This window comes from Canis lupus, chromosome 15, assembly GCF_048164855.1.
Source record: "Canis lupus baileyi chromosome 15, mCanLup2.hap1, whole genome shotgun sequence".
Taxonomy (NCBI): Eukaryota; Metazoa; Chordata; class Mammalia; order Carnivora; family Canidae; genus Canis; species Canis lupus.
The window spans coordinates 46,922,159-47,145,726 of record NC_132852.1 but is presented as its reverse complement, the minus strand read 5'-3'; the positions used below and the strand labels follow the sequence as shown (position 1 = coordinate 47,145,726).

Sequence of the window (223,568 nt, the reverse complement as noted above, 5' to 3'; positions counted from 1 at the left end):
AAGTAGAGACTGAGGTCAAATTAGAGGCAGGTGAAGTCTTCTTTCATGTCTTTGAAAGATAAGGCTCATCTGGTTAAGCATCTGTCTTTGGCTCAGGTCATGGGATTCCAGGATTCTGGGATTGAGTCCCCCATTGGGCTCCCTGCTCAGTGGGGAGCCTGCTTCTCCCTCTCTCTCTCTCTGCCCCTCCACCTACTCATGCGGGCCCTCTCTCTCTTTCTCTCAAATAAATACATAAAATCTTAAAAGAGAGAGAGAGAGAGAGAAGAAAAGGGAGCAAGCATATTTTAATTGAGTTTGGTCTTCTTTCTTTCCTCCTTAAATTCACCCTCTACTCTGCAGTATGACTTACCCAACTAAAGTGCAAATTTGCCCACACCAGTCACCAGCTTAAAACTCATTTCAAACACCCTAAGGTAGCATACACTGCCTTCCACATCCAGCCCCCAAGTATCTCTCCAGTGCCATGTCCCATAATTTCCTGCCTTACACCATCCCTGCACATACCGTTTGCTCACCTGTCTGGCTTTGCTTATGCTATTTCTTAGGGCCTACTGTCCTCTTAGCAACAACTTTCTTCCTCTTCTGTTTTAGTTAGCTCAGGTTACCATAACAAAATACCATAGACCAGGTGGCTTAAACAGCAGATATTTATTTTTTCACTGTTTCAAGTGGGAGTTCAAGGCCAGATGCCAGCATGGCTGAGTTCTGGTGGGAACTATCTTCCTGGCTTACAGACAGCTGTCTTCTCACTGTTTCCTCATCTGGCGGAGAGAGACAACAAGCTCTCTGGTGTCTCTTATAAGGACACCATTCCCATCATGACAGTCCCATCCTCATGATCTCCTCTAAACCAGTTTACCTCCCAAAGGCCCCATATCTAAATACCACCACACAAGGGTTACATACAAATTTGGGAGGTACGCACTTCCACCCACAGCACCTCACCTCTCTAACACCTACCCTTAATCCAGTTCAGGTGACACTCCCTCAGGAAATCCTTGGCCAACCATCCCATATACTCCCACCACCATACCCTAGATGGTGACAAAGTGTGCTTTGGTAGGGTCTCGTGCTTACCTCTTTCCTTTTCCTTGTGTCTTTATTTTATAGTTACCTGTTTTTGGTCTGTCTCCCCAGTAGACTGTAAGCTCCTTGAAGGCAAAGTTTTGTTTCATTCAGCTGTGCATTCCCAAACCTTGCACCGTGCCTGGCACATGGTAGGCAACCAATGGTGCTTTTTTGAATGAATGTAAAATAAAATTTTTTTAAAAACTAAAATTAATAAAAAGGATTGCCCTTCTAGATTAAATAAAATCTGAAACCTTCAAGGTTGACACCGACCCTAAAAGTGCGAGGGAACAGACGCAAGAACAGGCAGTCTAACAGCGCGATGAGAACGCTTGGCCCTAAACGCAGGGTCCCAGGGTGCCGCCGCAGGTGCCACCGAATCCCCAGCGCCCTCGAGCCAGGCGGGAAGGGCGGAGAGCGAGCTGCTCGGCGTCCAATCAGGGCCCCGCATTTCGGGAGCCAATAGCAGCTTGAGAGCCGCTGAACGAGGCCGGACTACGCTTCCCGTGATGCCCCGCCGTCTCGGGCCCGGCGGCTGCCGTAAAGCGGTTCGCTCGGTACGACGCTCGTCCCCGCCGCTCGCCTCTCCAGGCGCCGGGAGTGTTACTGCTCCCCCGACGTGCGAGAGCCAGTTCCCGGCCGCGCGCCCTCCCCGTCCGGGCGCCCTGCCCTCCGGGGGCCCCGGTCCCCAAAGTGGTCGCGGCGGCGGCGGCGGCGTCCTCAGGCCAGGCCGCGGGGGGAGGGGGCGGCCTGGAGGCAGTGGCGGGGTCTCAGCACCGGCCACCGCAGGCGGGGCCATGGAGCCCAGGGAGTCGGGGAAGGTAGGCCTGGAAGGGCCCTGGGGCCGCCCTCCCCCGTCCCGTAGATCCCTGACCTGGGCTCCCGCGAGGCGGGCGGTACGGGCGGAGGCCCCGCGGATGAGCCAGCCTTGCAGGGAAGGACTCGCCCGCTCGCCCGCCGCCGCTCCCTCCGCACTGGGGCGGCCTTCTCCGGGCGGGGGTCGCAGGGAGGAGCGAACGAACCCGCCCCGAGCCCCGCGCGGCCTCCCTGCCCCCTCTGTCTCCCGCCGCCGAGCCGCCCTCAGCGCAGTGGGCGCTCGCTTGATGCCGGGGCGGGGGACCGCCCAGTGCGGTGGTGGAAAGGTGCCTCGCACAGCTCCGTCCGGAGTGTCCAAGAGGCCCAGCGTGTTTTAAGCCTGAGTAGGACCGTAGTGGAAGCCAACGGGGTAGGGATTCCCGAGAGTAGGGTGAGGGTTTGGCGGTGACTACATCCTCCCTCCCAAGAAAGGGCCCAGAAGAAAAAGAGAAGGCATCTGGCATACTTCTTGCCCACTTAAAGTTGCTAGCGTGTCTACTTCGCGTAGTATCTGAGCATTGACGGGAAGTATAGCCATAAACTTCCTTCAGGCTTGGGGCAGGAGGCTGCGCTGGAAGAAATGGTAGGAGAAAGTGCTCGAGGGTAGAGTTAAGCGAGTTTGACAGGATTGCTGGAGCTCGGAGGCTTGACCAGCTTGGTTGTAGCCATTTGACGTGGACACAGTGGCAGCCCTTGGGGACTAGGATCTTTCTGGATGTTCTTTGCTGCCTGCTGCCAGTTCTTGAGGATTGTTTCTTTGGCACAGGGGGAATTCCTTCCACAATGTTTTCAAGTGTGTATTGAAGTCTCTCCTTAAAAAAAAAAAAAAAAAAAAAAAATCAACGAAGAAAGTTAACAAACATATGTGGTCAGTGGTTGACCGAAGGAGATGGTGGGATACAGGACACACACGAGGTGACCACGTTCCCCGGAGGAGCCCTCCCACAGATTTGTGTTCAGTAAGAGGACAAGCCTGGAAGGATTGTCCCATGGACAAAAGAGAGAAAGGATGATGAGGTTGTGTTCACTCTGTAGCTCCTCTTGGAAAGGCTGGGAAGGACTCAGTTACCAGAAGTTACTCCCTGCTTAAGCCTCTCTTCACACTCGCACCCCTCCACAAGCTACAGTGATGCATTTCACAGTTGAAACAACCAAGGTAAACCCTCTGACAAATAAAGCTGCACAGAACCTAACTAAAGAAAGATTGAAGGTGAACGGTGCACCAGCCTCATGTTAAGCATTATAGGAATAGCAGAGAAGTAAAGGAACTGGCCCTTACTCTCAGATAGTATCTGCTGATTACTTTCAATTAGACCTAGTTTTGGGAGCAAAATGTAATGGGGAAGAAGGGTCATAAGCAATGGGCATTGAAAATTGGAATTAGTGATTTGAGGTTGATTTCAAGCTATTCTGTGTAGTTGTAGGCTTTCTTAGCTTTTGTTACATTTTATTTTTATTTTTATTATTTTTTTATTTTTTAGAGAGCAAGCAAGTAGGGGAGGGGCAGAGGGAGTCTTTTAAAAATTTTTTTGTTTAAATTCAGTTAATTGACATATACTATATTGTTAGTTGAGGTCAGTGACTCATCAGTTTTATGTAACACCCAGTGCTCATTCCATCAGGAGCCCTCCTAATGCTCATCACCCAGTTACCCCATCCCCCGCTACTTCCCTTCCAGCAACCCTCAGTTTGTTTCCTATGATTAAGAGTCTTATGATTTATCTGCCTCTCTGATTTCATCTTGTTTTATTTTCTCCTCTTTTCCGCTCTGATCCTGTTTTGTATCTTAAATTCCACATAAGTGAGATCATATGATAATTGTCTTTCTCTGATTGACTTATTTCACTGAGCATAATGCCCTTTAGTTCCACCCATGTTGTTGTGAATGGCAAGATTTCTTTTTTTTTTTTTTTGATGGCTGAGTAGTAGTCCATTGTATACATATACTACATCTTTATTCATCTTTCTGGACATCTAGACTCTTTCCATAGTTTGGCTCTTGTGGACATTGCTGCTCTAAACATTGGGGTGCAGGTGACCCTTCGGATCACTACATATCTATCTTTGGGGTAAATACCCAGCAGTGCAATTGCCAGGTTGTAGGGTAGCTCTATTTTCAACTTTTTTGAGGAACTTCCATACCATTTTCCAGAGCAGCTGCACCAGCTTGCATTCCTACCAACAGTATACGACGGTTCCCCTTTCTCCTCAGGAGAAAGAGAATCTTAAGCAGACTTCATGTCCAGCACAGAGCCCCAGGGCTCAGTCTCATGACCCTGAGATCATAACCTGAGCTGAAATCAAGAGTCAAACGCTTAACTGACTGAGCCACTTAAGTATCCCTAGGCTTTCTTAGCTTTTTTTTAAATATAAATTTATTTTTTATTGGTGTTCAATTGCCAACATATAGAATAACACCCAGTGCTCATCCCATCAAGTGCCCCCCTCAGTGCCCGTCACCCAGTCACCTCCACCCCCCGCCCACCTCCCTTTCTACCACCCCTAGTTTGTTTCCCAGATTTAGGAGTTTCTTATGTTCTGTCTCCCTTTCTGATATTTCCCACTTATTTTTTCTCTTTTCCCCTTTATTCCCTTTCACTATTTTTTATATTCCCCAAATGAATGAGACCATATAATGTTTGTCCTTCTCTGATTGACTTACTTCACTCAGCACACTTTGAGAACCCTCCAGTTCCATCCACATCGAAGCAAATAGTGGGTATTTGTCTTTTCTAATGGCTGAGTAATATTCCATTGTATACATAGACCACATCTTCTTTATCCCTTCATCTTTTGATGGACACCAAGGCTCCTTCCACAGTGTGGCTATTTTGGACGTTGCTGCTATAAACATTGGGGAGCAGGTGTCCTGGTGTTTCATTGCATCTGTATCTTTGGGGTAAATCCCCGGCAGTGCAATTGCTGGGTAGTAGGGCAGATCTATTTTTAATTCTTTGAGGAACCTCCACACAGTTTTCCAGAGTGGCTGCACCAGTTCACATTCCCACCAACAGTGCAGGAGGGTTCCCCTTTCTCCACATCCTCTCCAACATTTGTTGTTTCCTGCCTTGTTAATTTTCCCTGTTCTCACCGGTGTGAGGTGGTATCTCACTGTGGTTTTGATTTCTATTTCCCTGATGGCGAGTGATGCGGAACATTTTCTCATGTGCTTGTTGGCCATGTCTATGTCTTCCTCTGTGACATTTCTGTTCATGTCTTTTGCCCATTTCGGGATTGGATTGTTTGTTTCTTTGCTGTTGAGTTTCATAAGTTCTTTATAGATCTTGGATACTAGCCCTTTATTTGATATGGCAACACCCTTTTCGAACTTGGCCACAGTAACTTCTTGCAAGATATATCCATGAAGGCAAGAGAAACAAAAGCAAAAATGAACTATTGGGACTTCATCAAGATAAGAATCTTTTGCACAGCAAAAGAAACAGTCAACAAAACTAAAAGACAACCTACAGAATGGGAGAAGATATTTGCAAATGATGTATCAGATAAAGGGCTTTCTTAGCTTTTAATGAGAGAAGAGAGAAATGCACACATTTTGGGAGGTAGGGGAGAGATTTAAAGTCCTGTTTAGGCCCAACCACTACTTGAAAACCCTGGGAACTGGAATTTTCATTTTTGATACTAATTCTGATTGCAGAGTGTCTCAAAAAGATGCTCACCCTTCCCAAATGCTTCAGTTCTCTAACCTGGGAAATTAGAAGGTTATCCAAAGATGAAATAAAGTGATTGCTGAACAAACTGGCAGTGTTAGATATCTTGCAAATGAGTGGCAGCAACTAGGCTGGATAGAATGTCTGTGCTGTTCTAAAGTTCCATTCTGTACACACACACACACACACACACACACACATATTTATATATTTGGCTCAAGGCTGGGAGACTGGGGGTCTACTTCAGGTAGTAACTTGATCTATTATTAGTATCTTCTTTTGGTGCTGTTTTGTGGTATTTATTAACTAAAAGCAGTCTTGGCCTATTGGGCTAGGTTTGGGGTATCTTGCTTGCCATTGGCAAAATAATGGATAGAATTCAAAGCTTGCCCCACCACTCTATTCCATTATCCTGTTTTATTTTCTTCACAGCCCTTATCACTATATAAAATTCTCACGTGTTTTTATTTACATGTATGCTGACTTTACTCCTTGCTATATCCCCAGCTAGAGCAATGGAGCAACATCTGGCATTTTATAAGTTCTCAGTATTTTTGGAATAAATGACTTGTAAAGTAGCATCATTACAGGAACCCCCTCTGCTACAGGCTGTGAATGTTCTGAAGAACACTGCAGGGACAGCGCCGGTGGCTCAGCGGCTTAGTGCCGCCTTCAGCCCAGGGCCTGATCCTCGAGACCCAGGATTGAGTCCCACGGCCTGATCCTGGAGACCCAGGATCAAGTCCCACGTCGGGCTCCCTGCATGGAGTCTGCTTCTCCCTCTGACTGTGTCTCTGCTTCTCTCTCTCTCTCTCTCTGTGTGTGTGTGTGTGTGTCTCTCATGAATAAATAAATAAAATCTTAAAAAAAAAAGAGAACACTGCAGTCTGACACCTTATGTGCCCTCTGGGACACATTTGATTTTTGGTGCTACCAATTAGGAGTACTTATTGTGTATGTATTTCTTGCCTCAAAATTTCTGGTTCTTCCTCCATCTGTCTTTTCCATGGAAGTGCCATTTCTATTATTGCACTTATTTTTAAAAAGATTTTATTTATTTATTCATGAGAGACACACAGAGAGAGAGAGAGAGGCAGAGACACACGCAGAGGGAGAAGCAGGCTTCATGCAGGGATCCCAATGTGGGACTTGATCCTGGGTCTCCAGGATCATGCCCTGGGCCAAAGGTGGCACCACTGAGCCACCCGGGCTACCCTATTATTGCACTTATATTATTGATGTCTGTCACCGCCTGATAGATTTTAATCTCTTTGGCAATGGTGATTTTGTTTTTCCATATCTTAGGATCACCATGCACCAAGCACATAAGAAACAAATAATAAATCTATGTTGAATGAAATAGTTAAGTGCCTATGAAAAACTTTCTGCATAATGTGGTGGGGGGAAGGGGTAGGTGATGGTGAAGGCTGTTATAAAATAAGCCAATCAGCATAGGCTTCCTGAGTATCTCTAGCTCCATGAGGGGTGCCAAGGCTTCTTTGCTTAGGGGAAAGAAATGCTTAGCCCAGGTGGTTAGTAAATCCCTCATGAAAGAGATGGAATGTGAATGGGAACCTGATGAGTGGGTAGACTAAGTAGCTAGGAGGAAGTAGACAGTCAGGGAACCTAAAAGTTGGGTATGTAGGGGGAGGAAAGGTACAAGATATGTTAAGTGATTGCAGTTACACTGATCTGTCTGCAATAGAGATTCCAGGTGAGGCAATACATAGAACTAAAGTTAGGAAGGTGGGTTGTTCACATCCACGGAACTTGGTGCTGGGCTAAGTCAGAGTTCTGCCCTGTAGACAATGGGAACCACTAAAATAGAACATCCAGGGATGCCTAGGCTGCTCAGTGGTTGAGCATCTGCCTTTGGCTCAGGGTGTGATCCTGGAGTCCCGGGATTGAGTCCCACATCAGGCTCCCTGCATGGAGTCTGCTTCTCCCTCTGCCTATGTCTCTGCCTCTCTCTCTCTCTCTCTCTCTCTCTCTCTCTCGAATAATTTAAAAAAAATCTTTAAAATAGAACATCCAGATATAGCCTTTGAGATATATATATATATATATATATATATATATATATATATATATATATATATGAAATTGTGTTTTCTTTACATTGAGGTCACTTGGAATCAGAAAGTGCTTGCCATCATACTGGCTAAAAGAAATATGAGAGGTAAGGCAGTCATTCTTACCTATGTTGGGAAAATACTTCCTTATTATCTAAGCATTCAGTTTTGGCCATACTCTTCATCCTTGTGGATGCTAAAGCTAAAGTGGTGGGTCCATTGGCTTTCATGATAAGCCCACCTGTTCCTTCAGGAAGAAAGGGGGAGAGATGGGCATGAATAGGGAGCCCTGCTCATCTTTGGTCACAAGTTTAACCTGTCCCAATCGGAACAGCTACCTTGCTAGTCCTGGTATACAGTAATCATCCTGAGATCCACCTTCAGTATAATCTCAAGTGTTCTCTTCCTACTTCCCATGTTGGCTCTCCTTAACCATTTCTTATGTGTACCCCTTTCCTGTCTGCCTTGTTTTAGTGGAGCTGATCTTCCAGCAGGATTTGGAAACAAAATCACATTTTGCTTTGGAAGACACTTTGAGAGCAAATAGTTATTTAAAACATATACATTTGGCAGAACAATTCTTTTTTTTTTTTTTTATTTTATTATTGGGACACACCTGGGTGGCTCAGTGGTGGAGCATCTGCCTTCAGCTCAGGGTGTGATTCCAGGCCCAGGTATTGAGTGCTGTGTTGACCTCCCTGCGAGGAGCCTGCTTCTCCCTCTGCCCATGTCTCTGCCTCTGTCTGTATCTCTCATGAGTAAATTTTTAAAAATAATAAAATCTAAAAAATTTTTATTAATGAAGTATAATTGCCATATGATGTATTTGTTTCAAGTGTACAACATAGTGGTTGGACAATTCTGTATATTACTCAGGGCTCACTGCAAGCGAAGTCCCCATCTGTCACTGCACATTATTAAATATTATTGACTATATTCCCCATTCTATATTGTTCATCCTCGTATCTTATTTATTTTGTAACTGGAAGTTTGTACCTCTTAATCCCTTTTGCTTATTTCTCCTACCACCATCCCTCCTCTGCAACCATCAGTTTGTTCTCTGTATTTATGAGTCTGTTTCAGTTTTTTTTTTGTTAATTTTTGTTTCTTAGATTCCACATATAAGTAAGTTATATTCTATTTGTCTTTTTCATCTGACTTATTTCACTTAGCATAATACCTTCTAGGTCCGTCCATGTTGTTGCATATTCCATTCTCTCTATATATGATAAATAGATCACATATATTTGTATGACATCTTCTTTATCCATTCATTTTTTAAAAAGATTTAACTTATTTATTCATGAGAGGCAGAGAGAGAGATTTAGAGACATAGGCAGAGGGAGAAGCAGTCTCCCTCCAGGAAGCCTGATGTGGGACTTGATCCTGGGACTCCAGGATCACGCCATGGGCTGAAGGCAGGCGCTCAACTGCTGAGCCACCCAGGCATCCCTTCTTTATCCATTCAATTATCAATGGACACAAGTTGCTTCCATATCTTGGCTATTGTAAATAATGCTTCAATAAGCATGGGGGTGCATATATCTTTTTGAATTAGTATTTTTGCTTTCTTTGGATCAATATCCAGTAGTAGAATTATGGATCACATAGTATTTCTATTTTTAATTTTTTGAGGACCCCTCCTCACAGTGGCTGCACCAATTTACATTCCCACCAACAGTGCATGAGTGTTCCCGTTTCTCCATATCCTCACTCCTCACCAGTACTTGTTATATCTTGTCTCTTTTTTAAAAGATTTTTTAATTTTAAAGTAATCTCTACACCCAATGTGGGGCTCGAACTCACAACTGTGAGATCGAGAGTCACATGCCTTCCTGACTGAGCCAGCCAAGGGCCTCTGTTATTGTCTTTGATACTAGCTATTCTGACTGGTGTGAAGTGATACCTCATTGTGGTTTGATTTGCATTTCCTTGATTATGAGTGATGTTGAACATTATTTCATGTGTCTGTTGGCTATATGTATGTCTTCTTTGGAAAAATATCTGTCCAAATCCTCTGCATTTTTTAATCAGATTTTTTTTTTTTTGGTGCTTAGTTGTATAAGTTCTTTATGTATTTTGGATATTAACCCTTTATCAGATATATCCTTTAAAAATATCTTCTCCCATTCAGTAGGTTGCCTTTTTGTTTTGTTGATGGTTTCCTTCACTGTGTAAGAGCTTTTTATTTTTGTGTGATCCCAATAGTTTAGTTGTGCTTTTATTTCCCTTTCCTGAGGAGACATCTGTAAATATGTTGCTAAGATTGAAGTCCAAGAAATCAGTGCCTGTGTTTTTTGTTTTAGGAGTTTTATATGATTTTAGTTCTCACATTTAGGTCTTTAATCCATTTTGAAGTTTTTTTGTGTATGATGTAAGAAAGTGGTCCAATTTCACTCTTTTGCATGTAGCTGTCTAGTTTTCCAAGCACCATTTATTGAAAAGTTTGTCTTTTCCTCATTGTATATACCTGCCTCCACTGTCATAAATTAATTGACCATCTATGAGAAGGTTTATTTCTGGGTTGTCTATCCTGTTCTATTGATCTGTATCTATTTTTGTGCCAGGACCATATTGTTTAGATTATAGCTTTGTAGTATATCTTGAAATCTGGGATTATAATAACTCCAGCTTTAGTCTTTTTTTCTCAAGATTGCTTTGGTTATTCGAGGTCTTTTGTGGTTCCATACAAATTTTAGCATTATTTGTTATAGTTCTGTGAAAAGTGCTGTTGGGTTCTTGATATGGATTGCATTGAATCTGTAGATTGCTTTGGATAATATGGACATTTTAACAGTATTAATTCTTTCAATCCATGAGCATGGTATATCTTTCCATTTGTGTGTATATTGTCTTCATTTTTTTCATCAATATCTTATAGTTTTCTATTCCTAGGTATTTTATTCTTTTCAGTTCAATTATAAATGAAATTGTTTTTTCATAATTTCTCTTTCTGCTACGTTGCTATTAATGTAGAGAAATGCAACAGATTTCTGTATATTAATTTTGTATCCTGCAACTTTATAGAATTTATTCTAGTAGCTTTTTGGTGGAGTCTTTAGGGTTTTCTGTGTGTAGTATCATGTCATCTGTGAATAGTGACAGCTTTACTTTTTCCTTAGCAATTTAGATGCCTTTTATTTCTTTTTCTTATCTGATTGCTGCAGCCTAGGACTTCCAGTACTGTCTTGAACAACAGTGATGAAAGTAGACATCCTTGTCTTGTTTCTGATCTTAGAGGAAAAGCTTTCAGTTTTTCATCTTTTAGTATGATGTCGACTGTGGGCTTTTCATATATGGCCTTTATTATGTTGATATATGTTTCCTCTAAACCTCTGTTGAGAGTTTTTATCATGAAGAGGTGTTTATTTTTGTCAAATGCTTTTTATGTATCTTTTGAGATGATATGACTTCTATTCTAACTTTTGTTTTTTAAGATTTTATTTATTTATTCATGAGAGGCACAGAGAGAAGCAGGCTCCCTGTGGGGATCTTGTTGTGGGACTCGATCCCAGGATCTGGGGACCATGCTCTGCTCAACCACTGAGCCACCCAGGTGCCCCTATGCCTCCTTTTGTTAATGTGATGTATCACATTGATTGATTTGTGAATATTTAACCATCCTTGTATCTCTGGAATAAATCCCACTTGATTATTGTGAATGATGCTTTTATTGTATTGTTGAATTCAGTTTGCTAACATTTGTTGAGGATTTTTGCCCATGTTGATCAGGGATGTTGGCCTGTAGTTCTCTCTCTCTCTCTCTCTCTCTCTCTCTTTTGGGGGGGAGGTTGGTGGTATTTTTGTCTGATTTTGGTTAATGCTGGCCTCATAAAATTAATTGGGAGGTTTTCCTTCCTTTTCTATTTTTTAGAATTTTGAGAGGACTAGGTATTAAACTCTTCTTTAAATATTTGGTAGAATTCATCTGTGAAGCCATCTGGTCCTGGACTTTTGTTTGTTGGGAATTTTTTGATTACCAAATAAATTTCATTATTAGTAATCAGTCTGTTCAAAATTTCTATTTCTTCCTGATGTAGTTTTGGAAGATTGTATGTTTCCAGGAATTTACCCATTTCTTCTAGGTTGTTCAATTGTTGACATATAATTTTTTGTAGTATTCTTATAATCCTTTATATTTCTGTGGTATCCATTGTTATTTCTCCTTTATTTGTGATTTTATTTGAGTCTTCTCTCTTTTTTTCTTGATGAGTTTGACTGAAGGTTTATCAATTTTGTTTATCTTTTCAAAGAATGAACTTTTGGTTTCATTAATCTTTTTCTTTTTCTTTCTTTTCTTTTCTTTTTTTTTTTTTTTGTCTGTATTTCATTCATTTCCACTCTGGTCTTAATAATTTATTTCTTTGGGCTTTTCTAGTTCTTCTTTTTCTAGTTCCATGAGATATAAGGTTAGATTGAGATTTTTCTTGTTTCTTGAGGTAAGCCTCATCTTAAACTTCCCTCTTAGACTGCTTTTGCTGTGTCCCAAAGATTTTGGACCATTGTGTTTCCAAATCATTTTTATTTTTGAAATTATTCATTAATACATATTCATAGACAAAAGTCTAGAAGGTTACATACCAAATGTCAGTAGTAATTTTTTTTTAAAGACTCTGTGAGAGTCTTTTTTTTTTAAGATTTATTTATTTATGATAGAGAAAGAGAGAGAGAGAGAGAATGAGAGAGAGGCAGAGACACAGGAGGAAGGAGAAGCAAGCTCCATCCTGGGAGCCCGACGCGGGACTCAATCCCAGGACTCCAGGATTGCACCCTGGGCCAAAGGCAGGCGCCAAACCACTGAGCCACCCAGGGATCCCTAATTCTTTTTTAGCAAGGTGATTGTGGATGATCTTAATACATTTTTTTTTTTTGCTCATTGTCTAAATTTTCTGCAGTGAACATGTATTGACTCATTAGAAAAGTACTCGAATTATTTTTTAAGTATACAACTCAACAGTGACAGATAAGAATGGTCTGTATTGTTTTTCTCAAGAAGTTTTTACTGTTGAAGTTAAAATAGGTATTTTATGTGCTTGTAATCTGACCATAAAGTTACAAAGCAATTTTAGGCAAATATACTAAACCTTGTCATAAATAGGTATGAATGGGTCCCTTTCACAGTTGTTACTCTAGAAGAACTTTTATTTACCCCAAAGAAATTGTTTCCCAAGATGTTTTGCTTTGGTGGTGGGGAATTTATTTTTTGTTAATAATCTTATTTATTAAACTAGGTGGTAAGTGTTTGTGGTACGAAATTAAAATGATAAAAGAGTAATGTGTTCTATTTCCTTTTTTGCTTATTTATTTTATAATGGTTTGTTGCATGGCCGCAGCAGTTTACCTCTCTGAGGCTACAATGATAGTTTTATTTTTGTAAAGTTTTCTTCTCCATGCCTCACGTTCATATCATGTTCCTACCTGCCTCCTCCCCTTGCAACCATCTGTTTTGGTTTCTTCGGCCCTGAGAGAGTCTTTCCTCTGCTGTCTGCTAGTCCAACTGTTAGCTAACACTGTGTAATCAGAAACCCAGATTTTAACCAAAGCTCTGAGTCCATAAAAGAGGGGGCTTGTAGCACAGAGCCATGCAGGGGAATCTGGGCGGGCATTTGCTGGCCAATGGCATTCCTGTTGTCCTAGCCTTACTGCCTTCACTCCCAGGCTGGAGGCTTTCAGCGCTGCAGATCCTGAACTGCCTTTGGATTTTCTGCTATCAATTGTGTTATTTCTCAATCTGCTGCTGGGTGAGGATTTGATTTTCTTGGATCTCCTCAGTGTCCAGAACTGTATGACTTTTGTCCCCTTGTTTTGTTTCCCACCCTAGTGGGTGTTTTGCTTTGGCATGTTTGGTGGGGAGAATGTCTTTTAAATACACAGGGAGGATGCAAAATTCAGAGTGCTTGTCCAATCTGCCATCTCACTCCAGTACTCCTGAAAATGTTTTCTGAACTACATACCCCTTTTTGGCAGAACAGAGGCACTTTACAAACCCCATAGGATATGGTTCTCTACTCTAAAGCTTTGCCTATCTTGATCACTGATTTCATTGACATAGTTCTGAATGACTTTGGACTGTTTCCAGGAATCAGATACATTCTCCTTACCAGGTTCAAGATTTTGCACAAGCATGTGCCATAGGTTGTTGCTGAGGCTCTTGTGGAGAAGTGCTGGGTACTGTGGCAGGCGAAGAGCTCACAGGGAAAGGATAATGGAATTCCTGAGTCAGCCTTCTTGATGACTTGTGTTTCGGTGTGTGGCCCTTCCTAGAAGAAAGTCTCATTCCCACTGTGACTTGGACCCAGAAGGTGAGAAAGGTCTCTATGCAGATGGACAATGCCCCTCCCCCCAGTCTGATGGGTGCCCAGAGTACAGGTGCCCTCAGGTGGTCATGAACACAGATGTGGAAAACTAAGGAGGATGTTGGTACTTACCTGGTGCCATTTTTCCCTCCAGGCTCCTGTGACGTTTGATGACATCACTGTATACTTGCTTCAGGAGGAATGGATGCTGCTGAGTCAGCAACAGAAGGAGATCTGTGGTTCTGACAAGCTGGTGGCACAGCTAGGTATGGGCTCCTGTTCTCTTTCCCACCACCTGAGTCTGGACCACCATTCCAAACTGTATCCAATTATGACATACTTGAGAATTTTCTGGTATCCTACCATTTTTTTCAGGCCTGTTTACATTATTCATCTGCTCAGTCCCATTTGTAACTTAACTGCACCTGGATTCACATACCACCCTTTCTTTTCTCCTCTTTAATTGGCCAAGAGAAGTGGGGAAGTCGGACATGTCAACACTGGACCCTGATGACTCACCATATTATAGGGATGGCTCACCATATTATAGGGTGCTTCCAGGTGGGAAGCACCACCTATGGTCTGTGGAACTGCAGTGTGGATTTTGTTTCAGGTGCCTGTAGGGCACTGGAGGTAGTGCATGGTAGTAGAAAGAGTGTCATCTGCCATGTGGGAACCTGCTCTTAGTTCCAGCCTCCACCATGTGACACTGGTGTGCCTTAGACCAAACCCTTTCACTTTTTTTTATTTTTGTTGTAAGATTTTATTTATTTATTTAGAGAAAGAGTGGGGAGAGGGGTAAAAGGAAAGGGAAAGAGAATCTCCAGTAGAATCTATGCTGAGCACAGAGCCCAGCTCAGGGCTTGATCCCACCATCCTGAGATCATGACCTGAGCCGATACAGTCAGATGCTTAACCAACTGAACCACCCAGACTAATGGGAGCAACAGTCTCAGCTCTGTAGGTGGAAGGATTGCAGCTGGGTTCGGTGTTCTCCTATGTGTGCCAAAACCAGTTTGAAAACTGCTCGTTCTTTTATACCAAAATTTGTAGAGTAGCAGTTCATGGGCCTTGTTTTTTTTTTGTTGTTGTTGTTTGTTTGTTTGTTTGTTTTGTTTTGTTTTGTTTTTTTGCTTTTGTGACTTTTGCTTGGGTTTTTAACAATATTTAAAATAAATTTTTAAAAATTTATTTAAGTAATCTCTGTACCTAACATGGGGCTTGAACTCATGACTCCGAGATCAAGAACCACAGGCTCTTCCAACTGAGCCAGCCAGGCACCCCAGTTTCTTTACAATATTTAAATAAATTGTCAATATTTAACACTGGGAGTTTTCACATGGAATTATGATTTCTGGTTTCTCTTGAAAAGCAGGACGGTCTGGCAACACTGACCCTGCATTCCACGTGGTGGCCTCCCCTGGAGAGAAGCAGCAGCTACCACCCAACCCCCCAACAGGTCACCACAGCCTCCTTGCCTGGCCTGGTTTCCTCAGTTATGGTATCTGGTCCCTCTCAGCATTTGAGTTTATGAGCCTCTGTTCTGAAGTAGTCGTTTTCATACCTTTTTAGCCTCATTGCATTTGCTTAGACGCCCCCCCCCCCCATTCTTCTAGGGGTCTCATGGATATGTGAGTTTCTATCTGAGTTTCCAAACCACCATGCTAAAGCATCGAGACTCCTACTTGTGTCCTTGATCTTATGGTGTGGAGAGGATGTCCCATAAAGACCCTTCCTTTATGTTGTGATGTGACCTGGATCCAAGACTTCATAAGTGCTTCTCTCTGTTCCTGACTCAGGACCAACTATTGCCAACCCAGAGCTGTTCTATAAGTTTGAGCGGGGGCCAGAGCCATGGCTAGGCAATGTTCAGGGCCAGAGGACTCTCCTGAGCCACCACCCAGGTGAGTGTGGACCTGCAAAGGACCAGGGATGCCAGCTGGAGAGAAGGAGTGGAAAGATGGGCACCAGGACTCCTGTCTTATCCTTGGCCTCTCCCTGTTCTCTGCCAACTCACACATGAATGCTATCCTTCCCCAGCCGCGACCTTATCTGAAATATACACACTTCCTCCAGCATTACTCCGTTGTTCCACCTGTCCATCTCCCTTTATTTTATTTCTACCTAAGAATATTTCTTTTTAAAGATTTTATTTATTTATTCATGGCAGACACAGAGAGAGAGAGAGAGGCAGAGACACAGGCAGAGGAGGAAGCAGGCTCCATGCAGGGAGCCCGACGTGGGACTCAATCCCGAGTCCCCAGGATCACATCGCAGACCAAAGGCGGCGCTAAACCGCCGAGCCACCAGGGCTGCCCAAGAGTATTTTTTATATAAAGATTTTATTTATTTATTCATGAGAGACACAGAGAGAGGCAAAGACATAGGCAGAGGGAGAAGCAGGCTCCCTGCAAGGAGACTGATGTGGAATTCGATCCCAGGACCCCGGGATCACGCCCTGAGCCAAAGGCAGATGCTCAGCTGCTGAGCACAGCTGAGCCACTGTGCCCCTGCCTGGGAGTATATGTTGATTTATAATTATATATGCTAACTTCCGGGTAGCCTCAGTGGCCCGGCGGTTTAGCGCCACCTTCCCAGGGTGTGATCCTGGAGACCCAGGATCGAGTCCCACGTCGGGCTCCCTGCATGGAGCCTGCTTCTCCCTCTGCCTGTGTCTCTGCCTCTCTCTCTGTCATGAATAAATAAATAAATAAAAAATTATATATGCTAACTTCCATAAAGGCATGCCTCTGGCTTACCGACTGCTATATTCCCAGTGCTGAGGACAATGCCAGGCACACAGCAATTGCACAATAAATAATTGCCGAATGAATGAACAGATCTCCACTAAGTTTTAGGGATTTTTCTTGGCTTTTCTCCTTTGATAAGCCCGGCTTGGCTAGGGCCAGGCCAGATGACATCTAGTCGTTAGATGAGATGCTGCTTAGTTTTAAGCAGCCCCTGCTGCAGGAGAAAAGGGAGGCAGAACAAGCTCTTACAGGAGCCAACTCCTAGGAATCTGCTCTCTCTTGTGACCTGTCTCAGATGGACTACAGGAAGCCCAAGGCTTCAGAGATACTAAATTGTTTTATTTTGTTTTCCCAGGGTTGGCTCTTCATTTTGAACCCGCTTACTCCTTATTAGCCACTTTGTGTTCCTGGGTTGGCTACAGTTATGTAGACTGGTCTGTTGGCCTGGAGCAAATACTGTTGAGTCCTTGGCCACCGGGCATCTGCACTTATGTTGGTACATAGGAAATGGCTCTTGAGGAGTTCAGCGCTGCCTAACCCACGTTTCAACCGAGGAGTGAATAAAGAAACTTCTAGTTTAGCTTGAGGAGGAAAAATCGCAGTGAGTTTGTGAGAGTTTTCGCATCTTTGGAGGGGCTATGGTGTCAGAGACGACTTGTGTTTCTCCGGAGGGCTGGAGTAGGGACCCCTGGATGGCTCAGCGGTTAAAACGTCTGCCTTCAGCTCAGGATGTGATCCTGGAGACCTGGGATCGAGTCCCACATCGGGCTCCCTGCAGGGGTATCTCTCTGCCTCTCTCTCTCTCTTTCTCTCTGTTTCTCACGGATAAATAAATAAAATCTTAAAAAAAAAAATGGAGGGCTGGAGTAGCAACCCCAGGGGGAAGTTACTTAAAAATGGATCACAGCTTAAGGCTGACTCTGGGGCACAGCCATGTACCCAGAAGGTAGGTTGTTCACTTGCCCCAAAGACACGTGAGCAAAGTGCAAATGCCCGTGTAGTGGGGTTACCATAGAAGGGGATTCCTGCTGAGCATAGACTTGAGTATTTCGTTTTTAATTACCTTCTTTAACTGACATTTTATGAAGTTCAATGCTCTTTTTTTTATTATTTATTATTTGAGAGAGCAAAAGTGAGAGAGCACACAGGCAGGGAGAGGGGCAGAGGGAGAGGGAGAAGCAGGTTCCCCGCAGGGAACCCAATGCGGGGCTGATCCACAGACCCCAAGATCGTGACCTGAGCCGAAGGCAGATGCTTCACTGAATGCGCCACCCAGGTGCCCAGAGTTCAGCATTCTTATCCATAAATAAGTTGGAACTCCTGAAGGTGGCACCACTATCTTAGTTTGCAAAGCTAAAACTCTAGAGATCTATTTTTGGCCATATTTGCCCTTTAAATTTAAATTTAAGGGATGCCTGGGTGGCTCAGCGGTTGAGCTTCTGCCTTTGGCTCAGGTCATGATTCCGGGATGCGGGATCGAGTTCCGCATTGGGCTCCCTGCGAGACACCTGCTTCTCCCTCTGCCTATGCCTCTACCTTTCTCTGTGTCTCTCATGGATAAATAAATAAATAAAATCTTAAAATTAGTTAATTAATTAATTAAATTTAATAAAGAGGGAGATGCTTAAAGCTCTTGTGATTTTCTTCCAGGTCAAATGAGGTAGGCCTGGGGAGCTGGGGGTTGAAAGAAATTCCAAGCAGAGCCTGTGCCACTCTTGCATGTCATTTCCAGGTTTCTTATTTGCTATAGCCGAGAGGCTCATAAGTTGCAGTAGCCCTAACTATAGGATTTCAGAGCAAATTCCATTGGTTTCTTTTCTCCAAAGGGAAAAACAAGGTGGGCTGCATGGAAGAAAGGAATGTGCAAAGTCCAGCCAGAGAAGCTGGACAGGACGTGCCACCGCAGAAGAAAGCTTGCCTGTCCCATGTCAGCACAGAGTGTGGCAACACTGCGGTAGACTATGCAGGGAAAAGCAAAAAACCCTTGAAACCCCGCTCTATCCAGAAGTCTTGGTTTGCGCAGTTCCCATGGTTGGTCATGAATGAGGAACAGACGGCTCTATTTTGCTCTGCTTGCCGCGAGTACCCATCTGTCAGGGACAAACGCTCAAGATTAATAGAAGGTTATACAGGACCATTCAAGGTGGAGACTCTCAAATACCATGCCAAGAGCAAAGCTCACCTGTTCTGTGTCAATGCCTTGGCAGCTCGGGATCCCATCTGGGCGGACCGTTTCCATAGCATCCGAGAGGAATCTGTAGATGTACTGGGCAGCCCGGAGCACCTCTTCACGGCAGATTACCCCATCTTGTACCCCCCAGGACCTCTGGGAGCCTATGACAACGTGGCCCAGCTCCTGCCCAGCCCAGGAGCCAAACTGGAGGACCCCGGGGGGCATGGAACACTTCCAGCATTGTATCTAGACTGCATTTCTGAGTTGAGGCAAAAAGAAATTGTTGATGATACACACAGCTCTTCAAATGTCACCATTTTGTGTAATGACGCTGCTGAACCCTGCGGCCAGGTAATGTGCTTGTAGTGATTGCCATGTCTCAAAGGGAAGGATTCCATACCAGGAACAATAGTGTGGTATGACAATGTTGGGAAAATTAAAATAGCCATACCTGCTGCAAACATTATAAGGGTGTGTTCTGTATCCTAGCATGCTTATGGTATGTCGGGCACTGTTTTATGTGCTTTACTAGTGTTATCTCATTTATTCATTCATTCATTTATTTCAGAGACAGCGTGAGTGCGCATAGGGGGATGAGCAAAGGGAGAGGGAGAATCTCAAGCAGACTCCACACTGAATATGGAGCCTGATGAAGGGCTCCAGCTCACCACTTTGAGATCATGACCTGAGCCAAAACCAAGAGTTGGCACTTAACCAACAAAGCCACCCAGGTGCCCTGTATTATATCTCATTTATTTAAGACAACAGCCCTATTATTTTCATCTCCTTTCACAGATAACAAAACATAATTAGTGGGACAGAACATTCCAATTTCTGATATAAGGGAAACGTCTAAGTTCAGGACGATAATCTTTATCCACAACCTAGAGAAATCACAGAACTCAATAAATAATACACAACCAGAAATAATTAATTTCAGAGATTTTTTTCAACTGTACCTTCAGAATCACCCAGCACTGTTAAACATTGCAAAATTTCCTCACACAACACGTTGTTTTATGTAATGTCTTTGATGCTGCTCTGAGGCTGGTAGAGCAAGTACAATTGAACTCAACTTGATGGGGGGACACAGAGTCAGGGAGATGGACATGGCCCGAGTCCGAGGGCTCTTGTGGTGCTGGCCTGTGCCAGAGCATGGCCGCCAGCCAGCGCTCCCCCTCTGCTCCCTGTGCACAGCGGGTCCTGAAGCTCTAGCTCTCACCTCACGGGTACTTTGTAAGTTCTTAATCCTTTGCAAAGTTGGCTATAAGAAAACTGTGTTATCTGAAATTTTGAGTAATGAGATCCTTTGCCATCTCTCAACTATTTTACATAAGAAGGATTATACTAGAAATCATTTTGACTACCCTTCCGGCTTTCCAAGGAGAATAGCTCAGGTGTTCCTCTTACCTCACTTCATAAGGGCCCGGATAAAATCAGTAAGCTTGAATTTTTCCAGAAGCTAGAAAAGTGACAAAGTTCATTACTCTTCATGTTCATATTCCTTCTGAGTGTTAGAAGCTAATAAAATATGTCTAGTCATTTGTAATTTGAATTCTTTTAGCAATAAGGCACGTGTAAACCAAGTCACTGAATATCACCATCTCTCGTTCTTCTGTACCACTTCTTCCTTCCTCTCCCAGTGGAACATCTTAGCAGGTGCTGGAGGCATAGTCATAGATGAGTAGAAGGAACCCCCTTAGGACTGTAGAGGGCAAGGTGATTTTGTAAGGCTCTGCTAGGGCTTCTGTTCTTCACTGCATTTTTATTTCCTCCTAAGACACCGTAGGATCAGACTGAGGCTCATTTGTGTTTTACCTACTAACTTGGGGCCTCACAAATTTGCTTCTTTGACTTTCGATGGATACATTAATTCCTCAGAATTATATCTGGGCCTCTTGGCAAGCCTCCCAAGAGAAACAGGCCTTGACAAGGACCCTGAGAATACCACGCTGGGTGTCTGGCAGAAGAGGCGTGTTGAGTGACTGCTGCTCTTTGTTGCAGGATCCTTCTGAAGAGGGGCTGTTTGAGGAGGTTCCTGTGGTGTTTGAGGATGTGGCGGTGTATTTCACCCGGGAGGAGTGGGGCATGCTAGTCAAGCGGCAGAAGGAGCTGTACAGAGACGTGATGCGGATGAATTATGAGCTGTTGGCTTCCCTGGGTAAAGATTCATGTAGACCTTTGTTCGCCACCATCATCTGACATGGGAAACCCACAAGGACAGCCGTCTCTGGTGGTCATTTTTCCATTTCTGCCCTCTCCCTGTACGTAGGCAGAGAGGGATTCTATTTTTTGAACCTCAGAACTCTCCCTGCTTTGGGATACTGTACTTTATCCCCTCTTCATCCATCTCTCCATCCATCACCCATCCTCCACCAAAGAGTTATTGAACACTTCCCATGCACCAGATGAACACAAATGAAGCAAGCTCTCTGCTTTCAAGGGGCTAGCAGGTTTTCGGGAGAAATAGACACTTGAATAAGAAATTCTAAAATAGCACAAGCTCTGTAAAAGAGGTTCAGGAAAGGTGCCCAGAGGCTGCTAGAGAAGGGTGATTTCATTTTGTTGGGCATTGAAGGGAGGTATCAGGAAAGTTTTCAGAGTATGACATGTTTTAACTGAGTTGGTGGACAGGACAGGTGGACAGAGAGAAGGAAGGCCATCTGGATGTGACGGGGAGGGACAGCATGGGCAGAGGCATGGAGGTGCCTCTCCTTCGTCTATGCCGGGGCTGCTTCCTTGTGCCCAGCGGCCAGCAAGGGTCAGTGGTCTTGGCTCAGCCGTCACTAGGGGGGACCTTGGAGAAAGATGAATATGATAGTGCTCGTTACCTTCTCAGAAGAGTGCCATCTCTTACATCTGCCTCTTGATCTCTTTGCCTGCTGTTTCCATCAGATACCCCAGGTTCTTAGGGCACCAAAAAGTGGAAAACAACTTTTCATCCTAGAATGCTCTTTACTTACCTAGTGTATCCATGAACAGCAGCCTTACAGAGGAGGCTGCTGTACACGACTCAGGAATACAGCAGCAATCTCCATTGTGACTTCTGCAGAATGAAAACTAAGAATATTTGTGACTTAATTGATGTCCTAGGCCTTAGTTTATACCAGGGCTTCTTCCATGTGCAGCTAAGATATGGATTATTTTCTGAACATTTCTGAGGTGTGTGCTTATTTTTATTGTTTGCAATGTATGTATGGCTCCCCATTCAGAAGTGATGTAAAAGTGGTTTCTTTGTGACGGTAGAGGTGTTGTCATCAGACCCTAGGCCCAGGGTGCTTGAAACGAAGTATGCCTTCAGAGAGCATCACTACTGCCCGCACTGTTTATAAGCAGTGAGAATGAAGGGGAAATTCATTTTTAAGAAATATACACCCACTTACAAGAAGTTGGCTTTTCCTTGAACACAGAGTAGTAACATGCTTTGCCCTTGGGGCCCCTGTGGAAAGTTGTAGTGAAAGCAATAGGTGAGTGGTATTGACCACAGGGTGTCTCCTGCCAGCCAGGGCTGGCAGCGCTCCATGTAAGCATTTGGTCATTTTCTTTTTAACTCATATAAGTCTGGAATGGGGAAATCTTCACTAACTGGGGGAAATAAGGGACAGTTCAGTCTGGCTTATGTTTTGTTTGGATGAACAATAAGTAAAATCAGAGGAAGGGCAATCAATTTTGCTTGAGGGTTGCAGGCAGGGGTCAGGGAAGGCTTTCTAGAGAATGGGGCTGTCCTTGTCAGTCATCTGTGGGACTAAAATGGGTACAGAAATCTAGGAACAGAACTGCATTTATGATTCTTTTGTGACCTTAATTAGGTCTCCAGTGATTACCCTTTAACTGCTGTCTGATTTTGACAGTTTTCATGTGTGAGGTATAAAAGCATTTATTTTAAGGAGCCATCAGAATATAATTGGGGCCAAACATAAATCATTTGTATGTTTAAAAATTACCTTTTAAAGGGCATTGAGCTGATCACTGGGATATAAAACAGTGTTGAAACATAGTGCAGGCACTATTTTGCTTGGGTAAGTGTTTTTTTTTTCCTCCCACACTTCATATCCACCATTGTCCACCATTTAAGAGTTGAAAATCAAATAGTATTTGGTACTATTTTTCAATTATTTTTTTTTTACAAATAGAACTTCTTGAAGTAAACTTAGATTTTGAAAAAGAAAACCCCATTGTAATCACACCAAGAAAAGTTATGTTGGCCTTTGAACAAAATCCCCCATCCATTTTTAATATTTCTTATATTTTATCTTGAAATACTGTCATCTGCTTATCCTGGGTGTTTTAGGAAGCTTCTGTGTCTTTCTTTTATTCTTTCGTCTGGAAATCCTAACAGTGGCTTCTGCTGTCAATGAATACTGAGCGTGGGTCCTGTGTTGAGTTTCATATGTATTCTCTCTAATCCTTAAACCAAACCTCTCAGGCAGGTAGTAGTAGTAGTATTTTCAGACAAGAAAACAGACCTGGGAATCCCAGCCATCTCGCTAGAAGCTGGAGAAGAAACTGAAATTCTTTCTATTCTGGGCATTGCATATGCCTTACACTTCCTGCTTGTAGATGTTTATTGCCACTTGGACTCCATCTCTGTTCGTTTCAAGACTTGTGCTAATCATGTTGTTTATGTAATAATGATAATACACCAAGTATAAGGTGAGACTTCTTAAACATTCAAACAGTTTCAGAATTTTCTAAAAGTCTCTGCTCCCATCCCCAGGCCCCTAGCATAAGATTGCTAGTTTGCGAGGCTCTTTCAGACCTTCTGTGAAAGTCACTGCTAGCTCCCTCTCTCCATGAGAACTGCCTGGAGAAAGGGGACTGGCTGCCCTGGGTGATCAGATCATGTTGCTGCAGCTCAGCTCACCTCAGATGCTGGGGCATTATGATCCTGGGGTTATTTGTCCTGTTGACTTCCTTTTGCTTAGATCCTTTGAGGAAACCCAGCTAATTCTTCCACTGCTCTTGTTGGGGTTTACATCTAGCAGGTTTGTTCTTTTAGATTTTATAATTATTTTACCCGTTCTTAAAAAGACAGCCTCAATTTGATGTAGTCGAACTTTAATTTCCATCAGTTGTTTGGCAGTTAAATTGCATAGACTGAAGCTTTTCAGCAGATGGAATGTTTTCAGGGTAAGTTCATTCCTGTCACACCCTCCTCAGTCTCATCAGCTGTCCTGTCAATAGGATTGAACCTGCAGAGGACAGTCACTTTGTTTAGGTAGAAAAGAAGAGGTTTGTGTTTTGTTTTCAATGCTTTCCTGTTTCAGCCTTTTCTTGTGTAGACTTGTTTATTTGGAACTATTTTATATTCTGTATTCTATATTGATATTCTTTTATTTCCATACTTTAAATTCTGGTTTCAGACTTTGGCCATATTTGATGACATCTCTTGCTTTCCCCCAAAAAGAAAACTCAATTAGATTCCACTGTTAAGAAACTAATATTTGTCGGTAACAAAAGGAGACATGCCAATAGAGAGACTGTGTGGTAGCCCTTGTTTTTATGAGTAAAAGTGTCATCACATGCTAAGTGGCAGATCATGCACTTCAGTGGGCAGTGCCTTTTCTACAGGTGATGTAATCAAATACAGCTAGACCTCACATAGCTGGTGCAAAAAGTCATGCCTCTTGGTAGAAACCAAAACTGAGTGGGAGGGCCTTCCGTGAGAGATGAGTAGTTCAGGTGGCTCATACGGTTTGTAGGAGGCCACCTGCTATATGGTGGCCCATATGTCAGGGCTTCCAAGTGGGGGCAGTGTGGGAGCTGGAAGAGAACCAAGGTAGGGCCCCAGGGCAGCTGTCCCCCAGGGGTTCACAGGTATGGCCTGCCCACCTTGGGATGGAGCTACCCTGGAAGATCAGAAGTTTGTCTTTGTAAGCCAAACCATTTCTATGGAATGTGTGTGTGTGTGTGTGTGTGTGTGTGTGTGTGTGCGCGCACTTGCATGCACACATGCTCGTTGCATGCGTGCATGATCTTGCTATAGTTAGGTCCCCTCTGCCATTTTTTCATTACTAAGACTTAGAAAAATCTGTTTGCAATTTCCTTCTGTCTCACTGGTTCTGAAGGAACAAAAAGAAAAGGGTTTTGGCAACATTGTAGCCACAGCTTTCAAGAAGTCTGGTTAGGGTACAGTATTCCAGGGGCCAATGTGGTGGGGGTGGCAGGCAAAGGAGGCCTATCCCCAAGGAAAATATAAATGAGGCGAATATATTTGGGGATATTTGGTCTGTGTGTTTCCAGTTATTATTTACAAATATTTACAAATATTACTTCTTTTATCTGCGTAGTTCTAACAAGACTTAAACCAAAAACGTCCCACTTTTCTCTGCTTCTGGGTCCTCGTCCCCAGAGACTTTTAGCTGCTTCCTCTGGTAACATACCTCATGACTTCTAGGAATCCACGCAGACATAATTTTCAAAAGAGTGAACCTCATAGGATACACTCAGAAGACAGCTTTATTCTTCTCCATCACTACATGTTTGGATCAGCTCTGTGCAGCTTTTTTTCCTCATCCCTTGGGTTGTCAAAAAAAATTTCAGAGAGCTTTACTTGATACAAATACTATATTGAGCAAGAAAGGAACTATTCACAAACAGGGAGACTTCACATCCAAAGTGGTTAAAGCTTGGCTTTCACCATTTAAAGCTCAGTTTATAAAATATGAATGAGGGAATACTTTGGGTTTTTTAAAAAATTGTGATAGGTTACTAAAAACGTACATTATTTTTTAGGGTAGGAGCAGTGGGTGAGGTTTCTTGCACGTAGCCGACTGGCTTAGAGGCTATAGTAAGATCACACTGTTATGAAGATAGCTTAAGTTTTGTTTAAGGCCAGTGTCCCCAGTAGGAGAAACATGGGCATTTTAGGATTTGACTGTGTGATTATGAGTATTTGATCTGGGGCTCTATTCAAGCTGTGGCCTCGTTCTGGTTTTTTTTTTTTTTTTTTTTTTTTTTAAGCTAGGTGAAATCAGTTCCACACAATAAATTATCACAAATCTAGTGGCTAAATTTTTAACTCATTTATTGCCTTGCAGTTCTGGAGGGCAGAAGTCCTGATGGGCTCAGCTGGGTTCTCACGTAGCCAAAGTCAGGGTGTCTATCAGGCTGGCCTCCCTCCAGGAAGCTCTGGGAAGAATCACTGCCAACCGCATTTAGGTCGTTGGCAGAATTCAGTTCCTTTCAGTTGTAGGACTGCAATCCCCATTTGCTCGCTGGTTTTCCACCAGGGATCATTCTCAGCTTCTACAGGCTGCTCTTCAGTCCCCTCCACGTGGCCTTCTCCATCCTCAGGCCAGCAGCAGTGTGTCAAACCCTGCTGGTGCTTTGAAGCCGACTGACTATGCTTTTAAAGGGCAGATGTAGTCAGGTGAAGTCATCCAGATGGCCTCTCTTTTGCCATGTAATGTCACATAATCATGAGTGTGATGTCAGGTCGTAGGTTCCACTCACAGCACAGGGAGCAGAGATGAGGAAGGGCCAGGGCCACTGGAGCTCATGTTAGAATTTCACCTACCCCAGAAGAGAATGTCCTTTCTCTTGAGTGATACACGTAGAAGAATTTAGGGATAAAGGGGGTATGGAAGCAATTTACTCTCAATGGTTCAGAAAAATATTGCATGTATATTATTTATGTTATTCATACACATACATAAAGGGAGGAGGGGCAGGGCACATGAACACATCGGCCTGATACAGCAATGGGACAAAATGTAAGTGATTGGAGTTCCTCGTGTTATTATTGAAACTTTTAAATAAGTTTTAAATAATATAAAAATATATACTCTCCCCCCAAATTAGGAAACAAAAGTATAGTCTTTGTGTAGTAGTAAGAAAACTGGACTTCATCTAAAGCTAACGTTTCTCACCTCTTCTAGCTGTACCTGCCCCAGGTCTGGAATCTGGAACCTGGTGGTAGGAAGAAGGGCACTCTCCTCCTACCCCCAGCTTGTTCTAGGACTTCTGCTGTGTCCTGGGTGGGAACAGTGGCAGGTGAGTGGGGAGGAGAGGCACAGCCAATGGCATCCTGGCATCCACTTGTGGCTGGGATAGTAGAAAGCTGATTGTCTGGGTGAGTTTGTGGGTTCTACGCTCCCCCCACACCACCACTCACTACAGTCCCCTCTATAGGGGTGAATGTCTGCTTTGGCAGTTCAGCCCCATGTAGGCTCGTTCTTGGGCTGCCAACACATAGTCAGGGGCAGAGGCCCTTGAGGTGGCTCCAGGCTTCTTTTCTTTCCCTCAGGGGCCACATGTGGACCACAGAAAACATGTGTCCTTTGCTCTGACAAACCCTGGAATGTAGGCTGTTTCTGACGTGGCCACCATGAAAGAACCCATCAGTCAGATTCTGCCTTTAGTATTTTCCAGGCCTGGATTCAGGAGGATCCCCAGAGCCCAGCGGATTACGGTCAGGATGTCATTCCCGTTAGGCTTAAGATCAGGGAAAAGTAGCCCACTCCAGCCCTCCCCATGGGGCTCACAATACACCTAACATATCTTTCCAAAAATACCCCTAATAGCTTCCTGACCTCTTCACTCCCAGCGCTCCAAGGGCTTGGGTCACAGCCTAGTGTTTCAGCCGCCCTCTTTACCTAGTCAGGCCTCGGTGGTCTGGCTTTGGGAGGAGGGACAGTTGGCTCCTACCTTTTTGGACCTTAAACCAAAACAGGCAGGCAGACTCACACTTCCATGTCCTGTTGCATATGTTTATTGCTATTCTTTATTTGTTGATTTTAGATGGATTCTCTTTTTATTTCTGCCGTGGAAGATGCAGGCCCAGCCCTTATCCACCACCCCGGGCCCCCACTCTGTCCCTCCACCCTCTCAGAACAAGTACATCACACTTTCTTGATTAGTTCAGTATAAATTATTTGCCTAATTATTGATTAGGCATTACTTATTTTTGATCAAAGTAGCATAGTATAATGATTTTCCTTTGTTGTAGGAGTCTCCATCCTCCTCTGGAATTGAAATATTTTCTTATTTTTTATTTTACTGATTTTCTGTACTCAACGATTCTTCTCCAGCTCTGCCATGTAATTATAATAACCCTTCTGAGAGTCTCTTCCTCATGATCGGACATCCCGTGATGGATCAGTTTCAGTCTTTTTCTGGGGACGTTTGTTATCGGGTCTCCCTTCTCCTGCTCTGTCTAAACTGGTTATGCTCTGGGCCTGCACAGCTGTGGTCCCACACTTTCCTTTGTCCCACTCCCCTCCCCTGGCTCCATCCCTTCCTCCAAGTTTACATCTTCCTTTTGTTGGAGCTCATCTTCCAGTAACTCCCCCAGACAGGGTGCACGGGAGGACATGCCCTTATAGTTGGAAGTTTGGATGGGCATAGAATTCTAGGTTGGGAATAGTTTTCCTCAGTATTTTGAAAGCATTGCCTTCAGGATTTACTGGTGCTGATGAGAAATATAAACACCTTTTTATAACTAAATCTTTGAACACAGCCTATTTTTTTCTTCTCTGAAAGATTTTTTTTTCTCTGAAAGATTTTAAGATCTAGTCCAGTGTTCTGAACTGTTTAACAACATCAGCAATTTTTCACTCTCGTCCTGGGCATCCACTGCTTCCTTTCCATGAGAAAATTCATGTTTTCCAATTTGGGGAAATGTTCTTATAGGATTTCTTCCTATCGATTTTCTCTTTTCTTTCTTCCAGAAAGTCTTATTAGTTATATACTGGACTTCCTAAATTGAGCTTCTGATTCTATTTTATTTTTTTCTTCTTCTATTTTCTGCTTCTCTTTTTTGTTTTACTTTCTTGGAGATTTTCTCAAGTTTTTTTCTAACAAGTTTGTTGAATGTTCTAATTTCTTCTATCATTTTTTAAAGATTTATTTATTTGAGAGAGAGAGAGAGCTGGGGAAGGAGCAGAGGGAGAGGGAGATAACCTCCAGCAGATTCTACACTGAGCACAGAGCCCCACACAGGGCTTGATCCCACGACCCCAAGATCACGACCTGAGCCGAAACCAAGAGTCTGAAGCCTAGCTGACTGAGCCACCCAGGCACCCCTCTTCTATCTTATTTTTACTGTAAAAGCCCTTATTGCTCCTTTTGCAGATGACTTTCACAGCTTTTCTATCTGGGAACGTGAATTCTGGTGTTCTGGAGTTCCGCTTTGTTCACTGTGGTTTCTTTAGTTCCTCTGATCCCTTTTCCTACTGGTTTCATATTAGAGGCTTGTCTTAATTAAATATTCATTCAGGTTTAAGAGTAAAGCTTTGAGGAACCTGGCTGGCAGCTCTGTGTATGGCTGGTGCTCATCACGGGGTAGCTTTCACTGCCAGTCTCACTGAAGAGCCTGCAAAGTCAGTGTCCCAGGGCCTTTGGGGCAGTCAGTGTCCCCAGGGTAGAGGGGGGACAACTCTGTTTCTCCAAGGAAGACTCGCCGAAGTGCCCTGCTTAGGGCCAGGAGCCGAGCCTATGTTCTTGGATCTGAGTGTGGTACCTTTCAGAACACAGACCCTTCATCACTGCAACACTTCTTCCTCTTCCACTGTCCCCACCATCCCTGGGTCTGGAACTTTCTGGTTCAGTTTTTCTAACTAAATCTCCATTTTCCTCCTTGGGTGAAGGGGGGTAAGCATGATGGTGTTCTCCAGTTCCCTGGGGAGGTGGGAGGCCCCGGGCTCGAGTGGTATCGGCAGACTGCACACTTGTCCTTTCCACCTGTTCCTTACCCACTCCCTTACCCACCTTCTGCCTGGGGCTCCAGTCTCCAGCCTTTTGGGGATTCTGCAGTCAGACTCTCTTCTTTCTCCTTGCTGCCCCCTTTGCCAGCATTTGGTGTTCAGCTCTGTTTGTTTTGCGATTTTGTCTCTTTTCCTTCTAAAAACATATTAACATTTCTTTGTGTTATTATTGCTCCTTTGCCCTCATTTTATTTTATTTTATTTTATTTAAAAAAAATTTTTTTTTATTTACTTATGATAGTCACAGAGAGAGAGAGAGAGGCAGAGACACAGGCAGAGGGAGAAGCAGGCTCCATGCACCGGGAGCCCGATATGGGATTCGATCCCGGGTCTCCAGGATCGCGCCCTGGGCCAAAGGCAGGCGCCAAACCGCTGCGCCACCCAGGGATCCCATGCCCTCATTTTAGAGATGTTTTAAGAAGGGTGTGCTCAGTCTATACTTTAACAATGTATTTAATTATATTTTATTAAATATGATTTAGTAAATATATGGATACATACACACACCTATAACATTTTTTTTTAATTTATTTATTTACGATAGTCACACACAGAGAGAGAGACAGAGACACAGGCAGAGAGAGAAGCAGGCTCCATGCACCGGGAGCCCGACGTGGGATTCGATCCTGGGTCTCCAGGATCGCGCCCTGAGCCAAAGGCAGGCGCCAAACCGCTGCGCCACCCAGGGATCCCTCACACACCTATAACAAATAGGAATAAATGACTGTATCCAAGTGACCCAAAAGTTGAAGGGTGTCAGTACTGACTATTGCGCCAGAGGCACCCACAGTTAGCAGTTTTCCTGTGTCCTTCCAAAGAAAGTTTATGCACACATTCACACACATACCCAAGCATGTAAACCAATATTAATGGATTTTATTTTATTTTAATGGATTTTATTTTAAATCAAGAAAGCAATTTCTCTTCATATCCCTGAGAATATTCATGTCTTAAATAAAGGGCAGTGCTTAACCCAAAGGCAGGAGTCTCCTCGAGTCAGATTGAAGGTTCCATTGTAGGTGGTGGACATTTTTAAGGGGCCTTTTAAGTGCCCCTGGAACTAACCCGTGCAGTCAGACACCTATCCCATGGCCAGCCATGGTGGTTCTAGGGGCACTGGGCACAGCATATGGTGCCAGCCAGTCGCCATCTTCCACTTCTCGTGTGACTTTCTTCATCACCTCTGTCCCCTCCTCCTCTTGCATCCCGTGTTTCCTCCCATGTCCACCTTCCCTCCAGATGCCTTTAGCTGACTCCTACTCCTGGCTCCTGTGGCTGGCCCACAGAGCCAAGGACGTGACTTCTCCTGGCTCATGGATGCACCTGAATCTGACTGCTTCTTGGGTTTTAAGAATAGATTGGCACGCAAGATAGGTATGTTTTCATCACAGCTCTAGCTGAATAGACTTTATTAAGAGACAGACCCAGAGGCATCCCTGAATATTTCAGTTTCCTTGAATAGCTTCAGGCAGGATACTTAACTTGATGGTCCACAGCAGTGGCCTCAGTGTGACTCTGTCCCTAGGGCCAGCTGCCGCCAAACCAGACTTGATCTTAAAATTGGAACGTCGAGCTGCACCCTGGATCAAGGATCCAGACGGGCCACGGTGGGGGCAAGGTCGTCCTCCAGGTGAGTCTTGACCTACTGAGTTCTGAGGGGCACATCCTGGGGCCCGTGTGGCCATGGCAAGCTGCACAGTGTTCACTCAGCCATCCCTGTCCCCCCTCCTGTTGTGCACCAGGCCTTGTATCAGGCTCTGCTAGACAAAGATGAATAAGAAATTAACTCTGCCCTCCAAGTGTCGAATAACCTGGGAAATGGGGACAGTATGGGGAAAAACAGGGTGCTTTGATGAGCGGAAGTGCTAGCAGGATCCGTGGCAGAGCTGGCAGGGGAGGCGTGCAGGAGGCCCCGGTCGTGAGTTGCTGTGTGACCTGCAGGCCTGTGAGCTGCCCTTGTCCTCTCCTCCTCTGGTGTTTAGTGGCAGCACCACTGGTCTATGAGAGGTCACTGTTCTGTGTATTAGCCAAGGGCTTACTGGCTAGTAGCTGCTGTGTGTACTGTTCTACTTCCCTTCTTTCTAAGCCTTATAAGAAGACTTGGATGTTTAACCTCATTTCTTTGTGCTGCCTTGAAAGAGGATTAAAGTCACCTGTTTATCCAATAGCATCCATGGCCAAGGTGGCTACTTAGGCTTATTAGTATCTGGTGTCACATGATCCCAGGGTAACTGTGTGGATAGAGATGGGGAGGCTGGCTAAAGAGCCCACGAGGATTAGCACACATCTCTTAGGGAGCAGGCTAACTTGCATAGATAATAATAGGGAAGAGTGTGAAGAGAAGTCACTAATGATCTCTAGAAAGGTGGATCACATTCATCTCTGCTTTGCATAAGGGATACTCAGTAAATTGGGATGTCTTAACTGATAGGAGCCTGAAGAGTTACAGCAGCATAACCAAGCACATTTTTATTTGCTCCAAAGGCAAGAAGAAGATGGTGGCCATAAGAGAGGCAGACACACAAGCCTTGGCTGCAGACTCTGCAGTGCTTCTAGCTCCTTCTATGGAGACATGTAGGTCCTACTGCAATTCCAGCCTTTGTGAAGTCGAAGTAGATGGACCTAGGAAAATCAAGAGGACTTACAGACCCCGTTCAATTCAGAGATCATGGTTTGGGCAATTCCCATGGTTAGTAATCGACCCAAAGGAGACCAAGCTTTTCTGCTCAGCTTGCAAAGAAAGACCTAGTCTCCATGACAAATCATCCCGGTTAGTCCGAGGTTACACGGGGCCTTTTAAAGTGGAGACTTTAAAATACCACGAGGTCAGCAAAGCACACAAGCTCTGTGTCAACACTGTTGAAATCAAGGAAGACTCCCCACAGGCTGCGCTAGTCCCAGAGATCTCCGGTGACCTGATGGCGAACATGGAGCACTTCTTCAACGCCGCCTACTCCATTGCCTACCACTCGCGGCCTCTAAATGACTTTGAGAAGATCCTGCAACTCCTCCAAAGCACCGGGACCATGATCCTGGGCAAGTACCGAAATCGCACCGCATGTACTCAGTTCATCAAGTACATCTCTGAGACTCTGAAGAAGGAGATCCTCGAGGATATCCGAAACTCCCCTTGCGTGAGTGTGTTGTTGGACAGTTCCACAGACGCCTCTGACCAGTCCTGCGTGGGGATTTATATCCGCTACTTTAAGGGGACGGAGGTGAAAGAGTCGTACATCACTTTGGCCCCTCTCTACAGTGAGACGGTGGATGGGTACTTCGAGACCATCATCTCTGCCCTAGATGAACTGGACATCCCTTTCCGGAAGCCTGGGTGGGTCGTGGGTCTGGGAACTGATGGCTCAACCATGCTGAGCTGCAGAGGAGGTCTGGTGGAGAAGTTCCAGGAGGTCATCCCCCAGCTGCTACCCATCCACTGTGTCGCCCATCGGCTGCACCTGGCCGTGGTAGATGCTTGCGGGGGCATCGATCTGGTAAAGAAGTGTGACCGGCACATTCGAACTGTCTTCAAGTTTTATCAGTCCTCAAATAAAAGGCTGAATGAGCTGCAGGAAGGCGCAGCTCCACTGGAGCAGGAAATCATCCGCCTAAAGGACCTGAACGCTGTCAGGTGGGTGGCCAGCAAGAGGCGCACATTGAACGCGCTCATTGTGAGCTGGCCTGCCCTGGCCCGGCACCTCCAGGGCGTGGCGGACGCAGGGGGCCAGACCGGGCACAGGGCCAAAGGCATGCTGAAGCTGATGAAAAGCTTCCATTTCGTCAAGTTCTGCCACTTCCTTTTGGACTTCCTGAGCATCTACAGGCCTCTGTCTGAGGTGTGCCAGAAGGACATCGTGCTGATTACAGAGGTGAACTCCACACTGGGACGGGCCTATGTTGCCCTGGAGACCCTCCGTCACCAGGCTGGGCCCAAAGAGGAAGAGTTCAACGCCGGCTTCCAGGATGGGCAGCTCCACGGCATCTTCCTGGACAGAATGGAGGTGGCAGAGCAGCGCTTCCAGGCGGACCGGGAAAGAATGATCCTGACTGGGATCGAGTACCTCCAGCAAAGGTTTGACATGGACCGTCCCCCGCAGCTCAAGAACATGGAGGTGTTCGACACCATGGCCTGGCCAAGTGGGATTGAACTTGCCAGTTTTGGGAACGATGATATTCTTGCCCTTGCCAGATACTTTGAGCTTTCCCTCCCTGCGGGGTACAGCGAGGAAGCACTCCTGGAGGAGTGGCTGGGCCTGAAAGCCATCGCCAAGAACCTCCCATTCTCCATGCTGTGTAAGAACGCCCTGGCCCAGCACTACCGTTTCCCCCTGCTAAGCAGGCTCGTGGCGGTGGTGGTCTGTGTGCCCGTCTCCACCTCCTGCTGTGAGCGGGGCTTCAGTGCCATGAACCGGATCAGGACCGATGAGCGGACCAAGCTCTCCAATGAGGTGATCAATATGCTCATGATGACAGCAGTGAACGGGGTGGCGGTCACAGAGTACGACCCCCAGCCTGCCATCCAGCATTGGTACCTGACCTCCTCAGGCCGGCGTTTTAGCCATGTCTACACGTGTGCCCAAGTGCCACCCCAAGCCCATGCAAGTAAGTATGTATGACAGAGTTCCTGGACAGGGAAAAACAAGGGAAGAGAATCTTGTCTTCCCAATCCCATGCTGACCTTGAAGTCTAGTAGAGTCTGGCAATGTCAGCCATCACCATAGGCTTGGTCTGGGGTCTCGGGTATCCCCATGGGTGCTCAACATGTGACACCTACCCTCCAAGAGCTTCTGATCCGGCCGGGGAGGTAGGATACACATTCTGCAGGCAGCAGGGCATGGGGCCAGGAGCACGAATTTTCAGAGCCAGTCCGCCCAGTTTCAAATTCTGGTTCTGCTAACTAGTGTATGACCTCGGGCAAGTTAATCACATGGTGCTTTGGTTTTCCTTCTACAAAGGGCACAACATCTGGCAAGTGATGCCAGTGGTACTCTCTAGAGGCCTAAGCCACTATTGGACATAACCAAAGACCGGACAAGCTAGGGCAGTGACATCACATTCTCTGCAGGGCTGGGTGGACTGTTTCGGGAGGGAAGAAGTCAGTATGGATCCAAGGGGCTGCGAAGAAAGGTTGGAGCATTCCAGGTGGGAGTTGTCTGTGAAGAGTACTAGCCCCGAGGGCTGGAGTAGGGAGCAGGCTGGATGGAAAGTTATATTACATGGGAGGTGAGCTGCTGAGTCTCAGACAAGACATTTACCTCTTTTCAAATAGTCCCTGAAGACCACAGAGGATCCCAGGCTGCTCACTGTACTTTCCAGCGACAGCAATGAAGCTGCTTCCTGGGCATCTTTTTGTTGTTGTTGTTTTATTTTCCCTGGGCATCTTTATTTCTGGTCTCCTTTAGTGCTTGTGCTCTCGTGTGTTACCACTGGGTCTGTGGCCATCAGCGGTGGACTAGGTCTCAGGATTGACAGAGGCTCCACGAGGCCCAGGGTAGAAGTGCAGAGAAGAGACAGGGCCAAGGCAGGGAGCCAGGCGGTACGTCCTTTACCCACACACAGCCATGTCCAGCCCTGTGGGGGTGAAGGAGAAAGACGCCCTTGGGTATCTTCGCATAGGGGCAGTGGGATGAGTACATCTGAAAAAAACAAAGGACAGTATCCATTTGATATGATAAAGCCCTCCTTCCCAGGCTGTGTTCTCAACCTCAGCACTGTTGCTATGGAGGGCCAGATGGTTCCTCGTTGTGAAGCCCAGCCCATGTGTTGTAGGATCTTCAGCACCCCTGACTCACTGGGTCCCCATAGCACTCACCCAGTTGTAGCGATCAGAAGTATCTCCAAGCATTGCCACATGTCTCCCAGATGGCAGAAGCACCCCAGGTGAGACCCAGTGCCCTAGGGTGAGAGAAGACCAGAGTAGGACTAGATGAGGCCTGCCAAGAGCAGCCCCAATCCCATCTCACCAAGCCTATGTTGGGGTGGAGTTGGATGTGGGAAAGGGGTCGTTGTCTGATATGTTTCCCCTTGGTGTAATAGTGGGTTCTCTTTCCTCTTGTACAAGGAGCAGGGCTCAGGAAGGAGAAGATGGGAGCGCTTTATATGGAGGAGGCTGTGACCCAGAAGCCACCTATTCCATCCTACAGGGAGCCAGAGGAGATCCTGAAGGACTGCATCATGAACCCTCCCGACAGCCTCCTGTAGCCCTGTACCAGCCAAGGGGCTCCTGAGCTGTCCTGATAGAGAGTTCATGCAGGAGCAGGAGTCCTAGGGATTGCCTTGGAGATGACCCTGCTGCCATGCCCCTTGGAATCATGGTGACAGGCTCTGCAGAATCTCCGCTGCCCCAGAATCATTTTCAGGGGAATTCTGTAAGCACCAGGAGCAGGCAGTGACAAGAGAATTAAGCCCACCACCCATCAGGAGCACAAACCTGTTTACCATGGTCCCTCTCTAAGCAGTGGTGACCTAATAGCACTTACATAGGCAAATATCTCAAATTCATTCTTAGGGTGCTTCAAGAAATGATCTCATCATGAAAGATTTCACCCCAAGTTCTGGTAGTAAGAGGACTTCTCTGAAGTGGGAGAGACTTGGGTTAGGGGCTTATAGGAGCATCCCAGCCCCCTGGGTGGTTGGGGAGCATCCCAGGGAGGCTGCACACAGCCTCAGTGAGGAGCAGAGGATGACCAGGCTCTAGGGTACAACTGGCCTGGCTCTGGGATCTGTCACTGTGGCTCCATGGCAGACACAGGAAGCTTCAACTTCAAACGAGAGACTCGCATCAGAAAAATTCTCTACCTCTTCCCAGGGCCTCCCTCAGGATGAGGCAAGCAAAACCCTCTGCACAAAGTAGACAGGAGAGGTCAGCGTCCTATAGCCCCAGGACAATAGAGGAAAGTCCTTCCCAGAGGGAGTCTGCACTTAGTGGCAGCACTTAGATTTGACATAAGTCCGGTTTCCTAAGGAGTAGATACACCCAGGATTGCACTGGGGAGGCTTGGGATCCAGCCCCAGCCCTGGCGCAGGCAGAGGTTCAACCGTAATTAATCTGAGTCCTTCCTCTTTCCTGTGCCTCGGTTTCCCTGTCCATGACATGGCAGCAGAGAATTCAAGTGCCTGCTGGCTCCTGGTCTGCCATAAGACTGACAGCACCTTCAGCTCCCTGACAGACCTCGGGCTGCACAGAGTGGACTTAGCTGCCTTCAGCCCTTGTCCTTGTCCCTTGCTACCGACGTCCTTAGTGTGGGAAGCAGTGCTCCCTAAAAGTGCCATCAGCCTGGTGGTTGAGTCCGCTCTTCCTGAAGTTGCTCTGGGACTCAGCCTGGGCATCATCAGGGGTCTCGTTAAATATGCTCCACCCCATCCCAGCTTGATCAGATTCTGGGGACAGCGGCTCAGTGATGAGCCATTTCCCACTAGATCTTCCAGGACCTTTGTGAGCCCATTGAGACTTGAGGATCACTACCCTGGAGGCCCCAGAGGGTGTCTTGCACTACTAGGTTCCCACTCAGCCTCACTCCCTCTCCCCTTCCTCCTGGAAGTAAAGCACTTTTCCCTCCATGGCAGCTGCATTTTGGCAGGTTGTAGGCTGCTTATCTGGTGGGGATGATATGGGGCTGAGGTCCCACCTTCCTAAGCAGGGGTGGGGAACAAGAGGAGGTGAGAGGGAAGGGCTTCTTTGCCCCTGCCTTTCTCCTCTTAGGCAGGAAGTGGTGCTACATCCCAGCCTTGCTCCCGGGGTCCCTGCCCTGTGCTGTAAGAACAAGGTGTCTGACCCTCAGCCATCATTCTGTCCTCTTCCCAGTCCTAGGGGGTGCTGAGAGCTCCTGAGATGCTGGTATCCACCATCACCCTGTACAATGGGCCCCAGTTCCCAATGTTTCCAGTTTGCCCTTCCCATCACCCACCCTTAGAACTTTGCCTTAGTGCCATCGCCTTCCTGTTTTCTTCAGCTTTGGGCCAGGGATTCGCTCTCACTCTCTGCCTTTTATTTAGCCTGTGGAAATGTCTCTTTCCTAGCCCCCTGGTCTGGGGTCTGGGGTATACTGTGGGCCCCTGGAGCTACAGCTCTGTCCATGCCCTGGAGATGGGAGCCCAGGCCTCCCTTCCCCATTCACATGAGATTCTATAGAGAGTTCAGGAATCTGCCCCAGGCAAAGTGCTGTGGGTGTGAATTGGTGGGATGGAAGAGAGAAGGACCCTTTGAAATGGGAGTTGTCACCTGCACCCAGTCTCTAGGTTGAGGTGATTCTGGCAAGCCCCCCCCCCCCCCCAACAGCCTCTTCCATTCTTTGAGAATCCTCAGAGCATGAGGCCAGTCCCTCAAGCAGTGTTGTGTGTGAGTTCCACACACACAGTTCCCTGGGCCGGTCTAGGCACCCGGGTGGAAGCCAGGTAGGGAAGCATCCAGCCTCCACATCCATGTACTGAGGAGGCCTCCAGTGCCAGCTTTTGAGAGAAGGTCAAGCCCCTTGGAGGGGGTGATGAAAATGCTGTTCGTTGTAGAGATTTGCACTATCCATGTCTCTTGAAGGGCACAGGCATGCTAGCTAATGGCAAAGAGGCCTACCCATTTTTTTTTGTGCAGGATCCAGGGCTGACACAGGGTGAACTCCCTTCCCAGAGACACTTACCCCGCCAGAACTCTTTGTTTTGTTTCAAGACACTTGCTGCATTTCAAATCCAGGGCCTGGAGATACCTTTTTGGAGCGGCGTCCTATTTTTGCCTCACCAGAAAACAAGCTGAAGGGCACGGAGAGCAGTCGGAGCAAGCCTTTGCCTGGAGTCCTAGCTATGCCTCCACCCTCCTCCCTTCCGGTAACCCTCATAGCATCTCCACGTTCTGATCCTGGCATCCCCTGTCCCCGCCCCCACCCCATAACTGATGCCCACAGGGTCTGACGTTCTGAGTTAACCTGCATTATAACTGATGCTTTGATTCCAGTAGCCATAGAGACCAGGTGGGAGGGAGGGACCCCGCCAGGCACCTTGGACAGTGTGACCTCCCCCAGACCTTTGGCTTCTCTCGCCAGCCCATGATGAGTTCCTAGGGTGCTAAGTATTTAGCAAGACGGGCGTGAGGATTGGCCAATCCCTCATGCAGGTGTCTGTCTCCCGAGGATACTCGGGGTGATTGGCAATGGGGTGTCCTCTCCTCTCCTGGTTTCAAAGATGGGCAAACGAGGTTTAAAAAACCATGTTTGATTCTCAGCCTTTTGCTACCTGAATAAAGCAGAGTTTATTTGGACACGTGCCTCTGTCCAATGGGCCTCGCGGGTCAAAGCCTATGAAGCCCAGCAAAGCGAAATCGGGCGGCTCGAAAAGCCCGCCCCCTCCGGCTGACGCGCTCGCGCCTGCGCGGGGCGACGGCGCGCGCTCCCCCGGGCGGCCCGATCCTGCTGCGCATGCTCGGCGCCCACTGCCCGGCGGGGACCTGCGCTCCGGAGCCCCGGCGGTTCGGCCCTGCACCCGGCCTGGGTGTCCCGCGCCCGGCCATGACGGCGCACTCCTTCGCCCTCCCGGTCATCATCTTCACCACGTTCTGGGGCCTCATCGGCATCGCCGGGCCCTGGTTCGTGCCGAAAGGACCGAACCGCGGGTAAGGATGGCGCGCGGGCCCGGCCGCCCTGCGGACCCCTCCCCGGCGGCGGCCGGCGCAGCGAGCACTGGGCCCAGGCCCGCCCGGACCGCGTTCAGCTCGGGACAGGCAGGCGGTCGGGGCCCGAGGGCGGAGCCGGCGGTGCTTCAGAAAGGTGGGGAGCCGACTGACACGGGAGGCAGTGAAGGGCCCTCCCCCTCTCCGGCCAGAGAAGCTCGAGGCCAAGGCCGGCCACTAATGAGGCTTGTCCACCCCTCACAGGCAGTGACCTTTAGCGAATGTTACCCCCTCAAGCTCGCTCTCTCCACGGGAAGAATGTGGATGATGGTGGTACCTGCCCTTTAAGGCTGCCCTCAGGGTTACCCCACTTAATGCTTGGAAACGCATGGCACATATTATGCATTGAATCATTTTCCGCTGGTATTATTGTTTTTTAAAGGGCCCCTAGCAGATTTCTGTACCTGTCACATCATTTAGCAGCGTCTGCATCATATTAATCTCAGTTACGAAGTGCCCTCTCCTCTTGATTACAAGTTCCCCTAGGTGGAGGATTGTCTTCTTCACCACAGTGGACCCCAGTGTCCAGCACAGCACTAGCCCACAGGCTCAGTAATGTGGAAGGAGCGGGTCAAGTGTAATTTCTCTGGCACTGACTTCAGGTGCTTTAGACCAGGGGTCCTGGGGCCTGGTTTGGATTAGGTTGAGCTTTGGTGGGAGGCTGCTTGGACGTGTGCGGGCACTGTCTCTGTTCTTCAAGATCTGCTGGGTGGATCTTTGTGAACCATTTTAGTGTCTCACCTCTTCCGCAAACCTCGGTGACTTCTAACTGAAGTCTTTTCTGCTGCATTTTAAGCTTCTGTCTCCAAGTCTCCTTGTGTGGACACAGGTATTCCCTACTCCCTTTTTTTTTTTTTTTTTTAAGATTTATTTATTTATTTACTCATGAGAGACACACAGAGAGAGACAGGCAGAGACACAGGCAGAGGGAGAAGCAGGCTCCATGCAGGGAGCCCCACGCGGGACTCAATCCCGAGACTCCAGGATCAGGCCCAGGGCTAAAGGCAGGCGCCAAACTGCTGAGCCACCTGGGATGTTCTCCCTGCTGCCTCAGAAATGGTTCCTGGTCTCCTTGCTTCTTGCCAGCTTCTGTTTTCCATCCCCTTACCCAATGAAGTTGACATTCCAGAGACCACTCTTAGAAAGCGGTGGCTTGCTGTGTTAAGGTGGAAAAAGTGGGTTTTGGAGAAGGGAGATGAAGGGAGTTCATAACACGACTTGGATGAGGCAGGGTGGGTTTCCCCCGAGGTGACACTTAACAGTTTTTATCTTCCATCTTATAATCTTCACCCTGAATAGAACTCCGCCTCCTGTGTTCAGGTGGCATCAGGAAAGACAACAGGTAAGGGGCCAACACCAGGAGCTCTTTCTTGGGCCCTGGCCAGGCCTTCAGAGGGTGCTGGTTCTGCCCATCCTGACCTGACAACCTCTTACATTGCAGAGTGATCATCACCATGCTGGTGGCCACCGCGGTCTGCTGTTACCTCTTGTAAGTACTGCTCCCCAACTCCCTCCTCTCCTGAGCCCTGTTCTTCCCTCTGTCCTGGTGGTGACAGATTCCACTTTTGAAAGGCTAAGTCTAGAAAGTCTAGGAAATAAGGTGGTTTGAGATGGCAGAGAGCGATGGGCTGGAAATCATGGACTCTGGGGTCTGGTTCCAAATGTGTCACCTGAACAGGCTTGGTCTCGTCCAGAGGCTGCAGTGAAGTGAATGTAGTAGGCCAGGTCAGGCTGGGCATCAGGATCTCCTGGAGGGATTGTAAACACAGCTTTCAGGGCCACACCCTAGACCCACTAAATCACAGTTTTCAAGGTCTGCACGTAGGAGTTCATATTTTTAATACATGCTCCTGGGTGGTTGTGATATGGCCAGTTTTGAAATACCAGATGGGTGGGAGTCTTCACACTTAGGAGGAGGGCCCTGGGGATATAGAATAGTCCCAAGGGATTCAAGACCTGGACAGGGTTAGGGAATCAACATCCAGGTCCTCAATGTCCAGATGTTCTCTTCCTAAAAGTGCCATTCATGGTAGTACCTCCTCCTTTTACCCCCAGTCCTTTCATGTCACCTTACTCCATGTTTAAATCATCCTACCTGCCAAACCAGGGAATAAGTCCAAGTTCTGGTTTTGAGAGAAGCCTCTCCCTCAAGCCCTGGGAAGCCTGTATGGCTTCCCACCATCCTGGGTCCCACACTATTTTTATGAGTTATGCTTGGCATAGTTGGGCTGTTCTGAATTCAGAACAATCAAAATAGGGCAGGTAATAGTGATGAACTACTGATTCGTTAAAAGGTAACAGATGGTTTTAAAAGTAACTGGAATAGCAAATTGATTAATAAAAGTAACTTTAAAAAGTTAAGAAATAAAAGAAACTGGAATACTTTTCAAGACTGCCAGATTTTTCAAAATACGTAGAAAAAGGCCCACATCTAAAAAAAAAATGTATGTGAGTGCTTTCAGATTTGGGGTGTGTTTTATAGTTAAAACCTGTTTTATCTAATTAGATCATGAACTATTTATTCCTGTTAGCCAATTCTCCACTTTATCTAATGTTAAATATTTCCTACCTCCTATTAACAACCAAAAATAAAACTTCTTAAAAATAATGATGACTCTTAGACGGCAGCTTACATATATGGAAGTGTACAGTTTTTCAGAATTCTCCCCAGACAGAGCGTCCCTAAGGTTAGCAGAATGTCCTCATCGGTGCTGGGGAGGGCCTCAGAGGGGTTGGGGTTCACTGGCTCAGAGACCAGGACGGAGAGGGTGGCGGCTGGGAACAGGCATCTGCATAGGGTGTTGGGTAATTAAAAACACCAAATGGACACATGGGAAAGAGGAGACTGCCTGCAGAGCAGGTACACACAGCCTGAAAGGTGGGGCAGCGAAGGAACATGCTAGGCCTAGAAATTAAACGTTTATGAAACATCCGCTCGGGAATAATGCTGATGATAAGCAGGCTGTGATTTCTGACAGCTTACTGGGCGTCAGCCACGTGACAGACTGTGTGGGGGCACTCAGGTGAAACAGCTGGACCCTTCCTGCAAATCCAGATAGAGCACCATTGGCACCTATTTCAGGCATATGAAGTCGTGAATGTGCCTCTAGAGCTCTAGAGTAGAGCTACTGTGGGCACACAGTCATGACTGTGGGGCCCCGTCCCTCCACCCCGAGATGTGCAGCCTGCCCAGAAAGGTCACTGGCCTGAAGCACAGCTCCTCTCCTGTCTCCAGCAGGCCTCAGAGTGGGGCTCTCTGGTTGTTAGCCCTTCATAGGAGGTGGTTCCTTCATCTTGCTCCTAAAAGTAGGTGATTCTGACATGCTTCCCATCAGACCTGCCCTGTCCTGCTCCCAGGTGCAGGCTGGGGGGCCCAGACCAGAGATGTACTGGGGCACAGCTGGGAGTCACTTTCAGCGTGCCCCTGTAGGCTGTCTTACTTCTCTTACCCCAGAGTCCAGCCCCAACGTGGACCTTATAAATCTACAAAACATGGAATCAAGCCAAACTTAAGCCCATTCCCACAAACCCCAGGCCGAGCTCACATGCTCGCTGGAGTGTAGGTGGCTATAGGGTCCGAAACACAGACCCTATATCTCCTGGGTTGAGCACGTGACCAGACGCTGTGCAGGGTGCAGAGGGTGGGGTTCCTTCTGTGTCCTGGCTTACCCTCACTGTGCTGTCCCTGGCAGCTGGCTCATCACTATCCTGGCTCAGCTGAACCCCCTTTTTGGGCCGCAGCTGAAAAATGAGACCATCTGGTACGTGCGCTTCCTGTGGGAGTGACCACTGCCACTTTGGCCCCAGGTACGGAGGGCCCAGACCCTGTGGGTGGGAAAGGGGCCTGATGTGTAGGAAGAGAACGGGCAAGGCAGTCATGTTTGTTTGTTTATTTGTTTAATTTATTTGAGAGGGAGAGAGCACAAGCTGGGGGTGGGGGGCGAAGGAGAAGCAGCCTCCCCGCCAAGCTGGGAGCCTGATGCAGGGCTCAATCCCAGGACCCTGAGATCATGACCTGAGCTGAAGGCAGATGTTAACTGACTGAGCCACCCACATACCCTAAGCGTTCGTGTTTAGATTCAGGCACTCATTTATTTGGCAAAAAAAAGGTTGCAGAGCACCTATATTCTTCCTGCCTGGTTTTGGATTGAGGGAAGACCAGGGTCCTCGGGGAAACCTGTCAGGCTGAGCCAAGGTTGTAGGTTTGCAGGCTGCAGAGGAGGTGGCCGGAGATGCAGAATCTCTTCTGAGTGAGGGCAGTTTGGAGGCACAGGGGCCATGAGATACTAACTGGATAGAGGGACAGTTAAAGTAAGCTGGGTGGCCAGGGCAGAGATAGGGACAAGGAGGTTCTGCAGGGAGGGTATGGGAAGGGGTGGGGGGGCTCTCCACAGCAAGGAGGTGACCCCTTCATGTAATGTGCTTTTCAGGTCCCCCATCTCTCTGGATGACTTTGGCTATACTGTCCCTGATGACCCCTTTGTCCCCACCCTCACAGCTGTATTGGGTCCCTCCCTGCTTCCTCCCCCAGGATCTGCCTGGTTCCAGGAGCTATGCCTTCTCCATCCCGTCTGGGCCTTGGGAAGCCCCAAGCTAAGTCAGGCTGGAGCAGAAGATATCCAGCCCTCAGACTGCCCCCTGCCCCTCCCAAGCAGATCCCAGCCAGGAGCTGACAAGAGTGGGGCTGGGCTTTTACAATTGAGGCAGCCCCAGAAAGGCCGCATGTCCTCTGGAGAAGGGGTGTTCAACCCGGGATGCTCCAAGCCTGGGGCGGGCTGGACCAGGGAGGGGGCCCTGGGTGGGGAGTCAGCTCTACCACTGTCCTGCTGTGCACTCTGGGAAGCATCTCTGCCTCCGTGGGCCTCCTCCCCTGTGAGGTGGAGAGGCCCGATCAGGGCGTCACAAAGGCCTTTCCTGGGATTCTTTAATTTTCAGACACACATAGATATGAAACTTAGGAAAAAGTTGAAGTAATGGAAAAACATTCACACATAAAAAGCAACACACTAACTTGTATCAGGATTGAAACTGATATGTTTAGGATTCTTTGTAGTCATAAAGTCACTTAACTGGGCTTCCTCAGAAAGCTGTCCCTCAGCATAACCTATTCACCTTCCTCCCCCGTCTTGGCCCCTCCTCTGTGGATAAGCTCCCACAGCTTGGGTGGAAGCTCAGTCTGAGCACTACCCCAGACCTGGATTCCCTCCTTTGACTGCAGTGGGGTGGATTTCAGACCCCCCACCTCCCAATAGCAGCAGCTAGGTCACCTGGAGTTAGGGAGGAGGAGAGAGACCCTCCTGGGAGTGGGAGTGGTTTGGGCACCACCAGGGCCCAGTGGGCCCATCCTGGCCCCTGAGGCCAGCACCAGACTTGTCTGCCCAGAGTGAGGACACCTGGAAGACAGAATATGCAGGCATCAGACTACAGGGAAGCCAGGACCCCCGCCCGTGCCCTTGCTCCTCCCAGGAGAGTTGAGGCTGAGACCTCAGGCACTCGCCCACCCCTGCTCTGCTACATCACCTCCCTGGGGGAGGACACCAATCTTGAATATTTATTGAGTGTATTTATTTGATTAACATTCCATTTAGTGGGCATTATCTTTGGAACAGTGATCAAATGTGATAGGTGTCACATAGATTTCTTCGTTCTGGGCTCGGCCTGTGGCTCAGAGCTCCACTGGGGCCTCCCTTTGACATCCCACCTCACCCCCCTTTCCAGCTCCCTTCCTATCCTGACCTCTGGCCCTCCTGGAGCGGGGAGCATTGAGTGTGGGTTGTATTGCAAACCCAGTCCACGTCTAGTGGCCAGTGAGTGGTGGCAACATCCTGGCTGAGGCCCAGTCTGCTGGCTGCCACTCCCCTACCCACCCAATTCCCATGTACTCCGTGGGTGGATTGGGGGCGCAGAAGGGGGGACTGGCAGCTGCTTGGAGCTACAGCTCTGCATCATGGACTCTGAAAACTACATCTTCCTGAGACCTGAAGGAGAAAGTCTGGCTGTTCCGGGTTCTGCCCAGAAGCAGTCCTGGCGGGAGAAGAAAGACACTGGATTATCGAAGTGGAACTCTGACCACCACTCATCTGTGCCCCAGATACAGAGCGCACAGCTCCTGAGGCTGAGCAATAAAGCAGGCCCCCCAAATCTCCAGAGCGTGTCCTGTCTTGTTCCCAAATACCCGAGGGCACCAGCTGCCTGCTCCCTGTCTCCTGGGCAATGATCAGCCTCCTGCAGGGGGCTGGCACCCCAGGGCCGGGGAGTGCAGTTCATGGGTGGAAATGTAAGAGGTTTGGGGGTGGGAGAGGCACTGGGAGAAATGAGGGACCAACCACTGAGGGCCTGTACCCTGGCTGAGGAGCTTGGATTGCTCCAAAGGGCAGAGCAAAGCCACAAAAGGGTTTTAAGGCTGGGGGCGACATGGCCCAATTTGATTCCTAGGATGATTTCAATAGGGTGTGTCAGGGACAGGAGCCTGTAGATATGGCCCCAGATAAGTGGTGGTGAGGACAAAGGCGAGTGGGCAGGTGGAAGGTCTGGTGAGAGTTGAAGGTGCCCAGCCTGTCAGCTGTGGGGTGGGGGTGGGCGGGATGGATCCAGACAGTTCTGGGCGGGAGGTTGGGTGGTGAGCACTAGGTAAGGAGGTCCCGGTACTGGTAGCTGGCTAGGCTCAGTGAGGAGCCGCAGACAAGCAGGTTTCAGAGTGGGAATGGTGGCCTGTGGTTTCCATTGTTTCCTGGCGAATCAGGTGCATCTGGGACATCCATGTGGAGATGTCCAGCGAGTGGTTAGAGAAGGGGTTTGAGGATTCAGTTGGTCTTCAGCATGAAATAATGGATGGTCCCAGAGGCCATGGGGTGGAGTGCAGTGTGAGACGAGGCTGAGAAAGAACCTTCAGGAACGTCAGTGATCGCAGAGTAGGCAGATAAAGGTACAAGAAGTTCTCAAGGAGGCGGGAGGGGAGCTGGGTACCTGTGACTATCACAGAGTTCCTGGAAGCAATCCAAGGGGAGGAAAAGTCCAGGGTGCCAGAGGACCCCTCCCAAGAAGTCAAGGGGGAGAGGAGAAAGACAAGTGACAGCAGGACCCTCTGAAAGACCTAGAGAGGTCAAGGGAACAATTCTAGGAGGGGAACTCCTTGGGCTGCTTTTCCTGGGTCCCTGCGGGTGGGGCCCCGGGCCTGGGGACGGACCCCGTAAGGCTGCGTGGCATCTCTGTCCCTATGGCTATAACCTAAGTTAGGCCAGCCCCCAGGACCCCCTGCTCCCCAGCTGCCCCCACTCAGGGCCTCAGGTCTGGGATGCTGAGGATCATTGGCCTGGGCCGAGGAGGGTGGGGGGCAACATGGTTGGTTTCCCCGCTCTGTCTCCCTTCCCTGGCTTCTTAGTTTTTTTGGTGTTGGAGCTCGTCTCGGCTGCAGCTCCTCCCAGACTCTCCCAGGACTTTTGTCTGTCCTTCTGTCTGGGTCAAGGTGTTCTGGGGAGGCATCCCCTGCTCTCCAGGCCACCTCTGAGCTGCTCAGGACCAGCAGCCCCTTCCCCAGCCCAGTGACTCTCCCCTCCTCCTTCCTTCCTGCCCGCACAGCCATCCTGGGAGGACAGCAGCCGGGAGCATGGGCATTCGGAGCCCTCCCCAAATGAGGCCCACGTGCTTGGTGAGGTGGGCAGGATTTGTCAAGCAAGCACAGCTGGCCATCAGTGAGAGCGAGTTTTATTCTGTAACTACGGTCAGCAAGGGAAATCTGTGCTCTGTGCCGTCCGTGCCAAGGTGAGGGGCAGTTTAAAGGGAGATGAGGGAAGGGGGGAAGCAGGGGCTCAGGTAGGATCAGGAAAGTGAGAAATCACAAAGGGTTGGTCGGGAAGTGCCACTAGGCCAGCGGTGTCTCCCACAGAGCCTGGGACAGAGGCCTGATCCGTCCTGATTTCATTTCAGAGGAATGGGGCTCAGGTCCTTGAGGAAAACGTGACAGGATTGCAGGAGATACACACATATATGTCTCAAAGGGACAGACGAAAGAGTCGTGATGGTAATCTTAGTAAATGTGCTAAGAGGGCGGAGGGCAGAAGGTCAGGAGTCTGGTTGGGCATGGCCTAGAGCAGGGGCAGAAGGCCAGGGGTCTGTGGTCAGGCATTGTCTAGAACCGACACTAAATTCTCCTGACAGCCTAGAGCCTTTTCAGACAAGAACTCAATGGGCCCAGGCTATCCCAAGGCCCCAGCCATAGGCTATCTGAAGCCATGCTAGGTGGGTCGAGTGAGTCTCTTGGGGTGGAGTCTGGATTGAAGCATTAGGTGCTGAGATCAGTTGTTGTGTAGTTATTTTCAAGGATCTCGGGCCCACCACATGGGAGGCCCACCAATAAATGTCAGCCTCAGACAGAGACGCTTGGAGAACTTCCATTAAGCAAAAGATCCCTACATATGGGCAGTGGCAGAGAGTAGGAGAGCACTGCACCATACCCAGTGGCAGAGGCGGAAGGGAAGCAGCTTCTAGAACCACCCTGGGACCCCACAAGCCCAGAGAGCAGACCCAAAGCTGCTGAGAGGAGCTAAGCTGCACACACAGAGGGTGGCCACCAGAGGGTAGTGTTTCAACCAAGGTGCTAGACTTCCAGGGACCAGTCTATGCCCCAACTGGGGAGGCCTCCCAACTGCTGTTAGAGATCAAGGCCTTAGAACATGGCTGTTAGTCGGGGAGGGGCGGGGGGCAGTTCGGCAGAGGATACCACAGTCTGGGTGAAATCCTTCGAGGATATGTGAGGACGACAATGGCTAATGTTCACTGAGCAGTTGCTAGGTGCCAAGCAGTGCTTGGGAAAACCAAAGGGCAAAGAGCTAAGGAAACTCGCCAGTTTGGTGCTGCTCAGATGCCAGCCTTCCAGGCTCTCTTCCCCACCTCAGCACCCCTGAGACATCTGGCAGATTGCGGCCTACAGAAGGGACACCCATCAGCCCGGGTTTGGAAGAGGGAAGAGGAGTTACAGACAGAAGTGTACTATTACTGCAGGCCACAGGGTTACCGTCTTTAATGAAGACCCTAAAGTAAGACCCTTGATGAGTTTTAGTTGCTTTGAACAGAAATAGGATAGTTGGTAACAACAGGAACATGAGTAGTAGAGGTGAAATGCAGCAGGAGCGGTTGTCATCTCCATGCCTGTGTGCTAGGAAGTGACCTTTGTTTACAAAGCTGGAGGTTTCCGAGACCAAAGTCAGTTGACAGCCACCACAGTTTTCCTTCACATGTAATGGCGGAAAAGGGAAGGCAGGTGACCAAAGTCCGGGGTAACTCAGACCACTTTCTGTGTCAATGAACCTGCATAGGAATCACTCAGAACAATATGAACCCACAGCATGCTAGGACCAGGCCAGGTACAGTACAAGAGAATCTGCAGGGACGGAGTGAGGATCCGAGGCTTGTAATATGCATGCACCACGGGTGGTTCTTAGGCCTGCACAGGTCTAGGGACCAGAGTTTTGGGATCAGGATGGGATTCGGTCCACCTAATTTGAGAATTATCTGATATGCTTGAAAATGACAATTCCTGGGTCCCATTCCAAAGCCTGCTGGGACTCGAGATTTTGCATTTTATGTTATTTTTTTTTAAGGATTTTATTTATTTGACAGAGCACGAGATTGAGGAAGCAGAGCAGGGTGGGGGTGGAGGGCAGAGGGAGAAGCAAGCTCCCTGCTGAATGGGAAGTGTAGACATGGGGCTTGATCCCAGGACCCTGAGATCATGACCTAAGCTGAAGGCAGACACTTAACCCATTGAGCCACCCAGGTGGCCCAAGATTTTGCATTTTATTTTTTTTAAGACTTTATTTATTTCTTCATGAGAGACACAGAATGAGAGAGATAGAGGCAGAGACACAGGCAGAAACACAGGCAGAGGGAGAAGCAGGCTCCATGCAGGGAGACTGATGTGGGACTCAATCCCAGGTCTCCAGGATCACACCCTGGGCTGAAAGCGGGCCTAACTGCTGAGCCAGGGGATCCCTGGGTTGCTCAGTGGTTTAGCACCTGCCTTTGGCCCAGGGCGTGATCCTGGAGTCCCAGGATCAAGTCCCACATCGGGCTCCCTGCATGGAGCCTACTTCTCCCTCTGCCTGTGTCTCTGCCTCTTCTCTCTCTCTCTCTCTCTCTCTGGGTCTCTCATGAATAAAAATAAAATCTTAAAAAAATAAACAAGCTGCTAAGCCACCAGGTTGCCCAAGATTTTGCATTTTAAACAAGCCTCCCAAAGGTTCTTGTGCCACCTACAACCCTCTAGACAGGGTTTCCCAACTTCAGCCCTATTGATAGTTCAGGTTGGATAATTCTTTGTTGGGGGCAAGGACACTGCCCTCCATTGGGAATGTTTAGCAGAACCCCTGACCTCTGCCCACCAAATGCCAATGTCTCCCTTCTCCCAGCCCCTGGTCGATAACCATGTATGTCTCTAGCCATTTTGAAATGGGGGCGAAGTCCTCCCCACTACTGTGTTGGGAACCACTATTCTAGAATCTCAGCCACTCATGTGACTGATGCATTTTAATCAATTTTTCAATCCGAGTCCTGCAAAAGGGGTTGGAAAGCTTGAGTGCAGCTGGCACTCACGGTGCCCTGGGAGCCTTTCCCAGTAGGACCTGGAGCTCCTGACCTGGAAACAACACCATGGGGAGAAGGAAGCACCCAAGCTTTAGGGGATTATTGGGTATCTGAGGAACCCCTAATCACAGTGCTATGCAGTCCGGCAATAAGCTAGTGGCTCATCGGAGGCCAAGTGAGCCAGGGAGCTCTGGTGTTGCATTGAGCCCATTAGAACCTTGAGCTCACCCTGCCAAGCATCTTCCCTGAAAATCATAGGTGGAATGGTTGGAATGGATATTACCAGAAACTCTCGGAACTACCGCCTTGGCTCCCTAACCTCAGGATTGAGGGTTGTGATAGCAAGGCTCGTCCCTTCATCTGAAAAGGTCAGCCTTTTCAGGCAAGGTCAGCCCTGGCAAAGACCTGGGAGACACTGGGGTGGTAAGTCTCTTCACCTGCCCATTCCGTGGCTCCCACAGCAGGAGCGCTGGACCTGGAAAGGTAACTGCAGACGCTATGACTTTGATCGGTTTTGATACCACGTGCAACAGCTGCATTCTTGGTCTGCAGGATTTGATTCAGCAAGTATATTTTCCTCCTCGCTCTTTCTGCTCAGCCTCCCAGAAGCTGCTCACCTTGCCTGAGCTGCTCAGCTTAGCATCAAGGTTGAGTGCGCACAATCAAGAACTGGGCTACCAGGGTTCAAATTCCTATCCCAACTGCTAGTTGAGTGAAAGTTAAATCTTTATGATCCTGTTTTATTGTTCAGTTGGTGTAATAATAATAGTGTCTGCCTCATAGAGATTGTGAATATGAAGCAAGAGAATAAAGTGCCTGGCTCTTTAGTAGGGGCTTTTTTTTTTTTTTTAGATTTTATTTATTTATTCATAAGAGACAGAGAGAGAAAGAGAGAGAGAGAGAGGCGGTGACACAGGCAGAGGGAGGAGCAGGCTCCATGCAGGGAGCCCAACATGGGACTTCCAGGATCAGGCCCTGGACCAAAGGTGGCACTAAACCACTGAGCCACTGGAGCTTGCCCAAGTGGGAGTATTAACCATGCTTTTAAAAAAGATTTGAGGGCAGCCCAGGTGGCTCAGTGGTTTAGCGCCGTCTTCAGCCCGGGGCCTGATCCTGGAGACCTGGGATCCAGTCCCATGTTGGGCTCCCTGAATGGAGCCTGCTTCTCCCTCTGCCTGCATCTCTGCCTCTCTGTGTTTCTCATGAATAAATAAAATATTTAAAAAATAAAAATAAACAAGAAGGTTTGAGAGATAAGAGAGGGAGAAGCAGGCTCCCCGCTGAGCACGGAGCCCAATGCGAGGCTCCATCCCCGGACCCTGAGATGGCAACCTGAGCGGAAGGCAGATGCTTAAGGGGCTGAGCCACCCAGGTGCCCTCCCATTGTTTCTATATACGTTAGTTCCATGCCACTCTTTATTCTGCCAGGATCTCAGCTGCCTTTGCCTTTTTTTTTGTTGTTCCCATCTCAGACACCATACTGATCCACTTTGTGGAAAAGGAAGCGGCAAGCACTTTCAGCACTTTGATATATACATTATGACCTGGGGATCTAGGGCCACGAAAGATGCCTGGGGCCTGTTTATGTATCTGTATTTTGTGTTTCCTGCCAAATGTCCGTGATGTAACTTACACATGCAACGTCAATGAAAACACTCAAGATTTCGGGGTGGGGGGGTGGGGTGGGTTACTAATCTAGTAAAATATAAATATTCTAAATATTCTAAAATATTCTAGTAAAAATGAAAGCATAAGAATATGCGTATTCTAAAATTCTCAGGAAAAAAATAAACATGGCAGGAAATATCCAGGAAATTGCTGAAAAACCCAGAGTACTAAGGACTCTCCCAGACACTTGGAAGCATGATAAAGTCACGATTTGCAAAGCCCCAGAAATAAAAACAATGGTGCTGGCACACAGCTCTGAGGCATGGAGAGAATCAGAAGATACAAAAGGACTCGATAAAGTGTAAAGATGTGTGTGCTCTTGTGGCAGAGGTCCTACTTTTAGCCCAAACTGGAGTTGATTTGCTTGGGGCCAGCGCAGGGGCGCTGGAAGGAGAGGAGGAGAACCGGGCCCACCCCTGGAGGATGAAGAGGTGGAACGGCCCAAGGCTAGGTCCGTCTGTCCGTCCGACTCCGTAGCCTGCGAGACATGGGCCCGGGGGGCGGGGGGGGGGCGGCGGATGCGTCCTTCTGGGCTCAGCCCAAGGAACGCGGGCTCCGTGGCCCCCCGAACAATTCCGTTCCGGGAGATGGTAGAGCGCCCTGTGGACGCGGGCGCGGATGTCCCCTGGGTCGTGGGCGACGCCTCCGCGGCGTCAGCAGGCGGCGGGGACCTGTGCCGGGAGACACTCTGACCCGCCGGGGTAACCTGCCGGGCCGGGCCGGGGACCCCAACGGGAGGGCCGTTACCGTCGGCGCGGCCCTTCCGCCTGCGCGTGCGCACCAGACGCGGGGCGTGCTCGGACACATCCCCAGGGCGCAGGGAGCCCGGGTCAGAAGGGACCTCGGAGACCGGTTAGTGGAGCGGGCCTAAGACCGCTAACCGGAGGCTGCCAGACGAGTACGGCGGAGTCCCAGGCCCCGTGAGACTGGCGCGCGACCCCCTCGCCCCGGCTCTCGGCCGCCCGCGCCTGCGCACTGGGGGCTTGCCGCTGGCCTGAGGAGCGTACCATCCGCAGGCAGGGGTGGGCGCGGGGCGCTCCCGGAAGTAGCCCTTGCGCGTCCCGGAAGCCGAGCCCCTCCCCCGGCTCCGCGGGCCGGGAAGCGCGGTGGCCGGTGGGGTGGCTGCTGGCCGCGGTGCTGCTGTGGGCTGCGGCAGGAGCCGCTCCCGGCTTCACGTGCCTGATCTCAGGGCGCCTAGGTAAGCCGGGGACGGGGCGTTGCGGTGCCACTTCGCGGACTTGGACGCCGAGGCTGGGGGCGGGGGGTGGCGCGGGGACGGCCTGTCCCGCCCCGCCCCGCCCCGCCCCGCCCCTCGGGCGGCCCGGCTGGGTCCCTCCCTGGCTGGCTGCCGCTTCCCGGGGCCCGGCGCCTGGAGCACGCGCGGTGAGGCAGCCTGAACGGAGCCGTGGTTCGTGTCCAGCACCGCTCCGTGCCAAGGACTGCCGTTGAACACTCGACGAGTTTTAGCTCACTTAAGACCAGGACGGTGGGTGCTGTTAATCCCTGCGGTGTTGGCGATAAGGCCGGGGCCCGCTAGTGCAGTATCGGAGCTGTTGGGTGGCAGCCAGGATTTCAGCCCACGTACTCCGGCGGTGGGCTTCATGCTCTCGATCCACTATAGAAAGCAACCTCATAGAGCAGAGCAAAGAGTTCTCCTGGTCTGTGCTTTATTTTATTTTTAAAAATATTTTATTTTTATCTACTCATGAGAGAGAGAGGCAGAGACTGGGCAGAGGGAGAAGCAGGCTTCCTGCAGGGAGCGTGATGCGGGACTCAATCCCAGGAACCCGGGGTCACGACCCGAGCCAAAGGCACACACTCAGCTGCTGAGCCACCCAGGGGTTGTTCCTCCTAGTGTGTGCTTTAAAACGGGTCTCAGGGGATCCCTGGTTGGCTCAGCGGTTTAGTGCCTGCCTTCAGCCCAGGGAGTGATCCTGGGGTCCTGGGACCGAGTCCGGCGTTGGGTTCCCTGAATGAAATCTGCTTCTCCCACTGCCTGTGTCTCTGCCTCTCTGTGTGTCTCTCATGAGTAAACAAATAAAATCTTAAAAAAAAATAAAAATAAATAAAACGGGTCTCATTTTATGTCACTTTTGCATAATGTGAAATCCAGTGATGCACAATAATTACTGAAAACATCTCCCCTAGGGGTTGCAAGTAGCCAAACTTGCATGTGGGTCAAAACCCAAAAATACATAGTAGTTTGCCCTACTCTCTTCCTTCCACATGTTCCTCTCCTCCCATTCTTTTCCTACCTACTTTTCCTCTCCTCACAGGTAAGTGGGTGAAGGGATGAGAAGCCTAGGACTTGAGAGCCCAGCCAGTGCTTTGAAGTCTCCTGGGGTCTGGGATGGGTGGAAAACGCAGGAACTGAGACAAGAGGGGGCCTGCCAGTTGGACTGGGCACTGAAAACTCTGAGAAGAGTGTGGTGTAGTTACTGGATGGGCTGAGCTCTGCACAAGGCTCTGGGGGAGGCAGACAGAAGAGCAATAGAAAAGTGGCTCTAAATAAATAAATAAATAAGAAAGAAAGAAAGAAAGAAAAGAAAGAAAGAAAGAAAAAGAAAAGGAAGAAAGAAAGAAAGAAAGAAAAGAAAGAAAGAAAAGAAAGAAAGAAAGAAAGAAAGAAAAGAAAGAAAGAAAAAGAAAGAAAGAAAGAAAGAAAGAAAAGAAAGAAAGAAAGAAAGAAAGAAAGAAAGAAAGAAAGAAAGAAAGAAAGAAAGAAAGAAAGAAAGAAAGAAAGAAAGAAAGAAAGAAAGAAAAGAAAGAAAGAAAGAAAAGAAAGAAAAGTGGCTCCTTTCCTTCTGGGCATGCACATGGGAAGAGGGCTGCTGAGAGTATTTGGAAGGAAGCCCCTGCTCCAGGTCGCCAGCATCCACCTAAGTGCAGAGGCACCTGCCCTCTTTGGCTCAGCCAGCAGGTTGCTGTTTCTGGAGACCTGTGGCTTCCCTTTGGGAATCTGTAGGCTCCAGGGCATAAATCGTCTTACTTTTTTTCCCCCACCCATCACTTCTTCTTTCCTGTATAGTTAGCCTTACATCTCTTCCCACTGCACCCCTTCTCTTATCAGAGGTGGAGCCAAGCCCTTTATCTCCTGTCCCCAAGCATGATCCTCCTTTCCCCAGCCCACCTCCAACACTGCAGATACCTACATTCCCCCGACTCCTGTTGCACGGCCCTGGGCTCCATCTCCTTCATCCTTCATCATCTACCTGTCTTGTCTGGAAAGTCCCCCCTTGGCTTTCCTACCTTCACTTTAGGTTTTTTCTGCATCCTTCTCTGCCTGTCAGTCAACCTTCAAAGTCCATTCCTTCTGTAGCCCCTTTACAACGTTGCCTGGGCCACCGCCCTCCACTCCCTTCTCCCTCTGGCCTTTTCCCTTAGTTCCCATGGAGATGTTTACTTGAGTCTGTATCTTTAGCTCTGACCTGACTCTGTCACATGCACTTCTAAAGATTTGTTGCAGAAGAACCTCAAAGCAGTATGTTCAAAAGTGAACTGCATGAGTAAATGGGATCATTAGGGAGTCCCTCTCCATAGCCTTGGTTCACCTCCACATCCGCACTCAAGCATAGTCTGCCCCCTGAATGGCTCTCCAAACTGTCCCTACCGCGCTAACCCCTCTACTGTTACCTGCTCCAGTCTTCCTCCCCTCCTGCATCCCAGCACCCTGCCTGCTTCTTGTGGCCTCGCTGTGACATTCCTGACAGCTGCCCAGTGGGTCCCCCAAGGGCCTCCCACCTTGTGGGTTAACAAGTACAAATGTACATTTGTTGTCTGTTGTGAGAAATGTCACAAGTAACTGCTTACTAATCATCAAAGTACTGGGGTTTTTGAATGGTTTTCTTTTCAAATTATACATTTTAGACTCACTTAGAGGCTCTCCGTGATGTCGGCCTCGGAGTCATCATCCTGATGGGCTTCATCGGAAGGGAAAGCCGTGGTATTGCTGTCGATGCCAGTGCTCGCACAAGATCCCAGGTCTACCCAGGGAATCCATCAGGATTTGAGGATACTGAGGCGTAGCCTAAAGTGAGTGACTCCTTCAAGACAGAATCTAAAGTCCAATGTTATAGATTCAGTTCATCCGAGGGTCAGCCTGAAGCCTGGCCTTTGTGACACACACACACCACTCGCTTTGCTCTGGTGCCATGAGCCCACTTCCAAGTTGTCTTCTTGTCCTGAATCCCTAGTGCGAGCCAGGTGGTTCCTCTCCTGTATTTGTGTCTTTAGGGCACAGCACTAGCTCATGGTGGGTATCTGATGAATTCTTGTTAACTAGTCAAGTAGGTCGAGAGTATCTGCAGAGAACAGATGCATGGATGGGACAAGGCTAACTGGAGAACAGAATAGGTTTGGTGTGGCTCTGGTTACAGTCCTAACACGCAGGTTTTTCCCTTTCCTCAGCCATCACCGGGGGGGCAGGTCTGGTGCGGGCCTGGTGTCAGTAGCCTGCTCTGAGTTCTCAGTGGGGATGAAGCCTACAAACTGCTTCTGGAGGCCTGCCACTAGCTCTACTCTTTCATTCTGCCATTGATCGTCTCATTTCTACTCCGGGTGTCTGGTTCTTCATTCACAAGATCGGAGCTGAGGTAAGCCTGCTCTAGTTCTGACCTCACCAGGGCACTTCTGGGACCAGGACGGGGTCTCACATCTCATCAGTACCCTGGTGCAGCCCATTCACAGCACCCCTCCCGTGGGGGTCAGATATTTGTGTGGCGGCCGCTGCGCTCCTAGGCAGTGGGCCTGCGGTGATGCCTCTAGTCCTTCTGAGGCTTTCCCAACTAAAAGGGGGTCAGCATGAGCATCACTTTGCCCACCCTCCTCCATGGGCAGAGTCTTCCTGGAGCTACCTCACTGGGCATGTCACCTTTAAAGACAGTCCTGCCGTTCGAGGTGATTCTTCTTAATGTTTAACATCACTCAGTGTCAGAATGTTCTCATTTTAAATCTTCCGGCTTGATCTGTATGTTATTTCTGGTGTGAAGAGACAAAGCCCACTTGCTTTCCGATGTGCGTGGGGGGGTGTTAGGTTACTTTTTTCTGAGTCTTTCTTTGTCCAGAGAAACACATTCTCGTGCTGGGCTTTGCCTTGCATTTCCTTTCCATGTACTTCTCTTCCGACTTCCTTGTGTCTCTTTTCTGTTTTGACTGAATCTGAATGTGACCTAGTCTCTAGGAGAACGAACAAGGGAAGGGAGTTCGGGATTGTGCTTCTCCTTGGGGTCTGAGCATCTGGGTGGGCAGCTGTCCCAGTTACAAGATTGAGGGGACTGTAGGAAGAGCAGGTGGACAAGGGGAAGCTGAAGAGAGCTCCCAGCCAGACAGGCCCGCTGTGTCAGTATGTGAGCACAGCCCCAGTTGGAGAGGGTGTATAGAATGGGAAATGGGACTCAGGCAGGAACCACAGCCAACAGCAGAGGAATGGGCAGAGGAAGAGGGATCAGACCAGAGGCTGCAAAGGAGTTGCAGGTAAGAGGATAACCAAGGACATGTGATGCCCCGGGGCCACAGGAAGATGGCATTCCCAGTGGAGGACATGGGCCGGCACCCCAGCGCTTCCAGAGAAGCCTATTGGAAGAGGCGCCACAGAGGATGCTGGTGGCCTTGGTGAGAGCAGTGTCAGGGAGCAGTGGGGGTCAGAGCCAGAGGAGCAGGCTTCGGGGGGAGTGGGAGGTGAGGAAGTTTGAGCAGCCCTTCAGTAGTCTCTCTGGGACAGACAGAAGGGAGTGACAGGACACTACAGGGCTTGAGTTGCATGCATTAGGGCCTCCTGTTCTGTGCTCCTGTCCTGTGTTCCCTGATGCAAACTGACTTCTAGAAAAAGAATTTCAAGAGATCTAGCAAAGCCATTAGCTACATCACGGCCTAGTAGCCTGTGTTGTGACCTGTTCCTGGTGCCCTGCTGGGTGACAGGTAAAGCCCAGATGCACGGGATGCAGAGAGCAGGGCTGTGCTCCCTCCTGGCTTGAACTTGAGATACCTGCATCTCTTCTAGGGGGACCTACCTGACTTCTTGGCAGGGTCCGTCCCCTCCTTGGGGTCTCACAACTGCGGGTGGTGCTCCTTCATACCTGCACATTGGCTCTAGCTTTCCGTGTTGTGAGTGTGAGTCTGTACTACATGTCTGTACCTGGAGTCCACGTGCATGCAGGGGCTTCACCTACTTTATAGCACATCTGCAATAGAGGAAAATTGCCAAGTGCCTACTAGGTTCTCGGGAAACACAGAAAGGAGAGAGAGAAACCTCAGTTTGGCCTGGATAGACGTAGAAACTGGTAATGTACAGAGGGCTGTGAGCTTCCTGTTAAAGGCTGCTCCATCCCATCTGCAAGAGTGAACGTCAACCTTCCCCAAGGACGCTGTGGTCTTGAGAGTTCTGTCCTGGGGCTGGTGTCCTAGGATCTCACCAGGCCTGCACCCTCTTATCACTTCCCTCCTCCCCTCCCCACTGCTTCCCTCTGGCCTTGCCTTCCCCCGCATGGTCCCCAGAGTTGAGTAGGGCAGTGGAGAGCCACTCTTCTCATCTTACTTTACAGCCTGGGCCCAGCTGCTCATTTCCCCCAAGTTCCCAAGCATGTTGGAAGTAGAAAAAATCAGGAAGCCCCCCAAGAGGCATACACCTTCAGGATTGTTGGGGCAGGAGCCACCTGTGTGTGCTAACTCCTCCATGATCAGATCCAGGAGCCCGGCTAGTACCCTGGCTTTGCCCGGCTCCAAGTTTCACAACAGAACTACCAGTACTTCTCACAGACATGGCTGGGGTGCTGGGGGGCGCCTGCTGGCAACGGAGGATAACCTGGAGTTCGTTGATGCGGAAGAGAGGGCTGTCAGTGGCCACAGGAAAATCAGAGCCTCTGCCTCTCCAAAGGGGAGTGAGAGGGATCTGCTGCTACAGAGGAAGAGACCTCACTCTCTCCCCAGTTCCTCCCCGATCTCTTCACCTGACCAGGTTTTCCTTGAGGAGCCGGAAGAAGGCACCCTGGGCCTCCCAGTCTATGGTGAGAAGAGAAAAGCCTGCTCCCTGGGGAGCTCTGATGTTCACCCAGCTGCCTCCCATACAAAGTGCCTGGGCAGCCCAGGGCGGAACAAGCCGAAGGGAGACTCTGGCCTCTGTAGCCTCATATCTGTGCTTGAGCAGGAGCCCCCTGTGCAGCCCAAGAAGAAAGTGTCCAAACAGAAGGCACGGGGCCAGAGACGGGAGGGGGAGCCCACCCTGAAGAAGGCGAGAGACCTAGTACTCAGCTCCGGCCCGGCCCCCTGGCCGCCAGCACCACTCCAGGCAGTCAGTCCAGACCAGTCAGAGGTGGGCCAGCCGAGCAAGAGCAAGAAGGTAAAGCAGGCTGACATCCTCATAGCCCATCTGGCCAGTGAGGTGAGATGCCTCAAGAAGTGGAAGAGGCATTTGCTTGCTCCTGTGGGGGAGACGTCATCCCTGGTGAGCCTCCAGAAGCCACCCTGCCTGAAGAAGCTGATCAGAACTCCCAGGCATTCCCCTGGCTCTCTGGAAATCAGTCACAAGCCCCTGTCCGATATCAGACGGTTCTTTACCTTTGACTGCAAAAATGTCTGCAATGTCACCTGTATTCTGTGTCACGCCAGCATCAGACAGGGGAAATTTAAGGGGCATCTCCAGACCTCAGGCCTGGTCCATCACCTGGTGAGCAAGCATGGGCTGGAGAGAGAGAGAAGGCCGGCTGTGGCCAGCCCGGGGGAGAAGGGAGAGCTGGAGGAGAGAAAGCACAAGGGCCTGCCTGCAAGCCCTGCTAGCTTGGCCCCTGAGGGGCTCCCATCCCCAAGACACTGCCTGGACACCTCAGCCTCGGAAGACAGTGGCAGGGTGCCGGGCCCAGGCAGGCCTGAGCAGCTCTTCCTGGCTCTGCCACCCTTGCCCCCTTCCATCAATGATGAACCTGTCGTTGTACCCCTGGCAGTTGGGGAGGGCCGGGGTGGCACTGACATCACTGGCCAGCCCCAAGCACAGGCCTGGAATCATAGCATTGCACAGTTGCTCTGTAGCCTCACATTGCCATTCTCCTTTACTTCCTCCCTGCCTTTCAGAAGATTCATGGCCCAGGTAGACCCCTGCTACCAAGTGCCGCCTCCAGCCTTCTTCTTTGAGAAAGCCTTGCCTCTACTCCACGAGGCGGTCAGTGAACAGGTGTGTCGGGAGATGCAGTGGGCCAAGGGCAGCTGTGTCCACCTTACCGTGTCCACTGCTGCCCCAGATGCAGTTGTGGATTATGTGGCCATCACTGCCCACTGGGGTGCAATACTGCCGGGCAGTCGGCAGGTGGCATCGGAGAGCCCACGAAAGCAAGCAGTGCTCTTGGTTCGAGGCCTGGCCCAGGACAGCAGCCTGGAGGAGAGGCAGCAGGCGCTGCAGGAGCAGGTCCGTCTGTGGCTCAGCCGCAGCACCCTGCGACCAGGCTTCCTGGTATCGGGCAGCTGCGCCAGCCTGGAGCAGGCAGTGAGGATGGAGGGCTACACCCACATCCCGTGCTTTGCCCACTGCCTCGACTCCCTGGTGAGAAACTTCCTGTGTCACCATCAAAGCATCCAGACCATCCTGGGTACGGTCAGGGCCATCTGCAGCCATTTCCAAGGCTCCTCAGGGGCCCGGCAGCTCCTCAGCCAGCTGCAGCAGCAGTGTGGCCTCCCAGCCCACCAGCCCTTTTGGGAGCTCTCAGACCACTGGGTTTCTGCCTACCGCTTGATGGAGTGGCTGGTGGAGCATCGGCGGCCACTGCAGGAGTATGAGGAGAAATACCAGCTGGGCAAGGCCGGGACGGCCCTGTCGGCTACCTTCTGGAGCCTGATGAACAGTCTGGTCATGCTCCTGCAGCCCTTCCACATGGTGGTCCAGGAGGCGAGCACTGCATGGGCTACTCTAAGCCAGGTGCTGCCCCAGCTACGCTACCTGCATATCATCCTGGAGCAGATCCACGAGCACTTTAAGGAGCAGGGTGGTTCAGAGGTGAGCGCAGCCATCAGGCTGGCCAAGGGCTTGGCCCTGCAGGTCTCCACAGACTGCCAACTCAATGAGCTCTTCCACCGGAAGGAGTTTGTGCTGGCGACCCTGCTTGACCCCCGCTTCAAGGGCAAGATTGAGGCCATCCTGCCCATGGGGGCTGACATTGACCATTGGAAGCAAGTTCTCGTGTACAAGGTGAAGGAGATCATGGTGTCCGACTGCTCCTTGCCTCCCTCCCCTTCCCCGCACAGCCCCAAGACCATGTGTATGGGCGCCACCATGAGCAGCAGGATGGTCAAGGGCCTTGGGGCTGAGGGGAAGGATGGGACAGAGCCGGGGTGGTGCAGAGGCAGCTCCAGATCTCTGCTGCTGGGCCAGAGGGAGCGGAGCTTGCTGGAGCAGCTGGAAAGTGCGGGGCTGCTGGCGTCTGAGAGAAGTGGAGCTTCGCTTTCTACCAAGAGCCACCTGGCCAGCATCATTGTCAAGAAGTATCTACGCGATAACGAGACGATTGGTGCACAAGAGGACCCGCTGGTTTACTGGGAGAAGAGGCAGGAGGTCTGGCCAGTTCTGGCAACACTGGCTACTGTCTATTTGTCCTGTCCCCCGACAGGGGCCTTCTGTGAAAGTGTCTATACGTCTCTGGATAGCCCTGCCATCCTGGAACACAGCACCCCTCTCCCAGTGGAGACCGTGGAGCGTCTCCTCTTCCTGAAGACCAACTTGGAGAATTTCCCCAACTACACCATCCCTTCCCTCCTCTTCCTCAGTGGGGACCTGGCTGAGGGGGAGCAGACCAGCACGGCAGACCTCCAACAGACTCCCTGAACATCTGCCTGTGGACACACCACCTGGGCTCAGGGGCGAGCAGAATGTGCACCCTAGGGTGTTGGATGGGGCTGCCCAGAGTCCTAAACCTCTTTGGAAGGAATAGGGACAATTTCTCAATCCTTGACAGATTGCCTTCTCCCAGGAGATACCGTTTTCCATCCATCCATTGTTTTATTTCTTTCTAGTGGTTTATGCATAGAAAAGATCGAGTCAAAAAAAAAAAAAGATCCAAGTGACTATGAGTTGTGCTGCACAGTTCTATAAACTGCAGTGTTGGTGGCTAGTAAGGGCCCTCCATGCAACTTGTCTGTGCATGTCCAGGGATACATGCCCTTAAGAGCCCTGCTTTCTCAAAAAGCGACTGAGGACAAGGAGAGGCATGGGCACTGGCAAATGGGAAATACATTCAGCCAGCTAGAGCCTGGAAAGCTGTGGAAGCTTTTTCCCAAGTTGCTTTCACTGTAGAAAAAAGAAGCCCTGAGTTAGGGTGGCCATGTTAAGAAAGAAGTATGCACACACACACATAACAGTTTTCTTGGGGGTCTGTGCTTTGTTGTGGATCCCAGAGTGGCCAGAGAACCCTAGCTGATGGGACTGCCCAGCCAGTGAGGAGGTGTGGATTGAGGACAACTGATGTACCCAGTCCTCAACCTTCTTATCCATGGTTTGTTTCAAGACTCCTGGAGATCCTGGGGTTTCTTTCTACAGTGAAAACAGTCTCTCCAAAAGAGCTTCATGGCCTACCCAGCTTTAGGAAGCTGCCTGTACCTCTCCTTCTCCCTGGTCACTTGTAAAGTGCAGGTCCCCTACCTGGAAGCAAGAAAGGCTGTCCATCAGACCCACTGGTGCCTTCCTTCTGGGCAGGGTGCAAGAGCTGAGTGTGTGAGCCCCAGGAGCCGGTGTATCAGGTGAAAAAAGAAGGCAAAGGAGAGGCCGGAGGACCGGGGCAGGTCTGTCACCCTGCACATGACTCTGCACAAGCCCAGCTCTCCTGAGGTGCTCAGGAGCTGGAAGGGTGGCTCTGAGAGGGAAGGTAGGTAGGCAGAGGTGGGGCAAGGCACTCAAGGTCTAACTTGAGACTGGGCCCTGGCTGTGGGAGTGAGCCTGAGATACCTGTCCCCCTGCCTCCCTTGGAAGGGTTAGCAGTCATGTGTCGCTATAGGATTTTTGGAAATTATTGAAAATGTAAGGAAGCAGGAAAAACTACCCATCATCTTTCACTCAGGCAGCCTTGTTAATACTTGGGACATATGTCTTTCTCTTTTTTTAACCTCGGGATCATAGCCTTTGTCCTGTTTAGTATGTAGTATTTTCATAATTGCATCTTCTTTCTTAAATAAAGGTTTGTGAAGATCACACTTAATGGTTGGAGTGGCATGATTTCAAGTCTGGCCTCCATATTGCTTAGATCACATCCCCCCCCCCCCAACCTCCCCAGCCATTATAGGCTCCCTGGTGATGGGAGGCGAGGCTCCTAGGGAGAGGAGCCCAGGCTATGACTGTACCTCTTAGCACCTCCAACTCTAACTCAAGTGCAGTTGGGTGGTAAGGTCAGAGCATGGCCCCAAGCCTCTCCCTGCTGCTTTTCCTTGACATATATGTGTGGCTCTTAGACACTTGGGTATCCCAGACCTCCCTCCCAAATTCTGACTCAGTAGGTAGGGTGAGAGGCAGGAATTTGGGGTGCCCCCAAGTCACCCTGTGTGAGGGAGATGTTGCTCTGCACTGCTTTTCCCTAAGCTGTTCTTGCTGCTCGGTGTCACTGAACTGGCTCTCCAGCATTGGCAGGCCAGGAGGCATAGGCAGCAGCGTTGGGAGCATGTGGGAGTGGGGGGAGTAGAGGAATGTGGCAGAGAAGCCTGCTGGTCCCAAGGAGTGGCTCTGGGAGGGCGGGTGGATGCAGTTTTGTCCCTCAGGAGACATTTGTCAGTGTTTGGAGACATTTGTCACAGCTTGATGGTGGGATTGCTACTATCCTCTTGTGGGTGGCAAACAGGGATGCTGGTAAGTGTCCAACGTCCAGGATAACCTCCAGGACAAAGACTTCTCCACCCTCCAGTGGCAGAGGTGCTGAGGTAAAGAACCCTGATCTTCATTGTGGATGGGGGCGGGGGGTGGGGAATGGGCCGGCAGAAGGATCTCCAGGGTCCCTGGAGCAGCCAAGTGACTGTTCACTGAGGCTGCTCTGCGTTAACCATTTCTTCTGAAGACAGAGCTCCCGCCTGCTCTGGCTGGCTCATGGGCCTTATTTTCTGGCCCACTTACTAGGTAGGTAAACTGAGATTCAGCAAAGGTAGTCCTGAACAAGGGAAGACAGGCCTCCTGTAGGAAAGCCAGGTGTCGACTGTGCTGAGTGTCGTCATAGTCTCATCTACGTAACCAAGCCCCATTTACAGATACACGTTGGACCAGGAGCTTCTGAGCACTACTTCCCACAGCAGGACCAGGATAGGAGGACTCTGGTTCTTTATTGAGGAACATGGAAGCACTTGGGTGTGGATGAACCATTCCATCGTGTGGGGCCTGTCCTGTGCTGCTGGCTTGAGTGTGAGTCAGGTTCACACTGTGGGGAAGGCACTTGGTCGAGCCCACACCCTCCTGGTTGAGGTGTGCAGATTTTGGGTAAGATAGGCCCGGGAGCAGAGCAGAGTTTCATCCCCTGGAGAATTAGAGTTCTACCTTGGTGACTATGCAGTACTGGCACTGGCGAGGGTATGGGGCCCAGGGTGGGAGGTGGAGGGCCGGAAGGCCATATCACCTGCCAGGCAGGGCTTTGGGGCATGGAATTCCCGGTTTCCGGGGAATGTGTTCTTTGCTCCTGTTTCCTCTTCTGCAAAAAGTGTTCCTCCCAGCTTTGTTGTGGGGAGTACATGCAGTTCCCTCCCTCCCCCCACCCCCTTCTGGTCCCCTCGTCCTTTCCTGCCCCGTCCCTCCAGATGTCATTGAGGTCACTGAACTGGTTCCTCAGGGCATCACTCCCTAACCCATCACGCTGGGCTGTGGCTGGTGCTGCTCCACCCAGTGGCCTCCTCTCTGAGTCCAGTGGGCCTTTTAACACAGTGTCCCTTCCGTGTCCTTGTACGCCTGCCACTGGCTGCTCATCAGTGCCCTCCATTCAGCCTCATAAATGCTGGTGTTCTCTTGACTGCAGCCCATAACTGCGCCTTTTCACTGGACGCCAGGGCCTCCTGACCACTTTCACCCCCAAAATAGTGTGTGGCTAGGGAGCTGGGGAAGCTCTGCATCATCCTGGAGGGAAGCCTGCAAATACTTAAAGAGGTCTGTGTCCGCCCAAAGGCTGGCCCATGAGCCACACCTTCCCACTGGGTACCTCTGCAAATGACGCTTGAATCCCTTCAGCCTAGAGCCTCAACTGCCTCCTAAGCCCGATGCACATGGTCACCTCAAACTGGAAGTCTTCTTGACCCCCAGCTTGTCCTGTGTGTCCCATGTTGAGAAGGGAGCCCCTGCATCCAGTAACGTCCTAGCTAGATCCTTGGTAGTCTTTCTAGGCTCTGTCCTCTGCAGCGCTTACTACCTTCGTGAAGCCCATGTCTCCCTAGTGCTTTGTGGCAGGCTTCTGGTGCCTGGTGCTCCTCTTGCACCCTTCACCCCTGTGGGCAGCACTTTTAACCAGATGCAAAGTTGACTGTGTCTCTCTCTCCCTTACAATCCCTGGTAGATCCTGCTTGAAGAGTGACCCCGACTCAGTGGGTGCCTTGAATCGCTTCTGGAAAGAAATGAAACAGAAATGAAGGGGTATTGCAGACTAGAGGGTTGCTAGGTAAAGGCATGAGGACCCACTTCTCAGAGGTGGGGAGAGAGGCAAGGGGGAGGGGGAGGAACCCTAGGCCTGGTTTCCTTGGAGAGGGAAATAGAAAGTGATGTGGATTATGTAAACGCAGACTTGGGACTCTGGGGTACTCTGGATCCCAGTTTTTATAAACAGCAGGAGTGAATAGTCCCATGGTACTTCACAGGCGTCACTCTGCCTGGTCTGGGCCTGGCTAGAGTCTGCAGGGTTGGGAGGCTGCCACTTGGAGCAGAGGTCCCTTCTTGTTTTCCTCTCTGCTGCAACCTTGACCCCTCCGTGGGCGGCATTGCCAGTATTCTTCCCTCAGGCCTCCCCCTTCCACTCGTCTCGCACTGGCACCTGGCCTTATGCCGGCCCACATCCCCTGGTGCCTGGAAAGGCCCGCCTTCCCCTGCCTTTTTGGAACTGAGGTGCTAGCCAGGTCCTTCCCTCCAGCATGGCTTCTTTGCCTGGCCTTCTGCCCCACTTGCCTTCTCTGGCTAACCCTCATCCACGCTGCATGGCATACAGGGATTAATCCCCTTCTACTGGGGATCCCTGGGTGGCTCAGCAGTTTAGCACCTGCCTTCGGCCCAGGGCATGATCCTGGGGTCCCGGGATCAAGTCCTGCATCGGGCTCCCTGCATGGAGCCTGCTTCTGCCTGTGTCTCTGCCTCTCTCTGTGTCTCTCATGAATAAATAAATAAAACCTTTTTTAAAAACTTAAAAATGCCCTTCTACGGACTCCAGAGTGAAGAGCTAGTTGGGGGAGCCGTGGGTGGTGGAGCTGTGGGCAGGTGACCGTGGCCTCAGGGCTGCCAATGCCACTCCAGTGGCCTGAGCTGAGCCTCCAGGCCCCATGGTCACAAGCAGGGGTTACAGTGGACCCACACAATCTGGAAACCATTTTGAATTTGTTGCTAATGTTTAAAAAAAAAACAAAAACACTGAGTCACGAACATTTTTGGGAGAACGAAGTAAGGCCCAGTGTGCTGTCATTTGTGGCTGCATATGGAAGGGAACAGAAGAGAGGGTGGTGACCTGTTAGCTATTCAAGAATTAATTGGAATGGCTAAAAAGAAACACCTCAAAATTATGAAGGATGGATCGTGAGCAGTTTCCGACAAAGGAAAGTGAAGAGATTTTGTCTCCAGGTACAGATATGGAAAATGGGAATTCGGTCACATGGCACCTGAATTCCATCTGGTATAGCCATAACTGCTGGAGCAGTGTCGGGGCCCCTGTAGGTGCGGGCCTGAGCCTGGCCCACCTCCCTCAGGGGGCTCTGTGTCTTCGGGTCTGGCTGGGCTGGCTGGATCTCTGTCACCGTGGAAGAGACCGGGCAGTGCCTCATGCTGCCATTAGGTCAGAAAGTGCCCAGGATATCCAGAGAGGCCCACTCACTGTGTGATTCTCTCTCTGTAGGAACCTGTCAGCCCTCAAGGAGGGCTGTTGCAAACGGGCCTCTGGCACTGGCCCAGACACAATCGATGGTGCCTTTTTCGGGGTGAGCAGTCCCCCGACCCCCAGTGGTGGCCGCGTCCCTGTGCCAGGACCACCGGGGCCCAGGCCTCCCAGACTGCCTTCATCAGATGGAGCCCCAGGGTGAGAAGCCGGGAGAGGCGGACGGGGTGTGCATCACGCCCCAGCTGCTCAAGTCTCGCTCGGGTGAGTTCGCCCTGGAGTCCATCCTGCTGCTGAAGCTTCGGGGTCTGGGGCTGGTGGACCTGGGCTGCCTGGGGGAGTGCCTGGGGCTCGAGTGGCTGGACCTGTCCAGCAACGCGCTCACCCAACTAGGCCCGCTGGCGGCCCTGCGCCAGCTTGTGGTGCTCAACGTAGCCAACAATCGGCTGACGGGGCTGGAGCCGCTGGCCGCCTGCGAAAACCTGCAGAGTCTCAATGCCGCGGGCAACCTGCTAGCCACCCCTGATCAGCTGCAGTGTCTGGCTGGCCTGAGGGGCCTGGAGTACCTGCGGCTCCGTGACCCGTTGGCCCGGCTCAGCAACCCATTGTGCACCAGTCCCTCCTACTGGGCTGCGGTCCGGGAGCTGCTTCCTGGCCTGAAGGTTATCGATGGTGAGCGCGTGACTGGGCGTGGCAGTGAGTTCTACCAGCTGTGTCGGGACCTGGACAGCTCCCTGCGCCCTGGCTCCAGCCTTGGCCCCCGGGCCGCTGAGGCCCAGCCCTGGGTAGAGCCAGGGTACTGGGAGTCATGGCCCACCCGGAGCAACTCCATCCTGGAGGAGGCCTGCCGGCAGTTCCAGGACACCCTGCAGGAATGCCACGACCTGGACCGCCAGGCCATCGACAGCCTGGCCAAGGCTGAGCAAGCACTCAGCCCTGCGGGCACTGCCTCATCATCCTTTGTGTTTTGAGTGTGCCCGTGGCCAGTGACAGCTGGGCAACTGGCCCTGGGATGGGTACACAGCAGCCTGGCTGCCTGTATCTGCGCGCCCGCTTTGGTGCGTGTCATCACAGTTTCATCACTCTGGCCACTGGGCTTGCAAATCAAGCTCTTTGCTTATCCGTGTTCCTGAGAGCAGCCCCCTCCCTCACACCCCTCCCTCATACCAAGGACACACCTGCCCAGCTGTCTCCAGGAGGTGTAAGGGCCCTCTTCAGGCCGGTGGCAGGGTGTGAGGGCCTCCTGCCTCCTACTCTGCGAACCTGGAGAGGAGGCCCTGTGTGGAGCCATGCCCACAGCAGCTGCCACCCCTGGCTGCTCAGGTCTGAGGCTTTAGTGGAAGAGCGCTGCATCTTCCCAGGGCTGAAGGTGAGAAAGGCAGGGAGGGTGTGTGTGTCGCCCCAGCCAGTCCTGGGAGAGGGGCCAGAGCCTGGAAGCTGTGGTCACCCACCTTCCAGAGTTGCCTATCCACATGACCCTCTGCTAGGTGCTCCCGTCCCATGTCACACAGAGCCCTCACTGCCCGTTCTCACCCACCTGATCCCTATTAAATCTTCCTGTTCTAAGCATCACTGCCTGTCCATTTTTGTGGGTGACCTTTGTTTTCCCAAGCACGAGCGCCTGAAGGCAAGACGATGTCCCTGGGGCCCTGTTCTCTCCTGTTTTCTGAGCATTGGACAGGAAGTCTCCTGCTCCCCCTGGGGCTCTGCTCCTCTTGGAGCACCCTAATCCCACAGTTGAGCTTAGGGGAAGGAGGGCATGCAAGAGGAGAGAACATCTGGGAGAGCACTTTTATTAGCTCGGGGATGATGGGATTGTCCTCCCTGAGCTCAGGGACAGGCGGGGGTCCTTTGCTGGTTACCTCCTGCAGCTGTCCGGGAAGCGGGACCCAACTCTAGAGGAAAGGAAAAGGAAACCTGAGATTGGATGTGAGGGAGGGTGTTGGGGTCAAGTCAAGCTCTCTTCCCTTCCCCAGCCTCCCTTGGCCCCACACCAGCCGAGCTTCTAGCCCAGAACTCACAAGCTCTGTCTCAGCTCCGTGGTGACCTCCCCTGTCCGCCGGGGCACCTACCAGCACCTACCTGTGGGGCCTCAGCTGGGAGGCGGGGCCTTGAAGAAGGCAAATTGTCCTGGGAAGTAGTAACTGTGGGGGTCCTCGCCTGCGCGCTCCACCCTGCTGCACTGAGCCTCCTGGTGCTCCTCAGGCTCCTGCCAGTGCAGGCAGCTGCTCAGGCCAAGGGACAAACAGTGCCCGGGGAGAGTGTCCCCGTGGAGGGTGCTCCCCGGAGAGGGGTGACTGCACATCCCTTAGGGAAGAGTGGGGCCAGGCCCAGAGCCCCTCCTTGCCCCTCACAGCTTCCTCACCCCTTACCTCCTCCCCTCACCTCCACTCTTTTCTCATACCCCCTTGCCCCTCCTCATCCCCTCCTTGCTCCTCACCCTCCACACACCTCAGTCCATGCCTCTGCCTTTTTTTGTCTGTTTGAAGATTTTATTTATTTATTCATGAGAGAGACAGAGAAAGAGGCAGAGACACAGGCAGAGGGAGAAGCAGGCTCCCTGCAGGGAGCCCGACTTGGGACTTGATCCCGGGTCTCCAGGATCATGCCCTGGGCTGAAGGCAGGCGCGAAACCGCTGAGCCACCCGGGCTCTCCCATGCCTCTCCCTCTTATCTCTCCCACAGGCCCAGCTTCTCCACCTTCCCAGCCTCTTCCCCAGCCTCCCCACCTCTTCCTCTGCCCACTCTTACCTGGTGAACCTGTGTGTGGATGGGGCAGTGGACCATCCGGCCTAGAACTTTATCTGCAGAGTTCAGCTTGATGCAGGCCAGGCATTTCCGCTTCCTCTGAGGGAGGGGAACGTGGGGCCGGGACAGGAAAGAGGTCAGGGCAGGCATGCAGCCCCCCCTCCAATCAGGGTAGAAGCTGGGGGTGCTGCCTGCAGTGGGGAGCAGCCCCCCTGGCAGGCCCTAGAGCAGAGGGGCAGGGGTCCTGGGGCCAGCTGGCTTCTGGTGCAGCCCACCTGGGGCCTGGGAGATTTCAGACGTCAGAGCACCCTATGGTTTTCAAACTATGGACCGTGTGTGTGTGTGTGTGTGTGTGTGTGTGCGCGCGCGCGCAGAACTCCTTCCCCAGATGGGTTCTCCCCACCTGACTTTCACTGGGGCCATTCTGATGAACTGTTCTCAAAAGGTTTGACGTGAACACAGGGGTCCTGACATAAAAGTGTGGAAAATCACTGATACAATCCAGTCCCTCCCTTAACGGATGGAGGGAACAGGCCTTCAAAGAACCTACTGAGTCACAGGCTGGGGCTCGGAACAGCTGGGACATGGGGACTCCCCTGTAGCAGTGGTTATGCCCCCAGGGGGGCTGAATGCAGTCAAGCGCTGCATGAATCAGCCCAGGCTGGGCTGTCTCTATTTGGAGACTCAGAAAGTGGAGAATTCACGCGGCCTGGGCTGGGGGCCAGCTGAACCCCATGCCCGGGGCTTCTTTCACCAGTGGCCTGACGCCTGAGAGAGGAGCCCCGGGGGGAGGAGGACAGGAGGACAACATCAGATCCCCAGTCTCAGACTGAGCCTCTAGAAGTGGGACCACTGCTCCACCCTCAGGGCTTCTTGCTGGATCTCTCCACCTAAACCAAAATTACCAACCCTCATACTGAGCAAATGCCCCATCTCTCTCTCTTTCTCTTTCTTTCTCTCTCTCTCTCTCTCACACACACACACACACACACACACCCTCGGTCTTCACTCACCCCATTGGGTTTGATTTTGCAGTTGGCTTTTTTCCAGTCCTTCTTCCGGCAGCTCGTCTGCTGGAGTTTAAATTCCAGCCTCACGAAGGTCCCTGCAGGGAAGGGCTGCCCACAGAGAAAGCCAGCAGCTGGCTGAGCATGCAGATCAATTCCTGGATGGGCCGGGTCCCTCCTCCCCCATCCCCCGCTCCTCCCCAAACAGCACATCTGAGAGGGTGGCTGGGGTGTCGGCCTCTCCCTGGAGAACTGGGTGCTTGTTGAGCCCAAGCACGTTTCCACCTGCTTCCTGGGAGCGCACCTGTGGCCTCAACCCCTCCCCTCCCCAGGCCACGCCACTAACCGTGTCCTCGGCTTTGTCCACACTGGTCTCCTTGAAGGCCCACTGAACGGGCGGGTGCTTATGAAATTCTTCCAGGGCCACCTGCAGGCCCCGCTGCTGTGCTGCGGTGAGCTCAGCCCTGCCCAGACCCACCGCGCCCAGCCACAGGGCCAGAGGGATCAGCAGCTGCCACATGGCCTCACTTGGTCGTCGTGGCCCTGCAGAGAGTGCTTAGTCCTCAGCCCTTCATGCCAGCCGCCGAGCTGCCCGCTCCCTGGCCCTGCCGCGGGGCTAGCGCAGGGGGGGCTGCCTGACCCACTCTGGGCCCAGGTTGGAGGGGCGGGAAGTGGCCCTTTTGTCGAGAGAGCCCTGGTATTCCCCTGGTCCCCTGCTCCTCCACCCTGCCCCCCACCAGTCTGGGGCCAGCCCAGCCCTGGTTGGGCCTAGTCCTGGGAAGGTGCTGAGCTGGTTTTTGTCCTCAGGCCAGCAGCGTGGGAAGCCCCCCCGCCCCCGCCACCCCCCCCCCCCCCGTCTACTCCCACCCTCCCCCTTTCCCCTTCCCACTTTCCTGGCCCATTCCTTCTCCCCCGCTGCGGGGTCTCTGGTCCCCTGTCTGCCCGCTGCCCTCAGAGCTCCTCTCGGCTCCCCCATCTCAGCCTCTGGGGTCTGCTGGCTCGCTCCCAGTCCCTGGAACCCTGGCCCCCGCACTCCCTCAGTCCCCCAAGGCTAATTCAAGGGGGAGGGGCAGGATATAGAATGGAGGCCAGCTGGAGGCCAAATATTTCTGGGAGGACGTAAACACAGGGGAGGGGCCCAGAGTAGGGTGGGAATCGGGAGGGTGCTTAACCCTCCCTGTGCTGGGGCTGCCCAGGACCACCAGCCTCCGGCCCTACCCCTGGCCCCACACCCTGGGGTCTCACCTCAGCCCCACCAGGGCTTTCTTCAGGGAGACCCCCTCCTCCTTAACTTCTTTTCTGGGTCTTCCCTGCCACTCCTCTCCCAGCCCTTCTGATCTGCCCCCTAATGCATGACTAGGGTTGCCTGAGGCATGGACTTACCGCTCGAACTCTGTGTGTTCCGGTGGCCTGAGAACAAGAAAGCTACAGATGTGGAGACGGAGGTCCTCTCGCTGAAAGATACCAGGTGTTGCCTTACAACCGGTTGACAGATCTCACCCCTGGAGCTGCTCCTTTGGCCCGTCTCCTTCCATCCAGCTGTCCCCCTGGCCCACTCTCCCCCCTCACCTCTTCTATGCCTCAGGGTCTCTGCTGCCCTTCTCCTGGATGACTCGACATCAGGCTGTTAGCCTCTTCCTGCCCCCCCTTCCTCTGGTCAGCCCCCATCTCCTCCCACTCCCACCCCCTAGGCCCCTCCAGCTTCCAGCCCGCCCAAGGCTCCTCCCCACCCCGTTAGGACCGGCCTCCTGGCAGCCTTCCGAGACCTTCCTCCCATCTACCGGCAGGCCTCTCTGCTGAGATCTTGCCACCAGACCTTGACCCCAACTCTGGCCAAACCACCCTCCCCTCCCCCTGGCCCAGGAGCCCAAGCATTTGGTGGTCTTGCCCCAGCCTCTCCTCCATAGGATATGGGGCTACCCTCCCCACTCCCTACCCACTGTCCTGCCTCTGTAGGGCTGCCCTCTTCTTTGGCCCCAACTGGGTGACCAGTTCCCAGCATCCTCAGACACACATTTCAGGAAATTCTTCCCAGAAATACAGCCATCCTCAAACCCAATGAGACCTTGAGGAGTCATTTGACCCCTCCTCCTGCCTCCCAAGCCCTAGAACCACACGGAGAAGGAAGGCATCTCTGTTAGAGATGAGTCTCGTGTTCAGCAACTTCTATAGGCAGCAAACATGTTCAGTCTTGATCCTGCACATCCCATCCTTAGTGGTGATAGATTCAGGGGTCTCGTGTGGGGCTTGGGGAGCCTGCAGGCGCAGCAGAATGGTACGATGGAATTCATAAGGCTAGTGTGGACTGGGAGGAAAATTGTCCAAACATTGCTCAACTCTCATGCATCCTAAGCAAATAGGAACAAGCTCCGCGACTCGGTGGGTCAGGAACCAGTCCTGCCATTTCTCTGGCTCAACCTATGCTAATTGCCCAAAACAGGGTCTTGTTTACCTTCCCAAATCCCTAGAACTTCTGCTTCCTTCTCTGCAAGGTGGGGATCAGAATCTCCATGCTAAGGGCTTGTTGTGAGGTTTAAATGAGGACCTTCGTGGAAAGTGACTGTTGGCACAGGGTTTGGGGCAGATTTCCTCCTCTTCCCTATTCACCTCTGCCATGGATCTGCACAGGGAGCTGACAGCTTCCTCTTCAATGTGCTCTGGGGGCACCAGCAAGACCCTTGACTTGAGTTACCTCAGGCGGTTACCATGGTTCCTTCCCTGCCGTCATGTAGAACGCGTCATGTGTCTTGTCCACGGCTATCTCCTCTTCCATCTTCTTTCTCCTTGTGAATTTATACCTTTTTACTCATTTACCATTGTTTTGATGGAGTTTTGGGAGGGAGTAGGGATAAACATGTGTGATCCACCATGTTTAAATCAGAGTCTGTGAGTTATTAAAGAAGAAAATCACTACATATATAAATACATACACACACACACACATATATATATCACTACTATAAATATATAATTGTGTTCCCCTAAAATTCATATGTTGAAGTCATAACCCCAAGTACCTCCAGAATGTGACTGTATTTGGAGATTTGGACTTTAAAGAGGTAATTAAGATAAAATGAGGTCAGAAGGTAGGGGAGAGGACCAATCCAATATGACTAGTGTCCTTATGAGAAGAGATTAGGACTTAGAAGGAGGACCATGTGAAGACACAGGGAAAAGACACCCACCTACAAGCCAAGGAGAGGAGCTTCAGAAGAACAAACCCTGCCAGCACCTTGATCTTGGACTTTTGGCCTCAAGAATTGGGAGAATAAGTTTCTATTGTTTAAACAACCCAGTGTATGGACAGTCCTAGCACACACACACACACACACACACACACACACAGGAAATCCTTGTCTAAGACTTGGTACTATGTGCCCAACCTGATTATTAGAAAAGTCAAGTTTTTGTCTATGTGGCACAATAATCAGGTGCTTTGTGATCAAAAGAATGAAAATAAAATGGCTAATACCAAGCTGGAAAAAATCAAAATTGCCTTTTTGAGAATAAACATATGAATCTTGTATTTTATCTGGAAAAAAACATAAGAAATCAGGATGCATTTGTAATGTTTTAATGTGGCAGGAAAAGAAACTTGGAATTTAATCAGTGGATGTAACTTAACATTAACATACCATTAACATTTTGAAACTTAGAATTACTCTTTCAAGAAAATTCAACAAACTAATAAAAGGATTTTGCATCCTAATGAAGTTCATTTCAGTCAGCTTCATGGATGCAAAAAATATTTTCCTAAATCAAAGTGGTTGAAAGGCAGATAACAGGCTGAATGTCCAACAGATCTCATGGGAGTCCATTAAGCCTCACTCAAGGATGCACCACGAGATGGAGATGGTGAGCGCAAGCTTGGTGCGTCACACTGCCAGTCCTCAGCCAGTTTTTTCAAATAACAGGCTGTGGGATTATTAATTCCACAGGAGGGGCAGAGGGAGATAGAGAATCCTACACGCCCAGCACAGAGCCCAATGGAGGGCTCAATTTCATGACCCTGAGATCATGACCTGAGCTGAAATGAAGAGTTAGAGGCTTTAACTAAGTCACCTAGGCACCCCAGGGATTATTTTTCTTAGATACTTGTGGTAGCCTGTAGTCGTTTTTTGATTCCTGGTTTAACCATAATAACTTTTAACTCCATCTGACCCATAAATCATGCTAATTTGTTGCCATGATTTTATCTACCACGCACACTCTATTAGAACTGTAAAACAGGGCAGGCACAGATAATAAGCAGCGTTTCCACCAGTGGAAGGCACTTAGAGTAGTTTAGATGCTGTGAAACTAAATACTTGCCAAATGTTAATCTTTTGGAATTCATTTTATTTTGTATATTATTTGTCAGATGTAGTAATTTAATGGAATGTTACTATATGGTAGTCAAACATGTCATATTACTGTGATTTCTAGATAACATCCCCAAAATAAACCTAAAATCGTGTTCAACAGGAAACTGTCTTCTCATGTGTTAAGACAGCTGAGGCAAACCACTCCTGAGAACATCTGAGGCCTCATCAGCCAACTGTGAAGGCACCAAATTTAACTGTGACCCAGATTTGGTCTTGGAGCTGCTGAGGAGGCTCTAGGTTGAAACCAAGTTTACATTCTGATTCACCACATGAAGTTATTTGAGAAGGGTCTGGGGAGGATTGAGCCAAGGTTGGAGGTAGCACTTTCGTTATATGGCGAATGTGTATGGATGGGCATTCGTGCATGGCCACATGTGCCACTAGCAAGAATGAAACACTTGAAAATACACCTGCTTCTAAAAAAAAGAAAAAGGAAAAAAAAAAAAGAAAGAAAGAAAATACACCTGCTTCTGCTAAATTGCAAAGACCTCACAAAGATTCTGGTTAGAATTTTCTTGTGTCTCCAAATCAAGCTTGGCCTTCAGTAGATTTTAAACCAAGAAGGTTGGGCAGCCCCGGTGGCGCGGCGGTTTAGCGCCACCTGCAGCCCGGGGTGTGATCCTGGAGACTCAGGATCGAGTCCCACATCGGGCTTCCTGTATGGAGCCTGCTTCTCCCTCTGCCTATGTCTCTGCCTCTCTCTCTCTCTGTGTCTCTCATGAATAAATAAATAAAATCTTAAAAAAAAAAAACCAAGAAGGTTTACACACAGGCTTCTAAATCCATCTTTCGCATTATGTTGAAGAAGACACAACCTGATGCCAGTCTGGAGTAGAAAAAAAGACATAGCATCATAATAATAGACGAAATTTGACCTTGAAAGGGTAAAAATGTAGATCTCTAGGTAAAGTCAAGTATCTTTTCTCTTGGCCAAAATAAGTTTGTTAGCTTTTCCTGGCAATGTAGGGTTCTGAGAGCAAATCATCAAGCAGTGGTAAACATCACCAGAACATCTCCTGCCACTGAGCAGCGGTCCCCCACAGAGCCAGAGGTTCCTCAAAAGTTCTCAAATTCCTGTCATTCTAGAATAACGTTCCAGATAAAAGAATATGTTGAAGGCGCTACTGCCTACAATCAAGAGTTCTTCAAGCAGGAGAGTCACAGTCTCAAGTTTGCCTCTAAATGTCTTCTTTGCCTCACACATACTGACTGGATATTTCTTAAGAGGAAAAGTGGAATTCTTCTCTCCCGGGAAGCTCCGTCAGACTCCCATCATCTGCTTAACAAGCAGGGAAGAGCGTTTGAAATTTGCTGGTAGGTAAGCGATGGTCCAGACCACTCCCTTGGCACCTATGTGGTTGGTGGAATCCAATTTGCTCCCCATTTCCTTATGCATTTGGCCCCGAGGCACTGAGTTCCTGCCACCCTGGACCTGATGCCTTTCTCCAGTCTGGCTGCAGTAGAAAAGACTGGCCAGATTCCTGCTTTCTCAGGTGACATGAGCTTTGGGCAACAGAAAAGCCAGGTAGGGGAGCCAGGAGGGGATGGGGTGGGGGTGGGTGGGCTGATAAGGACCCTAATCCGGGTTGAGAGCCGAACAAAGGATATGAGTCTGTGAATGTTACCTTATATGGCAAAGGGGCCTGCAGATGTGAGTTGGCTAAGAATTTAGAGATGGGGAGATTATGTGGGGGAACTAAAATTAAATACAAAATCTCCTACCGACGCAGGAAAACTCTCTGCAAAGGCAGGAGAGAAAGAAAACAGTTTTATTATCCAATAAGCATTAAAGCAGAAAGAGATGCATGTCCCAGGCAATAGGCTCAGAGATGAGGAAAGCAGGAAGAGACCTCCCCCTGTTACACAGCCCAGCAGACCAGCCCACTACTCACGGGCTCTCCAGGTACAGCCTGACCAGGCATCAGGCAAGAGGACTTCCCTGGTGCCACCGTTGGCCACCCATCGTTCATCCACCTGGTGATTGGGGTAGCACCTGTGTTTGCCCATCGCCTTCATCCTAAGGAGGTTTTAGTGTCTTTAAGAAGCCACAGTAGGGGTGCAGTAGTCTCTCCTGTTTTATGGCAGGAGGCAGTTGTGCAGCTCAGAGCCGGGCACCTGCACAAGTCAGGTCTCTGCCCTCTGGTGAGTCACCATCTCCCTTGTAAACACCTCGAGGAGTGCCTCCCCCCCGCCCCGGGGCCTTGGAGAAAGGCCTGGGCTGTGAAGCTGGCGAGAGGCTCCTTTCCCAGTGCATCTCAAAGGGGCAGAGGAAAATTGACAATGACAACTTTCCTCAAGTAATGCTCTGAGGGAAGGAGTTGGAGGAGAAGCTCTATCTTGTTTGCACCAGGGAAAATTAGAACTTATTTTTCTTAGTTTTAATTTGTATTTGCCCTCATGGTTGGCCTGGATCATCTAGGTGGCCCCTACGTGTGATCACAGGTGTCCTCACAGAAGGGAGGCAGGGTGAGCTCTGAGTGCACCTGGGACAGATGTGACAGCTGAGGGGACATGCTGGCTTTGAAGACAGAGGCAGGGGTCCTGAGCCCAGGTGCACAGAATGCAACTCTAGCAGCTGTAAAAGATGAAGGGACCAGCTTTTCCCTGAGAGCCTCCAGAGGGAACACAGCCAGGGATGCCTGGGTGGCTCAGTGGTTAAGCACCTGCCTTTGGCTCAGGTCGTGACCCTGGGGTCCTGGGATCAGGTTCCACATTGGGGCTCCCTACAGGGAGCCTGCTTCTCCCTCTGCCTGCGGTCTCTGCCTCTCTCTATGTGTCTCTCATGAGTAAATAAATAAAATCTTAAAAAAAAAAAGAAAAGAAAAGAAAAAGAGGGGCAGCCCAGGTGGCTCAGCGGTTTGGCACCACCTTTGGCCCAGGGTGTGATCCTGGAGACCTGGGATTGAGTCCCATGTCAGGCTCCCTGCATGGAGCCGGCTTCTGCCTGTGTCTGTGCCTCTCTCTCTCTCTCTCTCTCTCTCGCTGTCTCTCATGAATAAATAAATAAAATCTTAAAAAATAATAAAATAAAAATAAAAATAAAAAGAGAGGGAACACAGTCTGGCCAATGCCTCCAATTCTGCACCAACTGCCTTTGGACTCCTGGCCTCCAGAACTGGAAGAGAACGAATGTGTGTTGTCTTAAGCCACCAGGTTTCTGGTAATTTGTCACAGCAGCCACAGGAGACACCTGCCAGTGGGAGGTTCAGGAGGAGACAGGCTTCCTGGGAAGCACGTTTTTTGGAGGAGAGGGTACTTGAGCCTGAATCTGAAGAAAATGATGAGTGAACCCTCTAAAGTTCTGCAGGAAGGGTGGAACAGCCACTACAAAGCCCCCTGGGGGGACCGGGCTACTGTGGCTGGGTGGTGCCCAGCAGAGACAAATGTGGTCAGACCTCAGGGAACCTCAGAGGCCTCAGCTATCTGTGGGGTTCTCAAAAGGCCCTCTGCTGTGCTTCAGAGAGTAGGAGAGGCTGCGCAGGGCAGGCCTGGGGGCAGCAGGGGTACAGCTGGAAGGTGCCCAGACACAGGCCTCGCCGCCCTGGAAATCAGATCTCTACTTACCTGGTTTCCTTTGGACCAACCTTGTGCTTTTCCTTTCAGAAAGACAGACTCCTAGAACAACAGCAGGGTGTCTGGTGCAGCACTTTGTTGGGGGGGGGGGGTAGCATTTGCTCTCAGTCTGGGGCTGCCCTTATGGGGGGTCTTGGCACACAGGAGGAGGAGCAGCACTGTGATCTTTTCCTGAGGAGTTTTCAGGCAACCTAGCAAGATCCGTTCATGGGAGATGCCACCCTGGGACATTGAGGGCTGCTTCCCCAACCCCCAGGTCTATGCCTGGGGGGCTCTGGATGGAGAGCTGGCAGCACCTGCAAAGGACTAGAGGGCCTGGCCTCCACCCAGCTGAGCGTGGGACCTTTCTACCTCCTCCTCACATGGCCCACAAAGTCCCAGAAGGAGGCTATGAGGGTTTCCCATCTGCCTTCAGGATGCTGTCTGAAGCCAGAGTTAACAATTGTTAGTTGCATCAGAGCGAAGTTCTCTCTTCTCTCTGGCTTCCTACTCTCCTCCGGCTTTCCAACAGTCATCCATTCAAAACTAATCAACAAGTACTTGGTTTTATTTCATGTGAAGCACTACCCGAAGAAAGATTTCCATCGCTAAACCGGGCTTGGAAGTCCTCTCAACGTCCTTTCACGCTGTGGGAAAACAGCATGGACCACTTCTGGGTGGCTCATGATGAGGCCCAGCACATGGCCCAGGGGCAGATGGCAGGCACTGACTCACTGTGTCAGGTGCACGGTGACTCCTGTGTGGAGGACTGGGACTGTGTATCTGTGAGAAGTGGATGCACTTTGCCCTCTTGCAGATACAGGACTGCTTCTAAGCTGTCCTCGGTCCTCTTCATAGAGGATTTCTGGAGACATTGTTCCCCTCATCCCCTGGTATGCCCACCTACTTTGCCATCTAATCCAGTAGTGGGGGACCAGGCACTGTTGGAGGGAAAGAGGGATCATCCCAGAACCTCTGTCAAGTTTTGCTGTCTGGTGGGTCCTGTACCCTAGATAGAGCAAGCATGCCAGAGCTGAGACAATCTCCATTGGGTTAGGCAGTTTGCCTGGTTGCTGTACCATACCCCCTACATCCTCCTCTAAGGCATATTGAAGGATGGAGTCCCAGGTACCTAACTTACCAAGGCCTAGAATTCCTGGCTGGCATAAAGGTATGGGAACCCCTCACAACTCCTGTGTTCATTTCCCTTCTGCAGAGTGAAAGCCCCATCATTTTCTTTGGCTATGCCAAAAGAGGAAGTTGCAACGGATGGTTAACTCCTGATTGGGTGGGAAGACACTTCTAGTGGGGACCAGAGAGGGAGGGACTTAGGTGAAGAGCCTTTTGGCAAAGAGAGACTGGTTACCAACAGATAAAGATCCTCTAGGGCTCAGGAAGGAGTTCCCCTTTGAGGGTGCTTGTGGGAATGTAGCATTGGATGTGCCACATTTATTCATGAACTGATAGATATCTCACAATTATTCTGTGCTGTGTCCAGCACTTGGTGCTTTTCCCACACATATCAACTTTAGTGGTTAAGAGTAGAGCTGGTTTCTTATCAACCCCTATCTAGCTGTGTGGCCCTGGGCCAATTCCTTAACCTGAGTCTCAGTTGTTTCATTTGTAAAATGAAGACTAGAAGGGTCTGTTTTCTAGGGTTGTTGGGAGAATTGAGATGTGTATGTGAAGGGTTTATCACCATATCTGACACCAGATAAGAACTCCCTACATATTAACTCTCCTTACTTAGTATTTAGGTAAAAATTAGGATACCTTAGAGGCACCTGGGTGGCTCAGTTGGTCAAGTGTGACTCTTTATTTTTTTATTTTATAAGTGTGACTTTTTTTTAAAGATTTTATTTATTTATTCACGAGAGACACAGAGAGAGGCAGAGACATAGGCAGAGGGAGAAGCAGGCGCCATGCAGGGAGCCTGACGTGGGAGTCGATCCTGGGTCTCCAGGAGCACACGCTGGGCTAAAGGCGGCGCTAAACCGCTGACCCCCCGGCGCTGCCCAAGTGTGACTCTTTAAGAAGAATTTTTTATATTTTTTATGGGACACCTGGGTGGCTCAGTGGTTTAGTGCCTGCCTTTGGCCTAGGGCATCATCCTGGAGTCCCAGGATCGAGTCCCATATCAGGCTACCTGCATGGAGCCTGGTTCTTCCTCTGCCTATGTCTCTGCCTCTCTCTCTCTCTCTCTCTCTCTCTGTGTCTCATGAATAAATAAATAAAATCTTTAAAAAAAGAATGTTTAAAAATTATTTTATTCATGAGAGACATAGGCAGAGGTAGAAATAGGCTCCCTGCAGGGAGCCTGATACCAAGACTTGATTCTAGGACCCTGGGATCACAACCTGAGCCAAAGGCAGTTTCTCAACCACTGAGTCACCCAGGTGTCCCCTAAGTGTGACTCTTGATCTCAGCTCACATCTTGATCCTCAGGGTTGTGAGTTCAAGCCCCCGAGCTGGGCTCCATGCTGGGCACGGAACCTACTTAAGAAAAACAAACTAGAGTATCTTCTGAATGCACTGATAGACAAATCCATTTTTCTATAACCATCAAACTTGACATACATTGTGCCATATGCTGTGAACATATCTTCTGAGCACCAAAATTCATGATCTGACAAAAGTTTTCATGTTTGTGAATTTTATATAAAAAGTATAAAACTTATACATTTAATCTACAAATAGAAACCTTGACTGTGAAAGCTAAAGACCTGAACAAATGGAGGGACATGAGTCTTAAATCTCTTCAAACAGATTTTAAAATATTGACAAGAAAACTTTTAAAATAGTTGACAAATTCTAAAGTTTATTTGGAAGACTAAGTAAGTGACTGTAGCCAAGACATTTTTTTTCCTGGGGGGAAAAAAGGAATCTGTGTGCATTGGGAGTACTTACACTAGTAGATATTAAAACTTATTTTCTGTGATAAAAGTACACACGTAAAATTTACTTTGGGGTGTGGTGGCTGCTCTATATAAGACACCAAAGGCAGGAACCATAAAAGCCTTTTACTTTATAAGATATGAACCCACCAAACACTGTGAAATAAAACCAATCTCCCAGCTTTAAAAAATGGACAAAGCGAGCAAAGAGACATAAGTAAATTTACAAAAAGAAAAAAAAAAAGAAGATACAAACAGGTAATAAATATGTGGGGAAAAAAAAGCCAGCTAACTAGTAATCTAGGAAATGAAATTCAAAACAATGAGAAATAATGACTTTAAATTTGAAAAAAATAGCCTGTGTTGTTAAGGATATGGAAAAATGGGCATTTCTCAAGGTAAAGCTAATAAATTTTCCTGGAAGATAATTCAGAAAAACATTTAAAAACATACACTTTGCCTTTGATCCATCAGTTCCCCTCTCCTCGAATTTTAAAACCAGGCATGTGCAATAAAAGACGGAACTATAATGATACGGAGAAACAAGAAAGTTTACCGGTACATTTATGCAGCCGTTAAGAATCATGTCATAAGAGAATATCTAATAAAATGGGAGGAAATTCACAATATTGTTAGTGAAAAGGGAAGGATACGTTTTCACAACGCATTATGTCAAACATGCAGAGATAAAGCATAGGAAAAAAAACCTGGAGGGGACAGACCAAGATTTGAAATGTAATGGACTCTAGAAGCTCAAAGTACGAGAGATCTTTATTTTCTGTTTCTGATAGGACCGGCGCAACAGATTGAAGTGTTTTGAAAATGATCGCACGATCAACACTGACTTTATTGTAAAGCATAGAAGTACACGACACCGTGCCCGCCTGGAAAGCCCAGGAAGTGTGTGTGGTTTGCAAAGCCCCGGCCACCTGCTCGGCGGTGAGTCACGGGCGCAGGCTCGCACCTGCCTCCGCGCCGCCGACCGGCTGCTGCGCGGCTCCCAGCGCGAGGTCCGAGGCGGGGGCGGCCCCCGCGCCAGGCCCCGCGCCGCGGGCCGCGGGCCGCCGGGAACGCCTGCTCTCGGTAATTTCTGGAATCGGGGGCATTCCCTTTCTAAAGTTTGGGCGGTCGGGCTTTTCCTTTCTCCACTTGGGAACAAACCAGAAGCCGGGCTTTCGGGTCAGCGCGCCGCCCCCGGCCGGGGGGCATCTCGGGGCCGCAACGCGGCCAGCGGTCGAGGTGGCCGGGGGGCGGCGAGCGCTCTCTCGGGAGAGGCCGGCGAGGACGGGTCTGGCCACGCGGGCGCGCAGGGACGCGCGTCCTCCGTCGGGACAAAGGGTCGGGAACTTGCGCCCGGCCTGTCCCGGAAAATCCGGGCTGCGGTCGCCATGGCTACGGAGCCGGGCTCCAGGCGGCGGCCCCCAGCCCAGCCCAGCCCGCGAGGGGGCGCTGGGAGGGGGCGGGGGCGGGGGCGGGGGCGGGGGCGGGGGGGACGAGCCCGCCCGCCCCGCCCCGCCCCGCCCTCCGGCCGCGGCCGCCGGCCCCAGCCCGTGACTGACCCTCGGCAGCTCCTGTAGTCACGTGGCGCTGGGAACCGGCGGGGGGGCTGGGCCCGGGCCTGGCAGTTGTGAACTCGAACCTGCCGCTGTCGCCGCGCGGGGCGGGGAGCGCGGCCGCCGGCGCCGGCGTTCCGGCCTCATGGACGCGCGACGCGCCTCCGCGCACCCCGCCGGAGAGGTTCGTCCCGGGCAGGGCGCGGGGTTCCACGCGGGCCCGAGGCGGGCGGCCCTACCTGCCGGGCGCGTGACCGTGTGCGCTGTGTGGGGGGGACGGTGGCGGACCGAGTGGGGGGGCGAGCCCGCGCACCTGCGCACAGGCTCCGCGAGGTGCGCTCTGCGTGGGGACCCGAGCGGGCCCACTGGGGGCGCGCGGAGCCGGGTGTCCGCGACGTGAACCGGGGACACGCGCGAAAACAAAAGGGGGGTGTGGGGTCGCCGGGACCCTCTGCCATCCAGAGGGCACAAGGGGATTGTGACCGAGACCTGGCCACACTCGCTCGCCCTGCGCAGCCCCTTGGGAACCGGGCCTGGAATTCCTGTTGGGAGGAGGGTGGGGGAAGGGGAGCCAGCAGGGATTCCAGAGTTTCTGCCATCCGCCGGCCTTTGGCCATCAGCATGGAGAATTCGTGCTGTGACCTTACCGTGGAGGAGATGACCCCCAAGCGCTGTCGTGTACTTCCTTGGCGAAGGGGGCAATATTCATTTATTAATCCAGTATCCATTAAGGTTACTCGGCCGCTCGGGGTGTGGGGCTTGGGTGGGGGAGGGGGCTGTGGCTGGCGAGGACACAAAGATGACTGCCCTAGAGGAGCTCAGAGCCTCATGCATGTTTTCTCTCCCCTCCCCGCAGGTAAGGCTGGCCTCTCTGCACTCAGAGGTCTGAGCTCTGCCATGGGGGTAGGGGTGTCTTTACTGCTGCAGTTTTCTCTGACATCTGGGGGCCACCAGAGTGTGGGCCGAAGCAAGCGCTACAGCCGCAGAAGTATCCCCAGGAGGAGCTGGAAAAAACCTCATCTCCAGCTCCACGGTCTCCAGGGTAGAGTCTGACCTTCTTTGTTGGGTTCCCAAATCATTCCACAGCCCCAGTGCTCAGATCTCATCCTGGAGGAAGGGAGTCACCTGGGGGTGGGGAGGAGGGAAGGATCACTTTCCCAAACCAGTGGTCTTCTCTGTGCTCATTCTGGTCATGGAGAAGGAGGCATGTCTGAGCTGCTCAAGAGGAGTTCGGCTCTAGGGAATTTAGGAGGATGTGCCTGGAGCTTGCAAGCCGGCAGTGAAGGTCCATTAGGAAGCTAATGACCACCTACTCCTCAGGGCCTTCAGGAAGCTCGCCTCGAGGAATCTCGGCTCCCTGGCACTGTGGAAGAGTGGAATGTAGGACAGCCCCTCCTGGGGTTGGCAGGGGACAAGGATTACAGTCTTGTCTTTCTTCCCCTTCTTTTGCCCCAATAGTAATCCCTACCACCCCGAGGGAGGCAGACTGTGGGTGTTCCTTGGACTTGGGAGAGCTTTCCTTCCTGCAGTGTCCTAATCATGTGTGTGTGGGTAGAGGAGGGCAGGCAGGCAGTGTGGGCACAGTCTGGACAGGCAGTGGCCCGGCGTTATGCAGTGCTGCAAGTAGCATCTAGCACTCCCTTCCTGTTTCCCAGAAGCGCTGTTGTCTCTTGCTCTCCAGGCTTCTACCCTGACAGACTGAGGTTAGGGAGGCCAAAATGCTCCCTGTGGTGTGATTAGAGCCCAGGAGAGGGTAAATAGGATAAAGGCTGTAGGAGCTTCTTTCTGTGGGAACTTTACAAACCCAGGTGTTTTAAAGGAAAGAACACTGGCCTGGGACTTAGAAGACCTGTCACCTGGTCTTGGTTCTGCTGTTGGTTTACTGTGGCCCCTTGGGCGAGTCCCCTGTCCTTTCTTATGCCTCAAAATTGCTTCGTCTGTCAAACAGGGAGCTTCATGTTCACTTCTCCAGTCTCTGTGTTTTGTGAAGCTCAAATGTAGCAGCAGGAAATAGTAGAAACGAGCAGAGGGCAGCAGGGAAGCACTTGTAAAAAGCATAGAGCACCATAGGGAGAGGTGACTACATTTTCCAGTGAGTCCTAAGGCAGGAATGTTTGCTCAGCCAACGCTGGAGTGTTTACTTCATGCCAGACACGGGGTGACTGGCATGAGGGGGGATTCCAAGAAGTGTCAGAGTTCCTTCGTTCTGGTAGTTTCCAGGGCCAGTTAAATACTTAGGACAAATACACTCAAAATGGTATCTAGAAGTGCAAGATTGAAATAATGTAGAACATACAAGGAAATAGAAAAATAGTCCAGATTCAAGGGCTCTAGGAGTTCAGAGGGACGAGCTCCTCGAGGGCCTGGGGTTGGCCAGGGAGGAACTGGGGCAGGATAAATTGATCTCCAGAGTGACACTGCTCTTCCACCCTCAGCAGAGGAAGAACCCATGCTGGAACGGCGCTGCAGGGGCCCCTTGGCCATGGGCCCGGCTCAGCCCAAGGTCTCTGGGCCCTCCCAGAAGTTGCCCCAGACCATGGAGAAGGAGCCCCACGGGCTGAGGTTACAAGGCACTTCCGAGGCCCAGTTGGGCAACCAAGCCCCCAGTAAGGCCCATCGATGTGCCCACTGTAGAAGGCACTTCCCAGGCTGGGTGGCCCTGTGGCTTCACACCCGCCACTGCCAAGCCCGGTTGCCCCTGCCCTGTCCTGAATGCGGCCGTCGTTTTCGACACCCTCCCTTCTTGGCACTACACTGCCAGGTCCATGCCGCTGCCACTCCAGATCTGGGCTTTGCCTGCCACCTCTGCAGGCAGAGCTTCAGAGGCTGGGTGGCCCTGGTTCTGCATCTCCGGGCTCACTCAGCCGCAAAGCGGCCCATTGCCTGTCCTGAATGTGAAAGACGTTTCTGGCGACGAAAGCAGCTTCGGGCTCATGTGCGGAGGTGCCACCCCCCAGCCCCGGAGGCCCGGCCCTTCATATGTGGCAACTGTGGCCGGAGCTTTGCCCAGTGGGACCAGTTAGTTGCTCACAAGCGGGTTCACGTAGCTGAGGCCCTGGAGGAGGCAGCAGCCAAGGCTCTCGGGCCTCGGCCTAGGGGCCGCCCTGCGGTGACGGCGCCCCGGCCTGGCGGAGACGCTGTTGATCGCCCATTCCAGTGTGCCTGCTGTGGCAAGCGCTTTCGGCACAAGCCCAACCTGATCGCCCACCGCCGTGTGCACACGGGCGAGCGGCCCCACCAGTGCCCTGAATGCGGGAAGCGCTTCACCAATAAGCCCTACCTAACCTCACATCGGCGCATCCACACCGGGGAGAAGCCCTACCCGTGCACCGAGTGTGGGCGCCGCTTCCGCCACAAGCCCAACCTCCTGTCTCACAGCAAGATCCACAAGCGCTCAGAAGGGTCGGCACAGGGCGCCCCGGGCTCAGGGAGTCCTCAGCTTCCAGCTGGCCCCTTGGAGGCCTCGTCGGAGCTCGCTGCAGACGCCCAGCTGAGACCCAGCCAGGAGCGAGCACCGGAGCCTCCGCTGGAGGCCCCTGGGGCGCCCCTGCAGGACCCGGCGGCCGCGCCCCCATCCCTGTTCACCTGCGATGACTGTGGCCGGAGCTTCCGGCTCGAGCGCTTCCTGCGGGCCCACCAGCGGCAGCACACTGGGGAGCGGCCCTTCACCTGCGCGGAGTGCGGGAAGAACTTCGGTAAGAAGACCCACCTGGTGGCGCATTCCCGGGTGCACTCGGGCGAGCGGCCGTTTGCCTGTGAGGAGTGCGGGCGCCGCTTCTCCCAGGGCAGCCACCTGGCCGCCCACCGGCGCGACCATGCCCCTGAGCGGCCCTTCGTCTGCCCGGACTGTGGCAAGGCTTTCCGCCACAAGCCCTACCTGGCGGCCCATCGACGCATCCACACCGGCGAGAAGCCCTACGTCTGCCCAGACTGCGGCAAAGCATTCAGCCAGAAGTCCAACCTGGTGTCCCATCGGCGCATCCACACAGGCGAGCGCCCCTACGCATGCCCCGACTGCGACCGGAGCTTCAGCCAGAAGTCCAATCTCATCACCCACCGTAAGAGCCACATCCGGGACGGCGCCTTCTGCTGTGCCATCTGTGGCCAGACCTTTGACGACGAGGAGAAGCTCCTGGCCCATCAGAAGAAGCATGATGTCTGAGAGGGCAGGGGCTGCAGAGACCAAGGGAAGGGGGTGGCCTGAGCGTCATTTACAGGCGTGTTGCTGTGGGCCTGTGCTTGGGGGTACCTGTGTTGCTGCTGCTTTAGGAAAGGGGTGGGAGAGCAGCCAGTGAGCTGGGCCCTGTTAAGGAGGGAGGTCTAGTCCCCAGCGGCCAGGGAAGCCTCACTCAGTGCAGGGGGGCTCAGGCCTCCAGCCGGTGTTTGCTAAGGTTCTGCCCTGACCATCCTGTGCCCTGGAAAAGTAGCAATAGCAGCTCTACCTACCCCTTAGAGCCCTCCAGCTGGAGGGGCCACCAGGGGACAGGAAGTCCCTTCCCCTCTGGTGTTGACGCCTTAATGTCCTTGTCTTTTATCATGAGTTCCTTCAGGTCGTTTTTTGGAAGTAGGTGTGGTACAGTCTTAGTAAATGAGCACTTGGGAGGAAAAGTGGACCAGCTGGATACACCTGGGAGAACCTGCTGGCCTTGTTAGACAGTTCCTGGGCCTTTTCCAGCACAGAGGTGAGGCTGCACTGCTCGAACCTGTCCCACTCCGTCCCCTTCTGCCCCTGCCCCTGCATAGGCACCTGGACTCAGACCCATCTACTGTTAGCGCTCAGCTCCACTCCACCTCCCCAAGATCAGTGCACCACCTTCCCGGTGCTTAGAGCATCCCCTGGCTGTCAACAGCTCTGTGTCCAGGCTTTTGTCTGAACACCCCAACCTTCCACTCGTTCCAGAACTCAACGTGGTGGGAAGGACTGCCCCAGTGATAATGGAGGGTCGGCTGACAGCATGAAAGGGACAAGTTTCCTTTTCAACATTTCTAGGTTATGGATGCCCAGCCTTCCCCACCTCCGTCCACCTCCACACTTAGTTGACAGGGAGTCCCCACCTCCTGAGGCCCTGGTTCTATTGTAGGATAATTCTAATTGTTAGAAATTCTTCCTCATAATGAATGGAATCTGCTTTCCTGTAATTTCTACCTATTGGGCCTCGTTCTGTTCTCTGGAATGAAACAGAACAACCACTTACCCTCCTTTTCAAACTAGAGAATAAAGATTTGGTTTTAGAGCTGGTGGCTGTGTGTTCCTTTCTCCCTAAAAGCCTTGTAATTTGAGAGAGGGGAAGCATGCTGCTCTGGGCTTTGGTTGGGGGGGGGGGAGTGAGGTGGGGGATGGGTGTTGCTAACGGGATAAGTGCCTCCACTCTGAGTTCCTTTGCACCTTACCTCCAATGCTTCTCCAAAGGAGGCCAGGCACACCCTGCAGATGGGGCTGGTTCTGCAGGGACTTGGCTTTCTGTGGGGTCAAGTTAGACTTGGCAGGGGCCAGTTATCGGAAGAGTTCTGCTCTGAACCTTCTGCAGTGCCTTCCTGGCTGGCCTGCTGCAGTTCCCCACATATGTGGCTACAGATGCTTCCCTGCACTGGTTGTTTCATACAAATTTGAGTGCTTATTTTTGACAAATATCAGTAGGCCCTTTTCGTGCCAGTTTTAGTAATTTCTGCACAGATCCCGGCACCTAGCACACAGCGCATAAAAACCACAATTTCTGTGAGTGGCATTTTGCAAAGAAGTTCACCTAAATTATCCCACATAATCCTCGTATGGTAGGTACTCTTTTTAGAGATGAAAACATTTGCTCAAGGTCATGTGACTGGCAATCACCAGAGGCAATCGAAAACCCAGGTCTATCTGACTCCCGTAACCTGTGCTCCTGACCACTGCCACAAGTTTATTGGGTGAATGGCGTGTGCTGCTGCTTTGGCAAAGATAATTATTAAATGCCAACTATGCTTATGCTTGATGTGATGGTGACTAGGGGTTTGCCAAGATAAGACTTTGTCCTTACCTCTAAGAGGCCTAAGTCTGGAGAGGAACTGTGTGTGTACAGCTAATGAGCAGAGGGAGATGGATGGGGCTGAGTGGGACTCTGTGTAGGATGGAAACAGATGGCTTCCAAATTTCATATTGGTTAAAGCCACTCCATGACTTCATGGAGCCACTTAAAAACCTGTATAGTTAATGGCGAATTATCTTTCAGAGACTGGAAGCATTGCCTCAAGAATGCCACACATCAATATATCTCTTTAAGGGACCCCAGGGCTTCAAGGGAAAAGGAGCAATGCTTTTTGGGGGCTAGAGGGCAGGAAAGTAGGTCAACGTCTAGGGTTGAGGGCAGGGAGCAGGACACAGGTCCTCAGGTATCTAAGGTTCATAATTGGGGGGTTGGGGAAAAAGATGAGGGCGGGAATCTGACCAGGGCTCCTGACTTTGAAAGATCACTTTTAGAGGAACTGCTCGGGTGTGGGGAAGCCAGCATTGGGTGTCCACTAGTGCTGCACTGCACCTGTTTTGGGGTAGAAATGGTTTGGAGAAGTCCAAAGTTCTGGGAAAGCCACAGAAGTGACTTTGAGGGGGCTGGTAATGCTGGGACGGAGTGATCTTATCCATGGGTCCTTCCTGGGTCCCTTGGAGGACCTGGTGGTTCCCATGTCCTTGCTCAGCATGGCACATGCTGACAGCAGTCTTGAAGGAGGAACTCCACTAGGAGGGGATCATAGTTCTGAGGCAACCCGTTTCCCCCTCTTTTCTTCTACAATTACAAAAATACTAAATTATCTTGTCAAAATTTAATAATGCAGATATATAGTTTTTAAACGTGCAAGTCTTTCATTCCACCAATTCTGTCCTCTTTTTTTTTTTTTTTTTTTGAAGATTTTATTTATTCATGAGAGAGAGAGAGAGGCCGAGACACAGGCAGAGGGAGAAGAGGCTCCATGCCAGAGGAGTGTGACATGGGACCCAATCCCGGGTCTCCAGGATCACGCCCTGGGCTGAAGGTGGCGCTAAACTGCTGAGCCACCCCGGCTGCCCTCTCTTTTTTCTCAATGTAAATAGGATCCCAATGTGCTTCATTCTTTCTATCCTTGAAATACCTTTGGTCAGGAAATGTCAATCTGGGGGAAGTCTTTCACTCTTTAGAGGAGGAAACATGCCCAGAGAGAAGTGGTTTTCTCACTCATAATCAGTGGCAGATCTGGAACTAGAATACTGGAATTCCACAAGCCTTTGGGAAAAACCTCCAGTAGGTGCTCTAAAAGATACAGATGAACAGGATTCTTTAAAAAGCTGACAGCCTAGTGGTGTCTGGCCTCTGTGTGGGGTTTTACACTGTACAAATGCTTCTTTTTTTTTTTTTTTTAAATTTATTTATGATAGTCACAGAGAGAGAGAGAGAGGGGCAGAGACACAGGCAGAGAGAGAAGCAGGCTCCATGCACCAGGAGCCTGACGTGGGATTCGATCCTGGGTCTCCAGGATCGCGCCCTGGGCCAAAGGCAGGCGCCAAACCGCTGCGCCACCCAGGGATCCCTGTACAAATGCTTCTATAGACCATAGAACCAGTTTGGGTCCTGCAAAAATCCAGAAAAGTAAGTATGTAACTAGGAAATTACTAACTTTTTTATAGATAAGTCAAAGTCCAGAGACAGAAAAGTATCTTTTGTAATAGCTGCAAAGAAGTTAGTGGCAAAACCAATAAATCTCAGTCCAACGGTATCTATTGTTGTGAGGCCAAACAATAGCTGGGCTCAACGCAAATGCTTAGTAGGCGCCTACTGATTAATTAGAATGAGGTCCACCAGCATGAGGGTAGGTTTGTAGGAAGTCTCAGAGAGGCCAGCTTCTGTTTTTATCCACCTTGCGTCCCAAAGGCAGTTTCGAAGCAGCTCCAGAGAGAATCCTGCCAGTGGGAGTTGACCTAGCTGGCTTGAGGTAGCAGTGTGAGGAATCTTATTGGCATAAAGGAGCATTTGCTTTCAATTAGTGTGGGTAGAAGAGAAAATTCTCTTTTCTGAAGATCTCTAGGAGCAGTCAAGACCCTCCTTGGCCGTATGGACCCTGGCCCTAAATCAGCAACCACACTCCGCCTAGGAACGCGACGTCTTCAGACTGCTGTTTCCGGTCGAGAAAGCGAGGGGGTTGGATTTAATGAGGTCTCCGTGTCTCTCTCGTGGAGAACCCCCAGGATCGTTTATCCGGTGCCCACGACCTGCCCGGCGCCGCGCGGGGTGCGGTGTGCGGTGGGCGATTTCTCTCGGGTCGTGCGAGGCAGGTACAGTTTCTCACTCTATAACACTTGGCGGCTGTAGTGCCAAGTACCGCCACTATGTCACCTGCACACGCGAGTGTGAGCATCGGAGTGGGGTTCGCGCGTCCTGTGCCCCGGGATCGCGGCACCAAAGCGGGGCGCGCGCGTCCCTGAGTCGGCCGGAGAGTTGCGGAATGACGGGATCGATCTGAGAGCGCGTCCGCGGGTCCGGAGTCAGAGGGAGAGCCCGGCGGAGGGAAGAAGAGGTGCCGTGGCGCCGTGGGGTCACCGGTCCCCGGCCTCGCCCTCGCTCCTCCTCCCTCGGAGCCCCCGACTGCCTCCCCCGCCGGCGGCCAAAGCGTTAACGCCGCGCGGGGGGCCCGGGAGGCCCCGCGGGCTGCGAGGTCAGCCCGCCCACGCGGGCTATTGGCTCAGGAGAACAAAGGGGCCGCCCCGCGGGCTTCTCCGATAGGGTGGAGCTGGTCATCTGAGCGGCGCAGCCAATCAGGAGGCGGGACGGCCCCGGGGATGGCCAGGCCCGTTAGCCAATCAGGGGGAGGCGCCCGCCCCGCCTGTCCCGGGACTGGCGGGGCCGGGGAGCCCAGTGCCCAAGTCGCCCCGGGGTGGCAGTTCGCGTTAACCTTAACCACAAAGTCAAGGTATTTATTCCCGTCCCCTCCCTCCGAGTCCCTCCGAATCCGGGCGGGAGGGGCGTGTGGAAGGACGGACCGTGCTGTGGGGCCAGCGCCCGGCCCGCTCGTCCCGCGCTGCCTCCACCCAGCCGCGGGCTGGAGGCGGCCTCGGGGGTCTCGGGGTCCCCTGAGCCCCCGGCGCTGCGGCCCCCAACTTTCCCCACCCCCACACAGCCCCTGAGGGAAGGGGCCCGGGTCGTGCGTGGGAGGGGGCTGCAGGCCGGGGCCCGGGCGGGGGGTGGTGAGAGCGGGAGGGACGGGGTGGCGGGCGAGGCGCTGACCCCCTGGTCCCCCTGGGCGCCTTCTGCCCAAGCGCTGGCTCGACGTTCGGGGCTGTGTCGCTGTGTCCGGAAGACGGAGCTTCTGGAGGGCAGGAACCCCAGTGCTCGCCGCACAGTGACACCGAGTAGGTGCTTAATAAGTGATTCAATGAGTGGGCATGAGGATCGGGAGTGCGAACAATGAGAAGGAAGCACCCCCCAGAAATTGGAAGTGTGTGTGTGTGTGTGTGTGTGTGTGTGTGTTGGGGGGGCTCCATTCCAGGAAGATGGGCACCGAGTCAAGACTTCAGTGGGGGTGGGGTAGGAACTGGGGGCTTCTTCCCCTGCAAAGGCGGAGGATGACAGACATGCAGCCTCCTGCAGTCCTTTGGGCCGGGTAGAGCCTGGAGCGCGTCCTGCTCAGCCAGCCTGGGCTTGGGTGTGGTCAGAGCCCAGGAGCCTGAGACTGGCTGATGTCCAGGCTCCACTCTTAGCTGTTCTTTTTGGGTCCCGTGTTCATTTGTAAAATGAAGAGATTAGAGGACATTAGTTTCCCTTCAACTCTAGGTGCTGTGATTCTGTGCTTCTAATCCGTTCTGGAGTAAAATTTCTGTATGGTGTTTCTTTATTAAAATTTTTGTTAATGGTTTTCAGCACACGGGACCTTGGGCTGGATGTTGGGGAGAGAGAAATACACGTTAAGATGTTTACAGTCTTGTTGTGGAGGCATTGGATTGCTATTATGCAACGTATGTGGCATCAGGCTGGGTGGGTGCACAGGCCCCTACAGAGAAGGGCCCCTACCTGAGACTGCCATATCCAAAGGGGCTTCCTGCTCAAAGCGATCCCTGATCTAGGCTGGGAGAAGAAGAGCTGGGCAAGAGTATTCCATGACTGGTCACAGGCCAGCCAAGATGCTGCAAGGTCAGGGAGTCACGTGTTGGGACAATGGGGAGCTGGGAGGCAGGATGAGTGAGCAGAGGCCAGGTTCTCAGTGGTTTTGCCAAGAAAGTTTTAGCTAAACCTGAAAGTGCTGGGGAATATTTTAAGCAAAGTAGTAACAAGTCCTCATTGTGATTTTAGGAGAAATTACTTTGAGTTCTGGGTGATGAATGGATCGGAGGGGCAAGATAAGCTATAAAACTATTAGTGTCTTTGGGCAAGAAGCAGTGAGGCCTGAACTGAGGTGGGGCAGTAGGAGATCTTGGAGGCATTAAAAACAGCACTGGTACAACTTACTGACCTATGCGTTGTGAGAGCTGCACTCTGTGTGGTAGTGAAATGTGGTGGTGGTTTTGAGAGGCCTGATGAAGACCATTGTCCCCACTGGAGAGGCAAGGGCTACCCAGGACAAAGTGCAGAGCTTGGTGGAGTGGTCCAGCCCAGACACCTGTCCCCTGGTGAGGGTTAAGCTGAGGAATCCAAGATTTCCTAGTGCAGCGGTTGCTGGGAGTGAAGAGTGTGGCCAGGGTGTGCAGAAGGAGACCTTAGGCCCAACTCTCCTTGGGGCAAGGGATGTCACCTCTGGGCTTGCTTTTCCCATCCAGCAAAGGGGTGGGGAGCTTCCCACCCTTTCCAAGCTCCTTCGAATGAACCAAGGGGTGGAAAGTATCTATAAATGAAAATGTGACACTTGTCCAAAGTTTTGTTAGCAGTCAGTTTCATCTCTTGCCTTCGGATCGGGTAATGGGGGACCCCAGGCCCTGGAGGGCTCTTGAATCTTGGAGTCAGGGCCGAGGAGTGTGGGTGGTGCTCTCTCCTCTAAAGGGAGATGGTGAACAGGGACTAGGGACATGGATGCCACAGGTGAGGGACAGGCATAGGGGCAGGGAAGTGGGATGGGGCATTCTCACAGAGGGATGACCACTGGACCCAGTGGAGGCAGGGGTCTGGGAAGCAGGTGCCTCTGAGACTGGCCTGGGCTTAAATCATGGACCTCTGGGAGGTGGGCAGCTGCCCCTGCTGTCCGTGGACGTGGTTCCCAGAGGATGCTGGTGGAAGCAACCTGATGTCACTAAATGGAACTCTTCTTACCTGGGCAGCCCTGAGGTACAGGTCTTCTAATGTGGGAGGCAGGCAGGGGGTGAAGGCAATGCGCTGACCTAAAAATAATTTGTCTTGCACTTTGTGAGTGTTTTCCAGAGTCCTTTCACACTGCTCCCCCACCCCTTGTTTGATAGAATAATTCTACACATGGAATAAGTGTTATTATGTTCCAAATAATAATAGTTTCTGTGGAATGATGGCCCACCCTTTCTCCTTGCTCCTCTGACCCCTCTCTGAGGACCGAGGGCCACAGCATCTGGGAGACTGAGGTCTGAAGGCACTGGAGTAGAAAAGGGGGAGTGGGCGGGGCTTGGAAAAAGAGCCACAGTGGGAGGTGCCTGGGACACCTGATCCAGTGCTGAGTGAGATCTGCAGAAGCCAAGAGAAATGAGCGTTCTTGAGGAGCAGGCTGGGTGAGGGGAGAGGAAGGTGGGTGGAGGGCCTGGGGGGGGTGAGGAGGCATGCCTCTGCTGGGGCGAGGGATGGAGGTGGGCCTCTAGGCGGTGGAGGCGGCACCTCCCTAGTCTGAGCTGGGACCTCTGGGCCTGCTTGTCTGTCTGGGCCCTGAGGGCCGTAAAGAATGGGAAGCAGGTCTCCTGGGGCCCTGGCAGCAGCTGCTCTGTGTTTCTGATAACATTTTAAAGCCACTGGTTTATTGTGTCATCCTTGCTCATAAACTGTGGATGAGAGGAAGTTGGGAGGTCTGATGTGTCCAGGGGCTTGATACCTGGAGAGAGCCGACTATACAGAGGCCAACCAGGACAACCCCAGGGAGCAGGCCTTGTACTGGAGTGACATTTGTAGGACTGGCCTTGGGGGAAAACCTGGTGGCTTTGGAACGGGTCCTGGGAGACAGAGGATACACTGCCTCCCTCCCCTTGAGGAAGCTGAGGCTTTGAGGCTCTGGCCAGCAGAAGGATCCAAGGCTTCTAGCCCAGCCCTGCTTTCCTTACCACTGTCTGCTCCTGCCCGGTTAGGCGCCAGCACCCAGCCCAGGGGAGCCTCTCTTCCCCACCAAGCCTTCTCCAGGGCTGTTGAGTGTCTAGTGCCCTGCATACGAGGAGTCATGTACGGCCTTGAGATAGTCCCCACAGAAAAATTTGTGCATACCTATCAAGCCCACTCACATCGGGGAGCAGAGTTTGGGGTGACCATGTAGGCTCTGGGGGTCTCTGGAGATGCTGAAGCAGCTGGAGGAGTAAAGGCTTAGGAAGAGTGAGTAGCCCTGCGAGAGGCCCTTTGGAGAGGGCTGAGGAAATGGGGAGTGGGAGAGAGAGACCCTGCTGGTTTGTAGGCTTCGGGAGGTGCAGTGTGCTGCATATTTGTCTTCTCCAGGGCTCAAGACAAACCTGTGGGGTAGGCCTTTCCAGTCTCCTTCACCTTAGGAACCCGACGCCCAAAGGTAAAGTGACTTGCCAAGGACTGACTAATGGCTTAGAACTCGGGGACCTGATTCCCAGCCTAGGCGCGACCTGGGCCTGATGTGAGGGGCAGCCTTTGGGAGCAGGCTTGGCTGAGGGGCCAGCCCTGTGGGGCTCAGGTTCCCAGGGGAAGGGATCTGCTGCTTCCTCATGGCTAGAGCAGAGCCCAGGTCTCAGTCTGCCCCTGGCTTTCTGCGCCTGGCCACCCTCTGCCCCACCAGCTCCAGCCCTGGCTGGCCTCGAGCCACCCCTCCCCCAGCACAGGGGACCTAACCGGTGACTGGCCCCTACTGGCTTCCTGAGGTCCCGTTCTTGGAGCAGTGGGCAGCTGGGAGCATCGTGAACGTGTGCAGTTACCTGGGTCATGCAGAGATCCACACTTCCACTTCCCTGAGCGCGCTGTATAGTGTTGGTATTTATGTGGTTTGTGCGACACATGCCGGTTTCTGTGGGTTTGTTTGCAGGTGTATCTGGGAGTTTCTAGAGATCTCAGTTTCTTCGTACTTTGCATATAGATTTGCAGCTGTTCTCTTATGTATGAGCATCTCTGTATTTTTGCACTTTTGCACTTAGGTGTGTCAGATGTTGGATACGATTGCTCCTGGATGTGTGCATGAGTGCATTTAGCGTTTACGTCATTTTCTTCTCTGATGCCTGTGATTGCATATTGCGTTCTTTAACTGCAATTGGATTCCCAGGCAGAAAACAGCATCACCTTGTCCCAAGATAGTTGTCATCAGTGATCGAGGACTGGGGCCATAGGAACCCTCTTTTCATGCCTCCATTGATTCATCCATCCATCCGTTCATCCATTCGCTTACTCATTCATTCACTGTACAGGCACACTTTGGAGGTAGTCAGGTTTGTTTCCAGATCCCTGCATTAAAGCAAATATTGCGATAAAGCAAATCAAGTGAAGTGTTTGGTTTCTTGGTGCGTACCAGAGTTACGTTTACACCATACAGTAGTCTACTGTGTGCTCAACAGCAATATGTCTAACACGACAATGTACATGCCTTCATTAAAAAATACTTTAATGCTGAAACATGGCAACTATCATCTGGGCTGTCAGCAAGAGTATTCCAACCTGGCCACGTGTTAGGGCAGGTTGTAATCACTGATCACAGATTACCATAACAAATATAATAATAAAGAAAATGTTTGAAATATCACAAGAATTACCCATTTGTGACATGGACACGAAGTGAGCACATGCTGTTGGAAGAAAATTGTGCAAGTAGACTTGCTCAGCACAGATTGGTCACAAACCTTCAGTTTGTAAAAAAAAAAAAGAATAAAAAAAAAATATCTGCAAAGTGAAGAAAGCAAAGTGCACTGTAGGGCAGTGTGCCTGCAACTGGGGCCCTGCTGCTTTCCTCCTGGACCTTACGGTCCAATGCCGCGCCATCCACTGGAGCTTCATTGACAGAGGCATGCTTTCTGCTGTCCTGACAGTAGCTCGAGCTACTTGAGGCTGTTGAGCACTTGAAATGTAGCTAGTGTGATTGAGAAACTGAATTTAAAATTTAATTTATGTAGATTTGAATAATCACATGTGGGTATGGAAGCCAGGTGCCTGAAAATGAAGGATATGGGTAGGGTAGGGGGCTTGGTGAGTCCTGTACTTTCTTCTAGGAGGCAACATGGTCTGTGAGAAGGGCAGGCTGACCTCAGTTTGGTTCTGGCTCTAGGATTCACTAACTGAGTGACTTTGAGCAAATGACTTAACTTCTCAGATCCTAATTGGTTGTGAAGGATGAAATGGGTGATGCCTGCTAAGTGTTGGGTGCGCAGTGGTGCTCAGAGCCAGTGGCTCTCTCCTTGTCCATACTGGAGTCTTGGCCAAGCACCCCTTCTTTCTATGGCTAGATCAACATCAAGATCTCAGGGAACTATAAAAAAAAAAAAAAAAGATCTCAGGGAAGTCTCCCAGGCCCCCCAGTAAAATGAGGTTAGGAGAGATATAACCTCTGCCCCTAGGTAGTGCTCTTTGAGAATCCCCCCAGGGTGGAGGCTGGCTGGAGCCTGAGCAGGGCCACCGCCTTGCGAATGCTGTTCTGGCCACCATCTTGGGTCTTCCTTGAGCATCTGACCTGTGTGAGCCAGCATGGTGGGTCAGGGCAAGGACATGAGACATGGTGCCTGCCCCCAGGAAACAGGATCTCCCAGGGAAAGAAAGCTGGGAGTGGGCCAGGCAGGTTGGAGCATGTGGGGCGAGGGAGGCTGGGCAGGTGGGCTGTGCACTGTAAACCAGATGGGGTCAGATGGGGTCAGACCGGCTGAGAGGTGGGAAAGATGTGGTTAATAGAAAGATAGGCCATTCAGGGAGCATGGTAGCCTCGAGATCCTGGCGAAGGGGGTTAGCTTGTGTGGAGGGGGCGCTTTGGGAAGAGGCCCCCCCGGCCCGCAGTTTCCTCTGGGGGCAGGGGCTTGTTGGCCTAGGGGAGCAGTGGTGAGTGGTGAGGAGCTGGGTGTGGCCCTGGTGGGAGCTTACCACTGAGGAGGGCCTGGGAGCTAGGCCTTCACCTGGGGTTTGGGGAGATGCCACCCCTCCAAGCTCCAGCTCCTGGTGTGGCTCATCCCTGCTCCAGCAGTGACAAAGGACGGGTGAGGTGCCATCCATTAGCTCCCCCTTCCCTGCCTGAGGTCTGATCTGTGAAGATGGCTTGGCTGGTGGAGAAGTCCCAGGGGCCTGAGGTTGGGAGGATGTGGAGAGATGGGGGCCATGTCCCTGTGCTGCCCCTCCCATCTATGGCCTTTCTCTTCACCCCAGCTGCTCTCTGTGCCTCTCCCTGCCCCCAGGATTCTGCTGAGAGCAAAGCCCCTTTGTTACCTTCCCCTGCCCCCAAACCTCACCACCTGCTGTAGGGCACAATCCGTGCTTTGTGTGGTCTGGCAGTTGTCATGCAGCTGCCCCCCTACCCCCACCCCCAGAGGCCTCTCATTGAGGGCCCGCCTCCAGCTGCAGCCTGACCCAGTGTGGGCAGGGCCGGGCCCAGAGCCAGGTGCCGGAAGAGGAAGTGACCAGGGCCTTGTCCCCAGACCCATCACTCCATAGAACTTCCTGGGCAGGGAGGGGGCAGGTCACGGAAACCCCTGCATGACAGGTCAGGCAGGTAGCCTTCAGAGAGTACATGTGGGCCTGGAGGTGGATTGGCCCTGTTGGCCTGCAGGCCAGGCCAGGTTGGGTGAGCCACGTGTTAGGGCAGGTGGGTGAGAGGAGGGTAAGAAGGAGCAGACAGAGCAGCAGAGCAGGGCAGAGGCAGAAGAGGAAAGGTTAGAGAAGGTGCGGCTTTCTCAGGGTTTTACCTGCAGGACACCTGCTGGCCCGTTTTTTAGCCATTGCCCCTGAGCACACTGTTGGAGGTGGGCCCTCAGGACATGGGGGTCTGCCCCTCATCCTTTCCCCTGCCCTCTTTTTTCTTACTCCTTCCCCTTGGGCCCATGAGAGCCCCCTGCTTTCCTTTTTTTTTTTTTTTTTTTAATTTTTATTTATTCATGAGAGGCACACAGAGAGAGAGGAAGGCAGAGACACAGGCAGAGGGAGAAGCAGGCTCCGTGCCGGGAGCCTGACGTGGGACTCGATCCTGGGTCTCCAGGATCACACTCCGGACTGAAGGCAGTGCTAAACCACTGAGCCACCGGGGCTGCCCAGTCCCCTGCTTTCCCTTCCTACTCCTGTGCTTACCTGGACCACACCTGAACCCTGGCGTGGCTGGGACAAAAGTACCCAGGGACACAGGAGCTGCTCTGGTAGCTCACTAAATTATTCACTGAGAATTGAAGCCTTTCTGCCACCAGAGGTGACTTTTAGGCCCTAATACCCCTTGGAAGACAGAATGGATCCAGTAAGACCTATATGATGGGGCTCAGAGGCCCCTTGCTGTGTTGTGTAGGGGTTTCGTGAATAAGGCCAGGGTCCTACCCAGTGTCCTTGTCCTGAATTGTGGCCTGGGTCTCTGCTCCCTCTGAGTTTTCCCAAAGGCGGCCTCCCCTTCTCCAGTCCTCTGAGCCTCTTTAGGAGGACATTGTATCTCCCATGGGTGACAGGCTTCCCCCTGGTGTGGGACACACAGTCACCTGGAGGGAAGAGGTGGTGCTAAGGCAGGCATCCATCGGACCCTGCCCTGTCCCTACCTCCCACCCCCCCCGCCTTCCACCCCCCACCTTCTTCTTCCTGTTTGCTTTATCTCTGCACCACAGTAGGTTTTAGTGTCTTTAAGAAGCCACAGTAGGGGTGCATAGCAGACCCTTGTTGGGGAAAAAGAATTAAAATCTCCTGCCAACTCAGAAAAGCTCCCCACAAAAGGAGGGAGAAAAAGAGAAGTTGTTTTTTTTTTAATCGAATAAGCATTAATGCAGAAAGAGATACACGTCCCAGGCAATCGGCTCAGAAATGAGGAAAGCAGGAAGAGACCTCCCCCTGTTACACAGCCCAGCAGACCAGCCCGCTACTCACGCTACTCACGGGCTCTCCAGGTACAGCCTGACCAGGCATCAGGCAAGAGGACTTCCCTGGTGCCACTCTTGGCCACCCATCATTCATCCTAAATCCACCTGGCGATCAGGTAGCACGAAGAGGCGAGGGGCAAGCAGAGGTCTGGGGGAGAGTGCCCCATGCCCCATACAGAAGGGCAGCCAGTAAAGCCTGGGCCCCCCAGCAGCATCTCCTGTCCCTGACAATGAGCCAGTTAGGAAGTTTCCAAAACCTTGAGCATTAAAAAAAAGAAAGAAGAGACGAGCCCCAGATTGGTGAAGTCTTTTTTTTTTTTTTTTTAAGATTTTATTTATTTATTCATGAGAGACACACAGAGGCAGAGACAGAGGCAGAGAGAGAAGCAGGCTTCCTATAGGGAGCCTGATGCAGGACTCAATCCCAGGACCCCGGGATCACGACCTGAGCCAAAGGCAGACGCTCAACCACTGAGCCACCCAGGTGCCCCCAGTTTGGTGAAGTCCTTAACAGGTACCCTAGCTGATTTATGTGTAGTCTGGCATGGGGCAGGGATGGGAGGGGATTTTGAAGGAGAGGGACCCATGGTGCTGGAGGGCCATTTCTGCCTTCCATGGTGGCTTCATGGCCCCTCAAGGCGGGGGGGTCTCCAGGCTTAGCTGAGTTTCCTGTGTGGCATCTGTCACTCCCCCTGCCACACACACACACTGCTAAGATTGAGCCAGTGGGCCTGAGCCTCTGGTCTGGGAGTCAGGAGACCTGGGGCCGCCCCTGGCGGCCACCATGCAGCCGCCTTGGTGACTTGGGCCACGTTAGGGGCCCTCTCTGGCCTCAGTTTCCTCCTCATAAAATGGGAATAATGCCTGTTTTGCCTGCCTAGTAGCTATGTGTGCAATTTTTAAAAAGCCCTGCACTCTCCACTGAGGTCACAGACAGAGAAGTTCTTGAAAAAGAGGGACCACATTCTGTGAAGTCACAGGAGAGTGGGGAGTCCCATTTGGTCCTTGTCCCAATGGCCAGCTCTCCTTCCTGTGCCCCCTTGCCCGCAGATGGCAGGGCAGGAACAGGTACCCAGGAGGCCTCTGTGGATGGAGCTTGGCCCCACTGGTAGGAGCACAGGTAAGGGAGTGACCGTACAGGTGGGAGCCCACCGCGGCCTCCTCCACCAGGCCGTCTTCCCGCCCTGCCCTGTCCTGCTCAAGTGTGAGCTGCTATGCTCACCCATAGTATATGGGCTGGAGGAGTATTACAGAGCAGGAAGGTCCTCCAAAGAATGCAAAGAACGACCAGGTGAGGGGATGTGCTCACACCCACCCTGTGTGTGAGCTTCCCAGGCAAGAGGGAGGGTGAGGTGTTTGCTGACCGCTGGGGTGCTGGCGGTCACGCTGATCTAACATTGAAAACCAGCTCACCGGGTAAGACGATCCCTGCTAGGTTTTGATCAGGAAAGTGCCTTCAGGGCAGCCCTGGTGGCTCAGTGGTTTAGCGCTGCCTGCAGCTCTGGGTATGATCCTGGAGACTCCGGATCGAGTCCCACGTCGGGCTCCCTGCATGGAGCCTGCTTCTCCCTCTGCCTGTGTCTTTGCCCCTCTCTCTGTGTCTCTTTGAATGGATAAATAAAATCTTAAAAAAAAAAAAAAAAAAAAAGGAAAGTGCCTTCCGTTTGGTCCATGAAGACTTCCTGAGGTCACTTAGGGTTCATGGGGCGGCTCGGCAGTCTTGGTGTCTGCTGGGCGGGCGCTGCTGTTAGCGGAAGTCCTGTGCTCTCTGCTGAAGCCCCCCACGGATCCCCGAGCACCCCCAGCCTCCTCACAAGCCCGCGATGCGGTGGGGTGGGGGCGGTTAGCCTCCCTGCTGCAGAATGAACGGCTCTGGTCCTGGGAGACGGGACAGGGCCCATCCCTGGGAACGCTGTCCCTTGGCTCAGCTACTTGGCTCAGCTCAGCTTCTTTGCCTCCCCTCCCCTCCTCGCTTCTCCAGAGGCCTTGCCCCCTGGATCCCAGGGCCCCAACCCTCCCAGGATAATCATCACGATGAACCTAAGATGGAGACAAAAATCAGGCAGTTGGGTAATAAAGGAATGAAGCACCCAGCTCAGATGGGTGGTGTGGTCCACGGATACTGCACATCCTGGGTCCATGCGGACCCCACTTCTGGCCTGGCTCCCCACCACTGCCATGTCACTTTGAAGGCGGGGAGCCCCCAGGGTGTGTGTGTATGTGAGAGAGAGAGAGAGAGAGAGAGAGAGATATGCTGACGTTACCATAATTACAGTAAAACCAAGGTCGAATGGCTCCGGATGTTTTAGCAGAAGGAACCTTTCCCAGGTCAACCTGTAAGGAGGAGCCTAGTTCAGGTATGAGAGGCAGTTGGCCAGGGCCCTCTCCCCACCTCGGGCAGCTTCTCAGGTACCCTGGGATCTTAGGGAAGACCTTACTCCTGGGTCTTAAGAACACTGGCTTTGACCCTGGAGGACGGAGGCACTGGGGGGCTGGGGACAGCTCCGGGCACCCCGTAGGCTCCCAGCACCGGCTGGCCAGGGGTGCAGAGGAACTCTTTCTGGGTGGCAGAACTGTTGAGATAATTAAAGCTTACCTCTTTTAAGCACCCTTTAATTTCTATTTATTTTATGTGTTTTTCTTATTGTGGTGAAATATACATAACAGGAAATATACCATTTCTTTTTTTTTTTTTTTGAAAGATTTTATTTATTTATTTGACAGAGAGAGCACAAGCAGGAGGAGTGGCAGGCAGAGACGGAGAGCGGGAGGGAGAAGCAGGGAGCCTGATCCCGATCCTGGGGCTCAATCCTGGGACCCTGGGATCATGACCTGAGCCGAAGGCACTTATACCTGACTGAGCCGCCCAGGCGCCCCCACACCTGAGTAGATTTTAGATTCGCTCCTGACTGCTAGTTTGGACACCTAGTCCCATTACATACTTCAGCTGGCCAACATTTTAGCGCATCCACAGAGACCCTCTAATAGTCAAGTAAACTAGTTACTATTGGGTATTCAATTCCTGCCAATATGCAATTTAAGTCTCCAATTTCATCTTCCAATTACGACTCCTGCTAAAATGATTTCTCATAACCAAGCACCTGGGGGTGGGGTGCTTCCAGGGTTGTTTTGCCAAGAGGAAAACGGGCCCCTCACAGGTACTTTCTGAGTCCCTACCCTCCCACCCCATCCCGTGGTCACCACATCCGTTTCCGTGTCCTCTTAATGGCCATTGAGGCTGTGAGTGAGGCAGGGCTCTTTGGCCCTAGAACCAAAGGCCACCAGATTCTAAGTGAGGTTTTTGTTTAAAAAAAATTAAATGTTTTAGGGCCACCTGCGCAGCTCGGTCCTGGGATTGAGCTCTGTGTCAGGCTCCCTGCTCAGTGGAAAGCCTGCTTCTCCCTTTCCTCCTTGCTCACTATTTCTTTCTCTCAAATAAATAAATACAAATCTTTAAAAAAAATAAAGATTTTTAAGATCCTAATATTTGAATATTGTCATAAAAATTCAAAGAACGCAGATAAAGTGAGGGTCCCCTTTGACTTCTCCCCTCTAGTCCTTGGATTGTCTGCATCATCTATAGGGTGCCCACTGTCATGCTTTGCCCCAGATCCTCCCGGATTGTGCATATTTGTACATAGAGAGGTATAGTTGTAGTTTTCATAAATTGGGTCAGACGACTGACTGATCATTGTTTTTCAATTTGGTTTTTGTTTTATCTTAAAATGTTTTGACAATCTTCACATCAGCGTATAGACGGCTCTTAGCTAAGCATTTTTTTAAGTTGCCGCATACTCTTCCATATTCTGAAGGGAGTGATCATTTTGTGTGACTATTACTGACAGGTAATGAGATTGTTCTCCAGCGTTTGCTAATTACCAATAGCTCTGCAGTAAATATTTGTGGACATTCCTCTGTACGCTCCTATGTATTTATTAGGATGAACACCCAGAGTGAAACTGTTGGGTAGAGAAAGTAGAGGTTCTGCTACATTTATAATTTTATTTTTTCTTTTTTTTAATAAATCAACAAATCTTTATTAAACATACATTTATAATTTTAATAAGCATTGTCAAATTGTTCTCCAAGAAGTCTGACTTCCTGCCTCAGCTTGCGCCTGCACACACACACACACACACACACACACACACACACAGGTGCATTTGTTCTCCTAGGTAGTTTCCAGGTGCTGCAAACATCTGTGTGCAGGTTTCTGTACAGACAGAAGTTTTCAATCTTTTGGGAAAATACTCAGGGGAGGGAGTGATGATTGGGCCCTAAGAGTACGTTTCATTTTGTTGGAAACTGCCAAACTGTCCTCCAAAGTGGCTGTACTGCTCTGCAGCCCCCACAGCAGTGAATGAGAGTTCCTGGGGCTCCTTGTCCTCACCAGCATTCGGTGTTGGTGGCATTGTGGGTTTTGCTTGTTCTCATAGGTGTGCAGTGCTAGTATTTCAGCTTTCCATTTTGTCTAAGCCAAATTCTTCCTTGCTCATTTTTAGAATTTTCTGGATGATTTATGCACATCAGAAATTTTATAATTCAGTGAATTAGGATTACACTGAATTTAAGCATTGTTTTGGAGTGAAGAGCTTCCTTCCTTCTCATCTAGGAGTATGATGTATCTGCCCTTTTAGTTACATTTTCTTTATCCTTTCAATAACGTTTAATAGTTTCCTTTATATAAGTTTTGTATGTGTATCTGGCCTGTGTATCAAGCCCATTATTTTATTAAAGGTACAAATTTTTATTTGTTTTTGTATCTGGCAAACTTGCTGAAACTTTTTTTTTTAAGATTTATTTATTTGATGGGGAGGGGCAGGGAGGAGGGGCAGAGGGAGTGAGAAAAATCCTGAAGCAGACTCCCTGCTGAGTGCAGAGCCTGATGCAGGGCTCCATCCCTGCACCCTGAGATCATGACCTGAGGCGGAATCAAGAGTAGCAGCTTAACCAACTGAGCCACCCAGGCACCCTGTCGAAACTCTTATTTCTAATATTTTGTCAGTATATTCTCTTGTACATTCTGTGTTAATAGTTATCAGCAAATGACGCTTTTCCCTTCCAATATTTATATATATTTTTCTTTTCTCCCCCTCTGCTTTGGCTAGTTCCTCAAGGACAATGTTGAAGAGTGGCAGTGATGGTGAGCATCATCTTGTTCCTAACCTGAACGGTATTCCAATCCCATGCCTTTGGTTATAAGATAACTGCAGGTTCTAGAATAGCTTCTTTGTCTGCCTAAGAGTATTTCCTATATGCCTGGTTTACCGAGAGCTTCCTTCCCCCTCTCTCCATCCCTTCTTCCTCCTCTCCCTCCAGAAATGATGTTGGACTTTATCATATGAGACTTTTTACATGTATTGAGATTATGTAAGGTTTTTTCCTGTTTAGAAAGTCAGTATTATGAGCTATATTGAGCCATCTTTGCTGGGAAGATCCCAGCAAGGTCATGCTATGTTGTTCTTTTGATGCCGATGAACTTGCTTTGCCAATATTTTTTGCTTGTTTTTGGTGTCTGCTTTCAAACTCTAAACCTATAATTTCCTGCCTGCCCTTGTCTTGTTGACTCTGGATCATGCTAGCTTGTGGGCTGTCTCCCCTCCCAGTCACTGTCATAGTTTATGTAAGCTGCGGACAACCCTTCCCTTGAAATTTTAGTAGAACCTGTTTTTACAGTTGCCCATTTTTGAGGTAGAACGCTAGCTTTCTGTTCTGTCTCTTTTAGGACATTTTTTTAAAATCTTTTGAGTTCGTTTTGTTAATTTATTTTGTCTCACAGAATCATCCATTATATATAGATTTTTCAAAATGATACATTTATGCATTAATTAGGATTTTAGGATTTTCAGAATCCTTTTTATTTCTCTCTGTTCCCTTTACCCTGTGGTCTCTGCTTTTGTCTATTAGTTCCTTCCTCCTACTTCCCTTGGGTTTGTTTATTTATTTTTATTTATTTATTTACTCATGAGAGAGTAAGAGACACAGAGGCAGAGACACAAGCAGAGGGAGAAGCAGGCTCCCTGTGGGGAGCCTGGTGCAGGACTCTATCCCAGGACCCCAGGATCTTGACCTGAGCTAAATGTAGATGCTCAACCACTGAGCCACCCAGGTGCCCCCCTTGGGTTTATTTTGTTGTCTTTTTATTGTCAGAACTTACTTAGAATTTCTCCTTTTTGTTCATAGCTGTTTTATTTCACCTACTTTTTGCTGAATATAAACTTTTGGTTGGAGTATAACACAGAAGTGCACAGATCACAAGTTCTTACAAATTCTTAAAAAGTGAACATATGGGCAGCCCCGGTGGCGCAGCGGTTTAGCGCCGTCTGCAGCCCGGGTTGTGATCCTGGAGATCCGGGATCTAGTCCCACGTCGGGCTTCTTGCATGGAGCCTGCTTCTCCCTCTGCCTGTGTCTCTGCCTCTCTCTGAATGAATAAATAAATAAATCTTTAAAAAAAAAAAAATAAAGTGAACATGTGCATGAAGCCAGCACCCAGATGAAGAGAAAGAACAATGGGGCGCCTGGGTGGCTCTGTCCCTTAAGCTTCCGATTCTTGATTTCACCGGGGTCATGATCTCAGGGTCATAAGATGGAGCCCTGTGTCTGGCTCCGTGGAGCCTACTTAAAATTCTGTCTCTGGCTCTCCCTCTGTCCCCATCCTCCCCCACTCAGGCCTTCTTCCCATCGCAGTGCCTCCATAGGCCAGGAGTTATCCTGCCTTCTAACTCATCCATTAGTTTTGCCAGCTTTTGACCTTCATGTAAGTGGGATCCTACAGTCTGTGTGTAGTGTCTGTAGCAGACTTCTTCCATCATGGCTTCTGTCCATGCACAAGAGGGACCAAGCACTCCTATAGCATACTTTCTTGTTCTTGGTTCTGTTGAAGAAAGGTGAAGTTGCCAAACAGCCAAGGTCCAAGAAGGTGAGATGTGCAGGCACCATGGCTGTTGCCACCAAGAGCCTGGTGGTGAAGTGGACCTTGGTCACCCCACCACTGAGGGACTGGGTGTGCACTCACTTAGCAAGCTCCCAGCACATGGCTCCTCTTAGAATGAAACACTTTGAGGCTTGGCCATTTTCTGCTTGTTCCCTGGGTGGGAAGACCTTCGCTGCATCTCTGGGCCTCCAGGTGCAGAAGGCAGGGCAGGAGGGGTGGCCTCCAAACAGCCTCTCTTCCTTTCTTGCACTTCTTCTCCATATCCCAACCTGCCTTTATCTTACTGGCCTTTCTACCTTCCCTGCCCTCCTGCCTCCTGCCTCCAGTCCTCTTACACGCTTCCTTCTGCATCCTTTCCACCTGCCGCGTTTTCTATGCTCTGCCCTCCCAGCATTTCTTCCTCTCCAACTCCCCCCCCCCACCCCCCACCCCCGGCCCTGCAGTGAGTGACTCTCCTTGTCCTCTCTCCCTTTGCCTCTGGCAGGAGATGGGCCGGTGATGAAGATCAAGCAAGAGAAGCCAGACTGGCTGCTGCAGACACTGGTGCCTCAGGCTGTGCTTTCCGAGAAGGATAAGGAAAACATTTTCCAGCAGCATCTGGCCCTGGCACCATGCCAGACCATGGGGAAGCCCCGAGCCTTGGGGGGACAGGAGGAGACCGGGGGCCCAAGGTGGGCTCCTCCCACTGAGCCGGCCAGGGGTCTGGCAGGCCGGGCTCTTTCTGCTGGCGAGGGTCACTTTGTATGCCTGGACTGCGGGAAGAGGTTCAGCTGGTGGTCGTCCCTGAAGATCCACCAGCGCACCCACACCGGGGAGAAGCCGTACCTGTGCGGCAAGTGCGGGAAGAGCTTTAGCCAGAAGCCCAACCTGGCGCGCCACCAGCGTCACCACACGGGCGAGCGGCCCTTCTGCTGCCCAGAGTGCGCGAGGCGCTTTAGCCAGAAGCAGCACCTGCTCAAGCATCAGAAGACCCACTCGCGGCCCGCCACCCACTCGTGCCCCGAGTGCGCGCGCTGCTTCCGCCACCAGGTGGGCCTCCGCATCCACCAGCGTGCGCACGCCCGGGACCGCCAGGGCGCCCGCGCTGGGCTGCAGGAGTTGCTGCGGGACGCCGCCACCCGCCGGAGCTGTCGCCTGCGGCCTGGGCCGCCGCGGGGTCGCCCCGAGTGGGCTTGGTTGGGGCTCTGCCAGGGCTGGTGGCGCCAGGCGGGGCCCCGGGCCGCAACCGCTGCCGCCGCGGCCGCCACCACCCCCGCGGGTCCTGGCGAGCAGCGCCAGTTCATCTGCAACGAGTGCGGCAAGAGCTTCACGTGGTGGTCGTCCCTGAACATCCACCAGCGCATCCACACGGGCGAGCGCCCCTACCCGTGCCCCGAGTGCGGCCGCCGCTTCAGCCAGAAGCCGAACCTGACGCGACACCTGCGCAATCACACGGGCGAGCGGCCGCACCCCTGCCTGCACTGCGGCCGCAGCTTCCGCCAGAAGCAGCACCTGCTCAAGCACCAGCGCACGCACTTGCCGGGCGCCCAGGCGGCGCGCTGCCCCAGCTGCGGCCAGAGCTGCCCGAGCCGCGCAGCGCTGCGGGCCCACCAGCGCGCGCACGCCGCCCCCGCCGCCCCCGCCGCCGAGCCCCAGCGCCCCGGGCAGGCCGCGCGAGATGCGGCGCCACGCTCCGAGCCACAGGCCGAGGCACCCCCGGGCCTGTCGGCGCAGCCTCAGGACCCCCAGCCGGCCCGGGGCCTGGGGGGTGTGCCGTGGGGGCGGGCGCGGGCGGGCCTGGGGGGGCCCGGCGAGCCCCGCCAGTTCATCTGCAACGAGTGCGGCAAGAGCTTCTCTTGGTGGTCGGCGCTCACCATCCACCAGCGCATCCACACGGGCGAGCGGCCCTATCCGTGCCCCGAGTGCGGCCGCCGCTTCAGCCAGAAGCCCAACCTGACGCGGCATCGGCGCAACCACACGGGCGAGCGGCCCTACCTGTGCACCGTGTGCGGCCGCGGCTTTAGCCAGAAGCAGCACCTGCTCAAGCACCAGCGTGTGCACCGGGGGGCCCTGGCGCCCACCCCCAGCGCCAAGGACCAGGCGCTTTAGCGTGCCCGACCCCGGGCAGACTCGTGGGGGGGGGGGCGGGAGGGGATGGTGGGGGTGTGTGTGGCCTGAATGGGGGTTTCTGCAACCCCTGGGGGTCAAACCCTGGGAACAGGTGATATCCCCAAGGCCCCCAAGGCTAGAGAACAGAATTCTAGAAGCCTCCCAAAGGGGACAGGTAAAGGCCCCAGGGTGGGCCAAGGGAGGAGGTAAGATGAAAGAGCCCTCACTCTGGAGCTTGCCTGTGCCCAAGGGGCCTTGGGACCCGGGAGCGCAGTCTTCAGGCCCCGAGTGAGGGGGCTGCCAGGCTCCGGGAAGGGCTTCCCTGTGTGAAGTGGCCCAGGGGCTGGACTGAGCATCTGTGGCAGCAGCCTGTCAGGGGGCAGGCTGCGGGATGGCCAGATAACATACTCAGCCATAGAAGGACAGAAGCCAGCCAGTGGCTGAGGAGGGGCAGGCCTAGTCCCAGAGCCCACACTTATTGGCCCTTCAGTGTGTATCTTTGGAGGGAGTGAACAGTTCCCTGGTCCTTCCCGACGTGACTGCCCCCAAAGCCAGGGGTGCAGTCATGGTGGATGGGGCCTTAGGATTGGTGTGTGTGTGTGGTGGTCTGACTGGGGTACAAGAGGGGTGGTGGCAGCTGAGGTGTGGTAGCTTGGGGAGGGGCCTGCAGCAGGACACAACCACGTGTGCTGCTCCTACTTAGCGGTCCTGGGCATCCCCATGGCCGGCACCAACTTGGGCCTTTATCAATGCCAGTGTCACAGAAGAGAAAAATGAAGGATTGACTGTCTCACGTGGTCTCATTGTCCTTTGTCAGCCGCCCTTTTGGAACTCCAGGTCTGTGTGTGCTCTGGAACATCCAGCTGCTCCTCCACCCCGGGACCAGGATGGAGAGCTTTGGCCACGAGCATAGCAACTCCCCGTGCCTAGTCCTTGCTGGGGCTGGACAGCAGTATTCCCTTGCCCTCTCCAAATCAATATATCTCCCCACTTATCCTCCTCAAACTCTACCCCGTCCCCCAGAGGTCCCTTCCAAAGCAAGGTGCTGGGGCCTTGGCACTGACAGAAGGACCCAGGGCTCCAGCCTGGGCCTGTGGCCTTGGTTGGTGTCCTCCTATAGGAGGGCAGGGAATTGCAGAGAGGTGGGTGTTGGGGTACTAGAGTTGGACAGCTGGAGGTGGGAGCAAAATGAGGGGGGCCTCCTTCTGGGCCTGCTAACTTCTCCAGGAGCTGCCGGATTTCACCTGGCTTCTGGTCACCACTTTCTCAGATTCTGTTGCCTTCCTTTCATCTGGCAGGGGCCCTAATTATTGTAGCATCACAGAAAAACCTATGGAGGTGATCCAGTTTACCTGGGTAACACAGCGCCAGGAATAGTGCTCAGCCATGCTGCCCACCCCTTGTCCAGGTCTTCCATCAGGACCCCTGCTGTGAACTCTCCCACTGGGCAATCTGTGCCCCGTTGTTGCCACCTATGGGAGGGTCCAGCGGGGTTTTTCTAGGCCCTAGGTGCTCTCCTACCTTCCTGGAATGCCTGCCCCCTCCCATAACTCCTCTCCCAGGCTGCCCTGCTCACAGAGGCCAAGTGCCCTGGATCTCAGCAAAACCCACTTTGAGCATGGGCCCTTTGCTCATGCCCTTTCCATGTTACCACTTAGCAAAGCCTGAGACCAACTCAAGCAAGCCCGCCTCCTCCAGGAAGACATCCCAGAGTACCACTCCTGCGTTGGAAAGCTGCTGTCTACAAGGGCGGACCTGCCAGACCCTGGGGCCCTGTGGGATCAGATGCCCGAGAGGTGGTACAGGCAAACACAAGATCTGTCAGGTGGGACTTTGTGTTCAATAGAGGGTGTTGTCCACAAATGGCCTCTGTTTAATGATCAAGCCAAATCCAACAGCTGTGTTGGTAGGACTTGGGGTTAATGAGACCTAATCTCTGCTTGCTTCCCCGTGCACATTCATGAGGTTTGTTGGCTAACCCAAGATGACTGATCCTCACGGATGGGTGCTTCGGGTCATGGGGGGACAGGGCCACATCCATTAGAGCGAAGAATTACCGAGAGGTATGCCCCACTGACCAGGTCGGGGGATGGCACACTGGTTCACTAAGCAAGCCTACTGTGTGCCAGGCACTGTACCCAACTTCCAGGATGCTGCAATGAATAAGCCATTGTCTTAGTCAGCTTGGCCATAATAACAAAGTCAACACAGCTTGGGGGCTGGAACAACAGACATTTATTTCTCACAGTCTGGCAGATTCAGTGCCTGGTGAGGGCCTGCTTACTGTCTTGTAGATGACCATCTTCTTTCTGTGCCCCCACATGGCGAGGCAAGGGCGGGGGGGAGGGGTGCCCTCTGGTGTCTTCCTTTTCTTTTAAGGACCCTAATCTCATTGGGAAGATCCCAGTCTCATAACCTCATCTAAACCCTAATTCCCTCCCAAAGGACCCACCTCTGAATGCCAACACGTTGGGGGTCAGGGGCTTCAAAATATGAATTAGGAGGGGGACAAATTCGGCCAATAGCAGTCGCAGTCCCTCTCCTTGAGATCACGAACCTTCCTGGAAAATCACTAATACACATGGAGCTCAGAACAACCTGTCCAGTCGGCTCTCGAGTAAAGTGTCCCAGCCCCAGCTCCCTTACTAAAGCTTTCTCGTTCATTATGTCATTTAGCCTTACTGTGACATCAGCAACCACAGCAGGACAGTGATACAGGGCAGGGGGATGTTGCAGTGGGACTGGCCACTGCATGTTACAAACCAAGGCCCTAGGCCTCCTGTTAGCCAAGCCCTTCACTGCCACAATCAGGCTTCTCCAAGGGTGGCCTTGCATTGTCAACCTCAATTTTTCATCTCCCTTCATTTTAAAATAATAAAAGTAGGCCAGGGAGTACTTAGGAGGAGGTATGCCATACAATCAGACAAGATCGGATCTGTCTTAGTGGTGTGCAATCCCCAATACTCTAGAGCTGCCAAGATAAAAGGGTTTCGCGGGAGAACAGGAGACAGCCATGTGAAAATCAGGATCTTAAAGGACTTCTGTCCTGTCCGCCTCCAGGTAAGTGTAGGTCTGTGGTGGGGACCCATGGCCAAGCTTCTAACAGGCCAGACGAGCTTGGTGGGGCTGAGGTTCCCGGAATGCCCAGGTCATCCTTGTGTTCTTTGTTAGAAGCCGGCTGGGAGTTAAGAAAAATGATCAAGGAACTCAGAAAATGCTGGTTCTTGGGCAAGCAACCTAAGCTTTGAGTGGACCAGCAAGCCGGCAGCCTCCTCGGGAGGGTTGGGCTTCCTGCTTGCCCAGCCCAAGCCCTGAGGAGCCGCCCAATGGAGAACAGGCTGGGAGGCCAGTGGGTAACAACAGAGAGAGCGGGACCAGCAGGGACTTGGCAGGACTGGGGGGGATGCTGCTGAGACCTTTTCCTTTTATTCTCTAAGTAGTTTGGTAGGAAAAAAAAATACATATACATACATATATATGTGTGTGTGTGTATATATATGCCAAATCCATATATAGGCTATATATATATATATATATATATATATATATATATATATATATATATACCTTTTGGCAAGAGGAGTGTTGGAGCCAAAAATAGTACATTCTCACATGTCACTGCTTTTACTGGATCATGGCAGAGAAGAGAATGGTATCCTGTAGGTTGTCCCTGGGGTTAAAAAGAGAGTGGTATCTCCTAGGTTACTCAGATCTGGAGGGGGTGGGTGCCCTAGACAGGCACTGTCCACTAGAACTTTTTGTGATGATGAAAATGTTCTATAACTGAGCCGTCTGATACCATAGCCACCAGCCACATGAGGCTACTGAGTACCTAAAATGTGGCTTGGGAGGCTGAGGAATTGAATTTACAATTTTCTTTTAATAAATTTAAATAGCCATATGTGGCTATTGGACAGAGTAGCTCTAGGAATATGGTCCCATTGAGAAGTAGAAATGTTGTCTCTCTCCCAGCCACCACCCAAATCTAGAAAGAGCTTTCTTTTGTTGGGAGCAGTGAATAGAGTCAGATAGTTCTGGGGCTGAATGTTGGCTTTACCATTAGGCTATGGGACCTTGTGCAAGTAACCTCTGTAAGGCATGTAGTATAGTGGTTGGCACACAGCAAGCACCTGATAAATAGCAGTTACAATCATTATTTTAATAAACTCCATGTTTGTTAAATGCTATGCAAGCAGCATTTTTACCAGTGGAAGTTTACTATGGGAAGAGAAGAACCGGGTTTTCCCCAAACAGAGCTGCATCCCATAAAGAGGAAGTCTCCACCTGTGTTAAATAGGCCTGCTGCAAGTTTAAGGGCGTGGCCAAATAGGTCACATCGTGGGTTTCAATGACAAGGAAAGAGAACTTTGGAGCAGATGAGACCTGGTACCCACAGCCCATCTCCAGCTGGGTGTCAGCAGAGTGTCCCAGCCCTCGGTGCTGGAGCTGGAGCTGTGCCTGCAACCCCTCATTCCTTACATTACATCATATGCTGGCTGTGCGTGGGTCCCTCTCTTCCCTCCATGGCTACCAGGTGTGGCTTAGAGACCTGCATTCATTCATTCATTCATTCATTCAACAGAGGTTGGCTGAGGGGTCATTAGACGCTGTGCACTTGGAATGCAGAGATGCTGAAAACACAGTGCCTCCCTTCAAAGCTCACAACGTGGTGGGAAAAGAAAGGGGCTTCCCAACTTGAAGTCAGCACAAGATGCTTTGGGAGGGGATGTGTAGTGATCGCTGTCCAATTCCAGGAGATGGGGTGACTGTGCATCTAGCATGCACCCGGTATGTGGGAGGGATATGGTGCAAGGCTCCTCTCAGCTGTCCACACCTCTACCCACAGGGGGCCACGAGCCTGCCGTTCTTTGGGACACTTCGGCTGTGAGCAACCTAGGCCTCTGTTAGGGTCCAATGTCCAGCTGTCACATTAGCCTTGTGGAGTGATGGTGGCTGCCATGCCAGCCACTGGCCCCGCCTGTGGGAAGAAGCATGGCTTCATTTGCAGAAAGCCTCCACATCTCCACTCTGTGTGTTCATCACAGCATATGGAACCGTGGGGGGAGATGTGTGAGTGTCGGGGGTGGGGTGGGGGTGCATGTGTACGAAACTAGAGAAATGAAGTGACTCAGCATTGGCAGAGCAGAGAATGGAGGCCTCTGGAAGTCCCTGGCCCTTGGCATTGCCTACTGAGACGGGGTGGGTTTTGGATGGTATTGCTTCCCTCCCACCCCTGTCCCCCAGCTGTGTGCCTTGCCACTTTGGCACAGCTTACTTAGAAAATGCTGCTAAAAATATGGGTGACATCCTCAGGTACATTGTTGGTTTTGCTTCTGAAAAACCTGGTCATTGACTAAGTGTCCCCATTTCTCCTGTAGCCCACAAAAGGGATGAACACTGGTGGCTCTGGCAGGTGGCAACTTCTGCAACAGGAGCTGGAGAGGTGGGAGGTGTGGCTGTTCTGTGAGCAATGCTCCAGCACCTAGGCAGGGTGTGGGTGTAGGTCATCAGGAGTTAGGGGATCCTTCTGTCAATGCCATGGGAACCTCTGTCCTGGTGGATCCATTTCTTTTGGCTTCCCAGAATTCCCTCCCTGGCACCTCAATTTTAAATACCAATCTCCTTGGGATGTCTAACTCAGGAAGTCCCACTTAGCTCAGTGAGTTGACACAGGAGCAGCAAGGATGGGGTGGGGTGGGGTGGGTGGGGGTGGGGTGGGGGTGGGGTGGGGCAGGCCCCGGAGAGGCCAGACGCAGATCTGCTGGGATAGACTGGTCTGTAGAGTGAGATGTGAAAGCAGGCAGGCCTGATCTTCAGGTCTGGTGTTGAGAATAGGGACTGAATTTATTTTCAGGGGGACCCCACCTGGAATTCTACAGTTCCCAGGCCAGGCACACAGAACACCTGTGGAGGGGTGGGAGGGGAGGCGCCTCATGGGGCTGGGAGGCCTGTGTCTCCCAGAGCCCCTCCTCAGGGGCATGCCACCCCAGCAGCCACATCCACCATCTGTTGTAAGGAGCTCCTCCTGGTCTGCCACCTGGCAGCTAGCAGGCGCCACAGAGGAAAAGGCTACTTCATATTCCTCTAGCACTTTCCCTTCTGGCCTCAGTTTCTGTATCTATGAAGTGTAAAATCAGAGGCATTTTTTTACTCTGGACAAGATTATTTCCTGTCATGATCATCACACCCTTTTTCTGTGTGTGTGTGGGGGGGTCGGCGGTGTCTAGGTACCAGAGGGGTGCCAGGGAGAGTGAGCCAGGTGGTGGGCCTGCCCTTCCCATCTGGGCTGGGCCACTTAGAGCTGCCAGTTTCTGGGGAAGCCGCTCTGTTTCGATTTTATTTTATTTTCCCATCTATAAAATAGGATAATGACACCTATACAACTTAGACGGCACACGGTTATTGGGAGGCTCTCACGAGATAATATGTGGGAAAAAGCTTTGTAAAAAGCCAAGTAATGTGTAGGTAAAGGGTATTATTATTATTATTGAAGGACGTTTGAAAGCTGGAATTCAGTGCAGCCGTGTCCGCAGGGGTGTTAGAGGTGTTATCTTTTATGGCGTATCTTGGGCTTGATCGGCATGGGTCCGGTTTTGAGGAGGCGGGGATGGTAGAAGTGTCCTTTCTTCGTGTCCCCAGCAGTCCTGGTGGCATAAAGCCGGCCAGAGGGTGGGGGGGAGGCCCGGTTAGTTGGGGCAACCCGGATTCTGCCCCTCGGACGGTGGTCTCCCACGCATGACAGCGGCTCAGAGAGGCTTCGCGGCAGGAGCCCCTGCCCGCAGCCCCTGCCCTCTGTCGCAGGGAAAGGCTTCTGCGGCCAGCGCCCCCGCACCCTGCTTCCCGGGCTCTGGGGGCAGCCCGTGGGCCTGGCCAGGGTGGCGTGGCTTTAGGGTGAGGAGGTGAGGGAGAGGCTCGAACCGCTGGCTTGGGCCCTCGGAGGATCCCGAAATGGGAATGGCTGGGGCCGGGGGTCTTGGGGGTCCCGCCCGGCGGGGCGTTCGGCGCGCGACCCGGTTCCGTCTCCTGCCTGCGCTCGCAGCCCTCCTTTTTCCGCCAGCCAGGTCGTCGGCGAGTTAGACCTCCCAGCCTCACGGGGCTGCTGTGCGGCTGCGGCGACGCCGGCGACTGCAGCGCTGCGGAGGAGACGGCGGGCTCGGGAGGCGGCGCCACGTGGGTCCCGGGCGGCCGGGGCCGGGGCCCGGCGGGACATTACCGTATTTACCGAGGCCGGTGCCGGACCCTTGGGGGCGGGTCACTGCGGGCGCTACCGTATTTGCCGGGAGCCGCGCAAGCCCTTTCCGGAGGCGGGGAGCGCCGCGACTTAATTACGTATTTATCCTGGGTTGCGTGGTGCTCCCGGGGGTGCTGCGGGCGCTGGGGGTGGGTTGCATCCACGCCCCGAGGGGGCCGGGGCTCGCCGCGGGGTGAGGTGGGTTGCGGCAGCCGGGTGGGAGGCCTACGTATTTTCGTGGGGGTTGAGGTGGCGACGCAGAGTTTACCATATTTCTCCGGGGTCGCTCCGGCCGCGGGAGTTGACACGGTTGTGCGCGGAGGTCGGGTGGGTGGGGTCAGCTGTTTTGATGAATGCAGCTATTTGGTGAGAACAGCGGTGCGGGAGGCGGGCCGTCTTGATGGGGGCGAGGGGGAAGGGGCGCGGGAGTCGCTGCAGGAGAGTTACCGTATTTGCGCTGGGCAGCGCAGACTCTAGAGGAGAGAGCCACTGCTGGAGACCGGAGGAGCAAGGGCGCAGCCTGGGCTGTGAGTGCGCGAGGGGGTGCAGAAACTTGGGGGAGGCAAAGGGGCCGTCGCTTTAGACCTTCCCCGTAGTCGGAGGCCTTAGTCAGGGAGGTAGCTGGGGAGAGCCAGGAGGCCGCCCAGAGACAAGGCCAGGCTGAGATTGGCCAAGGGGACGGTGATGGTCTGCCTCTGCAAATGTCAATGCCGCCGGCTGGGGAAAGCTTTGTGGGTGGGGTCTATTGCCTGGAGGACGGTCCCCTGCTGGGGGGTGGGAGGCGGTGTGGGTTCCACCCTGGCCCGAGGGTAGGGGGAGACAAAGGGGATGTCTCTGAGATCCCACTCTGCAGATTGATCGACTGAGGTTGTGGTAAGCAGTGATTTCTGAAAGTGTGGAGAAGGCCTGCTTGGAGGTCTAGGTCCCTGATGGGGGTGGAGGACTGCAGGGGAGTGCCAGCTCAGCCAGCTCCGGAGCAGGCCCCCGTGCTCTGCAGGAGCAGGGGCCCTAGGTCTTCTGGGGGGCATGGAGGTAACGGCAGCAGACTCTGCCCTGCAGGAGCCATGGTGCTTTGGGTGTCTATGCCTCTGCGGTGGTCTTGTGTCTGTGTGCATGTGCATTTTGAGGGGCATTTAGTTGGTGAGCAGCTGCTACATTGAGAACAGCTTTTGACAGTGAGTCAGGAAACTTAGGGCCCAGTCCTGGCTCACCTTGTGTGACCTTGGGCAAGTAAGCTGACCTCAGTTACCCCATCTATACTGGAGGGCTCAGTAAGAACTGCTGCTGCTTCCCCAGGGTTGCTGTGAGGACAATGGGAAACAATTTATATGAGGAACACCGTGCCCTGGGGAAGAGGATACTCAGCAGAACCAGCATGAATGGGATGGAGCTGAACTTGGGTGTTTGTTGAGGATCTGGCCAGGCTTTGGTATGTTGGGGATGCCAAGAGGAATCTAGCTGAGACCAGCCCCTGGGAGCTCACACTCCGTTTCAGTGATTTGCAACCATTTACTGGCAAGCCTCATTCTGATAAACAAAGAGCTGCTGCTTTTAATGTTTAATTGAGATTACTTTCAAGTTTACAGGGTTTTTGTTTTGTTTCTTTTCAGCTTTTCAAAAATGTCTTTGAACCACCGGTGACCCCATCCTTCCCTCCAAATTGAGGATACGCCCTCCCCCCCCCTTGAGATTCTGGTGGGAGAGTTAAGACCTATCCAGGCACAGGCTGACTCCCAATACTAGAAACCTCTTTTAGTTGCCCAACAGGATATAGTGATTGCTTTGGCAGGTGCGGTGCTTGGTGTTGGGGCTAAAGGAAGGAGACCACTCTGTCCTTAAGGCATGCCTGGAGGCCCTGGGCACGACCCAGGTGGCATGCATTCAGTGTGATGACTGAGGGCGTGGGGTTGGGCCCCAAGGCTCAGGACGGCTGGAGGAGTCAGGGAAGGCTTTTGGGAGGAGGTGGCACTTGAGAAGGCTGTGATCAAGTGGTAGAAGAGAAGGGCACTCCGGCAGGGAAGCACTGGCTTGTACAAGACTGAGGGGCAGATGAGGAAGTTGCGGGAAGTCCGTGCAATGTCCTCCCTGAGGTTGGGGGCCGGTTGATCCTCGGACCCCCCGACCCTCCCCTGACTCCTCTCTCTGCTTCTGCTTCCCCAGGGGCTGGTGACTGCGGCTGGAAGCGCCCATGACAGAGCTGGCGTCCTCGGGGGGCGGGTCCCCTGCGGGGGACGGGGAGGAGGGCCTGGGGGACGAGCGAGGCCTGGTCATCCACCACCCCGCGGAGGAGCAGCCTCACCGCTGCCCACTGTGCGGCCAGACCTTCTCGCAGCAGCCCAGCCTGGTGCGGCACCAGAAGGCGCACGCCGGGGTGGGCCGCGCGGCCTCCTTCGTGTGCCCCGAGTGCGGCAAGGCCTTCAGCGTCAAGCACAACCTCGAGGTGCACCAGCGCACGCACACCGGCGAGCGGCCCTTCCCCTGCCCGGAGTGCGGCCGCTGCTTCAGCCTCAAGCAGAACCTGCTCACGCACCAGCGCATCCACAGCGGCGAGAAGCCGCACCAGTGCGCACAGTGCGGCCGCTGCTTCCGCGAGCCGCGCTTCCTGCTCAACCACCAGCGCACCCACGCGCGCATGCCCGCGCCGCACCCGCGCCGCCCCGGAGTGTTCGGGGAGCGGCGGCCCTACTTCTGTGCGCGCTGCGGCAAGAGCTTCGCGCGCGAGGGCTCGCTCAAGACCCACCAGCGCAGCCATGGCCACGGCCCCGACGGCCAGGCGGCCCATTTAGGCCGCGTGCTATGATGCGCGCCAGGCCTGCCGCCGCAGCCTGTGTCCTGCCCCAGGGCCGCGCCCGGGACTCCTGGAGCCGGCGTGGGGCTGCGGCCCGTGTTCTGGATGCGATCCCCGGAGACCAGGAGGGTGGGCTTGGGGTCTTGAAAGAGTGGGCCGTGGCCCGCCTTGGGCCACCTCCTCCCGAGTCTTCTCCACCCTCCGGCTGGCCACCCACAGCTGCCCTCGCGCTGGTTTTCGTCCTCAGGCTCACCCGGCCTAGAGTAGGTGAGACCCAAGGGCCATCCAGAGCCCCTCTTGGGCCTGGGCAGGGGCTAGGGGGGACAGGCGTGGGAGGTGGGGAGCACTGGGCTCTGGGTCTGTGACTAGCTTCTTCCTAGATCTTCATTCCCAGAATGTCAGAGCGGAGAGCCCCGTGGAGAGGGCCACTCTCCACAATGCCTGGGCCACCTCAGCCCCCAAGGTCTCCTAGCTCCAACGTGTACTATCTGGTGTACTTGAGAAGACACTTCACTTCATGGCTCAGTTTGCTCCTCTGTGAGCTGGGTTTAACAAGGAACTTCTCCTTGGGATATTGTAAGGATTGTAGTTAAACATTACCAGGTAAAAGAGGGTGATGTCACTGGTCCAGAAATATTTATTGAGCACCCTGGTGTGCCAGGCACGGTGCCATGCTCTTGGCAGGAGGCACAGACACAAAGCCTGGTGGGGTGACACTTGGTGCTCACACAAGTAATGCAGACCATCCTAGGGGACATACTATAGAGTGCCCTGGGAGGTATCACCCAAGGCAGTCTGATGGCTTGAACTGGGTTCTGGGGATGAATAGGGGTGCTCTGGGGAGAGCAAAGGTGGAGGGTTTCTGAGGCAGGGGTCAGATAGAGGAGGCTCACATTTGCCATACAGAGGACTTTGTGGCCAGGGGGAAAGGACACCAAGATGTTTAGTGAGAAGAGCACAGTGATCTCAGACATACGGTTCAAAGGGAAATGGAAGCCCTGTGAGGACAGATCAAAATGGGATGAGCAAGGAGCCTGGAGGGTTGTGGGGTCATCTTGGCAAGAGAAAATGAGGCGCCGAACTATGGGGCTTGACCAAGGGGAGAGCCAGGACTGGCCCCCAGACCCCTGATTCCAAGTTGGTGCTCCAGAGCACAGGCTTCTTCAGCCATTTAGCAGATGGAGAAACTGAGGCTCACCTAAGCTTACTCCAAATGTCACTTAATACTTAGTGTTGTTGTTGTTGTTTTTTAAGATGTATTTATTTATTCATGAGAGACACACACAGAGAAGAGAGGCAGAGACATAGGCAGAGTGAAGCAAGCTCCATGCAGGGAGCTTACTGTGGGACTCAACTCCAGGATTCCAGGATCACATCCTGGGTTGAAGGAAGACGTTCAACCGCTGAGCCACCCAGGTGTCCCAGTACTTAGTGTTATAACAGTGCAGGCCTGGCCCCCAAGACCTTTCATCTGTGTGGCACAGCCTGCAAGAATCTCTTACTGGTGGGAATGTGACTAGAGACCAGGTGGTAGGATCCTGGGCAGTGAGGCCTCTGGGTGGCATGGGTGCCTGAGCGGGCCACGGCATCCACAGTAGTGGGTTGGAGGGAGGGAGTTGGGGGCTTGGAGGGGACCTGCACTCACAGAGCCCTGGCACTGCACCCAACCTGTGCCACCACCTTGCTAGGTGCTGGAGACCCATCTCCACCCGCTGCCCTTCCTTAGAGCTTCGTGGCTCCTTGGGAATCACTGGCCCTCGGCCTGCCACCAGGTGGCTGCTGCTATGTAGACCTACTTCTTAGTGGCAGAGATAAAGAGGTTCAACCAGGACCTGGGACATCTGGAGCTCGAATGTCCTGAACTCAAGTTGTCTTGGTGGTAAATGGGATTGATAATCCTGGTGTGCTGGGTAGGGGGCTGAGAGGACTGGCTCCAGACGCTGGACAAGTGCAGGGTGGCCCAGCTGACCTCTTCCGCCTAGCCCCAGAGTTGGGGGAGCTGAAGGATGGCTGGGCAGGGTCGTGTCACAGCCCCAGACCTGACCCTGGTCTCTTTGTCTCCATGAACAGATGTGGAGTGGGCAGGACCTCTGGGCAGTGTGTAAGGCACATCTGGGCACAGAGACTAGGAATGGGGCCCTACGGGGGTCTGCCCGCTGGCATGAGGACACATCCCCTAAGAAGACCTACCTCGGGAGGTGCCCTGCAGAGGGGACCCGTGCAGCCTGGAATTGGAGGCAGGTTCTGTGCCCTGGTGGAAAATCCCCCCCTTCCCCGACCTGCTGGGAGTCACGGCCGAGAGAAGAGCTCGTCCTGGCTGCCTGGCCATAGACTTCCACTATCATGTGGCAGCGGGGACAATGCCTGTGTGGAGAGCCGGCTTCTCTGCGCCTGCCTGGCCCACCAGAGACAGGAAGTAACTGGCCTAAGAGAACACAGCAAGTTGGTAGCAGACCTGGCTCTAGAGGCAAAGCCTTCTCCCAGGTGTAAACCATACCTACAGGGTTCACTTGCCTTTCAGAGCAATGGTTAATACTTTGGGGGCACGAAGCCCTTTGAAAATCTCACAAACGTTATGAACCTTCTCCCCAGGAAAACATGCATACCCACGTAGACACAAGAATCTACAAGCAATTTCAGAGCTCCTGGACTCCAGGCTGAGGTTCTTGGCCCCAGGACCTAACACGCCACTCTTTCCTTACCTGACCGAGAGCCCAGAGTCTGGGCCACCATACAAGTAGCATTACTCCCTCCCCCCGGCTGAACTTCCTTCCCTCATTCAGGAATAAAGAATTCTGAGTAGGGGACCCTTCTAGTCACTTTCTTCTCCAGGGCCTAACAGTGCATCAGGCTTCTGGAACCTTTCCTCCCTCCCACAGGCCTTGCCAGAGGCTTTCTGGGTTGGGTTTGCTCTTCTCTGGCTTGGGGTGCTTGCTCTGGTTTTCACCACACAAGCTGTGCTCTGATTTCACTGTGGGGGTGGCAGGGGAAGGCTGGAATTTCCATGGATGTGGGGTGAGCAGGAGCTTGAGCCAAAGGCTACCTGGGGGAGGGATCCTGTGTGGCTGTCTCCTGCCGGACAGGGTGTTCAGCCTGGCAGGATATGATGTCGGCTGGGGAGGAAGACGGAGCCTCGTGCCTGGTGCCTGCCAGCTCTGGGGCTGGCGGAGGAGCTTCTCTGTCCCCAGAGGGTGGATAGTGGGACACCCGGAGGGACGGATGCCAGGCCTGCGACGGGGCAAGGACTTTGGTTTTTACCCTGAGCAGGTCGGCCTGGAGCTTCCTGGCCTCCTCAGAATGAACCACTTGTCTGAAAAGGTGTGGCCGATGAGGGCTGGGCTGGGTTTTTGATGACAACCAGACATTGTGGTGCAGGTTCTATTTAGTGAAACTCTTGGGGGTGGGGAGAGGCCTGTAGCCATGGGATTTAAAGATTTTATTTATTTATTCATGATAGTCACACACAGAGAGAGAGAGAGAGAGAGAGAGAGAGAGGGGCAGAGACACAGGCAGAGGGAGAAGCAGGCTCCATGCAGGGAGCCCGATGTGGGATTCGATCCCGGGTCTCCAGGATCGCGCCCTGGGCCAAAGGCAGGTGCCAAACCGCTGCGCCACCCAGGGATCCCAGCCATGGGATTTAGATCAAATCTAAAGTGGAGCTGGTCTGGAGGGAGGTCCCAGGGCCAAGCTGGGTTTGGTCAGGGTCGTCGAGAGGCCTCCCCAGCTCCTGGCCTGGGACCTTACTTGTCCTGTCTCCCATGCAGTTTGGCACATAGGTTCTTAGGGACCATCTTCCCTATGCCTTGTCCTGGAGTAACAAACCACTCGGGGGGGGGGGGGGGGGGGCGTGTCAGAGGAAGAGGAGGTACTCTGTGCTTCAGAAGCTTCCACTTGCTCTTATCCTTGGCCCTCTTGGATGGGGCCCCCCTTCTCCGCTGCTTGTCAGCTCACCTCCCTTCCTTGTAACTGTGCAGCCCACACCTGCTGTTACCTTCTCTGTCTTCCCTGGGATTTTGCTGAAATGTGTGCCTCCTCTGCCCTGCTGAGCCCTCTTCTCCGCTGGGCCCTCCATCCTCATCCTCTGAACAATCCGGTTTTCTATGCTTGAGTGTCTGCGTGTGCATTGAGTCTCCAGCTAGACTGTGAGCTCCCTGGGGGCAAGGGGCATGCTGTGTCTTCTTGAACCCCAGCAGGGCCCAGTGCAGGCCTGGGCTCAGAACACTCAGGAAATACTTGTCGACTGGCTGATGGGTCAAGTGCTGGAGGCTGTGGGGTGGCTGGTGGTGAGGATGAGGAGAGGGCCCACGAGTTCACACATGGGTGCATTTCACTGGGCCATGAGCTCGCTCCCCTGGGGCAGTCATGGTTCTAGGAGTCCTTAGATCCTTCCCTCCTTGGGGCAGTGGGACAAGAGGGGACCCCTCCCCCCATGCGGCTACACAGGAGCGTGTGTGAAGGTGTCCAGGCTCGATATTTCCGTTGGTCACTGCGGAGCTGACCACGTGGAATAAATGTTCTCTCGACATCAGCGGGTGTGAGCAGTGGTCATTTGGGGCTCAGCCGGGAGCAGGGCAGTGGCCTCTAGCTCTGCCTTCATCATATACCAAGGAGTTATGTTTCATGGTGGCCAAAGGCTATAGAAAGAATAACTCAAACACCACAGCAGCACAGCTATGAATAACTTAGTGGCCCACCCACACCCCCAATCTGGATTATGTCTGCTGTTTGGATTTGGGTAATGGGTATTGGGGCCCCTTCAAGTAGCCTCAACTGCTTGCTCAGGTGAGAGTGAGGCCAGGCCTGCTGAGAACCTGCGTGGTGATCCCCCATCACTACCTGAGAGGTCGGCTGCTGAGAGTACTCCATCCGACAGCCATCGGTGCTCCAGCATCGGCCCCTGCCTGCTGGGGGGCCTTGGCCAGCCCTGTGTCTTCCCCAAGCTTATTCTTATCTGTGACTGTAGTCCTCCTACTGCAGAGTTGTGAGAATCAAGTCAGTATGTGCATAAACCCTGCAAAGCACGACATGGATGCATCCTGTCCTAGGTTGTCACTGTCCTCCCACTGAAGGTAGATTTGGCAGCTGACCACTTGGTTTCAGAGCCCAGGAATCTTCTGGAGCAGAAAGTGCTGGAGGGCAAAGTTATATCAGGTCTGCCACTGGGTAGCTGAGACGTGGGTGAGTGATTTCCCTCCAGTTGTTGGTGAGGCACGGGCCCTGATCTTGGCCAAGGCTCACCCCAGAATCTTCCTTCTGTGTCCTACTCTTTTCTTCTCTCTTTTTAAGATTATTTGAGAGACAAAGACAGAGAGGGAGCATGAGCCGAGGGGAGGGCTAGAGGGAGAGGGAGGGAGACAATCTCAAGCAGACTCCTGCTGAGGATGGAGCTGGTCTCATGATCCCGAGATCATGGCCTGAACTGAAATTGAGAGTTGGAGGCTCAACCGACTGAGCCACCCGGGTGTTCCTGTGTCCTACAACTTGAGTCAGATTTGGGGCTGTACCAATTGTCTCTAACAGCCAAGGAAGGTCCCGAGTGGTAGTAACTCAAAGAAGGAGACTTTGGAATGTGGGTCTGTTGGGGGTGAATCAGGCAGGACCCTTGTTCAACTCAAATTGACTCACGCCAGAATGGGGCATCGTGGGCTCATGGGACGGAAGTGTAGTGACCCGATGCTGACAGCTGAGTCTCAGCCCATCTTTGGTGCTGCCCTCCCTCCCTCTTGGGAGCCTCCTCCCCAGCTCACACACAGGGCAGGAAGGAGCCTTTTGCCTGCTGAGGCTCGGTTCGTCCCCTGGTCTGAACCAGTTGCAGCATTGACTCCATGGTGGAGGGCAGCGATCTGACTGCCAGGCCCGGGCCTGCACTGCCACTGAGGGTCTGCAGCTCGGGGTCTGTGGGCGGGGAAGGGGCAGTTCGCCGGGGGATGGCCAGAAGGAGAAGGCAGTGAGTGGGTTCCAGGTGGGTAGACCAGCACGCCTGCTACCAACCAGCAATACTGAGTCACTGGGGACCTTGTCCTGAATGCCCCACTCCAGAATCGGAGGCAGAAATGGCCTGTTGCTACGATCTTCAGGCAATCGGGTGTGTAGACACTCTGCACCTCCCCAAGGCAGCCCTTTTTACTCAGACATTCGTCCACCCTTCTGTCTGAGAGAGAAGAAGGACACATGGCATTCCTCTGAGGCCTGCTTGTGGGCATAGAGACAAGATGCCTTCTCCACTGGGCACTGGGGCCCCAGCCACGCAGCCCCCACCACATCCTGGGGACTAGAATGTGTGCCAGCAGTGCCTGCCCTGGCCTGGCTTTATAGGAATGTATTTCCAGGAGAGAAAGGCCCAGAAAGTGGCCAGTCCTGGGTGAGGAAGCAGGTGGTTCACAGAGCAGTTCCTCCACGGTGTCTATGCTACCTCTGGATCCCTCGCTCCCCTCCAGCTGAGCGCCTCCCAAACACGGTGAAGCCTCAAGGTCTTCACTGTAATGATGCCCCAGTGACAGGATGTCTGCCACAGATGCTGCTGGTGCCATGCCAGATCCCCTTTCCTGGCTGTTGTCAGTGTTGGCTGCTAATGGGTCATAGCTGGTTACCTGTGGGGCTGCCCCAGCCAACCCCCACTGAGGCCGACATGGGCAGGGGGGCAGCTCTGAAGTGCAGTGTGTGCTCAGAACTTCCTGAGGGACCAAATGACATTAGTTTCCAGCTGAGATCCCATCACTGGCTCTTTTTGCCACCTGATCTGACTTCCCACTCCCCTTTTCCAGAGAGCACTTGGCAATAGTACTTATTCCCCTTGGACAGAATCCTTGTCTCAGGCTCTGAGTCTAGGGCCCCAAGCCTAGAAATGTCTCTAAGGGATACAGGCTCAAAGCGCTTTGCACAGGCTAGAGATCATGACTAGTATCTTTATTGAGTTCTGTGTGGTGTCGGTTACCTGTAGGTTTTCAGCGAAGCCCGTAGACTCACAGATTGGGGTGGCCATCTCCTTTGTGTGGGGCCAGGCCAGAGGCCCTAAGTGCTGGTATGGCAGCTCCTCTCCAGGAGCTCCAAGGCTCCTCCCAACTGGAGACAAGGTATAAGAATCTAGATCAAGGGTCAGACGTTGGAGTCTAGCATAGCTGTGTGGCTTTGGCCAAGATCCTTACTATTTTTTTTATTAGTTTTTTTTCCATAAAAATATTTATTTATTTTAAAGAGCAAGTGAGACAGAGAGGAGCAGAGGGAGAAGAAAGGAGAAACAGAATCTGGAGCAGACTCCCTACTGAGTACAGAGCCCGACATGGAGCTCAATCCCAAGACCCTGAGATCATGACCTGAGCCAAAACCAGAAGTAGGATGCTCAACCCTCGGAGCCACCCCAGGTGCCCCAAGATCCTTAGCATTCTGAACCAGTTAGTTCTGACCCATGAAATGAGCATTGTAGGCAAGCCACTCCCTGAGGTTTCTTTTAGGGTTGAAATTCCATTGTTGCTCCCTGATTGCTTGTGTGGGTTCTTTTGGGTTGTAAGGAGCAGAGACCACTCTGTGTTGCAAGACCTCCTGAGATGTGAGGGCGCCCGTACAGCTGGGCTCCTCAGGAGGGCATCCCTTCTCTTTGGTCCCAACACTCTTCCTATGAGTCAGTCTTGCTCCTTCCTACAGTTGCCATCACCTCTACTCTGTAACAGATGCTTGTAGAACTAAATTTGTTTTTTCTTGAGGCAAGATGACTGAAGTTTCTAGCAGCAGAGACAGAGAGACACCTTGGAGCAGACCTTCGTTTCTGGAAGGTCATTGACTGGTTAAACTCATGTAAAACAAATTCTCACTGCTGGTCTCAAACTAGCCCTGGACTTGGGCAGCATTTCAAATGCAGATGCTTCAGGACAGCGTGTTAGCGGTTATGTTTAGTAATGATAATCTAAATATCATTTTTAAAAACGATTTATTTATTTGAGAGAAAAAGAACATGTGCACAGAGGGGAGGGACAGAGAGACAATCTTAAACAGAACCCTTGCTAAGTGTGGAGCCTGTCTTGGGGCTCAATATCATGACCCTGAGATCATGACCTGAGCCCAGATCATGAGTCAGATGCTCCACAGCTGAGCCACCCAGGCGCCCCTAAAAATAATCATTTTGAAAAGGCTAGGGGATCCCTGGGTGGCTCAGCAGTTTGGCGCCTGCCTTCAGCCCAGGGCGTGATCCTGGAGTCCCAGGATCAAGTCCCACACTGGGCTCCCCGCAGGGAGCCTGCTTCTCCCTCTGCCTGTGTCTCTTCCTCTGTGTGTGTGTCTCTCATGAATGAATAAATAAATAAATAAATAAATAAATAAATAAATAAATAATCTTTAAAAAGAAAAGAAAAGTCTGTTATTAAGCAAAGCCCCTGGGAATGGGGGCCTCTGAAATGTGGCAAGGACCTGAAATTTTTTCATTCGTGAGGGGCTGAGCTGGTCCTTCTCCTGGCACTTGAAAACCTGTTTGAGACGAGCAGTGCCCCAGACATTAGGCTTAAAGCCTGTGAGCTCAGGAGAACCTTTGTTTACAGGAGCAGTGTGAGCTGTGTCCGTGTGCGAGGCTAGAGGGGCTCTGGGGGAAGGGTGGCATGGGGGTGCACATGGGGTCCTTCGAGGTGAGAGAAACAGGCTGGGGGACACAGGGGACAGGATGAGCACACCCAGAAATCACCGGGTGTGTGTGTGGCCTGGGGCTCCCACAGGAAGCGCAGATCACACAGAGTTCTTGGGATCTGGGAGGGCTCGGTCTTGATTTGGACCTAACAAGTGTATTTCAGCTGGTGAAGGGGGACTCGCTGGCCACCTTTCCCACCTCCTGTCTTGTGTCTGCTGTGGCACCTGCTGCCTTGTCGTTGATGCTGCTCTGTGCCACGGCCCTTGGCTTCCTCATGCCCTGCTCTGTGTGTCCTTCTCTTGGTCTCATACGCAGAGTCCCCGAGGTGGATTTTGGTGTTGCTGGCCACTGTCCCTTTAGGGAGTCCTCGGACATTCCATTCTCCTTGGCACTGTGGACGATGCCAGCGACCTTTGGGATGGTGCCTGTGGCCGCAGACTCCCGCCTGGTCCAACAGCTATGGCCAGGGGGGCGGAGGGCCAAAGGATAAATCCTGGGGGCTGATGAGGACATGCCCGAGCACGAGTCCCCAGATGGGGACAAACTGACAGGCAGTGGAATGTCTAGCTTGTGCAGCCAGAACTCTGCTTTCTCACTAAACTTTTACTGTGCAAATCCCTCATTTAGCAGATTATCCAAATGCCTTGTGCCATTTTTCTCTTAAGACTTAATTTCTCGTATTTTTGGCTGATCTCCAATGCTAGCATTTGGACATCACCTGGTGGGCCATTTCCTTGTGTGAGAAGTCCCCAAAGACTTGGGTGAAATTTTTCAGGTCGGGGACTGTGGTGTCGGACACTGGGAGGCCAGAGAACAGGTCTCTGGCCTGGTTGTCTGAATGTTGGCTGCCATCAGATGTGTGCTCTGGGTCTAGTCCTGTCTCTCAAATGAATAAAAGTTGGAGATGGAACAAAAACATCACTTTGGGAGCTTCTATCAGTTCCTATTGCCTCCTCCTTGGTTGGTATGTATTTATAGTCACTTCTCATTTCCTGAAAAGTGTTATAAAATGGGACTGTTTTCTTGGCCATCATTGGGGCATATTCAGGAAACATTAACAATATGAGAAAATTGAGAAATAGGACCAGTAAATACAACAGTCCCATTTATTAGGCAACTCTCAAAAACCCCCCAAAGATCACTGAAAGGTCATATCCTGTGAACTCAATGCAATAAAATTAGAAATAATAAAAATTTCTGTACGTTCAGGGACTTAAAAACACACGAATAATTTACAGATCACAGAAGAACATGTAATTTCAATATTTGTGAAAGGATGGCTGTGAAAACATTACATTTCAAAACTTGTGCCACACTGGGGTGCCTGGGTGTCTTAGTCCAATGAGCACCTGACTCTTGATTTTGGTTCGGGTCTCAGGGTTGTGGGATCAAGCCCTGCATTGGGTTCTGTGCTCAGCGGGGAGTCTGCTGGAGATTCTTTCTCTGCCTCTCCCTCTGCTCTTCCCTCCACTCATGCACTCTCTCTCTCTCAAATAAATAAATAAATCTTAAAAAAGGGGTGGGGGGACTCCTGGGTGGCTCAGTTGGTGAAGCGCCTGCCTTCATCTCAGGTCATGGTCTCAGGTCATGATCTTGAGGTCCTGGGATCCAGTCCCACACTGGGCTCCCGGCTCATCGGGGAGTCTGCTTCTCCTTCTCTCTCTGTCTCTCAAATGAATAGAATCTTAAAAAAACCCCACAGCTTGTGCTGCACAATGCAAGTAGCAATTAGAGGGAAACTAGCCTTAAATGCACTCATTTGAAGAGAAGAAAATTTGAAAATCAAAAAGTGAAGAGCACAACTTAAAATGTTAGAAAACATACAACAGAAAGTACCTGAAGAAGAATATAGATAAAAGTTGATAGGATAGTAAACAAAATACTATTAGAGACTCAATAAAACCCCAACTGATTCTTTGAAAAGACAAATAAAATAGACCCCCAGCTAAAAAGAGAGAAGGCACACATAAATGATGTCAGAAGCAGGAAGGAGGTTGTAGCTATGGGCACAGCAGAGATTTTGAAAAATCACAAAAGAAAAAAAAAAAGATTAAAAGAAAATCACAAAAGAATACCATAGTTTATAACAACTTATGGTCACAAGAAATGCTTACTTTTCTTGAAGAATGTAAATTACCCGAAGAGACTTAAACAATCTGAATATACCTATTGAGTCCAGAGTAACTGAATTAGTTGTCAACTCTAACTGCCCCCCTGAACCCTTCAAATCAAGATGGGAGGCCAAGGTAGCTTTAACTGGGAAGATTGGTCAGCCTTTCATGAAGATATGATCCCTCATCTATAGTCAGTTCCAGAGAATGGGGAGAAACATTTCCAAACTCTTAATGAGGTCAAGCAAAACCTTGGAACTGAAACCAAGCAAGTGCAACACAACGAAGGAAGGTTTTTAGGTCAATGTCACTTAGGAATATAACCACAAAAATCCAAAATAAATATTAGCAAATCAAATCCTGAAATATATTGAAAAATATGGCATGGCCAAGAAGATTTTTATTGAACAAATATGTGGATTGTTCAGCATCAGAAAAATCTGTTAGAAAATATCCTCCTTCGACAGATTAATGGAGATAAAAACAGGATCATCTCCACAGATGAGGAAAAAGCTTTAGTTAAGATTAGATGTATTTGTAATAAAAAACTCAAACCGAGGGATGCCTGGGTGGCTCAGCAGTTGAGTGCCTGCCTTCGGCCCAAGGCGTGATCCTGGAGTCCCAGGAACAAGTCCCACGTCTGGCTCCCTGAGTGGAACCTGCTTCTCCCTCTGCCTGTGTCTCTGCCTCAATCTCTCTGTGTCTCTCATGAATGAATAAATGAAATCTTAAAAAAAAGAAAACAAAAAACCTCAAACCAAAAACAAAACCCAAACACACCTCCCTTTCATAGTTACCTCTGTTGTCTGTTCCTATGACTTGTTTCAAAAGTAATGAGATCTTTTTGAGACTATATTTCAAAGTTAGCGAAGTTGATACATTACTGGTTGTAGACATTTCATTGAAGATTTATTGATTTCGATTTTGCAGATTTCTTTTGGTATTTTGAAATATAAATAGTCTTCAACATCCTTATAATTTTACACATGTAAGCACTCGGCTTTGTGCCTATGGCTAATGGATAAATGGACCTGTTTGGGGGAATTATATATTCCTATCTTTCCCTCTTTGCCTATGCATCCAATAAATGGAGTTACTTCCTTATTATGGTGCAAGATTCTCCATTTGGCTGACTCTGTAGTTAGGTATCCAGAACCTAAATAAGACAAAGGGGATAAGATTGATGTTGTTTAAGGGTACAAACTTGCAAGGCATAGTAAGTAAGCCACAGCGATCTAACCCACAGGATAGCGAGTTTAGACAGCAATATTGTACTATAATTATGTACTGTGATGGTATAAATAGAACTGCGTCGTATTACAATATAGAAATTTATTGAAGCAACACATTTTACATCGTGGACTTCCACATGTTATACATAAAATGTAAAAGTAAAAAAATAACCCCAAATAGGCTGCATATTCACACCAGACTTTTGTGGCTGGGGCCGATGGGAGAGTGGTGTCCTCTAGTGCCCATTTGGAGAACTGACGTTGAGTACCTTGGACTTTGCTAAGAGGGCTTTTCTTCTTTTCTTTTCTTTTTTTCTTTTCTTTTCTTTTCTTTTTTTTTAATTTTTATTTATTTATGATAGTCACACAGAGAGAGAGAGAGAGGCAGAGACACAGGCAGAGGGAGAAGCAGGCTCCATGCACCGGGAGCCTGACGTGGGATTCGATCCCGGGTCTCCAGGATCGTGCCCTGGGCCAAAGGCAGGCGCTAAACCGCTGCGCCACCCAGGGATCCCTCTTTCTTTTCTTTTCTTTTCTTTTCTTTCTTTTCTTTTCTCTTCTTTTCTCTCTTCTCTCTTCTTCTCTCCTCTCCTCTCCTCTTTTTTCTCTCCTCTCCTCTTCTCTTCTTTCTCTTTCTTCTCTTCTCTTCTCTTCTTTCTCTTCTCTTCTCTTCTCTTCTCTTCTCTTCTCTTCTCTTCTCTTCTCTTCTCTTCTCCTCTCCTCTCCTCTCCTCTCCTCTCCTTTCTCTTTTTTCTTCTTCTCTTCTCTCTCTCTTTAAGATTTTATTTATTTATCCATGAGAGATGCAGAGAGAGGCAGAGACACAGGCAGAGGGAGAAGCAGGCTCCCTGCAGGAAGCTCGATGTGGGACTCGATCCCAGGACCCCGGATCACTGCCGGAGTGGAAGGCAGACGCTCAACCACTGAGTCACCCAGGTGTCCCAATAAATATTTCTTGAATGAATAGAGCCATGAGGCTTTTCGGAAATCTCCTTGAAAGTGAGTCAGAAAAACCGACTTGTCGAAGTAAGTTGTCCCGTAAGCGATGGCACTGAAGGTGGATGGCTGATAGGGAAAGGAAAATTCGAAGCACAGAAACTTGGTGCGTGTTTCTTTCCAGGGTTTCAAGAGGAAATAAGATGGAAACTAGAGTAACTTTCTGAAGATTGCCAAAAAAAAAAGCTAACAATGAAAGCTTGCTCTGAATAGGCTAATATAGGGACGCCTGGGGGGCTCAGTGGTTCAGGTCGTGGTCCCAGGGTCCTGGGATCGAGTCCTGCATCGGGCTCCCCGCAGGGAGCCTGCTTCTCCCTTTTCCTGTGTCTGTCCCTCTTTCTCTGTGTCTCTCATGAATAAATAAAATCTTAGCAAACAAAACCAAATAGCCTAATACATCCTAAGAGGGAAGAGCTGTGATGTGGTTGGTGCACCGAGTCCCTGGCTGAGCCCCCCTCAGCACCGGGGGAGGGAAGCTTGCGATAAAAGCAGGGAAAGCAGCGACAAGCTGTGGAGGAGCTGTGGGCTGTTTTCATCTGTAACTAAATCTTCACAATGTGGAGGCTCTGAGGGAAGTTTGAGCACTTGCTGGATGTTCAATAATACAGTTTATTAGTTTCCCCTTAGTTATAACTAGGTTACTGCATTTACGTTAATAAAAGATCTGTAATTTCAGAGATTCATATGGAATGAAATGCTGTCTGGGATTTGCTTCGACCAGCCCTGGGGGATGGGGAGGAGAGGCGGGAGTCGGGGTAGGGCACAGGGACTACGTGTTGAGAATTTAAAGTCGGGTGGCAAGTAACTCATTCTATCACTGTCCTGTGTTAGAAAGTTTCCTAATAACAACTTAAGGTGTGCTTGTACCCAATCTTTCTCGCCTTTTGAAATTTCCCTTCTTAATACTGCTAGCAAAGCTAGTGCTGGTGGGGGGGACGAAATGGTTGCGATCAGTCCCTGCCCACCCCTTGGAAGGAAGGCTCTGGAAGGCTCCCCGGGGCATCCTTATAAAGAGCAACTGTAAAGAAACCAGCATGCACAGCTTGCAGTCTGTTTAAAATGGTAATTTCCTGGGGAAGGTCCAAGTAGCAGGGTGCACATTCCAGTGCTGCGCCTTCATCAGGCTCTGCGAAGCCTTCCCTAAAGGCTGGCGGTTCAGGGGAGCATCTGATCCCTGCCCGGCTTGGCCTGGAGGCTGTCCCCTGGCGCTCCAGGTGACCTGCCCCTTGGAGCCTGGAGCTGATGTTTCCACTGGCGGGAGGCGTTAAGAGATCTTCAGTCAAACGAGAGACATGCTCAGAGAGGACTACGATGGGATGGGAGGGCGGCTCCCTCTCTCTGCTCCTCCCTTTGCCTTCACTTGCTTTTGTGGGGTACCAGGGACCCACTCCTAAAATTCGAGGCTCGCATACTTTGCCAGCTCCTCTGTGCCTGCTGGGCACTCCCAGGGCTTAGGTTACAATCTGAGTTACTATTTATTAGGGACCCCTCACCCCACGGGATGGGCCCTTTCTCATTTACAAGCATGGTCTCATTCAGTGGTCCCACTGCGAGTCTCTGAAGTGTGTTCCACTTTCTCCATTTTATTTTATTAAAGATTTTATTTATTTGAGAGAGAAAGAGAGAGAGCACAAGATGGGGGGAGGGTCAGAGGGAGAAGTAGACTCTCTGATGAGCAGGGTAACAGATGAGGGGCTCAATCTGGGGACACCGGGATCATGCCCGGAGCCGAAGGCAGACCCTCAACCACTGAGCCACCCAAGTGCCCCTCATTAATTGATTTTATGATGTCAAACCAACCTTGCACTCCTGGAATAAATCCCACTTTTTCATGGTCTATAATTCTTTTCATATATTTATGGATTTAGAATGCTAGTATTTTGCTGAGGATTTGTGTAGCTGTGTTCATAAGAAAAGTTGATCTATGTTACATTGGTATAATTGGTATATGTTGATATGTATACACATGGATAGATAGATATCGTGTGTGAGTGTGTGTGTGTGTGTGTGTGTGTGTGTGTGTGTGTGTGATATCTGTCTGTTTTGGGAAGAAGTATTTTCTAAATGTAATTGACCTAGGGTTGCTACCTGAGGATGACAGGCTGGCGTCACCAGCGAGCACCAGCAGGAGACCACAGAGAGTCCTCCCCAGTGGTCAGAGAGCCAGGGCAGAAAGCAGGAGTTGGGAAAGCATACCCATGGAGGCGGAGCTGGAAGCTGCCAGAGCCAGGATCCAGGGGGACTCAGAGTCAGGACTTTGGAGGCAGGAGCAGGAGAGAAAAAGGGCAGGCTGGTCCTGGGAGCACCTGCTCAGGAGTCAGGAGGTGAGAGGGAGTTGGGGTCCTCTTGATCTACATGATCAAGTAGAGGTCCACTTGATTGCTCCTGGCTCCCACCCAAGACTTGGCGCAGCTTTACCTGCCCGAAAGTTTGTGCCCTTTCCAGCTGTGTTGCACTGTCACTTAGGGAGACTTCTGTGGTCCTGATGCTTATAATTCATTAAGCTTCTGGTACTCATGTGATCAAATCCTGGTGAAGTGTGGCCAAAAACATCATGGGCCAGGAGTCAGGATACGTGGATGCCATACCTTTAGAGTTAACTGTATTTATTTATTTTTAAAAGAAAGATGATGGGACGCTTGGGTGTCTCAGTCGGTTAAGCATCTACTTTTGGCTCAGGTCATGATCTCGGGGTCCTGGGATTGAGTCCCACATTGGGCTCCCTGCTCAGCGGGGAGCCTGTTTCTCCCTCTCCTTCTCCCGCTCCCCCTGCTCATGCTCTCTCGCTTTCTGCATCAAATAAATAAACAAAATCTTTAAAAATAAATTAAAAAATAAAAAAAAGATGACTTTAAAAACTTTAAAGTGTTCTTCTAGCTTTATTGAAATATTATTGGCATGTAACATATGTAAGTCAGGTATACAATGTGATGATTTGATAACCCGTATGTGTTGCAAAATGATTACCACACTAAGGTTAGTTAGCACCACCTCTCATCTCTGCACCTCTCACATAATTACTTTTTTTTGGCGTATGTAATGATGACATTTCTGAGAAGCAGAAAGGGTCGACTCAATCCTTAGCTCAAGTGACACGCTTGGGGGGGATCCCAAAGCCACCATCTGCAAAGTAGACTTTTTTTTGAAGATTTTTAAAAAAATTATTATTCATGAGACACACAGAGAGAGGCAGAGACACAGGCAGAGGGAGAAGCAGGCTCCCTGCGGGGAGCCCGATGCGGGACTCAATCCCAGGACCCCAGGATCATGATCTGAGCCCAAGGCAGACGCTCAACCACTGAGCCACCCAGGAGCCCTTGTAAAGGAGACGTTTGGGGAAGTTTCTGTTTAGCTCAAAAGTACTCACGAGTGTTGAATGATTCTTTATTATCTCTATCCATATGGTCCATCAGAGCCTCAGCACTAGCCCATAGCCCATGGAGCAGGAGCACCCACATTTGAGAAGCAGGAGGCAGATGACTCTGAGGTGCTTTCTGGTTCCGGGCATGAGCAGTTGTGGCTTCTGCCCAGGCCCAAGAAGGTCAGGGGCAGGGGAGGGGGTGCTGAACACACCTGCTCCCATTCACATATGGAGCTCGCCTCCAACCTGGCTTCTTTTCTGTGCTTTTCTTCAGCAGGGAAGCAACAGCCTGGGAATTAGAGCTTCAGCTCTTGGCACCGGAGATGGTCATGTCCTCCCAGTGTTTCCTCCTGTGTGGTGGGGGGTGGCCTCAGGGGGCAGGGAAGCTGTTAATTAGTCCCAAACATCATCTTGTCTGGCATTAATGTTGGCCAAGGTCAGCGGTCGGAGGGGTCCAGAGCTGATGGTGGAAGGAAGAGGGTGCTGGAGCCATAGAGGGGAGCAGGCCCCTCCGAGAACCATGGCTACCGAGGCCCCCCTGGCCGAACAAAATCCCCTCAGAGCTCGGGGCCTGCTGGGGTGACGGGGCTCAGGGCAGGTAGATCAGGCCAGGTGTGCTGATGGGGCCTCTGAGACTTCTATTTGTGAGGCATGAACCCGCCATCAACAGGTAAATGCCCTGTCCCCAGAAGATTCTGTAATAGAGAGAGAAACAACACGTCTAGTGGCTGCCTGGGCTGTTTGGAGCAATCACATTATTCTGAACGGAGGTGAAGCCGGTCCAGGTGTGTGCAGGCTGGAGCCTACTGCTCGGGAGACACTCCTGTTTTTAACACACTCAGTGCCAAGACCCTGGCAGGACCTCGGTGCTGGGTACAGCGGGCCGGGGGGCCTCATGGCACGGCTGTGAGCGAAACCCAGAGCATGGCTCTGCTGTTTTATTCCCAAACTGTGGGGTGCTGGGGTTGAGTGTCAGGGCTGCTGTGCCCTGCAGGGCCCGCAGAGCTTGGATGTGCAGAGAGAGAAGATACAAGAGAAAGAGGTGCACATCCTGGAAGGTGGGGAATTAATCCCTGATGAAGCCAGGTGGGATCACCTTCGTCCCCTAGGAGAAGGAGTAAGCCCCTTTCCTGTCCGCAACCCATTGTCCTTTCCCTGGCACTGTCACAGTCTGCTCCTCTAGACATGTTTATCTTGGGGGAGCCTCCATCCAGTGACAGCAGACTCTCGTCACCCTACTGGCTGACCAAACTCTGAGCTCCCCACTTCCTTCCTGTGGGGGAAGAGCTCAGGACAGACTGAGGGGTGTCATATCTAGGGACTCTGAGGGAATTCTCAGGTTCGATTAGGGAAGAGGCACACATATTTTCTTTATTTTTTTTTCAAGTTGTTTTGTTTTGTTTCGTTTTGTTTTAGTGATCTCCACACCTGACACAGGGCTTGAACTCATGATCCTGAGATCAAGAGTCACAGGCTCATATGACAGAGCCAGCCAGGTGCCCCTACATGTACTCTTTAAACAAAGGCAGTTCCCCAGGGGACATCTGCAGCTGCCCTTGACCGGGAGGGTGGGCGGTGGCAGGTACTCTGGCCCAGAGAGGCGGAGATCATCTCCCCCAAATCCTGGGGCCCCAGGCTGCTGAGCACAGGCCTCCCCTTTACGGCCTCCTGAGGGGGTGGTGGTGGTCCCGGCTAGCACCCGAAGGCAGCCCGAATTTCTGTTCCTCCAGCCACACAACCTAAGGAGGAATGTGTAACTCCTGGGATATATGTCAAGAAACTTGGAATGAAGGAGCGTGTGGTTTTTCTCATTCATTCATTCATTTATTCATTCACCTGCTCCCTCCTTTGTTCGTCCACAGCTGTGGGCACCATCCCATATGTGCTGGCACTGTTTCGGGAGCTGGGGATGTAGTCGGAAGCAGGAGCGATGCCGTCCTTGCTGCAGGAAGCTCTTCTCGTGGGCAGCAGTGTTCTGAAGATGTGGAAACGAACCAGGCTCCCAGAGGAGCAGCATGCTGCGGAGGTCACGTCGCGGCCCAGACCTTCCCTTCCGTTCAGCAGAATTTGCACGGTACGGTCATGTCGTGCAACCATCTCACCGCCATCCATCCTTGGAAAGCTGAAACTCTATGCCTATTAAACCCTAATTCCTCTCTCCCGAAATCTTTGCTTTTTATAGGTGAACAAATCTGGAGAATTTGGAGAAACTTCTGGAAGAAGAACCAGTGTGAAACCATCTCTCCTCACGGGGAGCTCTGGGAAGCTGTAAAGCTGCTGCAGAATTTCCCAGGATTTCCCCTTCCCCTTATGTTGACATGTTCCCTCCTTTTGGGTGGTTTTCTTTACATCAAAATCGGGTCTCTCGCTAGCTTTTTTTTTTTTTTTTAATTCTCGCTAGCTTTTAACTACCCTTGACCTTTCAAAAGTCTGATATAAACACATTATTAACCTTCTAAAAGCTGTTCTGCTACCATTATCGATCACTCGGGGTTTAAGAACTTTCTATTTTCACTGTCGATTCTGGTCTCTGGGACCCTTCTGCCTGGCCTGTGTCTCTCTAGAAACTTCCAGAAGCAATTCAACTCTTTAATCCCTTTGCTGCCAGCTGAGTTGGTGCTCACCCCCCTCTGCTGAGTCTCCTTTGGAGAAGAGGGGACAGCAAAACAAAGATTTCAGGAATCAAAACCCAAAATAGCAGCAGCATCAGGAAAAACAAAACAAAACAAAACAAAACAAAACATTCAGACAACCCCTAAACCAAAAACATACAAGAAAAGAAAAAAAGTTAAGAGCACCCTTGGGGAATCCCAGAGCGGAGAGAGGATGATGGCTGCAGCTTGGGCACGGCCGGGCCCAGAGGCTCCAAGGAGACGTAAACCAGAAGGAAATTCATTGCAAATCCCGCTTACTTCTTCTCCAGCCAGCAGCTTGGTGGCAGGAGCAAATGTCCTGGGGTACTGCACAGGGGTAGAAAAAGTCCTGCTAGGTGGCCCCAGAATCATGCGTAGGTGGAGCAACTGGCTGCCCCTCTACATCTCGGCCTCCCTCCCCAACACCCCTTGCCTGGGGATTAAAGCCTGGGGGCGCACTGCTTCTCCTGTCAGTATAGCTTGGGCCCCTTGAGCTCCGGGTTGTGACTTCGAGCACCACGTTGGATGTAGAAATGGCTTAAAAACAAAATCTTTAAACAAAAATGAAAGAAAGAAGAAAAAAAAAAAAGCCTGGAAAGATTGCCTCTTCCCAAGGACATCTTGAGTCTAGATTCTGATATTGGGAAAATTTGCAGCAAAGGAGAGAGAAATTGGGTGGTAGCCTGAGGGGAGAGTGGGGTAAGGGACATTTCTTTTCTTTTTAAAAAATTGTATTTATTTATTTGACAGAGAGTGAGAGAGAGACAAAGAGAGACAGAGATTCTAAGCAGGGGGTGGGGGGTAGGGAGGGTTGGGGAGAGGGAGAAGGAGAAGCAGACTCCCCGTTGAGCAGGGAGCCTGATGGGGGACTCATCCCAGGGCCCTGAGATCATGACCTGAGCCGAAGCAGACGCTTCACCGACTGGGCCACCCAGGCACCTTGGGGATTTTCTTCTTTACAGTTGGGAGAACTGCACGGTCGCCTGCTGACCACAGTGGTCCAGTAAGAGAGGGCACAGATGGCCCGGGGCAGGGGCACTCACCACAGCCAGGTCCTTGAGAAGGGTGAAGAATAGAGGCTGATATACACTCGGAGGAGCTGGGCTCAGGCCGGGGTCTGGACAGGGGGGTCGCGGTTAGGGAAGGCAAGCTGCGCCTGTGGCACAGCCCAAGGCCGGGGCAGTGGGTAGGGGCTGTAGTAGTGGGGCTTTGGGACCGTTTCTGTTTTCCAAAAGAAAGAAGAAGAGAGGTCATCCACGGAGTGGGGATGGGGAGGTGGGGGGAGCGTTAGAAGAGAGAAGCTAGGAAGTAGCTGGCTAGGTGGCTAGGGCAGCCGGGGCATGACTGGCAGGGACACGAGTGGGGCGGGGCGGTGTGGGGGGACTGGCCAGTGTTCAGAGCCCCTCTGGGACAGGGATCAGGAATGGAAGAGAACCGGCCAGCAGGTCTGCATGCCCCCCACCAATCCTCCCAGCCCCTGCCAGCGCTTCAGGGGCTGGCCTCTCCTGCCCACTATCAGAGTCTTCCCTGGTGGGGTAAGTTAGTCCAAGGCAGTTTTGCTCTAACACTTCCCATTGGGCTTCCCACTGATCCCCTCTCCCAGGGAGGCTGCAAAGCAGAGGTTCTCATCCTCCCAGAGGGTCACACACCCGCCCTAGGGAAGACCTTCCTGCTTGCATTTCGGTTCTTGCTCTGGCCTGGTGTTTCCTTACTGCTTTGTTGCTTTCTGGATGCTTTCGAGAAGAAGGAATCATTTTTATCCTATTTGATTTCAGTTGTTTCCAGTATGGGTATGAATAACACAGGGAGGACGGGTTAGTCATGACCTTTTGGACTTCTCTGCCTACTCTGTCTCTATGGTCTTAGACTGAGTGTCCCCAAACTAAAGTGTTCATCTCACACCCCCCCCCAACAGGGGCCTTCCACAGCTCTGTCTCATGAAGGCCTCTAGAAGTGCTGTGACCCCAGACATTCCACAGCCAATTAGCCTGGGGTGACCCCTGGCCTTTCCATGAATGAGAAAATGGTGTCTCTTCTTCAAGTTAAACATTTATAAATAAGCATATCATTTCTTAATAATTACCGTAGTAAACAAGGACTCTGTTTGAATAAGACATTTAATTCCGTCAGAAAACTGTCAAAATATACAAATTTAGTCACAAGAGACTTCCCTACCATCTGCCAAAGTTGTAGTAAACACACAATTCTTGTCTATGAAGTTAAACAGCTTATTTCAAAACACAATGTTTTGAAATAAGGAAATGTCTATATCGCCGATAGCACTCCCTTGGATATGGCACCCTGAACACTTGTAAGAGCAACCCTGAATTAGCCTCTTTAGCGATTATTTCGTTGTTTCCATCTTTTAAATACATCATCAATCTGTTTCTCTTTCCCTATGTATCTAGCTTGGACTATTGCAGTACCTTCTGGCTGGTCTTCCTACCCCCAGCCTGACCCCACCCCCACCCCCACGCACCTGCGCCCTCGGGGTCTGCCATTCTCTCTCTGCCTGAGTGTGCTTTGCCGGGGAAAAAAAGCACATATCCACGACGTAGGGACTTAGGGTAGGCGGAAGCTCCGGTGTGCAGATTCTTCCTCCGGTGTCTTATTATATCTTCCATGACAGTATCTGCCAGAGAAAATGAACGGTTTATTTTGTTTATAAGTTTGTTTCCCCACCTGGTTGTTTCTCCGCCTTGTAGGGTTTACAGCGTTTCCCCTTTGCTCCCATGGCACCCTGAACACATCTCTATGACAGCACATGTTATATTGGCCTATAACCACAGGTGCCGTCCCTCTTCCCATCATTTGAGCTCCTTGAATGGAGATTTGTCCTGCAGGTCTCTGAGCCCCTGTGTCTAATACGGTGCGTGGCCCGGTAGACGACTCCTTATTTGCACAGTTTGTGCCTTCCAGGCTTATATGATTCTTAGAAGGCCAGCCCTCTCCCTCATTGCCCCCTCTGAGAAGGGAGAAGGGAGAAGGGAGAAGGGAGAGTAGGGCTGGGGAGGCGCTTTTGCTGCCCTTGTCATTAGCCACACAGCCACTAGGGGGCAGGGAACCCCCATCCTTCCCCCAGATCCCCGCCCAACCAGCCTTCCCCACAAAATTCGATTTTCCACAGGCCCTTGTGCTGAGAGATCATTTTAAAAAAAATGGTCGACTCAGCGTATGATCAACTTGCTAAATCAATGAGGAGTTACATGAAGCTGGGGTTTTACTCAGAAAGCTCCCCAAACGCTTCATACTTTAGAACAAGAGAGCTTTTTCTGAACTCAATGGACTATTTTCTCTATTTTGGGGAAATGACATTCCACTGGGGCTGTGACTCTTTGGCCCTGAACTGACCTCCACTCTTGGGAGCCACATGGTTGGGATGATCACAGGATGGGATTGAAGGCTTTTCATCTAATTATTTTAGTGAACTGATTTTATGTGAATTGATCTAGCACCCAAAAGAGGGTGGAGATTGTTTCTAGAACAGATCCTCCTTACTGGGGGCATCCACAGGGTGGGGAACGCGGGAGGCTTTTCTCAGCAAGATGTAGCCTGTGTAGATCCGAGCCCTGTGTGGCAGTGCCAGTATCCCCAGGCTTTCTTTGGCTTCCTAATTAGGTAGCATGTGAAGACCAGCCCAAGGGGAGGTGGATCCCTTGGGATAGAGCAGCCCCTCAAGACCTGTCACCGCCCCCCGCCCCCCCTTCCTTCCTCTGGGTCTCTGGAAGTACCAGAGCCTGGTGTGTGGATGAACCACCAGGACACGACCTACTCTCAGAGAATAAGGCTAGTCACGAAATGGCCAACACTGTCTGATTCCATCCATAGGAAGTATCCGAAGCCCTCAAAATCACAGAAATAGAAAGTAGAGGTGGTTCCTACCGGCTGGGGGTGGAGGACCAGAATTAGGGGGCTGATGAGCACAGAGTTTCATTGTTGCAGGACTGGAAAGTTCTGGAGCTCTTTGCACAACAAAGGTATTTGAGGCTCCTGAACTGTGCACTTAAATATGGCCAAGACGGGGATCCCTGGGTGGCGCAGCGGTTTAGCGCCTGCCTTTGGCCCAGGGCGCGATCCTGGAGTCCCGGGTCCCGCATCGGGCCCCTGGCATGGAGCCTGCTTCTCCCTCTGCCTGTGTCTCTGCCTCTCTCTCTCTCTATCTCTCTTTCTCTCTCTGTGACTATCATGAATAAATAAATAAAATCTTTAAAAAAAATAAAGAACCCATGGATATTAAAAAAAAATATGGCCAAGACGGTAAATTTATGTAATGCGTGTTGCCTTTTAAAAACCATAACAAGGGCAGCCCCGGTGGCGCAGCGGTTTAGCGCCGCCTGCAGCTTGAGGTGTGGATCCTGGAGACTCGGGATCGAGTCCCGCGTCGGGCTTCCTGCGTGGAGCCTGCTTCTCCCTCTGCCTGTGTCTCTGCCTCTCTCTCTCTGAATGAATGAATGAATGAATGAATAAATCTTAAACAAACAAACAAACCCATAACAAAGTAAGTCTTTCCCAGTGTTGGGCTGCCTTCTGCCGTAGAAAGCTTTCGGAAGGGCTTCGTTTATAAGCTACCGGAAAGCTCTAGCATTTCAAAGGTCTTAACTTGCCCTAGAAAGGACCTGATGGCCTGGGAGGCAGCGCGTTCTGCGGCGAGGTTGGAGGGTCCCCCTGGAAGGGCGTGAGGCGTTGCTGGGGGCTGCGGGTGGGAGAAGGGACACAGGCCTTCCCGGCTTCGGCGGACTTGGGGAGGGGTGGCGGAGGTCACCCTGAAGGACCACCTGCCTTTGCCGGGCGCCGTCCCCGCACAGGCCACTGGCCGGCTCGGCCTCTGCAGGCTCCGCGGCGTCCTTCCCGGGGGCGGCCCCCCCTCCCCCGCACAATAACCCTGTCGAGGACCCTCCCGAAGCTGGTCCTGGGCCCCAGCCCCCGCGGCGCCGCAGCCCCAGCCCCAGCCTCCTCCTCGGCGGTCGGCGATCGCGTCCCCACCCCTGCCCTTCGGGCTGCGACCGCGCGGGGGCCGAGCCGGGCCCCCACCCCCGCCCCCGCTGACCCCGACCGCCCGGCGTCTTCACCCGGTGACCCGGCCCCGAGCGAACTGCACGCCCCCCACCCCCCGCCGACGGCCTAGGTGCGCTTCCCGTTTCTAGAAACCTCTTCCTGCTAGAAAGCAGTTTGTCAGAAAGATCCCGGTCCGGCGGCGCCCCGCCCGCCCCTGCTTGCTCCTCCCGCCGCCCGCGGGGACCTCAGCGGCTTCCCCAGAGCCATGGAGCCTGCGACGCGCCCGGGGACCGAACCCAGGTGCGTGCGCGCCGGCGCGGGTCCTGGTCGCAGCAGTGGCTGCCCTGGGAGGGGGGGGAGGTAGAGGGGCGGGGGGGGCTTGGGTCAGGGCGTGAGGGAGAGGGCGGGAGGCTGCCCAGCCGCCTGCAAAGCTGGCAGCTCGGACGCCGCTCTTCCACGTTCACTTTTCTAGTGTTTTCCACCCCGTGCACTCTTGGGTCCCGTCAGCTGAGCACTGAAGGCGCCAGTGGTTGTCCAAAGCAAGACTCTGATTTTACCTACACTTAAACCTCCCGGGCTTCTCACCTTTGAACTCTTTCTCCTCCTCCTGTTGACTGACCTGCTGCGTTGGGGCTGAGTCCTCCCCAGGCTGGGTTCTGGAAGCTTCCCTGGCCATATTTTTTGTGGGGTGAACTGCCTCTTGATGTGGGACAGACCTCCACACCATCGGAGCTTCGCTTGGATAACAGAAGCCACGTACCCTTGGGCTAGATCCTGAGAAGTGCAGGCTGCTGGAGAGTTTCAGGAGAGTTCTGGAGAGAACTTTTCCCTCTTTGTTAACCTGCTGGGGTCTCCAGAGCCGTCTGGGGGGTGCCCAGAGGGGATGTGGATAAAGGAGAGAGGGAGGGAGGGGGGTTTGGGGCTCCTTTTTATCCTTAAAAGTGTTTTTTTTTTTTTTCTTTTAAACTTAAATGAAAAAGAGAAAGAGCACAAGCAGGGAGGTCCAGAGAGAGAGGGAGAAGCAGACTCCCTGCTGAGCAGGCGCCCCATGGGGGACTCGATCTCAGGACTCCGGGGCTCTGGGACAACAACGAGCCCAGCCCAGTCAAAGGCACATGCGTGACCTAACCAACTGAGCCATCCAAGTGCCCCCTTAAAAGAGTTCTTATATGCGGGGGAGAAAATCCCACAGGTTGGCAATTGTCCACAGGGAGAAGGGGAAGAGCCTGACGGCGGGGGTGGGGGTGTCCTGATTGAATATGCCCCCTCCCAGGTAGGAGTTCAGCAGACTAATTTAGTCACTGTGGTGAGCAATCGTGTAAAACAGTGGAGCTTAGGTGGGAAATAAATTCCTTTCTTCTTCAGATCTGCTGGAGGTGTCTGCTTCTTTCAGCTGCTCACCCACTAGTATCTTTTTTTTTTCTATTTAAAAGAAATTAATGCACAAAAAACATACCACTTCACTGAATGGGATACAATATAAAGTTAGTTCACTTTTATTATTTTCAATTTCTGCCTGATTAGATGTAAATTTTGCAGTCATGAAGTCTCTTGAATCCTTTATGATTTTTTCTAGAGCCACCAGTAGCTTTATAATAGTGCTTCGAATTGGCTTTCTGACATTGAATTGTAATACAAATTTTGTAACTCTGTGGGAGAGAGGACTGTTTCTGATTCTTTCTTTTGAGGTGAATTTTTCCTTCTAGTCATTTTGCTCAGTGCAGAGTGGCCAAAAACAAGTTGTACTGGAAAAAGGAGAAAAAAAGAGAAGAGAAAAAAGAAAAAAAAAAAAAGATGAAAAAAAGAAAAAAGGGGGGGGGGAAGCAAACAAAAAACAAGGGGGAGTATCCTCTGATTGCGTATACCGTAAATCCCTCGACTTCCCCTGGAACTTTCCAGTGCTGCTTGGTCAATAACTTGCTTTTCCCCTGTCCCTCTAGGTGGTCTTCTGGGGGAGGGGCCTGCTGTGCTGATTCTCAGGTGTGAGCACCTGGGGGAGCTGCTCAGCCCCCTGCCTGGTGCAGGGCTCAGTGGGAGTTGTTTATCCTGTTTATCCCGTGAAGCCACTGTGAGGCTCAGTGGGGGTTGTTTATCCTGTGAGGCCCCAGAAGGAACAACCACAGTGGCGGTGGCCAGCTCTCCAGCCCTGGAGTCAGCTCCCAGTCTGCAGGGGCCTGGATGCTCCGGGGGCGGGGGAGGGGGGCGCTGATCTGCCCAGCTCGGGGCGTCCTTGCTGCCCTGTGTCCTCCCAGCCTCTGCCTGTCCCGGGGGGAGCGCCAGATCCTGGGCCGTGTCCCCCAGCACCCTGGGCTCCGGGCCTGCGCTACTGGGATCGTGCTCTGGCCGCGCAGCCCCCTCCACGCGGAGCCTCCGCCTGAGCCCCTCCGAGCTGCTCCTGGGTCCAGCCGTGTGCGCTCGCTGCGGCCCTTTAGGGAGCTCGGCCGCGGGGTGTGGGGTGATTTCCCTGGGGCGCAGGTCCTCTGTTGGTGCCCCTGGCAGCCTGAGGACATCCCAGCTTCTTTATTTTTTTCCCATCTTCCTACCTTGATAGAGGTGCAAACTCATCTCACTGTAGCATTCCAACTGTTCTCTCTTTAAATCTCAAGCCGAATTCGTAGGTTTTCAGGATGATTTGAAAGTTATCTAGGTAAGTTGGTGGGGACAGGTGACTTGGGGACCCTACTCTTCTGCCATCTTGCCCCCTCCACTTTTATTATTTTCAAAGTGACATTACTTCAATCTCTCCCTTCCTTCCTTCTTTCTTTTTTTGTACAGATTTTATGTATTTGACAGAGGGAGAGATAGTGGACAAGCAAGGAGGAGAGGCAGAGGGAGAGGGAAAAGCAGGCTCCCCACTGAGCAGGGAGCTGAATGCTGGGCTACTCTAAGATCATGACCTGAGCCAAAGGCAGACGCTTCACCAACTGAGTCACCCCGGGGGCCGTCCCTCTTCATTTCTAAAAACCTTTTTCTTCTTTTCCTCACCTCCCTTCCCCATGATCATTTCACACCACTTAGGAGCGTATGCTACACGCCAGGCACGATATCAGGGCTTAGGGACACAGGCATGGTCTCTGCTCTTAAGGAGTTTCATACTAAGAGCAGAAGAGAGAAAATAAAAGTAAATCGTACCAGACAGTAACAGCGTCCTGGGGAAAAGAGAGGAGACTGAGGGGATGGAGAGTTAGGGAGAGGGTCTCTTCATTCATGGGTATGTTGGGGGACAAAGGTCCTCTTAGAAGTGTCCCAACAGTGACTGGACATCAGCTTCCAAGAAGTCTCTTTTTCTCTGGTGTGACAGCTCTGGGGTGTATGTTCCAGGCGATGTGGCTTCACCTCCTGCACCTGCGAAGAGCCAGAGACACAGATGGAAAGAACAGCCCAGGCCTCCACCTGTGCCCCATAAGCTTCTCCCTACCTCACTCCTGACTACCCTGCATTTTTTTTTTCATGGTGAGGCTTTTGGGAGGAGGAGTCTGTGCACTGCCTCTCCTGTCCTCTGACATTCCTTGCAGCGGGGCTTCTCACAGCCCCCAGGGCTCCCAGGGCTCCACTCTTCACTTCCTTTGACTGCTGTCCTCATCCAATGCCTTCCTAAGCTGTAGATGTGGTGCTGTGCGAAACAGGGCAAGTCCTCCTTCTCCCAACACTTCGCTTTCAGGGGTGGGAAGACAAAAAAGAAAGTGAGAAGCAAGTCAATAAGTCAGTGCACAATGTGAAAGGTGGTGGTGGTAGTGGTTGCTGGGGATAAAAATAGAACAGGGTGGGGGGGACCCGGAGTATTGGTGGGGTGCAGGTGAGCCTGTTGCTCTTAATTATAGGATGACTGCAGAAGGCCTTCTGTACCACAGGGACAATTCGGTAAAGACCTAAAGGAAGCGAATCTGCCTCACACGAGTCTGGGGGAAGAATGTTCTAGTTTGAGAACAACCAGCACCAAGCCCCAAGGTTGAATGGGGAACAACAGGGAGCCTGGTGTGGCTACAGCAGACAAAGCAAGGGGGATGAGATAGGAGAGGCAGCTAGAGCCCAGATTGGGTAGGGTCTTGTCGGGCATGGCAAAAGGCTTTACCTGTTACTTTCAATCAGTGGGAAGCCCTTGGGGGATTTTGAACTGATGAGGGACAGTATCCCTCTCTTGGTTAGGATCACACTGGCTGTTGATGGGCAATACACTCTAGAAGGGACGAAGCAGGGGGACCAGTGACAGTGTTATTACAGAAGTCCAGGAAAGAGCTCATGATTGCTTCAACCTGGAAAAACCACAAAAGGCTTGATGTGGAGACGACACTTCAGCTAAATGGGTGAAGAATGGGGAGGAATTTCCAGTTAGACAGGAGGGTGGTGCAGGCCAGGACATGCTGGAGCTTCTGGATAACTGGAGCTTAGGTGGCAGAGCTGAAGTGGGGGGTCCCTGACTGGGAAAGGCACCCCCAATTGCAGGCTACACATTCCTTTTTAAGATTTTATTTTATTTATTTGACAGGGAGAGAGAGAGCAAGTGAGCACAAGCAGGGGGAGCAGCAGTCAGAGGGAGAGGGAGAAGCAGGGTCCCCACTGAGCAGGGAGCCTGATATGGAACTCGATCCCAGGACCCCAGGGTCATGACCTGAGTCAAAGCAGACATTTAACCAACTGGGCTACCTAGGCGCCTTACACATTCTTTTTAAGCCCATGTTAACCATTGACAAAAATTTTATTGGGCTAAAAAGTAAATTTCAACCAGCAACAAATATTTTATACAGACACTCTCCAGCCAGACAGTAATAATATTAGGAACCAATGAAAAGACAGCAAGTGTCTCCCAATACAGTTTTAAATTTGATAGTCACTTCTCCTAGTTTATGGGTCAGAAAGAAATAATTGCCCATCCTGTTTAAACATGTTTAAAGCTGACCCACAAAAAGAGTGAAGGGAGCATCAACACTATTGAAGACGCCAGTTCTTCTAAAACTGAGCTACATATTCAGTGCAGTGGCATTCTAGATTTCAATGGGAGGTCCCAAAAACGAAGACAACTGATTTTCAAAGTCCTACAGAGGATTAAGAAGCCAAGAGTAGTGTGACGATTTTGAACCAAAGCAAGGTGTTGAGACCTACCTGCTCGATCACATAATGAGGACTTACAGTTATATATATATTTTTTTAATGAAGATTTTTTTAAAGATTATTTATTTATTCATGACAGAGAGAGAGAGAGAGGCAGAGACACAGGTAGAGGGAGAAGCAGGCGCCATTCAGGGGGCCCAACATAGGACTCGATCCGGGGTCTCCAGGATCACACCCCGGGCTGAAGGTGGCATTAAACTGCTGAGCCACGGGGGCTGCCCCTTACAGTTATATTTTAAGGAGAGTCAAACTAAGTCACTTGGGTTTCAGGAAATAAGGTTTTCTGGTTCGGGAAAAGATTACGTGAGCATCTCATGGACAAAACAGGCAACCCAGGAATGAGACTCGTGGGAATTCGGGCACCTGGGACCTGAAAGAATCATTTGGAAAGATGTGGCGCTGGGAAACTTGGCCCTTCAAGTGGGTCCGGGTTCAGTTGGGAAGGCCAACCCTGAACTGATGGTGGCTTACTCTGGTGCTCCTCAAGCTTGAATGGTCATGAGAATCACCCGGAACTTGTCCAATTACACATTCTTGTTCGGGAAGTCTGGGCGGAGCTCGAGAGTCTGCATTTCTAACGCGACCTCAATTATTGGCAATATCACTAATCTGCGAACCACACTTGGAGCAGCAGCAGCTGACTCGTTAGAATACCAGCTGCTTTCTTAACAAGAAAGTGATCGCAGGGATGTTTCGGCAGCTCGGTGATTTCACCAGAGATTCTTCTCTCTGCTCTGTGGTCCTTTAGCATGATGGTGGACGATGGCCTTTGGTTCTCTTATTGGTTACCTCATTGCCTTGGTGATATCTGCTGCTGTTCCAGATACCATACTTACATTTATTTTTTAAAAAGATTTTATTGGGGATCCCTGGGTGGCTCAGGGGTTTGGCGCCTGCCTTTGGCTCAGGGTGTGATCCTGGAGTCCCTGGATCAAGTCCCATATCGGACTCCCTGCGTGGAGCCTGCTTCTCCCTCTGCCTGTGTCTCTGCCTCTCTCTCTGTGTCTCTCATGAAAAAATAAATAAAATCTTTAAGAAAAGGATTTTATTTATTTATTTATTTATTTATTTATTTATTTATTTATTTGAGAGAGATCGGGAGAGAGAAAGAGAGTGCACAGAGGGAGAGAGAGAGGGAGGGAGAAACAGATTCCTTGCTGAGCAGGTAGCCTGACGTGGGGCTCGATCCCAGGACCCTAAGATCATGACCTGAGCCAAAGGCAGATGCTTTACCAACTGAGTCACCCAGACACCCCCCCCCCCCCCACACACACATACCAGTTACCACATTTAAATTCCAAATAAAGAAGAAGGGCCAAGCAAATGTTCCCTCAATTGTCATTAGGCAGAGCTGGGTCACATGGCCACCTCTGGTTGAAAGGAAGCCGGGAGAGAGAGTGTACTAGTTTAGGTCGCTGCTGTAACACATTGCCACACACTTAGTTGCTAAAACCCCACCTAATTACTATTTTATAGTTCTGGAGGTCAGAAGTCCTAAAATCAGGGTGCTGGGCAGGATCCTTCTGGAGGCTATGTAGGAGAATCTGTTTCCTTGCCTTTTCTAGCTTCCAGAAGCTGCCTGAATTCCCCTTGGGTCGTGGCTCCTTATTGCATTTTCAAAGCCAACAGTGTAGTGTTTTCAAATCTGTCTCACTCTCTGACCTCTGCTTGTGTCCTCACATCTCCTTTTTCTTACCCTGACTTTCCTGCCTTCGTCTTAGAAGGACCTCTTATGATTATGTTGGGTCCACCTGGACCCGTTTACTGTGTAAGGTAACGTAGTCCCAGATTACAGGGATTAGCACATGGACATCTCGGTAAGGGTCATTCATTGTTCGGTCTCTCGTAGTGTCTACATTTCCCCTAGCGTGTATAGTGGATGATGAATGTAGAGAAGGGGATTGGTGTTTAGCCAACCAATAGTGTGTGACATCTTACTAATATAGATTTATTCCAGGGACAAGAGCACAGAAAGGATCGTGGGACACAGGGTCTCTTATCCCCATCTACACTGAGTTGACGCCAGTAGCCCAAATCCTTGGGGGAAAATCTATAAAAGAGAATGCATTTTCCTGCCGAGCCTCTGTTGATTCTTGCATGAGTTGAACATTGATGTGTTGCTTTTCTGTCCCAGCAGAACCGACGAGAGCCTGGGTCAGGAGAGGGAGCCAGAACCAGGCTGCTCCAGGCCAGAACTGAGGCTTCTCCTCTTAGGGAGAAGTGGTGTAGGAAAAAGTGCCACTGGAAACACTATTCTGGGCAGATCCATGTTTGTGTCCAAATTTAGTAACCAGATGGTGACGAAAGTGTGCCAGAGAGAGAGTAGGGCCACAGGAGAGGGGACACTCGTGGTCATCGACACCCCCTACCTTTTCTCCTCAATGTCTCCGGCCGAAGACAAGCAACGCAACATTGAGCGCTGCCTGGAGCTCTGTGCGCCCAGCCTGCACGTCCTGCTGCTGGTCATTGCCATCGGCTGTTATGAGCTGGAGGACAAAGAGGTGGTCTGTGGCGTCCAGGAGGTGTTTGGAGCCGAAGCCAGGAGGTACATGATTGTTGTCTTCACTCGGAAGGATGATTTGGAGGGAGACTCAGTGCAAGATTACATCGAAGGGTTAGATTCCCTCAGGGAGTTGGTTGAAAACTGTGGAGGCCGATACTGTGCTCTGAACAACAAGGGGAGCGAGGAGGAGCGGGTCGGCCAGGTGAGGGAGCTCCTCGGCATGGTGCAGCGTCTGGTGGGTGAAAATGGAGGACCCTATATCATGAAGTTCAGAAACCAAGGTGGTGGATTCCTGGTAAGAAATTCTTAAGGTTGGGTTCCTAAATTCCTGGGGTCCCTCCCCACAGGGAGCCTGTGTCTCCCTCTATGTCTCTGTCTCTCATGTATAAATACATAAAATCTTTTTTAAAAAAAGAAATTCTTAAGGTCTGCAAGGATCTCTGTGGCTAGAGCTCACGGACGGATGTTGGGCACAGGTAAGTGAGGTGTCACCTTGTGTGATGGGCCATTGACTTTGTTTAAGGAGCTATTCATCCATCATCTAGAAAGATGAGGCACCAGACCATAGGGTGCCTTAAGTATTACCCTTTGCATTTTGGACTGGACATTATTAGCAAATTAAATGGATACATTTAAGTCCTTACCTAACTTTATCCCTCACAATATTGGATACACAGATGGACCCTCTCTTCCCTTGACTTCAATCCAACTATGCTCTTTTTGTTTTTCTTCCTCCTGCCCTTTCTGGCTACTCCAGAGATTCCTGAGCTCTCCTCACATGGCCTCTAAAAGTTGGCATCTTCAGGGCATACTTCTAGACTGTCCTCATTTCTCCACCTCCAGCTTTATACCCTGTCAATCGCTAACTGTTTCCAGATTAATCAGTCCAGGCCTTTCCTCTGAATCCTGCTCCCTTATCCATTTGACATCTCCACTCAGCTCTCATATAGGATCTCAGGCTTCACACTTCCAAACTTTTGGTTTTCCCTCTGAAATCTGTTAAGACTTCTGTATTCCTCTCAAGTGGGTAAATGGTCGTGCTGCTCATCATGCTCTTCAAACCTAAGCCCAGAGGTTAGCTCTGCTACGGCTACTGGCTGGCCACTGATGGCCAAGTCATCAAGTCTTGTGTGGTCACTGTGCCTGGCTCCCACCCACTTCTCTCCATCTGCATGCCTCCCTGCACCGTCCAGTCCAAGCCAACCTCTGTTCTTGCCTGTCCTGTTTTATACACACCCTTCCCCTCATTCATTCTTGTGGCTTACCCCTCAATCCATTTCCTGCACAATTGCCAGAGTGATATTTTATTTAACTTCTAAACTTGAATGGGAAGTGTATTTGTAGCTAAGGGAGATACAAAAATTCAGGCTTTTGCCTTTGAGGAGCTTACACTTCGGGTCGAGTGACTCATGCAAAAGACACAAATCAGTTCCTGACTCAGGGTAGGTAAGTCAGTGTTGGTAGAGAGGATTCTTAATGCAAGTGCCAGCGGATATAAAGCAAGCAAATATCCAGCATGGGGGTGGTTTTTGTCAGAGTGCAATTCTTGAGAACTGATGAGCTTTAAGCCCAAACAGGATGGAAATGAGAAGGAAGCAACACTTTATTGAGCATCTGCTAAGGCCCAGAACATGAACGGATGGAGTCATTGCAAGTGCTCTGCGTACTGATGTTCTGTGGATGAGGACTGTGAGGCTCAAGAGAACTTGTTGCTCTCTGGTCTCCTGAGTCTGACCTCCCTCTCTCTCCTTTATAACCACCTGTCTCTCTCTTTCTCTTGAAGGCTGTTTGCAACAGGGATGTCAGCAGAGAGGATCTGGGGCACAGAGTGAGCTCTCTGCAGTATACCCTGAACACAACACCCTCTTGTTTAAAATGCTGCAGTACTGTCCGCTGATCTTTAGATTAAGTTCAGAATCACTGTCCTGAGCTGGTTCCTCAGCCTCTAACTTGCTCTTTATGCATTGGTCTCACTGGCCTTTCCTTTGATCCTTGACTTACGTTCATGTCCACTCTAGAGCTTCCACCCTGTGATTTTGTCCACCTAGACACCTTCCCTCTCCATCTTAGCCCATACCGGGGGTAGCCATCTGCCTCAGCGTGAGCTTACTTCCTCAGGGCCTTCCCCCCACACCCTCCTTCTATCAATGGCACTCCTCACATGGCCACCAGCGGGTCAAGTGATTGCTGTGAATATACTTGCAGTGGTTGCCTCCCTGAGGGATGGACATCATATCCATTTTGTTGACACAGGATCTTCTTTTTGTCTTCTGTAAAACAGAGATAATAATACGTATCTCAGAGAATTCTGTGAGGACTAAATGAAATAAATGCCTATAAGTTACCTGCAAATAGGGATCCCTGGGTGGCGCAGCGGTTTAGCGCCTGCCTTTGGCCCAGGGCGCAATCCTGGAGACCCGGGATCGAATCCCACGTCAGGCTCCCGGTGCATGGAGCCTGCTTCTCCCTCTGCCTATGTCTCTGCCTCTCTCTCTCTCTCTCTCTCTCTCTCTCTCTCTCTGTGTAACTATCATAAATAAATTAAAAAAAAATTTAAAAAAAGTTACCTGCAAATACTGGCGATGTAAGCATTCAGTGATCATTAGCTGCCATTATTATTGTTATTAGTGTATTATTATGGATGGAGATAAGGTTCACTTAAGTCATGGAGACATTGAGGACTCTAACAACCCAGAGACTGAGCAAGGTTCCCACTTTTAGGGGCAGCCCCGGTGGTGGCGTGGCGGTTTAGCGCCGCCTGCAGCCCAGGGTTTGATCCTGGGGACCCTGGATCAAGTCCCACATCGGGCTCCCTGCGTGGAGCCTGCTTCTCCCTCTGCCTGTGCCTCTGCCCGCCCCCCCCCCCCGTGTCTCTATGAATAAATAAATAAAATCTTTAAAAAAAAAAAGGTTCCCACTTTTAGGACTATTACAGAGAAATAAAACATTCACATGTACAAAGATGTAGGTATAGAGATATTTATCATGGCATCTTTTGAAATAGGAAAGCCAGAAATAAATTGATGGTCTATCAGTAAAGGAATTGTTACATTAGTACGGAATATTCCTTGTCCATGCTGTGTAACAAACAGCATCTCCTAAAAAAAAAACAAAAAACAAAAAAAAAACCCCAACAACAACGGGGTTGATCTATATGTACTGACTTGCAGAGCTATACAGGACATATTATGAAGCAGATTGCAGAACAAAATGCCTAGCAAGTCTCCCTGTGTGTTCATATATGCTTGTGTATATTTGCATAAACTTAGAAAAACATAGAAGGAAGTATGTTAATTAGCAGCTGCTCCTTTTACAGTGGGTTGGAAAATTTAAAATTATTAATTTTTAGATCGTAAGCATTTGCATTGGGACAATCTTTTGCATTTGAAACACATGAAAGAGTTTGAGTTGTGCCAGGTAGGATGAAAGAAGTCTGATAGAGCTGAATGGAGAGGACCCAGGGAGAGATGGTTGGAGGTAGCCACGGTTTGGAATAAGGCCAGGTAAGAAAGCAGAGGGAACATTTCCTTGGCTGGCATGGAGATTTAACAAAAATAGGATTAAAATAAAGTATTGGAATCTTCTAAGAGTAGCAGGTGCATCAGGATTGTGTATCATTTTTACCTTCTCTTTTGAGTCCATGACAGTTTTAAATTTTGGGAGCGAGAATGCTTCCCCAGGCAGGCAAAGGGAATACCAATTGTGTGTTTGGTTTTCCATCCTCCATTGTCTCTGTTTGCCCACCTGGGTGGGAGAAAGTTCCAAATTTTCCTGGTTTTTATGTCAGAAGAATCATCGTCTCTATACTCGGGGTGCAGTGTGGGGAGATGTGTGGGAGCTTCATTTCCAATCTCCTCCCTTTCCCTGGTCCTTCAGATGAATATCCCAGACATCAATGGGTTAGTTTCTTCCTCCAGGAAGTCCAGTAGCGCTTCTTAAGCCTCTGGATTTCTATGTCAACAGCAGAAACCCTGCAAGACTTTAGAAGGAACTGCTGGGGGATCGGGGAGAAGGAAAGTTAGAGCTTCAGTCTCAATGCCTTAATTAGATGGCATTTGTGGGGCTCCTCTGAGTGAGAATAAGACCCATCTTCATACTTCAGGGAAGCCTGTTGTGGTGGCAGCAGTGAGGTCTCAAGATCAATCATCATTATGGACAGTTCTACAAAAGCCAACAAGGAACATGACCGTGGCCTTGATTTGACCACATTCTAATCAGCCGATTCCTCTGGATTACATACTTGTGTCTCCATTTCTTTATTTTGTGAAAAGATGAGATTTTGTGCAATATTTCCCCTTTCTTTTCTTTTCTTTTTTCCCCCTTTATTTTCTAGGATAGTGTGAAGGGAGCCGCGTCTCAGAAGGAGGATAAGCTACATGGTAAGATGATCCTTAAAAACGTTAAGTTCACATTCACATTCTTTTGAATGCATCATGCATCAAAATGTAGTGGGGAAATTAGATAAGGAGAATCAAGATGCACTCTGAAGGCCTGGCTCAGGTTCTTGTCCACAGCCTGTCCCCCAGGGTACTCCTAATACCTGGGAGTAGGTTCTGGACAAGGTGTGGGTGTCCCTGGCCTTCTCTGAAATGTTATGGAGGTGGGCTTCCCTTTCATGGCTTCTTTCTAGATCAGTCTTGTCTTCCTGGCTCTGGATCCAGGACTATATAACGTTGACTCCTACTGGGAAAGCAGAAATCACCTTTGTGGATAAAACTCATCCTTAGAATTCAGTGATGGAGCTCAGTGTCAGTGTAATGATTGCTGTGAATGCTACGTCCTGCACGCTGCTCATGTCAATACCTATAGACCACCTCGTTCTGTTTTGCATGTGTGATTTTGTCCACAGTAAGAGCATATATGACTAATTCAACCATCCCTTTACCAAGGACTTTCAGGTTATTTCTGGGCCAGCTCTGTGCAAGAACCAAATATTCAGCAGTGAGTAAGATAGATGAGATCTCTGTTCTCATAGAACTCCCCCAAATAATAATAATAGTGATAATAATAATAATAATCTCAATTTTAATGATAATTGCAATTGATATTATGTAGTGGAAAAATATATAAATAATTCAATCCTCATAGCATATAACATAATTCTCATAATAACCACATACATTTATTCCTCTTAACAGCCCTCTGAAGAGGGTGGTATTATCATTATTCTCATTTATAGATGAGTAAACTTAGCAACTTAGCAGAAATATGTGAACTCAGGCAGAAGTAGGGGTTTAAAATTCTATTGATGCCTTTCAGCCAAGACCTCCAGGAACTTCCCTATCCTGTCCCCAAATGATTCTTCGTGGTCATGAGGAAATAGCATGCCATGGGGAGTCATGGAGTGTCTCAGAATGAGGGCATTGGAAGGGAGTTTTTATAGGATACAGACTTGTGTGAGGTGATTTTGGGGAAATTAGGAACTTTCCCAAGACAACATAACAAGGACATGCTGTCACTAGCATTTCAGTGGCTTCTTTCTTTAAAGGCCATATTCATTCCACCTCCCAGACCTTTGGCTCAGACGCCCAGGGACAATCCACACCTTAGCACCCAGGGTGCCTCAGACTCTGAATATTTCCTGTAGTGGCTGACTCTGCCATTTGCTCGGTGTGTAGGTTTGGTGCTGAACTTGGATCAAGGAGAAGTGGTGGGGACAGGGCATGTGTGCAGAGACAGTTTTGTGCACAGGTTTCTACAGTAATTTATTGAGGTACAATTATCATAAAGTAAAATACACAAATCTTAAGTGTATAGCTCAGTGACCTTTTACCTATCTACACATACATGACCACCACGTAGATAAAGATCTGGAGCATTTCCACCACTTCACAAGTTTCTGCTGCCTCTCCGCAAAGGGAACTGAATCCAGACTCCCAGCAACATAGATTAATTCAGCCCTTTCTTGAACTTCACAGAGTGGAACTGGATAGCATGTGGTTTTGTGTCTGGCTTCTTTCATTTAACATGTTTTGAAGATCCATGCATGTTGTGTATCAATGGTTCATTCATTCTTTTTTTTTTTTAATTTCTGCGTAGTATAGAATTTCATAAATATGCTACCAAGGGGCATTTAAAAAAAATTTATTCATTGATTTTTTTCCCAAGGGGCATTTTAAGCTCAGATTCTCCCTTGTCCTGCTTTAGCCCATGGACTTCATACCCCAGGCAGTCACCTTTGGTAGCAAAATGAAAGGAAATCTAAGGAGCAAGACCACTAAAGGCCAAATTTAACATTTTCATGTTCCTGGGAAATCTTGAGCTTTTAACACATCTCTTCATTTATTCATGGCCCCTTTTGTGGGTTTTATAACGATGGGCAGCTTCTGACCGGGACTAGAGTCCTACTGCTCAGAGCAACACTGGCATTGCCTAGAAAAACTGGCAAGGATGAGAAAGCATAAAACCTGTCCACATCTCTGCGTTCAGCTGCAAGAAGAGACTCTGAATCTGCCCTTTTGTCCCACAGGGGGAGGGGAGTTGCAGCGTCAGGCCACAGGATATGAGCCCAACCCTGGGATTCACGAACTGAAGGTCCTGCTTGTGGGGAAGCGTGGAGCCGGGAAAAGCGCAGCTGGGAATAGCCTTCTGGGGAAGCGAGTCTTCGAGACCAAATTCAGTGAAGAGTCAGTCACCCGGAGGTTTGTGTTGGAGAGCAGAATCTGGAGAGAGAGAAGAGTTGTGATCATTGATACTCCAGACATCTCATCTTCAAAGGATATTAAGGCTGAGCTCCGGAGACACGTCTTTGGGGGCCCCCACGCCTTCCTGCTGGTGACCCCACTGGGCTCTTTTTCCAAGAAAGATGAGGTGGTGCTGGACACCCTCCAAGCCAGTTTTGGAGACAAATTCGTGGAGTACCTGATCATTCTCTTCACCAGGAAAGAAGACCTGGGGGATCAGGATCTAGAGATGTTCTTGAAAAGCAGAAGTACAGCTCTCTGCAAGCTCATCAAGAAGTGCAAAGACCGGTACTGCGTCTTCAGTTACAGGGTGACAAGAGAAGAGGAGCAGCACCAGGCAGAGGAGCTCCTGCAAACAGTCGTGAGCCTGGTGCAGCAGCACGGGGACAGGCCCTGCACTTTCAGAGAGCAAGGTACACAGCATCTAAAAACCTTTTCTAGATGCTTTTAGAAACCAGTTATGAAACATATAAGAAGGGCGTAGGGATGATAGAAAGGAGAGACCCAATCTGCTAACTTTTCTCTTTCTCTAGTGTTACTAAAGTTCTGTGCCTTTCCACACACACTGTCCAGACCCAGTCTTTAATTCTTTCCTGATCTTTATCCCACTTTCCCAACCGGATGGTGCAGGTCTTGAGGGAAGGAGTTTAGCTCTTTCTAATCTCTCACTTTCTCCGCAGTGTATCTGTTGCCTGGGGCTAAGGTCTCAGCACCGGTGATGAGATGGTTCTGGACCTCTGGTTTGCTTTTCTCTTTCTCTCAAGCCCACTCTAACTCTCTCTCTCTCTCTCTCGATTTCTTGATTCTTTTCTCTCTTTGGAGAGGGGAGGCTATTTTGGAGAAAAGAGGATGAGGACTGGGAGCCCAAATGCTCATGATAGGTAGGCCTCACGTGGCACTAGGTGGGTTTCTTATCCCAGCCACACCACCTGCTGCTTTAGCAGAGGGCCCCACGCACTCGGTGCTACATGCACTATTGCCCTGAGCTGAGATTCATCCAGGACAGCATGACTCACCCATTTGTCTTCACTTCAAATGCCCTCATCTGAGAAGAACACAGACTCAAAGGAGTGTATCTTTTTATGATCCCTTTCACATCCGTCATGGAGGGCCAAGTGCTGGGGAGCTTCCTACAGAAGTATGGACAGGCAGGGAGGTTAGGAGAGGCCGTGTGGAGAAGGCCCAATTTGAAATGGGATTTGGAGAATGGGCAGGGTTTGGGTGGCTGGCAGAAAGCTGGAAGACATTGCAGAGTCCTCCAGCAATCGGAAGCAAGGAAGGAGGACTAAGCATGCCACTCATGAGGGAGGCTGAGGGAGTGGCCATGATGGAAATGGAAGGTTCACGCCTCTACACAATGTGGGATGGGGCTTATAGAGCAGATCACAGAGGTCCTTGAGAACCATCCCCTCTGAGGGTGTGGAAGCAGGGCCTGAAATCTGTGACAGATATGAGAGAGTTGGAAGATTAATCTATTTTTCATCCTTTAAGCATAACTATAGGATTGTGAGTTCAGGATAAGCAATTCAATAATTTTCCCTGGAAGAAAGGGCACAGGAAAGCACAGAACTTTCCTCCATCTTCATTTTAAGATGGATATTGGTAACAGGTGAAAAAAGCCAGAGTGGAAGAGAGAGACTACAATACAAGTGCAAAGTCCTAAGGAGCCCCCACTAACACGCATTGTGAGGTGTCTGTCTTTGCCATTCCATTTATAGGGACATCTATTCTCCATCATCGCCACACAAAACAGTGTGAGTGTGGGTCCTTTACTATAACCATGAAATAGTAACTCATCAGTTGAAAGGCACAGTTCAGATTAATGGGTTTTAATGAGAAATGAATTTTTGGTGATCCAAATGAAGGAACTAGTAGTCTGTCAGTGATTTATGCAGTTGCTTTTTCATAAAAAGTCAATTCTATGGAATAATTTTTTGAAACCATCAAGGAGACTTTGCTGCAGTTAGCACTAGTTGGCAACAGGAAGTCATCATTGCAGCAGGAACAGGAGACCAAGAGATGAGATGTGGAGGCTAGACGCAGCTGAGTAGCAACAGGTAATAAAGGCGGTGGCACTCACAGGGTGCCAGGGAGTCAGAGAAGTTACCAGAGGGCGGGAAGCAAATTCAGGGATAGGGACGTGGATGAGCACTGGGCAGAGATGGCTATCCACGTCATACTTCCGGTCACAGAGCGCACACCTGGAACCGTGCTTGGGGCGAGAGCTGCCAGGTGAGGGGGTGGCCGTGATGCTCCCTGAGCATCCTTTGCTGTGACATCTGGCGTCACTTTGAAAGCAGCACCCACGTCATCAGCCCATGGCCACAGATCTTTCCTGCTTTCTTTTCGACAGAGCCCCTGAGTCTTGTCCTGGTGGGGAAGAGCGGCCCTGGGAAGAGCGCCACGGGCAACACCATCCTCGGCAGGCCCGACTTCCTTTCCCAGTTCCGAGCGCAGCCAGTCACCAGGACGTGCCAGAGCAGCAGGAGGCTGTGGGGCCAGCAGGAGGTCGTGGTGGTGGACATGCCCTCACTGTGCCTGATGGCCAGTGCGGAGGGGGGTCCGTCCCAGCTAGAGGAGGAAGTCAGACGCTGCTGGTCCTGCTGTAAAGGGAACAAGATCCTGGTCCTGGTGTTCCAGCTGGGCTGGTTCACTCAGGAGGACAAGAGGGCCGTGAAGGAATTAGAGACCATCTTTGGAGAGGAAGTTTTGAAGTACACGATTGTGCTGTTCACTCGGAAGGAAGACCTGGAGGTGGACATTGCAGATTACATCAAGAACGCAGAAAACAGAACCCTTCAGAACATAATCAAAAGGTGTGGGGGGCGAATTTGTGCTTTTAATAACAAAGAAACTGGCCAAGCCAGGGAAGACCAGGCAGCAGTTCTTCTGACAATGGCCAATCAGCTGATAGAGAGCCATGGGGGGCATGGGTACCCCCAGAAGTGGGAGAACATTAGCAAAAGCATAAAAAATGGCCAGGACAAGCACAAGCCCAAACATTTACTAAAGAATTTAAAAGAAATTTTACTGTAGATACCCGACTTGCTTGGGAGGCTCTGTAAGTTAGACACCCTCAGTTGGGGACGGGGCGGGGCGGGACTGGTGGGATGGGAGGAAGGTCCTTGACTTTGGGGGCTGGGAAGGCACTACAGATCTCCCAGCACTGTGTAAGTAAATGAATCCTCAGGCTGGGCCGGGCTCATTTTTTTTTTAAATTTTTATTTATTTATGATAGTCACACAGAGAGAAAGAGAGAGAGGCAGAGACACAGGCAGAGGGAGAAGCAGGCTCCATGCACCGGGAGCCCGACGTGGGACTCGATCCCGGGTCTCCAGGATCACGCCCTGGGCCAAAGGCAGGCGCCAAACCGCTGCGCCACCCAGGGATCCCTGGGCCGGGCTCATTAAGGAGAAAGAAGAAATGAGGCGAGGCGGGGAAATCTAGAAAGAGGCTTCAGAGATTGCATGGCTTTGAGGATCAGAATTAAGTCACATGAATCACGTCACCCGTGTACATAGATTGGAGTCAGGACACACACTGTGACCGAGGCCAAGGCCAGCCTAGGGTGAAATAGGGAGAAATACACAAGGAAGGACCGGGGGATCCAGATACAGGAGAGGGGAGCAGCGAGCAATGTCCAGCCAACGCCTGGCATGGGAAAGTGGAGAAGCAGGACTCGTGTGGGCCTCTAGGGGGCTAGGCCTGCTGGCGCCCTGAGGTACCTTGTTACCCCCTGGGGCAGGACTCAGACCTAGAACGGTCCTTTCCTCATGGGGGTGGGGTGGGGTGGGGTGGGTGGTGGATATTCGTCAGTGTTGTCTTCATTCCAACCTGAATGGAAAGTGGGACCCAGTCTACTCCGCTTCCTCGTCCCTTAGGAAAGGAACACGAGTCTGGGCGGTTTCAAAATATTTTATTGCTAACCATTGCGCTGAAATAGAGAACAAAATTCCTAGACACGGTCAAGTTGTTGAGATTAGACAATCTCGCCAAGTTCCAGCATTCTAGGTAGAATTCTAGGTTGCCTCTAGAAAAGTTCATTCAAGACTCCTTTGCACATTCCTCTTTTTTTCATCCCCGAGGGTTAGGAATTAGGGTAAAGCTCAGAGAACTCAAGTGATAATGTCTTGAACCCCGTAGGAGCACACTGTATCTCACATCAGGAAGTCTAGGGGGAGGCATTCTGAGGCCGGTGTGACATCCACGCTCCAGCCTCGGAGGTGTGTGGCCTCTGCACTTCCGGTCACTTTTTGGTTCCAGGCTGGTGGTGCTCTGCATTGGCTGAGCAGATTATGTTGAGGGCTGCCTGGTGCAGGCCATAGATGAGATGAGAACTATGGGGTCTTCTCCCAGGTAGGTGTGGTTGGATGCTCTCAACATTAACCATTTCATGTATGTGTTGAGGACAGGATCTATTTCATCCGCTTTTGTTTTTTGAAAGTATCAGTTGCCTTCAAGTTTAACCCATTTATCAGAGCACAGACTGTCCCCATTAATTGTGTTGTACTCTATGTAACTCTAAATATGACAGATTCTGGAACATGTGTGTATACATATATTCAAGTTGAGTGAAATAATAAAGGTGAATTATTTTATAAATTCACATCCTCCTGATTTCTGTTTTTCTGGCGTGGGGGAGGAGCACGCCTCCACGGAGAGGCAATGCAGGTGTTTAGACACTTTGACTCTGGTGAGGTTTTTGCAGCTTTGGTCCATGAAGACCTTCAGAGTGGGTGACAGCCATTTTCTTACTAGGGCCTCTGCCAGCCCAGGAATCTCCCACTCTGGGCATTTCACTACAGCAAGGACAAATAAATTAGAACTGGGAGCAGGGGAGGAATGAAGTCTAGAAGGCATTTTGTGCCTCTTCCGAGAGCTTCCCTTCTGTTTGAAGGCAGGCACAAAGCCCAGTGCGCTACCCGTGGTGGAGCAGGTGGCATTGGGAGCTGCACAAGATGGGGGATGTGTGGGCTAAGCAACATGGCATCTTTTCCCAGGTAGGACCTAACGTCCATCTCCACTTTCCTGTAGGACCATGCTTGAGGGGTGTGATAATACTACCACGTCTGTTCCTCGGAGAGGCATGCACTGGGAGTTAGGGGTGCAAGAGATTTCCTGGGGGCAGGGGATAAAGTAGTGGCTGTTTTTTATTTTATTTTATTTTATTTTATTTTATTTATTTTATTTTTAGCAGTGGCTGTTTAAAGACTAAAGAAATAGCAGAATTGGGCTGAGAGAACTTTCACACTGCAATGCAGATCTGACACTTGCCAAAGGAAAGTGGGGAGACGCTGCTTGTGTACGGGGAGCTGCACACTTGACAAGCCAGCGCCATCTGAACAGAGAGTTCAAGGGCAAGGACTGATGCGTAGTGATGATGTCCTGCATTGGGCAGACACTGGCGCCTCCACTGTGCTCAGCCCTTGGCTGGGGGCTGCCAGGAAAGGGCATGGTTTGGGCCCAAAAGCTGAGGTGGGTCCTGAAAGCGTTGCAGCTGGTGGCTGCCAGCTTACTGCCCTCCTTGGAGCAGAGTGGAATTTTCCTTCCTTTTCTTTTTTAAGTGATGTACATCAGATCCCCAGAAGTTACTCATCTTATAGCTGGGTGTTTTCATCCATGGGCTAATATCTACCATCTCCCCACCCCCCAGCCAGCCCCCAACCACCATCATCTTATTCTCTGTTTCTACGAGTTAGACTTTTTTAGTAAGCGAGATCATGGAGTATTTGTCTTACTCTGCCTGACTTATTTCACTGAGCATAGTGCCCTCAAGATATGCCTCATGCTGTGACAGCATGATTTCCTTGTTTTTTTGTTTTGTTTTGTTTTGTTTTGTTTTTATGGCTGAAGAATACTCCACTGCCTATATATACTATTCTTTATCCCTTCATCTGTTGACAGACCCTGAGGTTGTTTTCATGTCTTGGATATTGTGAATAATGTTGCAGTGAACATGGGGGTGCAGACAGCCTTCAAGATCTTGATTTCATTTTCTTTGGATATATACCTAGAAGTGGAATTGGTGGATCATATGATCTCTTTCTAATTTCTTTTCTTTTTATTTTAAAGATTTTATTCTTAAGTAATCTCTATACCCAATACAGGGCTTGAACTCACGACCTCGAGATTAAGAGTTGAACGCCCTTCAGCCCCGGTGGCGCAGCGGTTTAGCGCCACCTGCAGCCCAGGGCGCGATCCTGGAGACCCTGGATCGAGTCCTATGTCAGACTCTCTGCATAATGCCTGCTTCTCTCTCTATCTTCTGCCTCTGTGTGTGTGTGTGTGTGTGTGTGTGTCTATGAATAAATAAATAGTCTTTAAAAAAAAAGTTGAACGCCCCACCAACTCAGCCAACCAGGTGTCCTTATTTTTATTTTATTTTATTTTATTTTATTTTATTCCTAGAGACACACACACAGATTGAGAGAGAGAGGCAGCGACACAGGCAGAGGGAGAAGCAGGCTCCATACAGGAAGCCTGATGCGGTACTCGATCCTGGGTCTCCAGGATCACACCCCAGGCTGCAGGCAGCGCTAAACCGCTGCGCCACCGTGGCTGCCTCCTATTTTTAATTTCTTGAGGAACTTGCACACTGTTTTCTTCAGTGGTTGCACCAATTTACATTCCCGCCAACAGTGTACATGGTCCCCTTTTCTCTACATTCTCATGGACATCCGTTATTTCTTGTCATTTTGATAATAACCATTCTGACAGGTTTGTGAGGTTATATTTCCTTGTGATTTTGATTTGCATTTCCCAGATGATCAGTGATGGTGAGTATCTTTTCATGCACCTGCTGGCCATTTGTATTTCTTCTGTGGAAGTATATTTATTCCAGTCCTTTGCCTGCTTTTTGTTTGTTTTTTAAAGATTTTATTTGTTTATCCATGAGAGACACACAGAGAAGGCAGAGACATAGGCAGAAGGAGAAGCAGACTCCCTATGAGGAGCCCTACGAGGTCTTGATCCCAGGACCCCGGGATCACGACCTGAGCTGAAGGCAGATGCTCAACCACTGAGCCACCCAGGTGCCCCTGCCCATGTTTTAATCAGATTGTTTTCTTGTTGCTATTGAGAAGTATGAACGCCTTATAAATTTTGGATATTAACTCCTTCTCAGGGATATCATTTGCAAATATTTCCTCCCATCCTGTATGCTGCTTTCTCATTTTGTTAATTATCTCTTTTGCCATGCCGAAGCTTACTTGAACATTATTCCACCTGTCTATGTCTGTCTTTGTTGTCTGTGCAAAAGAAATCATTGCCCAAACCAATCTCAAGGAGTGCTTCCCTGACTTCTCTTCTGGTAGTTTTACCATCTCAGGTCTTACGCTTAAATCTTTATTTCATTTCGAGTTAATTTTTGAATAACATGAGAGTCCAATTTCATTCTTTTGCATGTGGATATCCAGTTTCCCAACACCACTTATTGAAGAGACTATCCTTTCCCCATGTATTCTTGGCTTCCTTGTCAAAGATTTGACTTGACTAAATTTTCTTGAAGGGAACACCTTCACGAGTGGTGTGCCTTCATAGCTGTCGCAGTCGACTGGCATTCTCCCTGCAGAGTCATTTCTCCATGTGTTTGGAGACCAGTTCCTACAGGGTTTCACTGGGCATCTCTTCCTGCAAGGCAACTTAAAGAGGAAAATTTCTAGGATGCATTAAGGCCCTTGTCGTGGCATTCAATCTTGGGCTGCGTGCAACTGGTACTCATGGTCTTCCTCCATGGTCTCTTCACTTTCCCCTAACCTTCAGCTTTCATTTCTGAGGGATAGTCTGGGGACACTGGATGACTCCATTCTTATTCCTAAAGGATCTGAGACCGTGGTAAGACTCCAGGACTCTCTCCAGCGTATGTGTCTTAGCAAGGCTCTAAATGCTGGCTATGGGGACACCTGGGTGGCTCAGATATGGATCATCTGCCTTTGGCTTAGGGCGTGATCCTGGGGTCCTAGGATCAAATCACACATCGGGCTCCCTGCAATGAGTCTACTACTCCTTCTGCCTATGTCTCTGCCTCTCTCTGTGTGTCTCTCATGAATAAATAAATAAAATCTTTTAAAAATGCTGGCCATGAATCGCTCATCCTGCCTGTTCAGTGAGGTATCATGGAGGTAATGGGGTGGCTCTCGACTGGGAGTGACTTTGCCCCAAAAGATAGGCTTGGAAATCTCTAGAGACACTTTTGGTTGTCACAACATGGAGGTGCTACTGGCATATAGCACGTAGAGGCCAGGGGTGCTGCTAAACGTCCTACAACACTCAGGACAGCCCTCATAACAAAGAATTATCTGGCCCAATATGTCAGTAGTACTGAGGTTGAAAGACCCTGGTACAATGGATCAATGTGATGTATTGAAGGATGTCCAGATGTTCCAGCTGTCTTTGAACTAGAGAGTAGGAGAAGTAACTTCCAAAGAAGTGGTTTTTCCTTGTTCACAGTGCTTCTGTTTTGCTAATGCACTGTGCATGTACCTCTTTGTCACATGGAGTCATCCAGTGTCCTCAGACTTCTCTCAAGCCTTCCTTTCCTCATGCCGACCCCTTTCATTTTCTCTCCTCTCACTACCTGCCCTGAGAAAGGCGTTGTGTGGGATGTGGCATTTGTGGTGAGTTTAACTTCTAGGGTAAAAGAAAAAAAAGTGCTAATTCTGAAAAGACAGAAAATCTGAATCTCGTCTTCCTATCCCATCATTACAATGGTTGATCCGTGGCTCCATTGGTCCAGCCTTCCCTGCGGGCATATTATGCCCCTTTCCAGCAGACAGAGACATCAGCATATGTCACCTTCCAATTTCCCAGAGAGGCAATGCGATGCTAACCAGAAGCCTTTGTGGTCATAGTTTTTGCTTTTTTTTTTTTTTTCTGAGAACAAACACAGGATATGCTTAATAGATTGGTGTGAAATCTACTTGTGAACGAGACAGCATTTTGCTCTTCAGCTGCAAATATTTCCTGTTTATGGCTTCTCACCTAACTGTGTCTTCATAAATGTTAGTGGGTGGGATGGCGTGCCTGTTTCCTGACAGGTTAGAAGGACAGCAAGTAGACTAGATGAAAAGGGGTCAAGCCAGGGGCAGGTGTTATGCCCTAATCATAGCCTTTGGAAATATATTTCTTTCTTTTTTTTTAAAGATTTTATTGATTTATTCATGACAGACAAAGAGAGAGAGAGAGAGAGAGAGACAGAGAGAGAGAGGGGCAGAGACACAGGCAGAGGGAGGAGCAGGCTCCATGCAGGGAGCCAGATGTGGGACTCGATCCCGGGTCTCCAGGATTACGCACTAGGCTGAAGGCGGCACTAAACCGCTGGGCCACCGGGGCTGCCCAGGAAATATATTTCTAATGTGTCTGTAATAAGACTACCATAAGTTTAAAATGAAGCCATTTACATTATGAATATTCTTCTAGTTGTCATTCTTCCTGCTTTTGGAGCCCTCCAGAGAGTCCTTGCAAGTTCTGGTTTGTCTCCCTTGAGTGTATTTCTGAGGTTCCCCAAAAGATGAACTCTATAAGTTCCTGAAAACTTCTGTGATCTACCATGTGATACTTACCATGCTTTTCTTTTTTTCCTGAGAGGAGCCCAACATGGAGCTTGAACTCATGACCCTGAGATCAAGACCTGAGCTGAGATCAAGAGTCACACACTTAACGAACTGAGCCTCCCAGGTGATGTCTCATATCCTCAAGGAAAGGCTTCTGGCCCACCCAAGGCTGGCTTAAGCACCTCTCCTATTCTATCACATTCTGTGCATACTTAGATCCAGGGCTTACTATTTCTTGTCTATATACCCATGTACATTGTAAAATCCTTGGTGAAAGAGGCTCCCTGTTTATTTCTTATTTATTTATTTTTTAAAAAAGATTTTATTTATTTGAGACAGAAAGAGAGCATAACATGAATGAGGGGAGGAACAGAGGGAGAGGGAGAAGCAGACTCCTATGTGGGCCTCCATCCCAGGACTCTGGGATCTGACCTGAATTGAAGTTGAATCCTTAACCGACTGAGCCACCCAGGCACTCTAGAAACTCCTTCTTGTTAAGTTATATCCCAATATTTGATATGTCCAAGGCCCTCAGTTTTTGTCTCTCAGATGTCAGTCAAGTACTCTTACTCTTGATGAATTGGTTAAATTTGGTCCAAGCCATCATTACAAAATACTTGAGACCTCCAAGTCCTCCCCACAATTTCTAAGAGTTCCCTTTACTTCTTCCTCAGCCTTTTCTGTTTCCTCATTTCTAAGAAATTATGCACTGTTTCTGTTTCAGCCTATGCCTCTGAAAGCCTAAAATGCAGTGTTTTTGCTGTTTCTTTTTAAGATAGTGTATTCAAAAGCTATTATTCATATTCAGCTTTTTCTTCCTTTTTTTTTTTAAATTTTAGAAACTTTCTTGGAGATTGTGCAGAGTACAGGAATCAGCCCATAGCCTTCCTCTTTCATTTTGACCATTCTCTTCTCTTGGCTCTCCTCTCTTTTAAAACTTTTAAGATGCTTTTACTCATGTCCTTGTGGACAACAATGACATTTCTCTTTTAGTCTGCCAACCTTTGGTGAAAAAAGCCCCTTACTTCCCGAGTGTCCTGCCCCACATTATGTTAAAAGGTAGGAAAAGTCCATTTAATAAACTTAATTTAAAACTTTCCCACATATTCAGAATATTGGATAAAGTGCAGATAAACATCGAGTGTGGATCCCAAAATATTCAGGGAACTCCATCAGGTTCAGCAAGAAGATATATTTGTACTTATTTTTGGTATCCTGCTTGTTTTCTGTGAGTAGTTAAAAGACTCCATTATAAATCTTCCAGCTCCTGGAGAAGGGCTGTCTCCTTTGGAATGTTCTCCACTTCTTTTTTTCTGGCTATGTGCTGGTTGCTGCTTGTTATTTCAGTGGTTTGTGGCTGTCAGTTCCTTCTCTACCTATTGATCTTCCCTCTTTCTCGGAATCTTGTGATGTGGGATGACAGATGTTTTGTGCTATGCTTCTTGTTTTGTAGCTTTGAGCTTCATTCTTTATCTTTTAGGAGCTATTTTTAATTTTTGATAATGAGTTATTACTTTGGTCTTTGTGGTTTCATGTTGTTGGGTGTCTTCTCACGCAGGTTGAGAGCAGTGACTTGTTTGTTTCTTATAGCTGGAGTACTAAAGGTCATTCTAATATTGGATCCTCATTTGGGGACTTCACTTGATAAGTTACCAATTTCACTGGAAATGCAACATCCAAAACTTTCCTCTAAGAAAGTGGCCAAATTTCTGCATTCGATGGCACACATAACTCTTGTGTAGAAAGTGCTAGGATAACACTATAGCAAAATCTGCTGCCCATTCTTCACACAAGTAGCAGTTACACTGTGCTTCTCCTTCATCTGAGCCTGAGGCAAACTGTAAAATTAGAGGCCACTGGTTTGGAAATAAGCTTATTCATTGTTTTTTTAAATTAATTAATTTATTTGAGAGAGAGAGAGCATGAACAAGGGGAGAGAGGAAGAAAGAATCCGTAAGCAGACTCTTGGGCTGAGCGTGGGACCCCATGCAGGGCTCAATCTCCATCATGACCTGAGCCAAAACCAAGAGTCAGCCACACAGGCACATGCCAATAAGTCTGTGTTTTTAAATACCCCACAGTTCCATTTGTCTCCTCGTCTTCCAAACCAGGCAGTACTAGAATGGCTGCATAGAAGCTTTAGTGGGCTGCAATCAGAGAACCGGCTCCAACAACCACACAGCACAGAGCAACAGGCAAATTATTGCTTTGACAAGGGTTTGGCTAGAAGGCCAGCCTCATCATAAATAGGGCCATCTTCTAATAGTTGCACTGTGGCTCTTTGTTCACTTGTGCAGCGTAGAAGGTTGTTTCTTATCTACAGGGGGAAATTGCTTTGTTGACATCTGTACGGCTGTTGTCAACTCCCCTGAAGCTCAGAATCTTTGCTGGTCTTAGGTACTTTGGTGGCTAAAGTCTCAGAATATAGACCAAAGAAAGGCACAGGTATACTTCAGTTAAAGAAGGTGCACCCTTCTTTTCAGGAACATATACAAACCAATTGTATGATTGAGGTCCTTAGGGTAATATAAAAGCACTGATAATTTTTTGCCAGTTAATTAATAGGTCATATATATAATCTAATATAATTGTATTTATAACATTTCCTTTATTTCATTACCTCTCAAGAATCTGTGGGTTGCTCTCACACGGTTGGTGGGAATGCAAGCTGGTGCAGCCACTCTGGAAAACAGTGTGGAGGTTCCTCAAGAAGTTAAAAATAGAACTACCCTATGGCCCAGCAAGTGCACTACTGGGTATTTACCCCAAAGATACAGACGTAGTGAAACTATGGGACCCCTGCTCCCCAATATTCATAGCAGCAATATCCACAATAGCCAAACTGTGGAAGAAGCCTTAATGTCCTTTGACAGATAGATGGATAAAGAAGATGTGGTCTATATATACAGTGGAATATTACTTGGCCATCAGGAAGGACAAATACACACCATTTACTTCAATGTGGATGGAACTGGAGGGGATTATGCTGAGTGAAATAAGTCAATTGGAGAAAGACAATTATCATATGGCTTCGCTCATATGTGGAATATAAGAAATAGTGAAAGGGACCATAAGAGAAGGAGGGAAACTGAGTGGGGAAAAATTAGAGAGGGAGACAAACCATGAGACTCCAAACTCTGGGAAACAAACAAAGGTTGCAGAAGGGGAGGGGGGTGGGGATGGGGTAACTGGGTGATGGGCACTGAGGAGAGCACTTGATGGGATGAACACTGGGTGTTATACTATATGTTGGCAAATTGAATTTAAATTTAAAAAAAAATCTGTGGGTTGACTGGCTTGTCGGATGGTCCTACTTCAGGTGGTGTTGGCGGGACTTGTAGTCACCTGGGGTCCCAGCTAAGCTGCAATGTTCAAGACGCTTCACACAGAGGCTGCGAGTGGCTGTTGGCTGTGGGCTGGCAGCGCAGCAGGGACTGTGGACTCCAATGCCCACGTGTGGTCCACTCTTCAGTCTGAGCCCTCACAGGGTGGTAGCTGGCTTCTGGGAGAAACTACCCAAAAGCAGCATTCCCAAGAGTCCCCTACTCTTTTCAGAGAGAATCTCTCTTGCTCTTTAATTTCCAAAGGAGAGAATATTTAAATTCCACTTCCCAGGAAGAGAATAACATTCACCCCTTTTCACAGAAACAGAAGTAATTAGGAAAAAAGAGGTTGGAGGAAAGCCTGACATCCACTGTTTCCAGATATTGGACTAGAGTTTCTTTCTTTCTTTCTTTCTTTCTTTCTTTCTTTCTTTCTTTCTTTCTTTCTTTCTTTCTTTCTTTCTTTCTTTCTTTCTTTCTTTCTTTCTTTCTTTCTTTCTTTCTTTCTTTCTTTCTTTCTTTCTTTCTTTCTTTCTTTCTTTCTTTCTTTCTTTCTTTCTTTCTTTCTTTCTTTCTTTCTTTCTTTCTTTCTTTCTTTCTTTCTTTCTTTCTTCATTTTTATTTATTTTTTATTTTTTGGACTAGAGTTTCTTTGCCTCAAATCAGGAAATAGGTTCCATGTCCCATCTCTTCCGTTTCTGGATCTCCCTGGACACATGTGTTGCCTGCCTGGGGCTTCCTGTTTTCACACTCTAAGCTGACCAGAGAAGGCCTGTTTCTGGCCAACTTGGGTGAGTTTTCCTCTTCAGGGCTCACCTGTCTTGGTCTGATGTGGTGCCCATGAGCAAAGGTTCACTCTGGGCCAGACAGTCCTCCACTCAGGGAGAAGGTTTGGGGGGCTCCATTTTGACCTTGGTTCCTGCTGCATTCTTTACCCTGACTTACTAGTGGGCTCTCTGCTTCGGAGGAAGAGGTGATGGTTTGCCCAGATGACTCCTTCTCTGTGTGTATGTGCTCTTATTCAGAGCTATGGAGGAAAGAAGGGGGTCCTTGGCATTCTGAGTGGAAACAGTGGCATCTGGAGTAGCAGTTCAAAAAATGTTAACACTCTTACTCTTCTGTCTTTCTAAGCATATGAGCATGGCTAAAATCTGTCAGAGGCATACTTTTGGGTTTAAAAAACCGGATAGAAGAGGAATCATACCTGAATGCAATTTGATGTGCATTTCTTTCCATATGCGTGAAATTAAACATCGTTTCATATGTTTAGTATCAGTTTGTTTTTCTGCTTTTTTTTTTTTTTTTGGTCTATTATTACAATGCGTTGTTGGTCTCTTACCTTTCAATTTCCTAGAAACTTTACAGATTAGATAGATTAGTCATTTGCCTATTATACGGGTTACAAATATTTTCTAGTTTGTTATTCAAATTTTATTATTTTTTTAAAAGATTTTATTTTTTTATTTGACACAAAGAGAGCACAAGCAGGGGGAGTGGGAGAGGGAGAAGCAGGCTCTCACCTGAGCAGGGAGCCCAATGCGGGGCTCCATCCCAGGACCCTGGGATCGTGACCCAAGCAGAAGGTAGATGCTTAACTGACTGAGCCACTCAGGCACCCCTTTTTGTTTGTTTTTAGTGATTTTATTTTTTTTTTATTTTTTTTATTTTTTTAAATTTTTATTTATTTATGATAGTCACAGAGAGAGAAAGAGAGAGAGGCAGAGACATAGGCGGAGGGAGAAGCAGGCTCCATGCACCCGGAGCCCGATGTGGGATTCGATCCCGGGTCTCCAGGATCGCGCCCTGGGCCAAAGGCAGGCGCCAAACCGCTGCGCCACCCAGGGATCCCTGTTTTTAGTGATTTTATTTTTAACTAATCTCTGAACCCAGTGTGGGGCTCAGATTCACAACTCCCTGAGATCAAAAGTCCCATGCTCCACCAATTGAGCCAGCCTGGAGTCCCTTATCCTTCTTTCTTTTTCTTTCTTTCTTTCTTTCTTCCTTTCTTTCTTTCTTTCTTTCTTTCTTTCTTTCTTTCTTTCTTTCTTTCTTCCTTCCTTCCTTCCTTCCTTCCTTCCTTCCTTCCTTCCTTCCTTCCTTTCTTTCTTTCTTTCTTTCTTTCTTTCTTTCTTTCTTCTTTCTCTTTCTTTTTCTTTCTTTCTTTCTTACTTGTAGGTGTGTATCACTATTATGTAGGCACATGAATCAATAAGTTTGTGTGTTTTTGCCAAGGCTTTTGAATCATAGTTAGAAAGAAATTCCACATGACGAGTTAAGCTCAGTCGGGTGGCTCAGTCGGTTAAGCATCTGTCTTTGGCTCAGGTTATGATCCCTGGTCCTGGGATCCTGGGAAGCATCAGGCTTCCTGCTTAGTGGGGAGTCTCCTCCCTATCTTCCTTCTCCCTGCTTGTGATCTCTCTCTCTCAAATAAATAAATAAAATCCTTAAAAAAAAAAAAAAGAACTTCCACATGCATAGATTATGGTGGAATACTTTTCTGTTTCCTTCTAGAACTTTTTTGGTTTCCTTTTTGCTAACATTTAAATCTTTTATTCATTTGTAATTTATCTTGGTGTTTATCAAGCATTTATCCTGCCTTTCTAGCATAGATTGTACTTCAGGGTACTAAGTAAAACGGGAAAGAATATCCTAACACAAATATTCTGGCTAGGGACGCCTGGGTGGCTCAGCCGTTCAGCGTCTGCCTGCGGCCCAGGGAGTGATCCTGAAGTCTCGGGATCGAGTCCACATGGAGCCTGCTTCTCTCTCTGCCTATGTCTCTGCCTCTCTCTCAATGTCTCTTATGAGTAAAATATTTAAAATATTTTATTCATGAGAGAGAGAGAGAGAGAGAGAGAGAGACACGCAGAGACATAGGCAGAGGGAGAAGCAGGCTCCATGCAGGGAGCGTGCCGTGGGACTAGATCGGGGTTCTCCAGGATCAGGCCCTGGGCTGAAGGCGGTGCTAAACGCTGAGCCACCGGGGCTGCCCAAGCAAAATCTTCAAAACAAAACAAAAAAACAAATATTCTGGCTACGTAATGGAAAAGAAATATTAGAATAGAGAATCACTATTTTGCAATACTTATTTTTTTAAGATTATTATTTATTTATTCATGAGAGATACAGAGAGAGGGGGCAGAGACACAGGCAGAGGGAGAAAATCAGGCTCCAAGCAGGAAGCCTGATGTGGAACTCGATCCCGGGTCTCCAGGACCACGCCACAGGCTGAAGGCCGCGCTAAACCGCTGAGCCACCAGGGCTGCCCTGCAATACTTATATAAATAATAGATTTACACAGTGATCTTCAATGACTACTAATAAAAAGTGGTAAAACAAGACCCCAAGTCCCCGATGGAAATATAGGGCACCAGTTTTGAGTAACGTTGTACAAAACATTGACCTTGATTCTGATCTGTCTAATCAAACCTACAGCTAAGTTCTAGCTTACAAAAATGTATGAGACAGAGGAACATATTAAATGACATGAGGATGCAAAATTCAGAATGGGAAAATCAATAGTAGAGATGTCTAGTGTCTTCAATAACTACTTTCCAAAAGAAGACATGGCAGCGAGGTCTTCTGTTTCAGGCTGTGATGACATAAACAAGGTTATTATTTACTATTCATCCTGTGATATTGTGATTTAGAATACATATGTATTTAATCAAATGACCAAAGTATATTTTTCATATGTATTTGGTCTTCGTCCGGGGTTCCTGGCTCACAGCTCCTAAACCCCTTGAAATTTCTGGTGATAATGGTGATAAAGGTGTCTCTATAATGTTAATGAAGGTGATTTTCCTACCTACCCAAGGTGGGGCACTGGTTGTCCAGAGGACCAACAATGTGATTTATTTATTTATTTATTTATTTATTTATTTATTTATTTTTAACAATGTGATTTAGAGGATTGAGACTTTGCATCCCATTCCTGAGAGGTGGAGGTTGAATCAGCCAAGGGTCAATGACTTAGTCAATCATGATTTTGCATTGAAGCCTCCACAGAAGCCCAAAAGTCTGGGTATAAATATGAAGACACAGATAGGTTTAAGTCGTAGAATTGAAAAAGACATAGTGAACATATATTGCTATCAGACAAAGCAGGCAGAATACCATCTCTATGCTGGGGATAAGGAAGGCCCTCTCACAGTGATGAATAAGTTAATTCATCAACAAGGCACAATAATGCTGAATGTGCCAAAACTGAATGTGCCAATACTGAATGTTTCCTTCGGTGCCCGAGGTTCTTGGTCATGCCACTTTGAAGAACGAAGGGGTACACCAGGCAGAGTGGTGGGCAGCAAAGCAAGGTTTATTGAGTGATAGTGCAAAGCTCCTAAAGAGGGAGAGGACCCAAGAGGGTTGACACGGGAGTTTCTAAATCTAGGGTTTTTTATGGGCTTTTTGGTGGGCTGTTTTAATCTGATTAACCCTCTATGGGCCTGTCATCCAATCAGGTTTTTGTCATCTATCCATCATGTGGGAAAGGCTGGACCGGCTCCTTCAAGGGTGTTGTAAAGTCCTTCTAAGGGTGGTTTCTCTTAGGGTGATGGGGCGTCTTCCCTGCTTGCCTTTCTTCCAACTTTCATCAGGTGGACTTTATAAGTCACCCAGCTTCAAAAAAACAAGAGAACTTCAAAATTGAAGAAGTAAAACTGACAGAAATGAATAGAGAAACAGACAAATCCTTAGTAATAGTTGGAGATTTCAACACTCCTTTCTCAAAAGTGTGTATTATTTCCTTTCCTTCTGAAGACTGAGCATAGATAAGGGAAGAGAAATCATGTTTCATAATTCGGATTTCTTCCCATCAAGCCCTGACTTGAGATTTTACTTCCACATTTCCCACAATCTCATCACTGAGTGGATGGGGTGGGATCTGGTGAGGTGCGTGGAGATGGAAGATGAACTGTAGAACTCAAAAAATGGCTCCAGATCTTACACCAGGATGGCTTGGTATATGCTATATGCTTTCCAGGACTCAGGCTCCTCTCTGGTCAAGAAAGAGTTGAGGGGTGTCTGGGTGACTCAGTTGGTTAAGCATCTTCCTTGGGCTTAGGTCATGATCCCAGAATCCTAGAATTGAGTCCTGTGTCGGGCTCCCTGCTCATCAGGGAATCTGCTTCTCCCTCTCCCTCTGCATGCCCCCTCATGCTTGCTCTCTCTCTTGCTGTCTCTCAAATAAATAACATTTAAAAAAAAGAGAGAGAGAAAGAGTTGTTTCTGTCCCCATGAGTGGATGGAAGAGGCTGTCACCAGTGTCCCAGGTTTGTGAGTCGTGGTGTTCCCAGCATCCTGTAAGTTCTCTTCTCACATAGCCTGGAAGGTATCTGCCCTGACCAGGCAGCTGTTCTCAGAATTTTCACCAAGGGGCTCAATTACACAGTTGAGCTGCTCATGCCCAGAGGGTAGGCTAAGCCGTAACGTGGGCAGGGGTTGGCTAAGGATGGGTAGACACTGGGTTTGTCCATTCTTAAGCAAAGTCATCTGCACCCAAAGCAGAAAAGGAGTGAGTGTTAGGGCCGGGGAAAGATGTGCAGTAGGGAAGGTATTCTCCCCTCTTCTCTCCAATGTCAAAGGAGGTTGGCTTTAGCAATGGGTGGGAAAAAAGAGGAAATGGGTCTTTACCACTTACTTTTCCATCCTTTAGTGACAGAGTCCTGAGTGTTTTCCACACCCAGAAAAGCCCACTTTTAGCCTTACAATTCGACACTGGAGGGGCATCAATAAGGCCTTTGCTCAGATTTGATGATGGTTTAGAGGATCATGAAGCTGCTGATAGGGCAGAGAAGAAGACATTTCTGCTCTGTTACTGATTTTTTTTTTTAAGATTTTATTTATTTGAGAGAGACAGAGAGAGCGAGAGAGAGCATGAGCAAGAGAAGTAGAGGGAGAGGGAGAGGCAGACTTCCCCACTGAGACCCAGGACCCTGGGATCCTGGCCTGAGCCAAAGGCAGACGCTTAACCGACTGAGCCACCAGGCACCCCTGTTACTGATTTCTAGCTGGATTTCATTGTGGTTGGAGAACACACTCCATATGGCTTCAATTCTTAGGTTGTTGAGATTTGTCTTATAGCCCAGGATGTGGTCTATCTAGATATGTGTTTCATGTGCACTTAAGGGGTATGTCTGCTGTGCTTGTTTCTATCAATACTAGTAAAATCACATTTAGGGTCGCTTTATCTTCTTGATGGATTGACCTTTTCATTGCTGTATAATGTCGCTCTCTGGTTTTGGTAATTTTCTCTGCCCTGATGTGGACCTTATTTGATATTAATATAGCCATTGACATGTTTAATATTCACACTATTTATCTTCTTTCCATCCTTTTATTTCCAACCGGTTTCTACCATAATATCTGAAGTTATTTTCCTGGCAGCAGCAGAGAGCTGGGTCATATGGTTTAATCTGCTCTCCAGTTTCTATCTTTTAATTGACATATTTAGATCCCTGCATTTAATAGAATTAGTTATTGAGGTGTTAGGGCATAAGTCTGCCACTTTTATTTTGTTTTTACTTTCGTTCTCTCCGGTTTTCACTTCTCTATTTTCCCCTCTACATTTCTGTGGGTTACTTGAACAATTTCATAATTCTATTTTGTTTTTAATATAGTGTATTTATTTATTTATTTATTTTAGTTTGTATTTAAATTCCAATTAGTTAACATGCAGTGTAATATATGTTTCAGGTGTACAGGGCAGCCCCGGTGGTGCAGCGGTTTGGCCCCGCCTGCAGCCCAGGGTGTGATCCTGGAGACCCTGGATGGAGTCCCACGTCGGGCTCTCTGCATGGAGCCTGCTTCTCCTTCTGCCTGTGTCTCTGCCTCTCTCTCTGTGTGTGTCTCTATGAATAAATAAATAAAATCTTAAAAAAAAGTTTCAGGTGTACATTTAGTGATGCAACATTTACATTCAACATCTGGTGCTCATTACAACAAATGCCTTCCTTTATCGCCTTCACCTATTTCATCCATCTCCCTAGCCCCCACCTCCTCTCTGGTAACCATCAGTTTGTTCTCTATAGTTAAGAATCATTTTTTGGTTTTCTTTGCTCTTTTCCCCCTCTATGATCATTGGTTTGTTTCTTAAATTCCATATACGAGTGAAATCATATAGTATTTGTCTTTCTCTGACTGACTTATTTCGATTAGTATAATATCCTCTAGTTCTATCCATGTTCTGGCAAACGGCAAGATTTCATTCTTTTCGATGGCTAAGTAATATTCCATTATATATATAAATATGTATGTATACACATACCACTTCTTTATCCATTCATCAGTCAATGGCCACTTGGGTGCTTTCCATAATTTGGCTATTGTTAATAATGCTGCTATAAACATCTAGGTGCATATATCCCTTTGAATTAGTATTCTTGTATTCTTTGGGTAAATAGTAGGTCATAGGGTAGTTCTAGTTTTACCTTTTTTTTTTTTTTTTTTTTTTTTTAGTTTTACCTTTTTAAGGAATCTGCATACTGTTTTCTAGAGTGGATGCACCAATTTGCATTCCCACCAACAGTGCAAGACGTTTCCTCTTTCTCCACATTCTCATCAACACCTGTTGTTTCTAGTATTGTTGATTTTAGCTATTTTGACAGGTGTGAGGTAATATCTCATTGTCATTTTGATTTGCATTTCCCTGATGATTTTTGAGTGGTGTTGAGCATCCATTCATGTGTTTATTGGCTATCTGTCTGTCTTCTTTGGAAAACTGTCTATTCATGTCTTCTGCCTGCTTTTTAACTGCATTATTTGTTTTGGGGGTGTTGAGTTTTATAAGTTCTTTTTTTAGAATTAATAATTTTTATTAGCAGATTGGAACATAAGATCAAAATATACAAGTCAATATTAACTTAATATTCTCAGAATTAAAATACTGTTTTCTTTTTTTCTTCCTTTTTTTGGTATATTTTTTTATTGGAGTTCGATTTGCCAACATATAGTATAATACCCATTGCTCATCCCGTCAAGTGCCCCTCTCAGTGCCCATCACCCAGTCACCCCATCCTCTTGCCCACCTCTCTTTCCACTACCCCTTGTTCGTTTCCCAGGGTTAGGAGTCTCTCATGTGCTGTCGCCCTCTCTGATATTTCCCACTCATTTCCTCTCCTTTCCTCTCTATTCCCTTTCACTATTTTTTATATTCCCCAAATGAGTGAGACCATATAATGTTTGTCCTTCTCCGATTGACTTATTTCACTCAGCATAATACCCTCCAGTTCTATTCACCTTGAAGCAAATGGTGGGTATTTGTCATTTCTAATGGCTGAGTAATATTCCATTGTATACATAGACCATATCTTCCTATCCATCATCTTTTGATGGACACTGAGGCTCCTTCCACAGTTTGGCTATTGTGGACATTGCTGCTATAAACATTGGGGTGCAGGTGTCCTGCCATTTCACTGCATCTGTGTCTTTGGGGTAAATCCTCAGCAGTGCAATCACTGGGTCGTAGGGCAGTTCTATTTTTAACTCTTTGAGGAACCTCCACACTGTTTTCCAGAGTGGCTGCACCAGTTCACATTCCCACCAACAGTGCAAGAGGGTTCCCCTTTGTCCATATCCTCTCCAACATTGGTTGTTTCCTGTCTTGTTAATGTTCATCATTCTCATTGGTGTGAGGTGGTATCTCATTGTGGTTTTGATTTGTATTTCCTTGATGGCCAGTGATGCGGAGCATTTTCTCATGTGCTTGTTGGCCATGTCTATGTCTTCCTCTGTGAAATTTCTGTTCATGGCTCTTGCCCATTTAATGATTGGATTGTTTGTTTCTTTGCTGTTGAGTTTAATAAGTTCTTTATAGATCTTGGATACTAGCCCTTTATCTGATAGGTCATTTGCAAGTATCTTCTCCCATTCTCTAGGCTGTTTTTTAGTTTTGTTGACTGTTTCTTTTTCTGTGCAGAAGCTTTTTATCTTGATTAAGTTCCAATAATTCATTTTTGCTTTTGTTTCCCTTGCCTTCATGGATATATCTTGCAAGAAGTTGCTGTGACCAAGTTCAAAAAGGGTGTTGCTTATGTTCTCTAGGATTTTGATGGATTCCTGTCTCACATTTAGATCCTTCGTACATTTTGAGTTTATCTTTGTGTATGGTGTAAGAGAATGGTCCAGTTTCATTCTTCTGCACGTGGCTCTCCAATGTTCCCAGCACCATTTATTGAAGAGACTGTCCTTTTTCCAGTGGATAGTCTTTCCTGCTTTGCCGAATATTAGTTGACCATAGAGTTGTGGGCCCATTTCTGGGTTCTCTATTCTGTTCCATTGATCTATGTGTCTGTTTTTGTGCCAGTACCACACTGTCTTGATCACCACAGCTTTGTAGTACAACCTGAAATCTGGCATTGTGATGCCCCCAGCTATGGTTTTCTTTTTCAATATTCCCCTGTCTATTCGGGGTCTTTTCTGATCCCACACAAATCTTAGGATGATTTGTTCCAACTCTCTGAAGAAAGTCCATGGTATTTTGACAGGGATTGCATTAGATGTGTAAATTGCCCTGGGTAGTATTGACATTTCACAATATTAATTCTTCTAATCCATGAGCATGGAATATTTTTCCATCTCTTTGTGTCTTCCTCAATTTCTTTCAGAAGTGTTTTGTAGTTTTTAGGGTAAGATCCTTTACCTCTTTGGTTAGGTCTATTCCTAGGTATCTTTTTTTTTTTAAGCTTTTTTTAAAAATTTTTATTTATCTATGATAGTCACAGAGAGAGAGAGAGAGAGGGGCAGAGACACAGGCAGAGGGAGAAGCAGGCTCCATGCACCGGGAGCCCGACGTGGGATTCGATCCCAGGTCTCCGGGATCGCGCCCTGGGCCAAAGGCAGGCGCTAAACCGCTGCACCACCCAGGGATCCCTATTCCTAGGTATCTTATGCTTTTGGGTGCAATGGGATTGACTCCTTAATTTCTCTTTCTTCAGTTTCATTGTTAGTGTATAGAAATACCACTGATTTCTGGGCATTGATTTTGTATCCTGTCACACTGCCGAATTGCTGTATGAGTTCTAGCAATCTTGGGATGGAGTCTTTGGGTTTTCTATGTACACTATCATGTCATCTGCAAAGAGGGAGAGTTTGACTTCTTCTTTGCCAATTTGAATGCCTTTTATTTCTTTTTGTTGCCTGATTGCTGAGGCTAGGACTTCTAGTACTATGTTGAATAGCAGTGGTGAGAGTGGACATCCCTGTCGTGTTCCTGATCTTAGGGGAAAGGCTCCCAGTGCTTCCCCATTGAGAATGATATTTGCTGTGGGCCTTTCGTAGATGGCTTTTAAGATGCTGAGGAATGTTCCCTCTATCCCTACACTCTGAAGAGTTTTGATCAGGAATGGATGCTGTATTTTGTCAAATGCTTTCTCTGCATCTATTGAGAGGATCCTATGATTCTTGTTTTTTCTCTTGTTGATATGATCTATCATGTTGATTGCTTTACGAGCGTTGAACCAGCCTTGCATCCTGTGGATAAATCCCACTTGGTCATGGTGAATACTCTTTTTAATGTACTGTTGGATCCTATTGATTAGTATCTTGTTGAGAATTTTTGCATCTGTGTCATCAGGGATATTGGTCTATAATTCTCCTTTCTAGTGGGGTCTTTGTCTGGTTTTAGAATTAAGGTGATGCTGGCCTCATAAAACGAGTTTGAAAGTATTCCATTCCTTTCTATCTTTTGGAACAGCTTTAGTAGAATAGGTATTGTTTCTTCTTTAAACATTTGATAGAATTCCCCTGGGAAGCCATCTGGCCCTGGACTTTTGTGTCGTGGGAGATTTTTGATGACTGCTTCAATTTTCTCCCTAGTTATTGGCCTGTTCAGGTTTTCTGTTTCTTCCTGTTCCAGTTTTAGTAGTTTGTGGTTTTCCAGAAATGCGTCCATTTCTTCTAGATTGCCTAATTTATTGGCGTATAGCTGTTCACAATATGTTTTAAAAATCTTTATATTTCCTTGGTATTGGTTGTGATCTCTCCTTTTTCATTTGTGATTTTATGAATTTGAGTCTTTTCTCTTTTGTTTTTAATAAGGTTGGCTAATGGTTTATCTATCTTATTAATTCTTTCAAAGAACCAACTCCTGGTTTTGTTGGTCTGTTCTACAATTCTGGTCTCTATTTCATTGAGTTCTGCTCGAATCTTTTTTTTTTTTTTTAAGATTTTATTTATTTATTCATGAGAGATGCAGAGAGAGAGAGAGAGAGAGAGAGAGAGAGGCAGAGACACAGGCGCAGAGGGAGAAGCAGGCCCCAAGCAGGAGCCCAATATGGGACTCGATCCCGGGAATCCAGGATCATGCCCCAGGCCAAAGGCAGGCGCTAAACCGCTGAGCCCCCCAGGGATCCCCTCGAATATTTTTTAACTCTCTTCTTCTGCTTGGTGTAGGTTTTACTTGCTGTTCTTTCTCCAGTTCCTTTAAGTGCAAGGTTAGCTTGTGTATTTGAGTTTTCTCCAATTTTTTGAGGGATGCTTGTATTGTGATGTATTTCCCTCTTAGGACTGCTTTTGCTGTATCCCAAAAGATTCAAAGAGTTTGAAAGGTTGTATCTTCATTCTCATCAGTTTCCATGAATCTTTTTAATTCTTCTCCTATTTCCTGGTTGACCCTTTCATCTTTTAGCAGGATGCACTTTAACCTTCACGTGTTTGAGTTTCTTCCAAATTTCTTCTTGTGATTGAGTTCAAGTTTCAAAGCATTATGGTCTGAAAATACGCAGGGGACAGTCTCAATCTTTTGGTATTGGTTGAGACCTGATTTGTGACCCAGGATGTGGTCTATTCTGGAGAAAGTTCCATGTGCACTTGAAAAGAATGTGTATTCACTTGCATCTGGATGTAAAGTTCTGTAAATATCTGTGAATATACACCTGGTCCAGTGAATCATTTAAAGCTCTTGTTTCTTTGGAGATATTGTGCTTAGAATATCTATAAATTGCAGAAAGTGCTGTGTTGAAGTCTCCAGTATTAGTGTATTATTATCTAAGTATGTTTTTACTTTGGTTATTAATTGATTGATATTCTTGGTAGCTCCCACATTATCATGATTGTTAGGTTCTCTTGTTGGATAGATACTTTAAGTATGATATAGTGTCCCTCTTCATCTCTTACTACAGTCTTTGGGATAAACTTTAATTTATCTGATATAAGGATGGCTACCCCTGCTTTCTTTTGAGGACCATTTGAATGGGTAAATGGTCCTCCAATCTTTCATTTTCAGGCTGTAGGTGTCGGGAGGTCTAAAATGAGTCTCTTGTAGACAGCAAACAGATGGGTCTTGCTTTTTTATCCAGTCTGAAATCCTGAGTCTTTTGATGGGATCATTAAGCCCATTCACATTCAGAGTTACTATTGAAAGATATGAATTTAGTGTCATCATAATACCTATTCAGTCCCTGTTTTTGTGGATTATTTCTTTGGGTTTCCTCTTTCTTTTACAGAGTCCCCCTTAATATTTCTTGCAGAGGTGGTTTGGTGGTCACATATTCTTTCAGTTTCTGCTTATCTTGGAAGCTCTTTATCTCTCCTTCTATTCTGAATGAGAGCCTTGCTGGATAAGTATTCTTGGCTGCATGTTCTTCTCATTTAGGACCTGAACATATCCTGCCAGCCCTTTCTGGTCTGTCAGGTCTCTGTGGAGAGGTCTGCTGTTAGTCTAATATTTCTCCCCATATAAGTTAGGGATCTCCTGTCTCTTGCTGCTTTAAGGATTTTCTCTTTATCTTTGAAATTTGCAAGTTTCACTACTAAATGTTGAGGTGTTGAACGGTTTTTATTGATTGGGGGGGGGGACTTCTCTATCTCCTGGATCTGAATGCCTATTTCCCTCCCCAAATTAGGGAAGTTCTCAGCTATGATTTGTTCAAATACACTTTCTGGTCCACTGTTCTTCTCAGCGCTCTCGGGAACCCCAATTAAACATAGATTTTTCCTTCTGAGGCTGTCATTTATTTCCCTTAACCTTTCCTCATGATCTTTTGTTTTTCTCTTTTTTCCTCAGCTTCCTTCCTTGCCATCAACTTGTCATCTATGTCACTCACTCTTTCTTCTACTTCATTAACCCTCCTTGCTAGGACCCCCAGTTTGGATTGCATCTCATTTAATCGATTTTTAATTTCAGCCCGATTAGATCTAAATTCTGCAGTCATGAAGTCTCTTGAATCCTTTGTGCTTTTTTCCAGAGCCACCAGTAGCTTTATTTTATTTTTAAAAAATATTTATTTGTTATATATATATATATATATATATATATATATATATATATAGAGAGAGAGAGAGAGAGAGAGAGAGAGAGAGAGAGAGAGGCAGAGACACAGGAGGAGGGAGAAGCAGGCTCCATGTCGGGAGCCCGACGTGGGACTCGATCCCGGGACTCCAGGATCGCCCCCTGGGCCAAAGACAGGCGCCAAACAGCTGAGCCACCCAGGGATCCCCACCAGTAGCTTTATAATTGTGCTTCTGAATTGGCTTTCTGACATCGAATTGTAATTCAAATTCTGTAACTCTGGGCAGAGAGGACTGTTTTTGATTCTTTCTTTTGTGTGAGTTCTTCTTTCTAGTCATTTTGCTCAGTGCAGAGTGGCTAAAAATGAGTTGTACTTGTTAGAAGTACAAAGTCTTCGCTCTGTAGCGTTCCAGCTGTTCTCTCTTTAAATCTCAGGTTGAAATCATAGGTTTTTGGGATGATTTGAAAGTTATCTAGGTAATTTGGGGCACAGGTGACTCCTCCACTATCTTGCCCCGCCCCCCACAAGGTCTTTATATTTTGGATACTAACCTTTTATCAGATATATCATTTGTAAATATCTTCTCCCATTCTGTAGATTACCTTTTAGTTTTGTTGATTGTTTCCTTTGCTGTGCAGAAGCTTTTTATTTTGATGAAGTCTCCAATACTTTATTTTTGCTTTTGTTTCCCTTGTCTTAGGAGACAGATCTAGTAAGAAGTTGCTATGGCCAATGTCAAAGAGGTTTCTACCTGTGTTCTCCTCTAGGATTTTAATGGTTTTCTGTTTCACGTTTAGGTCTTTAATGTATTTTGAATTTTTTCTTGTGTATGGTGTCAGTGGTCCAATTTCATTGTTTTGCATGTGTCTGTCCAGGTGTCCCAACACCATTTGTGGAAGAGACTTTTTTTTTTTCTGTTGGATATTCTTTTCCGCTTTATCAAAGATTAATTGACTATAGAGTTGTGGGTTCATTTCCAGATTTTCTGTTCTGTTTTGTTGATCTATGTGTCTACTTTTGTACTATACTACCTAGGACAACCACTAATATAGTTATTCAGAAAGGGAGCCAAAATAGTGTTTTTAAAGTATCCCTTTCTAAATAACTATTTAGTGGTTCAGTAGTTGTTCTAGGTATTATAATGAAGTATATAGTGAAGTATATGAACTTAACCTTCTTTTACAACACTTAACTTCCTCTGTCTACAATGTAATTGTATTAAATTTATTCCTTCTACATCAGTTTGGAAACACACCAGACAGTATTATAATATATTCTTCAATCATCAAAAGTAATTTGAACTCAAGGAGAAGGAGAGTCTGTTAACCCACATTTTTTGCTACTTTCTTTCTTCCTGGTGTTCCAAGGTTCCTTCTTTTATTGTTTCCTTTCTGTTTCAAATCTTCCTTAGTCTTTTAGAGAAGGTCTCCTGGTGAAAAATTCCTTTAATTAGTTTTCCTTCACCTGAGAATGTCACGATTCCCCTTTTATTCTTTTTTTTAAGTTTTATTTGTTTGTTTGTTTATTTATTTAAGACAGAGAGAGAGAGAGAGAGAGAGAGAGAGGCAGAGACACAGGAGGAGGGAGAAGCAGGCTCCATGCCGGGAGCCCGACATGGGACTTGATCCCAGGACTCCAGGATCACACCCTGGGCCAAAGGCAGGCACCAAACCACTGAGCCACCCAGGGATCCCCTCCCCTTTTATTCTTGAAGAATATTTTCTCTGGTAACGGAGTTCTGGGTTGACAGTCCTTTCCTTTCAACACTTCAAAAATGTTTAGCCACTTCCTTCCAACGTCCATAGTTCCTGAAGAAAACTCTGGGGATGACTCTGTACTGCCAAGGAGGTTGAGCAAATGTACCCCTCCAAGGTCTGCCATTTCTATATCCCCTGTCTACAGAACAGCAGGATCCAGGCACCCATCCCACTACGTATTTAGGGTCAGGACGTGTATCTGTTTTCAGGGGCTTTCAATTTGTCCTTATGTATCAGCTACTGCATGAATGTCACCCAGCTTCACAGTGGGCCTCAGCTTGCTTTGGTTTTTATCAACAGCTGCTCCTTTGGGACTGATGTCTTCCTGAGGTCATTACTGGGCCATCCTCAGAGGAGGGTGATGTGGGGGCAGTCTGTACTCCCTTACTGCCCTGTCTACTCACATCTATGTGTGACCTGCCATTTCATCTCCTCGAATGGCACAGACATGTAATTATTGTATGTTGACTAGGGTTAACTAGAGGGAATCACAACATGGTGGATGTTCAGTAGGCCTTTGAACAGCATAGGTGTGAATAGTGTGGGTCAACTTCTACATGAATATTTTTTCAGTACATCCTGCGCAGTACTATGTGGGACAGTTGGTGGCTCAGTCAGTGGAACATGTGGCTTTCGATCTCAGGGTCGTGGGTTCAAGTCCCTGTTGGGTGTAGAGATTACTTAAAAATAAAATCCTTCAAAAAAAAATACTGTATAGCACTGTAAATATTTTTTCTTCCTTATGATTTTATTTTTTTAAAAAAGATTTTTTATTTATTCATGAGAGACACAGAGAGAGAGAGAGAGAGAAGCAGAGACACAAGCAGAGGGAGAAGCAGACTCCATGTAGGGAATCTGACCTGGGACTTGATCCCGGGTCTCCAGGATCACGCCCTGGATTGAAGGTGGTGCTAAACCACTGAGCCACCCAGGTTGCCCTGATTTTCTTTCTTTTTTAAAAAATATTTTATTTATTTATTCATGAGAGACACAGAAAGAGAGGCAGAGACACAGGCAGAGGGAGGAGAAGCAGGCTCCAGGCAAGGAGACCCATGTGGGACTCGATCCTGGGACTCTGGGATCAGGCCCCAAGCTGAAGGCAGACGCTCAACTGCTGAGCCACCCAGGCGTCCTGTGCCCTGATTTTCTTAATAACATTTTCCTTTCTCTATTGTAAGATATACAATATACAATAACATATAAAATATGTGTTAGTTGACCATTTAAGTTATTAGTAAAGTTTTGGGGGAGTCAAAAGTTATACTCAGATATTGAATTTAAATAAAAAATTTAAAATCATTATATCTTGAAAAAAGTTATGCTCAGATATTCAATTGGTAGGGGTGGGGTGTCAGTGCCTAAAAAATACCCCACCCCAGATTGTTCAAAGGTTAACTATATTATTTCCTAGGGCTTCTAATACAAAGTACCACAAACTGGGTGGCTTATAAGGACAGAAATTGATTTTCTCACAGTTCTAGAGGCCAGAAATCCAAAATAAAAGTATTGGCAGGGCCATACTCCCAGTGAAGCCTGAAGGGGAGGATCCTTCCAGGTCCCGATGGCCCCAGGGATTTCTTGGCAGCATAGTCTCATCTCTGCCTCCATCTTTACATGCCTGTCTTCCCTCTATATGTATCTGTGTCCACATTTCTACCCTGTGATGAGGATACCAGTCATATGGATTGAGGCCCACTGCAATGGCCTTATCTTAACAATTAAACCTGCAAACCTAACCTTATTTCTAAGTAAGGTCACACTCAGGGGTACTAGGGGTTAGGACTTGAACATATCTTTATGAAGGGAAACATGGTTCAACCCACAGGAGGGGAGAAAAGCTTAAAAAGTGACATTGAGGGGCACCTGGGTGGCTCAGTTTGTTGAGCAGTTGACTCTTGATTTCAGCTCAGGTCTTGGGTCTCAAGCCCCATGTTGGTTTCCATGCTGGGTGTGGAGCCTACTTTAACACACACACACACACACACACACACACACACACACATTTCAAAAAGTGAAGTTGAATATAAATGTTAACAGAGTATAAAGGAACTAAAACTCACATCCTCTCAAGGAAATTCTCATGGGCCCACTCCAGTTTTTGGACACTCCATACAAATTAAATCATACTTTTATGTGATTTTTTGGTGTGTCTGGCTTCTTTCACATAGTTTAATGCTTTCAAGCTTCATTCCTATTGTAGCCTGGATCTGTACTCCCTTCCTTTTTATGGCTAAATAATATTCCATTGTGTAGATACACCATATTTTGTATATCCATTCATCAGTTGATGTACCTTTGGGTTGCTTCTACTTTTTTGGCTATTATGAATCCTGCTGCTAGGAACATTCATGTATGAGTTTTTGTTTGAACACGTTTTTAGTTCTCTCAGTAACATACCTAGGAGCAGAATTACTGAGTCATGTGGTACTTTTTTTAAGGAACTGCCAGACTATGCTCCATAGTGGTTGTACCATTTGACACCCTTACCAGCAATGTAGAAGGGTTCGATCTCTCCACATCCTCACTAGTATTTGTGAGTTTTTGTTTTTATTTTGTAATTATAACCATCTTGCAAATATGAAAAGGTATCTCATTTTGGTTTTGATTTGCATTTCCTTACTGACTAATGATGGTGAGCATCTTTTTCACGTGCTTATTGACTCTGTGTATTTTCTTTGGAGAAATGTCTAATCAATTTTTTTTATCTATTTAAAAACTGAGTTTTTGTTTTTTTATTGTGGAGTTATGAGAGTTCTTTATTCTCTTTTTTAAATTTTTATTTATTTATGATAGTCACAGAGAGAGAGAGAGAGAGAGAGAGAGGCAGAGACATAGGCAGAGGGAGAAGCAGGCTCCATGCACCGGGAGCCCGAAGTGGGATTCGATCCCGAGTCTCCAGGATCGCGCCCTGGGCCAAAGGCAGGCGCCAAACTGCTGCACCACCCAGGGATCCCTATTCTCTTTTTTAAAACATTTTTTAAACGATTTTTTTAATTTAAAGATTTATTTATTTATTTATTCATGATAGACATAGAGAGAGGGAGAGAGAGAGAGAGAGAGGGAGTGGAGGAGGAGGGAGAAGCAGGCTCCATGCCAGAAGCCTGACGCGGGACTCAATCCCAGGACTCCAGGATTGCGCCCTGGGCCAAAGGCAGGCGCTAAACCACTGAGCCACCCAGGGATCCCCGAGTTCTTTATTCTCATACTAGATCTTTATCAGACACAGAATTTGCATATATTTTCTCCCATTCTGTGGGTTTTCTGTTCAGTTTTGATAGTGTTCTATCATGGGCAAAAGTTTTAATCCAGTTTATCTATTTTTCTCTTTTTAAAAAAATTTTTATTTATGTAGTCATGAGAGACAGAGAGAGAGAGAGACAAAGAGGTAGAGACATAGGTAGAGGGAGAAGCAGGCTCCCTGTGGGAAGCCTGATGTGAGACTCGATCCCAGGACTCTGGGATCACAACCTGAGCCCAAGACAGACGCTCAACCACTGAGCCACCCACGTGCCCAGTTTATCTATTTTTCTTTAGTTGCTTGTGATTCTGGTGTCATATATTAGAAACCATTGCCTAACTCATGGTCATAAAGATTTATACCTGTGTTTTAAGAGTCTTACAGTTTTGGGGCGCCTGGGTGGTATAGTCACTTAAGTGCCTGACTCTTCGGTTCCGATCTCAGTATCATGGGATAGTGCCCCACATCCAGCTCTTGGTTTAGTGTAGAGTCTGATCAAGAGTCTCTCTCCCTCTCCTCTGCCCTGCTGCTTATGCTCTCTCTCCCTTTCTCTCCCTCTCAAATCAATCAATCAATCAATCTTAGAAAAGAAAAGTATCTTACAGTTTTAACTCTTATGTTTAGCTCTTTGATCCACTTTGCATACAAATATTTATATGTACGTGATACAGGGATCCAAATTCACATTTTGCCTGTGGATGTCCAGTTGTCCTAGCATGATATGCTGGGATTTTTTTGATATGCTGTTTTTGTTCCTTAATCTGTTTTGGATATTTTTCATGCCATCCTCTATCCTCTCACATATATCCCTTGTATTAGACAGCTTCTAACATGGTGCCCACAACACACTTTCTTCCCAGTGTGTCCTAGATTGCAGTCTTAGTGGGACATGCCTGCCTTCTGGGATCCCCAGAGTGCACCTTCCCAAATTTCCATCACTTCAATCCCTTGGGAGCTTCTTGGGCTCCCAACCTTCCCACCTAAAGAGAAGAATCGACTTTTGGGGGGTTATGGGTTAAAACATTCCATTGTTCACTCTGGACACCTTGCTATTCCTTTTTAATTTTTATTTTTTAATTCATTTCTGCTAGTGACCATCTTCTTTCTCAGCAGAGAGACAATGCCAGAGTTTTGTTTCATTTGTTTCTATTTGTACAGCGCAAGAATACATTGAAAAGTGAATAAGACCAAAATCAAGATTCCCTATCAGGTATTCTGCTGGGATCTGCACACAACCCCTTAAGCCAAAATGACCTTTGCAGCCGGGGGAATTTAAAATCTCAGCATTTGGCATCAGAGTTCCTGTTAGTGTCTGCATGGCTTCCATGCAGGACTGTGGGCCTCTCTCTGCAATTTGTGCTCATGTATATGCATCTCATTAGTAATCTGAGGTCATCAGTAATCTGAAAATCCCTGGCTGTGAGGGCAACTGGGTAGGGGGCATGAGAAGGAAGAGATTTGGAAGCAGCAGTATCAGAGAGGAGCTTGAGTTTGTGCATGAGGGTGGAGGTGTTCCAGACAAAGCAAACATGGGTGGAGAGATAGGGAGTTAGGGGGCTTGATGTAGGCTAACCCGGCTCATTTGACCTGGACCAGAGAGCTGACCCTCCCAGAGACACACCGGAGATGAAGATGACTCTGCACCTCACATCATTTCACCAGTTGGCCTACAAGACTGTTTGCCCTCCTCTTACTGAGATGGAAATAAAAGAAAAAATTCCAAACCTCTTATAAAAAAAAAAAAAGGAATTTATTCATGAGAGACACAGAGTGAAAGGCAGAGACGTAGGCAGAGGGAGAAGCAGGCTCCCTGCAGGGAGCCCCATGCAGGACTTGATCCCAGGACCCCGAAGTCACGACCTGAGCCCAAGGCAGATGCTCAATCCCTGAGCCACCCAGGTGCCCCAAATGTTTTATCTATCCCTGAGTTACCTTACCCTGTGAGTGTGTGAGCCAGTGAACAAACTCCTCTTTGGGAGTTGACTTTCTGCAGGCTCTTTTTTTTTTTTATTTTTTTTATTTTTTATTTATTGATGATAGTCACACAGAGAGAGAGAGAGAGAGGCAGAGACACAGGCAGAGGGAGAAGCAGGCTCCATGCACCGGGAGCCCGACGTGGGATTCGATCCCGGGTCTCCAGGATCGCGCCCTGGGCCAAAGGCAGGTGCCAAACCGCTGCGCCACCCAGGGATCCCGACTTTCTGCAGGCTCTTAATAACCCCTGAGGAATTAGGGCTCTCTGCCTATTCTTCTGGACCTGTACACCCATCTGCCTTTGGCTGCTGAGGGGGCAGGAATGGCCATGCCCAGGGAGACATTGCCTTGCTGGTACAAAGATGGTTTTACTCCAGTGTATTCTTAGGATCATATGCCTGCATGTGTGCGTGTGTGCACGGGCACTGGGGTGTGTGGTTTTTGCAGACAGGGTGAGGAATAACAGGAGTCGTGTCGTTTAATGGGAATATAAGGCAAAAAAGACATGTACCACCAATGGAAATATCGATTTCCTTTAACGGGAAGTGACTCTTTAGTATATGTATTTATTAAACTCAGATTCAACTCAAATACACGAATAGGGAGTGAGGCTTTGCTCTGTGACGCCTGTTGCCCTGTGGCTTTCGGGGAGTCCACGGGACGCCAGGGCAAAAAAAAGGAGCGAAGACTATCCAATGACAGGGAAAGGCCCCCCCGAGGTCAGCGGAGAAGAGACAAAGCCAACGCTGGAGGTTGGGTGTCAGTGAAAGGAGAGCTCAGGGAAGGTCACGTCCCAGGAGGTCTCCCGCTCCCGGGAGAGCGGCCCCGGTGGGGCTCTGAACAGGTCGTACCGGTAGGGATGGGGCACGACGAGCCCGGGGCCGTGCAGGGGCACCCCACCGGCGGCGAAGTGGTTATCGGGTGAGATGAGGTCCGAGCTGCAGGGTCAGTCCGGACTGATCTCCTGCAAGGCCGGGGACCGCAGGCGGCAGAGCAGCAGGCCGAGCAGCAGCGCGCCCCCCAGCAGCACGAGCACCCGCCGCCACCGCCCCCGCCCCCGCCGCCCCCGCCCCGGGCCGCCGGCCGCCAGCCGCTCGCACACCCGCCGGAGCCCGCCGTCCGGGGCCGCGCCGCGCAGCTCCGCCGCCAGGCGGTACACGTCGTTGGTGAAGGGCGCGTCCGCGTGCTCCCGCGCCAGCCGCGCCGCCAGCGCCAGCAGCTCCCCCGCCTGCGCCTCGCGCTCGGCGCCCTCCGCCCGGTTGTCCAGCGCGCACACGCGGCCGCCGCACTCGGCCACCAGGGCCCGCAGCGCGCGGTTGTCGGTGGCGCGCACGTAGTCGTGAGGCGAGGCCCCCGCCAGGTCCTCGCGGCGGGTGAAGACCACGACGGCCCGCGCCAGCACGCCGGGCCCGAACAGCTCGCGGACGCCGCGCACCGCCTGCTCGTCCTGGGCGGTGAAGCGGCCCAGCTGGGTGACCAGCAGCAGCGCGTGCGGCCCGGGCGCCGACAGCAGGTAGCAGCGGCCCCGCTCGGCGCAGCCCCGGTCGGCGCGGCGGCCCTCGGCGCTGAAGAGGTCCGGGGTGTCGGTGACCTCCACGCGCCAGCCGGCCCAGCGGCGGCTCCCCAGGGCGCACGTCCTGGTCACCGGGGCGGCGGCGAGCCTGGACGGGAAGCTCCTGTGGCCCAGGATGCTGTTGCCCGTGGCGCTCTTGCCCGCGCCGGTCCTGCCGACCAGGATTAGCCCGAGCCGGGGCTCGCGTGCGGGGGGCGCGTCGTCCCCGTCCTCGCGACCTGTGGGGACGGCAGAGGAGGCGTGGGCCGCGGTGCCCCGGGGAACCCAGGAGAGCACCGGCGCCTTGGGCTTCTGCTTCTGCACCCGGGCTGTTCCCAGGCCCTCGCTCTGGTCAGACCTGGGGCGTCTTTAGCGTCTCTCTTCCTTCTTTGGCTGCAGCTTGTGCACCTGCACCTGGATCAGCCCCCCCGGCCGGTGCGCATCGGTGGCGGGGGCGGGGAGGTGGGCCCCTGGACGATGGCAGGCCCGAGACTGCAGCCCAGGGCGTCTTGGGTGGTGCGCACCGTGCAGGGCTGTGGCGCACTTGACAACTCCCGAGGCCTCTGGGCCACTGCTCCCAGGCGCCCGGTCCGGGCCAGGAGAGGCGGAGGACGCGGGAGGCGTCCAGGTGAAGTGCTGCCTGGAGCCCGGGCACCCGGGCTGGGATGCCAGCCCCCAGCGCGTGCCAGCAGCGTGACCCTGGGCAGGTTGCTTAATCTGAGTGTTAGACCCTTCTGCACAAATGGGAGTGGCGACAGAATTGTTTCTCCCAGGGTCTCTCCCCTTCTTCCCACCCACCCCCTCCGTTCCTCCCTGGCTCTTAAACCTGCTGCCAAGAAGATACCTGTGACGCCCCCATCCTTGTTCTCTCGCACATTCTACCTGTGTGGAATCGTGTTCCACCTACTACATGGTGTTGTACCCTCCACATCCTCTTCTGGGGGGGGGTGGTGTCACGGTAGATGTCTTATCCTCATTTTACCCTTTGGGATTGGAGGCACAGACTAGTCAGAGAACTTACTATCTCACAGTGGGGCAGGGGCAGAGATGCAGCGAAAAGGCAAATCCGGGGCTCTTGCTGCTTCACCCCAGCCTGGAGACACCTCAGGATTTGGTTCTGCCCAGTTCTGAGTTATCCCATCACCGGCTTCCCCAGAGGCGGCACCTGGGGGCAAGTACACCCCAGGATGTAGGTTCTTACCATAGGCATTTTCTTCATCTCTTGCCATCTTCCGTCCTCCCATGCTTGCCTGAAAGAGTTCCAAACACAATTGGTTGGTTCACTCGCTCATTTATTCATCTGTCACCCCTACTTACAATGGGTCAGGCAAGGTCCAAAGAGCTGGTGACACCACAGTGAAAAAGGCACGGTTCCTACCTTCCCCTGAACATCAGAATTTAGCGAAAAACAATGGAAGGACCTGGCTAGCGTTGGAAGGATACCGTGAGAACTTTTGGGGGCTTGTCTTGTCTTTCCAGGGACCCCAAATACAGAAAGCAGAGGGCAGATTATAGCGCATCCTCTGTGTCAGCGAGGGAGCTTTAGATGCTAGTTTTCCCAGGTAGTTCTGTGTCAGTGACCTAAGCTGTGGGTACTAAGTTTTCCCAGGAGGTTCCACAGCCAGGGGAGACTTTGGAAAACCCTGGGAATCAGGAATTTGCTCAGTGACTTGGGGAACCGCCTGAGGGTGGTTGGCCTGGGGAAAAAGCAAGAAGAGAATTTGCCTTTTGTTTTTGGAAATTAGAAAGAGAATATATCTGATCTGAAGAGCCTATGATCAGCTCTCAGAAAACCAAACACTTTGCTTGTGCAATTTGTCTGAATATGATCTGTGTGCTGGAGACATGGGCCACTGCCCTCTGGCTCCTACTGTCCTTGCCCCGAATCTGAGGCCTCTCAGAGTAAGTGATTTTACCCAATTCCGACCTGGTTTAATGCAGTTAAACACTCAGTGAACAAGTTTGCCTGAGCACCGGAGTGCCTGGACACAAGCACACAGCCTGTGCCCCTGGATTGCCTGATACTCAGTCCAAAGCTTTTTGTGTTTCTGCAGTAACACCCTTGCCACGTCCCCAAAGTCCTCAGTAAAGTTCACTCTACAGGCCTTAGGTGATTAGTTATCTTATGCATCCAAATCAGCAAAGTCCTATAACTGACCCCTGAGCAGAAGTGAAGAAACAGCCAGAAGATTCAGTGCACAGAACAAGAAAGTAGCTACTGCATGAAGTCCTTGTCAATGCTGGAAATGAGAAAGTGTGCTGTAGGCAATTCACTGAACTCCTGGGCTCTTTGGAACCCCTTACAAGGTTTGGATGGGGATTTGGAAAGCTCTTCCAGAGTTTTTGAGAGCTGTAATCTGGGGTTACAAAGGTCGTAGTCATAGAAGAATGTAAAACATGGAGACTCCTGTAATCTTAAATGGCATTGGAGATTATTTAGTCCAGTGCTTCTGAACCTGCTATCTTTTGGAAGTATCTAGGGAATCTTTAAAATATATAATTCTTTGACATTTCAATTAACAGATCTGTACTTTAAAAATAAAATAGGGATGTCTCGCCCCAGCCCTTGGGATTGGAGTGAGTGGTTGTAATGCATTGTAATGCATTGTAATGCATTTGGTCCATACTCTGAGTTTCTGAGCCATTCCTCCTGTCCAGCCCCATCATTTACAGCCGAGTGTGAAGAGGGCCCGCAGCCCCCAGAGCCCTGGGTGGCTCGGGCCCCGGGGAAAGGGATGTGTAAAGGCACATGTAGGGCAAGGATTTGAAGACCTTGTTCATCATGGTCGCTGGCTCCTGGAAGTCCCTGTCTGCACAGGGCTGAGGAGGGGGAGTGTTTGAGGAGGATCCAGCTCACATACATAACTTTCACTTTGTAATGCCTTCTGAGATCAGACAGGCCGCAGTAATACCTTTGGCATTTGCTGCATATGCACTCAGGGAGTTTTTGCAGGCTTCTCTGGGGTGCCGTGTTCCTGCAGTTCCTTCTAGCAAATACCTTTATTACTAGTAGGGGATTAGGGAAGGAGAAAGGATTGAGTCCCAAATATGAAGGTGTGCACTCCACAGCTGGAGGAGATACTTACCACTTCTGAACTTACTTTTTTTTCTTTTTAAATTTTATTTACTTATTCATGAGAGACAGAGAGAGAGGGAGGCAGAGGCAGAGGGAGACTCTCCACAGGTGGAGCAGGGAGCCCAATACGGGACTCCATCTCAGCCCCGAGGATCATGACCTGAGCCCAAGACAGATGATTCACTGACTGAGCCATGCAGGTGCCCTGAACTTACTTTCTTTGAAACTCAAAGCATCCTCAAAAGCCTGGAAGTGTGAAGGTGTCCTTTCTAGATCCCACGCCCCCTCCTCAGAGGAAGTAGGGTGCGGGTAGGGTGCGGGTACTCACTCAGTGAGCTACACACAGGTCCTGAAGTCTTCACAGCTCCCACACCTGGGCGACCCCCTTCCCCGTATGGGCTCACCTTTCCAGCAGCGATGGTGACAGGCTTTGACGTTGGCTGGAGAGGCCCCTGACCTAGTGTTTTCCCTTCAGTTGGTCTTGAGCACAGAATGCTGCTCCTCCCAGCGCAGGGAGGAAGTCAGGGCCTCTCAGAGCTCAGAGCCCCAGAGGGAGGGCCCAGGGGTGCCGACTTAAAGGGACAGGAACATGGGGCAGCCAGTGGCACCTCTACATCCTTTCCCATGCAAACCTCACCCCCTGCTTTAGATGATGGTGATGTTTCCCACTGGTCCCCATGACACCCCATCTTGTCCCCAGCACAGGCTGTAACCTCAAGAGAAGAGCAGTTTAGATTTCTGAGGCCTGTGTTCAGTTCCAGCCTCTACCCACGAATCGTATCTCCAGTTGCCTTTTATTCTTGGGGGTGTTTTCCTATGAAATGGCCTCCTGAGAGTCTCCCTCCCCAGGGCAGGATTCAGGGAGGAGGCTTGACTGGAGATCAGTGTGGACAGGGTCACTGGTGTGGTCTTCTCTGCGAGTCTCATCATTCTTTTTTTTTTTTTTAAGATTTTATTTGTTTATTCATGAGAGACACAGAGAGGCAGAGACATAGGCAGAGGGAGAAACAGGCTCCCTGTTGGGAGCCTGAGGCGGGACTCAATCCCAGGACCCTGGGATTACGCCCTGAGCTAAAGGTGGATGCTTAACCCCTGAGCTGCCCAGATGCCAGTCTCATCTTTCTTAAAGAGAAGGAGGACTTTTCCAGTTATTAAAGATCAGACAGCAGGAAGGGAATGTAAATTTTTCATACAAGGCTTAAACTAGCCTCAGACCTGAATTTCGGTTTCCTCTCTCAGGAGGGTCATGGGGGAGGTGAGTAAAATAGCCAGCCGTTATGTGGAGAGAAGGCTACAACAGGATATGGTGATACGGACCCTGGAACTGGGTAGGTCATTAATCAGCTCAGATCTTGCCTAACTCACTTAAACTTTCTGGAGTTAACTTCAACCAAAGCTAAATGGCTGGGATCTTTTTACCCATTCTCGCCAGCTCATTCTCTCTAGTGATGATACCTACCCCACTACCCTCCATCTTGTCCCTCTCCCCAGCTTTAATGAGATATAATTGAATTGTAACACTGTGTAAGTTTAGAGGACACAGTGTTGATTTGATGCACTTACATGTTGCAAAATGATTAAGGCCATAGGATTATTAGTTAACACCTGCATCACAACACAGAATTACCATTGCTTTTTTTTTTTTTTTGAGTGACAACATTTTTTTAAAGGTTTTATTTATTTATTCATGAGAGACACAGAAAGAGAGGCAGAGACACAGGCAGAGGGAGAAGCAGGCTCCATGCAGGGAGCTGGATGTGGGACTCGATCCCGGGTCTCCAGGATCAGGCCCTGGGCTGAAGGCGGCGCTAAACCGCTGAGCCACCCGGGCTGCCCTTGAGTGACAACATTTAAGATCATCTACTCTCTTAGCAACTTCTTATAGATAGAGTGCTATTAACTCTCACCACTGTGCTGCACATTAGACCCCCAGAACTTACTCATTTTATAACTGGAACTTTGTACTCTTTGACCAATATCTTCCCCATTCCCCTGTCCTTCAGCCCCTGGTAACTACTACTATACTCTCCATTTCTATGAGTTTGGCTTTTTAAAATTCCTCGTAGAAGTGATATTGTACGTATCTGTTGTTTTGTGTCTGGCTTATTTCATTTAGGACAATGCCTTCAAGTTCCACCCATGTTGCAAATGACAAGATTCTTCTTTCTTGTGGCTGAATATAACATTTATATCTATATATCTGTATCTATCTATCTATCTATCTATCTACCTATCAATATACATATATATATTTTATCCATTTATCTACAGATGGACACTTTGGTGGTTTCCATGTCTTGGCCCTTGTGAATCATGCTGCAGCGGACATGGGAGTGCAGATATCTCTTCAAGATGCTGCTTTCATTTCCCTTAGGTAAATACCCAGAAGGGATTACAGGATTACATGGTAATTCTATCTGTAATTTTTGGAGGGCCCTCCATACTGCTTTCCACAGTGGCTGCACCAATTTACATTCCCGCCAGCAGTGCACAAGGGTCCCCCTTTCTCCACATCCTTGCCAACACTTGCTGTCTCTTCTATTCTTGATGACAGCCATTCTGACAGGTATGAGGGGACATCTCATTGTTGTTTTGATTTGCATTTTCCTGACGGTAATGACACGGAACACTTTTCATGTTACCTATCAGCCATTTGTATGTCTTCTTTGGAAAAAAATGTCTATTTAGTTCCTCTGCCCTTTTAAAAATTGAATTGCTTGTTGTTGTTGCTGTTGTTTTAAGATTTTATTTATTTATATGAGAGAGAGAGTGAGCATGAGGGGGAAAGGCAGAGGGGTAAGGAGAAGCAGACTCCCCACTGAGCAGAGAACCTGTTTCTGGCTCCATCCCAGGACCTTGAGATCATGACCTGAGCTGAAGGTAGATACTTAACCAACTGAGCCACCCAAGTGCTTCTTGAATTGCTTTTTTTTTTTTTAATGTTTGAATGATATGAGTTCTTCATATACTTTGGATATTAACCCTTTATCGCATATGTGATTTGCAAACATTTTCTCCCATTCATTGGGTTGCCTTTTCATGTTGTTGATGGTTTCCTTCACTGTGCAGAAGCTTTTAGTTTGATGTCATTGCATTTATTTATTTTATCTTTCATTGCCTTTGTTTTTGGGGTCAAATCCAAAAAAATATTGCCAGGACTGATGTAAAGGAGCTTACCCACATCATACTGATTTTAAGCCTCTTAAATTTATTGAGGCTCATTTTATGGCCTATTGATCATAGTTAGGAGAACATTCTTTGTGCCCTTGAAAAAAATATGTATTCTACTTTGTTGAGTAGACTGTTCCAATGGTAGGCCCAATTGGTTTATGGTGTTGGTCACATCTCTTTCTCTTTTGACCTTCTGATTAGTTGCTGTACACACTGTTCAAAGTGGGGTATTGAAGCCTACAGCTTATTGTCAAATTGTCTATTTGTCCTTGACTTCTGTTATTTTTTTGCTTTGTATGTTTCAGGGCTTGATTGTGAAGTTCATATATGTTTATAATTACTATAGCTTCAAATTCACTGATTCTTTCTTCACCCAGCTTGAATCTATTATTGAGCCCCACAGGTGTATTCTTCATTTCAATTATTATACTTTTCAACTGGAGAATTTCTATTTTGTTCTTAAAATATAATTTCTGTATTCTTATTGACATGCAAAGGATAGCAAATCAAGGCCTAGAAAAGCAGAAAGGGGATCAGTTTGCAGACGAGCTACTATATGCTATGTTACCTCAGCTGCCCAGTTTTTAACAAGAACTACAAGATATACATCAAAACAAGAAAGTATGACCCACGTACTGGAAACAATCAGGCCACAGGAATGGCATGTGAGAGCCCCTGGATATTGGATTTGAAGACAGGGCTTCAAAGCAGCAATTATAAGTGCATTTAAGGAACTGATGGAAATCACACTTAGAGAAATAAAGAAAGCTATGGAGACAATATCTCAGCATAATAGATTCAGAGAAAGCATTTGACAAAACTGAACAGCCTTTCATAATAAAAACACTCAACAGACTGGAAATAGAAGGAGACTTCCAGGAGTACATGGGTGGCTCAGTGGTTGGGCGTCTGCCTTTGGCTCAGGTCATGATCCCGGGGTCCTGGGATCAAGTCCTGAATTGGACTCCCTGCAGGGAGTCTGCTTCTCCTTCTACCTATATCTCTACCGCTCTCTCTTTGTCTCTCATCAATCATTAAATAAAGTCTTTAAAAAAGAAAGGAAGAAAGAAACTTTCATAACCTGGTGAGAGGCGTCTATGGAAAATCACATGGCTAGCATCCTAGTTCATGACGAAAATCTGAAAGCCTAGCCCCTGTGATCGGAAATGAGGCAGGGATGTCTGCTCTGGTCACTTCATTTCAGCTTTGTGTGGCCGTGCTTACCATCTTGGCTAAACTCCTGTGGTGTGAAACCTCAGGTGCGCCCCTCACAAGGTATAACCTGGAACCTGCACACAGTCATGGAGTGACAGTAGTTGTAGCAGTACTCTTATCTCTTTTCCCTAATCGCTCTGCTACTCTGCATGCCTCTGTTGGTACAACACTCAGCTGTAAGCCTACGAATTGCCAGCTGATTGCTCTCTGGTTGTTTAGAAGGCCTTGGGACATAAATTGTTCCACAGTCTGATTTAACTAAATCCACAGAGAGTGGCTTCTGTGGCCAGTCTTTCAGCTTTTCTCTGACCCTAAAAGGACTCTCCTTAGATGCTTCTTTTCTTGATTCTCTCTGGCCAGCTGGCTGGCCTGTGATTTTTCTTGAATCGCTTGTAGGGTTACCAGTCTCCTCTAAATTGCTTGTCCCACAAAATGTTCATTCTTTTCAAAGAGTAGCCTTTGACTTGAATTTCCTAGTAAAGGAGGCCTAGGCCCAGAGCAGGGGATGATAGCCTCTGGTCTTTTCAACTTGCTTCTCCCACCGTGGACCTGCTGTCCTCTGAGCGAACTGGACTGTGGGCAGCTGGGCCGCCAGTGTTGGCAGCCTGCTGGCTCTGGGGTGCGGCCGCTGCCCTGTGAGTAGAGGAACAGGAGGGTGCTGCTGGCTGCACCCACCAAGAGTTTAGTTTCCACAACCAGAATCAGAGGGGATGAGAAAGGTTGCGCACTCACACCTATTTCTAAGATACGGTAGTCTTACTGGTTAGCCGAGGAGAGCGGGAGCCCCACCTTCTTGGCCACACCTGCCCAGAATGCAGGTTCCTCCTAGATGAGCTGAGTTGGAAGGGAAGAAGCAGGTTATGGCCTAAGTGTCACAGACTCACTGTTCTTACTAAGGGTTAGTGTATTTTTTAAAAAAATAAATATTTCTTTGTTTGCTATATGACCTTGGAACAACTCTTAGAGACTAAGTTTTTTTTGAAATAACTGACCAGTTGTAGCTTCTCCACCAGTAAGAAGTCTGCCTGGTTCTTCACGGTGCATTCTGGAAGTGGAAGCATGTCAGTAGTTGATCAAACCCCAGCCACCTTGCTTCCCTCTTGCTTCTGGGTGCTGGATTTTGTATAGTTTTGTTTCTACCGTGCTGTTGATATCTGTTGTACTTGAAGGAAATGTTGCCACATGGAGAGCCAGGTGGCAGTTGTATCTGGAGTCCCGGTCTCCTGCTGTGTGCAGATCTGGAATCCTTACAGAGGGCCAGAGAAATGCTGGTGTCACCCTCCATCTCCAAATAGTCACGTGTGCTCTTTCACAGCTTAAAACTGAGTCACGTAAACACAATGTTCAAGTTCCGTTTCTTTCTTGACTAAATAATAGTCAAGAACAATGAGGCTGCTCAGCTGTTTCTTAGCTATTTAGGCTTTGTGTTAAAATTTGTTAAAATTTTGAAAGATAGCAACCTCCAGGTGCACCTGTACCCATGTAGAGCGGAGCTGATTTGGTTCAGCTCATGTCAGAGTCTAAAATGCTGTGCTTGTTCAGACCCAGGCCCTTATGTGGGTTGGAGATTCCCAGGAAAACCCCTCTTCGTCCTCAACCTGGCATCAGCCTGCAGATGGAAGGGGAGAGAGTCCTGTGTAGAGGTCAGTGCCATCCTCATCATGGAATGGCTCCCTGGTCCTGCCTTCCTCCTCCAGTCCCCCCCTGGGAGCACAGCAGCACGCACAAATAAGAGAACATGGCATGGGGGCACCTGGGGGGCCCAGTTGGTCAAGCTTCTGACTTTAGCTCAGGTCATGATACAGGGTACTGAGATTAAGCCTGGAGTCAGGCTCCCTGTTCAGCTGGGTAGTCTGCTTCTCCCTCTCCTGTTCCTGCTGCTTGTGCTCTCTCTTGCTCACTCTCTCTGTTAAATCAATCAAAAAATCAATCAATGAATCTTAAAAAATAGAGGAAGACATGGGCCTGTAAGCTTGCCTTTGGGACCTGTGCTGTGGCCGCAGCTCAGGGAGGAAGTGGTGAGGAAACAGACTCGCGGGGAGCTGAGGCAGGAAATGGCTGCACCTGAGATAAGATGCATGGGTTTCTTTTTTATTTTATTTTCTACCATATGTTGGCAAACTGAATTTAAATTTTAAAAAAGGAAAAAAAATATTTTTTGACACTATATATATATATATATATATATATATATATATAGTGTTCATGCCATCAAGGATGCATGTGTTTCTGTACACAAGTGAATTTACAATAAAGGTTGCTTGTTTCTTGAAATTATAGGGGATTATGGGAACGAGAAAATACTAAGCTGTGATGTTGACATATACATTACTTTTGTCCCTTGTCAGCATTTTTTTCACTTTTCTTTTTTTTTTTTTTTTTTTTTTTTTTAAATTTATTTATTCATAGAGATGCAGAGAGAGAGAGAGAGGCAGAGACACAGGCAGAGGGAGAAGCAGGCTCCATGCAGAGAGCCCGACGTGGGACTCGATCCAGGGTCTCCAGGATCATGCCCTGGGCTGCAGGCGGCGCCAAACCGCTGCGCCACCAGGGCTGCCCTTCACTTTTCTTTAAAGATTTAAAAATTTATTTTAGAGAGAGATAGAGCACGGGGGGAGGGGCAGAGGGGGAGGGAGAGAGGAAGCAGACTCCCCAACAAACACGGGACCAGATGAGGTGCACCACCCCGAGATTACGACCTGAGCTGAAACCAAGACATTTAACCAACTTTGCCACTCAGGCATCACCTGCCCCCCTTGTCAGAGTTTTATTTATCATGTCAGAGTATTATTTATCATGTTCATCATTTGTGGTAAAGCACTTGGAAGCACTATCTTACAGGAAGATTGGAGTGAAGCAACAAAAGACGTGCATTGAAACCAAAAGAAAGAAATTACGGTAATAGCACAGGGTGTGCCAACTTAATTGTAAATCCCAGGAGAGAGAGAGCAAGTCACTGAGTGTATGGGCTGGTTCTGGCAGCTTTGAATTCTTTCCCTGATTCCTGTTGTCCTGAGTGGCCTCTTCCACCATGGAATGGTTAAGAATCTGGGGGCTATCCAAGCAAACACTGTGGGGTTTGGAGTTGTGGGGCAGAAAAGTCTATGGACAAGTGAGGAAGGGAACTGTGTGTGTATGTTGAGACTAGCAGAAACATGCCTGTTTCCTTGCTTCTTGCTTTTTTGGCTGTTGGTGCCAGGTGGTAAGTAAAGCTGGTTTTGGGAACTGTCCATAACTGTCCATTCTGATGGCCCTAGTGACTCACAAGCACTGGGAGAAGAAGGTCCAGCCTCATACTGCTCCTTTCCGGCAGACCCCTCAAGCCCAGAGCCCCAGCCCCTGCTTGTGGTCTCCCTTTGAGGACCACAGATTCCCTGCTCCACAGTGGAGGTTTATAACTATAACCAACCAACATCTGAGAAGTCGTGTGGCTGAGTGGGTCAGGGCTTACGGCTCATACCAGTGGGAGAGTCCGGGGATTTATCCTTAGCGGGCGAGGCCCGAATATTATCATATGATATAATTCTATAGTTGGCGTCAAGTTTAGATAATCTAGTACTTCCCTATCATCTTATCAATAAAGATACTGGGGCTCACAGGGGTTATGGATTTTTGTCTTGTTTTTTGATAATCTCTAAGCCATAGATTGAATCAGACCCACACACTTCCCACTGACTGCATTTCACATATTAGTGGGAGAGACACTCCCATGCTGATTAAGATAAAAAATTCTTTTGAGTGGTTTTGGTATTCTCTAAGAGTGTGGGATTGGCTCATGCTGGGGCATGCTGGGGCATGCTTCTACCTTTTAGGCAGAGGGGGCTTATCACCCCTTCAGCTCACTCCACCTGAATAGGCTGCCTGCCCCCCTGAAGAGTTCAGGAGGCCTTACCTGTACTGCCAGGCCTTAAGTTCCTTCTCTCTCCTTCTCATTCTCTTTTTTAAAAGATTGTATGTATGTATGTATGTATGTATGTATGTATGTGAGAGAGAGCACGTGCATGAGCAGGGGAGGGGAAGACGCAGAGCCAGAGGGAGAAGCAGACTCCCCCCTGAGCAGTGAGCCCCATTCGGGGCTCCATCCAGGACCCACAAATCATGACCTAAGCTGAAGGCAGATGCTTAACTGGCTGAGCCACACAGGCACCCTTCTCTTTCTCTTTAAAAGAAACAATTTTTAGTTTTTGTTTTGGTGTTGTGTATATTGTTGACAAAGACTAAATACTTTGGAGGATTTAAATCTAAATTCTCCTGAGAAAGCCACAGCTTCTCTTATCACTGAGATCCGTGGTCCATCTGGGCCAGATATGTTGTGGAAAATGAGGAAGAACGTGGTCAATGGAATTCACCCTTTCTCGCACTGTGTAGTGCAGAGGGGAGAACTTTGGGGTGTTAAGAGGATGGGACAAAATGTAGGCCGGTGGAAAGGCAGAGGAGGGGGGAAGGTGACATAGAAAGCTCCTAGCCCTGCTCTCACAGATTGCCCCAAACTCAAGCTTGAAACAACAGAATGTGATTTCTGCTCCGGAGTCCAAAAGCGAGATGGCAGCAGAGCCGCACTGTCTCTGAAGGCTCTAGGGGGAGAGCCTTGCTTGCTTCGTCCTGGGCTCTGCTAGTCGCTGGCCATCTTAGTGCTCCTTGGCTGGCAGATGCATCGCCAGTCTCTTTCCTCTTGCATTTTTACGGTAAGTAGCAAGGAGAAACCAGCAAGGTGTGCACCTTCCTCACTTTTCTCAAAAACCTCCTCAGCTGAATATTCCAGTTCATCGCTCACACAGCCTGCTGTCCACCCAGCAGTAGAACTCCATTCAGCCAATTTCCTCGCCACTTTGTGACAAGCACCACCTTTCCTCCAGTGTCTAGCAATGTAGTCCCCACCTCGATCTGGGACCTCACCAGAAAGTGCCCTTCATGTTCATCTTTCCATCAATAGTCTCTTCAGGGCTATCTAGGCCTTTCCTGTCCTGTACCCCAGGATTCCTCCTTCCCCTATCCATTACCCAATTGCAAAACCACTTCTACACTTAAGGTGATTTTCACCCCATTTCTTGGCTCCAAAATCTATATTAATTTCCCAGGACTGTTGTAACAAATGACCACAAATGGTTGCTCAAAGCAGCAGAAATTTATTGTCTCATGGTTATGGATGCTAGAAGTTCAAAATCAGGACATTTTCAGGGTCTCTGGGATAGGATCAATCCTTCTTTGCTTCTTCTTAGCTTCTGGTGGCTGCTTGGCCATCCTTGGTGTTCCTTGGCTTATAAGTATATCACTCCAATCTCTGCCCCTTTTGTCACATGGTATTCTCTGTATCTGTGTTTGTTTGTTTCTAGAGAGAAAGAGAGAGTGTGTATGAGCAGGGGTGAGGGGGGTAGAGGAGCAGAGGAAGAGAGACAGAATCTTCAAGCAGACTCCCCACCTAGCACAGAGCATGATGCAGAGCTCAGTCTTCTGACCCTCAAGATCATGACCTGAGCCGAATCAAGAGTCGGACACTTTACCCACTGAGCCACCCAGGTGCCCCTGTGTCTCTGTGTTTAAATTTCCCTCATTTTAGAATAATTCCAGTCTTGGATTAGGGCTCACCGTAATCTAAACTTAGTGACATGGCAAAGACCTTAGTCCAAATAATTCACATTCTCAGGTACTACGAGTTAGGACATGAACATATCTTTGAGGAGGACACAATTGAACCTGGGTGGTAAGAAAGGGAAAGTGCATGCAGTTGGAGGGTAAAATACCATCCTCCCATCTCTTCCTTTTCCACCCTAGTTGCAGTTACTAGGTTAAGCCCATTGGTATAGTTTTCTTATGTCACTGGTTCTGGGGAGCCTTCTACTGCCTAGGGCTGAGACTCCACTCCTTGGCCTGGTACTTAACAATCATTACAATCTGCATCAACTTTTCTTCCAAAGCCAATCTTCTATTTCTCTCCTTGAGAAGTAGTATAATACAGTAGTTTCAGTGGAGTTCTGCATATCCAAATTATTAGTCATCACTCCTGTTGATATCTGTTTTACTGTTGTGAGGATCAAAAGTGGTAACGATATGAAGGCCAGTGCCTGCAACACAGTAGGTGCTCAATAGAGACTGGTAATAATTCCTCCACTCCAAATTGTTTGCAGTTCTCTACCTGTGTCCTACTATTTCCCCCCTCTTTCTTTTTTCTTTTTTTTTTAAGATTATTTATTTATTTATTTATTTATTTATTTATTTATTTATTTATTCATGAGAGACACAGAAGGAGAGCGAGGCAGAGACACAGGCAGAGGGAGAAGCAGGTTCCATGCAGGGAGCCCGATGACATGGGACCCATCCTGGGTCTCCAGGATCACGCCCCGGGCTGAAGGCGGCGCCAAACTGCTAAGCCACCAGGGCTGCCCCCCTCTCTTTCTTAGAGTGCAGCGTTAAAAAATATAAAAAAATAAACAGAAGCAAAACCATTGGGTGCCTGGGTGGCTCGGTTGAGTGGCCTACTCTTGATCTCACCTTGGGTCTTGATCTTAGGGTCATGAGTTCAGCCCTGTATTGGGCTCTACATTGTGCATGGAGCCTACTTTAAAAAAGAAAAAAGCAAAATCATGACTCTTGTGCAAGTATAAACAAAGATTTTGCTCAACTCATTGGTTAATGAGGGAACTGGCAAGATACAAGAATTGGTTCAAAGTTCATTTAAGAATCTAGGGTTGACTCTCCAAGAGAGTAATAAGATGTAACTTTTGAGTTATACATTCCATTAGACAGAAAATTATTTGCATATCTATAAGGCAGAAATATGCAAAATACCTCTCTTTCCTTATAGAGTTGTAAAATATCTCAGACGACAGTGAAGCACAGGCCACACAGAAAGAACACTCAGTAATCTCTCCTACCTATTTTTAAAGATTTTATTTATTTATTCATCACACACACACACACAGAGGCAGAGACACAGGCAGAGGGAGAAACAGGCTCCATGCAGGGAACTGGACATGGGACTCGATAGCGGGACTTCAGGATCACGCCCTGGGCTGAAGGCGGCGCTAAACCGCTGAGCCACCAGGGCTGCCCTCTCTTACCTATTTTTAAATTTTGGACTATTTTAATGGTGTTCTCCACGTCATGATAATGAACAGCCCCCAACAATTATTGTTGATCTTCAAAGATTGATTTTATTATGTGTGGCCTGATTATTTACATGGATGCAGCAAAAATCTTAATTAATTGGAATAGCCTCCTTGAATTTGTTCAGCTTAACAGTACTAAGCAACTCTTAATTCCAAAGAACAGACTTCATTTTGGAAATTTTCAAGACAAATCTTGAATCAGACTCTATCATTCTTCTATCCCAAGGGTAGGAAGCCGAGACCCAAACACTTTCTCTGATAAAATTTGCATATTGTGCCTATAAATCTCAGTGAATTTTCCTCTTCTTGAGGTCTCCAAAATTTGCCAAGGGTTCTGGACTGCCAGGGAGTGGACTTCCTTATTACCTGAGAGACAGATCCTGGAAGCCAGACGTCATATTAGTTTTCTCGGGAGGGTTTTATAGGCGTTTGCTCCATATACAACACCAACCATTGCTCCCTAGTAGTGGTCTGGTTATCCTTGATTAAATAAAAATCACTCTCAGATATCACACTATAGGGGCACCTGGGTGACTCAGTCAGTTAAGTGTCTGACTATTGATTTCAGCTCAGGTCATGATCTCGGGGTCGTGAGATCAAAGCCCCATGATGGGTTCTGCCTTGGGCATGGAGCCTGCTTAGAATTCTTTCTCTCCTTCTCCCTTTCCCCTCCTCCTTAAAAAAAACCAAAACACACCATATAGATGACCTTGGTGCAGAATTGGTTTTTTTCAATTGTATCTTTGTAAAAAAGAAGATAGATTTTTAATGGACCTATACAATATAAATATCAATATAAAAGTGGAACAAAACTCAGCAGAAGTATTTGCTTTGGAATTCTGAAGGTTAAGTGAAGATCAGCTAACATTTAAAAATGGTTAGTATCAGGGCAGCCCGCGTGGCTCAGCGGTTTAGTGCTGCCTTCAGCCCAGGGCATGATCCTGGAGACTCAGGATCGAGTCCCATGTTGGGCTGCCTGCATGGAGGCTGCTTCTCCCTCTACCTGTGTCTCTGTCTCTCTCTCTCTGTGTCTCTCATGAATAAATAAATAAAATCTTAAAAAAAATAAAAATGGTATCAGTTTACAAATACATGATCTACTAAATTGTGAATGGGAGATAGTTTACAGCGAAAGAAGGGAAGTTTCCTCATATATCTGTACAAGTAGAACATTGAAAATAACGCCATCAGTATTCCAAGCAAATAACCACACTGCAATTTCCTTAATCAGTTCACTCGGTCCTATGTAATTAATTCTCACTCTGTTGGATCTTGAACCAGTCATCTGATTTCATGAGGGACATATGCTTCCAGACTGAGTCCCAGCAGTCCTGGCTCCACTCATTGGCACAGTCTGAGCATTGACTAAGCACTCCATCTTGGAAACCTGCTCTGAAGAGTCTATTTTTTTTTTAAGAGTCTATTTGGAGTAACGATAGCTCGGAGTACCTCCTACGGTTTTCCTGTGAAGCTCTGAGACTATGCTTCTCTGATGAAGACACAGATCCGGAATGGTAGTCTTTGGCAGAGTCTTCAGAGGAGCCTTAGATGGAAGCAGAAACCTGTTTGATGGCAGGACTGAATGATTGTGGTTAACTCATTAGAATAACCAAATATATCAGAGTGGAAGAGAGTAAGTCTCTTGGGGGGCTGGTCCTTATTTCATGAGGCTTTGATTGGTATTTCCTTTGAGGGATCCAGCCCCTAGCGCACTAGCACACGTAGCCCCTCTATCTCTGTTACAAGGCTGCTCTCAGACTGCAGGGAGCATCTCTCTTTGGATGTCCGTGGAGCCATTTCAATAAAGACAATAAGAGACTCCAGGTCCCTTACCCTGGTAGACAGGCTGTGGAGGTGCTGATTCTTCATTTTCATGCAGTACCCTTTGGAGGAGGAGTGAGTGGGGAGAGCTCAGGAAGCTTGAGTGACATCCAACAATTTACTTGAAGGAGATTGTTCTTAAGGAGAAGTAACTAATTTTATTTGGTGGCAAGATAGAAGGCTCTAATATCGCTGGCCGCTTTCCTCACCTGTGGTCTGTTTGACCTTCTTGCTAAATAACAAACTGATCAAGCCCTGTATCAGTCCCTACATTGATCTCTGGCCGAAGGAAGTGGAGTTTCCTGTCAAAAGTTTGTGGGTTTTATTTCTTTTTATTTTTAAAGATTTTTTGTTGTTGTTGTTCATGAGAGACACACAGAGGCAGAGACCTAGGCAGAGGGAGAAGCAGGCTTCCTGCAGAGAGCCCGATGTGGGATCAGGACCTGAGCTGAAGGAAGACGCTCAACCACCGAGCCACCCAGGTGCCCCTTTGTGATTTTTATTTCTTGAAGATGTAGGAGGGAAGTACTTTCAGATGCATTAGACAGAGGGTGAGACACTGAGCCAGAAATCAAGAGTCCTAGAACTTTCATATCTGCTAGTTAGGTCTAGCCATTCTCAGGGTTTGGGGACAGACCCTCTGCAGGGATAGAAAACATGAAGTTAGGGTTTTCTGAACTCTCCTCCTCTCTCAGAAGGGCCTTCAGTTCTGTTCATAACACTCCCCAAATTATGGGACAGTATTTCTGTTTCTTTAAAGGCAAACTTTTCTTTCACTAGCTCCACCCAATCAGAACTTCCTGGCTCAGCGGTTTCAAAGGCTAGCTACACTTTCCTCACAGTTAGAACAAAAGCTTCGGAAGTCTTCTTTGGAGAAAACCTGAGAACCCATCGTTCAAAAGAAGGTGAGCCTGGCCTCAGAGCAATGGAGCTGTGAGAGGCAGTGGGACATGGGGATATGCATGGGGGTGGATTCTGGGGTGAGAGGGGACGAGGTCCTGTACCAGCAGCACAGCAAGGAGGATGCTGTCAGAGGGGTAGTGGAGGGTAGGGTGGGAGGAAGGGGACTCGTTGACCCAATGTCCACCTGTCTCATATTTAACAGGACAAACTTGCTGAATAGCATGATACACCTTCCATTAGTTGCTGTTGTGACAGGACAGCTGTTGTCCTCAAGGCAGGTCTTTAGAGCCAGAAGGCAATTTAGAGACCCCTGGATCTAAATCCCTCTTTCTCCTGAAAAAGAATCTGAATCCAAGCCTGTGTGAATGTGATTTTGTTAATCTCCCAAGGATAGCCCAGTCACTAATGGCATAAGAAGTAAAAACTCAGGTTGCTGAGTCCTTACAACATTTAAGGAGGGAAGTTGTATGATTGATAGTGTAGCAGATGAGGCAAGGCGGGAATGCCATGGGGGCGGGAGTAGCTATTCTACAAAGTGCATGAAATCCTTTCGTTGCCTTCCTTAATTCCAGGCCTGCTATAAGTTACGTTTCCGGAAAGAATGTGCACTATCTCCCTTGTCCTTCCCTGATCTTTCTGATTCAATGTAGACAGAAATGTAGAATCAAGGACCTGAGAAGGAACCAGAAAGAGGCCATAGTTTGTAATGGTTATGCATGAGCGTAGTAGTCAGTCAGACTTTGGATTTGGTCCCTCCTCTGCCCAATGCCTATTAGCACTGTGACCTTGGGCAAGTCTCTCAGCATTTCTGAGCTACATCAATTTCCTCATTTAAAAAGATTAGATTAAGGCTGCCTGTCTGGCTCAGTTAGAAGAGCGTGTGTGTGTGACTCTGGATCTTGGGGATCATGAGTTCGAGCCCCACGTTGGGTGTAGAGATGACTTAAATAAGCGAATAAACTTTTAAAATTAGAATAACAAAATTAGCTTCCTTGCAGGCTATTTTTGGGAGAAAAGGAAATAACGTATAAAAACTATTTATCAGGGTGCTTGGTATATTGTATACATTTAATAGTTGTTACACTACAAACAAGTTAAATTTTTAAAAAGATTTTTATTTATTTACTTATTTGAGAGAGAGAGAGAGAGAGAGAGAGCATGAGCATAAGCAGTAGGGAGGAGGCAGAGGGAGAGGGAGAAGCAGACTCCCGGATGAAAAAGGAGCCAGATGGGGGGCTGGGTCCCAAGACCCTGAGATCATGACCGGAGCTGAAGGCAGATGCTTAACCGACTAAGCCACCCAGGCGTCCCCAAGTTAAATTTTTCACTGAGGGAAATTTTTAACTCATTCAAAGATAACTTCTGTGTACCTAAACCAGGCTTCAGCAATTATCAATTTATGTCAATCTTGTTTCATCTATAAACCCCTCTCATCTGCCCCAGATTATTTTGAAGTAAATATCAGACATTGTATCACTTTATTAGTAAATATTTGAATATGTAAGTCTGAAAGATAAAGACCATTAAAAATATGACTTTTTCAGACTTTGAAAAGCAATTAGGATTTTTAAAATATTACCAGATGTGTTCAGATTCCCCAGTGGTCTCATAATTTTAAAAATTGTTTGAAATCAGATCCAAATAAGGTTCATAAATTGCAATTGTTTGATATCTCTTAGGTTTAGCTTAATAAGTTTCCACCTTCCTGTTTCTTTCTGTGAAATTTTTTTGTTTCAGAAAAGGGCAGTCTTTTGTCCAAAAGAATTGGACAGTGTACATTTTGTTGATTAAACCCTCAAGATGTTATTTAACATGCTCTTCCAGTTTCAGTGTTTAAATTCAGTGTATGAATTTAAATTTAAGGAGAGACTTGATCAGATTAAGGTTTGCCTGGTTTTTTGGAATATTTCATAGGAGCAGTTGTAAACATATCAGCATATTATGTTCACTTCTCTCTCTTCCTGTGATTTAGCAGATGCTAATGACAGCCTATAGTAAAATTGTTTCATTAAGGGTCACAAATTATTATATTCTTATTTTATCCTTCTTTCTTCATTTATTGGATGGAATAATCCTGTAAAAAGAAACTCCCCCTTAACAATTCTTTCATTTCCATGAGGTACAGTTATGTAAAATGAAAGCAATGCTTGATTCTTTCCCTTGTTCAGAATGATGTAATTATTTCCTAGCACACTACAAAGGGAACAACTGACTTCTTTTAAGAAGATGATATTGTTATGAATTCATAGATTTCAACATATTTGATATATTTCAACCCATTGGAAATATTATTCTTTTTTTTTGAAAATATTATTCTTATTGATCCCAAATTGCCCATCTGTCAGAGCCTCTTCTTGATGCTTTAGTCCTTTTGATAAGTTCTGAGTAATTTTTTTTAAAGTAATCTCTAAACCGAATGTGACCCTGATCAAGAGTTGCATGCTCTGCCAACTGAGCCAGCCAGGTGCTCCATGGTCTGAGTAATTTTTGATAGCACCCTTGCCTTATAGTATGACAAGACAGTCTAGGATCCACTTGCACATTTTCTGGCCCAGACCTGGGATCAGTACTTTTTCCTAAGAGTCCTAATGTGTTTAGTGGGAAATAACATTTGAAGAGCACAGTATGGTCACCAAGGGTTCTCTTTGCCACTGGGTTTGTCACTGGTCTTCAAAACTAAACACACACACACACACACACACACACACACACACACACAAGTACAGGATAGGATTCCTAAAAAAATTTAAGATTTTTTTTTTGGCAGATTTTTTTCCCTTTTTGGGTTTATGATATACCCCATTAAGGGTGGACAACAAAATTACTGCATTTTTCAAGTTTCTTTGCAACTTTTGTGTGGTTTATCCATTACATGAAATACTATATGTTTCATTTGCTTTTGATTTTTACTAGTGTTTTAAGAAATATTTATTTATTTACTTATTTAAAGTAGGCTCCACGCTGGACCCTAAGGTGGGGTATGAACTTAATGACTCTGTGATCAAGATCTTTTTTAAAGACTTTTTAAAAAATTTATTTACTCATGAGAGACACACACACACAGAGAAAGAGAGAGAGAGAGAGGCAGAGACACAGACAGAGGGAGAAGCAGGCTCCATGCTGGGAGCCAGACATGGGACTCGATCCCAGGACTCCAGGATCACGCCCTGGGCCGAAGGCAGGCACTAAACTGCTGAGCTACCCAGGGAACCTCTGTGATCCAGATCTAAACTGAGATCAAGAGTCAGATGCCTAACTAACATGCCACCCAGGCATCCCTTATTAGTATTTTAAAATACAGTTTTTGTTGTATGATTATATAAACTATTTACAAGTCTCCCCTACTATCTGAAAGCAGAATGTTCCTATAAAATCTTTCATAAACCAAAATGACATAAAACAGAGAAACAATTACTATTAATTTATATGGAAACATTTTGGGGTATCCCCAGATTCCCCCCAAATAATTTCCCTTATGCATTTCTGATACTTCTAGACACAACTTGCTAACAGATGCACAAAATCAATTGAGGTGAAGCCCACACGCTCACATGGTTCAAAGCTCTATCCACTGGATGCTGGGATGCTGTATGGAGTTCCTGAGAAAGGGGCTTAGCAGCACCACTCTTGCTGCCTAAGATGTGTGCTGCCTCTTTAGTGGCTCATCTAACTGTAAAAAAACTCTGAACGCTGTTTTGCTTTCAGTTTTTTTGTAAAAATGAAAATTCTCTTCAAATTTACTTTGGCTAGCAAGAACAGGCACAGAAGTAGGTCTTTCATAAGAGCAAAGTGGTATAATTTGAACTTTAAAACAGCAGGGAATAACCTGTACATGCGTTTGAGATCAGATCTGTGAAGTCTAAGTATATTCAAAGAAATGCATTTCCCAGCTTCTATTCTTGTTCCCTTCACCCTGTTCTTCCCATCCCCACAAAAGTAACCTTTTTGTTTGTTCACTTTTCAGATTTTCCTGCCATTGCTTTTTCATGTACATGAAATACATATATATACATATATATTATATTTTATACATATAGTTCATGTTCTTCCTTAATTAGAGAAATTGTAGGAAAGTGTGCATTATTTTCTTCACTTTGCCTTTTTTGTTTAATGAAATACCCTGGATATCTCTTCATACTGGCATATAGAGATATTTCTTAGACCTTTCTACACTTCTCTGTGTAAATATACCTTAGTTTATTCAACCAGTCCCTTCTTAATAGGTATTTGGTAGATTTTTGGGTTTTTTTGCTATTACAAATGGTGATGCAGTGAATAGACTTATGCATAATTTTTATCCTGTATTTTTGTCAGTGTAGCTTTGAGATGTAGGGAAGGAAAAATTCCTCCCCTACCCTTCAAGGTCTTCCAGCTGGACTAAGAACTACATTTTCTTGAGACAGATTAACGAGAGAAAAGACAAAGTGTGCCTGGAGGCCCAGTAATGAAGTTGAGACCAAAAGAAATAACCAAGGCAGGCAATTTTTATACTTTTTAGACAAAGAGACAATGAATCTGGGAGGAATTGACAAGCAAAGAAATCTTAACTTTGGGAGTTTCAATTAGTAAGGAATTCTAAACAGACTTTGGGCTGTGATAGAAAATTAGTAAAAACGAACGGGAGTTGTCTGTACAGCCTTCTTGGCTCTAAATCTCCCATCTCTGGTCATAAGGATGTCTCTTTAGCTCCTGGGACAGGGAAGGCACCTTTTACATGGGAGATTAATTTCCTACTTACAGGGGGATAGAAGACGGTCTGAGTGTCTTTCTTGCACAGGCTGTCTCTTTAGTAACTTTTATCTAAAATAATCAGTATGCCAAAGTGGCACATTTTGGAGTGGCCTGCCCTTATATACAGGCATGTATCCTAAAATTGGGTCTAAATAATCTAGGGATAAACACACATGTACTTTTGCAAGATATTACTAACTTCTCCTCTGTAGGTTTTGGACTGTTTTTCCATTCCCATTAGAAATGGAGAAGAGGACCTATTTCCTCTAAACTTTTACCAACAGATTATACTAGCAAATTTTTGGATTTTTGCCAAACCTGTAGGTGAGAAATAGTATCTCCAGTGTAATTTTAATTGTTTTAATTTAGTTATCTTACTTTTCCTATGTTTGATTTATTTTTCTCTACTTTAAGTGGGTGTTAATATCTTTTTATATATTCAAGGGACATTTTTATCCTTTGAACTGTTCATTCATATGTCTTGCTCCATTTTCTATCAAGGTGTTGGTCTTTTGTTTCTCTACTTTTAGGAATTCTGTATAGTAGGTTAATTTTCTCTTTTATTCATCATTGTTATTCTTTGTCTAATAGGAAAATTAACGCTCTTTGATATGGGTTGGAAAAATTTCTCCCCTACTTTGACATTTGTGTTTTAATTGTCTACAGTGTTCTTGGCTTCACATTATCTTTTAGATTTTTATGTCATCAAATTTATGAGTCTTTTTTCTTACTCTCTTTAAAATCTTAGAAATATTTTCCCCACCCCTAGGTTACAAAGAATTTATCTGCATTTTTTCTAGTATTTTTATGAATTAATTTTTATGTTTAGATTTCTAATCTACTTAGAATTTGAATGGCATAAGACAGTGGAGGCAGTTTTGTGTTTTTCTATATGGTTTTATAGTTACCCCAATGCTGGTTATTAGTCCATCTTTTTCCCCATTGATATGAGATGCTGTCTTATTGAATATAATTGTGGCATAATATAATTGAATTGAATATTCAGGAATATAGTATGATAAGTTTGATCTGTTTTTGAATTTTCTGGTTTTGTTTCACTGTTCTCTCTATTCATTTACTGACATCATACTGCCTTAATTTTAGAGGCTAAAATGCTTTACTATCCTGTAGAGCCAGTCATCCCTCATAGTTTTTCTTTCTTTTTTAAAAAGATTTTATTTATTTATTTATTTATGAGAAACAGAAAGGCAGAGAGGTAGAGACACAGGCAGAGGGAGAAGCAGGCTCCATGCAGGGAGCCTGATGTGGGACTCGATCCCGAGGCTCCAGGATCATGCCCTGGGCGGAAGGCAGCGCTAAACCGCTGAGCCACCCAGGCTGCCCAGTTTTTCTCTTTCTTGATTGTCCAGGCTAATTTTCTTTTTTACGCATCCAGATGAATTGTTAGTCAACTTTTTAGGTGTAAGGGGAAAAAAGTGGTAACAAAAAATTTTAAATTTATATAAAATAGCATAAAAGAAGTATCTATTAACTCAAATTTTATGAAATGATTTAAACATGAATCAGTGTTGAATTTGGTGACATGTCTTCTGCGTCTAGGTATTTTTTTCTTTATGTATTCATGGGAATGTATTATAACAACCCAAGTTTCTCATATTGAACTACCCTAGTATTTCTGAAATCACATCTAATCATGGTGTATTACTTTTTTAGTGTCTAATAATTTGTTTAGGATATTTGTATTAGTATCATAAATGACAGGTCTGTAGCTTTATTTATTGAAATCTTCATTAGTCTTCAGGATCAATATCATACTTCTGCCATAGAAAGAATTGAAATCCCCTCCCCTTTTTTAAAGATCTTATTTATTTATTCATGAGAGACACAGAGAGAGAGGCAGAGACATAGGCAGAGGGAGAAGCAGTCTCCCTGCAGGGAGCCCGATATGGGACACAGTCCCAGAACCCCGGGATCACAACCTCAGCCAAAGGTAGACGCTCAACCACTGGGCCACCAAGGTGCCTGAAATTTTTCCCTTCTTTTTTAAATAATCAGGAATAGCTTAAGAAGCATTGAGATTATTAGATCTTTAAGGGTTTAGATGAGTTCCCCATGAAACCATCTGGATCTAGTACTCTTTTGTGTGGAAACTCTTTAGCTATTTTATTATTTCTTCCACAATAATTGAACTGTTTCATCTCTGTCTTTATGGGATCAACATGGATAATAGACTACTATACACTTTCAAGGAAGAACAAAAAAAAAGAAAAGAGGGCGTAATATTTTCCACTTACATTGATCCTTTACCTTCTCCTTGCCTTCCTTAAGGTCTGTGGATACTAAGCCCTAAAGCCTCTTGATATTAACATGGCTGACCCTCAGGACAACACTCTGAGGATTGTTCTGGTAGGGAAAACTGGAAGTGGAAAAAGTGCAACAGCGAATACCATTCTTGGGAGACAAGTATTTGACTCTAGAATTGCAGCCCATGCTATCACCAAAGAGTGTCAGAAAGCATCCCGGGAATGGGAAGGGAGGAAACTTCTTGTTGTTGACACCCCAGGGCTCTTTGATACCAAGGAGACCCTGGACACTACTTGCAAGGAAATCAGCAGGTGTGTTATCTCCTCCTGTCCTGGGCCCCACGCCATCCTCTTGGTTCTACAGTTGGGCCGCTACACAGAGGAAGAGCAGAAGACCGTGGCATTGATCAAGGCTGTCTTTGGGAAGCCAGCCTTGAAGCACATGATCATGTTGTTCACTCGCAAAGATAACTTAGAGGATCAGAGCCTAAGTGACTTTATAGAGAGCGCAGATGTGAAGCTAAAGAACATCACCAAGGAGTGTGGGGACCGCTACTGTGCCTTCAACAACAGAGCCAAAGAAGCCGAGAAGGAAGCTCAAGTGCAGGAGCTGGTGGAGCTGATAGAGCAGATGGTGCAGAGCAATGGCGGGGCTTACTTTTCTGATGACATTTACAAGGACACAGAGGAAAGGCTGAAACGAAAGGCAGAAATCCTGAAGAAAATCTACACTGATCAATTAAATAAAGAAATTAAACTAATAGAAAAGGAATATGCTCATTTATCACAGAAAGAAAGAGAGGAAAAAATAAAAGTACTGAGGATGAAGTATGAGGAACAAATAAAAAATCTAAGGGAAGAAGCTGAGAAGGGAATATTTGGAGATGTTTTAAATAGTATTATGAGGGTACTTTCAAGAATATGGCATATGTTTTGGTAATAATGTCAATTTTACTTTTGCTTCTGAATTTACTATGGCTTGTAATAGTGGTAGATTGTATTTTCCAAAGATAGCTAACAATATATTCTATCCTACTTATTCTTCTTACAATCTGACCTTGTTACTTTTCCCACTGAGTTGCAGGGTCTGTGTCTCCTACTTTGAAATTAGACAGGCTTTGTGACTGTTTTGATAAATAGCAGATGGCTAAAGCAACCTCTTGTGACTCTATGGCTAGACATGGAAAATGCCCCTTGCCCTGCAGGGGGGCTTGCCCTTGGGACTAAGCCATCATGTTATGAGAAAGGCCATGTTGTCCATTGAGAGGCTCCCATGAAGAGGGCTTGACGTCGCTGGCCTACTCCCCTGGCTCATCTTTCATTTCCTAGCCGGACCAACTTGGAAGCCATGCAAGCAAGGCAACACGGAAGGAAGCTCTCTGGCTGCCCTGCCACCTCAGACAAAGTTGCAAAGAGCAGAGATGAGTCCCTTCCAAATTGCAGATTGAAGAGAAAAAAAAAATGATGGTGGTTGTTTTAAGCCACTGAGCTTCAGAATGGTTTGTTATGTAGTGACAGCTAACCAGAGTGGAGCCCCTTCCCAGCTCCATTTGCCACCACCTCCTGTTCCCACCTGTCCCTCTTTACAGGGCCAACAAATTGAAGAAGTTACAAAATTAGCATGCTCAGGCAATGATATATAGAGTTGAAAGACTCCATTTAGGAAAATTCAAATAAGAAATCCTGCATACATTAAGTGTTAGTGCCGCTGGTAACATGCACTGTTCTAGGGCTTGTCTACGAGTCCCCTTTAGGGAAGCATTGGCTTTCTCTGGACTATTGAACATACAACTTCTGTGAGTTGATTTTTTTTCTCTTAACCTCATATTCTATTTTGGAAGATTAAAACATACCAGAGGAAAAATGAGTAAATCAAATAAATCATTATCTCTTTACTTGTCAAACGAAATATTGCTTACTCAATTATCTACATATTTTGTATCCCAACTATCTCCACATGATGAGGACTCTGGAAGTTCCAGCCTTTTATGTGTGCATGAAACTTGTTATTGTAATGTGTGATAGTCATGACCCACAATGTGGAACTTAAACTAGGATTTTTTTCAAAGATTTTATTTATTTATTCATGAGAGACACGCAGAGAGAGGCAGAGACATAGGCAGAGAATGTGTCCACATGGGTGATGAGTTTCTTCCAGAAATGAGAAAGTTAAAGGTGACAGGTAAGGTTGTCAGGGGAAGGGTAGGGTCAGGAGCAATAGTGTTCAGTTAGGTTTGTGACAAGTTGAATATCAGTTGTCAAAGGGTCCAATATAAATGAACTGCATTAACCTGAAATTTTGGTCTGAAGATTATGTGACAGTCTTGGAATGAATGGTAGGATAGTATATAAATATAAATATCCCCCCCCAAAATAAATAAATATAAATATCCCCCTCAATTTCACCTGGGTCTTCAATATCCCCACCTGGCCAATATCCCCACCGTCCAAAGCTGTATGCTAGAAGATCCATGTAAGACTTACAAAGGAAGGAGCAAGAACCAGTTTTGTGAGGTTTAGTTCTTCAACTAATTTGATAGCTATTTGGAGGAGTCAAGAGGAAAGGATTTTTAAAAGAATTATTTATTTATTTATTTATTTATTTATTTATTTATTTATTTATTATTTGAGAGACAGGCAGCATGTGAAGAGGGGAGGGGGCAGAGGGAGAGATAATCCTGAAGCAGTCTCCCTGCTGAGCAGGGAGCCTGACTGGGGTGGGGGCAGGTGGATGAGGGGGCTTGATCCCAAGACCCTAAGACCAGGACCTGACCTGGAATCAAGAGTCAGTCACCCAACCAATTGAGCCACCCAGGCACCCCCAATTTTTTTAAAATTTTACCTATTTAAGTAATCTCTCACTCGACTTGGGGCTCTCGAACTCAAGAACTTGAGATCAAGAGTCACATGCTGTTTTAACCGAACCAGCCAGGGACCCCAAGAGAAAAAGACTTTTTGAAAGAGATCATTTCAGTTATAGGGACAATGACCTAATTCTAGGGGTTCATCTGGAGAACAGTCTACCTACCTGGTGCAAAAAGTGACCAGGTGTAGTTGTGGGATTAAATAAAGGAGGGACCCTAGGGACTCTGATCTGTGGCCCTGCCCAGCAGATGGAGGTTCCCTCTGCCTCAAACCAAGTGAGGTGGCCTCTGGACCTTGATGTTGCCAGAGAGTGTGGCTGCGTATGTTCCGAGATTCCTGAGGGGACTTGATCTGTGTCCCTTGGAGTTTGGCTTTGCTGTCTAGTGGTCCCATGGGACATAGGACATGAAGAGATGTTGCTGTGCTCTATGGAGGGAGCAGGGGACACATGGAGGTAGCTGTCTGGGGAACAGTCAAAACTTTCACTAACTGCAGGGGAAAAGTAAGTGTTGCTCATAAATTAAATGTGGGCCACAGAGGTGGGAGTCAGTTATGCATATTGTACAGAGAGGGGACACATGGAGGTGGCTGTCTGGGGACAGGGGTAAGTGAACAGCACATGAGGAACATCTGTGGCTCATACCCACAGCCGTTGTTTGTGATGGTGTTTCACTGGTGTCTACATACTTGAGCATTTATTCAACTGCATTCTCTAATTATGTGTGGTTTATTACATGTCAAAGATATTTGTATTTTCTATTTTAAATGGGGTTGTCTTGGGATGCCTGGGTGGCTCAGCGGTTGATCGTCTGCCTTCGGCTCAGGCCTGATCCCGGGATCCAGGATCGAGTCCCACGTCGGGCTCCCTGCGAGGAACCTGCTTCTCTGCCTCTCTCTCTCTCTCTCTCTCTCCAATAAATAAAAATAAATAAATAAATGGGATTGTCTTTGTATTTTTATAAATTTTAAGAGCTCTTTACACATTCTATTTTTTTGTCCAATCTTTATCAAATATATACCTAAGTTCTTTATCTGGTATATGAATTTTTTTTTTAATTTTTATTTATTTATGATAGTCACACACAGAGAGAGGCAGAGACACAGGCAGAGGGAGAAGCAGGCTCCATGCACCGGGAGCCCGACGTGGGATTCGATCCCGGGTCTCCAGGATCGCGCCCTGGGCCAAAGGCAGGCGCCAAACCGCTGCGCCACCCAGGGATCCCTATCTGGTATATGAATTGCAGATAGTTTCTCCCAGTTTGTAGCTTGCTCTTTTTTAAAAAATTTATTTCCTTACTGCTTATCTTCAGATATATATTTTCCTGATTATTTTTCATTCTTTCTATTTCCTACTATGTACACTGAAAGCTAAATTTTAATCTGCAGTTACTGCTTTAGCTGCATTTTGTAAGCTTTCTACTTGTCCAGCCTATTCCATATTTCACTTTCTTCCCCTTCCTCTTTGTGGTTTAATTGGAATTATTCGGTTTTTGCCCCCCACATTCTATTTTTTTCTCTATTAGTTTGGAAATTATATTACACTTTTCCTGTAGTCACCCAGTGATTATAAAACACAGTCGTTACTTCTCAAAGTCACAAGAAATTTACGTTTTAATTTTCTTCTATACAACAAATTACTTTAGAACATTTAAATTCTGTTCCCACTCTCCACCCCAATCTATATATTGTTATTGTTGAATATTTAATTTTCCTATTTTTTTCCTTTTTAAACCCTAGGAAGTATTAACAGTATTTTATATAGTTTACATTTGTTTAAACTTAGTCTTTTTTTATTTTCCTCCTCCTCTGATTTTACTGTGATTGCTCTCCTCTTGCCTCAGATATATTCCCTATAAATTTCTCATCTGAGACTGTGTTGGTGGCAAGAAATCTCAGTCTCTCTTGTCTGAAATGTATTTTTAAAAATATTTTATTTATTCATGAGAGACACAGAGAGGTGGAGACATAGGCAGAAGGAGAAGCAGACCCCCTTGCTGAGCAGGGAGCCCTGATGCAGGGCTCGATCCAGCACCCTTGGGATCATGACCTGAGCTGAAGGCAGACACTTAACCCATTGAGCCACCCAGGCACCCCCTCCACTGATTTCTTCATAGTGATAGAGGAAGCCAGAGAAACAGTGGAGGCAGATTTTCAATGTGCTAAGAGAAAATAACAACTAGCCTGAAATCCTGCACTCAGGGAAATAACTGTCAAAAATGAAAGCAAAATACATACATTTCAGAAGTGCCTGGGTAGCTCAGTCAAGTGTCTAACCTCGGCTCAGGTCATGAACCTGGGTGTTGTTACAAATGTAAACCATCACAGAGAATTTCCTTGTAAGTATTGATGCTTGTGACCCAAATAAAGAATATCTAAGTAATGGTTTGGGGGTTTAATAGTACTTAAAATTTCTGTTATATTTTACATCAATCTCTGCTCCCACTCCCACACTTAAATAGAGAATGATACAGACCTTCTAGCTGGGCTTAAGCTTAGAAATGAAATATAATCCTATCCTTTCTCTCTTCAGATCACTTCAGAATCACAGATATGTGTTCATACTCTGCTTGTTTTTCTGACTTGCTTTCGCTTGCTTATTTCATCTAAGGGCTGAGTCGTGCTTGTTATTTAGGTTCTATTGTTCTGGAATGTTCTTTATCCTCACTGCTAGTGCATGATTTGTTCCTTTGCCCTGTCTCCTGTTTTAAAGAAGTCATCAGGGGCGCCTGGGTAGCTCAGTGGCTGAGCATCTGCATTCAGCTCAGGTTGTGATTCCCAGGGTCCCGGGATTGAGTCCTGCATTGGGCTCCCTGCATGGAGCCTGCTTCTCCCTCTGCCTGTGTCTCTGCCTCTCTCTGTGTGTCTCTTATGAAGAAATAAATAAAAGCTCTAATAAATAAATAATTAATGTAGTCATCATCCGGTGCTTATATACACCAGGCCAACCCCATACTATCCTCAGAGATACTTATATCTTCTATTTTATCTCTTTGGAATTGTTAGCAGTTTGTATAATCACTCAAGTGCTATGCAACTTTAAATAAAGTCTCAGGGACACCTGGGGGGCTCAGCGGTTAAGCGTCTGCCTTCAGCTCAGAGCGTGATCTTGGAGTCCTGGGATGTAGTCCCACATCAGGATCCTTGCAGGAAGCATGCTTCTCTCTCTGCCTGTGTCTCTGCCTCTGTGTGTGTCTCTCATAAATAAAAAAAATCTTTTTTTTTTTTAAAAAAAGGAAAGAAATAAAGTCTCAGTTATGGGGTGTAATAGTAAACTGGCTTTCATACTGGGATCCCCCCCCCATACTCACAGTTTGCATTTTCATGGCAGGTAGTGTCAGATGTCAATGATTAGCCTATTGCAAATGGTCTGAGCACCATCTCACAGGGTGACTTTGTACCCATATAATTAATTAAATGAAGATCATTTACCCTCTCTTGCTTGAGTGGATGAGACCTTGGAAATAGCAGCTCTTTCTCCCTCAGTCACTGGGAGGAAGGAGAGGCAGTAGGGCTGCCTACACTGATACTGGCTTAAAGCAGTAGGGGCAGATGTTAGGCTGGAAGGCCTGATATGCTGAGTTGTGGGGTTGGGGACTATAGGCTTTCAGAACAGCTGAGTCACCCAGGACCCCTACAGAAAGTTCTGTTTGCAACCACTGGATGATGAAGTGGGCAGGTCTCTTACTCTAGCACGTTTGGACGGCTCCTCCTCTCACTTCCTCTTCTCTTCTTTTTCTCAACATCTTGTCTTAGAATTGCCTTTAAACTTAGAGAAGGGAGCAGCACCCAGATTTTCCAGGTAAGAGGAAAAGGGGTATTTGGGGAGAGGGTAACGTGATTTGGTGGACAGAGGACCTCTCCCTTGGGTGTAGATCTTAAACCTACTGGTATATTCCTTCTCAGAAGGTATAGGTCTTGTTACTACCTGTTTCTTGTTTTTGCTGATATTAGGTTGTAATCTGTTTGTTTAAAGATCTTATTTATTTGAGAGAGCACCTCCGTGCAAGTGGGGGCGGGACAGAGGAAGAGGGAGAAGCAGATTCCTTGCTGAGCAGAGGGTCTGATGTGGGGCTTGATCCCAGGGTCCTGGGATCATGACCTGAGCCAAAGGCAGATGCTTAACCCAGAGAGCTACCCAGACACCCCTATAATCTGTTTTGAAGGCTGAGCCCTACAAATCAATGCATCTTTCAGGGGTTGCTGTCCAAAGGATATTTGTTAAAATAAGTGATTCCTTATGGTAGGGGAACAGGGGACTAGCTGGGGACAAGGCACAAGCCGGGGCAGCTCATTGGCAAGCCCTTGAGACAGGTAGAGGGACATTCCTCTAGGGACTCAACTGCCTCCATGTTCATAATGTGCTGAAGGTGAAAGTCCATCTTAGCCCGACCCCCAGGAGCCTGTAGGTCTACTTTAACATATAAAAACTCCTTTGGGGGATCCCTGGGTGGCGCAGCGGTTTGGCGCCTGCCTTTGGCCCAGGGCGTGATCCTGGAGACCCTGGGTCGAATCCCACGTCGGGCTCCCGGTGCATGGAGCCTGCTTCTCCCTCTGCCTGTGTCTCTGCCTCTTTCTCTCTCTGTCTCTCTCTCTCTCTCTCTGTGATGACTATCGTAAATAAATAAAAATAAATTTAAAAAATTAAAAAGAAAGTGCTAAAAAAAAAAAACTCCTTTGGAAATTTCCTTTGTCTCTAAACCCCCCAAAGTATATGATCACCCCCCAAGCACATGTTGCACCCCTACACATCTGACGGGTCTCATGACTCAGGCCTAATTAGA

The 223,568-nt window shown here is 48.8% G+C and overlaps 11 protein-coding genes and 2 long non-coding RNA genes across 59 annotated transcripts in view; 9 read left to right on the top strand and 4 right to left on the bottom strand.

Annotated features, from left to right (window-relative positions):
* Positions 1-1,598: 1,598 nt before the first annotated feature.
* On the top strand, positions 1,599-38,835 carry ZNF862 (zinc finger protein 862). Of its 9 annotated transcripts, XM_072777067.1 has the most exons (11): positions 1,657-1,892; positions 7,719-7,773; positions 13,771-13,968; positions 14,117-14,228; positions 15,338-15,463; positions 15,762-15,866; positions 18,539-19,236; positions 20,890-21,046; positions 31,117-31,221; positions 32,076-34,190; positions 35,650-38,835. In XM_072777067.1, the coding sequence occupies exons 4-11, from the start codon at positions 14,168-14,170 to the stop codon at positions 35,787-35,789; spliced, it is 3,507 nt and encodes a 1,168-aa protein (XP_072633168.1). In that variant the 5' UTR covers positions 1,657-1,892; positions 7,719-7,773; positions 13,771-13,968; positions 14,117-14,167; the 3' UTR covers positions 35,790-38,835. The 9 variants fall into 9 exon arrangements, with proteins under 9 accessions (XP_072633170.1, XP_072633172.1, XP_072633175.1 ...); XM_072777066.1 differs by lacking the exon at positions 7,719-7,773; XM_072777068.1 differs by lacking the exons at positions 1,657-1,892; positions 7,719-7,773 and adding an exon at positions 12,572-13,407.
* Positions 18,112-22,358, bottom strand: LOC140605081 (uncharacterized). 3 transcript variants are annotated; one of them, XR_012007836.1, is made up of 3 exons: positions 21,849-22,358; positions 18,895-21,682; positions 18,112-18,802 (listed from the first exon to the last, which is right to left on the bottom strand). It is a non-coding gene; the product is annotated as an uncharacterized lncRNA (long non-coding RNA). The 3 variants fall into 3 exon arrangements; XR_012007838.1 differs by having other exon boundaries at positions 18,115-18,802; positions 18,895-21,147; positions 21,717-21,854; XR_012007837.1 differs by having other exon boundaries at positions 18,116-18,802; positions 18,895-21,147; positions 21,849-22,352.
* Positions 29,614-38,361, bottom strand: LOC140605080 (uncharacterized). 3 transcript variants are annotated; one of them, XR_012007835.1, is made up of 4 exons: positions 38,222-38,361; positions 35,401-35,483; positions 34,844-35,224; positions 29,614-29,727 (listed from the first exon to the last, which is right to left on the bottom strand). It is a non-coding gene; the product is annotated as an uncharacterized lncRNA (long non-coding RNA). The 3 variants fall into 3 exon arrangements; XR_012007833.1 differs by lacking the exon at positions 29,614-29,727 and adding an exon at positions 29,838-32,213; XR_012007834.1 differs by lacking the exon at positions 29,614-29,727 and adding an exon at positions 29,838-32,213 and having other exon boundaries at positions 34,844-35,159.
* Positions 38,836-38,976: 141 nt separating the features above from the next.
* On the top strand, positions 38,977-45,390 carry ATP6V0E2 (ATPase H+ transporting V0 subunit e2). The gene is made up of 4 exons (XM_072777075.1): positions 38,977-39,186; positions 40,685-40,732; positions 42,936-43,050; positions 43,674-45,390. The coding sequence occupies exons 1-3, from the start codon at positions 38,993-38,995 to the stop codon at positions 43,027-43,029; spliced, it is 336 nt and encodes a 111-aa protein (XP_072633176.1). The 5' UTR covers positions 38,977-38,992; the 3' UTR covers positions 43,030-43,050; positions 43,674-45,390.
* A 21,292-nt stretch (positions 45,391-66,682) lies between these two features.
* LRRC61 (leucine rich repeat containing 61) lies at positions 66,683-68,066 on the top strand. Its single transcript, XM_072777049.1, has one exon. The coding sequence runs from the start codon at positions 66,683-66,685 to the stop codon at positions 67,463-67,465; it is 783 nt and encodes a 260-aa protein (XP_072633150.1). The 3' UTR covers positions 67,466-68,066.
* Positions 68,067-68,271: 205 nt separating this feature from the next.
* Positions 68,272-72,234, bottom strand: RARRES2 (retinoic acid receptor responder 2). 2 transcript variants are annotated; one of them, XM_072777065.1, is made up of 7 exons: positions 72,186-72,234; positions 71,633-71,703; positions 70,596-70,792; positions 70,256-70,360; positions 69,246-69,341; positions 68,577-68,703; positions 68,272-68,389 (listed from the first exon to the last, which is right to left on the bottom strand). In XM_072777065.1, exons 3-6 carry the CDS (start codon positions 70,767-70,769, stop codon positions 68,587-68,589), a joined length of 492 nt encoding a protein of 163 aa, XP_072633166.1. In that variant the 5' UTR covers positions 70,770-70,792; positions 71,633-71,703; positions 72,186-72,234; the 3' UTR covers positions 68,272-68,389; positions 68,577-68,586. The 2 variants fall into 2 exon arrangements, with proteins under 2 accessions (XP_072633166.1, XP_072633165.1); XM_072777064.1 differs by lacking the exon at positions 72,186-72,234 and adding an exon at positions 71,819-71,971.
* A 9,631-nt stretch (positions 72,235-81,865) lies between these two features.
* Positions 81,866-87,846, top strand: REPIN1 (replication initiator 1). 9 transcript variants are annotated; one of them, XM_072777033.1, is made up of 3 exons: positions 81,866-81,998; positions 83,469-83,654; positions 85,051-87,846. In XM_072777033.1, exons 2-3 carry the CDS (start codon positions 83,510-83,512, stop codon positions 86,772-86,774), a joined length of 1,869 nt encoding a protein of 622 aa, XP_072633134.1. In that variant the 5' UTR covers positions 81,866-81,998; positions 83,469-83,509; the 3' UTR covers positions 86,775-87,846. The 9 variants fall into 9 exon arrangements, with proteins under 9 accessions (XP_072633134.1, XP_072633130.1, XP_072633132.1 ...); XM_072777029.1 differs by having other exon boundaries at positions 85,048-87,846; XM_072777031.1 differs by lacking the exon at positions 81,866-81,998 and adding an exon at positions 82,047-82,142 and having other exon boundaries at positions 85,048-87,846.
* Positions 81,870-108,800, top strand: ZNF775 (zinc finger protein 775). Of its 11 annotated transcripts, none has more exons than XM_072777037.1 (4): positions 91,371-91,525; positions 91,872-91,964; positions 104,846-104,880; positions 107,158-108,800. In XM_072777037.1, exons 1-4 carry the CDS (start codon positions 91,395-91,397, stop codon positions 108,759-108,761), a joined length of 1,863 nt encoding a protein of 620 aa, XP_072633138.1. In that variant the 5' UTR covers positions 91,371-91,394; the 3' UTR covers positions 108,762-108,800. The 11 variants fall into 11 exon arrangements, with proteins under 11 accessions (XP_072633140.1, XP_072633138.1, XP_072633139.1 ...); XM_072777040.1 differs by lacking the exon at positions 91,872-91,964 and adding an exon at positions 95,200-95,266 and having other exon boundaries at positions 91,397-91,525; XM_072777041.1 differs by lacking the exon at positions 91,371-91,525 and adding an exon at positions 95,200-95,266 and having other exon boundaries at positions 91,883-91,964.
* Positions 108,798-137,527, top strand: LOC140605073 (uncharacterized). 13 transcript variants are annotated; one of them, XM_072777057.1, is made up of 3 exons: positions 108,798-110,586; positions 118,153-119,047; positions 120,851-121,587. In XM_072777057.1, the coding sequence occupies exon 2, from the start codon at positions 118,181-118,183 to the stop codon at positions 118,790-118,792; it is 612 nt and encodes a 203-aa protein (XP_072633158.1). In that variant the 5' UTR covers positions 108,798-110,586; positions 118,153-118,180; the 3' UTR covers positions 118,793-119,047; positions 120,851-121,587. The 13 variants fall into 13 exon arrangements, with proteins under 13 accessions (XP_072633158.1, XP_072633152.1, XP_072633156.1 ...); XM_072777051.1 differs by lacking the exon at positions 108,798-110,586 and adding an exon at positions 111,130-111,821; XM_072777055.1 differs by lacking the exon at positions 108,798-110,586 and adding an exon at positions 115,880-116,141.
* Positions 137,528-142,862: 5,335 nt separating this feature from the next.
* Positions 142,863-161,620, top strand: GIMAP8 (GTPase, IMAP family member 8). 2 transcript variants are annotated; one of them, XM_072777025.1, is made up of 5 exons: positions 142,863-143,019; positions 149,966-150,626; positions 154,665-154,710; positions 156,801-157,427; positions 159,368-161,620. In XM_072777025.1, exons 1-5 carry the CDS (start codon positions 142,985-142,987, stop codon positions 160,048-160,050), a joined length of 2,052 nt encoding a protein of 683 aa, XP_072633126.1. In that variant the 5' UTR covers positions 142,863-142,984; the 3' UTR covers positions 160,051-161,620. The 2 variants fall into 2 exon arrangements, with proteins under 2 accessions (XP_072633126.1, XP_072633125.1); XM_072777024.1 differs by having other exon boundaries at positions 142,871-143,019; positions 149,963-150,626.
* A 29,009-nt stretch (positions 161,621-190,629) lies between these two features.
* GIMAP1 (GTPase, IMAP family member 1) lies at positions 190,630-195,592 on the bottom strand. 2 transcript variants are annotated; one of them, XM_072777022.1, is made up of 3 exons: positions 195,040-195,592; positions 192,837-192,885; positions 190,630-191,874 (listed from the first exon to the last, which is right to left on the bottom strand). In XM_072777022.1, exons 2-3 carry the CDS (start codon positions 192,877-192,879, stop codon positions 191,030-191,032), a joined length of 888 nt encoding a protein of 295 aa, XP_072633123.1. In that variant the 5' UTR covers positions 192,880-192,885; positions 195,040-195,592; the 3' UTR covers positions 190,630-191,029. The 2 variants fall into 2 exon arrangements, with proteins under 2 accessions (XP_072633123.1, XP_072633122.1); XM_072777021.1 differs by having other exon boundaries at positions 195,116-195,592.
* A 13,212-nt stretch (positions 195,593-208,804) lies between these two features.
* Positions 208,805-217,831, top strand: GIMAP7 (GTPase, IMAP family member 7). Its single transcript, XM_072777023.1, has 2 exons — positions 208,805-208,929; positions 215,948-217,831. Exon 2 carries the CDS (start codon positions 215,987-215,989, stop codon positions 216,860-216,862), a length of 876 nt encoding a protein of 291 aa, XP_072633124.1. The 5' UTR covers positions 208,805-208,929; positions 215,948-215,986; the 3' UTR covers positions 216,863-217,831.
* GIMAP4 (GTPase, IMAP family member 4) overlaps positions 208,836-223,568 on the top strand; it is a 20,830-nt gene continuing 6,097 nt past the window's right edge. Inside the window, exons 1-2 of one of the 2 annotated variants that reach the window (XM_072777019.1) lie at positions 208,836-208,929; positions 222,541-222,586. The gene's annotated coding sequence lies outside the window, so the exon portion shown is untranslated. The remainder of the gene's footprint in view (positions 208,930-222,540; positions 222,587-223,568) is intronic. The other variant, XM_072777020.1, reaches the window with a different exon arrangement.

Coding starts and splice junctions, on each gene's coding strand:
- ZNF862 (XM_072777066.1), top strand. CDS start 14,168: ATGCTGCTGAGTCAGCAACAGAAGGAGATCTGTGGTTCTGACAAGCTG. Junction 19,237..20,889: donor CTGCTGAACCCTGCGGCCAG/GTAATGTGCTTG, acceptor TCTTTGTTGCAG/GATCCTTCTGAAGAGGGGCT. Junction 21,047..31,116: donor TGAGCTGTTGGCTTCCCTGG/GTAAAGATTCAT, acceptor CTCTGTCCCTAG/GGCCAGCTGCCGCCAAACCA.
- GIMAP8 (XM_072777024.1), top strand. CDS start 142,985: ATGGAGCCTGCGACGCGCCCGGGGACCGAACCCAG. Junction 150,627..154,664: donor ACCAAGGTGGTGGATTCCTG/GTAAGAAATTCT, acceptor TTTATTTTCTAG/GATAGTGTGAAGGGAGCCGC. Junction 157,428..159,367: donor CTGCACTTTCAGAGAGCAAG/GTACACAGCATC, acceptor TCTTTTCGACAG/AGCCCCTGAGTCTTGTCCTG.
- ATP6V0E2 (XM_072777075.1), top strand. CDS start 38,993: ATGCTCGGCGCCCACTGCCCGGCGGGGACCTGCGCTCCGGAGCCCCGG. Junction 39,187..40,684: donor CCGAAAGGACCGAACCGCGG/GTAAGGATGGCG, acceptor CTTACATTGCAG/AGTGATCATCACCATGCTGG. Junction 40,733..42,935: donor GCGGTCTGCTGTTACCTCTT/GTAAGTACTGCT, acceptor TGTCCCTGGCAG/CTGGCTCATCACTATCCTGG.
- ZNF775 (XM_072777037.1), top strand. CDS start 91,395: ATGGCCAGGCCCGTTAGCCAATCAGGGGGAGGCGCCCGCCCCGCCTGT. Junction 91,965..104,845: donor TCGCCGCACAGTGACACCGA/GTAGGTGCTTAA, acceptor TGCTTTGGCTAG/TTCCTCAAGGACAATGTTGA. Junction 104,881..107,157: donor GTTGAAGAGTGGCAGTGATG/GTGAGCATCATC, acceptor TGCCTCTGGCAG/GAGATGGGCCGGTGATGAAG.
- LRRC61 (XM_072777049.1), top strand. CDS start 66,683: ATGGAGCCCCAGGGTGAGAAGCCGGGAGAGGCGGACGGGGTGTGCATC.
- GIMAP7 (XM_072777023.1), top strand. CDS start 215,987: ATGGCTGACCCTCAGGACAACACTCTGAGGATTGTTCTGGTAGGGAAA.
- RARRES2 (XM_072777065.1), bottom strand. CDS start 70,769: ATGTGGCAGCTGCTGATCCCTCTGGCCCTGTGGCTGGGCGCGGTGGGT. Junction 70,361..70,595: donor TGGACAAAGCCGAGGACACG/GTTAGTGGCGTG, acceptor CTCTGTGGGCAG/CCCTTCCCTGCAGGGACCTT. Junction 69,342..70,255: donor GCAAAATCAAACCCAATGGG/GTGAGTGAAGAC, acceptor CCCCTCCCTCAG/AGGAAGCGGAAATGCCTGGC.
- REPIN1 (XM_072777027.1), top strand. CDS start 82,758: ATGGACGCGCGACGCGCCTCCGCGCACCCCGCCGGAGAG. Junction 82,797..83,539: donor CCGCGCACCCCGCCGGAGAG/GTTCGTCCCGGG, acceptor TTACTGCTGCAG/TTTTCTCTGACATCTGGGGG. Junction 83,655..85,047: donor CCAGCTCCACGGTCTCCAGG/GTAGAGTCTGAC, acceptor TTCCACCCTCAG/CAGAGGAAGAACCCATGCTG.
- GIMAP1 (XM_072777022.1), bottom strand. CDS start 192,879: ATGGGAGGACGGAAGATGGCAAGAGATGAAGAAAATGCCTATG. Junction 191,875..192,836: donor AGATGAAGAAAATGCCTATG/GTAAGAACCTAC, acceptor CCGTCCCCACAG/GTCGCGAGGACGGGGACGAC.
- LOC140605073 (XM_072777061.1), top strand. CDS start 118,181: ATGACAGAGCTGGCGTCCTCGGGGGGCGGGTCCCCTGCGGGGGACGGG.